Genomic DNA, 261683 nt, shown 5'->3' on the forward strand with positions numbered 1-261683 from the left:
TATGTTTCCACCTTTCCACATCACAACAAAGCGAGCCATTGTTGAGCAAGGCTGGTCTCTCGTCAGTCATCCCTTCAACATCACTACACACACTGACCTGATTACACTCTCACTCAGTTTCAGATAGTTTGTATTATCATCTGGAAGTGAAGTGCTGCTTCTCATCCCTCTCACGTGTTTGATATTCTCAGGACAGTGTGTGTGTGTGTGTGTGTGTGTGTGTGTGTGTGTGTGTGTGTGTGTGTGTGTGTGTGTGTGTGTGTGTGTGTGTGTGTGTGTGTGTGTGTGTGTGTGTGTGTGCTCGCGTGTCTGTGGGTGCTGGCATTTTGATCATGGCAGTCAGGCCCTATTCATCTCTATGGTGTTGAAAAGGCTCCTTATTGGCCCTGACCCTACATGAAATATTGTCTTATCAGCTGAGCATGAGTTGCCATAAGACATTAGGGCTGGCACATTTCTCCAGCTCCCCTCCCTAACAATCCCCATCCACTGGAAAGAGATCACAGACACACCACTGTCACTCCCTGTCCGCTGTGTTTACTTGATTTCTATATATCTGTGGTCAAAGCTGGGATGTCAAATCAAGTCAGGCTCTATATGGCTGTGTTTTAAATCTTACTCCAGCTTGTACTTTATTGACATTTTTAAAGAGAGCTGATTCTGTTCCAGTCTTTTACAGATATAAATTAAATGTCACAAGTTACAAGATTAAATATATCCACACTGCGAATTTTACAGTAACCACAGGCCACACTGTACGAGGGACATTACACAGGCAGGTGATAACCTTAATAAAAGATGACAGAAGACATAAGAAAACAAATTACAGGGTGACAATTTCCACAGATGCTGTCACCCAAGGTTGAAATGGCAGACACTGTGTTCTATTATTTATTGAGTTAGTTGATGAAATGTCATCTTTGATGATGTGATGTTCACAGGGAACGCTGACGTCTAAGAAGTTTAAGTGACACGCTTCGCCGTAGCCTTGCCAAAAAGCATGTACTCTTCTTTAAATATTGAAGGCCTACACAAGGAGGAACATGGACTCCTTTGTGCTGCCTGTCATTATTATACATGTGTCGGCTGGTGTAAATTAATTGGTTGGAAAGCGCTTCTTTTCGTGCACTGATTAAAGGGAATGAAATACCTTTCAGAAATGGCCCCTGTGTAGCTTTTGCATAGACCAGAAACACCGGAGCTGAACACATGACTTGTGTACTCACGTTTACTGTTTACTTAATGGCTAAATTAGGAGCTTTTAATATTCAATACAAGTCAATATTATTCGCTGTTTAATGTTATACCATACGATCTTTTATGAATATTACCAAAATAAAATGGCAACATTGAAAAAAAGGCAACTGACAGGAAACACAGCACCATAAAGATTCCACAATTTACAGAGCATGATATTGTATTTTATGTTATTCATAGGAATTTGCCTTCAGGCAACTTCACGAGCTTAAAGTCTCACACAATATGCCGGGCCTCCTCAAAGGGCATATTAGCGTTCGCTGTTGCATATTAATTTAGCATCCAGAATGACTGACTAGATACAAACCACCATGCTCCTTTATGCCTTCTCCTCGCGCCCTGGAGGGGTAATATTGCAGGATTATGAGCCCTGTGTGTTATATTTATATATCCCCTCTTTCTACTTCTTTTATCTCAAGCAATTATGTCTTTAACCCCATCAATCTGTCACTCAACATCTTCTCATACCCTCCACTCTGTTTTTTGCCGGGAGACTCTCGGCTTCGCTCTGTATCACGTTTGGAATTTTTGATCAATTCTCATTTGCAAATACAAAGATTTCACGACTGTACACATGATCATCTGAGGTTTGGAGAAGGAAGAGAAGACTGCAACAGAGAAGTCGTTCAAATTGAACCACGTGCAGAACTCGCAGAGAAAGTAAAGAAACACATTCCCTTTGTTGCTCGTAGCTGAAAGCAACATACAGCATTTACATCGCGCTCAGTCTCATTGAAAAGTTATTTTTTGCCACGTTGACGTGTCTCCATATGGCTGTACAGGTGTGAGGGGGGAATATGTGAGGAATCTATCTCTACTGTACCGCAGCGGCACTAGTTATTTTTGTTTGTCCCATCCTCTTTGGTAGAACACGGGGGGCTCAGGGAGCGCGGTGAGCTGAAATTGTGCGAGCAGAGGATCAATGGAAAAGCACACGAGCCCATGTGCATAAAAGAGGAGAAAACACAAACAGGACACACACACACACACACACACACACACACACACACACACACACACACACACACACACACACACACACACACATTCAAACATTATAAATACACAGCATAAACCCAGGTGGATTTGGTGCAAGCTGTTTTCACTGGCAGCAAGCTCCCCCTCCCCAGCCCACCATCCCCCACCCCCCATTCCCATCCCAGCCCTGTTCAGCAAAGCTGTCACAGCGGCAGCACTCATAATGAAGGGTAAAATATTTTATTCAGATTTATTAATTTGAAAATGAAGCATGCCTGTCGACAGAGGGACAGTTCTTCTCAATCTGTCAACGCGGAGCCACTCGGCGCTGACACCAGGATTCATTTGTCTTGTCGGCTCTGACAGTCGGATTCTCCCAGAGCTCTACGGAGGGGGATCGCCCAGGGATTTTTTTGAGCTGGATAAAACGCATTCCGACAAGGAACAGCCTCTTTATTAATGCAAATTAGGCCAGAAAAATTCCAGCAACAGCTACTTGGCTCCAGAGTCCTGGCTCAGTTCTCTGTTTTTTTTTTTTTTTAAAGGGGGGGGCTGTGTTAATAAAAAGCAGCCTCTGAGTGTTTGTGAGAATAGGGCCTGCAGGAGGACCTGTCACACCGCAGCTGTGACACTCTGCACACACATGGGACCTACACCAAATCTTGGAGCCTTTCCTGCACTTTTAGGTGTCCTCTCCAGGTATAATACCTCACGTCACAACAATGAATAATTCCTACATTCAAACTCTACTTTTTTGGAAAACATACCAGACCCTAATGAAAAATGAAAATCCTGCAATATGGGTTCCAATTTGGTTTTCATTTGCAGCAAGCACTCAAGCATCAAGGTTAACCTATTGAGTTGCTTATGTTAAATAGGTCCACTATGCACTGCCCTTTATTTTCGATTCTCCTTTGCATTGGGATGTATGGATTTTTTTTTCTCTGCTCCACCTCTGTGAGTCTGTTTAGACCAGAGGCCAGGAGACTCACGAACTGTGGCTGACTTGTGCTTGCCTGGATGAGTGCGGGCGAGTTGTTGTTTTATTTCGCCGAGAGTCCTTTGACATTTATCTCTCTTCACCTGCTCCGTGATGGTGATTCCAAGTGACAGGGTCTCCTCTCTCTCTCTCTCTCTCTCTCTCTCTTCCTCCTCCGTCTTTCCGTCCTCTCGCCCCCTTCTTCCTCATCGTTTCCATCTCTCCTCCTCTTGTACCATCCCCCCCCTTTAATTTCTTCTTTCCTTCTTTTTATTCCCTCTCTCTCCTCCAGACCTTGCTGCAGCTTTGGATGCGTGCATCCTCGGACACTATTGGCACCGCTCAAAGTAAATTGAAGTCGGTGTGCTGGGGGACCCTTAAAAAGGAGACACTGTCAGTCTGAGGCATTTGTCGGGAGACAGCACAAGATGGGACCGCAAGGGTGAAGACATGCATGATGGGATTGCTCTCTTATAATGTTTGAAATGGGGCGGCCTCTGCAATCCTTCAATTACTTAAATGGATGAGATAGGGAAGGAGCCCACACTGCCACTGTATCTCTACTGTAACGCTCAGATTAGTTAATTGGTTATCCTCAGGAACAAGGCAGAGGTTGTATTTCACTCAAGCAGACAGCAGGCGTCACTTATTCTAAGTCCTCCCTCTGTCAATATAGTGTAACAGAGAAGGGTTTCTCTCCGGCGTCCTGCAGTGTGGGTTTACTCTCTCTGGAAGATGAATGTGGCCCATGTGTAACCACCACAGGCCGTAGCTATTTCTCAGAGGCTCCATTTGCGCCACGCGCTGCTGCTAAAGAATTTGGAGCAAAACCGTCAGAGAGAGTGGTGGCTGTTTCATTTTGTTTTCATCCTGTGAATTAGCCAGCTCTTATGGGAAAAGTCACCTTAATTGCACAGGCTTCAATACTTGACCTCAGCATCAGTTCATTAACCCGGCAATAAAAGGAGCCCTCATTCTAGCAGAAATGCAACCGCTCTGCCCATTTGAAAACCATCTCACTTCCACAGCCCCGTTTTCCCCCAGTGTAAACACCTCTGCTTTAGCCACCCACTTTATCAATTGCCTTCATAATTTTAAAAGCCTTTTTTATGTTGTTGTTTTTCTCTCATATAGTAAATGGAGCCATAATTTAATATTTTAATGCATGTTAATGTGTTGTTTAACCTTCTAGCAACAATCAGGCGTCTCTAAAAGGTTAACCTTGAACGTGAGCCAGTGCAGACAGCAGCACAATAACGCGTCAATCTTTGAAAAACATCTCTGTCTAATGGATTAGTGGTTGATTGCACAGCCCCATCTCGAGGTAGATGCCGTATATATTGGATAGGCATTAAAACGAGCATTTCTCAATTTTCTCGCTGCCGGCCCTCAGGGTCAATGGATCGCTAGGGCAACAAAACGCTGAGTCAACACTTGCCTGTTAATTTATCTTGGGGTTTGATTATAGCTTCATTTACGTCCCCGGCAGCCCAGCAGCGCACAAATTTAACAGGTTGGATTTAAAAGAAAGGAGGGGTTCCTTCAAAGTTCAGTGAGAGAGTGTTTTCCCCTCTCGTACCCGGTCACTGCGGAGAGTGTAAGGAATGTGAAAACACACCCGCACTGACATGAGAGGTAAACAATATTGTAAGAAATATGACAGACACTGGAAAAGAGATAAAATGACTGAGAGAAAGTGTGTGCAGCTACTGGTGTGTGAAGGGTAACTAGACTGTCAGTAACTAGTATATGATAGGTTGACTGTGTATCTATCACATTAAGGATTGGTCAGGTGGAAAAGCAGTGCTCAGGCACGGCTTCAAGACGTCTGTGAATGTAAGACATTTCACTTATTTCCTGTGACCTGAGTTATAAATTAGACTGATGCTGTGTCTGCAATCACTCACTAGTCACTTTATAATCCTGTAGTCAGTTTGTCATTTTGTAGTGCTGTGTGAATGTCTACCCTATATAGTGGGATCGTTGTATCCCACAATGCATTGTGAAAGGTAGAGCACAACCTGTGGTCACTACAATCGAGAAATATAAACCATCACGCTGAATGATAGACGAGAGGAGAGAGTACTGTATGATGTGGAAACAAAATTCGGAGTAAAAAGCCTCAGATGTGACTCAACTGAAGCAGCAGCACATGTAAAAGCCTTGATTGAAAGGACCTCAAAGCAGACACCAAATATTTTTGGTTCATTCATGTGGGAAAATATGCTTGGTATGGTAAGTACTGACCAACGTAATAAGGTACAGGAAGTGTGTGACAACAATGAGCCGAGCAGTGTCCAAAAGTTTATTTTTTTCATTTTGCCGATGAGCTCAACATATCAATGATTCATTTCGGACACAACCTGTGATTCTGTATTTGGAATTGGGTAGTTGAAGATAATTGAAGCACTGTGGCTGTGACCCTTCAAAGAAAAACACATAATTCTTCAATAAAGATTGGGGAGGAGGTGGGAGGAGGTTTGGACAGAAGACTTTTTGCCTGCTCCTCAAGTGTGGCCATTTGGAACAGGTATTAAATGCTTTCAGCTTGACACATGGCCACACGCACAAGTTAGTCTGAAGCATTCTGAGGTCGTCAGAACTATACAATTTATACCTGTAGGCAACAATCGTTTAAAAGTGGTTAAAACAAACTAAACATGGTTCTCTGATTCTACTCATTTGCAAATGATGACGGTACCAAATCTAAACGCACTGTTAGGCAAATAACTCATTATGAATACATTACTCACGTTACTTTCCATGATTCAGTGTTTCTCTGGATACATACCATTTAGCTTATGACTCTCAAATAATAAAAAACTTCCATTCAACTAATAAACTGTTATATAATCATTTGTTTAATCCACATAGATGACATAAAAATACACATTGTGATTTCATAGGGAGTACTGTATGTGCCCGACTGTTTCTTGGACAGGCGCACTGACTTTATGGTGATTGACCCTGGCAAACATCATGGTGATCACAAGCATTTTTCTCTGAAAGCTATGAAGACTATTCTCATAAGTGAAGACAAGACAGACAACTTCTATCAAAACCAGGTGATTCCTGAACGAAGGCTCATAGGTGGCTAACTTTAGCTAGCAGCTATAAACACGTATAACATCTAAAGAAAACTTCTTTGACAACTATTCCTCTCAAGCTATCTGCGTCGTCACAGCCAAATATATAAGATAAATTTAGAAAATAAAAGATTACTGTAACATATCACTAAGTTCTACTCAAGCTTGCTGAAAACTTATTTTAATTCTAATGGAATAAAATGTTAATTTTATAATGATGAACAGTTAAATAACACACTTACATAACAAGAAGCAGTGTTAGCCAAAGCAGCTCTGTGTCTGTCACAGGAGAAGTTTATCTCTCTGCTGCTCATGTCCCAGGTTTCCTCAGTTTATCCACCCGTCCTCACATCTGTCTTTATCCCTGCTCTGTAACCGGAGGCTCCTGCCCTGAAAAGGTGCATGTGAGATGCCTGTGATACACAACTGTGACAGCGGTTGAGCAATGGGCCTGTCTTGTTCTTGGGTCCCCGCTGAAGCACAGTTCCCCTTTGTTCTGTGATGTATTGATCCATTCAGACCTCCTCTTCAATGTGCTCCGCTGGCGCTCACTCTGCTCAAACCAGCTTGTGCCATCTTCCTCTCCGTACACGGCATCAGGTTCTCCGCTAAAAACCCAGACACTCTTAGTTCTACTTTGCTGGAAGAACTTTATCGGCACCTGTACAGCCAGTTGTACTTTCTGCTGTCATCATATCATCTGATCAGTTATTGGTTTTAACCAGTTTATAAATAGGTGTTCAGGCATATCAACTGATTGTCTCACGTATGTCTTCACAGGAGTATTTTAATATAAACGAGTGCAGTGCCAGTTCTAAACCTGCCTGTTTAGAATGGGCTGTATTTTTTGTCCTGTGTTAATGCTCCAGAGCACTTTGTGGGCTGGACGTTGTGTGCAGAGCTTTTCATAAACACTCTATGGTGCAGAGTGAAGTTATACAAATTTGTGTTCATCCCAACTGGTTTATCTGCAATTAATTAATAGTTAATGTTTTTCATAAAATGAAACTGAATTTGCTATTTTACTGTTCACGTATCTGGTTTATACGAAAGTTTGAATGATTTATGACTCAACTGGTGTTATTTTTTCAAACACTGCATGTCGGCTTTGTCAGTGGTCTGTTGAGCAAATTGCAAAAGAGGAAGTGATTCTAGGAATGTTGTGCTATAACGGAGATCAGCACCTGCAACTCCTGTGAATGTCTGTGTCAGCCCGATATGGTGAAATAAATATAATCAGATTATCAGAATGATCTGGTGGGACAGATATTATGGGCTGCAGGCTGCCAGTTTTCTACCATAGCTGTAGTGGTAAGGACAAGGACATAGAAGAAGACATGTTCAACTTGGTCCACAGACTGAAGACATGCTGCTTCACCCCAGTTGACTCCTACGGAGCGCTGCTTGCTTGTTTATTACATTTTTATTCATATTGAATGAATCGCGTGGCCTAATCACTAAAAGGAATATTTCTCAAGATTTGCGTTCCACAACAGAAGGACAGATAAATGTTTGTGGAATGGGAATGTAGATAACCTTAAAGGATTGTTATTTTTTTGCATCCCAAAATCTCAACATTACCCCGAATATTATGGCATGTGAAGGAAGCATATACTGTAGTAGAGCAGCTAGTGTCTCTTATTGCCAGGTCACTCAGAGCATAATTAACATGCAGCCATGGTGACTCATTGGCAGTGTCACACAGAGGCAAAGGAATGTTGAATTTTAAAACAATCAAGGTAATACGTCAACTGAGGAGTAACACCCGTGCTTTCTAATAAGACTAAATGCTTCTTTGAAGGAGAGAAATAGCCCACTTTTCAGGATTCACTGCCATACGTGCATGCTGTGTTGTACGTTTGAAGACGGAGCGGACATGGAGCTCCCATGCATCATTTTCTCAGTCCAAGCGTATTAGAATCAAAGAGAGGTTTATGTGTGTGAATCCTTTCCATTACTGCTGCCTCCACACAGGCCAAAAGCCGCGCAGGATGAAAGGGAGGATTTATCTGCACAACCTCATCACATGGTGTGACCCGGGGCCTGAAGTAGAAAGGTCTCTCTCTCTCTCTCTCTCTCTCTCTCTCTCTCTCTCTCTCTCTCTCTCTCTCTCTCAGGTGCCATGGAAACCAGCCCTCCTCTGGCTGCTCGTCCTGTCGTCCTCCAGTCGCCCTCTTTTCCCGCGAAGATATGTGAAGGTTTCTCAGGCCTGTTGAATGTCTAAATCAGCTTTTTAACAGATTGTCCCAAAGCCGTGAGAACACTGTGGGGTTTTAATTCATGCCTCAATTGATGCACTACTGAAATCTCAAGTATAACATTCCTTTGCACAAGCCTATCACATCTCCAGACCTTGTGTTGTCGCTCCCTTTGCTCTCAAATGTTCAAGTCAGCGAATCCATTTTAGTTTGTTCAAATAAACAGAGAAATACATAGAGAAAACCGTGCAGGTTAGATAAACTGGTTTCCCTATACTACCCTGTAGGTGTGAATGTGTTTGTCTGTTTAGCACCCTAAATGCAGTGAGCCACTCCACTCCACTGAGACAGGTGGAGCACCTATCCGATAACAAAAACACCAAATGAAGATGGAAGCAACACTAACCATAACTTCCTGAGAAGGTGGTTTGAGGCACATCCTCGCCAAATGTTGAAAAGGGGGAACATACATCCACCTTCTGCGTGTTACAACTCCAAAGTGTAACCATAGCCGTCTTTCCACCACAGGAACTTTCCCCAGGAACTTGGAACCTTTGCAGGAACTCTGTAAGCTTCCGACATAGGGACCAGGGTCTAATTACAAAGCCCCCCCCTGCATGGGAGAGTAGCACTTTATGAAATTCCAGGAAGCTTCGGGATGAGGCTTGCAGTGCTAAAGATGCCGGAGTGATCGAGTGCTCGAGTACGATTTTCACCCAACCAATCTCTGAGATAGCTTGTATAATGTGTTTACTTACTTTGTGTCCAACATTTTAGGTGTATTAAATACGCTTTGTTACTTGTGCTTAAAATTGGCAGGATTTATTGAACAATAATTCATTAACAACAGCAGCACAATCCCCTCCGCCAAAATATCCCAGAGATGGGTTCTGCCATCTTGCACGTTTGATGTAATTTTGAGTCAGAGTCTGCGAAGTAGTGATCGTGGTGTGGAGGTCACATGTAAATCAGTCTCAGTGGTCAATCATCACGTTTCACCCCGTTTCTATAGCATCACATAACTAAATAAAACCAAACTTAGCAAAAAACTGAACAATTAATGTTCACATGAGTGTGATAAGAACTACTACGACAGAAACCAACTTTGAGAAAAAGTTTATGACCTATACTGTAGCCAGCCACCAGGGGGTTGATTCGGCTTCACTTTTGGGGAGCTGACATGTCATCCATCTTTATGTAAAGTCTATGGATTTATATAGCGTAATCTTGTTGTATAGTCCTCTGCACTAACACCACCCTGTGGACTGGAGCTGAATGGCTTTATGTAGCCGTCGCTCGTACATCAACAGGCTAATTCGTCCAATCTCTCTTGGTCTTTGGGCCACAGTGGAAACGCAAGTGAACAACAACATGTAGGAACCTTGAAAAAAGATAATGGGAGCAAAAGTTCCAGGTAGTTTTGTGGTTGTGACACCAAAGTGTCCGTGTCAGTTCACAGAAAAGCTAAACCATTATGGTGACAGCTAAACATGGTTTTAGCTGTCACCAAATGGTTTTGGGCGCATTACCACTGGCCTCTGGGGGGGCAAACCCAATTTGCATGTAGTTTGGGAAAATCAAGACAGATGCAATCAGATTTATGATATAGTTAACATAGATACATTTAATTACATCAAACAGAATCTGGATTTTTATCCAGAAATAAGATAATTACATAATTGAAAATTGGGGCGTAAATCTCTCATTTTGGACTGATAATCCAAAATGTCCCCTGTACCTCACCTATTGCACTGTTGATTTGTTTTATTCTATGCATAATGTATTCATTCCTTTATAACATTCAAATTATTTTACTTTTTTAATGTATATGGTACATTTTGCGTTTGGACCTGTCCACAACACAGCACCAGTGCAGAGGTGTGAGGGCGGCTGTTGTGTCGCCCACACTTGGGCGTCATATTTGCCACTTCTGTTAGAGTTTTCTGTTCTTTCTTTTAATAACTGTGACAGTATCCCAGAATCCACCGGTGAGGACGGTACTCTGGCATGAGGAATCCATGTATTCAGCCCAACGGTCCGTAATGTGTCGCTTACTTCTTCTCTGCAAATTAAGCATTTTACAGGACGTCTATTAGCACTTCCTGTTGGATCCCTGGTGAGTGGCCAACCATACAGTACACCAGCCTGGCGACGAATGGATGGAGATCACTGCCAGCTCTGCGATTTGTTTGCCTTGCCGTGGAGCCTGAGAGTATCAGCATATATTTAGATTTCTAAATGCCCTGCTAACATAACTTAGCAGATGTTGGGGAGTCATATGGATGTTGGTGTAACAGAGACCCCCTTAGGTATTCTCATTATTCTACTACTGAGCAGATGGCAGGGAAACTTACCACACTTACCATTATCCATCATACATATTCTGCTCCCAATTTACATAGGCGGTGCCTCAGCTGAGCTCCTACGGGGAGAGTACCTAGCTCCAGGATCGCTCTGCAGCTCCACCTGAGGCTTAGGAAGACAGTCTGAGATGTCACTGCCACTACACTTCAAACTCAAATATGCTAATAGTTGTACAAAGGACTACCGATGAGAGCATCCCAGTTGTATTTTGAATTGCGAGTAAGGAAAATCTGCAGCGTGGTGATTTTTAAATACTTAAATATCAATCAGGAGATGTTTTACTATGAAACAGGCTTGATAAGATGATGAAATAGTTGCTTCTGTTGTATTCAGGAATCATTTATCAGGAAACTAAGATTTGCTGGCCTTTCAATAATGCAAAGGGAAATGTCTGAGCCTTTAAAACTCAAATTAAGCGACAATTTTATCTTTGAACATGTAAAGGCCTAAAAATCCCTCAACAGGATTCTTCTAATGAGTGATGATATTAACAAATACACTGTCTCTGCTAAAGTGGGTTATATCACATGATTCCACTCGATCTACGGATGGCGACAACTTTTCAGGAAACGCAGTGCGTCACCAAAGCACAGAATTCGCAGGTAGTGTAGCACTCATGAGCGTCTCGTTTAACTCTGGATCGATTTTGAGCTGCTCACAGTAAAACCCTCTGGCACTTTTTGAATATTTAAATACCATTCTTAATATATGTGTCATACATGTAAATATCCAGGCCGACAATTTGCACGCTACCGTTCATACTTTACTTCCACACTGGAGGTTCTTTTTACCCTCCTCCTCCTCCTCCTCTCCCCTCTGCATGGCTCTCAGTAGTGGAGGGGAGCAGCGGCAGTGAGGCAGCACTGGGCCTGAAGGGCACTTTTCAGCCTGGCCAGACACACTCGGGTCTTACTGCTTGGCTGCGCAACATGGGTCACCGCCTTACATTAGGAGGACCCAGCTAAAGGCAGCCAAGCAGAGCCCCGCAACATACCTGAAAATGAACGAACAGAGTCGATGTACCACCGCCTACAGCAACTTAACAAGCGTGTTTGACTGTAAGGCTCATTTTATGCCATGAATATGAAATATTAATGATATCAGAAAGGTGTTTTTCACTATGTGTCTCATCAGTGGATGCTTTTTTCCCCCTCTCTGTCCATAAATCCTAATTATGCATCCAATCATTTTCACAAAATGAAAGGGCTTGTCCAGGTGTACCTTACATCATGGCACCACATGGAGATGGGGAGGTTTCCTGTGGGTCCCGGTGAAGGGATGCGTCTCTTGCTGAGGTCAGAATCCGAGACTAAAGCAGAACTCCAGTGTCAGACTCTGTTATTTATTTGGGGTTCAGCCTCTATCCATCACCGTGTTGCCACTCCGTACCGTCTCCCATGCTTGTAAAGGCAGCAGCAGCCACATTTCCCAGCTTGTACCCGGCATCCCACCCTCACAGCCCCAATGATCGACGTTTCACGAGAGGCACCTCAAGGTGGGGCTAAACGGTCTTATATTCCCAATCATGTCGCGTAGGCGGAGTCTGGCATCTCATGCGCTCTGCTACGCCGCTGCCTGTACTGTACATGACAAAAGCAAGGGGATGGAGTGGTTGAAATAAACACACACTTATCATTATCTCTCACGGCCACTGTTTTCCTTTTTTTTGGTGCTAAATTGGCAGGAAGAGGTGGTTTCGGATCACTGCGCAGCACCACGAGAGAACGTGTCCTAGTTGGTGGTAGTACTAACCAGCAGCTTTTTACGCACACCCTGCTCCAGTGAAGGCAGCAGCAGCAGCTCAGATCAGATTTCACATTCAGCTCCGACCAGCTGAGAGAGAGAGAGACCCAGCCACAGAGCAGGAGGGCGCGTTTCTCCGCTTTCTCCCTCATCCGATCCCCGCGCTCTCTGCTCGGCGAGCGCCACCAGATCCATCTGCGAGGAACCGACGGGTGCGCAGCGCAAATATAAAAACAACTCACCACTGGGATATTTTTGATCCCCTGCCTCCCTTTTTTCCTTCTTTTTTGTATGAAGTATTGCAGGATTTCAGCAGCGAGAGCGCCACACAGAATTAGATAAGAGGGGGAAGAAGAGATGGACGAGCAGCCGAGGTTGATGCACTCTCACACCGGGGTGGGCATGGCAGGACACCCCGGCCTGCCGCAGCACATGCAGGAGAGCACCGGAGGGACGGACGGCGACGGCAGGAAACAGGACATTGGAGACATTTTACAGCAAATCATGACCATCACAGATCAGAGTCTGGATGAAGCGCAAGCCAGGTAAAGATGTGCTCCAGACCCGGCTCCTCTCCCGCTGCCCGGCTGGCAGGACGAGGCGGCGGCAAACTAGATAAAACATAGAATAAAAGATGGGAGAAAATTGGAAGAAATTCCAAAAAAAAAAAATCTAAATCAACAAAACTACACAGTGAAGATAGGAGAATAAATGTCAAGGCATCGCAGTCCCTTTGTGGAAAAGCCGACAAAACAACGATGGATAGAATAAAATCACTAAACTTCACATTTGAATAAGTCGCTCATGTGGTGTTTATTACTGTCACATGCCAACTTGTCGCTCACTGGGAGTATTTTTAAAAACACTTAACACCTCAATAAAGTCAGGGTGCATTCAACCTTCAACACAGATACAGCTGCCATGCAGGGTCTTTTATTTCCATAGGTTTTTATATTTTGATATCTCTTATAATTAGTGAGTAATAGTTGAGGCAGTTTTTTTATGGCCTGCAGCTTATTTACAACTTTCTTGCTTAGGATACATAATTTAGGATTTCATCCATGTAGTGTAATCCACATTAAATTCAAGTGACCAAGTAAGTGACAAAAATTCTACATTATGTTAATATAATTGTGTTTTGTTTTATGAAGATAGGTAATCAGAATTTTATTTATATTATGATGAAATTATACTATTAGCTAATAGTAGAGCAGATACATCCAAACAAAATGTTTGATCAGTTATTTACATTGGTAAGTGATATAGGCTCTAACAATGAAGCTGCAGCACTAATACAATAGTTTGGTTGTTGGTCCTTGTAAAGATTCAAATATGTGCACACGCAGCTTTGTTGTCCAGTGAGTGAGAGGTTGAACATGTCTGGATAGGACCCATGTTTTTGTGGTCTGCTCATGAAGGCACCTCTCTGTTTCAGGAAGCACGCTCTCAACTGTCACAGAATGAAGCCAGCTCTTTTCAATGTCTTGTGTGAAATCAAAGAGAAAACAGGTACGTTCCCACGAACACTGCACTCTCCTGAACACCGAACCCTGCTTTTGTCTCCACACCGTCCACAAGACATGCTGCGAGTCCTTTTAACCAGGTTACATGGCCACACCGGTGCATGCACTGTGTTTTTTAATAATGGAACATGTGGCTAAAATAAATTCACAGAGGCTGTGTGGGGCTGTCCTGTCATCAATGGGACATTCACTACTCACACTCCAATTCACTCTGGAGAATCTAATGCTGGATTTGCAGCTGCAGCACAATCCAGCACCATACATTACTCTGACATGCAAGACACATGTTTCCTCCTGTAGCTGTAAAGTGTGCACGTTTTCACAATAGCAACTCTGGACAATTACCTTCGAGTGGTCCTTATCAATTATCGTGTCAAAATAAGAATGCGCTCTTTTATTTGATGCTATTGTGGAATAATGGAGAGTGTTGAGCAAAATTGTCACAAGCACGTTGATGTCTCCCCTTGTGAGTTAACTGTCAAGTCTGGTGGATACGTCTCTTTCCATTCTGTGTTGTGTCTCTCTATTAAAGCAGTTGTGAGCGAGCATGTCAGCAGAATAATTGCTAGGAGAGAAATAACGTAACATAGGAGGCGTAAGTCATGTTTCCAAATCATTATCCCCGTGACATTTTTGAAATTGGCACAGATAGAATTCAGTGCACTTCCGACTGATAGCGTGCATCTCATCTTTTATTTCCCTGTCTTCACACTGATGTGCTGTAGGACTCTTCAAAACTTGTACTGCAGAGATATTCCGTTGCCAAAGCATGCCAGTCTGCAGCGAGAGGCAGCGCTTTCTGCGTGTTTCAGACTCATTAGTGCATGAAATCAAATGGAAGGGATGGAGGATGAAGGAGATATTGTTGTCACCGTCTCCAAAGTTGCACTTGCTCATACTTGACCTTTGTGGCGGCGATGACTGGCGCTGTTTATGTTGTTTCCCGTTTGTGTGATCCCACCCTCGCCTGGTGCTTTCATGAATGTTTTCATTGAGGTTTTCATTGAAGTTCACCTCACTGCCTACCCCAAGCCCAACAATTTATCTGGAGTCGGCCAGTGCCTCAGGAGAGAGCCGGGGGCCTTTTGAAGCCTGCTGGCTCGCTCTTCTTTTTTGTTGTCTTTGCTCGTTTTTTTTTTTGGAGGGGGAGTGACACAGTTATGCATAGTGTTTTACTCCCCGGCGCTTCTCGGAGTTCATCCAAAGTTCGGCTCTGCAGAGAGTACAAAGTAACTTGGACCTCTTCCTGCCTGCACACCCATTCTTTTCTCTTTCAGCTGGCAACCTATAAATACAAGGTGCAGCTTATGGAGCTTTACACAAGAGACGAGGTGCTTGTCTTGTTTTTGTAGAGAGCTACCTTTCACTTTTACTACAATCTGTAACAGTTTCTCTGATTCAGGTACACTCGAGTAAATGTTCTTTATCTCATATCCCTTAAAAATAAAAATTTACTATGCACACATTTAGAGATTTAGAGAGTAAAATTATTTATAAATTGAATCTCTCCCTCTCTCTCTATACACACACACTTATATATATATATATAACTGTGTGTGTGTGTGTGTGTGTGTGTGTGTGTGTGTGTGTGTGTGTGTGTGTGTGTGTGTGTGTGTACAGTTCAGGGAAATTATGGTTCAAACATTATTTTACTCTTTTTTTCGCTGTCAACACTTTACCGTTTACAAATAAATTAAAGAAGATGCATGTTTCGTGTTTCTCTTTGGCGTCGTTAGGTCCACTAATCAAACACAGAGCACTTGAATTCAGCTTGATAATTAATATTATGATTCATAATCATTTTTACTTAAAATATTATTTTACTTTGTGGGTGAGCTCATAACATTGTCACGTTCACTTTCGCTGAAAAACGCAGATTTTCTAAGTATTATTTATAGTGGGAGAAGTCGCAGCTTGTTGCTCCCTCTAGTGGTACAGAATCCTTTTGAAATGTAATTAAACCATATCCGTGAATTGCCTGAGAACATACGTTTGCGACCAATTTCATTTTTTCATTGTAATTTAAATTACACGCAGGTCCAATTTTGTTCTAAGTGTTCGTAATTTATAGAAATTAAATTATAGTTGTTATAGCCAGTTTATAGTAAAAGTTAGTGGCTTTTTAAAACTTTTAACGTTGGACATTTAAAAGTGTGTAGCTCTGGCGTTGCCTCTGTGTGACTGAGAGAAGCCAGCTGACTTTCAGGTTTTCTTTCTCTATGATTACTTTGACTGAAGGCTTGAAATGAAAGAACAAATGATGCTTTGTTTAAAACGGCTAATGATACATTTTCACAGATCATACACAACATTTCCTGTAATTTACTTTGCCATCATTCCACAAAAAGGCTTTCATTTAAATGTTGTTTCATTTCCCGGAGACAACTTTCGGAAATATTGCAGAGTGTGCATAGAGCGTCAGAGTCCAGAAGCATTGGTGTGGTGACTCTTCAAAGCTGCAGTGGAGCCATTGTAACTTTGCCCCTCATTACCATCCGAGTGCGGAGACAGTGTGTGTGTGTGTCCACAGAGCTGCTGTTTGCTTGTGTATATTTTCCATCCCTGGCTGACAGCACCTGCAGGACACAATGCCAGTGTTGATCTAGGGCCTGAACTTCTGACCCACTCTGTGTATTTTTACTGGGATGAAATGAGGGATGGCCAACAGAAAGATTGTGCAGTATAAACAAGCACAATGCAGCGTGTGCAGCAGAGCCTTGGCAGGAAAGGAGAAGGAAGGAACACTTTATTTAAACCAATGCTTCTTTTTGTTTCTTTTTGTTTTTTGACAGACATCAGCTTCGTCTTTAACCGTTTCATTCCAGGCATATTTGGGTAGTCTTTTTCACTTCAAAGGAATGCGGTTTTGCAGAGTGTGTGTGTGTGTGTGTGTGTGTGTGTGTGTGTGTGTGTGTGTGTGTGTGTGTGTGTGTGTGTGTGTGTGTGTGTGTGTGTCTGTGTGTGTGTGTGTCTGTGTGTGTGTGTGTGTGGTGAAGCACATTCTCGAGGAGAGACGAAGCATGAAATTTATAAAACATATTAATTATACCACTCAAACGTGTCCGAAATGTGGAGCAAAGGTAAAAACGACAGCAGGGTTTGTGTTAGTGTTGGTCGCAGCAGCGTTGGCGTGCTCAGCCCAGAGAGATTCTCACAGAGACTTTCCAAAAATATAACCAAACAATTTGACTCCACTGCTACTGGGCCATGGAACTTTAACCTTTCAATAACTGAACTCTTAAAGTTAACAGACGGGTAAATATTGAGGTATCAAATGAGATGACACAACAATTTATTTCAAATGTATGCACTCTGTTTTTCTAGTTGCGTAACTGATTTTTGTTAAGGTGGACTGTTTTTTTTCAGGCTCTTTTTTTTATGATTGATGAAAAGGCCTCTTTAGATAAACTGATTTGGAAAATGAGCCGCCTTGACCTCTGTAAACACTTCAGCAACATCATAAATCTCTGGCAGTGTCAAACAAAACCACTTCTTGACGGAGCTGCTCAGTAAATGTGCTGCTCTGACTTGCTTTTAAATTTTTTCCCTCTCAACCTCAACAAAAGGCCGGCTTTCTCGTGGCCCGTGTTTGTGCAGTGTAAGGTTTCAAGCCTCGGGGATCCTCCATTTATAAAAATGACTGGGTCGGGTGATGTAATGTTATTTTTTGAAGGGTGAAAATATGGTGTTTTACGGCGGGTGTTTGACAGGATGAAACGAGCCAGAGGTCTGATTATGGAAGGTGCATGGAAGCCTACACTACATTGACTTGTCAGTCCATTCAGCTGCTTGGCATCTGCCTATTTGTATGACAGAGAACTGATCTCAGCTGCACGTCACTGTGTAAACACTGTGGAGCAGCCCTCAGCGCGACCAGGTACAATTTCAGCCTTAAAACATCATGCAGTCTGGTGAAGTGCTGAAACTATTATTTATTCTTGACTGATAAGGTGATTGACAGAAAATGGATTGGCAACAGTTTTGTGATCATTTATTTAGTTATTAAACAAAAATGCAGATTCTCCTGTTCCAGGCGGGAGTTTATTCTTATACATCATTGTAAGATGGATATCTTTGAGTTTTTATTGTACTGTCGGCAGTGCTGCAACTATTGAAACAAAATTCTGTCTATTTATTAATCTTCCAATAATTATTTTTACTAAACAAATCATTATTTTGTCAAATCAACTGAATACATTTTCTACAATTCAAGACCAAGCATAATGCTTTGCGTGTTTGACCGTTTAACATTTCTGTGTAAAATGAATTAAACAATTAGTCAATTTCCAAAACAGTTAATTAATAAATGTTGTGTCAACAAACTAAATAATTGATCAATCATTGCACAACTGAAAACAACATCACCTTGGCATTAATTTATTATAGACTAAGAGATTAATTAATTCATTGGGAAATTAACCAACTGATTAATCAATATTAACTGGTTAATTGTTTGGTCTCTAAAGTGTCAAGAAATTGCTGATGTCGTCAGATCACTAATTTAACCAAAAGTCTAAAAAGTTCAGTTTAGTGTCACATGAGAGCGAAAATAGCATCAAATCCTCACATAGTGTTAATGTTTGAAATTTGGATCCTGTTTGTCATCGAAGGATGAACTGAAAGCAGCTGCTGATTCATTTTCTTTCAGTGGATAAACTAAAAACTAATAAATAATCTGGTGAGAAAAGAACAAAGACATCCTGTCTTCAGATTTCTTCAGATGAGTCCGACCACCTTAATTCGAATGCCCCAAAGCCTGAGTTGGGAGTCACTATTAAGTGTAAACCAAGTGACAGTGTGTGGCTCCTTCTCAGTATGACATGGTGGAGCAGATATGTGCTCTGATAGCGAGCATCGCGTCACGGGGCTGTGCCTCCGCTCTCGTGCGCGTCTCTCGGCGGACACAGAGGCGACTGCGATATGCGCAGCTTTTGTCTCCCTCTCGTCCTTCCTCCTCGATGCTGATACAGCAGCATTCAAGGGAGAGACAAATGCCAAGCTCGCCGCCCCAGCTGTTTCCCCCCGTCTCTCTGCTTAATCATCCACAGAGAGAGGAAGAACCGAAGTCTGATTCCAGGGAAAACGTGTTTTGATTAACCAGCACCAGGCACAAGCTCAGTTTTTTTATTATTATTTTTTTATTTGATGCAGAATCATAATCACAGAGTCATCAGTGAGTGACAGCATTGTAAATGGTGCGTTAATACCATTACAGTATAGAACAATGTGGTTACATTATACATTATGCAAATTGTCAGTCGCCTAATTGATACATGTTAATCATATTAAGGAGCTTAATTATAAAAATCTTACTGTGCTGCGATTTGGTAATTAACAATGACATTACATGTAGAGGGAAAGTCATCTATTTTCATTTTTTTCCCAGGACAAGTTTCTCTTCTCCACTCGTCCTTGTTAAAAGAAAGCAGCAGTGCACACTATATGGTGTTTTTGTGATATTAACGATAGATATTTCCCCAAATTCCTGAAGTGATGAATATTTTTTTCTGTCTCTTGTGAAGGCCACTTGTAGAAAAATGACATTTAGCTGGGAGCAGCCCTGCCAGTGTGGAGATTACAGAATGAAGGGACGATCCGAGCCGACTCATAGAGGAGCGTGGGCCTCGTTCTTTTACCTGACTGTCGCCTCCTGTGCTCAACGCTGAGAAACGGCTGCTTAAATATCGCTGCTCTGCCATTTACCTCGTTCAAGGCTCTCTTTGCAATCTCAGTCCCTGCAGGTTTGGTCGGCCCTTTTTTTATACCAGCCACCTTAATATGTTACGAATTTAATCAAGTCCGCAAATTTGTTATGCACGTTAAATTGAACATGCAACGGCACATTTGAATGTGGTTGCCATACCAACCCCCCCAGGAGTTCATTTTCCATAATGTAGTGTTTGGAATCTCATTTCCTCCACTCTCCCCTGCTGCTACTTGCAGACGCCACCTCCAGGCTTCCACTGTATGTTCCCTATGAAAGAAGCTCAGCTGCCACAGCTTTCAAACACTGGAGGGAGGGAGGAGAGGAAAGAGAGAGGGAGAGAGAGGCCTCTCTCCACGTAGTGGAAATGACACAAATTAATATACACTACTTAAACCAGACCAAGATTAATGGTTCCCTTTCGCTGCAGCTTAGTCCCACTGTCAGTTGCCGGGTGCTCGTTGGACAAAATCAACACTAATCAACATTTATTCCACTTTTGCCCTGGGCTCTCAGGAGTCTGGCAGGACTGCGTGTCCCCCCCACTACTCCCTCCCTTCCCTCCCGGCAGTACCCCCACCCCACCCCTCCTTCCCTTCGTCCGTCTCGCTACGCTTTTCACCTCTCATCCAGCTCCTCCATACATCACCCTCCTCACACCGCTCGGCTCCTCAGAGGAGAGTGCGCCCCCTCCTATCAGGCCGCATTAGAGTCATGATAGATTTTCTCTTTTCATTTGCATCTGATATTTAACACAGCAAAGCAGTTGCTCTGTCACTTTACTGTACAAGTGTGTGTGTGTGTGTGTGTGTGTGTGTGTGTGTGTGTGTGTGTGTGTGTATGGGTATGTATGAGCACAGGTTTTTGTCCGTCTGTGTTTTTGAAGCAGTCCTTCCAGTCAGTAATCTTATCTGCACTATGTCGCCACTGCATTATGAGAAACAGGATATGCATTCCCTGCTCAGTTCTCTTTGTGTGTGTGTGTGTGTGTGTGTGTGTGTGTGTGTGTGTGTGTGTGTGTGTGTGTGTGTGTGTGTGTGTGTGTGTGTGTGTGTGTGTGTGTGTGTGTGTGTGTGTGTGTGTGTGTGTGTGTGTGTTTGCCAGGTAGTGTATTTATACAACACTTCATTTTCTGGAAAGTAGTACTTTAGATTTCCCCCCTACTGGGAAACTGGACTCTGGGAAACCGGAGACTCTGCTAAGTTATGAGCGTCTTCTGACAAAATGTACGACTTTTCCTAAAATTACACACAATGTTCTGTTCCAGTCCAGACCAGAGCCATGTATCGTACATTTTCTCTGGATTTCAGTGAGTGGTAGGACTGGCTTTCACACTTCTTCTTCACAGAGCAACATTAAGCATCTTACATAGCTCATGATTGGCTACGCTGAAGCTGGGCCGCACTTCCACCGCTGCTCTTTCCGTGCCGCCATCAGCTCCAATAAAAACACACTCAGAGCTATTGAAGAATAAACCTAAAATGAAACAGTATCTAAATCCTAAATGTGAATCGTAATTCACATCATTCGGATAGAAAGAAGGACAACATCACTAAAAGTCCCGACAACATCACTAAAAGTCCCACCCACAGTAATTATGAGTAGTTTATAGGATTTCGTTATTTACGCTGCTGTCATTGCTGGGACTTTGATGTGTGTTAGTGTTTAATCACCCTCTTTGATTTCCCACAGTAGAAACACATGTTCTTCTTTTAAGATTTTTGTGGTGATACACAAATAATTCATTTAAGTGAATGGAGATGCTAACTGTGCTAACGTCTTCATATGATATATGATAAACTAATGAGGCCCATTTGTTGTATGTGTGGCTCCAACATCGTAACTTTTAGTATTTAAGTTTGTTTTTCCCCTCACATACTGTGGTGAATCCTTCAAATTAGTGGTGTTGTTCCTTTAAATCGCAGTTTTGAGGAAACACTTATTAAATAGTAACTTTTCTTTATTTCGGAAAGGAAAAATGATGCCTTTATTCTGTTATTATTATTCTGTGATGAACATCATAGTCAAACTAGATATAATCTCCTTGAGTCCTGGATAAATAGTACTGATATTCATTCATAAGAAAAGGTTGTTATTTTTTATTTTTTATTTAAGGGGGTTGAATTCAAATTTCATAGCGTATTTAAAAACAACAGGCCGCTCCTTATACTCCAGCATGGGGGTTGGTATAAGACTGCACTCCCTGTCTGACCCACTGCCGGTCATGTAGTTTCTATCACTTCACCTGCTGTTCTCTTTGCCATCACAGAATGATAAATGGATAATCATGTCAGAGGTAATATGAGGAAATATTTTGGGTTTGAACCATAGATCGAACAGTCCTGAATAACGACTGTTCTCACTGGTAAGATTTACAGTAACGTAAGAAGGAAACTTGACCCCCTCTTTTGTTTTAGTAAGAAAAATCAGTGCATTGTGATTTGCAGTTTATTTTTACATACATTCGGTTTTTCATTCATCAAGATATTGTCTGACCCACTCGTTCTATTTAGGGAGCTGTATGTGCTGGATCTATTCCCAGCATGCGTTGGGTGGAAGCCAGGGAAACACCCTGAACTGGCAAACAGTCCATTGCAGCGGCTCAGATTTTATTATCGTCCAGTAATCTGAGGTGGAATCCTTCCTCAGACTCAGAGTTTGCGTGTGTTTGCTTGATTCCCTTGTGAAGATGAGATTGTGCAATTAGCTGATGCATGCTTTCCTTCTTTGCCAAGATATTCAGTGCAGGGTTGTCCATCTTGTAGGATTGCATGGCCAGAGGCATTGTCATGGAACCAACTGGCCTCATTGAAGTGACACCGAGTGCTTTGTCAGCTTCGCGTCTCAGGTGCCAACCTGCGCTTCCCAAAATAAACTGTCATGCAATGTGGCAGGACAGAAAAATGTAGAGGGAGCATGTTGGGGCCCTGTGCCCCAGTGAAAGGAAACAAATGTTCCATAGCACAAATGCATTGTGGTTTTGGGCACCTTCCCAGAGCCGACACCAGCGACATGGTGGGGGAACGTAAAGCGTGCGGTGTGATTGTCTGCAGCATCAGCAGGGGTCACAGCAGGTGGGATCACAGACACACAACTTGGAGTTTCTCTGCCTTCCTGATGCATCTTTTTATTTATTTTTTAAGTGATTTTATTCCACCGTGGACCTGTTAGATGTTGACAGCTCTTTGTTATTTGCAGACATCCTCCTCCCGAAATAGCTTATGCTTACTGTAGTTAGCTCCTCTTCCTGTTTTGTAAATGGTCTGTCATTTTCTCTCTGCGGTGCAACATTACACCAGGGGAACGAACGGAGGACGTGCTCTTGGCTGAAGTCGCTCTCGGACTGATGTCAGGGAGGCTGGAAAGGGTTAGCGCCGGGGACACGTCACATGCAGAGATTCCTTAGTGGCCTCCGGACCGTAGCCGCTGCACGTATCTGCCCTGCTGGGTTTGGCCCTGAGCGTGTGATTCCTGTTAGATCTCAGTGTGGCCTGTGTGCTCTACAGCTGCCATGACATTTTTATGACTAGTGAACTGAGGTAGAGGTGGGAGCCATGAAGGCTTGAAATGGAAGTTCAGTCCTCACCTCCATAATGAGGAAACAGTACCTAATCATGCAGACAAGGGAAAGGGATCGTGTAGCCAGACAGCAAGAGAGCTGTAATGATGTTTCACTAAACATGGACTGCAGAGCTGGGTTATGACTTGAACAGTGTTGGAGCTAGGATCATCTCGGAGCTGGTGAAATGGGCCCATTAATACTTTTCCAGGGGGTCACTGCTCTATAACAGTAGGAAAATAAGTGGTGCTGTTGAAAAGGTGCACAATGAGAACTGACATTAGACATAATATACACCGATGAGCCACAGCATTAAAACCAGTTTTTATATATATATATATATATATGTATAGCATTGTTGTGAAATATGACCAGTAACTTTAAACCTTTTGTCCAGTCCGATTGGTATTTTTAGGAAATTCTCATTGATCCCATTGAATGATGCTCTTTAATATTATATTGTCGGAACGATATGGCAAATAATAAATTGACAGATGGATATGAATCTAAATTTCATAGTCATTAATCACCAGATACTTGCAGGTTCCAACTTCTCAAATATGAGGATTTTCTACCTTTCTCGGTTGAATATAATTGTAAAGTGAATGTGTTTATGTCACGATGGGCTCCAGGAAACTGGGATCAACACTATTTTCGGACACTTTATAGCCTAATCGATTAATAAGTCAATCAAATAATATTAATAATTGGGAGATTAATTGATAATCAAAATAATCATTAGCTGTCGATTCTAAAAGCCTGTGGTCCACTCCATCATTGTTATTGGTGCTGATGAATTCACAGCGCTGCTGCTTCTGCTGTAAAGAGATTGTGTTGATAAGTTAATATTCCGACAACACTGACGAGATAAAGAGGTTTTAGGAGTTTGGAGGATAGCGTAACCTTGATAAAACGCTCATCTCAGTGACATTGATTTTCACCATCCATCTTCATCTGATATGAAGTATGCAAATGGTGGCATCGGCTGGGAGTGGAGTACAGTGCTGTTAAATGGGCCATTTCAAATGTTCTTTGTACCATGCTGACTTCCCCCCCCAAAAAAAATCACTGTCAGGCAGCTCGGCACACGCTGAAGTCTTTTTTGGAGGCGCTTTTCCACCTTTATCTTATACCGTCGTCTATTTCTACCCGTGACTTTCCCCCTTTTTTTCCTCCCCTTCTCCAGCCTCTTCCCTTCCCTCTCTTTGTGTGCCATACAAATTATAGTATACTGACAGTGTCACAACGGCTACTCATGAAATATTAACAGCTTGTAGAGAATTTTACATTGCTGCATGTCTCTTCATTTTAACTATGTCAGCACAGGCTGTGGAGCATTTATTTGTGTGAGTTCAGCAAGGCTATTACCCCCAGCTTCTTTTTTTTCTCTCATGTTGTAGATGATATCCATTAACCCTCTTTCCAGATGCATGTAGTCTCACCTCACTCCAGAAATCCTTTCCTTGCAAATGGAAAAGGCATGTTTATTTGTACCTATACCACAATCTGGTAGATGATCTCTGGAAACTAGATCTGGATGCAACGAGGTGTTTAATCCCTTATGAAGCTGCTAATTATCCCTTTATGAGTAAGATAAGACCAAACACTTTGCATTAAGCAACATAGGGATGGTACAACCTAACTGTGATATACAAATGAGTGCAATAAGGTGCTAGAATCAGCTCTTTCCTCTTTGTCTGTTTTATTTTTTGCTTTTATTTTTATCTTTCTGAAAATCTCACGTTCATGATTGCTCTCCAGGAACATTCAGCTAAGTGGGCGGGGGTGGCCTCTCTCTCTTTTTGCCTTTTTGTTGGATGGCCCCTGCAAAGATGGAGCTGTCAGTCATCTGCACACTCGGCGAGTCCTGAAAGGCAGCATCGGTTCTCAGTGAGGGACCAGAACAATGACTTTTGTTGTCGCACATGTGCAGTTCTGTGGAGCATTCTGCGGACAGTGTGTTACCCTTTAATTAAATTCATCCTTTCAGGCTGAATGACGCTGAAGGCAGACAAACAGTTCACATAACTGATCTGGGTTGAATGCCACAAACATTTCCAGTTTATTACCATTTGGATGTTATTGTCATAGTTTCACACATCATTTCCATCAGTTCAAGTATTACAATCCCAGAAACAATTTGCTCAGATGTTCTGACAAGTTGTAAACAAATTGCTAGCTTGACCAGATTATCTAAACCAATCTGACTGGAGGTAAAATGGAAGTCAGTATGTTGATAATAATCCTTCATTCTATGGAAAAAACACTGTTAATACAAGATTATATGGTTTATCATCCTGCCTGGTTTCTGTTCAGTGATGTTGCCTCATTTAGAGATGTCAGCCATTAACTATGGAATAATGGTGTAAACAATGAAAAATAAAGCGTCACACTGAGCTGAAATTATCCTTTAATGTTTAAAACCTAGAAAGCCCGAAATAAAACCAATTTTCTCTTACATTTTTATTCGAATTTTTTTTTCTTTCTTGAAAATCCATAAGGGGTGGATATGGATGAAAATAACTAGACAGATGAATATCTTTTCTTCAAATAAAGCACCAGAATTCAAATCAAGGTTCTCATCGCTGTACAAATCTTTTCAAATTCAAGCAATTTCACAAAGCATTCCTGCTCAGTGGTCTAATATACTGGTTCCTTGGCCGGGGTTTGAAACACGGGATAAATCAGTGGTTTAAGCAGCTACTGGTATAAACGTTTTACAGCAAGATCTGTCACGGTTCACAAATTTGTATCATCTGATGGTACTGTATATATTATTCATATAAATCAATGTAAATCAGCTCACCTACAGTTACAAAGACGCAGGTGTAAATATTCTGTCTGTGTTGCTGTAAAAAATAAATGGGGGGAAATTAGTTAATGAGGTGTATCCTCCTCTCTTATCATACGTGGCTGGGGCTTCCTCTCCTCTTGACTAATGATGATGTGTGGCACAGGTAGCTGTCAGCACGGCATGATTAATTAAAAGGAAAACTAGGCCAATTTGTCATATTGTTCTAACTGTGGTCAGAGAGCAAGCCAAGTGGCTCTGCCTGTGCCTCCACACCCTCCACGGAAGCTACACATCCATAACAGGTTGGGTTCTGCTGCTATTTGTGAGGAGTCTCATCAGCTCTGGGGGAGTTTTTATCAGCTCCTCGCCAAGCACTGTCTCAAACACAGACCAGATAACAATTAGGACGCGTCTTGCTTTGGAATGGGGCTCAGAAATATGAGCGTGCCGGGCGAGGTTGACATAATGAACAGATTCAGCACAGAGGAGAGCACTCCTCTCTGTGCCCAGTTTGAAGTCTTAGAGAAGCGTAGTGTCTTTTGCTGCTAACAGAGATACAGCTGCGTTTGATTTTCTGTGTTTGCGTTTCGGAGGTCCATCCATGCAGCTGCGATTAGCATTGTTGGGAAGCCAGTGGCTCACGGCGCTGCTTTCAGTGTGCGCTGGCTGAGGCTTCTCAGCTGCCAGCTGTGGGTCCCACTGCAGGCCCGCTGAAGAGAGCAGGAGTCTTATTTGTGCTGGACTGCAGTGTTGCTCCCAGCATGCAGCCTGGCCCTTGTCAGTGGCCTTGTCATATCTGTCTCGGGCCTGTCCCGACAGCCAGCCCGGACGCCCGCGTCACAAAGCCGGGCTCGTCCTAGGAGAGACAGGTGTCAGCAACCGACCGCTGCCCCCTCCCCCCTCTCTCTCTCTCGTTCAGGCAGATGCCTGCTGTGACGGAGCCACATATTTGAAACTGAGCAACTTGGAAAGAAGGGTCATCTCTGCCACCCATTCTCAGTCGCAGTATCACAAGAGACCGGAGCTTCATCAGCGTGTGAGAGCGTTCATGTCAGATACGGAGTGTCCACCAGAGGAGACTGTCTCAGTCCAATAGCATTACAGACTGGGGCTGCGCCCTGACTGACTGACACACTGACTGACAGCTTTATTGTGTCCTTTGAGGAACAGGGATGAAAGGCTCTCATGAAGAGGCCGCACAAACACAGACCATACTCAGCCGTGCTCGACAAGAATTACTCGTTCTTTTGTGTGCATTGTTGTGTCTTTGTATAGCGTCCACGTCTTTTAGCTGACAACACTCTTTTTGTAATTGTACAAAAGCAGCCATGAAGGGATCTGACTCATTATATTCTGGCTGTAAAACTTCAGCCCCAAGGACTCAGGCTTCAAGAATTTCGTGAGGATGTTTGCTTCTTGTCTTGTGTAATTCCTCTGATAATTGTTCAGCTCAGGACAGATTCAGTGTAATGGTTCTACATTCGCTTCTACTAATGGCTTTTTTCATACGACAGGGGATTCTCGCTACAGAATGAGGAGCCATGACCATTCCAGCCAGGCTAACTGTTTCTTTTTTAACTATTCATCGCTGACACCTAAAACTGCCTAAATCTAAAACAAAGGAAAAATTGAATGTAACATTAATGTCCATATTTCTTGTCTAGACCATTTTTTATTGGCCGATTGCAATGGGACACTGATCTCAGTTATAAAATAGTGCACCGTATTTTGTAAAGCTGCTTCACAATAAAAGTCTCCCAGTGGGTAGCTTTAAAGTGACACTATATAACTTATGGCCAGATATTGTAGTAGTTGTATTGTATAGTTAATGTACTAATTGGTCCCAGAAAAACCTACACTATCCGAAGTTTAGAAACATTTGCTAGCATCAGCAACCACTACAGGCTGAGGAGGCCAGGCCCCTGAGTGCCTTAAGTTAAGCAAAGGTCTGTTTATTAACTTAATTAATCCAACTTTGATTTTAGGAAGAAGGATACATTTTTGATATTTTTAAAATTAGTAACTCTTTCTAAAGGGTTGACCATTGTCTCAGTCTTCCGTGTGCACTGAGAGCTACGTACACACTAACGGCTCCATTCACATGGAAATAATGGTCGTGGAATGTGTGGCATTTCACGCATGTGCACCTGATGCCACTCTCTTCCATTCCATTCCAGTTGGTGTTTTTTTTTTTGTACCTGGAGGATGTGCAGTCAACACGTAGAGTAGGGGGGTCAGTGTGTTCCCTTGCAGACATTGGTGTCATGAGGACCATAGCAGAGCAGGAGCTATGAATGTGCCGTTACTGTAAGGCCCTATAAGCCGTAATGTTACATATATCAGATAAAGGAGAGCAGTAAGGCTGATAATAGGAATATACATAGCACAGTAGTGAAACAACAATGGAAACCAGAAAGATATGGTAACAAAGGGCCACTTTTGAGCCGATGTAATGTTGCGATAGGATATGCCAGCCGTCTAGCAGTGGACAAGTTGCATGCTGGGTTATGGAGCATTGAACACCACTTGTAAAACTGATGCTAAAATTTAGAAGCAAACATGTCCATATTCCTGCTGTTCTACCTGCCAGTGCTTGACATTTCTATTCAAAGAAATGACATGATATAGTGAGAGCCAAATGACTAATGTACCATTTTCTCTCTCTCTCTCTCTCTCTCTCTCTCTCTCTCTCTCTCTCTCTCTCTCTCCCGTCCCTGTGTCTTCATACTCTGAGGGCTACAGCCTCCCTATTTTCTCTCCTGTGTTATTTTTGTAGTCATCTAAATTGATCCACGGTGAAGCCAGACAAAGATTGCTGTATATTTAATGTCTTTCAGCAGCCACATTAAGAGTGCAGTTTGTACGGAGGGGGGCGCGGGGGGGCCTGTGACATTAATAATTTAATTGCAGTCATGTATCTGAATGCTGCAGGAGCGTCAAGTGATGGATGTTTTTAATGATATGAAGAGTGAAGCCCAGAAAGATCAATGCCAGCATGCACACACATACACACACACACACGCACACATACACACACACACACACACACACACACACACAAACACACACACACACACACACACACACACACACACACACACACACACACACACACACACTGTCAGTGTGAATCTCAGTGCCTGGTGAGGATGATTGTGCTCACACACTAATATTGTTTTGGTCCACAAGCCGTCTGGTCTGATCTTCCGGGCTGAAGGTCTCCGGCCCAAATGACTCTGTCCCCTTTGCTGGTGCTGTCAGAACTGACAGTCCTCATGTTTATTTCATTTTGCGTCTGGGCTGTCTCGTTTCCCTATCCTCCAATGTCATTAACGCTCCGAGCCAGGACCCTGCAGTGGCGCGGCTAATGAATTCCTCTGCGGCTCCTTACTCCCCACCTAGTTACCCCAGCTCAAGGTGTCAAATTAAAACAGCCAGGGAAAAGAGAGAGGAACTGCTCTTGTATGTATGTGTGTATGTTTGTTTCATGTCCCCCCTGTTGCATTATTTATTGTGTTTAGAACAGCGGTTTGTTTGAAGGGGAGAGTGTTGACCACTGAGAACAAATGCACAAAATGAACTTTCACTTAAAAAAGATTGGACAACAACAGACACCTCTGTGCTGTAGATTGTTCCTGTGATACAAGAGGCGTTTCTGACACAGGCGTCCAGCTTTAACGTCCTTTTGTCGATGATCAGCGTGATTATCGTGCGTTACTTGATGAAGATTTGTTGCTCTTAACATTTGGGATCTCTGTGATAATTTGGGGAATGAAATCAGCAGCAGTGAGAGAGCCTGGTTGACTGCTAATTGTGCTTATTTAGTTGTCATTGTGATTAGCGTAACGAGGCCAGACGTGTTATTGAGCTGTGAGGCTGCAGTGGGAGAGCAGTTTTCTCACATTCACCCCACATCGATGGAGCCTGTACAAGGAGTTTTTCACGTTTATGGGGAATGTACAGCGTGAATAATGTTGTTATCAGTCTGAATGTGATCATTTTTACATATAGTTTGTTTGGGTTGCACTGATCTTTTTACTCGACTGTATGTTACAGTACAAACTGCACATTAGGGTCAAGTGAGGCCAGTGCTGTGTGGTACAGTGTACGTCCACTTCCCAGTGGAGAACCTTCAGAAGTGACCACAGTGCTGCTGCCTGAGTGTCAGAGGAGCGGCCTCCCTGTGTGGCTCACTCTCTTTCTCTGACAGCACTGGAAGATGGAAAATGGTGTCAATCAATTTATCAGAGCAACACGGGTGGCTGTGTGGCGAAAGAACTGGGGGCGTGGTAATGGCAGCATGCAGGAGGAGCGTGGCGCATGATTATGGCTCCATGCTGCTATTTCCCTTCACTAGTATGTGCACCCGTATGTCTGCAGCTACAAAAGCTCCCCGCGGTGAGTGTCTGAAGGGCCCTTTCCCTGCGTGCTCCACAGCCACCGAGGTGTTTTGGACCACCTTGGCACTCAAACGTCCACAGCTTGTTAGAGTAAAAGAAAGCGCGGCGTTAATTAAAGATGTGTAAATTTGCTTGAATGGGCCGCATTTTCACATTAGGAGAGATTTGCAGAGTCGGAGCTGTAATATATTTTAATTAAGAATTAATTAAAAAATAATGGGTATTTTATTTTGCCTGGCAGACTAGCTTTGGACGCGATTGTGGCGTCTGCTGTGAGCTCATCAGTGGAATATTGAGTATCGCTTCTCAGGAGCGCAGGGAAGCTCTCAAGGTCTCTTTAAAAGAAAAGCTCTGCCCTCTCCTCTTTGAAAAAAACGAAAACAGACATTTACTGTGGGAGGGAGTGGCCACGGTGGCTTAATTAAATTTTTTTCCACCCCCCCCTCCTCATCCTCACCCATCCTCTCCTCTCTTTTTCGGCTGGCAGAGCAGCAGAGTGGCTCTGAGACACGGAACACTAGTTGTGCTGGCAATTATGTTAATGGGATGCTATTAGGCCATGATTCCGTATGAGCGATCGGGGAGAAGAAGAGCCCCGGCGGCAGAAAATGATAACGGAGCGTGCGCCTCGTTGATACCGCTCCAGCAGGATCATTTGCATAATGAACCCTCCCCACTAACGAGGGGTGTGGCCTCGACACTGAGCTACTTAGAAAGCTCAGGAGTCGCAGCGTGAGGCGAGCTGACACTGAAAGCACAATGTGACAAAAAGATTCATGGACTTCACTAGTTACTGCAAAAGCCATTTTGGCACAAATGTAACTGTAGCATGCAAATTCCTCAGTTGGTTCCTTTGCAAACTCAGTGTACAGGCTCTGCTCCGTGTTTCCTTCTACACAGAGACATGACAATGCAAGTTCTTTGTAGTGCCCTCTGATCTTTAAAAATGAATGAGGAAATCTCCATATTGCTGGCTCCCTGCTCTCGTTCAGTCATGAGTCTTGGACTGAGGGAAATTGAAGGTGTTTTCGCTGCCTCTGCGTAGCGTTGGCACTTATAGCGTATTGTTATTTCTGGCAGCTACACTCTAAAATGTCTTCGGCTTCCAAAAATAGTTACAAATCGAATGTTCGTAACGGTGCCGTTGTTGTTGTTTTTTTCTTTCCTTTTTTAAAAACGTTTTTAAAAGCGTATCTGTTCAGGGTCGACATTTTGCCCTCCATGTGCAACACAGACACACGCACACTGACACTGTAGGATTTTTGGCTGTATGATTCACTAAGCATTAAGCGGGAAACTACCTTGGGGCACCAAAGCCCTGTGGATTTCCTTGGCAGCTGAAATAAAAAAAACTGAGCGTGGACTGCTCTACTACATTTGCTAAACATACTGAATCTATATTTGCCTTTTTTTAAACTTTATTTTTACGGATGAAGTTATACACTGATGCTATTGATCCCAATCCTTACAATTTATTATTAATTTGGGTGCACAGTGCAGTATCTTTATTTATGCATCGCCCCTCTCTCTTGATGTCTTGATGTATTATTTGTGTGTCCACACAGTGTGTGTGTGTGTTTTCCTGCGGCACGGTCTGTCGTCTTTAGACACAGCCTCAGGATTTGATCAGAATGATCTTGAGGCCCATGGGAAGACATTAAACACCCAGAATGCCCCTCAGGCTGCTCTCCCCTCCTCTCTTTCTCAACCTTTCATTCTCCCTTAATGAGAACTCCTCCTAATTATTTCAGTGGCTGGAGCATGGGGACACAGCCGGAGTTAGATCCCCTGCGCTCGGACGTGACTGCTATGCTGATGAAGGCAGGGGATCAATAATTTAGGCCTGAGCCTTAATGGCGGGGTGAGGAGAAAGCGATACATCTGAGTCAGAGATTACATTTTAAAGGCACAGTCTGAGCGCCAGCCGGGCTGCCGGAGTAAACTAGAAACCTCTGAATGTGCTTGCTGTAAACAGCTGACACATTTATGTTTACTGGAATCCTTATCGCTCTTCCTCTCAAGCTAAGTCTGTGTCTAAGTGCTTGTTTACCTAGCTTTGTATATCCCGCATTCCGTTATTGCAGCCTGCAGAGTCACTCGGAGAACTGCACGCTCGCCAAACGATTTGCATTTGAAGTACTTGGGGATATAATTGATTTAGAAGCATGAATATTGATAGTATCTTATCAGCTCTGTGCCCATCCCTCAAACCACTCTGCGGAGAATAGTGGTCCTCTGAGCATTTTTCTGGTCATCTTGCTTTAGCGGATGCACACATAATCTTTAAGTGTACAGAGCCTCGGCTCCATGAAGCCCTTCCATTTCCCTCTGGGGAGGCATCCATGCATCTTTTAAGGACTCTTCACATCAAGAAGGCTTGAGCAGAGTACTCTGCAGTTTCTCCCTCAATTATTAAAACCGGGATTTTGATGCTTTGTTTTAACTTAGCCTCGGAAGAGAAGAAGAGAGAAGGGAGCAACATGCAGAGGACAGTAGCCTAGCCAAGCTTCATACCCCTCCCCAAAGAGAGAGGAAGACGGTGACAATTTTCTCTGGCAATTTATTAGAGGATTCTTCTCCTTTTCTTAAAAAAAAAGGAAACTTGGCGGAGGTTTTGAAACATTCATATGGATTTCATATCGAAGACATTCCTTCTTCAAACAGAATGATTCACTGCGGGTTGCATTACAGTTTTCCAGCACCGCATACAGTCACTGTGTGACAGAAAGAAAAGGGGCTGCATCCAATTATAACAGAAGACACATTTGCTCACAATGTTTCCTTTGATTGATGTGTGAGGGCTGTGGTTGGAGCGCTAATGAAGTCCAAATGGCTCGGATTGAAACGTTACTTATTGACTGAGCTTGACAAACAATAACATCAGCTACAGACAGTGTCCAGTGTGCTGCTTGTGAAGTGGAAGTGGGAGAAATGAGGGCTGAATCAAGTAAACACGAGACAGGATCTCATATAAGACGATTTAGTTATTGCGTACAGGCTCAGGGTGCAGAATCCCACTTGGCCTTGATTGGACGTCATTCTTTATTTTTTTCATTCAAGTGTCAAGGAGGTTTTTCAAATGCCACAAATTGTTTAGCTGATGGCAACGGCACTCCATGTAAACTCCATCCATTGTCTCTGTGAATCGCAGCTGCCTTTAACTCAGATTAAATATTGATACCCATGTAAACGCTGGTGCCATATTGAGTAGTTTATTCAGAGTCACCCTCCGCAGTGTGGAGAGAGCTGCTGCTGCTGGCTTGAGAAATAGACCCATTGTTTCTGGGCTCACTGTTGATTTATGGTGACAAAATGGAAGTGTTCTGACACCGAGCTGAAATTAAGGCCCAACCGGTTTCCAACTAAGGCGTCTGTGAATTTGAATAAATAAATCCCTCAGCGAGTGCCAGCTAACACGCATGTCCTCAGTTTGCTGCACACGTGAATCTGCTGTGAACAGCGACTGCTGTCACAGTAATTTAATATTGTCTCCCGCTAGCATAAATATTCTCTGCTTGGGAAAAGACAGAGGATTAGTATGGCCTAATTGATAATTGACAAGATTTATTTACCGCCCACAATCAATCAACGCAACACTTTATAAAATGGTTTATGGCGAGAAAGCCAACCGTGTCGCTCAGTGTTTGGTTTTGATTGTTTGAAGTGCTCCACATGCTTGTGAATATGCTGTGTTCAGCTGTTTTTAACACAAATACCATCAAATATTATCTCAATATGATATCTACTAAAACCCCTGCTGGGATGTTTCACATTAAAAGCCTTCCACTGGGCCAAAGACCACTAGACACAATATCCTACTTTGCTTTAACTGTGAAACAGGAAGTGCAGGATGTCAAAAAATGCAACACTTCCTTCTCAGATGCTTCACATTAAAACAAATCCTTTTTTTCTTAACAAAAAGTTATTTTTTTACTGGTGGCCATGAAACATTTTCTGCTCTGATCTATTTACATTAAAAGTACAGCAGCTCAGGGAACACAACCCCTTATCCTCCTGGTAGCTTTTAATGTCAAACATCTTTGAGCAGAAGCAATTAGTGAATGAAGAGTAGTGCTGAAATAAGTAGGGTTGGCTATCATTTTTTTTTCTTTTTTCGATACCGGTGCTAAATAGGTACCTCAACAACAATTGCTGTGCCGAAACAATGTCAAACACATGCCAGAACCAATTTGACAGTTGATTATAAAAGCAACCTTTTTAAGTGGAAGTTTTAATTTAACATACTACATCACCAGGTGCTTCATCAAGTTAGTCGTTTTCCTCCCTCCCTTTTTCTCGGTTTACTGACGGATCGCAAACAACAAGGTGCATACCGCCACCAATAAGCAGCAGCTGCCAGGTCCCTGTATCGCCTCCCCGCTCTCGTCCCAGTATAGGCTAACGTTACATATTGCCAGAGCTATTTAGAGTCTGTTACCACCAGAGTTAAGTGTAATGTTCCCTGTAAGCCAGGAAACTATTTCAGTACAGAGCTTCACCGAAATATGCGCTGTGATTTGGTAAGGTAGGCTTTTGCCACGTAGGAACCAAAACGTGATCGGTACGAGAGTCCGGTCCCAACCCTAGAAATAGTTGTTAGAGAATCAGAATTTACCATGTGAGCCACTATCATATGAGCCACTACAGGAGGGGGGTAATTCTGTCGCCTGAAACCACAGTGTTTGTATTGTGCTCTGTATTGGTCAATATCTGAAGCCCCACATTTATGTGAGAATTTACTGTAGTCGGGAGAATCTGGGGACAACATCATCCTCGATTGCATCCGCAGATTAGCTTGAGGCACGCTGGAGCTCACTACCACCTGCGTCTTTCATCCTGCACTGCAATAGTTGCCACACACCGAGATAATACCACTGTGAAGGGAGACATTTTCTCTCCTTCTCTCTGTCTGTTTTTCCCTCTATCTCTCTTTTCACTGAGTAATACATCTCCTGCCAGTAGAGTTTCTTTTTACCCCCACCCCTCACTATTTGTCTGATATCTCAGGGTCAATTCGACGGCTCTGTGAAATAGAAACATTATAGACTCTTACTGGGAGACATGTGTGCATACAGTTCACCACGATCCGTGTCTGAAATGCCACGCTCTTGGGAGAGGGAAGCTATCCACATATAAGAAATGAATGAGGTAATGTGCTGGGAGGTAATGGGTTTATGCAACATACTGGAACAGAGAAGCTCATTAGAGGACTGGAGCCTTAACCCCAGTGCTGCTTGCCTTTACTCCTTTTGTCATAGCAGACTGGTGGAAGCAGGGGAATTTAGTGCTGGAGAAAGGGAATCCATTTTGGGCGGTGGAATTCAATACAGGAGAGTTTGCACCGAGGCACAGGTGAGTTACTTTATGTATGAAATGGCCTGTCTCTAAACAGCAAACCAGCCATGTCATTTCCACCGGCAGGGAAAAGCAATCGATGTGAGCGCACTTAGAATTAATACGATATAAGTGACCTATATCTTGAGGAATGTGTAGAAAAGTCAAAAGCTGCTCTGATTAAAATCTACATCCTGAAAACAAGAGCTTGATGAATACTTGTCACTGAATGTATCCATGTCAGGTCAAACTTTATCCCAATTTCCAGTTCTTTAGTTTAGACTGCTTCTATGTGCTCATGGAGCAGGCAGAGCACTGAAGTTGAGTCTCTGTTTCATTCATGCTTCACAATTTGTATTCAGGCACTTTCCCACCTACCTTGTTTGATCCAGACCTCCTGAATTTTCGGTTTAGCCTGAACCAAAATAACAGGTGTAAGAGTTTCTTGGACCACGATCTGGACCAACAGACCAAAATGTAGTTCGACTAATAGATGTGGTCTCGGTCAGCATCAAACTCAACCATTGATTGGATCATTTGCAGTATGAAAGCATTTTTGGGGGATGTTTGGACTATTGGACCAAGTTAAGACAGCATTAAACAGTAGAAGCGGAATAAGAAGCACAAGCGATTCGAGAATTTACTTTCACTGTGCGCTATATTAAAAAAGTTTTTTTTCAACAAAGTCAACCAAAACTCACCAGAACAAATGTAAGCAATGTAACAAAGACATGCACTTTGGTTCAGACCATGTTCTGGACGTTCAGGTGTGAAAAGGCCAATCGATTGACCTTTCATCATTATTCAGTGGTGTGTGCTGTATTTTTGAGGTTTGCATCTAACACTGGCAGCTCGCATAGCTGGCTGTCGCTCCGCTAACTGGATTAGATGGACCAGATGAGTTGACGTTATTATCAACAATTCGATTTTATTCTCGAAATACAAAAAACATCCTCAGATTTAGTTCAACTTTATAATCAAAATTTTGCATTATGCACATCCCTAATGCTCTGGAAGTCCAAACATCAAAGATAACCAGTTTATAACCATGTAAGAAAGAAGGCAGGAAAATTCATCCACCTTTTGAAATATATTATACTGTGTATATTTCTGCTATTGTTAACTTATTATATAATGTTTATTTATGTGTTTTTGACAGGGAATGAGCAGAGCAGAGTTGTATGATTCCTTGGATTCATTGTAACTCTAGACTCAAACGCCCTCTTCAGTGTTTAAGGGATCAAATGCACCCAGAACAGAAATATTCAGAGGATTTGTTGGTAGCTGCACACAGCAGCACATCAGCTGACTGAAGCGTGCTGCAGTGTGGGTACACTTCACTCTGCGATGGTGTTATAGCTCGTTGAATAACATGCTTCCATCATGTTTGCTTTGTATGATTGAGCCGTAGTTGTGGGGTTTTGTCTCTCCCTGCAGTGGCAGGGTTTGTTTGGCAGGCGGGCGGGCAGGCAAGCATCACCAGCTTTCTGGCCCGCGTGGAGCCAGAGTTTCCGGTCTATTTCCAGCGCTGCATGTTCATTCTAGGTGACTGGGGGGACTGTGTGTCATTAAAGGCCTGTCCTCTGCCTCTACCCAAGTGTGAAATGCTGCGCCTTGGAGATGCTGGTCTGCTTTTGTTTGTGTTGACCAGTTTGTCGCGACTCGGAAATCCTTGGCAGAAGGTTAGTGCTGCTCGTAGAGGTCAACAACACGATGTGCTGTTTGAATTTAACATTTCTCTGAGGTATTATTTCCTTTTTTAATACAAACTAGAATCAGAGGTTATGTCTTCATCACATATCATGTCTGGTTTCTGCTTGTTTTCACTTCAGTGAGAGTTTTTCCACTTTAAGAAACCAAACTAAATGTGTATTGATTTGATTAATTCAGACTATACAGGCTTATTGACCGCATTGTATAGTATACAATTTCTCATTTACTGTCAGAAAAGAGAAACGAGCCCATTGGGACATATCACCATGGCAATAAAGCCGGCCTATTATCCCCTTGTTGACAGTTTCCAAACCATTTTATAGTTGATTCAAAGATATAAAACTTTATTGGATAAAAAGATAAGGGACAGGGCCCTGTATGGTTTTCATGGCTCTGGTTTATACTATCTACATTATAGGTCCTTCATGACATTTAAAACTTTATTGGACAGGACTTGGAAATCTGGGGGCAGTATATAAAATCAGGAATTTATTAGACTTTGTGCCCTTTTGTGTAGACTGTGTTTGAAATATTGTATGTGAGAGACAGATGAGCTCAGCCTGTGTGGCTCAGATGCTGCAGCCAGTCGGTGATGATGTGCAGTAAAGAGCAGGTAACAGATGCTGAAATAAAAGGAACATGATCTATCAATATTTAGCGTACCAGATGTGATGTAGCATTTTATAATGCCAATAATCCCCAGCTGACCCTGTAAGTCAGTAACAGCTGAGTGATTAGTAGATTTAACAATGCAGCGCTGCAGAACTGGCTCTTTGATGTTTATTAGTTCAGGTAAACACATATACAGGGTTTTATTTTTATTTTCAGGGTCATCCTCTAACGATATTCGGAGCTGAGGTGCACATTTCTTGCAGACAGAACGATATGATGTAGATGTGGTTCGGGGAAGGCTATAAAATCCACCGCACTGAGACTTTTTTTTTCCCAGAGGCAGGTGTGCATCCTCTGCCACGAGAGCAGAATTTAAAAGGAGCCGGGGAGGTAGGCTCTGCAGGGAAACCAAAGTAGGGAGTCAATAAGGCCTGAATTTTTTATGAAGGCAGAGGTATTCAGATCACAGCTCTGCCGACAGAAAGAGCATCCTTCTGCTCATATGAGGAGACAGTAGTAGTAGTAGTAGAGTAGCAGAGGGTCTAAATCTCTCCCAGATATACCTCAGTCCTCATTAGCACACGGGCTGCTGCTCGTTACGGCTGGAAGGATGAAAGTGTGGTGCTCTTACGATATAATGTCATGTTGGAATACAAGAATAGTGTAATAATGATAAACAAGGATCGTATGATACCGATCTATTTTGGTTAGTTAAATGTCAATGTACAATTTTAAAGGATAAGTCTGGTTTATTACATCTTAGTACTTACTTAGAAAGTTTCATTTCTATAGGTTATAATAAGACTAACGATTGCTTTTATTATAGAATAAACTGCGGATCATTCTCAGACTCACTTACTTGTATGGTATGTATGGTAAAAAAACTGTAAACAATAACCATCACAGTTTTCTAAAGCCCAGGGTGTCATCTTCCCGTAGCTTGAGCAAGATAATTTTTGGCAGTTTAGCTTGTAAAATTACTTTAGTGACTATTTATCATTAAAGTACTTAACTGAATAACACAGCAACATCATTACAGCTAAGGGTCGGAATATATTCGCAGTTAACTGTCCTTGACTGGGTTAGTGGGTACGTCATCCGCGACGGAGATGGTGAAGAATTTTGAAGACAAGCCATGTGACCGGGTCCTGAATCACCCACATTTGTATGATGTGACATTGCCACAGCACACTGCATAGAGCAGAGCACTCTATAATCTTATACAGTAGTCTGAGTTCTACGGGGTGCCCCCCTACTGACAGTTGTAGTACCTAAGCAAGTATGAACAATACTTTGCCTATGTGTGTGCATGCTTAAAAAGCAAGTATATTGAAAGTATATCTTAATCCAATTGAGCCAAATAACATGAAAAAACCCAAATATGGGTATAGTACTTCTTAAAACGGCAAAAGTACAGCGGCTCAAATTTCAAACAGTGTTGTTTTCTCTTCCAAATAAGTTTTTCTAACCTTGACCTTTGTTTAAAACATGTCTGACTGACTGGCTGCTTGTTCTTTGCCCACTTTGGCTCCTCCTCTTTCTTTACCACGTTGGTCAAGCTATGAAAATAAGATTCAAGTAGCAAAACATTTGGTTCAGCCTTCTGACTGATATTTTTCCTGAGGAGGTGGTGGAGATCCAAAAAGAGCAAAAAGGAGAGTGATGTTATTTGTTAGGCTGACAGAAACACAGGGTGATAGTTTGTTAGTGTTTTAAAATGTCAATTAATGCAGGTTTAAAGATGCGGTTAGGAGCAAAAGATGAGGTGTTCCTTTAGTCAAGGCTGTGATGCTGCAATAAAAACCTAGCTGTTCATGTTCACAGCTTTCTCTTCAACACATTCACTACACAGGGCTGAAAGACGGAGTTCACCCTCAGTCATCTCTGCCTGCTGTCCTCGCTTCACTCAGACTTTTACTGAGCGCGTGTGAGTGTGTGTTTTGTGCTGAAAGACACAGCGTCTGAGTGGCTCTTGTTTACTAAGTCTGCGTCCAGACAAGTTTAAGTTTGTTATCGATTCGGAGACAGAGAGTGCATCTGAGAACTGATGTTTTGTGAAGCATCGGCTGAAGAATAGTCCACGTTGTGTTGAGAACTGAAAATAGCCCATCAGTGCCTAATCACATTAATGCATACTTACCGCAGCCAAAATCTAATTTAGCATGCCGGGGAAACACACAAAGACACCAAATGACACTGGAATGAAAAGGGAAAATATTAATTTGAGTGGGAAACAAATATCCAGCACGGCTTTAATAGATTCCTGGAAATGTAACATTGACGCTGCCCCCTGCTCATTCATGATATCGCCTGAGCGCACAGGAAGGAGCAGGTGCAGCATTGCAGAAAGGTCGAGGTTGGTCTTTGTGAATGTTGGCCAGCTCCAGCGGGGGTGGGAGATGTCCACAATAACAGACCCTTTTTATGTCCTTTTTCTCTCCCAGCGATGCTCCGCTGGCTCTCATTGCAATTAAAACCAAGTGTCCATCAGAGGCTATCTCTGCTCTGTGTGGCCCATATGTTTGGGTGCTGATAGAGCGTGGATTACTCTGTTTGGGACACAGATAACAGGCTGTTTATAACCTTGGCAGAGTCTGGGGCCTAATCTGGCAGGAGCATATTTCCCCTTGCTCCCCGATAAAGGCCTGTTAGCAGCTTTATCACATGGGCAGATAGAAGTCGAGCCAGAGCGAGATGAGCACAGCACTGAGCCCAATCTGGCACCACACACATGGTTCTGCTGCTTTATTTTTAGAAGCCTAGCCCTCCCCTACAAAACACACACGCACACACATTTATACAAATATCAGTCTCACTAGGAAAGAGCAATTAATTTCTACATCTGCCTTCTCGGGCAACACAAGGACCAACTAACAAATTAAAAGGACAATGTCTCCATTCATCATTATAGCATTTGGAGTTACATTATGTCTGTGGATGGGAAAAGAAACAGGAGCAGGGAGGTGGAGGCCATTCTCTCTTATACATGTCATCACGTTTGGCTGTGTAGTTCAGACCCTAAAGGTAATTAGCCAGAGCAGGAAATCACAATGTATCCTGGCTGTGATTATGTGAGCTATTCAGCTTCTTTTTTTTTTATAATCCTTGAATCGGTGTCTCAAAAAAGTATTCCTGACTAAATAAAAGGTTTTATGGCTGCGTTCCTTCTTACAACTCTGAGTGGCGCTGGGAAACGTGTGTGCCTGCTGAGCTATTTTCTGTATCCCCATCTTGATGGCTCTGCGTAGGCACAATTAGAGGGAGCGTTCCTTTCACAGCCGGAGAAAATTGTCGTCCTCTGTAAATTGCTTTTGCCGCAGCTTAAAGAAGATCTCTTGTTACCCTCTCATTCAGTCTTTTCTCACAGCCCACACTCCCCCTCTTTCAAGAAAATTGCTTTCTCGCAATCAACAGATTGCTTCCTGCACTTAGGGGTAAATACAGGTAGACTAGAGCATTAGCATAACATTATTCAGACAAGTGTCAACCTCAAGGCAGTTTGCGCTGCATCTAAGCTCAGTGTGAGGTGAAATGAAGTGCTACAGAGTTGGAGAAGCTGCCGCCACGCCGCTGCTGCTGTGGCAGAGATTTTCAGAGAGGAGCTGGAGTAGGCCGAAAGTGCAGGAGTAAGAAAATGTGATGTGCTTTCAGCACTTAAAAAGAAAAAAAGTCTTCTTAAAGAAACTCAAGAATAAAAGTGTGAAAATCTCACTTTAAGGTGACTTAACGTGCACAGTTTACTCCCTTTCTCGCTGCTGGTGGAGATGTTGGATTCTCTGGAGGTCTGCAGTGTGTACTGAGGTCAGACTGGCCTCATCTTCCAACTACACACCATGTAGGGTAGACTTTGTTGTTGTGGTGGGGGTGATACATGGTCCAGACATACAGGACTGAAAACAGAGCTTGATGTTGGATCGTCGTGCTACAGGAAAATGTTAATGCTTCTTCACGCGCGTCAGTTAGCTCAAATTAACCTCGCGAGCATGAGTCTAATTAAGTTTCCTCATCGAGGCCTCGCACCAGTCGTCTCCTCTGCAGATGATTTGATACCCTCTGTCCTCGGGGACGGGCCGTGGAGAGGAGCAGTCGTGATCTTTCACCGGGGGGGAGACACCCTTCCATCCTCCTCCTTTACTCCACCCTTTTTTCTGCTCTTTCTTGATTGACAACGGGGGTTCCTTCTGACCTACATTTGCATCTGCTCCCTGACCCAAATAGGACCCCACGTAATGAGCTGCCTGGCCATTTTTTTTCTGAGCAGAAACTTGTGTGGTTTTCATCCTGGCGACAGGGGGGTGTGTAGCAGCGGCGGAGCAGCGATATCCCGGTGTCCCCGGGGCTTTGTGTCTGGAGCTGCAGGGCTGCACAAAGACACTACCCCATCCAGACGCCTGCCATGGCCACTGGGCCATTCTAGGTCATCTGATTACTCTTCACAGTGATTACTAATCAGTGCTAATGTGCCATATCGCCGAGGTGCAGTGGCAAAATCATCAGTCAGATTTCAATCTTATTTGTCAGGCGCTTTGTTATCAGTTTTCCTGATGTGTCCTCCCAAATATGGCAATAAAGCCAAACTCCATTCAGTGTCCTGGCCGCGCAGAGCGTCGGGCTGTAATCTGACTGTGCAATGAGCCTGTTATTGTTTCCTCCCAAACACTAGGAACAGTCGGCGCTGGCAGCAGCTTGTACACAAATAGAGAAAAAGACAGAGATCCCCTGGGATTCCTCTGTGGATTCCACGAGCAGGCGTGAAAGCCGTTTGGTGCTCTCAGGACATGTAGCTCATGTTGGTGCAGAAGCCATCACAGCAAAACCTGTCTGATGAACACAATCATCACTCTGGATGTATGAGCAGCTTCTTCATGAAGACGCTCTGTCAAGACACAGAGGCGATTGTCCCCTTCTCTCGACACATTAAAGTGATTTTAGAGAACAAATCGCCTTTTTTCTGTTCTTCTACAGTTCTGTCAGATCACATATGTCAGCTTTAGCTATGCTTCACAGTGTCAGACATGATCCCAACATTGTAACTTTGTGTGTTACTGAACACATCACAGACATTCATAAACACGTCATACCCAGATGGGGGAGGAGATTGAATTTTGCTGTAGCAGAAATATAAATTTAGACTCAGGAACAACTCTGGAACTTGTTTCCTGGTTTCATTTCCTGTCTCTTCACTGTGGGATTTTCTCTTATCAGCGAGTGTGATATTATGTGAATAATCTCATTTTCCTGCAGCTTTTTTTTTTGCTGCCTTCATAATGAAAATTTCCCATATTCCTGATCTTGATTAACACCCTCGCTGCCGAAAGTGTTACAGTTAGTGCGAGATCAAACCCGTCCCCCCTTGAAGAAGAAGGGAATGAGACGTATTCACCTAGAAATTGTCTTTCTTTTAATTCATTTCACTCCAGCTTTGGTCCAACTCATTTGATGTAATACTGCTCCCATCTGTGTTGAACAAACCTTTTCTAGTGGCTTCATTATGTGAAGGAATTTACCCTCATTGAATTGATTTTCTTTCATTAAGTCTATTCTCTTATGTTCAGTCTGTTTTCTCTTATTCAGGGGATGTCTGTACACACTCCCATGTCATTCACTACAAACACTAGTTCCCTGTCTGTTTGTAGGATAGATATGAACATACCGATAAGGTAGATAGAAATAACATGCATCTACAAAATGTATGGATGTGATGTTGTCCCATGAGGAATAACCATACTTGTACATATAGTAAACATGACACAGTTATAAGGTTAAATGTGGACACCAGGAAGAATTCTTTCAGATTTGGGGGCGGTATTTCACGTTGTTTACATGGCTCAACTCTCTTCTCCTCGTCTCCTGACTCTTCTTCCAGCAGCCCACAAGATTTCCACCACACATTAGCTGGCCTTTCCTTTTCCTTGGGCCTGCAATCACAATGACATAATGTTGTGCACGAACGTCTGCAGGGCTCCTCGCTCTTTCCCTCGCTGCGGATCTGTACTTAAACAGCTTCACTGTCCCGATATGTAAAAAATACCAAATCCTATTATTTCTCCGGCTAAATAACACCGCTCCCGAAGGCGTTGTCTGATGTTTTAATGAGAGCCCCAATTCCCGATGCTCAACGCTGTCTTCTCCTCTGCATTTCCTTAAACTGCCAAGTAAGAGCCCCATTAATAATTCAGCTCATTAAAGTGTGTAATTAATCTGGAGCTGTGTAACAAGGAGAGACTGGGGCGCGGGGAGAAAACTCTCCAGGGGGGCACAAGAGAAACATTGGGCTAAGGCACACAGCACACCCGCTGCGATGGAACCAGTTCCCCGGCACACAACCAGCCCTCCTGCATCATTTATCTGGCAGGAAAAAGCTACAGAGGGGCACTGCCGCCGCTGCTGCTGCTACGCACTGAAACATCTTCAGGCAACACAGCCAATCAACAATGCGGCACGGGTACACAGAAAGAGCCAGGACTGTGTGTGTTTGTGGGGGTGGGTGTGCGTTACGCTGTATTGGTAGCCACAGATTTTCAAAAAATGTACACATAAAATTATAAGTTTAGAAATTGCTCTTTGATTCAGAGACCTCATCTTATCACTGTCTAAGATGAGGGTTAATTTGGGTTATGTATTTAACTTGAATTTAGCCACTTTCACTGCCGTGTTCATCTGGTCATAATGTCTGCCACAGTAGTGTGGCTGATGATGATTTTGAAATAGAAGTATCGATAACTTTTTGGGATTTCAATGGGTTATCCAACCATCCGTTAGCCATATTGTTTATTCTCAGAGGTATGTGGGGGGGCTGCAGCCAATGCTACTTTACATTGGGCGAGAGGCAGGCTGCACTCTGGACAGTCCATCACAGGGTCAACACACAGAGACAAACAGACAGGCCCAGGCCAGCTGTCAGGTTCAAGCCTGGAACTGTCTTACTGTGTGATGACAGCGCTAACCACTGCACCGCCATGTTGCCCCAATTGATTATGTTGCCACTAATCTGTATTCAGGAAGTGACCACATTGCAAAGTAATCCGACCCAAGCTGCATTTAAAAGGAAGTGCAAACTGCAAGAAGTGGTGTATTCACTTGAGGAATTACTTAAATGATTGTATTCATTTTCCAAATTGATTCCAATTCATTTTAACTTTATAGATTCATTGATTAACGGATTTGTGGTTTCAGCTCTAATAGTGTCCCATTACATAACTTAGTCACAAGTCATTGAAAAACTAATCTACAGTATCTTTATCAATACCTTTGTTCATGTGATAATGGCTGACATATTGTGTCTGCTAATATCAGCCACAACAAGCCAGTGTCAGTCAGCCTGTGTGTTACAACCTCCGTGTTCTCCTCTCTGTGTTGTACAATAGCTCTAATCTTCGAATTTAACTTTATTTAAAAAATCTATGAAAGCATTTATGTTCTTCTGATTGGTACTATGTGCATTTTCACACCACTTGACAGCACATGGCCTAAAGTGAGCCGTTGAAATGCGCCTGGTGTTGTTTGCTTTCAGATGTTCCAGGTAGACCTCAGTAAACAGTGGCGTTCGCACTCAGCATGCCTGCTGCCATTCACCAACTCTCAGCTGCTCCAGATGTGGCTTAATTTACTGCGACTTGGCTAATCATGGTGATTAAGGATTAATTACTGTTAATCACTTTTACATAAACTGGTTGGCAGTAGGAGAGCTGCGCTCTGTGAAAAATGCCACACAAGTGTGTGTAGTGGGAGGGATGGGACAGAGCTGGAACAGGCTTCCCAATCGGGTCTACGCAGTAGCTTTTTTACTCATGAGAACACCAGTCAAAGAGAGTTAACCTCTAATAATTCTCTGCATCAGTTAATACTGCTTAAACAACAGTATAAGGCCAGGTTGGACTGAATGTATGTGCAGATTGGTTCTCAGCATTCCCAAAAGCAGTGGGAGTTGCCCTGAACACGTTTCTTGCAAACAGGAGAGACACTGTCAATATTACACACAGCAGTTGTCTCCTGGTCAGCCGAGGCCCAACAGACACTGCTGGGCTGTGCCACTGTCCTGCTACAGGAGATAAGAATGTGAAGGAGCATAACCGCTGTGAGTTCCATTAACACAAACTGACAAGGGAATCACAGGGACATCAGGGGGTCCGGGATGAGGCTGACAACTAAGCCACTGCGCTGTGCTCCTATCCCCCCCTGCCCCCTGCACAAGCTGAGGGTGGCAGTGTGGTCACCTTCCCTCCTTGGCCTGGTTTCACACTGTGACATGCTCGTCTGCTCTCCTGAAGGAATGGCTTTAATAAGGTAGAGCGGATCAAGGCGACTGTTAATGACATGGCAGGCCCAGTCAACACAGTGCCCGAGGCCATGGATGGCCCCAGTCTGGTACATGCTGCTGGATGCTTGCTATCTCATGTGGGACACACAGGACACTTGGCTGGATGCTCTTTAACTGTTACCCATCCTTTCTGTGGGCCGAGAAGTTGCACTTAGTGGCTTGAACCCAACCCAACTTAAATGATGGATGTTGCCATTTTCAGAATTGTAAATTTGTTCAAAAGTACATTCAGGTATCTGGAATCAATGAGAGCACAGGTCTCAAATCAGAAAGCAAAGACATACCCTGTGACTTGTTGGGAAATACTCTTAGTCTGTGCATGTTGAGCTTATTTCTGCATTATATGAACCAAATTCTCACGATTCTAATGGATTAGCAGGTTGGTTGTGTTAAAGAGCAGCTGCATTTCTGCAAATAGTACAGATTAATGTATCTATGGAAGAATAGGTTCAGAAATATACTCCAGACAGATTATACAAATTCAGACGATACAGTGGCTCTCAGGTTGGCATTCTCTATGTGGAAAACAATAGTTTTGCCCATTGTGTTGGTCATCCAGCAGCAGATTGTGTAAAAGCCAGTTATAACATGACAGACTATTAGACATTGCAACATGTCCACAACACTTCATCCATCACTTACCTGTATTCCAAATCTTCGGTTGGCTAATCAACACAATCAACATTAATTTGTCACATGACAAAATCATTTAAACTCACAATCCACTTCCTAGCCTTTTCCACCTGACCTTAATCAGTGGAAAGCAGTTAATAAGAAACATTACATGGTTGACAGTTCAGAAAAAATATTCATAGCTCATTAACATATATAGATCCTGAACCTGTGATCAGACACTGGAAGAGGGCAATGTGTTGCTTTTAGAGGTTCATCAGTTGGTAAAGTCTAGTGCGTCAAAAACATTGAGAGATGTTCTGAAAATCGGTTTGCATTCTTTATTTCTGGCTCTGTGTTCACGAACAGAACAAGACATTGATGGAAGTGTGGGGCTGCAGGAGTGTGAAGTGTCATACTGAAGTGAAGGATAACTAAGTAGAAGATTTATTCGTGTAGGAATTGTATGTCTAATGTACCAATGACTACATTGTTGTAAGTAAGTCAAAGGCCTTTGTGGACCAACTTCTAATTACCCCAACCCTCCTCATGAGTGGTATCTGCACAGGACTGGAGTGTGTGATAAGCTGCTTCTCTCTCCTCTGAACTAACAAAACCGAGGGACACATGGACGATGAGACGGCAGCAAAGCTCTTTAATGTTAACTCTGTCAGCTCCCTTTGCTTTTCACCTTCTGAAGAGCACGAGGCCTTATCGCTTTAATTGACTCTTTATCTTTTTGTTAATTTCCCCTTTAGTGCAAAAGCTTCCGTTCTACCTATTGATGTGTCACTTTACATTGGCTTTTATGTGACTTTAAGGAAGTGGCTGTATAGATAATACCATATTTCATTAAATGCTGATTTCTCGTTAAAAACACTGTCAAGGAGGCCGGTTGCTTCTTAATTGTTTTGATTGTCCATTAACTTCTTTAATATTGTCCGTTCACCTTTTTTTCCCTTAAAATGAATCACACGACTTTGTGTCTATGCTTTGAAAGTAAATGTTTTAAAATATTTGTATTCTTTACACACTCCCAAAGCTCTTCATGTGTCTATCTAATGAGTCTGGTTTAATTTTATATTTCTTGCAGGACTTTAGAGCTTGAGTCCTTGCAAAGGCAAACAGAGGAGACTTAAGGGGAGCAGGATTTAACAGTTTGATGCCTGTCGTCTTCCTCCTGGTGTATGTTGGTTCTCTTTCCATTCCAGTACACTTGCGACTGTATAATGAATTATGCCAATGTTGAATTAGCATGTAGCTGTCGCTTCGGCTCTGGCGCCTGCCTTGTGACAGGACCACCGTAGCACAGGCCTGCGTCGAGTGAGGGGGCTTGTACTGTGATTTATTAACTGCTGAAGTCACAATGAAGTGTGCCCACTGAAGCACCAATGCAAACAAATAAGGCCAGTGCTGTCACTGTAAATCCAAGGAGACAGGCCAACCACAGCCTGACCAGAAAGGGTTAATCATACAAAAGCGTTTGGCTTTCACCAAACACACATTAAGGATGGACCAGATTACATCATGCTTCCATTTTGTAAAAAGTATGGACACATGCTGAATAATATTATTTAATATATAAAATATATTAAAAACAAATCCTGCCTAAATCCTGCCCCTCATCTCAATAGGAAATTATGTGTCTCATTTTAAATGTCCTAAAAATGAAAGACTTAAATAAGAGATATCACATTAAATGACAAATATTAGATAATAAGTAAATAACATTTATTATTCCACATATTTTAACAATTTTGTAAATATCATGAGTAATGATTATTAAATAACCTATAACTGTTAACAGATTTCGGTAACGGCGAATTAATGCAAGTGCCTCTCTTTATTGTTTATGTACGTGCCAACTAAAAGGCTCAGTGGATACTAGTGCAGTGCAAATTCCTAGATATCTATCTATCTATGGACCATTAAGAGGGTTCAGTTCATTTGCAGTGCAGGTGCTGTGCTGTACCGTACCGCTCATGTCAGCATCTTTACTTTATGAAAACAACCACCAATTTGTCCTCTATGTTGTGGAAACCCTAATGCCTCCTCAGTTAACTTATCAGATTGTCTTTCATGTTTTTCTGCTCAGCATAGATTTCTAGTTTTTCTGCATTTCATGTTAGCAAGGAGAACAAAGCCTGTACACTTTGATGTTCATATATATTACGTATTTTCAGTTAGTGTAACAATCAGTCCATTGTTCAATTCGGAACTTGCATTTTGAGCCCCGATTGGTTCACTTGTACCATCTTGAGCTAATTGACTTAGCCAAGTGGGGGGAGCTTGATTCTGTGTGTGTCTCAGCGAAAAAAGATTGTGGACGTTTGTATTGCAGTTATGGTCTCAGTTTCAGAATCATACAGTTGTTAACTCACTGTCACGTATACGCAAAACCGAAGTGAATATTGCGGGTCAAAATTCATCAAAGTGTCCATGTGAAGCCATGCTGTGATTTTCCTCGCAACAGAAAGCAAATCTTTTAGTCGCCTCCTCCCTAGCACAGATTAGGTGTGAACTGGATGTGAAGTTCGCCACTCAAACTTTTGCGTACGTGTGACCAGGCCCTCGTTATAGTGGTCGTTGGCGGTAATGCAAAAAACCTATTTATTTTTCTCTTTCACCCAAACAAAACACTTTGTCTGGGCCTCACTTACAGACCTGTGCGACACAGTGAGTTTTAATAAGCTGTGTATGATCTGAGATATTACTGGTGATTTGATGTTGTTCAATCACATAACAAAAAATGTATATGAAAATATCTAGTTTCACGTGCCCTTCACCTTTCTAATCAAAGTGCTTTCACAAACGTCAGGCCTGACGAGTGTTGATCTGCCTGGACGTGCTGTCACCTGACCAGCATCAGGTGTCACTTTTGGCCGACTCCCCCTAAGCTGCAACCCGTTATGTAACACTCCGGATCACATTTCAGCATCTGGGTGCAGAATGGAGGGCCTCTGAAGGTGAACACAGGCACCAAATATCTGTCAGAGGGCTTTATATTTGACTGTCCATCTCGCTAACTGTGACAGAACGGCCCAACATCATTAATTAAACATCAGGCTTTCCCCCATTCACCCGATCACCATGACGGGCTGCCATGCCAACAGTCCCTGTTGACATGCCTTCGAAATCTAGAAGGGGATTACATATGGTAATGGTTTTTGACAGCCTGCCATTTGCCTCTGTTAATCTGATAGGATAAGATATCTGGACTGCAGAGCAGGGTGTGCTGCAACTCTTTGAGTCTGATATTGTTATGCCATGAAGAAACTGAATCATTTTGAAGATGCAAGCAGTGTCCTGGAAGAAATCGTAATCCCCTGACAAGCTTTTGATACAATCCCAAATATTGTCACTGACTCAAACTGTATTTTTAGACCTGGATCTTGCTTGTATTTGCTGTCAATTTTAATATGTGTCACATTTTTGAACTCCTGTCATATATGGTGAGCTGATACAGCGTCTATGAAGGGCCTGTGTCCTTCCACGTTGATAACATTTCCTCCGAAGGAGCTGGTTGTGATGCTAGCCCCAGGCCGTCCACCCACTTTTGCTATGCCACGGTTTGTTCCCCTTCAGAGAGAAGAGTTTATTCTCTGGTCTTTGTTCAATTAAGACTCACCACAAACTCTGATGTATGACGATGAATCTCTGTTGCTTGTCATTGAATTAATATTTTAATACCCACACCCATCTTCATACGAGGCCACCAGCCAATCTCCTCGAATGACTAATATATGGAGAACAGAGAAAGTTACACATGTGCTTGCTGAAAACAAGCAACGTGGGGGGAGAAGACGAGGGCAAGCTGCTTTCCCTCAAATAGGGACGTAAATCATCTCCAAGCATTATATTCCGAGCTTATCCTCAAAGAGCAAAAGCTTTTTTTTCCCTTAGCTGTGTGGAGATGAAATAAATATTCCCAGATAAACGACCAGACAGTTAAACATCCACCTCTCCAAAAGCCAATTGCCCTGGGCTTGTATTAAATATCGATTTGATTTGCAAAAGGCCAGATGTTGTGGGGTTAAATAAATGTCATGTTCTCCCATTCCAGTTTGCTTTTCTTGTCTTCTTGGTCTGTGACATTTTGTCTCGCTGTGTGTACACAGAGCAGTAAAACCGCCGACCAGCACACGCCCATCCTCACCCGATCCAACCTCACAGAGATGCATTTACCACGTAAACACATGTAGATGATACATGAAGGTTTCTGCTTTCTGTGTGTTATTAGTGAATTCATCAGCAGCCAAAACCAATGTAAACCCTGTTTTTATTCTTATTAATGCATAAAATAAAGTGAGGCAATATAGCCTGGTGCTTGCCTCCTTGTGAGAATTGCTTGTGAGAGCGGGGAATAAGGCATCGTCTGACAACAAACCATCGTTGAGACGCCTCCAAGAGGGAAATGGCATCCATTAGAGACATACAGAAAATGTGTGTTCACTGAGGGGGGAGGGGAGTCCAAATCACACACACATATATACACAGATAATTGTTTATCTGAACCTGCAATGTTTGTCTGCGGGTGGCTAAGTAAGTTCACCAGCACTATTGGACAGGGAGTGCCCAGCAGACCCAAGGCTCGAAAAACATTAGGATGAATCAATTAGGCTGCCATTAGCCAATAAAGTGGCCCTCACTGAGTCGTGTAATTATGACCCAGAGCAAAGCCAATTTTATGGAGGCACATTATCCCTTTCTTTTCTTTATTAATTTTATTTGTTTGAGATAATCCCTCCATGGTTTTAATTATGTGCTTTAGGTTCTGAATGGAATGAATAAATAATCGTTTGCCTCCATTGCTGGCCAACACTGCAGGTCTGCGGTTTCTCCATGTGGGGAAAGAACCCAGCGCAGGAGAGGAGGCTGTAATCATCATGTCTGTCATTGTCTATCGAGGATCATACTGATTAGTCACTTAAATTAAAAATGAACCCGTTCGCATCCTCCTCGCAGAATCCACATTAACCCCACTCTGAGCAGGTTCCCTTCAGATCGTGTGATAAGAAGCGGCAGGAAGAGCTGATATTATAGGGGAACAGCTCCTCCGCTTGTTCCCAGCTCAGAGGACACTGTGTAAGTGTGACAGTGTGCTGTCAATGAGGGATGACAGTACACAGCCAACACGGCGTAATGCATTGTTCCTTCCTGGGTCCCTCCTGACAGATGCTCTCCAAGACAGCTGGATCAGCAGCAAGAATGGAGCTGGGATCTAGGCTGCGCACGCGAGGAGAGGATATGATATGTGGCTTATTAGCAAGGGTATACACGTGTCAACAAGCACGGCCTGGGGATCATGTCAGAGTTTGTGTTAATTGTCAGTTTAAAACACATTTACCTATTCTTTTCGAGTATCAACCTCGGCCTCAACGTATCCTCAGGTTCTGCTTTTAACGTTGATTGCGATTAAAAGGCCGAAACACCAGATGACACCAAGGTACAACTGAAGATGATTATTTTCATTACAACGACCAGTCTTAAATATGACGGTTACCCAAAGAGCCCCCCCTTCTCTCTAACGAGGAGGGTTTTTCTCTCCACAGTCGTCAAAGTGCTGCTCGTTGAGGGAACTGTTGGGTTTTTCTATATATTTTAAAGTCTCGATTTTAATATGTTGTGATTTGGCGCTTAAAATTTAACTGAATACAATACCTTTTATTTTTATTGGATTTTCTGAAGCACTTTGTTACCTTGTTTAGATAAGTGCTATACAGATAAAGTTATTATTATTATTATTATTATTATTATTATTATTATTATTATTATTATTATTATTATTATTATTATTACTTTGTGGAATGAATCCATTTTCTTTCCATTTGTCAATGACCTTTCATATTCCCAAAAAAAAAGTCAGCCGACTAGTGTTTTTTCTCCTTCCCTTCCAAGAGATCTCCTAAGAAATGACCTTCTCTGCAGCAGCCGCTCTTATAAGACTGATGTTGGAGGTGCCTTCATGCCAAGTAAAATAAAACACTTCATGAATGTTAAGCTAGAACTTGGCAGACGTGAATCGAATCATTTGTGTGGACACAGGGAATTTTTATGTTCCATTTTCATTTGACAGTCTAGACGTTTTATGGGTTCAAGAAGAAATCCGGCCTCGGATTTTCAGTAGAATCATCTTAAAAGAGCTTCCTCCCTAACATTTTTGTGCTGGCGCTCTTTCAATGTGGCTTCTAAATGATGATTCTTCCCTTTCTCTTGTAATTAAGGAAGAGGGTCAGATGAGATGTCCAAAACAATAGGTTGAGTATAGAAATCATCATTTGAACATTGAGACATTTCTTTGAATCTTCTGAGCCTCTTAACTCATTTCTAATCCGCTGGAATACTTAAAGTAGCTTCTCATTGTGCACATTCGTACGTTTTCTTTCTTCTTCCTTCAGTATGTTTTGCTACGAGTTGTTTTCCTGCTGGAAATTACTTCCAGAGAGTGCAGCTCATTTTTCTCCATGGGATATTGTGGTGTGCTCTCATTTTAACACCCACTTTAGTCTGGTATTTATGAGGTGGTAACTATAGAAAAAAAAAAAGCTGTGCGTCCATATTGGTGAGAGTTCAGGAGCTGGGGGGATGTGTGGGGGCCTCTGTTGACGTACGTTAACTAAAGCGGACAGGCGAGTATAGAGTTTCTGATGGAGCGGGTTTGATCGGGTCATAACGCGGTTGCAGCCGCAGCAGTGTGGAGGTGAGACGGGTGTGAAGCCATCCGAGATTTTCTCCTCCAAGCCTGTCTATACATTACACGAGTGATGAAGGAGTGCGGGTAATGAGACAGGATGTTTGTACAGTCCTGCCGTCCCAAGAGACACCCCCCACCCCCTTTCCACCTTCCTCGCCCTACTCCTCCGACACTCCTCCCTCACTCAATCTACCTCCCGCTGAGCCTGTGGCCTGAACCCCTGACCTCTTCCACTCGCCAACAGTTGCCATATTTGCATTTCCAGTCCACTTAAAGGCAGGGGGTGACTGAGGAAGCCCCCTCCTCTTCTTCAGCGAGTACAGCAGGCCTCATTCTCATCCCAGTGACCTCCTGCCCAGGCCTACCAACCCGGACAGCAGTCTGGGGTTAATGCACCAAGCACTCCCATTGTCTCTGAATTAATGAAGTGCTCCCCGCCTGTCCCTTTTCATTCAATGACAACGAGACAAATGACGAGTGGTAACGTTTTAAATGGCTATCGACACATGCAGGGCATGAAGTCACGGAGTCATATCTCCTGTTAGCGCTGCGGCCGAAGCCCAGTAATGGTAATGCCAGCTGCCGTCGATGGACTTTCGATGTCCACTCTGGGATCAATTTGGATCCTAGCAGGCACCATGCTCCACACAGGAGAAGGCCTTTTATATTGAAATGGATGGTTCTCAGATGGAGGAGAAAGAGTCAGAGTCTGGGAGTGTTTTCACCTCAGAAAATGGAAGGTGGGATTTGAATCTTCTAAAGAATGGCAAGGGAGACCTCTAGAGGAGGGCAGTGGTACCGAACCAGATTATTGTTGTTGATGCCGCTCCAGCCTTTTACACTGTAACGAGCCACACTCAACCTTGCACAGAAATCCTATGGCACACATTGTGTCATCAGATCATATCATGTCAATTCACATCTTTCACATCAATTATATATACAACACGCAAACATAACCAGAACAAAATACTGAAGATGGAACCAAAATTATAGTGATACAACAGTAACACTTAGAGGAGAAAAAATATAAAATACCTCATATTTTCCAGATGAAGGTCACTGCAACTAATGATTATTTTCATTATTAATTATTCTGCAAATTCACATCTCAATTTGAAAATGAATCGCTTGGTTTATAACATGTCAGAAAATGGTGAAAATGATCATTAACATTTTCTAAAACCTAAGGTGATGTGATCAAATTATTAGTTTTTGTCTGAGAATGAATTTTACGCAGGTATTTTGTTTAAAAAGGTGGAGGAAAGAAGTAAATTCCCACAGTCAAAAAGCTAGAAATGGGAAATTGTCGCCTCTTTTGCCTGACACACAAAAAAAAAAAACTATCTAAAAAAACTGACTTCAGTGCGTTTGAATACTAATGATAACTGAGAGAAGAAGCAAATGTAAATCATGACATGGGAAGTCGTTGATTGCCATTTTTTACAACAGTGATTTAACAAGAGGTAAACTAATATGTCACTAAAAAGTTGTAGTGTAACTCATTTCTTTGTGACTGCATCGCTCACAGGGAGCTGCTGGACGTGTGGCTGCCACACAGCGATGTCAGGCTCTGCAGCCGACAGCTTGTTACGGTGCATCATGGCACACTAGGTGTGACCTTTACGACTGACCTCTGACCTTTCCCTGTCATTGCAGTGCTGAGTATCCGTGGCGCCCAGGAGGAGGAGCCCCCAGATCCCCAGCTCATGCGGCTGGACAACATGCTGCTGGCTGAGGGCGTGTCCGGTCCGGAGAAAGGCGGGGGTTCAGCGGCGGCGGCGGCTGCAGCAGCGGCCTCGGGAGCCGCGGCGGCGGAAAACTCTACGGAGCACTCCGACTACAGGGCCAAGCTTACCCAGATCAGACAGATCTACCACACAGAGCTGGAGAAGTATGAACAGGTGAGAAGACTGCACCTGACTGGACACAAGAACAGACATTTGATTCATTATTTTTTTTATTTATCTTTATGAAATCATCAGAAGCACTGATCGTTACAGACTGTGAAAACAGAACATGCAGAATACTGAATGCTGCTTTTTTACTTCTCCCAATCTTGTACGGGATTGTCTCTGCTCTCCCAGAGAAGGTTACAAGCGTTTCACAGAGACATGAAAAATGTCAGTCATATACGTTACAGTATTGCTCAGACACCTGCAGTATGGGAGTAAGTTTCATTTTAAGAGACAGTACAGTCATATCATTTTGAAACTCAGCTTGTCAAATGTATCTAAAAATCACTAGAAAAAGCTGTAAGGGTGTGAGCTGATTCTTGTCTCACCACATTCTGTCTAAAATTCACCATCTGAGACTTTTTTTCTGCGATGAAATCAAAAAGTACTCTCACATTTTCCATAAAGTAGGGAGACGACAACGTCAACGAAAGAAACGGACAGAGTTGTTGCAGAAGAGGCTGCGATATCTTTACATTAAAGCCTACATTTCCCATAATACAACTGGGATGTATGTTTTTATTGATTTTCTCACCAACACTTAAATGTACATTTGTTTCGATTTACATACGCTGGTTGTGTTTGGTACAAAAAATGTGTTTTCTCCCGTCTTAAGTCAAAATAACCCCTGTAAACAAAGGTTTTTTCCATTATCCATTAATTAAGGATGATTAATTTGGGTATATGATGTCACAGGATAACAAAAAAAATCACAATTTTCCCAGAAGCCCTTGTTTGTTCAAAACCCACAGATTTTAAATGTGTAAGTGGTTTAAAGCAGGAAATATTGTTTAAATAGGAACTGATTATCACAAAGGTCAATCATTTTGTCAGTTGGCCTAATTGACTATTGGCTAATTGTTCCAGCACTACTTGCATTGTTTTCTAATTTAGAGCCACAAATGTCATAATACAGCTGTTCAGACACAACATTGAGACATACAGCAGACGATTAGAACAACAACAACAACAACATGTAAACAGCAAACATGTGAACCATGCTCTCCACCATTAGGATCACTGGGGTTGATTAGAATGAGAAAATCAAAATGAATTACAAACATTGTAAAGAGTAAACTGATCTTAATACAAACTAACTGAAAATCCAAGTATCCAGACTTCACACTGCTGACGACACTTAACGACACACAACTAGAGAATGCAATTACGACATAAAAAAGTCAACATCTGTGTCATTTTATATTTCACAAACTTTCATTTGAATCCATAAATCTTCACTGCTGCAGACTCAGCCTTAAATCAGCCTTATAGATTTAAATGGTTTATCAATACAAGTCAGTGACAGAAAGAATTCACTTAAGTTTGTGTTTTCACAACAGAATAGTCCATCATATTCAGTGTGTTGTGTGTCTCTGCATGTACTCCAAGCATGGTCTTGAAAGTCTGTTAGAGGGGGGATGATTTCCTCTCATTGCCTCGATAACCAATGCGTTCATGACAATATCATCCCTTTCGGATGAATGTGAGTGAGACAGATGAACACGAGGATAGACAGACACAGACAAAGCCTGACACGGATAAATCCAGAGAGAAATCGACAGGAGGAGAAGAAATAAAGAAGAGGTGGCAGCAAGAGACACGGAGTCGGAGTGTAATATCGTGGCAGATTCGCTCCTGGTGTCGAACAGGCGGGATGAATGAAACGTTGTGGCATGTTCGTCTCTCAGGGTGGCTATGCTGTGAAAGTGTGTCTGAGAAGGGAACAGCTGTCATTGGTTCCTCTCAACACACTGCCATCACCACTTCTGTTAAATATGAAATATATCAGCGCTTATATTCCCCCTCGGCTCTGCGAGAAAGCTTGAGCCCCAGAACGGCATTAAGCGAAGAGCTGGGTTTTTACTTTTTGTGATTTCCTTTATCTGTGAATTTAAAATATTGCACTCACCCTGCATGTTTGCAGATGTGCGATTCTGTAGTGGTGCATTTGACTCATTAAGGCCCTGTTCACAGGTGTATTGATCTAAGGGGAAGTGTTTTTGTGTCTTGGTTGTGTTTTGATCCACTCCTCTGCGTGTGTTCTCATTACAGGCATGTAACGAGTTCACCACTCATGTGATGAACCTGTTGAGGGAGCAGTCACGCACGCGGCCAATCTCGCCCAAAGAGATCGAGCGCATGGTGAACATCATCCATCGCAAGTTCAGCTCCATCCAGATGCAGCTCAAGCAGAGCACCTGCGAGGCTGTCATGATCCTGCGCTCCCGCTTCCTCGATGCCAGGTGTGTGTCCTCGTGTACACGTTTCTGTTCTAACCATACACACGCACCAGGCTCCATGCTAACCCCCCAATTTAACTACATGGTTAATACATCATTTCTTTCTTTTTCTGCCTCATATCCATATGAATGGCAGATGTAGGAGGCCTGTCATGCTACAAACATGCTGTAACACATGCTGTTTTGCTACTTACCACACACATTGGACTGGTTTGCATCCACCGATGCCATTTGGACCAGCATACCCAGCAACACAGGCCAATAACAGTTCGCTGCGTGCTCCATAACACTAACTGTTTCCCTTTTTTAATGTAATCGCTTGTTCCTTTTGATGCGTGCTTCGGATTTGCATATATTTCTCCAAGGATAAATCTCACTCAAAGTCTGAGTTGGAGGCATAACATTTAAATGAGGCATGCGCTCCCTTACAAAGCTCCCTATCTATTCTCTTGCAAATGACTGTGGTGGTGCCGCAGCGAGGCGAAGGGGAGAGGAAGAGGAAAGCTTTCACTGCCATGCTCAGCTCAGCTGATTAATCTACTGGCTGCTGGAGCCCATGCTGTGCACATTTACATATTCTCAAGCAGGCTTTTGGAGTGCGGGACAGATATTTTAGCACAAATCTCCTCACCGGTGGATACATGCAAAGAGATTTTACAGGGTTCCCCTGCAGCTTATGTAAAGCCCTGTTTAGATGTGGCACATGCAGACATGACCTGATGGGTGCATGAGATAGAGGGGCAGTCTATTCATGGGCATCAGCATATGATATGTGTCTGCTTTAAGGTGTTGTATGGGGGGCGTTCACAGGGTTCATTTTCATATGCAATAAGAATATGATTAAAAAAATGTGTATTCATGTTTCATGTTTGATCAATTCAGCTTTGTTTCTGTGCTGCCATGCATTTGACACACGCCATGGATTTCCACTGAGGTTCCACTGTTTCAGCTGTATTTACACACAGTTACTCTGTGTTTAATGTCAATTGTCATCTACGATAGAAAAGTACCAAAAAGCACCTAAACAGAACTTGATACTATAACTATAGTTTTATAGCTGTTCCAATCAGTATTTATTTGACAAAACCATGTATATAACCCAATTCAATACTTCTTCTAAGCCCAATGGAACTTTTATAACACCTCTTAGTTCATCGTTGTCCTGAAAATTAAATGTTCTGGTTCACTGCTCTCAGCAACCTCATTTCCAGACATGGCCCGTAGTTGTTTCAGTGAAGAAGTTCTGATAAACCCTCTATACGTACATACCCAGCACCAGACCACAGACAAAGTTTGCAAATAGCTGACGTACACAGTAATGCTTGTAGCAGATAATAAGCAATTTTTTAGCCAAGTGCAGCTAAAACATTCTAATTATTTAATTGAATTATTCATTAAGAACATGATGACTCAAATCATCTACTATCAAGCCCACATGATCCCAATTTAAGTCTGTACTTTATACTTGGTGCAATGGACATGTTTTGATCAGTACAGAAAAATGATCAATGGCTGGTATATCAAAAACAGATTCTTTACTTGGTTTATATTTAATACAAAATTATTACAATCATCAGAATAGTTTGCACACAGCGCAATCAAACATTTAACGTTACATACAGACCGTGAACTTGTATGATCCGTCAACAACTAATAGTAGATTTGGACTTAATTATAATGAGCCTCTATGTGCTTTTGTTGCTTCAGTCTCTCATAAACAGAGTTTAAAGTAAAGCTGCTCAGGACCAAATTGTTCTCTTGAGTCCTGGCAAAGTGTGTCACAGTAAAACCGCGGCAAAACTGAACTTGTACTGTGGCAGAGGTTTACATAAAGGAAGTCATGTCAACCAAAGCCAGACAAGTGAGACCTCATTATTTGAACACTGTTATACCAACATCTTCAGCTCTAGTTTAGGTGATTGACTTTGAAATTAGTGAAAATGTTTAGGTCAAACTAACATCACATGATTTATAAGCATGGAGCAATGCCATGTTTACAGCAGTGGAGGATTCAAACGTCATGGTTGCAATCTGAGAGTGTAGAAGTGTGTAAAACTGGCAGTCTAAACATGGAGGTGGAAATATTCAGCTGTAGGGGGTTTGGGGAGTTGGTGGAGAAGCTTTTTTTCCTATCCTCCACAGCCATGCTTGAGTTTTTCCAATTGAGGTTGAGGTAGTTTCAACTGTTTGACAGCAATGTCTGACATATACTGGGATAAACTCCTGTTTTAACCCTTGATGCTCTCTTTGCAGACGAAAAAGACGAAACTTCAACAAGCAGGCGACAGAGATCCTGAACGAGTATTTCTACTCGCACCTCAGTAACCCCTACCCCAGCGAGGAGGCTAAAGAGGAGCTGGCAAAGAAGTGCGCCATCACAGTGGCCCAGGTACACACACACATCACTGCCACGCACACCCACACCACCTGTAGGAACACTGCTGCACACAGAGCTGTGAGAACGAACGATTTTCAGTCTGAAGGAGCAGCTGTGAGCGTCTTGGCAAGTAACCTAATAATACATTTTCTGACTGTCATGAGTACAGACAGCTCCTGTAATCTTTCAGCAGTACCTTTCATTGAGACAACAAAGGACTCAAAGTATAAATACTCCGTGTCATAAGTTTGTAGTCTCATAAATCAAACCACACTAAGCTATTTTTGACCAGCGACAGTGTTTCTAGACAACACTGCTGTCCTACTCTCTGCAGTATGTATATATATATATATACATATGTATATATACATAGAACAAATCCAGTCATTAAAAGTACTTTTGTGAAATGTGACGCAAAATCAACACAATGGATATAAATGTTGTTGTTTTAATAGTTAAAATATAAAGTAATTTTGTACTCCTTGTTTTCTGTTAAAGAGATGTTGTTTTTGTTTAACTTTTAGTTCATTTGCGTTTGTCATTTTTTACCAAAACTATTAATTGATTAATAGAAAAAAAAATCAGACATACTACAATTACTTTGCAAAGCCACCAGCTTCTGACATTTTGCACTGCAATGGTTTAAGCCATTTGCAGTGCAATAATGATCGACTTAATCCCACTGTAACTGAGTGACTATCTAAAGACATTGAGATATTTGTGCCAGTGATGCTGACGAGCAAAACAGTGCAAATATTTTGGCATCTTGTTTTTTTTTTTTTCATCTTTGCATTCTAGCGCTCAAGTTTTTTCAATCCTGTGCGAATTGATAATAAGGAAAGCAATGACAACGTCAAGGTAAACAGCAGTTTGTGTTTAGAATCCATCATTTGGAAATGGATTGTTTTTCTCAATTGGTTTCGTTAATTTACACCAAATGATTTGAGGATGCGTCTGGGCCTGATTGTGGAAGCTGCTCAGCGGCTGAATGATTTGTAGCGTTTCCGTTTGTTGGCCATAATAAAGGAGAATGTTTACCCACTCTGTATTGGAAACTTTGCAGGATTGATTTGGTTTTCATTTTAATGTTGTTTATCATTAGCGCTGGGATTACCCCCCTGGCTTCATCTGGGAGTCCATTAGTCGTAATGGGTGTTAGCGGATGTTGACTGATTGGTGCTTGCGTGAGTTCTGATGATAGCTGCAGTCACGGTGACATAATGAGACTGTTATTGGCAATCATTCCATTCTGGCACTAATGCGGATTCACAGCACCAGTCTATGTAGCTCCTACCTCTGACGGAGGCTCTCTGCAGTGTCACGTGCCCCATTAAGGCGGTGCACGCTAAACACTAGCACAAGTTATCTGAGAGGCTCTGTATGTTGAGATTTCACGTGAATTAAACTACGCTCTCTTGTTTTTCTGTTCAGGTTTCTAACTGGTTTGGGAATAAAAGAATCAGATACAAGAAAAACATTGGTAAGTTCCAAGAGGAAGCCAACATGTACGCTGCGAGAACTGCCGTGAATGCGGCTAATGCATCCTCACATGGAAGCCAAGCAAATTCACCCTCAACTCCAAACTCTGCAGGTGAGACAGGAAGTCCCTGGCTCTGCTCAGCTCTTAGACATGTTCCTCCTCTCTGTGCATCACTACAACTTAACAGCTATTGCAGATAATCAATTGAACGTATTTAAATGCTGGTGCTGGTGATTCTTAAGGAATGAAAGAATTAGGAATAACAAAAAGGCAGTATTTGTAATGAACCGATCACCAGTCAATGCACCATTACTATTACTATTATTATTGTTATTGAACAGGTTCAACTTTTGCCCATAGCACAACCACCCCTCTAGATCAAAGCTGTGTCAGAGTTTAACCAACCTGAGCCCCATGCCAAGTCTCCATATTCTTACTCTCCTTGTGTCTGCATCTCAATTAATCAATATGTTTCATCTATGCCTATTTAACTGTGTACTCATCCTGATCTACTGCACGGATATTTGAAGAATGAGTCTGGTTATAATCTATATTTTTGCTTATTGTCAACAAGTAATGTAAAGGATACCAAACCAACAATTAATTGTTTCCACTAATTAGCATTGTGCGTGAACCCAAAGCTTGATACAGCTCTACTGTTATCCAAAGCACTGTTAAAACACATCACTGAGCCACGTATGTACTGTCATTACTATGAACACACTCACACACACACACACACTGTAATTATTATTATAATGTTGAACACCAAACATGTATCTATACATCACTAAAAATAGTATCTTGTCAAAAAAGTCTGTATTTGTACCCATTTTTAAAGATCACTCAATCTGAATCTGCAGAATTTTTCCAATTCACTTCAGTAGAATTCTTTGGGTAATGAATACAGCAAGCAAATTAAATAACAAAGAGTTAAAAGTAAAACAACCACATTTAAAACATACACATCAGAATCATGGGTGAATATAAAAAGATAAATTCTGAATAAAACTACCACATCAAAGAACATCAATGTTAAAAGGATGATTGAAGACGATCAAAAATGTAAAGAAAACCACATTAAAAGCTGAAAAGCTGTTGGACTCAACCAAGTTCTAAGTTTGAGGGTTGGCTATAATAAGTTTGAGTAAAATTAAATTAGTGTTGTTATCACCTGAACATGCTTCTTGAACATGTAATGGAAAGTAATTCAAGAGAAATGTGTTGATTAACTTCATATGAGACTAGAATGACATCATGAATCATATGAACAGAGTGGGTAACACAGACAGGGAAGTCTAGTGTGTAATAAAATATAAAAATAAGAGTAATCAATAAAGTAATAAAACATATAGAGTAATGCCAGACTCATCTTTCAAATTTAAAATCCAGTATTTTGAGAAATGTCCATATTTGCTGTCTCACTTGTAAAATAAGTTTTAAAAAAGTTTGTATCTCTAAACCTGTATTTTTATGTTATATCCTGTTGAATGAAATAGTCCCCAAATCAGTACAAAGCCAAATATATTTTAATGTATTTTTTTCCAATTGCAAGGGTAATAGTTTCCTACTGTTTACAGTAATAAACTAACAATAGGTACTTGACTCAGACATGAAATCTGGATTAAGACAGCAAGTAGGTACATTCATCATAATATTGGGTTTCCTCTTCCTTGTTTTAAATGTATCCATTAATAACCTCTTAATAGCACTCATATACAAATTACTTGCTTATTTGTGTGTGTGCTTGTAAAAACCTATACTCGACACAAACACCTCTCATGTCGGGTTACAGCTGCAGCTTCTCTGTCCTCTTACTATGTCCATTAGTTTCATCTGAGCTCCGTTCCTCTGATCTAACGGCGCCTGTCTGGCTGCTAGCTAACTGCATGGTGCTCCTCCAGGCTGGAGGGGCCGACTTGCTTCCCCTGCTTGCTCTCTGTCTCTCTGTGATTCGACTGCTCCCTCTCTCCTTTCAGGTTCTGCTGGCTCTTTTAACATGTCAAACTCCGGGGACTTGTTCATGAGCGTGCAGTCTCTCAATGGGGACTCGTACCAAGGGGCTCAGGTGGGAGCCAACGTGCAGTCACAGGTAGGGGCCCCCGAGCAGCACAGCAGACAGGCCCACCACCTTTACAACAGGCCGTTTACTTGACTGACTTTTGGTCTGTATAAGTAAAAGTAATTAGACTAACTCGCGTTATTGGTCTTTTTCACGACGGACATGTTATCATGACATACTCTCAATTCAATTACATATTATATAAAATGACAGATTCAATTTATATGTAACATTATTACATAGGCAAAATTTAAAGGGTCACATTTAATAAGTGTTTATTAAATATTATAAGTAAAATATAAGTTATATATATTATACATTAAACACTATTGGATTGATTGATCTTCTTTAAATGTGAACCTTCACATTGAAGTCATGTAATAAAATGACATGGAAATTGATCGAAATACATTAGGTCAATAATTTTTAAGTGAGCAGGGAAAGCACAGACATTACTGCTAACATTAACAGTTGCTCTGTTCAGTTCACATGTTCCAGTGAACTTGTGACCAAGCGAACTACTGTGACATGTCAAAATGTCTGCCATGAAAAAGTCCTATCTGGTCAGAAAGCGACGAGCCCCAAGTGAGAAAAAAACACTAACGCAAATTACATTGTAATTCTAAACTATTCTAAACCTGCGCCAAGGCCCAACAGTGTCTTTGTGAAACCACATTTAAATTCAATAGATGCAGATTTTTATTTGAATCTGCACCAATTTGCGAAAACTCATAAATATCAGTTCCTTAAACATGCCGGAGATCCATGAGTTCTATTTAAATCACAGAAAATTTTTTAAATGCCCTAGTAATGTCAAAGAAATAAAAAAATAAAAAAAACCTGCCCTCTTATCCCGCTCCACATTTGAATGTAATGGGTTCTTCATTGGGTCCTGCCCCACCCCTCTACAAAATGTCATTGAACTTGGTGCTGTAATTTTTGCGTAATCCTGCTGACATATAAACAAATAAATACACAAACGCAGACGAAAACATGACCTCCTTGGCGGAGGTGAACATCAGATCATTTTGACAGCTGTCAGCGTTAGCTTGGTGGGACAAAGTGCAGTGTGACAAAATGGCTGCGAATCCACCCCCAATAGCAATTCAAAACAAAATCTGCTATAAAAGAGTGTTTATGAGTATTTGGATTTACTTGCTAGCAAAACACAAATATAAGCAAAGCTAATTTATGCTATTTGCTGAAAATGGCGGTAATGCTGCCTCGATAAGAATTCATAAGTGTTCATTTCCTTTTTTTCTTTTTCTGCCAACATCGCATGCAGAATCCTCTTTTCTTGATTTCAGCTTTGCTTGCTTGATGACTGATACATTTCATTTTGCTGTTTGGTAATTTTCTCTCTATCCCAAATATTGCTGGCCATGCTAGCACTTGAGTGCTCCTCATAAATATTCATCATCAATTATATCTGTTCCTTCTGTGCTATGACAAAATATCTGTTGTGATAAAGGTCTACACAGGCCTGTACTTGTGTGTTCCCCTTTAGAGCTTCTTCACAGTCTCAAGGGCAGAATATTTGTTACGTGTATGTTCACCGTGTATGTTTAAAAAAACAAATCTCAACCAGCAAAAAGCAGAACGTTCTTTATCCGAAATGTTCTTCATGTTTGATTGGACCGTGTCCTCTCCAAGTATATTACTTGCAGAACTGTGCTCTTGTTGTCTCTCTTGCAGTCCTGTCATCCCTCTCTCTTTTCTCATGTGTTGACTCTGACCTTGCTTTGTTTGTTGTTTCTGAATGTTTCAGGTGGATACCCTTCGCCATGTTATCAGTCAGACAGGCGGGTACAGTGAAGGACTCACAGCCAACCAGATGTACAGTCCGCAGGGCATCAATGTAAGGATTTTTTTTTTTCTGTCTCTCCTCACCAATTATTTCAAAGCCATGGGGCTCAGAATGCCACTTAGTGGGACTTGTCTCTGCTCTGCTCTGGTCACCTACTTGATTGGTTCTGTATCGCTGGCGCCATGGGCAGTGCGCTGCCCAGCGTATGCGAGCATGGGGCAGGCCGCACACATGCAGAGCCACCGTCTGAGCCTGTCATGGATAATCAGGTCTGGCCCTAGCACCTGCAGCCACGTATGGTCAGTCGAGAACGAACGGCACAAACAGGTGACACTTCCTGCGTTGGACTTCCCGATCTCACCACCTGACCATGTGATTAGCTTGGCCCAGACCAGCTCCCACTAAAGCCTCCCAGGAGACAGTGTTGCTGTCCCACTAAAAATAAAACCCCACGCCACTGGAAGCAATTCCTCATGAGCCACAGGGGTGTGTTTCTCTTGTGTTTGTCTTGTTGTCTATGTTGCAGCAGAGTTCAGGTATAGAAGCGTGGGGGTTGTGCATGGGTGGGAAGGGGGGAGGGCTGGGCTTTGCTAGCTGGCGGCTGCAAACAGTGGGGAAATTCACAGCGACAAGCCGTGTCGTAAAGGGGAAAATCGATAAGACAGACACAAGGAGAGCAGAGTGTGGACTTGGGACAGCAATCCAAGCGCATTGCTCAGATCATGTTCCTGCCACACTAATGGCCCTGACAGCGAGCCGCGCTGAGAGGACGAGGACGGTCACAGCCGCGGCTGGGCTCCTCCGCTGTCGTCGTCGTGCCTCAGTGGCCATATGATAATCAGATGAAATGTCTCCCGTATAAAAAAACATGTATGTGTATTCAAATAGGCTTCCTGGCTGCTCCGAGCGCATCCCACAGCCAGCTGTGCTAACCCTGAGAGGCCGCTAACGTATTCAGGCCCTGTTCTTTCTCAGTCCTTTGACCTCATAGATACGGTTCTCCTTGGACGCCTGCTTGCTCTACCACATCTTACACTGCCACAATATGCTGTATTATTCACTTTTATACCCTATAAAGAAGCCCCGCAATGCATAATGTAAGAGTAGGATATCTGTCTTCCAGCCTGTTTTCCTGCAATTTATGTAGCCAAGACGAGTAAGTTTGGACTTTTCACCGCTCCGCTTGTCCTGTCTTCTACACTGTGTGCACTGCAATTTTTTGTTTGAAAAAATATTTTTGCAAGTGATGGAATTTCCATGATTGTTTCTCCCAAAAGTTTGTTCTTCAAAAAGAAATCCTAAAAAATGATAATGCATCAGCTCTATAAGTCACCTACACCCCACATGTTGGGTCTCAGCACTGAAGCAGAGAAATTCTGGGTCAAATATTAATTATTAATGAAGTACATGTAGACCCTGTTTCCAGGATAACTGTGTTCAGTCCTCCATAGACAGATTTTTATAAAGGAAGATAGAAAGAAGTTGTGAAATGAAAACAACTTAATTCAAAAAAGTAAAATGAATTTTAGAAAAAAAGAATGGGTAGTGACTCTGGATGATTAGAGCCGTAATTACGATTTTGAAACAGACAGCGTCACCAAAGTCAGACATTGTACAATGTGACCCCTCCACTGGTGATTACACTCTACTGTCTGCTGCCTTGAATAACAGGCTTTGTAATGAAAGGCTGTCGAGGACCATTTCCACTTTTTCTGATGACTTTAATTTTACTATTAATATCCTGAATGCTCTTTAGCAGGCCTGTCTGCGGTGGTGGGACGGCCCCTCCGTAGCTCTTGTCGTATGTTAATTCCAGCTGTCAGGGTTGTAATTAGTGCACGTGACATTGATTGGACTTGTTTTGTTTCAGACGTCTTTTCAAACAATTTACATATTATTTGTGTTATTTTAAATGACAGTGACAGACCAAACCTTGTACTTCTCTTGTGTGTATTTTCTTCATTAAATGAATTTGAGTGTGCAGTGTGTGATGGCGTACGGACTGACTCCATTTCTGCTTGGTTGCAAACGTGATTTTATTTATTCTATGTGAGTATCGTTCTGATATATTGGCTGTTATTCGAGCTAGGTTAGTCCAGGAGGCTATTTGGCTTAAGGCTGTGTGTAACTGTATGGTGAATAACTCAAATATCCCAGCATTCCACACTGCGTCCGCACACTGCACTTGCCCTCGGGACTTCAATTCATTGTACCTCACTGTCTTTGCCTGCATTGGGTAATGAATATGGAAGCAATATACTAACCCCCCCGCTTCATGTTTGTCTCTATATTTATTTCTCTCAGGCAAACGGTGGCTGGCAGGATGCTCCGACCCCCTCGTCAGTGACTTCACCTACAGAAGGACCCGGAAGCGTTCACTCTGACACCTCCAACTGATCCTCCACCCCCCTCCTCGCTCCTCCGTACTCTGCTTCCCCTCCTTCCTCGACCACCGGACCCTCCCCCCCCTTTCAGCCATATCTCCTGAAACGTAACCCCATGACCCTGCTGGGATTGATCGTGATGTGCTGTATGTAGTCACACTGCAGGACACATTGTAGGGTCTGGGACAACTTTTTTTTCTTTTTTTTTCACCATTACGGACAAAAAACGTTTCACTTTTCCCCGTTTGGACCACCGCCGCACTGTCAGCAGCCTGCGTGGGGGACTCGCATCCACACTCGCAGTTTGTACAGTTTCCACTTGATGTCCACGTTGCCTCATTGTATTTCTCTTACATTATATATTCACACATTAGGCACAGTTAGCAGCATATTTGCCCCACATTGTGTAAATCTCTCACACTACCTCTATTGGAAATAACAACAGGCAAACAACATTTCGGTTTGACAAATTTTCCTAACGATTCGAATCTGACTGTACACCACATGCCCTGTCATTACACCTCTGTCTTTATTTGTACTCGCAGATTTGTTTTTGTTTATCTACAGTGCCAAAGTTCAACCCTGGAGGTGAATTTTGATAATGTTACATCACGTGTTTTTTATCTCATGACCATACCTTTTTCATGCCATACTTTGTGAAGCATTCATGTCTTAGTCCAGTTAATGTTGGTCAGGTAATATCCAAGTATTCAGCCTCAGTTTATATAGTTTGCATTCAGAGCTTCTACAGCAGACTGTGTCATGTAAGGCTTTTTATATTTCACTGCCGGAGCAGAGGGTTTTTCTTCTCACATGCAGTTCAAACAGAAAGCAGTCGCAGTTTTTACACAACCGATTAACCAATTGAGTTGTTGCTCTGTCACACACGTCGACTGCATCCACAAAGAAAAATTGACCTGAAACACTGAAATCGATGACAGCATTAGCAGCAATTATGGCACGCCAATATGTATTAAAGCACAATAACACCGAAGGATTGAGCTCAAAGGGTTGCATTTGTACATGTCAATAATAGTAGCAGTCATATATGGAAGCAGCAGAGTGTAGATACATAAGATTATCAGTCAGTGTGCATCAGTGTAGCCAAATACTGCTGGTAACCAAATCCCAACAAAAAACCTGTAATTCAGATTTGAAGGTGTCATGTCATCTGGGTTTAACACACCGCACCTCTCACTTAACACAACATTTTTCATTTATGGCACAAAAACATTTGTGTCTCAATCCCGAGAGACGTGACGGGACATTTGAACACAGAATTCATTTTAGTTTTTGCTCAAATTAAATTATTCTTCAGGACAAGATTTTTTTCAACAAAATATATGTCACATGCGAACAATAAGAAAAACTCTGCGCTCAAGATCCCTCATCACATATTAGAACGGAGTCAGAAATATACTGTGAGCTCATGAACAACGTGAGGTCAGTCGTCCTCTGAGAACACGAGAGAGAATGTTTGAAATAAAACACTTTTTTGATTTGTTTAAAAATAACATTCATGAACACCAACCAATCCAAAATGTGAAGTTAGATGTGTGACTTTTGTTGTCTGTACAGTAAAGTATGTGGTCTAACATGTATTCATGAATACAATAGTCCTCATGAGATATCAGCATTTACACACTTTGATACCAAAAAAAGGCAGAATTTGTATCCTCTTACATTGGGATCAGCTTTATCAACGTTTTCTTTTTCCTCTTTTCATAGGATTTTATTATCTAAGGTATAAGTGAGCAGCTCATAATGCTCCAGTACTCAAAGCCAAAAAAATGCAGTTGGAATACATTAGTGTTTATATAAATGAAATGGAAAAATACCCTGATGGCACACAAATCCAGATGATGTTTGGATATATTTTTATGTCTCCATTTTGTGAATAATTCATCATGTTTTTGTTTTCATATTACTGTTTTGCTTTGCTACAGGACTATGTTTCTTTTTTTATGCTACCATTGTATGTGAATTAGTTCAAGAATGCTCTATATACAGTCTGTAGATATGCACCTTTACTCTTGTTTTGTTTTTTTTACATCTTTCAATTTGGACAGTAGCCATCTTACCCGTCTCCGAGATAGCTGCTGTCCAAATGAAGGTGAAGTGAAAAGTTAGTGTTAACATCGCCCTCTGGCACAGTTTTTAGCTCAGCTGAACCCTCACACGAGACAAGATTCAGTCCCGAGAGCCCAACCAGTCTCGAAACAGCCCGAGAACCACAGGAGTTTGTTTTTATTTTTAGCAGTTGTGAGTGTGTTTGTATTTATTACACGTGTATCAAATCGAGGATGTTTTTTCCGGAGCCAGAGTGTGGAAGTCGACCACAGCGTGATCACACCAAACAGACTCATTGGGATCATTCAGAGCGGCTCCTCCTCAGCTCACCTGCTCAGTATTACAGTCGAGGGGCCGAGCACCATCCAAGTGATGCACAGACCCTGCCTCAGTCGTGTCTTCTCAAGTCATTGGAGTGAATTGACAGCAGCGGCCATGCAAGGCAAACACAAGGGTTGTTTTTGCACGCCCTTAGAAAGAAAAGGCTTAACTCTGCTTTTCACATTGCCTGTCAAATATTACCGAAGCTTCATGTAATGATGCTTTTTAGTTTTTGAATATAAAAGGAAAAGAGACATGAAAAGAAAAATGAACAATTTGTAAAACATGAAATGTTTTATTTGTTGCATGTCTTTTTGTTCTTCAATAAAATAACGTACTGCAGTGTTTTGAATGTTAACTTCTTTTTTATAAGGATTTCAGAGTGAAATCATGGAGCCTTTTTCTTGACAGGTTTTAACTTTTAAGATCTCTGCGTATGTAAAAAGAAATGAAATGGAAAACTATTGTCTTTTTCATTCCAACTCAAAACCTGTTTTCTGTGGAGAAAAATAGCGGAAAGGTGTAGGTTTTATGGTCTCTTAATTTGTACTGGCAATGCGTATCCCAAATAAATAGTTTCTTTTGTTGCATACATTGCCGTTTTGTCCTTTTTCCTGTCACATTGCTTTCCAGCACAAACTTGTGTGTGGTTTCTCCTCTAGACTTTTCTAACAGGGTCAGGGTCAGGAGTCACTGTAGGACACAAGTTTACACGTTGCAGACTTGTCAGTCCAACACCTCTGGATAACATTGAACATCTCACTTCCTACTATGCTGTGGCACGCGGGCATTCTATCAGCACTAACGCAGCGCCGGAGCTCGCCCGAGCTGCCGAGGGTGTGAAGGGGACATTTTCACAGTTTTCGAAGTGAGTGAAAGCTGTGCGCTCCCAGCCGACAGATGCCTCCTCCCCCCCACAACACTTCCCAACATCCAGCGCTCCCTCCGAGGCATGGTTAATGTGCGTCGCCTGAAAGAGGCGGAATCCACACTTATCTCTCTCCTGCAGATAAACCAGACAGGATGTCTGATACTGCTCCTCCGATTCATCCCTTCACGGGAAAAAAAAGAAAGGAGGAAGAGGATGAAACATGAACTTGTGGATTAGGGAGCGGTACCCAGGAGCATCCAAAATCAGGGAGCGTGACAGGGACTGTGGGAGTGACATATGCAAACATGATCAAATGTAATTACATGGAGGAGCCTCCTTGTTCCTATCAAAGGGTTTCTTTTAGCCACTGTGTGAGGAATGAAAGGCGCCGAGTGCTGGACGTGTATAATTTATTCATGTGCTCCTGCAAACCAAAAGGCATTGTGACGCTGATTCAGTCATTACATGGTGAAAAGGTGTAAATCCCATTCTGAGCAAAATATCATTCTTCGTTCTTTTGAATTTCGGATTCCTGGAACAACCGGGCAGGAGAACATGCTCCACCGTGACAAATGCTACGCAGGTTTTTAAAGAGGACGACAACACTGATCATTATTCATTTTACATGAGGAGGAGAAGGAAATCCAATCAGAGGGTGAATCAGGAAAGTCTTTGATCCATCACTAAACACCTACACCAGCAATGAAAATCACAATATTGTCCTTAACTGACATTTTCAAGTCAAAATTCAACCATATATTATGTATAAATATGAGTCAGATGTTTATACTTTGATCAACTGGAAGAAGTACAAGCATCGATTTGACCATTTGCAGGTCAAAAGGTGCCTTTGGTTGGATAGCGAAGGATTTTTAATGCGTCACATGTGCAAGATAATCTCAGCATGTATTCAGCTCCTGTTTCATGAGGAGATATAATTTAATGCTGCTGAATTCAGAAATCTCGCCTTAACAACAAAAACGATGAACTTTTCACCCAAATCAATGTTGACTAGATTAAATTAACAGTTAAACTAATCTTCAAGAATATGTTTGAGACAGTCTTCAAATTTAAAATCTCTAATAAAACATTTCTGCCTGCACATGTTGCCCCATTCATTCATTGGTCACAGGCCCTTTTTCCCAGCCGACAGTTTGACAAGTCACAGAAAGAGAAGCACAGGTGGTAATAACAAATGGCTGGATTCCATTTCGCTGCTTCAGCGTCAGGCTCCAGGTATCGTTCATGCTCAGACTGTCATGAGTCACTGGGACAGTTAAATAGAACGGAGCCATGGTTAATGTTGTTAGTAACACCTGCTTTTAGAAGTCAGACTGGGGCCACGGCTACAACTGAGGTCATGTCCTATGTTATATGTATTTATAGATTTATTTATGTGATATTTATGACATGGGGAGTTTAAAGGGATAGTTCAACCAAAAAATGAAAATTCACTCATTATCTACTCACCACTATGCCGATGGAGGGGTGGGTGAAGTGTTTGAGTCCACAGAACACTTTTGGAGTTCCAGGAGTAAACAGCGTTGCAGCCAAATCCAATACAATTAAAGTAAATGGTGACCAACTCTTCAAGCTTAAAAAATTTTAAAAAACGTGGAATGCCTCCATACTGCTCGTGTGGTGTCATCCGAGGCATGTTATGTTTTTTTCTGTTGTTTTGTTACGTTTGAAGAAGTGATCACCATTTACTTCAATTGTATTGGATTTGGCTGCAACGCTGTTTACCCCAAAAACTCCAAAAGTGTTCTGTGGACTCAAACACTTCATCCACCTCTCCATCGGCAAAGTGTTGAGTAGAAATGAGTGAATTTTAATTTTTTGAGTGAAATATCCCTTTAAATTCAACATCTACACTCGTTCACATGTTGGGGCTTTTAACACTGATTCTGATAGATTAAATAAAATAGGTTGAAATATATAAATACAGCAGCCTGATCTCCATCTGAACTACATAACCATTTACAATAAACACAGTGGAACATTTAAATCAATTAATAAAGTGTAAATTCTTCTGACACTTTAAAAGGTTTGGTTCGAGAAACTATCAGACATGACGTTATCTTAGGGGCTGAGGTTCTGCTGTGGGACTCTGACCTCAGCATGTCTCAGTATGTCTTGTCGACAGTGTATTAAATTTATTAAAGTTATTTCAAAATCAACCAGTTCCCCTTTTAGGACTCAACGTACCACGTCTGATTATTATTCTCTTTATTTTCAACATCTTTAAGAATAATTCATTGTGATGTTCACCACAAAAGCACCATTGAAGATAATGGCAAGGTGCCTTCAGCACTTTTAGCCATGCTAATGAGACCAATGTTGGACTAACATGCAATGTCCCCAGAGGATGAACCGTCTGATTATGGTTAAAACTGTTGCTATTTTACCACCACAACTCACAGATTCATCTTGTGCCGCTCAAAAACAACCACAAAAAAAAATAACTACGCCATCGGAAAAGTTAGGGACACTTGCTAAAATGGACTGTTAGAATCTGCAACAACCTACAAACAAAAACCCTTTCTGACTTGTTAAATCATGAGAGAGCACCATCATTGTTTTATTTCAGAGCAACGTATGGACAATTTTTGTTGGATTAATAAATCCTTGGAGTGCAGTGTTTTTTCAAAAGAAATTTTTGGATTATTCATTTTTTTGGAGGGACAAAGACACTGACCTTCCACATATGAGTGTGTTTTTTTTATGGACCACATAATTAAAAAACTGAGAATAAATCTCCTGGATTGAGTGTATATTTTTGTGTCAATATTGAAATAGACGTGAGTTATCCTTGTTTACTGTTGCCTAATTGTAAATTCAATATAGGTAGAATCTTAAAGGAGAGTCATAGTCTACCCGTGTAATTTTGATAACAGTCACATAGTATTTTATTTAGCTGATTGTTACAAACTTAAATTGAGCAAGCACAAATCATTTGGATTTTTGTCTGGAGTTTAGATTTGTGTTTACAATTCTGCTGGGCTGTGAAATGTCAGCTATGGCAACAAAACAAAAACAAAAAAGTCAGGCGTGTCATTGTGTTGACGAAAGCACAGGTTAGTTACATTTGGAAAAGACCAAAGCACAGACAGTGCATCTTCCTGACCTGATCCTCATTGGGTAAGAACATCTGAGCGTTCTCATCACTGGACCTTCATATCAATCATCCTCAACCAGTGGACAATGCATGTGGCACCTACAGTAGGGCTCAGGGCTCACATTATATCAATGACAATAACAAGGCTCATAAAAAGACTGGCCTTATTCACAACGCATAATATGCATCAGTTACATCAACGGCTGCCAGTATGATATATAGACACACACACACTTGCATGCACACACACACACACACGCACGCACGCACGCACGCACGCACGCACACACACACACACACACACACACGTGCCTTGAGGGGAGGGCTACTGAAGCAGATGATGCAAGGTCTGAGGTCTGAGGGCACGACATAATGGAGAGGCTTTGTCTCAAGGAAGCCCTCTGCATTAATGTAATGAAACAAGTCTCCTATCCACTTAGAGATCCTCCATGAATCACGTCCATGAAAAAAAATCAGTCCAACTCCAGAGACAAAAAGGTTCTGCGGGAATAGGGTCAAGTAATTAGTGACTGTGGGTGTGTTCCAGTCAGTGTGGCAGATTTGGGAATTTGGAAAGTGTTCAGTTTGGCAGAGTCTTGCCGCTGGAAAGCGTCAATTTCGTATATTGCCTATGCCACCCACAGATCTTTAATGAATTCCTCTGATCCCAACTTTCATAAAGAAGACATTTGGAGAAGATTTCACAGATCGGTGTGCGTCATCTGAGCCTTTCAAGTTATTTCAACCGTGGAACATTTGAATTAGAGGCTGCAGTATATTTGAGCATGTGGGGTGTGGGAGTTTAAGGCTGTAAAGTGTTTCTCTTTATTTGCCTAAAGCTTCCATAATGAGCAAGATATGGACCTTATCATGTTCCTCAATTATGAGGGGAAAAAACCCTTTAAAACCGTGCCAGGAGATGCTCTTATTAAAAATGAGAAAGTTATCTCTGCAAAACATGAATCAGAAATAAAACAAAAAAATATTTTGTGCTGATGATCAAGGACATTTGGATACAGTGCTGTTGCAATAATTACGGCGCTCCCATCCAACAACAAAAGTGGCATCATTCATTCACTCATGCCGCTGTGAGCTAATTTGTTTTGGGGTTTGCGTCTGTGTTTTCATCTTTCTAAATGTTTTTCGCTGCATTTCTGGACATGAAGTCATCCGACATATTTGGTCACTGCAGTGTGTCACTTTAGAGGGAGATTCTGTCTTTTCAAAAGACACCAATGCTGATTATGTTGTCAGGCTGGATTTATGTCTGATAAAAAACTGCCCTGTTACCCCTGCTCCCTGCACCCTGCTATGTACTGTATATTGTAATTTAGGAGGCAGCTGTCATATTGAGTTTCCCCATTATCCACTGTGTAGTGAGACTGGCTGAATGTGCCGTATGTGACTATAGCGCCCTCTATTTCTCACACACAACCTTGATCTTTACCTTGAGATGTAATTCTTTACAATGGACCTGAGGCAGGTCCTGTGACGCCCAGTGAAACGCTGCTGACCCCTCATGGTCAGTGTGACTGCAGGTGTCTCACACACACTAACAGGAGGGACTACGTACAGGAGGAACTACATACAGGAGGAACTAGAGGAGGAACTGTAGAAACAGGGGTAACTACAGAAACTGTAGTAACTACAAACAGGAGTAACTACAGAAACTGGATTAACTACATACAGAAGTAACTGAGGATGAACTATAGAAACTGGAATAACTACAGAAACTGGAGTAACTACAAACAGGAGTAACTACAGATGCTGGAGTAACTAGAAATAGGAGTTACTACAGAAACCGGATTAACTAGAGGAACTGGGGTACCTACAGAAACAGGAGTAACTATAGAAACAGGAGTCACTACGGGAACAGGAGTAATTAGAAACAGGAGTAACTACAGAAAAATAAGTAACTACAGGAACAGAAGTGACAAGAGGAGGAACTATGGAAACAGGAGTAACTACAGGAACAGGAGTAACTACAGGAACAGAAGTAACTGCAGGAACAGAAGTGACTAGAGGAGGAACTATGGAAACAGGAGTAACTACAGGAACAGGAGTAAGTACAGAAACAGAAGTAACAGCAGGAACTGGAGTAACTAGAACGAGGAGAAACTTCAGAAACAGAAGTAACCACAGTAACAACAGTAACTATAGAAACAGAAGTAACTACAGGAACAGGTGTAACTAGAACGAGGAGTAACTGCAGAAACAGACCTAACTACAGTAACAACAGAAACAGGAGTAAATATGTGAACAGAAGTAACTAGAAACAGGAGTAACTATAGAAACACAAGCAACTGCCGAAACTGGAGTAACTTAAAACAAGAGTAACTACAGAATCAAGAGTAATTGGAAGCAGGAGTAATTAGAAAGAGGAGTTACTATAAAAACAGGAGAAACTACAGAATCAGAAGTAAATACAGAAACAATAGTGTCATTTGAATAGAAAAATTATCTGCACTTGATTTTTGAGACATTACAAGAATACAAGTGCACTGCTTACGATTCACGATTGTTAAGGAAGCAAACTGTGAATTTACCCCTTTTCTGTAGAGAATACACTAAAGTGCCTTCAGCTTTGACAACAGTAAATATAACTCCAAAAATAATAATGATAAATCAAAATCATCATAGAAATTATTTTAAATACATTATCTGTACTGACTATGGTAATAAACCACATTTATCCTTCACCTACATATTATATTAAGGGCATATAACATTGCATTTGACTTGACTCTGATATTGGAACATGTGAACTAACTTTCAATCAAACTAATAAAGTAAGTACAATAACATCCTCAGAGGGTCATGGTGGCGATACAATCACTAAATAAAATGCTTCTGCCTTTTCGGGCTGTGAACTGCAGATCACGTGATTCACAATTCTTCTGTTCTGCCGTTCTCCAAAGGAAACAACACGTACGTATCTTTGTTTACCTCTAGCCATTTAGTTCCCTTTCATGTAATTATACTGTGAACATTTACTTCCAGGGACCGAATCGAACAACAACTAGCACCAGCTTTAACTTTGGTCGTGTTCACATAATTGTTCTGGTGTGCTCAAGAAAATGCAACATAGAAAACAAAGACATGGTCACTGATTCTTGAACAGGACCAAGCCCTATAGTGACTGATTGTAAATGCGGTATTATTTGTGAAGTCTAAAATCGGCATAATCCCTGAATTTGTGGGTGACACCTCGGTACACCCTGTCTGCAGGTTGTTGCCTGTGAGCTCTTTGTTTATAATTTAGACCTCATCTGTGGACGTAAGTGTGACCTTGTGCAGCTTTGAGCTGTCTCAGCAGAGCGCCTGACCACGGCGGCTGACACAGCGAGACGTCCGCCTGTTTGGGGACAGAGGGTGTATGTAGGTCAGCCATGGGCCTGCACGCTGTGACAGCAGCACGGTCACTGTGCTGTGCGGCAGGACAGGGATTGGAGTGGACAGAGGGAGCCGGCGTGGAGAGAGGCCCCTCTCACACGTCAGCACGGATACTTCCTCATTTCCCCCCTTAAACACTTTGACATTATCAGGCCACACGGAGCAGTGTCCACCCTCATTATTCTCACCTTTGGTGCTGCTGCAAAATGGGCAAAGAGAAGCAGGAGGAGAGGAAACTGGGAGAATTGCTGGGCAGACATCAGATCATGGTGCATGTCTGAAACGCTGGGATGGTCATTTGATGGGTAACGTTCTGTCTGCGTAAGTGATGTCAAACACTTATGATGTTCAATCACAACACGGTCACTGTTTAGACAACACAGACATTGTGTTAACATCATTATTGTTAGAAGATAACTGGTGCAACCGGAACACAGATTACTTGTGTAGGATTTCAAAAGGCAAAAATCATTCTTGAAAATAGCAGAATCTTAATTGTATTCATACTTTGTAAGTATGTTATTTAAATGCAGACAAAAACATATTCAGTACACAACCAGGAAGTCTTTTTAACAAGTCCTTTATTGAAAAAGTGTTAAGAGTGAAGTCACAAATTCAAGCTGCTGTGATCCAGGGAATGATGACATACTGCCATCTAGTGGCTCCAACACTATAGTTGAGTAAAAAATACTCTGGTACATATAAATCAGTTACGAAGAGCAAAACATTGTTTGAGGCGTTTGTCGGATCAACCTGCACGTCACAGAAACAGGTTTACAGACTAACAGCTTCTTACAAAGCTTTGCATGCTAACACAGCATCCAAAGGTGACATCATGTACTTGTTGTAAATATATCTGTTGTCGTATAAAAGGTTCAGAATCGAACAAATACAGGTGGTAGAGATGACGAGGTGGGAGCTCATCGGTTGTAAGGATGCATTGAACCAGACGCAGATTTGATGTTTGTCTTGATGCTGCTTGGCATTTTACCTGAGAATGAAAAACAGGAAGAAGATCACAACTAAATAGTGACTATGGCCCAAAACAGATCAGGTTTAAATAATCAAATCGAATATGAACAATTGTGTATTAGCATCAAACAGCTCACATTAGAGTTAGTGAGTGAAATGTAAATAAAAGTTCAAAAATCATAACCATATATAATGAAAGCTAAACACTATGTAATTGTTCAGTTACATATCCACTCGGGGAATCTACAGAGCTCATCACTCATCAAGTTTTTGATATGCTGTGAAGGCCAATAAGTGAATAGTTCCCCAGAAACACGAGGCTCGTCTGAGATACAGTTCTGCCTTGTCTTAGAGTGGAGAGATAAAAAACATCAGGTCAAGACACTGAGGTCAGAATATTTCCAGCAGCATCATCAGCCCCATACAGGAAGTCACATCAACATTTATTCTGATATCTGTTCAACTAGACCATTCAGCTTTGACTGAGTCGACAATTGTTTGTAAAATTATATTGTGTGTGTGATACGGTATTAATGACTCTATAATCATTATTGTTTAATATATTAGATATAAATTACATCTCAAACTCTAAAAACATCAACCAATAGTGCAAATATGGTTTATGTGATGTGTGTGAGAATCCTCACACCTACACTTGTTAGCAGAATCTAGATGTCACATCCCAGTGTACAATAATTAAATACCAGTAATGTTCTGTCATTGTGTATTGATTATCTGGAATGAATTCATTCAGCTTCTCTGGCTGATAATAGTTGCCATTAGTAACTCTAGTGCAACTATTTAAATTTAAATTTTTTACACCAATTACAAGAATGTCTCTCCAATTATTGATTAAACTCTGTTGCAAACACTGTTAGCACACTCCTTGTCCACAATAGCTGTGTTATTGTTCTGAGATGCCAACAAGTGAACAAATCCATTCCTTCAAATAGACACGTTCAGACCTGCTTTTAACATCCGTCCAGAGTGATCAGGTCTGGATGACGGAGCCGAATGGTCCTGAGATCCGATCACTCAAACCACATTTGGAGGTGGTCTGGGACACACTTCATTCATGTTCTTGTTGTGTGAACACAAATGTGTCCGGGGCCACATTAAAGGGGTCGCCTACTAAGCTGACGTCCTCTGACCTCCTACAGTTTCACAGTGGATCTAATGAATTTTTACTCTTCTCAGGGTCCATAAGTTTCTTCTTCTCTCTCTAACACTCAGTCACTCACCTACACAGACAAACACATGGACAACTGACGCATCTACTCAGACTGGCTAAAAACATCATAATTTGTTCATAGCAAACAAAAGATTATGTACATGTTTATTTGCATATAGAGTGGGAAAGTGTGATCCAATGTCCACTTGTGGAAGTGGTCAACGGAGACACATCCAGGAGGCATTTTAGTAACGGGCGGGTACAGAGGAAATTAGAGCAGACCACATGTGATCGGATCTCTCAGGACCGATGTTAATACCAGGTTGAACAGGGCAATAAAGACTCTTGATTATGTTGCCTTCATTCTATCTGTCCTTGTCCTTCCACACACTACAGTGGATGTTTTCTTCCTTTGCTTCGGCTGCTAAAGTATGTGCACACATGCAAAAATAACACTCAAAGACAAAGAAGTAGAAATAGAAATACAAACCCAGCTCTCCAGGTCTCCTACCTGGCTGCCCTTGCTGCTGCTGAGCCGCAGGTCCCCCCATAGCTGCTTGCTGACCTGAACCACCACCGATGGTGACCTGCTGTAAGGTCGGGCCTCCACTCATCATGGGCCCTTGTCCGGGGTGTCCAGGGGCAACTGGACCAGGAGGCCTGCATTTAGAAAGCCCCTTTCCAAATGCAACCGCTCCGACCAGTGCGTTAGTATCAGCGGGGTTGAAAGATGGTTTGTTTTGTCTCAGTGCTTAAAAGAAAAAAAGAATGTATCATTAAAATCCACAAACATTCACTTAGAGAAAAAATTTAACAAAGGACCCAACAATGAAGGTGCAACTTACTTGCACTTTCAGAATCTCTGTCATCACGTGGATTGTTCAGCTTCTCCAGTAGATTGGAACACAGCTTGTTCAGTGCCTGGATTTGTTTCTGTCGTGAAACATATGCCAGGGTGTCGTGTTAAAAATGCTAAATGCTCATAAAGCAGTAAAGGTTACATGACCTAATATTTTGTGTATGTCTAAGACAGCATCAAACAGCTCAGTGTATATTACTGACCTGTGCCAACTCAGGGCCAATGCGTGCTGCCTCTGTACTGAGCTGTTTCTCCTGCTCCTCCACGTCCGGATCAGGTTTGGTCCGCAGGTAGTCCGGTACGATCTCATGGCTGAACACCGGGACACGCTGCTCTGTTAGTTTCTGATGGAGAACAGGCAGCAGTGATAAACGGACATGCCTCATACAAAGGAGACACATTGCTGGCTTTCACCTGTAAAAAATACTCACCGCTAAATCTTCATCTCTGTCCGGAGACAGGAGCAGAGGAATTATAACCTGGTTGCGAAAGGACGGCGTCTTCTCATTCTTGAGCAGTTTGTTGATGGTGTTCAGTTGACCAGAGAGCAGAGCAAAGTTGTCCAACACAGAAGGCCTGAAAGACACAAAATACACATCACAGCATCTGACAGAGAAGAAAACAATCCACGGAGAACATCTTAAAAGAGAAATTTGTCAAGAGTCACATTTGTAAATGTATTGACATCCAGTGACCAAGTAATGCAAACAGTAACATATTTATAGAAGAAAGTAGACTTAAATAGGACTGTTTATAATATAATTAATAAGATAATTAAATCATTTATACATTATTGAGTATTACAATATTAATATATTGTTTATATAATAAACAACACAATGTTGTCTTGATATGAGAATATAATAAGTGAAACAATCTAATGTCAAAGCTGCTCCATAGAAAGGGAAATGTGTGTTTTGGACTGAGTGAGCAGGGCATGGAGACATGTGAGAAGCCTTAGATTGAAATACAACTAGTTCTGAATTAGAATGACAATCAGTAAAGTGCAAACCTCTGCCAAAGCCCAACAGTGCCCTTATGAAACCACATTTAAATTCACTATAGATCTGAATTTGTTTCATCAAGATCCATGAATTATTCTCTGAGAAACCCCACCCCTTCACAAAATGTAATTTTAACAAAAAAACACAGACAAAAAGAGAACCTCCTTGGCCGAGGTAATATAAATGTCCAGGGCCTCAACACTTCCTCACACATGAACATTTCCACTTAAAGCACAAACAGAAATCTACTGTCCAGTAGTAAAATGCCTTACTTACCATGTTAATCTCTCATATTCATTTTCCAACTTGTAAATGAAACTGTGAAGAGCGTTTTTGACGTGAGCCACCCGAGAAATTAGGGACTCCACCGACGCTTCCAACTGTTTCTCTTCTCTTTGCTGTGGAAGAAAAAACACACACACACACACACACACACACACACACACACACACACACACACACACACAAAGCTCAGTCTCAGAAACAAATACAACAAATACAAACTGTATTCTATGAGAGAGGCGTGTGTCAAGCAAGAAATCAAAGAGTGTGTATTATATATATATAAAACACAGCTGAAGACACGTGGGGGCTTTCTGTCTGTGTCTCCTGACTGCTTCTGGTGCTGATTACTATAATTGAGCAACATTTTAATGTGTATATTGAACCTCCAAGAGAAATGATGTATCCATCATTCTTGTATAGATTTTTTTGCATAATTCTTCACTTAATGTTTGTTCTGTGTTTACTTTGTACATTTTCCCTGTGTGCAAGAAATATTTGGCAAATCGAGCTGGGTTTTTGTGTTGTAGTCTTATCTTAGACATGGGAAAGACTGATGGGAAAGGCAGGGGAGATCATTTCAAAGAACCAAAATCGTCTTAGTCGATGGCAGCAGGAAAGTTGTTTATTCTCCATAAATATGAATTAGGTTTTGTCAATTAAACATGTTTCAATTAAACATGACTTCTTATATCACAGAGGAGTGATCTCATCATGGCAGACATTAATACATTGATGCAAAGAGAGAATGCTGACTGCCTCGACAGCATTTATTATAAAATACAATACAATATAAAATAAAACAGCAACATGGTTTCCCTTATACTGAGAATAATTATGTAATATGCAAACATTAGTCACTTTATATTGTGGTCAGCTGATGATCTGTTTACATGCAGCCTCGACACATGAACTCTTCGGTTCATCTCACTGTTTCACACAAAACGTTCCTAAACTCGGTGAGAACCACGAGTCATCTAACAGGAAACTTTAGTTTAACTTTACAGTAACGTTGGCTTCATTGTTATTTAAACCTTTAGCTCCATGCTAACCACCGCTACCTGATTCAGGGAGCTAGCAGCTGCTAGCTTTGTTTATTTTCATGAGTGAACCACAGGCTCGGTACACAAACACCACTTTAACTTATTAAAACAACACACTGTCATTTACAAAGGACAGAAGTGAAAACGAACATTACCTGCATGGCGGAACTACAAGCTGCCGATGAAACGATCCAAAAGCAATGGAGACAAACACTTCCGGTTCGCTGTTGTCAAAATAAAAGCACGCTTTGAGTATTTTCAATACAGTGACATTTACAAAGCAGGGACCATAGACTGTGTATAAAAGATCATTTCAGTGTTGCAATGTAAAACTCGCATTTACATAAGAAGTCTCCTGAAAAGTAGTAGGTTAGAAATATAAACTAACATTGACTGGAAATACTCATACAGGGTTCATTGCCCATAGAAAATTTTGCAATTAGAAATGAATGTCTCCAATAAAATTAATTTTGAGTTATATTCTTTGAAATGTTTTCTTTAAACATGTCTCTGCGTGTTTCCATGTGATCATAGGTTATTTCCAACAATTAAAGGGCTTTGACTGCTTCATACATACACTGTAATCGTTTTTCAGGATGCTCTTGTTAATGCTACTAAATTTAGCAAACCTGGTATATCTTGTAGTTTTATGCATTCTAATAGTAATATTATAGCAGTGTAGTTCATAACGGAGCAGAATGAGGCACTAGCAGCAGACACATCACACATTGGTGTTACTGAACATGGAGATTTTATTACTATCAATACATCAGTATCTTGCATCCTGAGTAGTAATTTGTTTGTTAAAAGTGGGAATAATTTATCTAGTCCATGTGACTTTTATTCAGAAGCAACAGACAAACAAAAAAATCAGAGAAAATCAGACACTTTGTATCTAAAAGATTTTATTTTGGTGCAAAGGCAGTAGCTGTCAAAGTGTCACAGTTTAGAAAACAGCAGAAAATCTTTTCTTCTAATGCTGATTTACTGTATAGTTTCTCATTAAGGCTCTTGGTTCTTCTTCCACATACACACCAGTATATGTTCTTGTACAATAGTGCATTAGTACATGATTGCCTGTCTTAGTTTATTTGTTCAGTACTAAACCAGTGTCACTTGTTGGTTAAAAGTTGAGCTGATTGTGAACAGGTAAGAAGTACATGTTTCATGGTAACATGCCTCTCCAGGTGGGCAGGATAAAGCAATCATAGGCAGGTCAAAGAAGTGTATTACATGTACTTGAACATTTCCGGTGCTTAGTACATGACTAAAGGGAGAAGGGAGAAGTGTTAGTCACAGTCCCAGCACAGCAGCCTCAAATCGGTGAGGAAGGTTTAAAAGAGGCTCTCGACGTCACCCATTTCCACGACCACGGTCTTCAGCTGGGAGTAGTACTCGATTGTCACCTGGCCGTTCTCTCTGCCAAAGCCTGGAGAAGCACAGAACAGATCATGAGAGCACTGAATCACCAGACTGTCATTCAGTGAAGATAATCTGGGTCTCACAATGCAAGAATATGTATTACTATGAATGCATTTTTCTTGCAGGTGCAATGACCATTTTATTCTGACTATTTTAAAGCGACAGCGGCCCACCTGACATCTTGTATCCACCAAACGGCACTTCCACAGGGCTGATGTTGTAGTTGTTAATAAAACAGGTTCCTGCCTCCAGGTTCGCAGCTACACGATGGGCTCGAGAGATATCCCTGCGAGGGGAGGACACATTTATATACAAAATAGAACAACTTGGAATTTTCAATACGGAGTAAAGACGTTCGGAGGCTGGACTGGTACCGGCTGGGTGGGGCTGAGAGACGAGTGCGATCCCGTATGACATGAAAAAGTCCGCGGAGTGACTCTTTTCATACTTTGAGGGTCCCCACTGACCCCCTTCAAGTCATTACAGATAGTAAGGGAAAATGTATTTTACATAATATGGGCCCTTTAAAACTACTTGATATATAGTCTTGGCTTCCAAAAACACTTTATAAAAAATATGTAACTTTTGTTCCATGAGACACCTGACTGACTTTACTGTGGTAAGATATATAGATATATTGTATACAATATATTCTACTTGAACCCTTCAGTGTTTTGTGCCTGCATTTATTAAGTGGTTTAGAGCCATTTCCAGCACAGCCTTACATGCATTGTATGTCTGTTCCAGAAGGAACACTTTGAGAGGAATTCCCTCAAAGTGTTCCTGAGATATTGCGACAGATGGATGGATGACCCGAAAACAGAATACCTCCTGTCAAGGCAGTCAACATAGTGGAGGCATAAAGAGTTAATAATCTGTATCCAGTCTGATCAGGCAGAATACCGGCTTGATCCACCCCCTAGTCACAGAGAATGTTGTTGCATAATGAACTCGTCCTGGAACTTTCCACACCATGGAAAACCCTGGGGTGCAGCCAGCGGAATGCAGTGGCCTCATTATCTACGAGAGTGAACCTTTAGCACTGTGTAAACAGAGGTTGTGATAAACTGCTGAGTGATCATAAATTCAACTGCTCTGCTTTTCCTCAACTGACCTGGTGAAGACTCCAGAGGCCAATCCGAAGGTGGTGTTGTTGGCTCGCCTGAGTACTTCTTCCTCTGTGTCGAAAGGCATGACCGACATGACCGGCCCGAAAATCTCCTCCTTCACACAGGTCATATCATCTCTGCAGTTATCTGTGCCAGGAGAGAGACAGTGCTGGATGTAGTGTGGGGTTTATACTGGGCCACAAATGTGCAAAACAACTGATCAGAGTAGTGCTGCAGGAAAATAAATAGGACATAAGAGAATATCAAAGACCTACCAAGAACACAGGGTGACATGAAGTAGCCTCCTTTTAGTTTGGGGTCACTGGGGACAAAAGGTTCTCCTCCACAAAGAACTGTGGCGCCCTGGAAGAACAGAAAACGTCATTTAAAATCACTTTGTGGATAAACTCATCAAAAACCTCTTGCACACCTGTAAAAAAAAAACAAATTTTGTATGATCCAAACATGTACGAAAAGACCAAAAATGAACGGAAGCGGATTACGTGATCACTATAACCAAATTATTTAAACAGAATTTGTATAGAAACGATTCTGTTCCAAGCTTTATGATCCATATAAACGGTAGATCACTAAATCCGGTTTCCACTGCATTTTTCTATGTGATAGTAGACACTGAAATTACAGTCTGTGCGTGGCAAGCTGCACCCCTCTGTAAGTGTCGGGGGAAGCGGGGCATCATGATTTTGGCTCAACATTGTGACAGCGGTCAGCCATCATCAGCCCAACCCTAAAAGAACAAACACCTGCAGGCTGTATAGACAGTTTGTGGGTGTTTCTTGAGTTAACCGATTTCACTGGATCAGTGAAAGCAGAGCCATGATCAAAGTGGATGAGTAACACACCTGCTTCTTGGCCTCACTGACAAATCCCAGCACTTTCTCCAGCTGCGGCTTGCTGATAAGTGCTCCCATTCGAGTGCCATCCAGCAGAGGGTCACCCAGAGGGATGGCCTTGGTCCTTTTCACCACTTCCTCCAGGAACTTGGTCATAATCTCTCTTTGTACATAAACTCTGGTTCCATTGCAGCAAACCTGTATTTTCATTGGACAGAAATCTTAACCTGTAAGGGCTGACATAAAGGGTCGAGCTTGAGATCATGCATAATGGGGATCCATGATCTCCTCCTCACCTGTCCCTGTGTGAGGAAGTTTGCCATGAGCGCTCCCTTCACTGCATTCTCCAGCTCACAGTCTTTGAAAATAATGAGGGGAGATTTGCCTCCAAGCTCCAGAGTCACCTGCTTCACCGTCTTAGAAGACATTTCCATGACCTGAGAAACAAAGTATATTCTGTGTTATGACATACTAACATGTAGGCAGTTAAACCAAATTCCCAAAATCTAAGACTACATTTTACTTTTCTAAAATACCCCATGTTAATGCATTATGAAAATAATTTCAGGTAAACTGGTTAAAATACACTAACACTACGTTTCCCACAGAATTAATTCAATCCTTGGTGACAACGGGATTCACATGCAAGAAGGTCACTGTAATGCGCACAAGACTGAGTGACAGGTACACGGATAAGATCTCATGTCAAATGTAATTGATGGGAAACACTGTAGCACACTAATATGGTCAATTTAATAGAAGGGTGATTTAAAAGTCAGTTCACTTCAGATGCTGCCAACCTTTTTGCCTGTTGGCACGCTGCCGGTGAAGGAAACTTTGGCGACCATCGGGTGTTGGCAGAGCAAGGTGCCGGTCTCTGCTCCGCCTTGCACCACACAGAAAAGCCCATCAGGTACGCCTGCCTCTTTGTAGATTTCAGCCAGAATGACGGCCGTCACGGGAGTCATTGGAGAGGGCTTGAATACCATGGCGTTACCTGACAACACAGCACAAATTTAACACTGCAGGTCCCTTAATTACAGTTAAGGGACACAAGAAACGCGATGGATAAATAGGAAGAAATAATGGTTTCAAACTGGATAATCGTAATTCGTAACATGTACGTGCTTCGAAACTCACCACATGCCAAAGCAGGAGCAGACTTCCATGATGCGATCTGGAAGGGGTAATTCCACGCACCGATTCCCACGCACACGCCAAGGGGCTCCCGCCTGGTGTACGCAAACGCTCCCCCGGGAAGCTGGATGTGCTGGCCTGCAGAGAACAAGAAAACAATCCAATCATTATCTTTATATAACACTTTGGAGCAGTAGTTGGGAGTCTTCATGCACTCACCTGCAAGTGTACCAGCCAGACCAGCATAGTATTCAATGCACTGCCAGGCAACATCAATATCCACCAGTGCTTCAGTGATGGACTTGCCGTTGTTGATCACCTCCAGCTTTGCAATCTTCTCCCTTCTTTCCTGTTTTCATGGGATCATAATGGGAGTGTAAAAACAGAACTTATCTATACATGTGTATAGCTTTAAAATGATGTAATGATACTGATAGAGGTTGAAAACCTTCTTCACACACTCCTCTTTGTGCAAAAAATGTAGGGCAGGGGAGGAGGGGGCACTTTTAATGAATAACCCGTGTCTTATTGCACAGTTGCAACAGCCAACTCCAATCTGTGTTGCACAACACTGAAACCATGCAAAACCCCCACACAAGCTGTTCACCACCACACCCTGACAATACGCAACCACTCAAAATGTTGACCGTCTCACCCTGATAATACGGGCGGCCTCAAGCATCACCCGTGCCCTCTCCATGCCTGCCATCTTGCTCCACTTCAGGTAGGCAACGTGCGCACTCCTGATGGCCTCGTCCACCTCCTCAGCCCCGCAGGGCACCATCTGACACAAGACCCGGCCTGAAGAAAACACATCCACACACACAGGTCACAGACAGACACCGAAGACATAAAGAACTGTTGACGGGAAATTATTTTTTTGAAGCAGCTGATCGTGGATAATGATTACAACTGGAATGCTTAGATATAATTAGCCTACTCACATATAACTGTATCTAACGGTATCTGGCAATACCTCTATCATTGCAATTGTCATTACTGCTCTTCATATCAGTCAGACATTTTCTTTATACACTTTAAATATAGATACACCTCAACATGTATATTAGACACTGTCTTTTCTCATCAATGTTGCAAACACTGTAATTTTTTTGAAATGCTCTCTTACACGTGATATCAATTGCACTTCTGTCCATGTTAATCTGCAAATTCCGATTACACTACTGAAATTCTACACAGATTACAATTTGCATTAAACTACAATATATATATAAAACTACAATGTATAGAGGGATCTCGCTGTTTTTATTTCCCTGTTAAAGTTTATATTTGGTAGCTTGTGGTTAAGGGCAGAAGATGTTGCACCTTGTTATGCCCTATGAATCAAATTGTATTTTGTGAATATTGACAATACGAATACAATTTGATTCAGTGTTATTTTTTATGATAAATAAATAAATTCAATGCACCAGGGAGAGTTGATCCAGTTTCCTCAATCATTGTCCCTCAGTTTTAAAAAAAAAAACAAGATATTCTGCCACAGCACCACAGAAGAAGAAAGGGGGAGAGTCTCTCTTACATAACAGCATAACTTCCTCATGGTGGCTCCAGTGCACAGCCGTGCCACTACACCACAAGCCTGTGTACTGGGACATTAACATGATATTAACTAGTTCTCTGTTAACCAGGCTTTACGGTGTTGTTCTCACCCGTCGCAGGTTCGAACACGGGCTCAGTGTTTATCTCCTGTCTGGGTTTCACCCGCTTCCCACCCCAGAAGTTCAGGTGGTCTGTGACGGTCACGGTCCCCGTCGAGGCTCCGGGCATCATGTCGAGGACTGACTGGGACATGTTGGAATGGAGAGGACCTGCAGAAACAAAATGGAGACTGACGGGCAGGAGTTGTTGGAAAGGACTTTTCAGAATAATACGCAGGACACGTGCTCTCAGCTGCACAGACCGTTAGCTAAAGCATTTAAATAGCAGAGAAAATGCTCCGCTGGACGTCTTTCACACACAGAGACAGACAGAGACACACAGATACACACAGAGACAGACAGAGACACAGAGACAGCCTGACACCGCCACACTCACCGGTTGAGCTGCAGACTGAGGAGTGTGTGTGTGACCACAGCTCAAGTTATCGGACTCAGCCCTTTATATACGCAGCCCGAGCGGATCGATACTGTGTCTGGGTCGTTTAGTTTCCGTTGCAGGCTCGATGCTCACACCAGAACATCGATATCTAAACGGAGTCATTTAAGGTCAATATGGGTGATTTCACCACCAACTGTTCCACAGAAGTTCCTGCGCTCCCTTTCTAACCGAATTGATAGGAACTACTTGTCCTTCCGCCAATTGCAGTCACATAGGCGCTGTGACGCCCTGAGGCAAAATCAGAGTATCACATTCACTGCTGTAAATGATGATTTTTGATGTAAGGTTGAGCCACGGAGAAGGTGGGACATGTAACTGTCGGGCAACCACCTCCGGACATCCCCAGACTAAATTGTAGGGTACGATCACGGATGTGCACTTCGAGCTGAACATGTCCTTATTTATTTAGCTAACTTGGATAAATATCTTCTTGGCTTTTCAACAGTTTTTAATTGCTTTTATCATTTCGTCTCGTATTGAGGACTTTGTAACAGTGTTCTGAAAAGTGCTGTATAAATAAAGTTTATTATTATTATTACTACAATACAGTTTTACTGTTCATATTTTCTTTTACATTATACACAATTTGCCTTTTTGCTGCTCTAACACGATAAATGTACCCATGTCGGGACTGATAAAGGACTATCGTATCTTATCTTATTTTATTAAACGTTGACCTATGAGCAGGTAATAACGTCCACTTACCCATGACTCATTTGTTTTGACTGGCACCTGATAGATTACTAAAAAAAATGCAAGTGTCGACATTTATTTATTAACTTATTTATTTCAATGACAGTATTTATGTAAATGTAAAATAAAACAGCAAGTCAATGTGACTTGACGATTCCACTCCTCTTGATGTCTGAGAAGCTTTTCACACACATTTTCTGAACACATTGTACTGTGATTAGTGAATCCAGCCAGTGGTACATTCTGTGACTTCTTTACTTAGAACTTGTCCCATCAAGTGTGTTAGGGGGGGGGAGTGTCACTCTTCACCTCATGTGGATTCTCAGGGAGGCTGCAGAAAGGCCACTTGAGGTCCTCTCTGCACTAGATGAACTCAGGTTTGATATTGTGATTGGATATAACTATTGACAGCACTACACCGCCCCAAAATATGAGGACAAAACATCTGGATCGCCCGCTATTGGCTGGCTCCAATTTAGGTCAAACACCCGATAATAAAAATAATATTCTGTCCTGTGGGTGTTGGCACATGAATAGAACAGAAACAGAGTTAATCTTAAAAAAAACATGACAGGTACACATGTCCCCACATGTACTGGGGAAAGGCTTATACAGTAGAAAATAAAGAATTGTTTAATCGGGGTATAATCAGTGTTAATGATTGCTAAAAAACTATTTGTGGTCTCTAAAAGGGAGGCATGCAAGAAAAAGTTTGAGAACAAATGGGCTTAAATCAGCTGCACATTAATAAGGACAATAGCAATTACACAACACTTGATTATTACAGAGAACACAGAAATTCAGCTTTCATATGAAACATGTATATCTCAGATAGAAATTCATAAACAAATTAAAAGCACAACTAAAATTGAATCATAAAAATTTATTAACAATTACATATAATAATACTGGATGGATCAGATGTTACTATGCCAATTAATAATTAAAATCCCCCCAAAAATGTTGACGGGCATGTGCTGAATACAAGATAGACATTTTTAGAATTTGGTAATTAGTGTCGTTAAGAACAACTTTTCTTCCTCTAATTTCTAGGTGAGACAATCTTCAAGTTAAATAAACAACAAAATGAATGAAAACTCAAACAGAAGACAGTGATCACAGTAGCTGCAACAGATAATACGTTTGATCCAGCCTGAGCAGTTCCGCGTGTGCTCAGATGAGGGAGCTGTGACGACACACAGTTGCAGTGCGGGAGCAGAACAGAACCTTTCTGAGGATTAAGAAAACTTTGCTGCTTGAGGAGGAGGTCCCAGGAAACCACCGGCCTGTTTTGTTGCAGCTCTAGAGGGCGCAAGACCGAGCATCTTCTGAATGTTCTGGGTAAAAGACGGCAACACGAAAAGGTATTAGGTTTCCAGCCAAACGTTTGTGACATAAAGGTTAATCAGGCATGAAAATCACTGCAGGTGACCAGATACATTCAAAACAAAGCCTAGACAAGGGGTGATTATTCTTATCTTGAGTTTAAGACAATTTCAATTATAAATACAGTGATATTTGTTTTCTTATGCTTGTCATTAGTGAGGGTAATCAATATAAAAGTACTGAATATTTATTAAGATAAGTGCTTCATCGATAATCAATAGCCACACTAATGAAACACAAAAAAACACAACTGCCCAGGGACATACAGTAAACATAGTTCTTACGAGAACTTGCAGGTTTCGCGCGAACTGCAGTCATTTATGCTAAAAACACGGTGTAAATGACGCCGTTTCGAGACAAATTTGAATGTCGGGGCTTATGGACACTTGTACGACACCACAGGAGCCGTATGGAGTGATTTTATTAATTTGGTTCTATAGTTTTTTTCAGTTTGAAGAAGTGGTTGCCATTTACTTAATTTGTATTAGATTTGGCTGCAACGCTGTTTACCCCTGGAACTCCAAAAGTGTTTTGTGGACCCATCCCTCCATTGGCATAGTTGCGAGTAGATAATGAGTGAATTTAAATATTTTGGGTGAACTATCTCTTTAATTTTAAAACATAGACGTTACCTGTCTGATGGACATGGTGCAGAGGATGTAGAGGAAGATAAAGGAGCAGTCCGTGAAATCCTCGCCCAGGAGGTTACGATGTGACAGACCCTGGATGTAAGACAGCGGCACGAATGGCAGTTTGGCCACTACTCTTCCATCAAAGCTGAAAAAAAGCAAAGAAGTAGATTGTCAATATTAAGGTGTTTAAGTCAATATGTTTAAGTTAATATTAAGTCAATTATTTCAGTGTGAGTGCCTGTGTTGGTGTGTGAGTGTGTGTCAGCGGGAGAGAGAGAGAGAGAGAAAGAGAGGGAGCAGAGTCAGGATGGGCTGATTTAATGAATGAATGCGCAGCTATGAAGACATTTTTTTTACTGATTTAAGAATAGTAATCGATCATTATGTGGTGATCCATTTCAAACTAATTTACGTTTAAACTGTAGCGGGTCAGAGATGTCTGCTTAGTTGGTGTCAGTGAGTGTGTGTGTTTGCAAGTCAACGCAAGTGAGAGACAGAGAGAGAAAAGTGAGCAGAGGAGTCAGTGAGCAATGTAATATCGTCCTCATCTTAAAAAACACTGTTACCTTTCCCTCAAGCTCCGGGACTTTCATACAGAAGCTACTCAATGTGGTTATAGTTATCAACCAGTTATAGTGAACAATTTGGCCCGTGACAAACGTTATCACTATAAGCGGTTTCCTCTGTATCATGATGCAAACAAGAAATAAACCAAGGCATTCCTGGAGAGGCTAATGCCTGGAAAAGATTGTAAAAAAAAAAAGGTGTGTCACTCTGAAGGCCAATGTGCCGCGATGCGTAGGTGCAGTTTTTTAACATTGCATCAATTTGTATCACCTCTGAACCAAACAGCACCTTGTGGGATTTATCACACACATATTTTCAAACAGATCCTTCGCCATTCTACAATGATAATACATTGACCTGATGTAAGTGTGTGTTGGACTTACATGGAGTTGAACATGCCCATCAAAGCCGTAAAGCAGAAGCCGATGGCGAACATGGACTTCATGCGTACCTACATACAAACAAACAAAGATTAAACATATAAATTAAGCAAAAGAAAAGAGATTGTTTAACCCTTACATACCAGAAAATTAAGGAAACACTTCAGACACACATCAGATCTTGATTAACAAATTATACAAGTGGAAGATCTTTAGTCATGTAAATTGTATAATTTGTTGAGAACAAAATGATGTGACAACAGTCAATAGAAACCATCAACCCATGAAAGACCGGATTCAAAACCACACTGAAAATCAAATTAAAAATGTGAAATCACAGGCTGATCTAACTTGCGTGAATTTCATAATGTGACCCAGTACTGTGTATGGCCCCCCCGTGCCTGTATGCACTCCAGGTAAATGGTCTGTATATATAAATATATATATAGTGCTTTTCTAGTGTTGATGACCATTTAGAGCACTTTACAGAACAGTTTTACATACATTCACACACACACACACACACACATTCATACAGTGCATCTATGTGCAGCACTTATCTCTGTGAAAAGTATCTTGCCTAAGGACACTTCGGCATTCGGAATGGGGAAGACTGGGGTCGCACCGTCAAGACCTTCTGATTAGAGGACCACTCTAACCCCTGAGCCACAGCCTGTGCGACCCTCCAAGGATATGCCTCCCCAGACTATAACTGACCCACCGCCAAACACGTCATGCTGATTGATGTTACAAGCAGCAGTGTTCACCACAGCTTCTCCAGACTCTTTCACGTCTGTCATGTACTCAAAATGTGAGCGTGCTCTCCATCTGTGAAGGCAGGCCAGTGGTGGACCACCAATTCTGGTGTTCTCACAGTGAATGCCAATCGAGCTGCATGGTTCTGGGCTGTGGCTGAGTCCCACTAGGGCGTCGCCCTTCATGCCGTCCTCATGAGTCTATTTCTGACATTTCGTCAGAAACATACCTCGTAAACTGCTGGAGGTCATTTGTAGGCTCTGGCAGTGCTCCTCCTGTTCCTCCTCACACAAAGGAGCAGATACCTGCTGCTGGGTTGATGCCCTTCTACGGCCACCATCCAGCTCTCTCCTTGTGTAACGGCCGGTCTCCTGCAGTATCTCCTCCATGCTCTTGAGACATTCTGGGAGACACAGCAAAACCTTCTTGTGACCACGTATGGGTGTGTCATCCTGGAGAACTGGACCCACCTGTGCAGCCTGATTGGGCTGCAGGTACAGCCTCAGAAATGCCCAGTAGTGACAAGGACACTAGCAGAAGTCAACACTAGAGAGGAGTCATTCAGGATGCAGAAGGAGAGAGCAGCTGTCTGTGGCCACCACCAAAACCATTCCCTTAATGGAAGTTGTCTTGCTTTTGCTTCTCCATTGCACCTGTTGTCACTTTCATGTGCACCAAAGCAGGTGAAACTGATTCACAATCACTTGTGCTTCCTAAATGGACAGATTGATGTCCCTGAAGTTTAATTGACTTGGTGTTATACTGTGACGATTAAGTGTTACCTTAATTTTTTTGAGCAGTATATTTGACTCACCATGGAAAGGTCTCTGTTGTTGTTCTTCAGTTTCTCTTCTTGTCTCTCTGTAAAATGTTCAGAAGCAAAAGGTCAGAGGTAACACAGTCACTTTGTTCATAAAATGTTTAGGTCTTCCTCTTCACTTTATCTGCATCTTCTAAAAAATTGTTTTTACAATGCCTTCACTGGGTTCTTACCAATCTTCTTCTTCTGTTGACGTCCTGCAGATTCTGTGATGGTTTCCTTTTTCTTCTCAACTACCATGAAACAGGTAACACAGAAAACAATAAACACTAAAATCCCAATAGCATGATGCTCACACTCATTATGTCTCACTTACGTTTTTTGCTTTGTTTTTCCACTTCAGCCTTTAGCCTCTTGTACTTTTCAGTGCGATAAACTAAAACCCATGTAATTCCTGCAGAAAGAATCAGAAGAGGTCTGTTAGTTAAAATGGCACAACTCCTAATGGACCTCTGACACTAGGGTGTGACACGGGGTCAGGTGATACACACTGAGAGATGACTTAAATTTGTCAACTGTGAATTTTTTGTTCCTGTCACAAAATTTGTCAGATTAGTTTATTTACTGAATTAGTATTACAATCCCATTAAAATCAAATAAGATATGAATATACTTTTATTATTTAATCAAGAAGCCAGTTTTTCTGATTTCCCAGAGAATATAATATATCATCAAATGTATTCAAATCTATACATTATTGTTTTTAGGGTGAATTCAGGTAATCTGGGACAATGAGTTTTGGTGGGACACCTAAGCTCCAGCCTGTTTATTTACTTTTCTAACTAAATCTAGTCAACAGGACTTTTACTATTAGTTAGCATGGATATCATGTGACTGAAATCAAATGACTTCATGGTGTCTATGTCACATAAAGGGGCAGGGCACTTTGTCAAGCATGATTCATAATGTGGGACAGCATGCTTTGGGTAATATGGGACGGGGACAGTCATTTAAGTTCTTTCTGAAGACTTCCTAATTTAAAAAAAAAAAAAAGATAAGATATGTAGCATATGATGTGCAGTTATCAGACAAGAGTTAATGGTAAATACAGTCCCTGCCTGTTTAAACTGATAACTAGCACATCATCAGTTTGCTCTCTAGGACAGAGATGATCCAAAAAGCACAGAAGAGTCTGTTCTGCATAATATGTTTATCTAATGTGTAAAACAGACAGTCAAAGATAGAACAGTCAAAATTGCAAAAAATGTCCCAGATTACACAAATTCACCATATATATATATATTGTTGTTTATAACTTTATAGAAATAACAAACACTATCTTTGTGCAACACAAACACCCCAATAGATAGATAGAATTTCATTTAAGTATTTGCCATTGGCCGGATTAATTTAAAATGTACAAAAATGTAACAAGTCCTATTTTGGAAAATCTAATAAAATGGATATGTGTAGAGGTGGTAATATTTAGTTTAATAATCATTTTTATTTCTATTCCCTTCTGTATATAACGTTACAACGAACTTCTTGCTAAAGATTATTGTGAAAAGTTTAGCGGAAGTTGGATTGCTGGTTCCGTTTGACTTGAGCATTAGCTTGGTTGGCTAAATTCGCTAGCTAGCTTGGCAACTAGCGTCTGATAATGGACCAAATGAAAAATAATGAATATATTTGTTGATAACACTGACAGTGTTGTATCGCCATGCGAATGAAGAATGGAGCAGAGCTGTGATTCAGCAGTGAGTTTGTTGAACAGCTTGTCGACCTGTCAGCAGGATTTCACTTACCTTCGGCTAACAGCGCCGTACACACCGAGATGAACACGATCAGGATAGTATCTGCAAACATGGTGCTCATGTCGACGTTACCCTGCTGATGCGACCGCAGAAATAGGACAGATAAACTGTGGTTTCCTGATTAGAAATGAGCCTGTGAGCGCATCACACCAGCCCGAGTCTAAAACTATGTCAGCATTAGTGACGAGGTCAGACTGGGGAGAGAAGCACTTCCGGTTCACCGTCTCCTCAACATGATCATTACCCAGGCCACACAGCTTCACTATGAATACGAAATACAGGTGAAGAAAGAGTGACAACAATGGAAAGGTGTTATACTCAATATTTACAGAATGCACTGCTCATGTCATAGATACTGATGATTAAATAAAAATGTGTTTAACATATTAAACAACAAACTCCCTCTGTGGGTCACGCAAGGCACCTCAGTGTCCTCATTCAAAAGATTTCAAAATGGCTTTTAACTAGACTTTTTGTCTATTGCTTTTTTAAATTATTATTATTGTTATATAGCTTTAAACCAAGCTCTCCATTGTATTTTGCACTAAGTTGTTTAAATGTGTGATTGTACTGCATGTATTTTCTGTTTTGTTTTTGTTTGTTACAGCTAAAAGCTGAAAGGGATCTATTGGCAGAAATTGAATGTAAAATAATCCTAGTGATGTCTTATGTGTGTATTTCATCTAAATTGTTGTTTTCTTTACCTGAGAATGGGCCATTTATCTAAATAATTTATATTTACATCCGGAGCAGATCCTGTCTAGGCCTCCATGTAATTTTTTTTACAGTAGCCCAGACTGGACAAACTAAAGACCTTTTGAGTTTTTATGACAACTGAAGGTGTCGACGGGTTCATGGGCATTCAGCTGCTACATGCAACTTCACCACTAGTTATCACTAAACTCTACACACTGAGCCTTTAAGCACTTTGTCAAAAGGTTTTTGAGAGGTCCTACATAAATAAAGTTTATTATTATTAGATTATGATTATTATGATAACTATTGTTGTTGTTGTTGTCATTATTTTAAATGCAGAAATAATGATGCAAACAAAAACAATATTAAATTAAATTAAAATAAGAGCTGTTTTTGGCCGATTCCCTGTTTTAGTGTAACCAAAAGAACATCGGTGTAAACCATCATCATACTTTCCCTCCTCTGTCGTCATGGTGGCGTCTCCTCGTCATCACCATCTTCATCATCATCATCATCATATGGGAGGAGCAGCTGGCAGCGGACGGACTGGCCGGTGTGTCAGAGTTGGGCCGCATCGCTCCGTGGCTGCAGATGAAGCATGGCAGGCGACAGCGACACAAAGCCAGGTGACAAAGCCCGCAATGAGAGCTCCAACCGGCAGCCTTTCCTCATCGGGGTGGCCGGAGGCACAGCCAGCGGCAAGGTGGGTATTTATATCACCATGTTTTTGTTTACTTTTTAAAAATTTGTATCTCCTGGTATTAATATTGGGTTGTTTGTTTTCTGTGACACAGACAGGGGGGTTGATATAGTTTGATTTATGGAATTTACAGACAACGTGCGTTGGAAGCCTATTTATCATGTTTCATCAGATTGTGTTGATCAGTGTGGAGTCTGTGTAGACCATCCCTATATACTGCATGCCAATACAGGGTATAGTGTATTGTCAAAATATGCCTTCACTTGTATGGTTGATAAAGAAGTTTGATATATGTGACTCTGACTCAAACACTCCTCATCTCATTATTATGTTTTCACATTTTTAAACTCGAGGGGGTTTAAATGGAGACAAAGGATTAGGCTTAAAGGACAACTGTGATTTGAGTTAATTGTATCAGCTGTGCAGGGTCTGCCTGTGAAAATAAGAGACCGCAAATAAAACACTTCAGGCTAAAACCTGGCTGTTGTGTCAGGATGATGCCATGCTGTCTGCAGGGAATATGTTTAAGGATCTCTCTGTGACACTGATATATCCTCTGTTGCTGTTTCTTTGTTTGGCCAAATATCTGCTTCATCATTCTCTGCTCTGGTGCCTTGTTGTAAAGGTTTCATTCCCTTTTTTTTTGTTGCAAAGCTGCTTTGCAGAGTAGATTCTCAGTATTCACAACTCAATACAAAATTAAAAACTTTAACTCTAATTCAATTTAATTTCATTTGTATAGTGCCAAATCACAACATGTATGATCCCAAGGCACTTCACGTAACAAGGTGAAGAACTTACAATATTATAGAGAAACCAAACTGTTCCCACAACAAGCAAACAATTGGTAACTGGAGAGGAAAAACTCTGTCATTAACTGGAACAAACCTCTAGCAGAACTACAGTCAATGTGGGTGGCCATAAGCGCAACAATAAGCGTGATATTCATAGATGTAATGATGTTAGCAGCACCAGTTGTTAATAATAATAATAATAATAATAATAATAATAATAATAATAATAATAAAGTGGTGTCAGATATGGCAGCTCTGGAGTCACATATTTGGTCAGTGAACTGTCAAAGAGGCAGTTGTGGTTCAAGTTGACTTGGTTCTAGGCTCCATTGTTTGACATTTTTGGCAAAGTGAAGTTAGTTAAAAGTATATCCATGATTTTGTTATTTAAGTAGCCTGTTTTCTTTACATTGGTTTTGTAGCTGACAGTTAGTTGGATAAATGAACCAAACTTAATCCTGTGGTTCAGCAGACAGTTGTTGGTGGGTTTGACTTCCTGGTATTTTTTTCTGTTTTCTCCTACTCGAATAACTGCTCACAGAACCACCTGCTCTCCCTCACATGTTTTCTGAAAGGGGAGTAGACTGAAATCTTAGTGTCTGCCAGTTTCACATGTGATGCAAACAAATGTGCATCCTTTGAAATCGACAATTATTTTGATTAAGTCATGAAACTTCAAGGCCACAACAATGTGAGTGAACTATGCCAAGTGGAGATGAAAGTTTTTCTGTTGCTTGAAATGTGTTGGTTTGACATACATCTGCCTCTGCTCTGAAAGTAGAAGGATGCTGTAAATCAGAAAAGACGTGCCATACATTATCATAGTGCTTGTTTTGTTTTTCTTGTATGGTCAGTCTTCGGTGTGTAGCAAAATCATGGAGATGCTGGGGCAGAATGAGATTGACCACCACCAGAGGCAAGTGGCCATCCTCAGCCAGGACAGCTTCTACAGGGTCCTCACCCCAGAGCAGAAGGCCAAAGCACTAAAGGGCCAGTTCAACTTCGACCACCCAGGTACGTTGGTATTACTCACTGAAATACCATAGTGTTTATTGTGACAGCAGGGTCATCTACGATGGGAATCTGCTGGCCTGAATCATGTGTGCCTTAACCAGCTGTCTGATGATAATTCATCCTGCTGGAGCAGGACTTCCCAAACTTTTCAACCCCTGACCCCCAAAGTAAAGGTGCCAGAGAATTTGGACCCCCATTATCCCAGCAGGTGGTTGAAGCATACAAAGAAAATCATCGGGAAATTACGGGTTTGTACTCTTTCCTTTTAGATGCATTCGACAACGACCTCATAATCACAACTCTGTGGGACATCAAGGAGGGGAAAACCGTACACATCCCCGTTTATGACTTTGTTTCCCATTCCAGGTGAGTGACTCTTTGAATGAGTCTGTCCATGCAAGGACAACATTAGAGTGTATTTGAATGTTTCCACCTATGAGCTATAAAACAAGTCTCTGATGCATCATAATGCAGCAGCAACATTCACTTTAAAAGCAGACATGATGATAATTACTGTCATTTTATGCAAATGTTTTTTTTATTATCATAGTGAAATGAATGGAAACCAAAGGCTGCCTGGAACATAGGAAAATACATTTAAAAATGTGAAATGCAGCGTGTTTACTGAATTTTACAGCTCCTCTATTAACAATGCATCCTGGCAGGCTTGCCTACAGACCGCTGCTAGCAGCCTGAGGCAGTGTGCTTTTGATTTATATGTAAAATAATGATGAGCCTCCAAGCGTTTCAATTTCGATTTGATGAATGGCAAATGTCATTGTGCTGTACAATTATTGCAATAGTACAGAAGGAAAGCAGGAAAACATGTCCTGAGCATTTACCTGGTAGTTTGATCCACCTGCATCAGCATAGATGTTATTTATATATATTATAGGTTTGTTACTTTAGTAACTGCAAGCAATAGCATTGGTTTATTTAAGATTTCAACACTGTTATTACAATGACATCCCCGGCAAAACTTTTTGTCGCGTCCTTTTGCATCGTCGACTACTGATGACGTAACAGCTTCTTGAAGCGCTGTCCCAATTGTCTCTTGTGATCAGCAAATGTTACATAGGCAAGCTCAAAGTGTTTTTATACTGAATGTGTTTGGTATGGCAGGAAGGAGGAGACAGTGAAGGTTTACCCTGCTGATGTGGTGCTGTTTGAGGGTATCCTGATGTTCTACTCGCAGGAGATTCGAGACCTTTTCCAAATGAAGCTGTTTGTGGACACTGATGCAGACACACGTTTGTCTCGCAGGGGTAAGACACAAACTCGACGAGACCACTCCCATTGATTCTAAACACAAAAGGCTCTGAAAGAGATGCTAACCGCAAGCAAAGTGTGACATTTAGGGAAATACACTTCTTTCACTTTCTTGTTGAGGATTGATACCACCCTTGTGACTGTATTCTAAATGTGAAGTTGCAACCTACAGCTAGTTAGCTTAGCACATTGAGTGGAAACAGCCAATTTAGGTCTGTCCAGGGGGTAACAAAGTTTGTCTACCAGCAACTCTAAAGCTCACTGACAGATATGACCTCATATTTGTGTTGTATTATTCAAAGAATGGATGGCTTTACAGGGGTGACGTGTTGCTAGGCTGGGAATACTTATTGAGTGGGCCCCAACATGATAACTTTGCAAGCACATAAACCCCTGTTGAACCATGGGTGCAGTTTTTATACAAATTAAACAAACAGGATATTAAAAAATTGGTTAGCTTTGGAGGTACTGGTAAGTAGACATATTGTTCTTACCTTTGGACAAAGCCAGGCCAGATTTGCAGTCTTTATGCTAAGCTAACCATCATCTTGCTGTAACCTCATATTTGCCTAACACATTTGAGTGGTATCATAGTTCCAAAACTACTACTATAACCTTTTTTGTCTCATTTTCAGTGCTGCGAGATATTAGTGAACGTGGTCGGGACCTGGAGAGCGTTCTTGCACAGTACATCAACCTTGTCAAGCCCGCGTTCGAGGAGTTCTGTCTGCCGGTGGGCACATATTCTACCAGTACTACTACTCAAATCAAGTTTTCAAGATTGTGAAGATGAACTCGCAGTCAAACCTCTTTTTTCCCCTTTCTTGTTGATACTATATAGACAAAGAAATACGCAGATGTTATCATTCCAAGAGGAGCTGATAATAATGGTGAGTATTTGTGCTTCTTTAACTTGAGATTCTTCAAGTGTGAGAGCATTAGAGATGATATTATTGACGCCAAATGTTTCAGACGCTATAGTCTCAACAGTGTTATCATGAAGGACACAGCTGTTTGTTGTTAACCTTCAGGCTAGGAACTGCTGTGCTCTCAAAACTAAGGAAGGAAAAGCTTCTGCTGTTGGGAGAACAAAACAGCTCTGTGTGTTGACTGGAGAAAGGAACATCCAAAACAAACTGCTGTGTGTTGAAGTAGGATACTCTGACCTATCCCCAGTATGTGCCTCTCCTGCAGTAGCATTATATTTGAGCCATTGATTAGATGGTTAGACATCTTTAAATGTTTAGTGTTTACGATTTAGGTGAAAGGGATCTATTGGCAGAAATTGAATATTAAATAATCCTAGTGATGTTTCCACCAGTTTGTTTCATCTAAACTGTACAAATTGCTGTTTTCTTTACCCTTTATATTTACATCCGGAGCAGGTCCTCCCCATGGAGGCCACCATGTTTTTGTTTTTTTTACCGTAGTCCAATTGGACAAACTAAACATCTTTTAAGTTTTTATGACTTTTTTATGATTTTAATGTTTGAAAGGGGAGGGTGAGGGGAGTGGTATTCAGCTGAAACATGAAACTTTACCACTAGATGTCACTAGATTCTACACTGAACCTTGACGGTTTCTGAACATGTCTTCAGAAATGTACTTTGGGGCTTTTTATCAATAGATTACTGGCTATTTATCTCCACAATGATGCTTTTAATTGTAAAAGTTATACACTGGAGACTAACCCTGACCACACATCTGTTTATCTCTCAATACAGTTGCTATAAATCTCATAGTGCAACACATCCAGGATATTCTAAATGATGGTTTGACCAAGCGGCTGAGCGGGTGGTTTAATGGTTACGGAACAACGAAGAGTCAACCAAACATGGAGTCCAGCAGTCGGCCTCACTGAGCACAGCGCTGTGCAGAGAGGAGGAAAAGTTTCACCTGCACGTGGCGAGTGTGCTCTTCATTGTGGCCAACAACACAGGAGTTACTGCCAGGACACCAGAAGGCCTGCTTTTGATATGATTCTGCTCGGATTGAGGAAGGACATCATTTTCCCCTGGTGGTTCTGATGTAAAGCAGTTGTATTCAGTTTAGTTTGTCTCTTTACTTATTCTATGAGATATGAGGGAGAAATCCACAGGGGCTCATTTATAATTTAATTTAAAACTGCCGCTTGCCTTTACCACTGCGCTGGAACAGAGACACTCAAGAAGCTGCTATTGTGTCAAAAAATAAAAATCCTAGCACTTGACAGCCTTTAACCACACCATAGATGCGGTGTAGCAACATGTTAAACGGCAGGGCCTTAGCTTATCTCACTCAGTTAAAAGATCACTGTGTGACCGGACTGATTTTCTTTATTGATGCAACTTTTTTTTTTTTTTCAAAGCTCCATTATAAAGCATATTTTGACTTCTAGATTTTGAACTTATGTACTAATAGGTAAAGGCTTCAGGTGTGTGTCATGTGGCCCCCGAGCTGTACTTGTTTTGTCATGTGTAAAAACGACTTATTAGACAAATTAAACAACCGGTTTGCACCTCAAGTCATCTGATGTGACATCCTCTCCAAAGATAATTTTTCATTCTGTCCTTGTGGACTAATTGATTTGTACCTGAATGCAGTATTGACGTCACTGTAACTCATTTATTAAGATGTTGATGTAACTCAGAACAGTTGATTAAATTGTTATTGAATTACAACAACAAAAATAATTCTTTGATTTACTTACACTTGAATCAGCAGATGCAGGTTTGTTAGTAGAATTCAAATGAAGATGCATTCAGCTGTAAGTACAAGACACCCAGTGTTTGTGTTCTGTAAATGTTCTTCAATGGCTTTCTCCTGTATACATATTTCTAATGATAAAGTTTTCAGGTACTCTTTATTTGCTTGAGTTGACATGTCACTGAGTCTTTTATTTGATATTTGTATGACTTACATATTGATTTCTGGTTGTAATCATAATCTGATTCAGGTAACTCATCTGTCTCCCGTTTAAATCTAGTGTAGCAGTGGAAAACCTCTAAAAACAATCAACGTAGCGAAAAATATGAATCGATTAAGTTCCGTCTCTGAATCGATGCGACGCGTCCACATCACGATGCCTCTGAGAATCAAGAAATTTCCACACCTCTAGTATACACTGTAAAAACAGCCATGAAATTTAAAGTAAACACTTTACTTGAATCATATGACACTTGATCACAGAAGAAAACATTTTTTTTCCTTCTAGTCCACTTAACACTCACATACAAATTATATTTTTAGTCACAAGGCCAACAACGCTGAAAGTGTCCCTCAGAATAAAGGTCTTGATTAAGAACTGAATGTGCCTTCTGAGTCCATTTTACTCCTATTACATCAGACCACTGTAACTGTCCGCCTCGTCTGAATCAGCTCTCCTGACGAACAGCAGGCCCGCTCTCCCCATTCAAACTGCTGCTCAGCATCTTTAGGCGGATGTGGTGTCCTGGCTCTAAGCATCTGCTCCACATGAGAACCTCCTAAACGTCACACTTGACCGAGGAGTTCTGACCAAAAAGGCCACGATAGAGTTCGCTGCGAGCCTCGTCGTTCATTAAGCTGTGGTCAATCGCAGCCATAAAATTCACCAGCTTACTGTGGATGTGGAATCGGACTTTGCGCCCCTTACTGGCTTTGGTATCCACCTTCTTCTTGATCTTGCTGCGCAATTTCTGGATGGCCAGCCACTGTCGGCCCATGGCCACCTGGTCGTTGGGATCTGCTGCATTCGTCCTGCGCTCGATGAGCTCTCGCAGTAGCTGGTGGTAGAAATCGTCGTCATCAAATATGTCCTCGTCCACGTCTTTGAGATGCGTGTTAGCTTTCAGCTGCTGCTCAACCTCTTCATCTTCACAGGGGACGGTCTCCGAGGTGAAAGCAGAGGACTCTCTCTTCCCCAGGACTCTGTATTCTGAGCGTCGGGTCTGGGTACGCCGCACCAGCCTCTCTTTGTCCATCAGCACCTGCTCCACCTGAGTCAGTATGTTCCTATCAAATGCCCCAAAGCCCTTGCTGCTCTTACCCATGGTCAGTCGAGTTTTGTCGTGCCACTTCTGCAGCGTTGCGTTGCGGTAAGGCTGGAATGCAGCGAATCGTTTGGCCATGAAGTCTGGGTACTCTGCCATCTCCAATTTTCGTTTTGGTGCTAAGCCCACCTGCGTTGATCCCTCTTCGTCGTCATTCTCATCACTGTTTATCTCCTCGTCTTCACCCTGAGCCCCAGTCTTGCCCAGAGTGATGGGCCTCGTGTCTTCGTTCTGGCACAGCAGCTGATCCTGCAGCTCCAGCAGGGACCTTTGGAGAGCCTTTAAAGCCTTGTGTGTGGTCTTCAGCGCCCCTGCAATCTCAGCTCCGCCCCTCCTCTTAAACTCTGAGAGGGTCTGCGGCTGTGGAAGCTGGTTGGCCGTCACCAGAGCTTTATGGAATTTGATTCTTCCTTCGAGCAGTTGGTCCCACAGGGCCAGCTGGTTCTTCACAGCTTTCCCTTTCTCGACCGCTTCATCTACTTTCTCTTTTGAAAATGTGCGCACGGTTCCCTCCATGTCATCATCGTCCTCCATGTCATCATCATCATCAGAGGCTTCATCTTCATCGCTGCCCTCAGTTTCCTCGCCACTATCATCATCACCAGCATCTTCTTCACTGACTCCCAGATCATCCATGCCCGCTGTCAGCTTGTGGAACTCCACTCCCTGAGGAAATCTCATGCCAGAAACTTTTGTCTTGCCCACCAACTCTTCCTCATCATCTTCTAGATTGTTATCATCATCAGGCTCCTCATCCACCATTAAATCCTCTCCTTCCTTCTCGTCCAACCCTTCTATGCTGCCGTCCTCCTCCTCCTCCTCATCATCACCATCTTCATCATCTTCATCATCATCATCATCATCCTCCTCACCAGATCCCCCAATATCTATCTGCAGCTGTTTACGGGAGACTGCTTTACCCACGTACCGCCGGTCTGTGTCTGAGAGCAGAGATGTGTTGTGCTTCCGCAGGGCACTGAGGCCGAGTCCGTCTTCGTCTTCGTCCTCGTCGTCATTGAATTTCTCGACGACTTTGGCTTTGGTCGCTTCGTCACCATCGTCCTCTGGATCCACGAATTTAGGCAAAGGATTCAACAAATCCTCGAGCTCCTGAGAAAACGAGGCTGCCATCGGGAAACGTTTTCAACAACCACACGTGGAACGTACCAGGCACTACTCCACAGAGTGGTGGGTGATGACGTCAGTAACATGCGACGAAGGTTTTGGACATTAAGCTCCCGGGTTTGTCTTTAAGGCAGAACCTTTTTTCAGAGTGCACATAAACTCATGATAAATCCTGTTAATTAATTTATCAAATTAAAACAAATACAAACATTAGATAAAGACAAATCTTTTTTTTCCATTGACCACTGACCATGGGTATTTCTTTTGTACAAGAAGAAAAGTAGGGATACCGATGTGACTCTACTGATAGGTAATGAATAACAGTAACTGAGCTACAGATATGAAGATATACTTGTAACTGAAATGTATAAAATAAGAAAACAGCACCAACAGATTGATAACAAAAACTAATAATGAAACCTCAGACACAAGGGGAAATACATCCCTATTTCGGTGGTCTGAGTTAGAGGCAAAATCCTTTTAAATGTCATACAATCGTTGTGCTTTACCTCCTTTGACTAACTTGACTAACTAAGGATTTCAAGTACGACTTAAATTTATTGAAGTAACCAGTAAATTGGGGAGATGATTTTGAAAACTAGTATTGTGAATGAAAAATAACCCGTACCTAACCGACATAGAATCACATCACAACAGAGATCATTATTTTTGTTTTTCAAAATCAGACCAACTGTTGTATTACCTCTAGAGAGGAAGGATTAGATTGTATCCACTTGTGAGCAGCTGGCCCAAACTCCTGAAAGACAGTTCTCGGGGCTTAAACAATTCTACTTCCTGTCTTGACGCTTAACGCATGCGTACTTGTGTTTCGCTGCTCCGGGCTGCTTCTGCTCGCAGAGTTTTGTTCCGCAGTCTTCTCCTTAAAGAGCACTTTCTGGAGAGCTACCATGTCGACGAGCGACTTCTATTTGAGGTATTATGTTGGTCACAAGGGGAAGTTTGGACACGAGTTCCTGGAGTTTGAATTCAGACCTGACGGTGAGTAAAATTTGGCGGTAACACAGACGTGTTAGCTCGCCTACCTCCAAGCTAACGTGGCTAGCCGCTGTGTAGGCCGCAGCTCACTCACAACCACTTGCTAGCACCAATTTCTCCTTGTAGTTACCATTGTATGAGAAATGGTATTAGTTTATGTCTAGACTGAATGTATTCCTAAAATGTATGCAATTTAAAGTTAGTTATGCTTTAAGTAATATCCTGTGGACATAGTAGCGCCACGCGGCCTTAAGAGGAGGTAGCGAACTCGTGCGTGTTGTGAAAGTGATCCATTGATTCAAATCTCTGCTTTAATCTCATGTTCCTGCAGGTAAACTGAGGTATGCAAACAACAGCAACTACAAGAATGACGTCATGATCAGGAAAGAGGTAATCTATGATTAGCAAGCGTGTTTGTTTTGGAGTAAACAGTAACTGAACATATTACAGCCCTTTTTGTGTGGTTTTCTTTGGTATGAATGGTAAAAAATGTCTGCTGCCACAATATAACGGTACTTTCATCATAATGCTAATCTGTGACATCAATAATGCGTTCATGCAGCATTGTATGTAATTCAGGGGTGGATTCACAGTAGACTAGTGAAAGTAGAGAGGGTCATTGTTTCTCAGTTAGAACATTGTGATGCATTAAAATCATGTTTTTCACAAGCACGGACAAAGTATATAATTGTACACGTTATCAACGTGTAGCTATCCTGCAAACATATGGCACAGCTCTAAATGTTCTCATCTCCCCTCTGTACCAACCCAGGCATATGTACACAAAAGTGTGATGGAGGAGCTGAAGAGGATCATTGACGACAGTGAGATCACCAAGGAAGACGATGCATTGTGGCCGCCTCCTGATAGAGTTGGCAGACAGGTTTGTGACTCCACTCACCATAGATAGTTGGATACACTTTATTGCCTGTCCCTAAGTTAGAGATTCTCCTTTTGACAGGGCCCAACAATACAAACATAATTCCCATTTGAAGACGCACTGTACATTTTTAAAAACAAAGCTTGACGATACACCAAATTTACAGTTAAAACACACAGCACACATCTAAACCGAATTCCAGAGCCGGCAAATTAAAAACGACAACTGACAAAACAGGTTAAAGTCCAGTGTCCATTTTAAATAGTTCAGGGTGGTTATTGCAGAGAGAATGAAGGAGATGTCTTGCAGATGTTTCTCTGGGTCACTGGGACTTGGTAACATCTGCCTGACGGCAGTAACTGGAGGGACGGGTGGAGGGAGTGAGATGGCTCCTCTCTGATCAGGGGGGATTTCCTTTATTTTGCTGGCCTGATAAGTTATGTGGGAGGTTTATATTATGTGTTTGGTGGTGAGGGCATTGTACCAGGATGAGATGTTTAAGGTGAGAATGAATTTGATAAGTGATCGGTAAACCAGGGTTAAAAATGTTCATACTTGTATGGAAAGTCCTGAGTTTCCAGGTGGAGGCGCTGTTGAGCTTTTTGTGTTCAGAGTCAGTGTGCAGGGAAATGGACAGACAGGTGTCTATGCCGGTTCCCATATAGTTAAAAGATATTTTGTCACAAATGACCAAATTATTTTGCATGAATCTCGCCAGCTTCTTGTTTCTGAATAGTTAGTTTACACTGGGCACACTGCACCTAGAATATAACACCAGTCGAATTTTGTAGCTTTTATTGAACAAAGTTTTTGCAATAGTCATAGTGTATTTTTTCTAAAAACAATTGTCTTCATGGGGATCACATTATGATCTGATATTATTGAAATGGGGTTAGAAATGTTGATACCTTAAAGGGATAGTTTACCGAAAAATGTAAGTTTACCCCTGAGTCTCAGGGGTAAACTTTGTTACAACAGAATACAATTGAAGCCAATAGTGTCTTACACTTCAGACATAATAAAACATAACAAGCCTCCATACTGCTCGTGTGGTGTCATCAAAGTGTCCACAAGCCCCGACATTCATATTCGACTCAAAACAGCGTCATTTACACCATGTTTTAAAGCCTAAATGTCCGCTGACATCTTTCTACGAGGTGCATTCACGGACCCTCAGACACACCACCGTGTAGCTACATCTGCTAGCTTAGCCACTTCCAGTGGACTTTTAGGCTAAAAACATGGTGTAAATGACCTGGATTTGAGTCGAATATGAATGTCAGGGCTTGCAGACACTTGGATGACACCACACAAGCAGTATGGAGGCATGTTAAGTTTTTTCTATTTTATTATGTCTGAAGTGTAAGTCACCATTGGCTTCAATTGTACTGGATTCTTGGAGTAGATGAGTGAATTTTTGTTTTTTTGGTTTATTATCCCTTTAAAGTAAGCACTCAACCGTAAAATAATTGATATTTTTATTTGATGTCATAGTTGTAACTTCTCTGTTTGTGCTACTTTTCACAGGAACTGGAGATCGTCATCGGTGATGAACACATTTCATTCACAACTTCCAAAATTGGCTCCTTGATCGATGTCAACCAGTCAAAGTGAGTATTGTAGAGTTGAGTGGTCACAGTATATTTGTCACTGATTAAGGGCCACAGCTTTAAAAAGCTTCACTTTGTTTCAGGGACCCTGAAGGTCTTCGCGTGTTCTACTACCTGGTGCAAGACCTGAAATGTCTCGTCTTCAGTCTCATCGGTCTCCACTTCAAGATCAAGCCTATCTAAACGTGGATTTTTCTCATTTTAATTGCTTTAGCTAATGTTTCTGTTGTTGAACTACCGCATTTGTAAATTTGCCTTTGATGAAACCATTTTTTTATTTTAAATAAACAGTGAAGACAAACGTTGCGTTCTTGTTTAACTTTTGAGTGTTCTTTGCAAATATAGACGCTACAGCCTAGGTTTCAATGACAATTGAATAGTCTATACTCGTGTGTAAAGAAATACTGTATTATTAGTAAAATTATTTAAATAAGAAAATGTTCTTGCTACAATTCTTTTTGGAATAATTAGGTTTTATTTCAACTTGCATTCACCCACACCAATAAGGCTACACGTGAAAAACTGATAACTTAAATAACATGTATTATAGAGACATTAGTTAATGCTTTTTGATAAGGCACAGCATTTCTCTATACTGTAATTGCAGACAGTTCTACATCTAAAATGATTAAATGCATCCGTTTTGTGACCAACACTCTTAAGTCTTAGCTGACAATGTTTCACATGTTGCTAAAACCGAGAAGTTAGCCAACCCTTCACATGATGCTACAGTACAGGTATATCAAGGTGTAGCTGTTTGATTCAATCACAATTTAAAAGAAAGATCTCTTGGATGAAATAAGCCCAGAGTGAAAAACAAATCAGTTTTGATGATACTCATTGTACCATAAATTAAAGTGGATATTGTCTACAATTAAATGCAGAAAGCTACCTATTCATTTCACATCTGTTTTTATTATGACAACACTTCATTAAACCTGTAATTTCCAAACTGCACCATTTGCTTTTTACATAACTTCAAACCCAAATGCAGATTCTCCTTTTATTCTCCCGTGGCTTATAAATTATTTATCTTATTACTTACTGCACCATAATGCAGAAATTTTAAACCAACTAACCAGAAACCGAGAGAAATAAAACAAACTTAACTATTGTTTCTTAACTAAGTGGCTTTCCATCCAGGACTGTGAAAATGTCCTCTAAAGACTTGTGGACACACTGCAGGAATTCATGGACGTTGCGAGCAGGGTAGCTGGACACATTACAGCCGATCCAGTCATCATGGACACCATAGCCAACGCCAAACCCATCAGGCACCACTGGGGCGAAGCCGCCGAGGTTCACGGCTGGACTGGTGAGGGTGCTGGTCGAGAGGATGTTGTGGTTGATGGCAGCGTAAGCAGGGTCAGTGTACAGGTCTTGCAGAGCTTGGCCCTTTGAGTTGGCCAGGTATCGCAGGGCAAAGAGGTGTCTGTCAAAACCTTGGCCTGGTGAGAGAAATGGAAGAGGTGGTTATTGGAGCAGCTCTTAGTTTACGTGTAAGTTGAAACCATTGCTGTGGTGTCAGTTTCAATGTGTATAGTAACACAGAGGATGCGTGATGATTATATATTGATTACTGTGCGCTACTTCAGGCTAATTAAGAATGCTAAGGCACATTATCTTGGTTGTGATTGGCCAGTGAGCCCAGTCCTGGAACATGCATGTTGCTTGCTCTCATGAGCACTTTGATGACTGTTTGCCTTTCAAATAACCTGTGATCTACATGAATGATCTACATTTAACCATTTCAAACAGCCCCAGGCTCGCTTACAGCGTCGCACCCCCTTCATCAACACTGATCTCATACAGAACCTCTCTGGTGTCCAACTGACAAAAATCTGCCAGAGAATATAAGAGAGCAAAAAATAGATCAAATTTTTTATGATATGGAACCAAATGGTCAGGGTTTTATATAAGTTTATACTAAATAGGGACAAATCCGTCTTTACTGTTGTAATGTCGACAATCAAAATGTCAAATAAACAAATCACTTGTGTTTTTTAAGTGTTGTGATCAACATTTGTAGAAATGTCTTATACACACCCATAGCTGCTTCCTTGGTGAGCTGTCCATGATATTTGGAGCATTCATGGAGCATGGCCTGCAGTTGCTCCACACTGTGTTGTCCTGGCTGACAAACAAAGGCGTGGGAACACTGTTTGGTGAATGAGGTAGCCGGTCGGATCGTCTCTGTGCGGCCATGCTTGAATGCTGCAGTGCTACACGACTCATATGTGGCCACTGTCTCTCCATACTGCCTCAGGAAGCCCATCTGAAAAGCCAGCTGGGCTATAGCGTCTGGACTCAACTTGCTCTTCTTTAGCTGTTTCTTCCCACCCTTCTTGAACTCCAGGGCATCAATAGTGAGTTTTGACACAGCTGAATCAAAGTTCTCCTTTGCTGTTTTGATGCCATTTTCCAGCTCACTGTCCAGCCTAAACTCCAGTCTGCGCACAGCAGAGGCCGAATCTACAGCAGCAGCAACAGAGCCTGGGTGCACCAGTGGCTGCTCCGTGGTGTCTTTGAAGATCTCATTCTGAAAGCGGAGCACAGCTACGCCATCGCCCCATGAGTGCTCAAAATTAATGGCTGCCTGTCCATCCTTGGAGAGAATGATGCTGAAGGACTTGTCGTACCACCGGTTGCAGCCATCACCGTGCAGCATGTTGTGGGAGATGTGAATATGGTCTCGCATGGTCTCATCATCCAGACAGAAACAGAAAATTGCGCTGTCAACAAGATTTAATTTCTCTGCGTTTCCAGCAGCTATGAGTTTTTCCCTTAGCCCAGCCCACACATCCCTGTTCTCACTGGTCAGCACCCCAATAGGGAAGGCGGGCGCTGGTGTCGGATCAGACAAAATGTACTGTAAGTGGGACTGGATCTCTGCAGGCTTCACTAAATTCCCATCTCTGTCTACAATGTCAAACACATACATGTTGCCTTTTCTCATAACTAAGAGATGTCGCCCTTTCTCATTAGTGAAGAGCTCATCCCGCCCACATTTCGGAATCCGAGTGGAGTTAAAGAGCCGAAAGTACTGAGACATGTCCAGCGGGTAAGCATTCATCATGTATGCTCCATACCAAGACAGAGAGGACGGGACCCAGCGGATGAACCTTTTGAATCCGTCTGTGTCACTCTTTGCTGGGTTTAGGTGAAAAACCTCAGGCTCCAGTAATCCAGCTCGAAGTGTTTTCATGAAGCGAACCGCTGAACACACCATATTAGTTGCCCGTACAAGCTGGTTATTGTACTCTGTGTTAGGGTCCGGATTGAAGGACATGAAGGGGTTGAAGTTCAGCACCACGGAGTCACGAGCAGACAGGTACATATCAGACCATGGTCCTGAAATGAAAGTAAGCCAACCAGTTGCATGAGTAATTGTATGAATTTGACATGCTCAACTTCAGGGTGATGATTGTCAAGAAAGGCTTCACCTGAGATGTGGCTTGTGTGCTTGTTTCTTTTATCCTGGGCTACCAATTCCTCATGCAGCTGTTTCCCCACACCACTCTGGAAATCCTGTGCAAGTTTCTCTGTTGTTCTGAGGGCACACAAAAGAAGATTTTTCCAAGATCTTAACTGTTAATATTGTCCATTAATGAAATAAATAGGTTGAATGTCTCACTGCACATACCTGAACTGGTCATCATCCAACAGAGGCCTCTGGGCAGCTAAATACCTCCTCATAGTGTCCTCCAGCTTTGGTATGGGTAGCCTGAACAATTGTCAAAGTTATCAAGGAGACAATTCAGCCTTTCAAAAGCTCAGTAAATATTACAGTATACAAAAAAACTGACCACACTGCTGGTGAATATCACCAGTCTTTTCAGTCAAAGAAGCATAAAACATAAATAAAAAACATAAATACTTGACATATTAAACTGTAATGGAAAGTCCATATGAATGAACCAACTGCACCAAAAGTCAGTACACACTTCCTCATGGAGATTCATTTGGTTTATTTGTTTGATATTGTTCACCTTTGCCTTTATTTTGGTGTCAGATTGGATCCTCCTGCACATAGATGATCCCATCTGACACATCTCTGGAGATGTTCCTGTGTTCTTCACAAATTATTATTTTTAGCTGCTCTTTGCTTAACGTTTTTTTTTGCTGGATCATCTGCTTGAAAATACTCTGAAAGGTTTATTGTCCAGGACAGGTTTTAATTTGTTTATTATCATGTTGTAAAGTTCCTCTCCTGCCAAGCTTATTAAGACTGAGAGCTGTCTTTTCATTCTGGATTTGGGTTTAAAATCCTGCTGATGATGACATCTACAATTGTCATCATCCCTACACCTTTGGCACTCACAAAGCCCAATGTCGGCCCAATAACAGTTTCATATTAGAACTATCATACATATATATACACACACACATATTTTATAATTCTATCTAACCTGTTTTTTTTAATCATGCATAAGATTAAAATACCCAATATTGAATGACATAACTTTAAACAATTTAACATTTCAGAGACACTGATCAAGGGTTTACACAATTGTATTGTATACTGCAGAGGTCACTCATGTCACCGCCCCCTAGAGGCTTACCGAGGGTAAGACATAGTGCACTTTCCCCTACATTCATCTAAAAGCTTAATGCGGCACCTGTTTAAACCTGGTAACACTTCACCACATTCACCAGGCATGTCCAAGGCAGAAAATGTATATTCACACAAGGCCAATAACTGATAATAAAGTCATGTCAGTGTCATTTTGATATGAGTACCTGAGTAAAGTCCCAGTGAGCTCCTTACCTGGGTAAACTCTTCTGGTAGTGCATCGACGGCACCACACTTTGGTGGAGGTACTCGGAAGGAGACGCTTCTTTCTTGCTGTAGTTTCGCTTACTGACCCCCAGTGCTGTGGTCCTGAGGTGAGCCAGACCTCCGCTTCTCCTCAGGGAGGCGACGCACTGCACCGAAAGCAGACTGGCCATATTGAAAGTGAACAGCCGGTGTTGTTCACCGAGACTAAAACCCTCCGGTGTGTTGAGGCCTGCTCGCTAAAGAGAGCCCCGTGTCGCGGCTGTCACCACAGGCGGACGTTCAGAGGTGTGGAGCCCCTCCGGACCGTCAGGTAAATACTGCAGCTAGCTAGCACGAGCAACTAGCATTAGCTGACAGATTTCCTCCGCTGACCACAGTTTGTTTCCGCAGCAGTTGAACAACTGGACGAACTCACGATTGATCCGACAACAACGTTATAAACCCCCACTTCCGACACTGTAAAAAATGACAGAGCAGAAAAACGACCCCAGTATAGAGTTTTGAATTAATAACAGGAAGTTGCACCGACTACGGCAGCCACGTGACCTGCGGTTCGTCTGAGGAAGTGTTGTCTGATGTCTCTGGAGGGTTCACAGTGGAAACTTGTGAATGGCTCTGTGGAGATACTGATATCTGAATAACAATAATCGAAGATTAACTTTCCTACATCAATGCTGTAATTACAATTCGCACCAATATATTTAATTAAAATTATACTGGGGTGATACTCAAATGTCATAAAAACAAGATCAGATTGTACAAAAAGTAATAAACTAATCAATACTCTGCAGTAGAAGATCAACTTAAGTAAAACCAGCATTAAAGGGATGGTTCACCCAAAAATGAAAATGCACTCATTATCTACTCACCACTATGCCGATGGAGGGGGTGGGTGTGATTGAGTCCACAAAACGCTTCTGGAGGCTTTTGGAGGGTAAACAGCATTGCAGCAGAATCCAATACAATTGAAATGGTGACCCATTCTTCAAACGTAACAAACAATAGAAAAAAACATAAAATGCCTCCATACTGCTCCTGTGGTGTCATCCAGTCATACACTGTTATCGGCATAGTGGTGAGTAAATAATGAGTGAACAATCCCTTTAAGCTTGAAAAAATAGCAGCCCATATCAGCCAGCTTTTGGTTATGACAGACATAATGTAATGCCAATGCATATGCCAGCCAATAGGTGTTAAGAACTTTAAGTAAATGCCAAATATATGATTGGGGTAATTTTACATAATGTTTCTAATTATGTGTAAGCATTGTTGTCCAACTTATATCACACGTGAGACATTCCACTATATGTCATCTCAATGTAAAAATATGCTATACTGAATATGATTGAACTCATAACTAAACCCTTAGATGTGTAGCATTTTAAAGAAGATCCTCAAAATGCTACACATCAATGTAGATGACAAGAGAGGGGGAACTGGGGTTTTATTGGCTTGGTGACCTCCTGGGTACTGGGGCACACAGTGACCAATAGTGGTTGAAAGTTGAGTCCAAGGGCAGGTTTACCACCTAGGTGTGAAGATGAAGGACCCTGGGAGAGTTCTGAAAGTTCTCCTTTGTCTTCAGAAGAAGCTTTAGTTACACATTTAGGCCCATCTATTTTTAACCAATAGATGGGCCAACACTACTAACAGTAGTGTTGGGACCTGCCAACATTCTGCCAACGGGCATCTAGCCTGCTGAAAAGTAAAAGAAGGGGAAAGTTTATGCTTCATTCAGTTTCCTCCGTCAGTCGGCAGGCAGGTAGACAGGATGGCTGTTGGGACATTTTTCTCCAAAACGAGGAGCTACATCAGTTCCTGCCAGTGAACCACAGCCAGATGTTGTGTCAGGTTTATGAATGGGCAGAGCTGTATTGAGCTAACTGCAGCTAAAGAGCTAATCCCAGGTAAAGTTATTCAAGATTCAAGATTCTTTATTGTTACATCCCCATTATACAACTATGAGTATGTAAGGCATACTTTAGGCTACAGGCAGGGGTCAGGACTGGGGAGAGAAAATGAGTAGGACAGAATGAAACCTGTGGAGGAAAGGAAGCAGTACAACATGAGGACTGAGATGATAAGGAGAGTGAGAAAGGTTTGAAAATCAGAGGAGTGAAGAAACGAGGAGTTAATTGGAACAGAGGTACCAGAAGCAGATAAGAGAATAAGATGTGAGACCAGAGAATAACATATAAGATAAGATATGCAGATGTAAAACTTTTTTACATCTTCAGTTCATGACCAGAAATCGTATTACTTTTTTGTGTAATATTTTCTTCTTTCAGTGGCTATGAGTCATTTTTCTGGATCATAGAAGGAATAGTGATCATCCTGAACAGTGAGTCCAACGCGCTGCTGACTGAATCTTAGTGAGTTTATAACAATTGTGATCAAGATTGAAACTTCTAAAAGACATTTCAGGTGATGGTGAGTCGATTGTAATTAATGATCCAAACTCAAATTGAATGTCATGTTTGCAGTAGTTATACAATGCAGTAAAAGGTCTGCACATTCAAACCAAGTCTTTTGAGCCTTTTTCTTTTCTGATGATATATCTTCCAGTTATAGCTTATGACAGACATGATGTCAATATATATCAGCCAATGGGTATCAAGTTCATTCATCAAGAAATGCCAAATATATGCTTGAGGTTATTAATTGTCTCTTTCACATAATTTTTCCACTGAACAGTGAAATGTCTCACTCTGTGTATATCTTTGTGTGTAAGACACCCTTATTGAAAATGTGGTGGGTATCATGTGTTTAGACTAAAAAATATCTACATTTATTGTTATTTGATTTTTGTTTCATTAAATAGTGATGTTGCTATCAACACCAAAAATTCAGTTTTCTTTCAGGCTATTAAAACAAGCCATTATACGTATTCATGACCCGGACTGAAGAGTCTAACTTCTGTGTAAGCATTACTGTCTAACTTATATCACATGTGAGACAATCCACTATGTGTCATCTCAATGACTAAAACACATGGTCTTCTTATTAAAATATCCATCATTTGTACTGATTTATTTTAGTTGGATGATTATGAAAGACTGGAGTTGTGCTTCATGAAGGAAAGTTTGTTGTAGCAGATGGAGAGAGGAAGGAAGCATTTTTCTGTTTAAGACTGAGCTGTAAAGTAGTTGATGGACCGCTGCAACTTTACTTTTGGTATCATTCAAACCCATGAGGGTTGCACACTTCTGTGAGCATGACAGGAAAAATAAATATAACCATCAATCCAACAGGAAAACAAGAAAAGTATGTATCTATCAACTTAATATGAATTATGACCTCAGATGTCTTACATTTCACTGAGGCAGGCAGCTCCCTATGCAACGAAGGTGAGCTTGTTAATATGTTCATCGATTATGTTCAGACATTATCCAATAACCAGTAAGTGCTCAAACACAGCACATGTTATCTTTCAATACCATAGCAGTACAGCATTAAGAACACATTGCTGCACATTTACATTATCAAAACGTTAACATTGGTGATGCACTGTGCAGCAAATTAGTATGTCCAGCAGGGGGCAATGTTCTCATGGTTTATTATTTGCTATTCTGATCTGCTTAAACTGAAGCCCTCCCCCAAGCAACAGCTTCTGTCGCCACCATCTGACCCCCCTCCCCCAATATACAAAATAATTGCGGGTGATAGTTCACTTCCATTAGATTGATGACATTTTCTGATGCTGTCACTTGCTGACCTGCCCTCTTTGCACGTTTAATTGTCTCTTATCAAGGCACCCATCAGAGTATGCCATTATTATATGGATTGGTGAAACGTGAACCCTTTTCGCTTTTCGACTGATATTGTTGTGGTAATTTGCATGTTTTTGTATCAGTTATGTGATCGTAAAGGGAGATTTATTTGATAAGACGTGCATCTATTTTTCTGCAAAATTGAAACAACAAAAACCAGGATAGCCATGTAAATGTAATGTAATAGAACACAGACAGAACACATTTTTATTAGATGGTAATTCAGTTTTAGTGCAGGGTTGATTTGAAAAGTCTGCAATTAAATAATTGTGGTGTTATTGTGATGGAATACACAAGTATGCATTTAAAGCATTCAGTAATGAATGTGCTAAAGCTCCCTTAAAGTCCTTTTAGATAAGGACCTTTTCTTAAATAAGTCAAACTGGGAGCTGAGAGATGTCTTAGTCCGTGTTTACAAAAGAGGATGTTATTTTTGGTATGTTTTTGAGAAATGTAATTATTATCCTTGGAAAATTATGTTTGCATAAGAACAGATTCCTAAAAACTCAAAGGAACTTCCACATATTTCACAAGGAACTGTGTCATTACTTGGTAAAACTGGAATTCACGGAGAAGAAGAAGGCTGTGAAACTGTTACTTCTTAGAATAACTTGACCCTGCAGAGATCATACTACCCCTCTAAGTGTTTGTTTTTTCCCGTTTTTTATCCCTTTATACTTTATCTTCTTTAATATTCCCTTTCTCCCAAATATTCCCTTCTATGCTGTATATGTTTTGTATGTGTGACATGATGTTTGTCTGATGTCTGAAGTGCTGTGGACGATTAAGTGTCTTATTTTGTTTATGTATCTTTGTGCACTTCAATAAAGTTGTTTTAAAGGTTTTTTGGTTGTTATTATAATGTAGATGGAGCTTTTTTCTTCTTTTTACTTTTTTGGTAGAAATATGTGAGACAGGTGAATGTTCTGTCAGAAACAGTTCCAGTATCTGTTCACATTTGCTGTTGGAGTATTTTTGTCTTGGGACTATCAGTCATCGACTTATTATGTCGAGTTTTCTTCTTTAAAAAAAAAAAAGAATATATATATATATTAGGGCTGTCAAACGATTACAATTTTTAATCAAATTAATCACAGGGTAGCTGTGATTAATCACGATTAATTTGTAAATGCCCGAATAATACCCCTTTTTCTATTTATATTGCTGTGGGAATGGAAAGATAAATGACAGAAGGCCAAATGATTGAGTTATTAAGATTGAAAAATAAAATAAAATAAAACATACCACACCATAATTAAATTTGGCTCTCTTTGCTATGCCTCTGAGCAAACAGGATGATGTTATTTCGAACATTTTTTTTAATCAAACTCAAAGATAACCTTTATCGTAAACAATTGGGGCTTCTTAGCATTCGCTCTTTTTCTTTTTTTTAGCAAATATAGGATGGTTAAATAAAACTTTTTTCTTTTCTTTTTTAAATCAAACAAACAACCAGATCTTTACACAATTAAATGTGAATGTGAAATCTGAATCTGAGCCCATCTGTAGAAGCAGTGTTGAGCCAGTTCACACTTAAAAAGAGTGAACTGCAGATGAAAATGAACTAGTTCACGTTCATAGTTCATTTTGTATTGGGATGATTTAGGTGACAAACTTACGGTCACGTGTTTGGTTCTGAATCGATGGTGTCGGATCATGTCTGCGTGTCGCTCCGCTCATTTTAACACTGAGTCCTGACTGTGAGCTTCACGTCTCGTGTTGTACTGAGCACAAAATGTTGACGAGTCATTTTCATGATGTTTAAATGCAGCCTCATAAACTCTGGAGCGAATCAAACAAACACTAAGTTACTTCACGTGCTGATCAGGTCCTGATAACTAGTGATGAGGGTTTATTAGTTGAAGTGAGAGCAGGTCAGAGTGGAGGAGGACACAGAAACTCCAGCTCGGTACAAACCAGCTGCAGCTTCTGCTCTGATCACTGAGCAGCTGAGACCAGCCAAGAGCTGAGACCAGAGAGACTCTGTGTTCCACTGACTGTTCTACAGAGTCACTGAGCTCTGATCTCACTGCGTGTGTCGCTCTGAGCGAGTGAGTGGGGGCGGGTATGGGTACATGGAGCGGCTCATTCTGCGCATGCGTAAATGCTTTAAAAGAATTAACTCTTAATTCCACAAATTAATCATCGCGCATTAACGCGTTAATTTTCACAGCCCTAATTTATATATTATGAAGGGATTTAGATTGTGATTCTATTTTCTGATCCACACTCCGGAGCAGAAGGTGGCGGTAATGCTGGATGCCTACCGCCGTAAAACAAGAAGAAGAAGAAACCGGAAGAAACAAGGAAGTGTAGTTCGGACACAAAGTACAAGCTAACCTGCCCCAGTGTGTCAGTCGGTCTGTTTGTTCACCTGACGCAAAAGGAAAATGCCTGAAAGACAGAGGTTAAGGTAAGAATCCTAAGCACGGTGTCACTGAGACACTGGGTTCATGTTTTTAAATGATTCACCCTCGTTGTCCCGGCTAACACACTAACGTGAGGCCACAGTTAGCTTGCTAGTAAGATACATGTCAAACATTCACGTACACTAAAGACACGTTGTAATGTTAGCTGGCTGATCCGTTGCTACAAGCTAGCGAGCTGCTATAGCCTGCCATTGGTAGCAATGTTGTTTCCTTACGAATTAGCACATCCTACTAGCACATGGAGAGTAACATATCTAGCAACAGTTCCCATGTTAATTCGTGTTTAGCCACTTATCATTGTCAGGTTCATAAAGATGGTGACATCATCCTGCACGCAGGATTTTAGATGCATCGACTGTCACGACTGTCATTTCACCGTGACCCTTGTAAGAAAGTGATACCTTGGACCTTGTGTTGTGTTACTGCATGTTCTGCTCTGGAACTGACAAGCACACAGTGAGCTCCAGTGGTGAGACACATGGAGTACATGTCTTTTTGTTTCTCACAATTAAATATCACATTGAATTTGACCGATTGTTTAATTTCTAGTAACCAGGCATGTTACTCTGCTGTGTTTCCATCACTGCCTATTGTTAATAACCTTACTCTTACATTCTTTCACCTTCACCTCCACCATGTCAAGGATTGAAGCCATTAACACCAGTGCCAGTGATGGGCTGGAGGGGTTCAAGGCCCATGCAGTGTTCCAGGAAATCAACAAGAAGCTTCAGGAGGTGACTGAATGCCTTTTGCAGTAGAAGACAAAATTATGAATTACAGACCAGTGTATATTATCCTCACTTGTTACTGGTGTGTACGCTTTGAGACTTTTGAAGACTTTTTAAAGGACGCTCATTACATTTTGTTAGTTCAACTTGACACGTCGTATTCACATCAATGCCCTTCAGGACACATCTATCTCTTTAGTCATATATAATAATTCTAGGTCTGTGCCGTGTGGTGGCACAGTTGTCTCAGTTGTCTCAGTCATTCCAGGCCACGGCTATTTTGTACACTTGCAAACAGTCGATTCTAATCAATTGATCTTAAGTATGTGAAACATATGACCCGGTTCGCAAGTTTGCATCAGTAGTCGGAACTTACCTCTCTCAACATCAATATTTCATGGATTTTCATTTATGGTCCAAATTAGACAAAACAAATTTAATTCATGGAAAATAGCAGGACTAAAATGTAGCTGACTGTGTTTACATTGTTTCCATCACCTAAAACATGGAAATGTTTTTATATATCCATATAAATGACTGGAGACAGAAATTAAATATCCATGAAAATGAATGTATTTTTTCCCTTACTGTAGATTTTCTTTCATTACTAATGCTGGGAGTTACCCATCACACAGGTATTATATCCCTGAACCACTGACCCTCTACCCAATGCAGTCATATACTGATATTGACTGTGTGTTTAACACATGCATAGTGAGCAGTGTGACCTATTCTAAAAGCAGCAATGTAAAAGCAACAACTTACAGCTAAGACCTGTACTGACTTGTGAATATAGGTAGTGAAAACTTAATTCACATGTCATAGAGATACAGTCCAGCTCGCTGTAAAATAAATCTGTGTGTTTCATACAGGAAGGGGAGCAGTTTGTGAAAAAGATCGGGGGAGTGTTTGCCTTTCAAGTGAAGGATGGCCCAAATGGTCAGGAGGCAACTTGGTTTGTGGATGTGAAGAATGGCAAAGGCTGTGTTCATAATGACACAGGTAAGAAAACCTCATCAGGGCTTTGTTTTGTCTCATATGACAGTGTCATGTAATCATGTTAATATTTAACTGTGGGTGTAATTTCAAGGCATGCACACACTGTTATCTATGTTTTTACATCAATGCTATCTTTGAGTTAAATTAAGCTCTTATTTCTGCTCTGCAGCTAAGAAAGCAGACTGTACCATTTCCATGTCGGATACAGATTTGTTGGCCTTAATGACAGGGAAGATGAACCCACAGAATGTGAGTATTGACAGAACTTTTACAAATATACAACCAAACTAGTTGTTTCTTGTCAATAGTGAGGGAGTAAGACCCTTTTGAGACGTGGTAGTAACATCTGTCTGAGAAAACTGATCATATGTGGAAAGCTCGAAGTACTGTACGTCTGTTCACATCTAGTATTGAAATGCATCCTGACCACTTGTGATTGGATCTCATTTACCTATATGCAAACACACACACTATTTATATATTTCTGTTCGTGAATACAATTTCTGTTAAAACACACTCTCAAACTCACTCTTCAGCACACTGACCTGATTGTTGTTGCCTCTTTATGAACACAATAAAGACATAACTGTACACTTAATTTAGTTAATTAAGTTAATTCTTTTATGATATTTTTTACAGGGACTGAAGTATTATTTAGCATCATGTTTTGACTTTAGATATTGTAAATTCTTTACTGTACTTTACTGCATAATTATATGCGTTTAATACGTTTCTGTCTCTTAATATTGATATTTACTCCATACCCATATACTGTCTTTATAACCATTTACTAACATACCTGCTGTTGTACTCCACAATGTGCAGTTCTTTTTTCACTGCATTTCATTTCACTCTACCTCAGTCTGTGTGCCCCATCTCCCTAAATAGTGGAACACATTTCCCAGTTGGATGTGTTAATATAAGGATATTTTTTTAGTATCCCTGTATGCAGCCTACAGAGGAGAAAGAACTGACCATTAAAGGGGCAATATGTAAAATTAAATGACATCTAGTGGTGAAGTTGCATGTTGCAGCTCAATAACCCTCACCTCATCCTCCCCTTCTAAACATGACAGAGAACCTGTGGAAGCCTTTGTGACAGTTTGTAAATATGTGGGGAGTTTGAAAGCTCTGATGTAGTGTTTTACCATTTTCATGACATGACATAGTACAATGGCCGTGGAATGGCTGCAGAGAGGCTTAGTTTTCATTTCTGCGTCCGTGTTAACAGATTAGACCAGGCACACTGGCTGCTGCTGTGGTGCTGCACAGACATGGTTCAACCGCGGAAACAGCGATGCTAATCTAGAGCGTAGAGGTTTCTCTCGCTGATTATTTCTGCGCTCTGCATGCTTTTCTCTGCAGAGTAAACAGTAAAATGTATCTTTCACCACACTTTTATTGCTCTGTCGAACATTTTGGAAGACATCTTTATAACCTGTCAAATATATCACAAGCATAAATATTTGCAACCCTTCCATTTTTCAAAACATTTTTTCATACCCTGAATTGAACCTGTACATCCCCACCATCAGTCCATGCCAATTTGAGTGCTTGCCTGTGGAGAACCTGTCGATCAATCTTCATGTTCCAAGAACACAGTCGAGTGTTTCCGCTGCTTCATCCTCCAACTGTGTCAGAAACTGGTGTGAAAAAGCTTGAGAACGGCTTTGATACTCCGAGACTTTCCTCTAATGGTGGTTGATTCTTCACCCCCTCATCCAATTATTTTTTTCACTTCTCTTTTTATCACTCCAATCCACAAACAATCTAACTCTACACACACTGTGCCTGTGTGCCATGCAGTTTTCTGACATTTCATAAGCTGTTGTTGCCATTGCCCCACTTTTCCCTGGCTTGAGTTAATCTCCGATGGCAACTATTTAACCCAGCTGCATATTCGTTCTCTCTTACACTGGCCGAACAGTTCTTCAGATTGCAAACTCTGGATGATGTTTTTTCACCTTTTCTCATTCACAGGCGTTTTTCCAGGGCAAGCTGAAGATCAAGGGAAACATGGGACTTGCCATGAAGCTTCAAAGCCTGCAGCTGCAGCCAGGCAAAGCCAAACTGTAGATGAGACCTCGGAGTGAGCTGTAACTTCACCTCTGAACACTGAATAGAGTACATTTCAGATCAAATGTAACATGGTTGGGAACCTTCTCATCACTGGACTGAACCCCTTTTCCTACTAGGGACCTCACTGACAACCAGGGGACTAGTCCTCAGCCCAGCCAATCTAACTGGCCAATAATATAAATGGATAATTCTCTAATCAAGTCCCTGTCTGGGGTCTGTCCCATGATAATACTGTCATAACACTAGCGTAGAGACGGGTGCTCCTACTTTCTGATTTTAGTGATGTTTGTGTCCACTTTTCAATAAATCTCCAGTATCTGTCGCTAATCAATTCCTTATGGAAATGTTTTGAGAAGTATGTTTTGATGATTTTCCACAATCATGGACACAATAGTCGAAGTGCCTCCTTGTCTCAGATTTTCAGTTTTTAACCAATAATGCAGAAATGGTTTTTACTGTGGCTGCCCAACATTTTAATGGAGGGGGTTGTGAATTTCTGCTCTGCTGTCATTATTGTATGAATATCTAAAATATTTCTACTAAATAAACGTATCTGTGCTGCAAGAACCAGTGGGCTGTCTGTCAGCTTTTTTAAAACAGGAATGTAGCACACAGCCTTAATTGAATAAAGTTTCTAATAATTTTGTGTACATAAACGGAAGAGCGGAACAGTTTGTCTGTGAGATGCCACGTGAAAATGGATTTAACAACAAACTTTGGCCAGATGTCCTAACACAAGCTTCAGTGTTTATTCAGTGTAAATGATCACACTCCTCCTGGCTCCACACAATGTTACACACACACACACGACTCCTCCCACATCATTTAGGGGGCCTGTTCGAGGTTGTATTGGTGTGACTTACCACAATAATGGTCCTGTGTTCGGACGGGACAGAACTTGGATGTTACTGTCAGGCTGCGCCTATGTGTGCTCCGCCTTTTTTGGAAGACCTTGCACTTTTCCAGCACGGCAGCGACCTGGTTCCAGACTGCCACGCTGTAGTTTTTCCTTTGTAAATGGAGGAGTATGGCAAAAACACAAATCTGTTAACTAGCTTTGACTCAGATTCCACCGCAGCTTTGGCTTGGCTACTTTTCTGGGTCTTACTCTGTAGTCACACACCAACACTCACTAATGGCTGCTTTTTTAGTACGAGATTTCATAAGTTAACCAAGTTATTTGTGTTTTGCAATGTAACATTTACTTCTGATGAGAGGTGTTGCGCTAACTGCATCAAGCCTGTATTCACAGCGTTGCATACAATGAGAAAATGTCGTAAATGCTTTGCTTTTCATGTGAATAGCACAATTGATTCACACAAAGGTTTTAAGATCATAAAATAACAAATACATTATGAATGGGTACATATGAATTATAAGTGTGTTATTAAAGGGGCACAGGGAAATGTAGGCTAAAGAACTGTCTGGGCCTGACCCATAAAGCAGACTAAAAATTGTCATGTCTGTCACAGCTGCATTCATTTCTAGGTGTTTGCTTGGAACCGTACATTTTTTTGGACATGGGAAATTGATGGGACATGGACCAAACAAAACCTTGCTACTGCAGCTCCATCCCCCTGTTACTACTGCACACACCCTGGCTCCCTGGATAGTGGGAGGAAGAGACATGTCCTTCATCTTTATTTACAGTTTGTTGGCTAGAGTTAATTTATTGGTGATGAGCAGCTAAAAGATCGATTGGTCACAGTTTACAAAACCCACTGTTTGTGCCTTGAATCCTTGATTTGTGTTCTGCATTAAACAAAAGAGCTGCCCTTTTAAAGAGCTGCACCCAGTGGAAAAGAGTTAATTCAAGGAAAAGATGAAAGGATTAGTTTATAAGAATGGAGACAGGACGTCATCTGTGTGCAAGAGAGCAGGCAATATCCCCGTTGTAATTGATAGAAGGTGCGAACAAAGAGGCTCTTTGACTGTGTCTATCCTTAAACGCAGCGGGAGCAACTGTGTAAGTAAGACTTCAAAAACAGAGATTAGAGGTCCCATGGTTCCACGCTGATCTGGATAATAGCCAACACAGTCCCTGCTGTTCTGAGATGTGTCCTGAAGAATGACATGAACCTGCAACCTGTTCAGAAGAATTGTGATATCAGCCTGTTGGAACAGCCATTTCTCTGAACATCTTCCAATGAAACAGTGGAAACTTACAAATAACATAGAGCTGTGACCAGAGAGCTCCTCTCGGGGAAAACAGCCCGCCAAATATTATGAGGAGTAGAGAAGAGCACGGATCAGTGTGTGTAGTTCCCTGCAGATTCAGGAAGAGATGCATGGGTCCGTCTCTGCCAGCCTGAAAACAGCAGCTCAGCAGCCATAGGTAGATGAGACTCACTTTAACCATATAGGACCTATAGCAATCATCACTGTCTTCATTGATTGCAGTTGGTGGCTGCAGTGTGAAAAGGGAGGAAGTGGGGGATTTACATTCTCGAAAAAACTTCTGGAAGATTTGCAGCAGTTGCTCTGAGTTGATCGAGTCCAGCTGAACTTGATGAAAACATTTTCAGTTTTGAACTTCAGACTTAAAAAAACCACCAGACAGATAAATCTAGAAACTGATGCTGGAGGGAGTTGTAGAGTGATCTTGTAATGGTTGGCTGTGTGATTAAAGGCAACTTTGACACAAATCTCTAATGGAGGAACAGAGGTTTCTATGATGCCAATATAAATGAGGTTTTCTGTTTCATACCAACTTGGTTTTCAACGACAGAAATCCATTTGACGAGTAGTGCCTTTCTTCAAATGTGTGAAGAATCAACTTTTAAAGACCAGGTACTTTCTAGGAAAAAAAATTTAAAGTTCCAGGAAATCGAGGTGAAAATAAGGGACACTTAAAGCCTTTTTTCCAATCAACATCAACCCATGATGGCTGTCAGATTTAACTGAAAACACATGCTGGTTCTTACAGATTGGTCTTTTACTAAGATCTGTCCTACAAAGAAAATCGACTTTTACAGAAGAGGTGACGAAGAGGAAATTGGTATGACATTTTCAGGCTGACAACCAAACTCTTCAGTAAATCCAAAGGTTTATGCTGTGCCTTTCTCTCCGATTTGACCCAAATACATGTCACTGCAAAAAGGTTTTACTACAAGTTTACCAATGTCCCGCAGAGGATTTCCGCGGAATGGGGTCCGGACTTTCTCCTGAGTTTTCGTTTCACTCATGAACAATGCAGCAGGGGGGCTTCTCTGCTCAGACGCATTGACAACAGTAACAAATAATCTGCAGGACTCAGGTGAGGGGTTGTGCAGCAGACAGAGGCAGGAAGTGATTTATTAATTCCACTACAGAGATCACCTGATTTTGTTTACAGCACGTCGACACAGCTCTTATCACCACAAACTCTCTTCACATCTTTGTTGGTGTCTTCTACGTGTGTTGCACTGCTTTTCCACTGTGGGATTTTTTAAATTAGTTTTTATTTTTGTGTGTCGCGTGTTAGAAGGGTCATCACCCCCCACTCGCTTGTGGTGAATCCAGCGGGGGATCCCCTGCTGTGCTCTCGCATTGGATTCTGCAGACTTCCTGCTGAGTTTTTACTCGCCAGGCGGTGAAAGTCCGTGAGAAACTGCGGAGGCTCACACTCGGACATTTGTGTCCACACATACCCCTCCTCTAGAGAACATGTGGAGCTCACTGCATGTCTGAAAGAAGCACGAGTAGTTTCTACCCTGATTGTCTCTCACCTCCCCCCACTGTGTCATCCCCTTCATATGAATGAAATTACAATATACATGTCTACATACTCTTCTCATCATTACAACACAACCTCAAGTCTATGGTGAAGAGTGGAAAAAGAAAAAAAGTTTTGTTAGATTTTGACAAAGCCAGGCTCTCAAGTTCCTTGTTTCCAGTCATGATGTTCAGCTATAAAATTGAAGTTCATGGAACTGTGCTAATGCATCGTAATGGTAACAAATGGCAGGCTGCTCTTCCACTTTTTAAATATTAGAGATGACTCATCTGTGTCCGAAATGAAAGTCATCTCATAACATGTTTCTGTTCTCAACCAGATGAACAAACTGTTTACACATACCTAATACAACATTGTGTCATCGTTTATCAATAATCTGCAACACAGATGTTCAGAGTCACTACACCCCAGAGAGCGAGACTGTGTTTTAATTGTTACCGTTTCACATCCAAGATGTGGCCACCCTGTCTGTTCGAATTGATCAGTTCTTTAAGTGCATGAATCAAGAGTAAACTCCAACAACCCAGTGATAACAGCACAAACTTCTAACAAGACCTGCATTGATGGGAAAAAATGCAATACTTGGGGAAAAAGATGAGGGAAAACAGGAAAGAATTTTCATTTTTGGCTCCCAGTCAGGTCAGAGCTGTCTCTCGTACTCACTCCCTTCCCGTTCACTCTCGCCTGTTCCCTTTCCTGTCTTTCTCTTGACTTTCTCTCTCCTACTCCCACTTCTTTCTCACATCTGGAGGGTATCTGCTGTGGCTGGGTGACTCCTTGCTCGCTGTGGGACAGCCTGTGTTTGGACTGGACGTCAGACTTGAGTGCATTTCAGCTAACGTGCGGAAGGGGTAAAGTAAAACTGTATAAACCAGCATGTTGCTTTTGCAGACTTTCCTGCTCCCTGCTTATGGGTGGCTGTTATGGTAAACGGAGCATAGACTTTAGCTTTATGCATCAAGGTCATTCATCCATGCATGACAGTTCTGGCATGTATATTTCAGATGACTATTTAACAGTGCAGTAAATCCACCTCAAAACCTTTGCTCAGCTCAGAAAAAGTAGAGCAAAATGAAAATATGATGACTTTCAAAATGCTCAGAATTTTTTTTTTCACTTTAACGACAATTATATGGTAATATGAGTGGGTTGTTGACCTAGTGATGGCTTTAAACTCCTCCCTGAGCCCTGGATGCTGTTTTCAATCTAGCCATCGACAAGATTGAACAGTCAAGTGCACATCAGGCTTTTTTTTTTCATTGTATGTGGGTGTTCCCATGCTGCTGTTTAAATGTCCTGTGTGTGTGCATTCACTTGTCAGAGTGTTTACCACTGTCCTTCTGGTGCCTGTGGTGAAACAATCTGAAAAGGTTCTTCTTGAGAGCTGCCATGGCTGGAGGTGATAAGGGCTTTTTGAAGGCTTTACCAAACACTAGCCCCGAAAACGCCACTGTCCTTTTGCTTGCCAGACAAATGAAAAGGCTACATTCATATTATTTTATGAAATATACCTGAAACTGATGTTTGTGAATGTATGATTGTTGAATGATTGCAAAGCCAAGCAAGCGAGGCGTAAGGAAGATGCTTACGTTCCTTTTTCAAATTAGCTCTTGCAGTTGGTGAGGACTGAAGCTTCAAACTCAGCAGAGACAAAGGAGCAGAGAGACGGCTTTCTTTCGTTGTTGGCCTGGTACGTAAATAATGCAAACCCTCCAGCAATTAATATACATTTTAGATACAATATCTTTTTTGATTTTGCTAAACCCAAATTGGAAATGACACTGTAGGGAGAGATGAAGGTTGATGGGTTGAAAAAGATCGAGATGTGCTTGCTTTGAAGGGCTACTTCAGTGATTTATTAACTTCCAAAACATTTAACTTGATGGTCAGATTAAAAAGAATCTCTTTTGAAGCAGCATTTTTTTTGTCTCTCGTATGGATAAAAAAAAGAAACTGGGTCCCACACTTCCCATCATGCCATTCAAAAATGTCTACCTGGTTTAAGACTCATAGAAGAAAATACTCATGTGGAAAAGTGTTTTGAACACAGTTGATAAATCAAGGACACATATTTAAATGGATTAAAACAACTGCGAGACTGCAAAAACCTTTCTGAAAAGGTTTCTGGTTGCATTCAAAACGTTTATGTGCACGAAATGTTCAGTTCTTTGTCCTTATTCCAAAAAAAGACCACAAATACTGAGCTGTTAACATTGCTAATATTCTATTACTACTTCTGTTTACATGGAGCCATGATGTCATTTGGCTACGCATCTTCTAACTTTATTACTCTTCAGAGAAAAGCCTGTTCATAGCTTCATGTCTTTCATAATGTTTAAAAATAGGTGTGTCTCTTGTGGGCTTTTCATGAGCTTAGTTCTCTACCCGAGCCTCGCAAACTGTGTAATTGGTTTGTGTACAACTCACAGAGCTGACTGTAAACAGGCAAAAGGCAGTGTGTTGCAAACTGCCATAAAACCCCTTTTAAATAGCATTTTCTGAATTTGTTGTTTACATTTACAAAGAATATCCCTAAAACCCAGATATTGTTATTTATTTGGGCATTTGGGAAAAAGCAATTTTGACTGTTTAAATGATCTGCATCAATTTCCAATTTTCTGAATAATCTGACATTTGCATGTAAACATACTGACTCATGGGAAGGAGTTTCGAGTCTTTGATCATCAGAATATCAAGACCAAAAGTCCATTGCCACGCTAGTGACCATGCTAATATGCTCAAAGGACAATGACAAAATGCTAATATTTCACAGGTTTAATATGTACGCCATCACCACTTAGCTTTTTAGCATGCACAACTTTTGCAGTTAACAGAAAAACATGCAGGTTATTCATAGTTGAGGGTCCATCTTTATTTTGAATACCAGATACGTATAAAAGCCGGAAACAACAAGTTTGATGGTTCACCAAACTGCACAGGCACATTTTCCATGCTTATATATTTTTCTTCCATTTCACCCCTGAGGGGCTCTGTTTCCTCCAGCCACAGTAAACATTATACAGCTGTTTTCACAGACTGAGCAGTACTCACTGTGACTCATGAATTCATTTTGACATTTAGAAAGAAACCAAATGCATGTTATTGTAGAACACTTGGCTCGACAGGCTGCCTGATCTGAGGCAGTTTCTTAGGGTGAGCAAAGTGTTGTGTTTAAAGTTGAAATCACAGGAAATGGTCAAAAATGTAAGCTTTGAGATTTTGAAGAGCTCTACAAAATGTGTGTTTCGAAATAATAAAAAAATTCAGCTTGAACAATACGTTTTTACACTTAAATTTCACTGTTGTGAGTGAGTGAGTGAGTGAGGGAGTTTAGCAGGTGTCCTTCTGGACAGATGTCCTTCTGGACTTGTACAGGTGTATTAGTCAGTGCATCAACCTCATGACTTTGTCGATATTAATTCCACCTTCATCAAAAATGTATTGAAGCAGATCTTTTCATATTCACTGCGACCTCTGGAGCTACTTCAGAATTATTCCTTGTCATTAGTGAGTCCTCCTCAAACAGTTCTACAATATACTGTCACTTTTTATTGGTCCCTTTGTGCAGTGCTTTTTATGTACTGAAGATTTTATTGTCAATGTTTTTATATAAAATTTACTTAATTAGCTTTAATTCGGTTCATGTTTGGGGTTAATACATACATTTTAGTGATTTACTGCTGTTATTCTTTTATACATTGCATGTCGACTATTCAAGAGGTCTGTTAAGCAACTGATTCAATACTCCAGAATGTCTGTATCTGTCCATTATGGTGAAATAAAAAAAAATTGAATTGTTAAAATGACCAGTGGACATAGAAGAAGACATGTTCAACTCAGTCCACAGACTGAGGGTACACTGCACCACTGACTGCTACAGAGCGCTAGTCATCTGTTTATTACATTTTTATTAATACTGAACTGTCCATTGCACGTCCAAATACCGCCAACTTTGACACTGCACTTTGGTGTGAAGCCGATAAGAAGAACAGTTCACGAGATGTGTTCCACATTCAGACGTGAAAGAGCAATTCCCACATTCCCACACTTTGTCCCACTAAATTTATCAAATTACAAAGGATAACAGGACCACTTGTTTTTGAAAGATATCTCCTACAGTGATGAACCCGTAGAGATTCATCACTAACTCTGCAGTTCCCCTCAGTGCTTCAGAGGGTTTTGGCATCTTTCACCTCATTGTGTTGAGTTTAAGGTACATAAGTATACGTTGCCTGCCTTTTTCAGCCACATCCCCTTTTGAGTAAATGAACTTGTTCACTATACAAGCTTGAACTATTTCTGGGTTTCTCTGCATTTTGTGGATAGTAAATGTCAGAATGAGTTGGTTATGAGTCACCGACAGGCAGTGGGCTTCCTCGCACTTTAGGATTACCTTAATGCAAAGTGATGAGGGACAACAGAATGCTACTCCCACCACTTTATTTGGTGTCACCCAACATATACTCAATTACGAAAGTCCTAGAGTAAAACAAAGACACCTACTATTGCTTCAGTATCAAAAAAGTAGCTAAATTGCAAGTTTCATCCATAACCTGATGATTTTAACTTTACTGCATGCACATGTGCTCGTGCAACAGGAGAGCTCAGCAGTGAACATGGCCTTTCCCAAGCCCTCCTTCCTGCGGGCCCTGAGTGTGCTGCTCTTGGCCTCGGTTTTGGTGCGATGCCAGGCCCCTCTGGAACCAGTGGAAGAGGAAGAACCAATAATGGGGACTGACATTGCAAAAGTGGCGACAAAATCTCCGCCTGTCCAGTGTCCATCAGACTGTAGCTGTACATCAGAGGAGGCAGTGGACTGCGCTGGAGTCGACCTCACAGAGTTTCCATCCGATTTGTCAGATAAAATCTGCCGTCTCTTACTGCAGGTCTTGCACACCCACATAGGCAGTAGTAGGCATTTGCATTTTGTAGTTCAGCTCAGAAAGGACTGTGTTACCTGTGCTAAACTCATCATGTTTTCCTCTCTGTGTTTTGTGTCCTGATTTCAGAACAACAAAATCGAGCAGGTAACAGTGGAGCACGTTTCCCATCTGTATCAGCTTGAGACCCTCAACCTTCAGAACAACTGGCTCACTACAGAGGGTAAACACTGTAACACAACATAAACACCTAGCAGGACTCTGGCGTACAGCAAGGGAGCAGATTATAGTCAGACAGTTGGATGCCCACATGTCCTGCTCAGCTCTGAGTCTGTGCTGACTTGTGGAGGCTCAAAACGATGGGTCGATTTGGATGTTGTAACCGACCGTGAATGTTGGTCTTCTACAGCTGTATCCAAACATAGATAACGTGACTCTCAGTTGTGGTCGTCGCCATTTGTGTTTACCAGAGAGATCTTCCATGCTCCAGAATGAGACCGGTGATAGGCCTGGTCGCGTGTCACTCGAAGTGCAGGCAGCCAATCAGAGGAGTGGCTCATAAATAATGAATGAGGCATGCGAAAAAAGCCTGTTCTGTCTGGAGCACCAGAGAGAGGCGGAAGAGAGGACATGGAAATACACATTGCAGTAGATATTTTATTTTTACTTTAAACCACTGATATATCATCTTTGGGGTACCAATACCTCGAATTATATCCCAGAAAGGTGTAAAATATGGGGCCTTTAAGTTGTATTTATAGGGACCAATCTCAATACTGATCAGTTGTTCACATCAGTATCACTTGAAAAGGCAGAAAGTAATGCTCTGAAATGTGGATGCATGCAAACAACATTGCAAGTTCACAGTAACCCTGACCCTTACCAATATAGCTCCAGGTTGCTCTATTAGTCAACCCATTCCATCTACACTAACCACACAATACCCAAACAAAGCGTGAGTCATGTATTCTTGACACTGTTTGTGCAGCTAATGACAGTTGCTCATTACCATTCTGGGGATTCTAAGTTGAAGATACTGTGGCTCTGTTTATTTCTGGCCAGCTGTGATTACTGCTGGTTTTTGTTTTTCTTGCTCAACTGATTGCAGCTTGCCAATTCTTTGGGAATTAAACATTTTGTTGTAACGGGACATACTGTATGTGAGGTAGTGTGGTGAGATTGTGTAATAATAATAATAACTTTATTTGTATAGCACTTATCTAAACGAGGTTACAAAGTGCTTCACACAAACCTGATCACAGTTTGTATGTATACAAAAGAAAAGACTACATATGTTCTTACATCTTTAAGTACACTTGCAATCTGGAATCATTTATTGCCAAATCATTTTCGAATCCAAATCTTCCTAACTTTGCTGTCAACTTCCTGAAATTCACTTTGTGACAAATTGGCTGTGCCGAGAGTCAGTTAACTAAAAACTCTTCCTTTTTCCAACTGGCTCAGACAGATCACTTTCCTATTCCAGTCCTAACTTTTAGACACCACAATTATAAATATATAATAAATATAGTTAAATATGACCAAGATCTAAAAGAGTGTAGTGTAAAAATGTTACTTAAAACTGGATAGTCCATTTTGTCCATTTTGATGAAAATTGCTGGGACCATTTTGGACAATGTAGGTACATAACTCAACAAAATATATAAGATAGGTCTAGTTGCTTGTATATATTTAATGTGGAAACACAATTTATTAAACCTTAAATTACCAATTAAATCTTAAATTACTTGAACAAAACTGTTCAGGAACATACTGAATTTGTTTTAAATGTCATGGTGTTACCAGTGCCTAACTGAGACAAAATCAACAAAGTACATAATAAACTAACTATGAGTCAGTGAACTGAAGACATCTGAAATTCGAAACTTACTAAAACAAAAACCATTGCGGTATGTTTTTCTCTTGACAGGCCTTGAAGATGAAGGTTTTGAGATGCTGGAAGAGCTAGCTTATTTATACTTGGCGAATAACAAGGTGAGCCAAATGTTTGTTCTACCAGCCGCAATCATGCAACAGCAAGTTCATCTTTTACAGTTTCATCTTCCTGTTCTATTCTGTTATAGTACCGTGACATAGTGCCAGCTGGCCGAGAGAGGTGGCAGTCATACGCTCTGTGTGAGCTTATGCTTGTAATGACTCTCAGTATGTCTGTGCCAGCTGGTCAGAGCTAAAATGTTACTGACCCTTTTGGACACAGAGAAAAGAGAAAAGATGGCCAGATTTGTTTGTGCCTTTACAGGGATGAATATGCAAACAGGATACAGGAAGAATAGGGGATTTTAAAGTGCTCCCTAAGCCTCAAAGACACCCATGCTGCTTTAATCCATAAACCATATTATAAAAAAAAGAGAGCTCTAAATGAACATCTAATCTCACCAGTGCTTCCCGGATTTCTATATTCACTGCTTTTTTTACGGTGAAGTTGTACTTGTGGTAAACTGTGCTGTTTCATGAAGGGGTACACAGATTGCCTTTCTTCTTTGGAGATGATGGACAAGCTGTAGCAAAGAAAATATTAGAAAAACCACAAGAATGTATTATTGTTGCTTTTCAAAACATCCCTGTTTGTAATTATCTACGGTTAGAAAAGAGTAAGAGTCGAGCAGCTTTGTAAGACTGTCCGTTTTGAGATAAATGCTATCATTACCATATTAGCATGCTCATGTCAAATCTCCACGTATACACTGTTTACCATGATCACCATCTTAGTGCTAACATTTTCTAATTTGCACTTATATAGCCGAGGCTGCTGGCAATAACATTTATTTTGCAGGTATTGGGACATCATCATTTTGACGTCATGGTGGCACTGGATAAAAAGTTAAAGGATGCCCAAAGTTATTAATGCTCATCTTCAGGGGACAACTAGATGTTGAGTCTTAACTAGTTAAAACTAGTTCAAAGTTAAAATTCTTGATGAATGTCTGTACCAAACCATCCAGAAGATTTTGTGTTTCCCTGGATCGTTGACAGCAGACATTTAACACAAACCACAAAATGTCTGCAATTGGTGGTCTGTCTGAATAAGTGACCAAGCGACCAACATTGTATCTCAGGAGCCCCACCACCAGCTAGGCTAAAATACCTATTTATATCAGGGAAAGATTGTGGTTATAGTTGAAAGAAAAAGTAACCTTTGACAAAGAGGATGAAAACTGCAGACTCCAGTTTCAAAGACACTCAGACACTGTTTGTCCACTAAGAGTTTTTGCAGCATCATAACAGGATATTTGTTTTCTTTTACTTGCAGCTTACTTCAGCACCAAAGGTCTTACCCCCCTCTTTGGTTAGTGCTGATTTTGCTGCGAATGAGCTTTCAAAGATCTACCCATATACGTTTGGCCATAAACCAAAACTGAGGTACGAATGTGTGTATCTGTGTAAATGTATCCCTTCTTTCTGGAAGTTTTATGTCCAGTTACACATTGCAGTATCCCTTGTGGCTCCCAGGTCTGTGTATCTCCATAACAACAAGCTGACTGATGCAGGGCTTCCTGATCACATGTTCAATGCTTCTGACAATCTGGATATCCTAACATTGTCAAGCAACTTCCTGCGGGTTGTACCCAAGAACCTGCCCTCCAGCCTTTATCGTCTTCATCTAAAGGTATGGCACCTGTACCATTGCATACTACCAGGAGAGTAGAGAATAATATAAGATACCAGATGGTTTTCCAGCTTAAGTTTGCACTTAGATGTTGGGTGGATGACATCTGTGTCTTTAACTCATGAATATGGCCATGATGCTAACATTTGGATTGTTCCTGTGGTTACAGAGTAATAAGTTGGAGAAAATCCCAGCTGGGGCTTTTGACAACTTGAAAAACCTAAGAGAGTTGTATCTCCAGAACAATCTGCTCAGCAATGAGGGCATGGACAACGAGACTTTCAGGTGGAAAAATCCTCACTCACAGACCCTCAGTGGTTAATATATTGTTAATATATTCAAGCATGCTGATGCTATGGCCCTGTGTAAAGCCTTAATGGCACCACAACGCATTGATTACAAATTAATTTATGTGTGAACTCTTGTGTTGCAGCAGCAGAGAGAAAGCAACACAGTTCAGGATCAGAGAACTGATTTGATGACTTCCTCTCCCTCTCTTCTGGTAGCCAACTGAACAGCCTGGAGTGCCTGGATTTGTCAAATAACAATCTGAGCGTCGTCCCCAAGGGTCTGCCTCGCAATCTAGTGCTGCTTCACCTGGAGAAGAATTCCATCCGCAGCATCCCCGGAGACGCTCTTATCTCTGTCCGAAACCTTGAGTACTTGCTTCTCCACAATAACAACATCCGCTCCCGTTCCATCCACCCAGGTGCCTTCCAGGTACGTTTCTCTTTCATTTCATATTCTCTTAGATCTTTCACAGAATCACACGATCGTGTAATAACATGATGATTTTATCGAGGATTTTCAATTGTAAGAAAGCCCTTGATGAGATGATATTCTCCACTGCTTCACATTTGACATTTTGAATTTCTTCGTAATAATGGATCACTTTTGAATATTTTATTTGCTTTTTCACCAGGGTTTAAAGAAGCTGCATACTCTACACATGTATAACAATTTGCTGGAGCGGGTTCCCCGGGGCTTGCCTCGACGGGCCAAGACCCTAATGCTGCTCCACAACTCGATTTCTGAACTTGGCCGGAATGACCTGGCCCTGCTTTACACCCTAACGGAGCTCAATCTTAGCTACAACAAGCTGACCAACCAAAATGTTCACAGAGAAGCCTTCAGGAAGCTGCGCGAATTGGAAAGACTGGACCTGTCGGGGAACAACTTTCACTCCATGCCCCTGGGTCTTCCGCGCAGCCTGCAGGTGCTCGAAATCAAGAACAATCAGATCAACTCTATTCCGGATGGTGCACTGACGGGCATGGAGAAGCTACAAAAGATCATCCTGAGTAACAACCAGTTGAAACTGAACTCAGTCTACCAAGGAGCTTGGATGGAGCTCAGTGCGCTCACAGTGAGTGTCTGATGGGGGACACAGATCAGATAATAGTGGAAGACGTTAGCCCTAGTTGTCCACTGCATAAACTTACTTCTCGTAACATGGGGCTTCTCATAGCATCAATATTTCTGACAGTTATGAGGCTCCTTTTACTAGCTCCTTCTTGTGCTCCCACTGAATTTTACAAACATTGATGTTTACCATTAAAAGAGCAAAAGTAAGGCTGACTATAGCTTTTCTATGCAAGTGAATCAAGATCAACGGCACTGCTCTGAAACCAGGAAAGTGCATTTCAGTGCTACTGGGCCTGTCATATACAGAGGAGAGGGTCATGTCTGTGGCCCATGGTTATTTCTGATATTGAGTGAAAGTAATTGGTAGACATTTGGTAAAAGGACTTTGGGGACCTTGGTAATATGGGCAGAAGTTTTATCAAATACTGAAAGTGTCAGCAGTAGCCATCAAGAAAAGTATAAAAGTGTGCACTACTGAATTATCTCAGCAGCAAGCCTGCAGCCAGCTAAGCCCAAGAGGAAAACCTGTCTATCAGGCACCACCTGCACTGATTTGTCACACAGCATGTGTGAGTGTTGTATTTAAGGTTGCAAAACTTGCATTGCAATCACTGGCAATTGGAGTGGTAATATATAAAAGTGGAGATGGCAGGCAGGAGCTTTTGTCAAGATTGCACTACAGGGTTGTGACTAATTCCTGAAAAAAGTATCTATATCACCTCCTCAGTAGCAACAAAATATAGCTTAAGTGGAAGCAAGAAACAGAACCTTTGACAGTGGCTATAAATTGTCTTGATTCTTTGCAACCTGCAGTGCAAAATGGCTATAAGTAACATATTGAGTATAAAACATATTTCTGCATATTGCCTCTTATTTAAGAATGATTTAACATACAGATCAGCGAAAATGCTTTATTATGCTTGATTATTTACGATGCCTCTTGTAATTTTAGACATTAGATCTGTCTGCCAACCAGCTGTCGCACATCCCCTCGGACCTTCCTGAGTCTCTGGAGTACCTTCACCTACAAAGTAATCGCATCTCCACTGTTCCTGCTTCAGCATTCGAAGGCACTCCGAACATCAAAGGCATCTTCCTCCGGTAAGGGCCATGCAAACTATTTGTTAGTCTCAGTCATATGTTCCTTCTAATAGTCAGGCGCTCATCAACACTCCATCCATCCAACATGTTTGTTTGCACAAACTTAGTTTGCTTCAAAGTAATTGCACGAGACATGAAGTAGAGGATAGACCTTAACCCTCCTCATGGTCCTCAGGGGTTTATGGAAATATCCTGTGGCTCCTTACATTATGTTTCTTGTCCATTTGGATTGATCCCAACTCAGGAAACATTATACAAGTGTGACCGAATCATAGCTGTGAGGAGATTGATGCTTTTATTTAAAGAGATAGCTCACAGAAAAAAGAAAATTCACTCATTATCTACTCACCACTATGCCGATGGAGGGGTGGGTGAATTGTTTGAGTCCACAAAACACTCTTGGAGTTTCAGGGGTAAACAGAGTTGCAGCCGAATCCCATTGAGGTAAATGGTGACCACTTGTGCGGTGTTGCGAATGTGAATTAGGCTCCAGAGGAGGATATCAGAGGACCTTTAGGCTTAAAACATGGTGTAAATAAACAGTCAGTGGGGGTAGGGAAGTGTGTCTTCAGTCTGTGGACGAGTTGGTGTTTTGTTAAGTGCCCGTGCATGGAAGTGCAGTGTCAGATTTTGTGCGATTCGGACACGCAAAATGCTCAATATTAAAAATCTTTGATAACACGGGTGACTGGTGGCTGCAACTCTTCAAAGTATGTACCAGGCATGTTGAAGACAACAGCAACAACAACTGATTCTCCAATTTTGCAATTCTGCTTACTGAGTCGAGTTTCACTGACCATTGAATAAACAGGTGAACAGCTCTTAGTGCAGCATCAGTGGCTTCAGGGTTCTGTTGACCTGCAGCAGGTCTTCACTTTCCGCAGCTCAGTTACTGCAGGCCACTGTTACATTTTCCAGAAACAAAGCTGCAACCAGCTCTACCACAGGCCAAGCAAACAGCCCATTCCATACAGGCAGGTTTAGAATGGACACTGCACTATTAAGTGGTAAATCTAATCTAGGAATATTTTGAAATTTTGGGGAATAAGCTTACTTAATAGTATGTGAGTTCGCTAAACACAAAGACTGGAAACAGGGGGAAACAGCTGACCCTGCCCTTTCAAAAAGTAAGGAAATCTGCCTTGCAGTACTTTTAAAGGAAACTAATTATCACATTATATTTTCAAAACTCAAGTGTAAAATCCCCGCTGTGGTTTTATAGGGGTCATGTGCTGTTGCTTTATATTAACTGTGGAGACCTCAGATTGTTATAAATCTTATGTAACTCCTGCCAAGAAAGTCAATAAGCACATTTTCATAACTGTCAAACCTGGTATTTACATTTGTGAAACATACTGTGATACACATAGAGATTATAGCCGTTCAAATTTTTGTTTATAAAGTCTTCTTTTTACATTTCAAGGCATAATCTAAACTCATAGAAAATGATATACTTTTTACAAGAAATTCCTCTTCTGTTACTAATCAACTAAATTTATTGTGTTGGACTGAGCTTCATTTTGCAGAGTGCTGATATCTAATCTCCCCATCTCCTCTAACTTGTGTGCATTCAGCAAATTTTCCACTTTGGTTTGTTTCACATAGTGCAGGCTTATGCCCGCAAGCAGAGCAGCTGAAAGCAGCTGTCAGACGGCAGAGCAAAGAGGTTACAGACAAACGCTTCCAAGGATTTTGTTCTGTTTGGTTTTCAGTCTGACCTCAACCTAGCTGCTTTATTGCTCGTGTTCACGGGCCTTGACCCTTCCAGGCTGTTGTCCTCTTCATGTTGTTCATATCAGCTGCTGACCCATTTCATTCATTATTTTGCATCAGTGAAGGAAGGGGAAAAAGGATTTGTGTGTGTGTGCGTGTGTGTGTGTTTATTGCATGTCCATATGCATTGCATGTTGGCTAGCTGTTAAAGTTCATAGACAACATTTGCAAGCATTTTCACTGATGGATGAGAGTAGATGCAGTTGATTTCAGGTTAAATTAGATGAAATACTTTGATGTAAAGTGAGCACATATATGTGTTGTGGGTGTTGCTCAGTGTGAAATATGTGCTCAACAGATGGATCCCACTGTACTGATCCCTGAGTGGAGAGATGACAGATGACATTTGTGAATGTCAACTGCTGTTAAACCCTCGCCTTCTCACATACATTTCCTCTCTTTGTCTCCCATGAAGGTTTAACCGCCTGTCTGTGAACTCTGTGGATGAGAGCTCTTTCGCCCACCTGTCCAACTTGCAAGTGCTGGACATTGGCACAGCAAACACTGACCTTCCCTTTAAAGGAGACGACATGGAGGGCGATATGATGATGGAGGAGGAGCAGGAAACATAAGAGACGCTTAATTAAACTGGACTTGATTGTGTGAAGGACAGAAATATTATCTAAATGGGAATGAACCTGTGAATGTAGTTGTCCTGGTTCATTATCGTATTGTGCTGAGTGGCAGAGTCACATGTTTCTGGTGCAGGATACCAGATGAAGTTACTTTAGTTTCCATTGTATGGGCTGGTTAGTATATCTTTATATCTGAGCTTTCATATTGTATTGACTGTTGCCGTACAACATCTTTCTATCGTTTACATTTTGTTATTCTGCTTTATTCTAAGAAAAATCTATTCACGAATTTTCCTTTGAAAATGTCTCTGTATCAAAATGAAAAATTAGTTTGCACCTTTAAGCAGATGTTTATACTTTGTGCATCTTAATGCATGCTTTCATTTGGTTTATGGCTGTCCCTTCTCCCTGGCTTACTCAATTGATTTTACTAGAAATACTGTGAAACTATTTGTGTTTTAACAAGAGTGGCCAGATAAGCAGTTGGACTCCCACTGAAACCAACACACCCACAGTGGCTGTTGAATGAAACACTGCAAGTCTCAAACATGGCTTTATTTCAATTTGAATGAGTAATCTATTGGTTAGTTACTTTAGAGCAGTCAATCAATCTCTCGAGCCAGAGGTGATTTTATTATATCAACCCTCCAAAAGTCTTAAGTATTTATTATGATATTAAGTAGAAAAGAAAAATAACAGAGCAAAAGATAACATTAAAGAACCTTTAAAGTAACAATCCTTAAAATTGTCAGTACAATAAATACTTATATATACATATTTATACATTTTTATAAATATTCATTATATAGGCACTGTATTCCTTAAAGGTTCAGTGTGTTGGATTTAGTGGCATCTAGCGGTGGTGTCACATTTGCATCTAGCTGAATACCCCAGAGACTTAACCCCACTCCAAGCGTGTAGAAGAAGGAAAGTCAAAAGGAAAAAAAAAATATTATGAAAGGTCCTTTGTGAAACCAGTGTCCAGTTTGTTTGTTGTGGGCTACTGTAGAAACATGGTAGACAACTTGGAAGATCCTCTTCCAAGTTGTCTACCATGTTACCTGATGTAGATAGAAAGGTCTCATTCTAAAGTATGAAAATGCAATAATTCTTAGTTTCAGGGATTTTACAGACATGAAAACATCTGCTGATACATCCTCCTAAATCCTACACACTGGACCTTTAAGTTTAAGTTGTTATGGTTACTGGCAGTGTTCATTTCTCAGGTGGCATACACTGCTCAAGAGATCACAGAGCATGGTGCCTAGACATCCTGATGTGTTGCACAATGCAGTACAACCAAGACTGTTAACTAAAACATTGTGACATCATAGATTAGCACAAAAATGTGTTGGCCGTGCTCAGAAGCAGATCTTTTTGCTGTTCTTCTTCTTCTTCTTCTTACATTGTCAGTTGTGTGTCTGTTGCTCCCAGCATCCAATACATGTATCATACAAAAATGTACATTCTGTTGCCCCCAGTAACTAAATCAAACCAGGACTGAAATCGTAAGGTTTGCAAGTTTAGCTTGACAATTTTTACCTCATGAATAATTTGAATTATTAATCTAATTAAATTGGATCTCTAGAATTTCTCTTTCAATTGACAAATTGTAATAAGAGTGCTGTTTCAGCACTACTTTCAAATCAATCCGATGGTGTTTAGTGTGACACACAGCCAGTGAAGTATTTGTTTTGGTACAGTAATATCCATTAAATGCAGTGATTTACCTACAATGTGGAGGATGTTAGACATATCTTTTCAGATTCTTTAACTTGTGAATGACATATTCAAAACATAAACCGATTTCAGCTTCAATGCTACTTCAGTCTGCACCAGTTTTATATAAGAAGATGGAACGTATTTAGATATGACATTTAAAATATCACTCACTATATTGCTATGATTTCAGTGTCACTTTCACATACAGCAGTATTGTACTGTCACATATACGGTCATCAAACACACCAATAAATAATTTGAAAAGACTTTGCATTTCTGAACATTCACCAGAACATCTGATCACTATCTCAGCAGGTTCAGCGTCACTGATCATTTCTGCAGGTAGTGCAGATATCGGTCTCATTCTGGCGCAACCATTCAACGGCTATTTTGCTGCAGCACACTGAGCTTCTCTCAAATAATCTTGGTGACTCACTATGCACCCAAGTGGGAAGAGAGATGTGGGAGATGGTGTGACGATGAAGAGCCAGCAGTGCACTGATGTCGTCAGCCAACTAGTCATTTATAGCTTAGAAAGGTTCCAAACATTGAAATGACTCAGTGGCAGCCATGATAAGAGCCGGTCCAATTTTCGAAATAGTACGGAAATGAGCCTCAGTGCTTCCCTTTTTTAATCTCCTTTAACATAAGGTACACAGGTCATCCTTCATGATAGGAAATGATAATGCTTTCCAACAATTCCTTGTGACAACCACATTTATCATTGCCACACATTAATAACATCCATTACATTACATGTCTTTTTTTTTTCCACCATTCACCATCGTACAATTATTGGCTAGTATTGTCAGCGCAGTCAGATTTTTTTGGCACCAAGTCTACTTCACATCTTTCCTTCACCTCATGATGTTTTCTGTTGAGGTAGTTCTATAATGCTGGTGTATGTTTGAGTCTTCATTTTTCTGGTAAGTGTGTTTTTAAGTTGTTGTTTGAGATCTCATGATTGACAGCTGAAAGTGACTGTGATTGGTGGGGTGAGTGGACTTGTAGGACCTTGATACCAAGACTCCGCCCCTTCATCACTGCTGCACAGACTCTGGCTCCAAATGACGTCAGCAGCATAAGATAACACCATCTGCATCCAGGATGTTTTTGACATTGTCATCATCTTTGTTTACAGTTACTGATCCCCACTCACACTTTGTGTTGAGTGTGCTCGGACATGGCTCCAGATCAGGAGGATAACAGCGGAAACGTTTTGCTAAAACACATGGTGTAAATGACACAGTTTCAAATCGGAAAGTTTTAAAGTTCAGCCTGAGGTAACAAGGTATTTTTCCAAATTTAGAGTGTGCAATTTGGTGTAGGAATGTTTGATCTGTAAGAAAGTGAGACAGAGAGTTCCTGCGAAAATCTGAACTCTGTGGTTCCTCACATGTACACAGTGAAGGCATATAGCTACGAGAAAAAGAGGTACTTGTATGAATGAAGCAGGTTAAAAACCTCATGTTGTGGGTGGTGCACCTTGAAAAGTAATTCAGTCCTGACAGTGTTTAACTACAAGATCTGTCAAACTCCGACTGCTGCAGCCTCATATTACCTCTGGCTGAACTTTGCAATGTACTTTTGCATCGCCTGAAGACTGTAAGCCGAAGTCACTCTGCATCTAGAGCGCACTAAATTCACTTGGTCCACAAATTCCCACAATAGAATAACCGTAACATGTTCACTCATTTCTTGTGACAAAACTAGGCTGCAAAGCTTTGCTTGTTTTATGTAGATAATAAAAAAAACAGATGATGATGCTCAACAATGATGTATGATATATAACAGTAAAATGTTCTGATCACTGTGCTCACTATACAACAAAGTAATGAACAAAGGAATATAATTTGTCCCCCATGTATTTCTGTGAGGGTGTCAGTACTTTATGGAGGAATACAGAGACCAGTACGTGTTTCCACAGACACAGAGTGTATAATCACAGACCTGAAAACATCCAAGCCTAACATTCACATGAATGACTTCAGGCAGTGGATCATGTCGACAGGTTATATCAACCAGTGCATCAGAAGTTCATGTGCTGTTGGTATCAAATGATACAGGCCATTGCAAACAGAAGCAAATAAACTCACTCAACCTACATACAAGAGCCACTTGGTTTACGTTACATTACCAGTAGATGTTTTGAGGCTGTTCAAGTGCCAGGGAAGTTTAACTCAATGAAGCCATGAAACCTTTAAAATCTCTATCCTACTGCATGTTTGTACGCTAAATCATGACCACAGTGGAAGTTTGGTGAAATCGCTCCTCCTGTTCCTCAGTCAGCCTGTAGCACCACCAGCGTTGTTAAGGCAAAATTAAACAATTAGGACATTTCACTTTGCCTCCTTGCCATTCAGCTCACACCAGACTCTTGCAGTCCTGACTCGTCTCTTATATGACTCAAATAACTGGCTGTTTGCAGTAGTATAAAACAAAGTAAACACTTGTCTTATTAACATGTTGCACAGAAAACAAAAAAGAAACCAGCAAATCATATAAAATGTAGATATCAAATAGAAATCAGTTCATCAATGTAAGTACTCACGTGTGCTTTCAGAGTCTGGGAGTTTAGTAGTTCAACCTGAAGGTCCAGACGAAGGACATTTAATATTTATAGAATTATCTGTTCATTTTAATCAAACACATGCTGTGAAGATGAGCTCAGTCGTCCTGTCCTCCCACCTGTACTGGTGTTCTTTGCTCCGAGGCTCTGATCAGCACAACTACACAGTCAACACATAAACCTCCAGTGGGAGGCTATACGTTGGTCTCAAGGCCATTCATGTCAATGGTGCACTGTTCTTTGCCCTTCTTCAGGTGCCTTGGAGGAATCGGTGGCTTCTTCCTCTCTGTCAGCGGCCGCACGCCCTCTTCAAGCTGCATGAGCCGGGCCACGTCAGGAGGGAGGAGCTCATGTTTGATCCCTGAGGAAGGGGGCCGGTAGTTGCCATTGTTGTTGTGACAGTTCATCAAAGGTGGGGTGCTCAGGGTGGGTTTGGTCTCGCAGATCAGTGGCACCTGGGGGGGTCAAGGGAGGAAGTTGTGGGATGATCAGAGTTTAAGATGTAAGGAAGGAAACAAAGATATTATATGAAATCATAAAATTGAGTTTGACAATAACTTTTCAATAACTGCAAAGAAATGAATCCTTCCTTCCTTAATTTCTGCTATTATGGAGTATTTACCAAAAACTAAACCGGATAAGTAACATGTGGCAGAAAATAAATCTCTGGCCATACCAAAGACTGTAATTAAAGATGGACGACACATCTCCACTTCCTCTTGTTTTAGAAAAATGAGGCTAAGATATCATGATGCTTCACCCCGTTCTTATTGCATCAAATATTGAAAACCAAACTTACTGGGAAAAGTAAGGTTTTGACAAATAAGAACTACCTAAAATGACAGAGACCATCTTTGAGAGAAAATTATTTGACGTGTATTTTGACTTTTGACTTTGGTCCATATCCCATCCACTAACATGGAGGAAGCATGTTTTTTAACCAGTATTACGCAGAGCCATTATGAGGTGATCAAGATGATATGGCTTCTCTTATGGAAGTTGTCATGACGTTCAACTTTATATACAGTCTATCCAGCAGTGTTTTCCAAAATACTTTTTAGTTTTGGGGGGTTTTGTGGGGTGTGTTGGGGATGCCACCTGTAAACGTAGTTGAGGTGATGCATTTTAAAACTACAACATTGTTGTGTGGCTGTAGCTTCAGTACTGCCAGCACACTGGGGTCCATATTTCATTGTAACAGCTTGATCATGCAAGTGGACAGCTCTGAGTACGTCACTTCACACCTGGCATTAGAAGATGTCTCAAGACATATCTCGAGGGACCACTTGCGATCGGTTCTCACTTTCCTGCTCTGTATGCAGATACACATGTGGATCCTTTCTGTTATCAAAGACAAAAAGAGAAAATACCCTTAACTCACCCCATCTCCCTCTTGCAAGAAGTCTTTCCTGCAGATGTGTGCCATGATGCCTGTAGCCAAAGCATCGCCCATTACATTCACCATGGTGCGGAATCTGTCTCTGTAGAGGGGGTAGACATCGAGGAGAGAATATGAACAACTGGACCAGAAACATTATTTCATACACTATTTCTGGACATTTTGGCCTGAAGGAAACTGACATGATTAAAAGGGGACTCATCTGTTTTTGCTCTTGTTTGATTAGTTTGAATCTGTTCCGCAAAAGTGATGGAGGTATACACACATGGTACTTACAGTGCCCAGTCTACTGCAATAATAAGAGTGATGTCATCGGTTGGCAACCCAACGGATGTTAGCACTATCACCATGGTGACCAGTCCGGCTTGAGGTATCCCTGCAGCACCAATGCTGGCTGCAGTGGCTGTGATGCTGGTAGAGAAATGGAATGTCAGTATGATTATAGAACGAAACCTTATTCCCTTAATTGATACAAACCCTCACATGTGGCTCCCTCTGAGGTTTCTATGGTTTTTTCCCCTGTTAATACCGGGGGTGGGGGTGGTTTGGTAGTTTTTCCTTGCTCTTGTTGAGAGTTAAGGACAGAAGATGTCGCACCTTGTTAAGACCTATGAGACAAATTGTCATTTGTGAATATGGACAATACAAATAAAATTTGATTTGATTGATACATATAGTAATAGTTTATGCCTAGGGACTACAAAAGGAAATTTACTCTTTGTTTGAGATTTAGGAATTTATGTATTTTAACCATTTCTAAACTACCAAACACCTTTTCATTTCATTGATGTTTCCACAAGAGTTGTATGTCGCGTCTTAATTAATCTAATTGCAATTCTTAATTCTCATCACAGAACATTGCTTTTCTGACTTTGTAAGTCATGGGGCTATTTTGTGACCGTGCCGCACGCTGCAAGCACATTTAACTGACAAAAACAATATATTGAATTGTTGTCTTTAACATTTGTTGAGTAATTTGCCTGATGCTTCCTTTTTTTAATTAAAGCCATTCGGTGAAGTGCCTAGAGATAATGTTTGTTGTCATTTGACGCGATATAAAATTAAATTTGAAAATTCTGGTGTGGCGCCCCATGTGGTCACATATAATATAGACACTGGTGGACTAGGCCAGTATCCTCCAGTATATAATATTTTTTTCATGCCAAGCCAACAACATCAATGCTTCAAAACTGTGGTGATGCATTTTCTCCTCCTCCATATTCCTAAATGGTGAGTTTCAGGAGTTAAGTGGAAAACATCACATATTAAGGCTCCTGGTAAGGCAGGAAGGACACGAGGACACAAATGGAAATCAAGGCAAGACTATTGTGCCGTCCTTGGTCCAACATATGTTTAGAAGAAAAGCCAAAGTGCATATCCAAGCAAAATATGTGCAGGTACAAGTCATAAAGTCCTTCACTATAGGATTAACAAAGGAGTAAGTCACATCATTCAGCTCCTAATAACAACTTGTATTCTTTTATTTAACAAAGCAATGTTTCGATATACGCAGTAACAGGAAAACTGACTTTTATGAGTTTGGTCTCCTGCTGCTCTAACATCCTCTGCACATCCAAGCTTGGCAGACAGCAAAACATGTCAGTGCATCCCATTCTACTCTTACCCATATTGTATGGTCTGAAAGATTGTCTTTAAAAATGAGAAAGATCTGACCATCACATCTAAGTTCCCACACACAAAGATTATCAATTAGTCTCAAACACAGTTTACCCTGCTTTAGTATTGTTATTGCTCACTGAGCCAATCTTTTTAATTGAACCACTCTATTTTATCCATGGGCAGCAGCAGGAAGCAGCTAGGTTGTTTTGATGAGAACTTACTCATAGTACAAACACTTCAAATTATATGAATGTTTTTTTTTCTTCTTCTTTTTGGAAATCAATCAAAAGATAAGCCTGGCCTCATTTTGTTAGCAGATAACAGAATGGACTAATAACTTCTCCACAGAGGCCGTCCCTCTACATGTGGATTAGTCCCATCCTCTGTGATGTCAGATGGTGCGTGGTGTCTATAATAGTGGACAGTGTGTGGACAGTGAACTGCATGTTGTTGCACATGTGAAGTCTGGTGCAGATCCGGAGGTTGAGGATGATGATCCCACCACTCATGGCAGCATGCTAGTGGTGGGGGAGGTGAGTTGGGATCAGAGGTCTCCCGGTGGCGTGACTGGGACATGGTGGTTTATCGTGGCCACATGGCTCTTTTCAGACAGAGATAAGCGGATATTTTCAATCTACAGTTGCTTTATGAAATTATACATAAAAGAAACATCCATTGGCGAATATAGGGGAGGATGACAGCTACAAAAGATGTAATATTTTAATGTCTTAATTTATGTTTGTAGACAATCTCTAAAGGAGAAGATATGACCGTGCCCTCACAATGATCGGCCATCTGGAGTAATTTCAATTTTCTTACTACATGCATAATTTTGCAAGGATATTGAATATTTTATAAAAAAACATTACATAAGTGTCTGTTAAACTACTGTGTAAAAAATGATTCTTATTCTTATTACTTAATCAAACACATATGTTCGCATTCATATATTTCAGAAAACATTTCCATACGTTTGATCTTTTATAAACATTCCTATTTTACTCATTCTCAAATTCACCAGAACCACCAGCAGATGAATGTGCCCAATTAGTATACACAGGAGTTTCACTGCAGTGGTGTGGTTTTCCTCATAGTTTATTGTTGATGTACGTATAATCCCTGGATTTCAGGGTTTGAGTCCCTCCTTCATTTTGGAAAGACAATCAGGGGTTTACCGTTGTCCCTGTAGCAGAATGACAATGGGTGAAGCCAAACCATTACCCAGCACTGACTCTATGGGGTTAAAACCGGATCTAAGACACTTAAAGGCGATAGTGTGCTTTGATTAAAGAGCTTGTTGGATCATTGCAGTGTATGGAAACTCCTCCCCCAACACATCTCCCATGGCAGAAATATCACTTCTCATGATTGCAGCTGTGTGCAACACCATGGAGATACTTTTGACGAGAGACTGAAGCTTCACACAGATACATGTAGGAGAAGGGTCCTTTAAATTGAGTTGTCATCTGCTATTGAGCTATGGCATCACCCCAATATTTTAAGTTCTGAGAAGAAGCAAGTCCGTACTTAGACATGTGGATTTGAAGCATCAGTATCAATCTATAGTAAAGTGGTGACACTGTACATTATATATTCTAGTATTAAAAAAAAAAATTATGTGCAAAAGCTCTTGTTATTTTAACATTTTTGTGTAATAGGAAACAGATATTGTGGCAGTGTTGTGACATCTAAAGTGAAATTTTTCCATTCATGTGGCCCTGGCTTCAGAAATAGAGTGCTCTCTATTCTGATGAAGCCTTTATGTGAGGACGGTCCTTTAACACCTTCAGATGAGACAATCATCTGTATCCTCCCACTTCTATTTTCTGGGATGATCTCTATGATCAGACACCACACTGTAGCTGGTGGAAACTGTTGTCCGATTGCCACCAGTATGAGATTCAATCCTTGGTTTGGTTTCTTTTTTTGAAAGTATGTGGGTGCTAATCATTTCAAACTGCTGGTTCAGATGCTCATCAATGACTTTCTGTATGTTTACAGTGATCTTTGATTGCATGATGAAGAGCAGGACCTTTTGATGACCAATTGCTGGCTCTTCTGCACAGCTGGGATAGAAGGCTGAGTTATCTCTACTGTTTGATGGCATAGTGTAGTAATAACCCACAAAAATAAGTAATTGATGCTCATGAAACAATGTGAACATCTTTCGAAATATACAGATAAATGGATAAAAAGTGTACATAAATAAATATGGCACATTCATTAGATAAAGGAACCTCTAATCCATCATCCAACCTACTATTTACTCTCCCATGTGTCATTAAATTAAGTGGATATGTTAAAAAACCAGAGACATATATATTCCGTGATGATTCTGCTCTACAGTTTAAAGGATTTATTGTTGTTGACATCATTGCTTTCAAATCCAATGATATCTTTCCCATGTTAATGAGCTTACAAGCGCAGATGGTATAGAGCACGGTCCACTGACCTGATGGTGATGATCTGGCCAAAGTCCAGCTCATAATTATTAACTTGTGCGATGAATATCGCTGCCACAGCCTCGTAGAGAGCAGTGCCATCCATATTGATAGTGGCGCCCACGGGTAGCACAAATCGGATGATACGACGGTCGATGTGGTTGTTCTCCAAGAGGCACTTGAAGGTAATAGGCAATGTGGCAGAGCTGAGGAAGACAGAGAAGAAGACCAAAGAGCTCAGAAGATTCAAAAGTCAATAACATAACCGCTTCTCAAATTGTCCTGAGTATATCTGCTAACAACTGGGGACTATTCCAGTTTGTTGTGGTGAGAGAAACAGCTGACACTCTTACGAATAAGAAAACATGCGATCATGTTTGTAAGACATTCAGCATGCACAGATGTATCTGACTGATCTGAGCCCAGCTAACACATCTCGAAGATCAAAGCGTTTATTTACATATATACAGGCGTGTACAATGAAATTCTTTCTTTGCCTTCCACTCTGAATACCGTGTTTTTTAAGAGTTAAAAAATATCAAAGTATGACAAATAAAAAAATATGAATATGTACAATAAAGCATTAGGGCAAGGTAGTGCTATAGATTTATGTTCTTATTGAGTCTGTGCAAAACACTCATTGCAGAGTGAAGGATCTGTGTGTTGAGTTGGTCCAGGCTGGTGTCAGGGCCAGTGAGTATTTGACCTATTTAACAATCTGATGGCTGTTGGATAGAAGCTGTTCCTCAGTCTGGTGTGAACAGTCTGTGTTGGAGCTGGGTGGAGTCCTTAATAATGGAGCAGGCTGTTCTGTGGACTCTGCGGTGGTAGATGTCCTGCAGAGAGGCTACTGATGTCCTGACAATCCTCCCAGCAGTCTTTACCACTCTCTGCATGCGCTTGCGGCCCATTGTAGTGGTGCTCCCATACCACACAATGATGCAGCTGCAGAAGTTGCTGAGGATCTTTGGTGACGTGGCAATTTTCCTCAGCCTTCTCAGGAAGTACAGCGGCTGTTGTGCTTTCTTGACCAGCTGGGTGGTGTTTAGTGTCCAGGTGAGGCCATCACTGATGTAGACGCCCAGGAATTTGAAGCTGCTCCCCCTCTCTCCCTCAAGCCCACGGATGATCAGCGGTCGATGAGTTCTTCCCTCCTTTCTCATGTCCATAATCATTTCCTTGGTCTTGTCTGTGTTGAGGGTGAGATTGTTCTCCTCACACCATGTCAACAGACTTGCCACCTCACTTCTATATGCTGTGAACAGTGTGTAGAGCATGGGGCTGAGAATCCATCCTTGTGGGGTGCCAGGGTTCATCACGACGCTGTTTGATGTTGTATTTCCAATTCTGACAGGCTGCGGCCTGCCAGTGAGGAGATCAGACAGACAGTCACAGAGTGTGGAGTTGAGGTTGAGGTTTAGCAGTTTGTTAGTGAGCTTGTAAGGGACGACTGTATTAAAAGTGGAGCTGTAGTGTATGAAGAGAATCCTGATGTAGGCATCTTTTTTTCCAAGTGGGAGATGGCTATGTGAAGGGCTGCAAAGATTGGTACCTCTATTAGGTATGCTGCTCTGAATGTGGGCCAGAACCACTCTCTCAAAACACTTCATGAGGATTGGAGTTAGTGCAACTGCCCTGTAGTCATTCAGACAAGTCACTGGGCTCCTTTTGGGAACTGGGTTGATGGGGATGGTTTTGAAACAGGTGGGGACCGTGGCCTGTGAGAGAGACAGGTTGAAGATGGAGGTGAGAATATCTGCCAGCTCTTAGCACATGCCCTGAGGGCACGCCCAGGGATGTTGCCCGGCCTGCTGCCTTGCAGGGGTTAATTCTCCTCAGGGCTCCATCAGCTGAATGAATGTATGATCATAGCCAGTCACCAAATACTGTGGTCATCAGCTCCATTATACCACAAGCTGACTATGCACCTTCTCCAAGAACAAGGACTGGATTCACATGGAAATGCTTTCAAATTTATTTGACCATACCAGTGGTTTTGTGTGTTTTGTCCAATTTATTTCAAATCGCAAAGCATTTCCAACATGTGCTGTTATGTTTTAGATTTCCAGTTTGCTGCTCACCAACTTCCAGGCAGCCGCTGGCTCTCGTCCATTTCTGTATGGGATTAACAAACCAATCTGTGTACCACAGTGAACATAATGTCTGCTTTTACATTAATGTGCTATATCCCAAACTATCAACCACATGTGCATGCAAAAATGTGGCCCTGACCACACACACACACACAAAAAAACGCACACACATGCACAAATGGATAAGTGCCAGTCTAATCAGATGAGCGGAATGCTTCTTTACATTCCATTCTCTTCCCCCACACACCAGATGTTTTCCCAACATCCCTATGAGGCTTTTTACAGTCATGTTCCTGTGAGTTGTTATGAAAGGAAAGGATCTGTAGCATCAGGACTGTGAGATGTATTGAGATTAAAAAACGACAAAATAAAAAATCGTTTACATCTCTTTTTCACACAAGATTAATTAATTGAGTTTCTTCACTGTATAGAAATTGTCTTTACCTGGAGGAGGTTGCAAGGGCGATGAGCAGAGCTTGCAGGATTCCCCGAATGTAAACGATGGGGCTCTTTTTGGTAATGAAGAAGTACATGGAAGGCAGGATGAACAAGCCATGCAACACCAGACCGAACACCACAGTGATGGCATAGAAACCCAGCTTCTTCCCCATGTCTGACGGATCACTCATCTCCAGGATCTTACCGGCCACCAGGAACACGATGCCAAATGGGAAGTACCTGAATGGGGAGTTGGTCAATGTCAGAAACAGTAACTGTGAGGTCTTTGTATACAACTTAAATAACTTACTGACAGATAGTTGGGTTGTTGAGCGACATCATGAGATGTTTGTACAAGTGTACAAACGATACAATCTCAAATGAAATAGATGAAAAATGTTCATTATCATAATGAAAACACCCTTTTCATCACATCATCTCCTAAAAATCATGTTTTTATACAGCTAAACTGCAACGGCAAATATTTTTGCAACAAGATTACATTTTCTTTTATAGCTTTGTGTAAGAACTAGACTACTATCAAGTTCTGTCTCCAAAGAAATAAGGGGGCAACATATTCACAAGAAGTCGGTGTGTCTACCCTTATCGTAACAAATAAGGAAAGGCCCAATGCTGCATCACAGGTTTATAGCCTATATGCATTTACTACTTTTTGTTGGGCTGAGGGCAGAATGGGCACTAAAATGACTCATTATCACCTCCTCAGGTACTAAGTGTTTTCAAATGTGACTACTGGGGCACGATACACAATACACAGATGTTATTTTTACACATTATGTTGATGAGCTTTATTCTTTTTTTGGGTGTTTTAAACTTAAATATTTATAAATAGCTTCTTTAAATGTGGGGTAAGCGATTTCAATCCAAGACACTTTTGGTTGGATTCTGCTAGACTCTGTGTTCTGTGTGTGTGCTCTTAAAAAATGTGGTTAGAGTACACAGCCCTGGGAAACAAAGAAATCTGGACAACCTGAACAGCACAACACTGTTCCAGCCAATCAACAACAAGTGCATACATGCTTGTGCACAGGACAGGGGGGATAAAGGGGCAGTGGGAGCGAGACAGGTCTCTGAATCGGAAACAGCGATTTCCATGGGAATGGTCAAGTATACGATAATAGTACATTAATCGTCTTTCTTGGAGCAATATGAATATGAATATAATATGTGGACACATCACCTGTTACATCTCAAACAAGTTAATGTAATCATTCCTCTGCCTTCTATGATCGATGGATAGTAGGATAGTGTCCCCGGATAATGTACATCACCACTTACAACTACTGTTAGCCACTGGAAATGCTAACACCACCTCACAGGACCCACATTCAATTTCACAGTAGCACTCCAAATGCTGAAGTACCACATACTACAGTTAACCCAAAGAAGATAACAAAAGGGTGACGACCCATGTAAACATCTTTGAGCCGTTTCAACAGAGGAGAGACCACCGAGAGTTCACAGGGAGGAAAAGTGATGAAGAGGTTGCTCTGTTGTTTGTCATGTGGGTAACATTAAGTCTCTTTGGCTCACATTGTGCCGTCCCATTTGCTGATGTTTGTGGTTGCTAATTCCTACTTTCTGTGATCAGTGGTTTCCTTGGCCATGCACGTGCATGAATGTAGGGAGGTGGAGCTTCTGAAGGAGCAGTGAAGGGAGATGTGTATTTGTTTTGGTCTTGGGTTCAAATGCCAACAGTCGTTTCCAAGAATCGCTTACCCCACCTTTAGTATATTGAGGATATGTTGTTAATATGCATATTAAGATCTGATTACAGAATTTATCAGGAAAACATTCACAGACAATATTTTTTTTCTATCAAAATATCAGATCTTGTAGTTCATTATCAACTTTTAGTGACCCATCAATTTTGTTATGTAATGTTTAGACTCTCACAGCACTTATATATGAGGTTAGGGAAGATTGTGCTCTGGTTTAAGTTCACAGTCGTCACAGAAACAAGATGCCTATTTATATTTAACCAGGGGCCTGAATTACAAAATACCCAGGAGGTCTCATTATGCTGGTTATGAACTCGATAAGTAAACCCAGGTTTTATGACTCTAGATATAAGCGTCTAACAAATAAGCGTCTAACAAAATAATTTTGTTTGTGTTTCCATTGCATTCATGTGAAATTTACATGTATTCTCATTGTGTGACAGTTTTAGCCTTATTTGCAACCCTGACGAGTTCAAGTTCAGCTTGGAGTGAATAAAAAATAAACTTAAAAATATACTTAGTATTGAGTAAGTAGGTTGATTTTCATATCTTTACAATACACCTTGTACAACACGTTTATTTAACTTATACTGTATATTAATATCAGTATACAAATGCACAATGAGGTTTGGAAACAAGTCTGATACTCAATGAAAGTAAGTACAAAACCAGAAAGAACAATAAAATGTAAACTAAAAAGAGCCATTGTTCTGTTTCTGTTGAGCTGCTCTGCTTCAGCCACAGTGAACAGGTAATAAGTTAAGAAATGTAGGACGATACAGAGCAGACAGTCTGTGGTACTTTGGTTATGTTCGGCTCCAGCAGCTGTCAATGGTTTATCATTCCATCCAATGAGAATCTATATCTTTCATAAAGATACTCATCGGAGTAGGATTTGTTGGTCTCTGAAGACCCTTGACCTCCTCAGAGGTCCTCTAACAATTAACAATCTGCGCACGATGCTCCACAGGATCCTCCACAGGATCCTCCAAGATCCCGGATGTCAGATTTGAAAGGAATTGATTGGAAGGGGGCGGAGCTTTTATATGTGTTGATCTCTTATCTTCAACTAAACCTGCTCCGAAGCAGGTTAGCCATTCAGCATATGTTACCATGGTGATTTACCCTGAGAAGAAGTGAACAAGCTTCGTAGGACTGAAAGCCCCGAAGAAAACCTGAAGTTACCCCGATAACCGCAAATCCTTCTTCGTAGTACAGGGCCGAGAACCACAATCTTTCCCCAACCCACCCCCAGTGACTCCACTGTTGTTAATTAATGAGCACTTCGGAGACAAAAATAGTTGCCTGTAAACATAACCCAGCCGGCAATTTAGTAATTTCTTGTGTAATGTCAAATAACCAAAGACGTCAGAACTGACCTGACACTGTTAAAAAGTGAAGGAATTTTCCTTCATTAAGTCTCTTCATTGTTATTTCAATAGTGAGACTGCAGAAGTCACTCAGATGTCAAATACTTTAAACCGTAGATCATTGTTTATCTGCAACACAGCTGCGAAGACACAGCTGCCCAATCTAAATTAGCAGTTTCCACAGCAACCAAGGTCATGGCAGGGAAACTACACAGGGACACAGAGTGTCCGCTCATTAGATTTGAATCACATAATGAATGAATATCTATTAAAGTGTAGCTTGTACTAAAGTTTTGGAAATAGATAAAAAGTTCCACATACAAATGTATCTCTTAAAAAGATCCCTATAAAAGTCCCTTATTCACATTCATTCAGTAAACTAACATGACATTGTGGTAATGATGTTTCACCCCCCTCGCTGCATGTTCATCCTCCACTGCTTGTAAAACACTTCTAAAGCTAAATTGAAATCCTCACCATATGACGATGGCAACAATTCTGAGGACAGCCTCATTCAGACTCTGACAAAAGTTCACCAAGGCGCTGCCATTTGGTCCCATCCTTCCCAACATAATACCTGTGAAAACACAAAAGGCATTCTTTAAAATGAAAGTGTTTAATTTGCAATAATAAGTTTCAGTGCATTTGAGGGCAAGTGGAACACAACAGACTTCAGGCTAGAATAAAGCGGATATACCCATGGTGGCTGAAAAAATAACAATTCCAAGGACATTCATGCCATCGCTGGTTCCTTCCCGAGTGCGTATGAGCACGTCAGGGGGTGGAGTCAGGTCAAGGGCGAAGTTCTGGATGTCAGTTCCATTATCATCTTGGATACCATAGATGAGTGCTCGCCGTGTGGTTGACTCTGATTGGGTCAGACTCACTGTGGGCTTGGGTTTCACAATGTACTCGCTACTTGTTCGATACTGTTGCCAGGGAATAGAAACAGAAGCAGTGAGAGACTTGCAATAAGGCACTTAAAAAAGTGCTGAGACATTGTGTTTGTAAGTGCTGTGTCTGAAAATAAAGATCTTACCTGCTGAAAGGTGGCCTGGACCAAATTAGATGGGAACATGTTGCTGCAAGACAAAAAATACCCATTATGGTTCAAAAAGGTTGGACAGTAACAAGGGCTAGTCAGAGTTGAAACCTGATGCTGTTCCTGGTCTGTCTCTCCTCTCTTCCCCCCCCCATCTCTCTTCTCTCCCCTCTTTTCCACCCATCTCCCCTCTCCTCCCCATTTTCCTCTGCTCATCCCAACCGGTCGAGGCAGATGGCCGCCCACACTGAGTCTGGTTCTAGAGGCTTCTTCCAGTTAGCGAGGGACTTTTTTCTCTCCACAGTCGCCAAAGTGCTGCTCATTGTGGGAACTGTTGGGTTTCTCTATAACCTTTTAAGGTCTTGACCTTCTACGTAAATTGCCTCGAGATAATGTATATTATGATTTGGCGCTATACAAATAAAATTGGATTGAGTTGAATTGAGGGGTGTTCAAATATGTTAATACAGCTCATTGTGATCAGTCTAACATAAGTAACACTCTACATTCTTTACTTTTTCATATCATAAGATCCCTTTTCACTACAAAGCTGGAGAGGTGTTTTGCTTTGGTCTAAGTAAAAGGGCAGTGAATCATAGTCGGCAGGCTCCAAAGAAAACATCCCAGTCTTGTTGGACAAGCTCACATAATACAGAGCAGAAGGCTGAAGCAGTGAACAGAGTAGCTCTCACTATTTAAACTCTGCCCAGGAGACTTAATTATTCACATTTATACAAAAAAACAAGTATAAAGCTACAGGCTATGACTAATTCTTCAGCAATTTCATTTGATACGATCAAGGGACCCTCACGTCTTAACAAACCTAATCATACATTCTTCGGTCGCTGCTCTATTTGAGTGCAGCTGCTACAGTTGAAATTGGAGACGCCTACGACCTTGACCTCGCATCATGCTCAGAGTTATTTAGAATACTTTTTTAAGAAAGTAGGCAGTTAACTAAACTAAATATCTGAAAATGTTTCAGGGAAATCTGGTTATTTAACCAAGACCAAAACCTCACTCTTACCTTATCCAAGTATCTTAAGTCTCTCACAAGATAGACTTTAATCTTTAATCTTTAATTAGAGGGGGGGGTATGGACTATGAAAGGCTATGTGAGGTTGGAGAACACAGTCCAAACAGACTCATTTAAATGACCACTGCACAGCCACAAAAACTAAAATCCTCAACACACATAAAGGTTTAAAAGAAATAAGCTTGATAATAGCGTGTTAAAATACCATGTTTTTCAAATACAACTTAACCATAAAATATTAACAACGATATTAACAAAATCTTAAAACCCCCAAATACATTAAATGTCAAAATATTCGACCAATAAAGTAACAGAATATAACAAATTCATCGTCTATCTAAGACCTTGATCAGACAGACTCTATTGAAATAGGAACACACTTGAACAATTTATCCGAACCCCTCGTTACTATGGTCTGAATGGTATCCTTCTTAAAGTATCTGGATAAAACTGTGTTTGAAAACATCAGGACAGCTGAAGAGCACGGCCTCTAATCCAACACAGACTTGGTTTGTGCACCCTCTGTCTGTATTAAGATCCAACAGGAGAAAGAAGAAGAAAACAAAGAGGAAAAAAGCAGAAAAGCAGAATATGACTCATAAGAATAACCTCTGGGATGATTTACAAGGTGCTAAGCACAAGAAACCCTGGGGGCTGAGAACACAATGCAGGTCCTAATTAACTGAAAATAGAACCGCTTTACTTTTTTCATGAGCCATTGCATCAGCCGAGGTGAAAGCCAAAAACTCCAATATACTTTGAAAAGTACAACAGCTGAAACCATTGATTTGTACTATACTACTAATACCTCTATCATGACAGTTGTCTTTGGTGCTCCCTTCATCCCTGTCACACGTTTTCTTCTGTATACATTCTCAAAACACTGACAACACCTCGCCATTTATGTTAGACACAGACCTTTCTAATGGAAATATTATCCATGAAGATATTGTTATATTGTTGCTGTGCTCTGTTACACGTGACATCTATTGCACTTCTGTCCGTCCTGGGAGAGGGTTCACTCACTCGTGTCTCTCTCTGTGGTTTCTTCTTTTTTCACCTGTTTTGGTAGTTTTTCCTTACTCTTGTGGAGGATTATGGGCAGAGGATGTTGCACCTTGTCAAGCCCTATGAGGCAAATTGTGATTTTTGAATATGGGCTTTAAAGATTGATTGATTGACTAATTGAGTGATTTCAATATGCATATTTTCGAAATCTCACATTGGTGTGTTTTTTTCTTTGTGCTCAGCCTAATAATTACGGTTGAAGCAAACAAAAACAATGCATTTTTCATCTAATTCTTCTAGAGTTCACTGCATCTTTAAAGTAACCTGCTGATGCGCTCAGCCTGCATACACAGCTCTGTGCTGTCTCATTTATGGCCTGTTTCACTAACAGCATGAAAATGCTCAGATTATACAATAGAACTACTCACAGAAGCACAATGTAAGACCTATTACTGTTAATAGTTGTGTTTACTGGTTCTGTATAAAGAAACAAAATTTCCTATATTTTTTTGTGAACAACAAAGGAATCACAGCAGGAACTGAACAAAAATTATTGGAAAAATGTCTCAGGTTTTATGGCATATTTAAACAGTCTGAAAAACTAGGATGCTGTGAAGTCTGCTCCAGAGAGGTGTGAATATTTTTTGTATATTGTGTGAACAACAGAATGAAGAATTAAAAGGTGTAACAGAACTGGTAATTTCATTTTCCATTCAACTCAGCTGAAATAAGCCCACAAGGGAAAAAGAGAAAAATAACATCTGAATAAGTCATTATTTTTGCACAACAGAATGCTGACCCACTGTCACTGTGCCATCTGGAATGTCAATTGGTTTGGTTCGTAGTGAGAGCTGCTGCTGTTTGGATCTCCGTCTTTTTGTTGACCATAACGATAGATATACCACAGCTGTAAGAATGATGGCAGAAATATTGTCATGGGAACATGCTGTTCAACATATGTGTTTTTAAACTTGTTCTTATGTTAGATAAATCAGGTTGGGAGTGCTGTAATGTAAGGTAATGCAATGTCAGTATTTAAGAAGGGGGCCAATATAAATATGAATATGATAGACTCTTTGCCTCCTTTTTTTATTTTGTAATCCTTATGCAGTTGTGTTGACTATTTTACTTTACTTTTTCCCTCCTCTGTGATTTTCTGCTCCAGCCTGATGGGCTATACTGATTTCATTCATTCACAATTATCCCTGCCTCCCTAAAGTTTCTGGTTAAAGCCACATTTCTATGTTTTCGTTTGAAAACGCCTCATCTCTGCTGCAGATACTCCGTAGAGTTTTAGAGCCACTTGAACCGAGAAGTTTGGAAACGGTGCTGGCCCCATTTTAGTTTGAAAACTGTGGGGCTGCATTTTAGTTTGGAGGGGCAGAAACTGAGATGTTTGGCAACAATGATGGAGACACTCAGTCAGGACGTAGCCTTCGCTGATTTGTCAGGCTCCTATCAGTGTAGAACGCAACATGGATCATCAATTAAAAAGCATTGCTGAACCTGTAGTCTTAGCTTACAGCTGTTGTGCAGTTAAATTCTGCATTTTACACTGATACAGCTGCTGACATGTGTACGAGACGAGCTATTATTCAAGCAATCTGGGACAATTCTGCAACTAACAACATACTGCTTGTGCACGCTCATGTGTCTGTGAGTAGTCACGTTATATGCATTTTGGGCCGTTAGTATGGACGAGAATTGACCTGATACGGAGCCAAAACGCTTGTGTGGACGGAGATCATATTATTTTGAAGATGCAGTTTTATATGAAGTATGTTTGAGTTTTTTTCGTTTGCCATGTATTCTTTTTTTTTTAATCTGTGCTGTGATCTTATCCAACTGACTGACGGTAAGATTTCACTCACTCATTAAAGAGTTACTTCACTAATCAAGCTTGCCTGCATTTGGAAATGAACAAGCTGTAACATCAGGTTAGCTGCTGGGCTAAAACATGCCGCCACTCTACTGGGGGAGATGGAACCCAATTCTTACTAAAGATATCCCTCATTTGGAGTTTTGATGGTGCTGGTGGAGAGCGCTGCCTAACACCTCAGTCCAAACTTGCGTTGAGATCTGTTGACTGTGAAGGCCACAACACATCATCTTCATAATCATCACATCAGACCCCTCAAGCTCGATGGATGTGGACAGTAACATCCTGGGTCTCCATTCATTTCTCAGGTTCTTCCTTTAATTTGTCAACTGCCTGTATCTATACCCGGCAGAGCATTGGAGACACAGAATGAATCATCTCAATCTGAACTTGATGGCTCAGTTGCCATAGCACCAATGACGCAGCTTCTCTTTTGTACACTAATGTGTACACTCCAAGCAGGGATGTTTTATAATTGGCCTCACTCTCACTTTTGTGATATTGCCTTGACTTCCCTTTGTGTAGTGTGACAAGTTAATGCTTTACCTGAAGCCTGCAGTGATTTGCTCCTCCTGTGTGTTTTGCATCACTTGTGATAGTGATGTGTACATAGTGCGGTCGGCTCTGGCTTCCCTCAGCAGAGATAGCACTCTCCCCTGGTTCAATCCAAAGTCCATGTTTGTGTGACACTAAATTGATAATAAAGATTGTCATTTTACCCTTTACCCTCTGTAGTGGTGTGTTTTTCATCCTGAGGTTTCAGACATTTGGTGTCTGGTCTATTTTGCCAGTCTATTTCTCCCATAAATTTCATGACAACACTTTAAACCTTATGATAATGTAAACACATTTCAAAATTATGATGAACCCTGTAATCATGTATACCTGCAGATCCTCCATGTTTGAACTGCTCTCTCTCTCTCTCTTTAATTCAAATTCAAAATAAACTTTATTACCACGAAGGATCAAAAACCTATATTTTCAAAGCAGCTGATGGATTTATTTGCATTAAATATAGAATAATATGGAAATATCAACCATTATATGAAATACAATCTGATAATTGAATAATTATTATACTCATGATTAAAACCTATATGCTAATTGAACGCATGGCCATACAGGACGGACAGCTTTATGTAACTGAAGGATAAAATAACATGGGCAGCTGCGATACTCAGAAACATTAACTATAGAGCTTGTTTTTCTTCATGTGCAACAAAAGTCAATATATTTTGTAGCTGTGTTGATGAGAGGACAGGAGAGGTCAGACTGGTTGGAGCTGGCATTGGAGCTATTATAAATATTGTTATCAGCCTATCACTCTTATTATTTTGAATTATTAATTGGTGCTGTTGTTATTGCTGCTGTTATTACTGGTAACGCCATTCAACTTCAACTCTCAACTTAATTTGTTGTAATTTGGCACAATGCAAATAGAATTGACCGATAATAACGTTTTACAACTATGTTGAACAGAGCACTATCTCAGAATGAACAAGGTGGAGGGTTCTACAACAGCAGAAGAAAAACTTCAGGTTTCACTCCCATAATCACGAAATGTGAGGCTGCAGTGACACAGTCTCCCCAACACTAGACAGCTGAAGGCTGAAAAACATCCTGCTCTGATGAATCTGGATTTCTGCTTAGACTGTAGATGGTCAAGTCCCAATTTGACATCAACAGCATGAATCCATGAATCCAACATGTCAACAGTCCAGACTGCCTGTGATGTGATAGTGTGGAGAACGTTTTCTTATCACACTTTGGGCCCTCAATACCATCATGGTTTGAATGTCAGTCTATCTGAGTATTGTTGTTCACCATGTTCATCCCTTTGTGGTCACAGTTTACATCCTTCTAATGGATACTTCCAGCAAGATAATGCACAATATCACAAACTGGTTTCATGAAAGTGCAGCTGATGATGTGATGCGGTCATGTTACTATCCATCAGAATCTCAAAGGAATATTTATAACTTCTTGTGGAATGCCAAGCAAAGACACAAACTATATGTGCTGTAAGTAGTTTTTATGTTGTTGCTGGTCGCGGTATAGACACTCCATATAACTGTCTTTTACCTCATCCTCTTGTGATCCCCTCCTGTATGTCCCTCTCTACAGAATTCAGATCTATACATCAGCCTAAAACCTTGATGACACAAATCCCCAGCAGCAGAAATAATCTGTGTACAGCTGTCAGTGTGCAGTTTTTCTAAGGACAGTGACTCACAGCAGCCCTCCCATATCCTGTTTGTTCTCTGCTAAGTATTGTCTTCCTGATGTCCAATCACAGACAAGCTAACTATGTGCTGTCTCTGTGCTGATTAATGGAAACAAAACACTAGACATGGCAGACGTGGAGCTTTCCCAATTGAAAAATTGAACAGCATCCTCTCCACGTGTACTGTACTGTCTACGTCTGCCAAACTGGTCACCGCAGTAATTGCCAGTAAATGAGTAACGTTCGCACATTTTGGAATCTTGAAATAGGAATCTGTTGTTCGGGATGTGGTGTGCACATGTGCAGCCTGAGGGTTGTCATGGTGATCTTACCGGATAAGGTCTAGCAGAGCATCAGCAGAACTCATGATTGCCTTGCCACTATCCTCTGAGTCCTCCTTCTGGGCTGCACCACCAGGGTGGATGATGGAGACCATGATGATCCCCACTATCACGGCCACAAAGGTGGTCCACAGGTAATAAGACACTGTGATCAGACCGAGCCGACTGGAACACTTGGCATCGAGGGCAGCCAGTCCTGACATCAAACTGGAAGAGGGAACATGCATGTTAGACACAATTATAACTTCTTCTTTAACAGTATTGGGATGATTAGTGAAACACAATTTCTTTTGTAACCATCCGCAAGTTCTGTTTCCCACTTTGACAAACAACATATTAATTCCACAAACACCTGTCTGTCTTTCTTTCTATCCTTTGTCTGTCTATATGTGGAACGTATATCTCAGATATTATTCATCTTATATGAGTGTCCTTAATGGCCCGGGGAAGTGCAGTGTCGTGTGATTTGGACACTCAATACGTTTAATATTAATAAAAATCGAATAATCAGGCAACCAGTGCTCTTTTGCAGTGGGTGGGGGTGGAACAGTGTGCCTTTAGCCTGTGGAGCAAGTTTACAATGTCTTCTAAATTCTCAGATAAGCTTATTATCGAGATTCAAACTGAAGCACAATGAACATCAAGACTTTATCTGTTGAATGTGCAAAGTAGCCTAATAAAAAGAAAAACGGTCATTTTGGTTATATTAAGGTCTGGACCTTACACTGAAGCAACATAAGACTTCCTCCAACAACTTCCTGGCTCGAACAAGCTGGGCATTGAATCACAATTTTGTGCATCAATGAACAAGACATGCCAAATTGTGTCACACCAGCAATAAAATCTATATTTCTTGCAGAAATTAATAGGAAGCAAAACCTAGTGTAGTTACAGCCACATAAAGGCAACATTTTTGAAAAGGTTAAGTCAAGTCAATTTTTTTTTCATATAACGACAGTATCTCAGCTCACTTATCACATGCAGTAGGTCTTGGATTCACACTTAATATTCTACGTTCTCAATGATTGGCAAGTGGCGATCTACAGCCAATAATATCTGGCCCACCAAATAATTTTGATGATCTGATTTTTATATTACCTTATCGGACTGACACAGACTTTCACTGGTGTCACAGGTGTTTTTGAACTCCATCATGGCAGCAACACTCATAAAACCAATTGTGTTGCTGTAATGTTTTGTATCTAGCTTAATTGCAGTGCTTTTACTTTGAAAAGTTATGATCCTGGATCTGAAGATTGTTTCAGTTGCTTTACAGACCTCTTGAATAGTCAACGTGCATTTCAGTAATCACTCAAATTTATATATAAAACACATACATGAACCGTGATAAAGCTAATTTAGTTTCATTTCATGAGAAACATTGACTACAACATCTTCATTGAATATAAACCAGGTAGGATGAACACAAACTTTTCTTACTTCACTCTGCACCATAGACTATTCATAAAAATCTCAGCACACAACCAATAAAAAAGTGACAGTATATTGTAGAACTGATTGAGGAGGACTCACTAATGAGAAGGAATAATTCTAAAGTAGAATGAGGAGCATTACCACAAGCCAAGCAAACAGCCCATTCCAAACAGGAACTGACACTGCACCAGTGTTAATACTTGGACAATATTACCAACCTGTAAGGAAGTACGCAACCCTCCAATTTATCTGAAGACCCATTCAGACACAAACCTAGGCATTCATGTCTTGGACATTCATTCAGCCTAATAAGAAGAGTGTCCATGTTTTATCTGAGAGCTTAAAGACCTGGAAACTTATAAGTTCATAAGTAAGATCATTTTCCCAACTGCTGTTTGCAAGGTCAGGAATGATCTCTATATTTATATGACTACATCTGCGGCGGAACACCATGCATTGTAATAATTGTCTCCCAATCTAAAACACAATTTAACGAAATGAAACCTGACCTCCACGGCTCCTGTTATAGTCACCATAGTCATGCTTGATAAAAAGACAGATACTGTCAATATTCTTGTGAGCACAATTCCAAAGCACTTCGCTTTAACTCACTCTGAGACCCACCACTTATTCTAGTTTATAGAGACTCTCCATTAGGGGGTGCTATGATTGTCAGGTCTGTTCAGCAACCTGCACCACCTCCAAGAGAGAGAACTATTAGAAGCAGCAGCAAAAGTTCAGTCTTGGAAATGTCCTTTCAGCACCTTCAGGCAAAGAGAGGCAGAGCTATCCCATTATTAAAGGTTGCATTAATAATAGTTTTCCACATAAGCCCTTGTCTTTTTGACTTCTTATTTTGACAATAAAGACACTTCTTGGTGTACTCAGCCATCTGAACATCCAGTGTATATGTTACGCTCAAATAATTCAGCTTGATCCTGAAAATAAAATGTAAGTGTAAGTGTAAGCTTTAATTTGTTTCCCTTTCAGATGTCAGTATAGTGAGTCCCATAGTACCCATGTGTATAGTTAAGATGTTCAACACCCGAGTTGGATTGTTTTCTTTTCTACACCCTTCCAGTAATTCATTTGTTTTTTCTCTGCTAATATTTTCCTCAAGAATAAATACTGTTTATTTATTTTCTGTTTTATATTCATTCCTTCAGATTTATTCAGTACAGCACTGAAACCTTTCCCACTCATTCCCACTCTTTGCACTGCATACAAAGTAAAAGAAAGATTAAAAGTAAAGTTAGCTTGATTCTTTCGATAAATGTAATTGTGCCAACACATTTCAGAACACGATCTTCTGCATGGATATAAATATGCACATGATCTAACCTGAAGTTTCAACTGCTGCTTCTAATCCATTAGGTAATTTACATATATTTATATATTAGAGCATAATGTTTGTAGTAACCACAAGAAGAGCTGGCAGCAACGACTGGAACAGACATTACATTTTAATCTGGCAGCACGTCACAGTGGATTTCTGTAGTGATAGTCAGGATCAGTGTTCAATCCCTCGTTGCTTTCATTCAGGGACGGAGTGGCGACCACACACACAAACACACACAAACACACACACACACACACACACACACACACACACACACACACACACACACACACACACACACACACACACACGGATAAATAGATTTATCAAAGCAGCTGTTTAGTAAGAATGATAGAATCTAACTACACACAGATATAAAAGATTGAGAACCATATCAGTTAATTAAAAGTCCCCTCTGATCTGAGTATTTTGTCATATTATGTAATTCTTGCTGACATAAATTCATAATTAATAATAATAAATTAATGTGAAAATGTTTCTTTTAGAAGATGATTGTAATGCCTGATAAGGCAAGGAGAATTCTTAATGTGGGTCTTTCCCCAAATGAGCTCAGCTGCAAAAAGTTAGAAATTCTATGATAACTTTTTCTTATCGCTCGCACTAACTCCGGCTCTGGTTTGTTGGAGACATTTGTGGTGAACCATGTCACAAATGTTCCTGGATGACAAGGTTTGTGTACCATCAAAATGATTTTGTGTTTCTTGTCTTTCTTTACATGCCATCATTGTAAATGAGGATGTGAATTTGAGACATTTGATAAGTAAGTCATATTAATGTCTGGACCTTAATCTGAGGCAACACAACACTTCTGCCAAAAGCTTCCTGGAATGAATAAGCTGGGCATTGAGGAGATTCACAATTTTGTGCATCAATCAACAAGACAGGCCAAATTCTGACACAGCAGCGTAGAACATCTAGTCACAGCCACATGAAGGCTACATTTATGAAAAGGTCGACAAATTCATGCAAATTACCTGGACACGACGAGTGGGAGAATCAACATCTTCAGCATCCTCATCAGCAGCTCTCCAGGAAACTGAAAGTACTTTACCTCCTGTCATGAAGAGAGGAGAAAAAATAATAGGAAGAGTCATTTACAGGAGAACATTAGCTAGTTTGGGGAAAAGATCTTGAACATGGACAAATCATTGTTACAATGACTGCCGCAAGGAAACCTTGAGGGCAGATGCATTTTTTCGCCCACTTTCTTTAAAATTGTAATACTTTGTTTTATCATTTTCATTAATTTCATTGAGAATAATAAATAACAGAATCTAGTGAAATCAAATGGAGACTGTTGGGCCTTGGAGGACATATACACTGAGTACCCTCGTAGTTTTCTGCTGCTTTCTCTCAGGGATAGAATTCGACACATGCACCGTACATTCACACATTGAGTTTAGTCTATTTTGTTTATTTTTCTCCATTTTGTTATCAAGTATTATTTTCATGTAAATTATTTAATGTTTCTGCATTTTTACAACGTGGATGATATATATTTATATAATGTTCTATTCTCTTCTTTGCAAATGAAGTGAACCTTGGTTCTGTTTGCTTTGTTACCTTTGTTGCAGATCTCGTCACACATCAGAGTGAGACTGAGAGATCACCCACTTCAATTTGCATTAGCTCTTTCGGTAACATCTAAAATACTAATAACACAGTAACTGTATCAACTACTTATTAATTGCACTTCTACTAAAATGACAAGTCAGTGTTTCTGATGCTAGTGGAGATGATGAGAGAGGGCATCCATCGAGTAAAGCCATTCAAACGGCAAACTGTGTTAAAGAAAGCTGATAAATGATCTGTATTTATAAAGCATTTTTCTAGTGTTGATGACCACTTTACAGTTGGTTTTTCCATTGACCCATTCACACATTCATACAGTGCAGCTATGTGCAGCACTTTCTCTTTCACACATCACTCACACACTCGTCAGGGGCAATTTGGGATTTATGCCCTGTCCCAATTCACCCCTTAGCCCTACCACTTGGCCCTACCCCTTCGTTTTGTGCGTGACCATGAAGGGGTAGTGTTGTCCTATTTTTCTATGTGATGTAGGCGTAGTGGCCATCTAGCCCTTCAAACACCCCTTCAACCGTAATGTATTCAGGACCCCCATAAATAAGAATTGGTCAAAGAAAAATTCCTGAATGCTTTACAAACAAACAAAGCGAATCTAGATGGTGACCGCTACTGGTAAAATACTCATAAATGTAAGTATGACATTTTCCAAAACTGACCTTTTTTTTTTATGCAGTGGAATGTCTTCATTAAATCAATCAAAACATCGCTACTCACGCCGTCAAAACAAGCATGTAAACAGTCTGAGTGAGAGTAACGAGTGACGTACTCCCAATTTCTAGGGGAAGATTTTTCTTGCACTAGCCCTTGTTGCTCCGTTTAGAGCGAAGGACACTTCATATCTAGGGGTAGGCCTAAGGGAGAGGAATTGGGACAGGGCCTTAGTGTCTTGGCCAAGGACACTTCGGCATGCAGAATGGGGGAGACTAGGATCGAACCACTGATCTTTCTGTTGCAGGACAACGTACTCTACCTCCTGAGCCACAGCCATTTCCAAAAGCCATATCAAAAGCTGATATGGTAAATGTGTTGGTCAGAGAACAGCACTGGCAATGAAATAACTCGATTGCTAACGTTAACCTGCTTTAGCATTCAAACAGCTACCTAATGTCTTTTCTACATGTAAGCTATAGTTTACAGACTTAAAAATGACATTTGTAAGTATATAAATCTTAAGACACCTCATCTCATGAGAAAAGTCTGCTCGATGCGGTTGTCTGCGTTTTGACGTAGAAAAGTGAGAAACTGCAGGGTTAGTCCCCGCAACCAACATCTTCACCTTACACATAGTCACAGGATCCACAGCTGATAGACAAATATTCTTTTAGCTGGTTGCACCTAACAAGGCAAACCTATAATTACTTTATATTTGTTAATGAGTGAATAACAGAATTGCCTAATACAGTATACTGCACATGTCCAACTAGTGTAGCTAAATAGGTGAAATCTGATAATGATTGTTAAAACAGCTGCAAATAATGCTTATACAATAATGTATTAAATGAAACAATGTGAGAGGCTTCGCTCAAAGTGACAAACCTACAAAGAATTATAATAGAATAGAATTCTATCAAATGTTTACAATCCACTTGTTACTAACTTACATAACTGAAGTGACTCACTTTAGCATTTATTTATGTGAAAATTACATCATGGATATATGGTATGGTTTTTCATTTTAGATATCTGAAGTTAAAATTATGATTGTAGATATTTGAAATTGGAGTCTTTCCTGCCTAGAATTCTATAGCAGATATTCAAAATGTTCATTCTGGATTTCAACAATATAGCTGTGAGTATCTGAAATTGAATACACACACATAAAAAGCAAAAGGTACATCCATTGTCCTCCCAAATCTAGGACATCGAGGATATCGGAAATGATGGTTGCAAATGGGAGGAATTGAGAGATCTGCACTACACAATAAATACTGCAATTATTGTTAAAACATCACACACACACACACACACACACACACACACACACACACACACACACACACACACACACACACACACACACACACACACACACACACACAGCAAGTAGCCCAAGATAGGTTATTTTGTAATTTTTGCACACTGTAATATCTATCCGGTAATATTTGCAAACTGCCCCTTTATAAATAATGGTAATTTTATAATGGTGGCACACTCAGAGGCTCTATCTGTGGAAAATCAATTGTTCCAAGTGACAGTTTACAAAAGAAACCTCTGGCCCATAGACGACAAAGTTGACTCAAAATGTATAATCATGTAGTTTATCATGTAATCTGCATTTACATCAGAAGTTTAGTTTTTGGAGGAACTAAACATGCAAGAGTAGTCATGTCACTGCTTGTTACATGTCTTGGTTGCTTTAAATAAATTTGTGGCATAAATTAAGACTATTCCAACTCCTTCATGCACCATGGCACCACTGAGAAGCACTGCTGCATACAGTATGTTTTGCTGAGCACATCTTGAATCTGATTCCTGACATCTTGTTGCATTTATAAAGTAAAACCTGTAAAACTATGGAAAATGTTAAATTGGATGGACAAATGAACCATGATCTATGAAAACCACTGTGCTGTAGTCTGGAGCTGAATATGACAGGATTCAATAAATGCCATTAAATTACCACAATCACATTCTGTACTAATGTGACGGGTGATTCTTTTGTGACAGACTGATTAGGAGCTCAAAAAGTGAACATCGTCTATATAACATCTTTTGAAGTAATTGTGTTTTTCAGATGAAAAGTTCAGATTCCATTTTATTCAGAGATGAGGTTCATCAGTCAATGATATACATGAATATTTTCTGAAATCCAACACAGTTGTATAGCAGCAACAGCAGCAATTTCTCAAAACATGCGCTGTTAGAAAACTTTAATAGGTGACAGAAACACTATAATAGAAATGATATTAAAACTGCCTCATTGGTTCTGCTTGTTGACAGCAGCATAAAAAGACACCAAGCATCTCCTTCTGTCCTCTCTTAATTAATGATGCTTGATTTGGGAAAATTGGCAGCGTTTGGTCAAAGTTAAGTTAAAAAGCCTTAATTAACTACATTACATTTAGCTAATGCTTTTATCCAAAGCGACTTACAATAAGTGCATTCAACCATGAGGGTACAAACCCAGAACAACAAGAATCAAGAAAGTACAATTTCTTTAAGAAAGCCAAACTACAAAGTGCTATAAGTATGTGCCATTTAAGTGCTACTAAATTGTTAGTTTAAACTTTTATTCAAGGTATATTCAGAAGAGGTGTGTATTTAGTTTGTGACGGAAGATGTATAGACTTTCTGCTACATTCATATTTAATTTAGAAAATTTAAACAAAAACATATGTAATGTGAAAACATAATTAACTACAAATGGTAACAATGAGCATATGATTGAAAGAGGTTATATGGATATTTTTAGCTGATGCACAGTACAAAATAACCATACTTCTGCCAGGCTTTCTCTGAGTGTTTCTGTCGTACACGGACAATACAGCAGGAGATTGTGAGCATCTCACTCAGGTGTTTGCGTTCTCACTTGCAGCCCCTTCGGAGAATGCCAGGTGATTAGCCTCAGTTCAGTGCAGGTCTGAAAGCAGCTTTAAAGACACTCCCAGGAAAGACCACAATTCACTTTGATAAACTAGACTTTCTTTTGTTTATTCCAGTCCTAGGCCTCAGTGTTATTAAAGCAGTTCCGTGTTATTAGTCAGAGACTTGATTATGTGGAAGAAAAGGTTTTTTTGGGTAAGTTATCATTTCTGCAACTTGCCAGAGGAGATCAGGCAGAATTAGTTAAAGTCACATCCAAACACAGAAGGATACTTTAAACCTAAACTGAAAAGAATGGGAGAGCAGCCATTCAACGTCACACATAAACCACCAGTGACACATTTACATGATCCAAGAGTTTTGGGTGACAGTTTGGCAGAAATCTGCAGATCTCACAGGTTTTTTTTTTTTTTTCATGCGTGCGAGTGTGTGTGTGTGTGTGTGTGTGTCTGTTTGTACCAGCAGTGGACAGCTGTTTTGTGTCAGCTGTGCTGTTTCCATCCACTGCAGCCAGAGCTCGTATCCTCACCCTGTCAAAATAAGCCTGGCAGTGCATCAAGATTTTGAAAAAAGCCTCTTTCCTCCTAAGTCGTCACCAGTCACAGTGTGGTGGTTTAGGGATCTGCAACATGAGTCAGTGTAGGATGATCCTGCACTTTAAAGTCTAATTACCTTTCAACAGTCCACAGGGAGAACGTGATTTGGTTGCCAGTTTACTGTGATTGGAAACAAATCTGATTTGTTTTGTTTGAACCTAAGGAATTAATAGTAATAGGATTAGGGATTTGTTTTTTCCCTGTATCAATAAACTTTGAGATGTGGGTTTTACAATTGATCATCAACAATGACTGAAAATGAGAACATAGCGAGTGTAGATATTTTCTTTACCACCTTTAACATTGTGATTTAGTCATCCTTAGGTATTTTTGACAGCTTAAATGGCAGTTAAAAATAACCCTTCATGTGGAACAGCTGTCTCTTTACTATATCTCTGATTCATTGTTTTTGTGACAGAAATATATGACAAACTATCTGTGAGCAAACCCGTCTTACACTAATTTGAAAAGATAAAAATGTTTTGTGATAAATACAATGTGACCCAAATTACAAAACTTTAAAAAAAAAAGTATATACTGTTATGGAAGCTGGTGAAAGGAGAACTCACGCAGCAGCTGATGTCTTAGGCAGAAGATAAGACATCAGCTGCTGCCACAAAGTTTAATTTGTTTTCCTTTTCCTCGTTTTGCCTTCAGCGATGCAATATCTCTTATGATGACCAATTTTTAGGTTTTGTTTAGGTGGTTGGAGAACTCGGTCAAAGTTATGGCAACAACATGGTGTAGGTTAAATACTAAAAGAGCAATACGTGACTTAAAGCTTGAAACAGGGTGGGTTTACTTTATAAACATTACACCAGAGTCCCACTAACAGTCCACCGTTTATGTGGTTGAATGTTCTCCCTGTGCCCACATGGGTTTTCTCCAGGTACGCCAATTTCCTCCCACAGTCAAAACCATAGACTGTATGTAAACTTCTTCTCACTATCCAGAAATGAAGCCAAAATATGCTGGATACAAATGCCGCCATCTTGCGCATTTGGAGCAGCGGCGATTTTGGTTGTGGCTGTGAGCTCCTGCCGATACACGCTCTCAATTATGACATTTCACCCCATTTTTCATAGCATCAAAGAGGTTAGTAAAACCAAACCTACCGGAAAAATTTGCACAAATAAACCTCAGTGGGATAAGAAGTAGCTAAAATGACAGAAACCAACCTTAAGAAAAAAGTCACCAGGGAACAATCAAGTCGCTTAGCCTTCACTTTCTTGGGAGCAGTCATGTTTAAATACAGTCTATGATCCCAACACATGCAGTTTAGGTTAATTGGTGACTCTAAATTGACTGTAGGTGTGAATAAGACTGTGAGTGGTTGTTTGTCTCTGTATGTAAACTAAGCCAATGTCTGGTACACCACCAGATGTCAGTCCCCTTGCAACCCTCAGAGGATAAGCAATATATAGAATCGAAAAAAGAACATTAGAAAAATTTTACCCAAGGCCAACGGAGACCTTACAGCTACAATTGGCTAACTTATTAGCAAAACACCTCCATATATAGAGTAACATAAGCATTCATTTGAAGTTTCTGTTCACATGGGGAATGAAAGATCAGTATTCACTCTATTTAAAGCATTTTTTTAAGTCACTAACAAGCTGCAGTTTGGTGCTGAGCAATGAGCAGTGAGTTTTAGAATATACATGCTAAATATATTTTTTTAGTCCAAAGTAATCGTTTTGCGAAATGTGTTCATTTGCAACCTTTTCACCAGTGAAGGGGGTAGAGAACAATAAATGGAGCCAAATTCAGACAAAATCTTGATGAGAAACATTCGAGCAAGCAGTAGTTTTACAGATAAGCTGGGACATGATTTCTCAGAGGGAAACATGACCTGAAAAAAAAAAACCTAAACTGACTCTGCAATAGCTTTAAAAATCCTCAGCGTGTCCTGCAAAAGTCCAAAGTTAATCCCTGTGAAAATTGGTAGGATGACGTGAGGAAAACACTTAACAGGCATTACCCAACCAAGTTAGCAATTTTTAGGAATACATATTCAGATGGAGCCTGAAGTATTTCTTACACACTACTACTTTGCCTCTGCAGCAATGTGGCAGCAACAAACAAAATCATCAACCTTCTCATTCCACAAATGTCTGTCTGTCTGTATGTGGAATGCAAATCTCGTGAACCGTCTGATCTTATCAACTTCACACTTGGCGTGTGTATTTTAAGGGTCAGGGGAAGGGCAGTGTCGCATTTTGGTGCGATTTGGACGTCCACAAATATTAATACAATTTGAAAAAAGAGGCAACAGTCAGTGGGGTTGGGTCAATGTGTCCTCTCATTCTAGATCCAACTACAGCAGTGGCCTGCAAGTGGGTCAAACCATGAGTCAAAGTCGTTGGCAGATCATTTCGATAATTTGATTATTTTTATTTCACTCTATCAGCCTGACAGACATTCACAGGAGTGGCAGATGCATGGTGTTTATCATGGCAACAACATTTACTGAATCACTTTGTCAATTTGTTTGAAAAGTAAAACCATAACGTTTGTTTTGTTGCTGCAATGCTTTATGTCAAGCGTAATTACAGAGCTTTAATTTGAAAAATGTCAGAACTTGGGTCTGAAGATTGTGTCAATTGCTTAATAGACCTCTGAAATAAATGACATGCAGTGAATGAAATACAGAAAGCAGTTAAGTCAATCAGTCAAACTTACCACACACGTGAATAAAGCAAATTCAAATATTTGTTGCAGATAAACCAGGTGGGATGAACACAACTGTTGATAAAAAGCTCTGCAAACAACATCCAACAGGTGTAGCTCTGTGTGAGGAGGACTCACTAATGACAGGGAATAATGCTGAAGTAGCTCCAGATCATTAACAGGACAAGCAACAGGCACTGCATTAGTTATTTTAAATCAGTTGGCTCACTGGCCAACAACTAGGCTATGGCCTTAATTCACCATTTTATTGAATGTGTTTTCCATTTATCCATATCATATGTGTTCTGTAAGTCTGTCCTGCTTGATTGGGAAACATGATGCTTTTTTTTTTATTTAATAAAAAGTCTGTCACAATATCAGTTTCTTTTATTCTTTAATTTTGTCAATTTCAGGCTAAAGTATGATGGGTTATGATGGTCATGTTGAAGTAAAAGAAAATGTCAACATTAAAGTTGTAATGTTAAGAGAAAAAAGTCGGAACATTACAAGAATAAGTATAACTTAACAAGATGCTCCATATTTCTCATTTTAATGCAACCGACCGGCTGATCTTCTAATATTTCCCTTGTTAATTTACACGTAGCCAAAACTCCCAACTTGTTTTCATAAAATTATGATTTTATTCACATAAAATTATTAGTTTTTCTCACAAAATTTGAAATATATTATCGAAATATCCGAATTTATTCTTTCAACATGGCCCTAATACGCTGTCGTACTAATTCATTATATTCCAAGTCTGTGTTGCAAGCAGAACAGCCGCCAAAGTACAACGTATACAGTGTTTTCTGTGACTGCACCTATCACCAAGACTGTGGTAATTTGATATTCCAGTACATTATTTACATAAAACTCAGATTTTGGCATTGACTTCTATAAGCAAGAAGCAAAGAATTGCTGAGGCAGCATTTGCAACATCTATGTGCTAAATAAGGTAAAAGTTGTGTATTGCATAGAGCTGATGGAAGAAGTGTGAGGTTGGTGATGTCAGAGAGGATGGTGGATTGAGGGGCTGTAGGGCGAAGCTAGAGCATAATGACGGCTAAAGAGCTTTTCTGTGGGGCATTAAGCAGAGAGAGCTTAGTTTGCTGTATAAGAGCAGGATCAGCACTCGCATACAGCAGAGAAGGTTTGTCTCTCCTCTGCTCATCTTGCACTCCTGCATATCAGTTGGTGTGTGTGTGTGTGTGTGTGTGTGTGTGTGTGTGTGTGTGTGTGTGTGTGTGTGTGTGTGTGTGTGTGTGTGTGTGTGTGTGTGTGTGTGTGTGTGTGTGTGTGTGTGTGTGTGTGTGTGTGTGTGTGTGTGTGTGTGTGTGTGTTTGTGTTTGTGTGGTTTGTGGCAAGTGCAGCTGGATGAATTCAGGGAGCTTTCTGTATATTATTCTCATCTAAATTTGAATGAACAACACACACCCCTTAAAGTGAGTTTTGTGCTACAAGGCAGTCATTGTGGTCACAAGTGAAACAATTATGGGATATGGTGAACATTACATGTAGACGTAGTGTAACAGTACCGTAAGCACATATGCATCTTCAAGTCAGTGGCCCTGTTCAGACCTGGTATTAACATCTGTCCTGAGAGCTCTGATCACAAGTGGTCAGCGTTAAATAAGTGTATTTACACCTGACAGTGAAATGTGTCCTGAATATGTCTCCTGTGACCACTAATGATTGGATTGCACTTCCGCTACATGCAAAAAACCACATATGCCAGTTGTGTTCCAAAAGACCAAATCATGTTGTTTAATGTTGTTTGTAAGGGTAGAGAGACAGTGAGTGGAGTCAGGTGTATAAATGAATGCGCACAGCTTTGAAGAAAGATTTTATTAAGCGGGTCAGAGGAAGTCACCTGAGTAGGTGATTCTTCAAATATGTCCCAATATACGTTTGCCTTCAGACAGCAAAATGAATGTCTTCACGTACATCCCAGACAACTTTCGAACATGGTAGCATGATAGAACTTAGCTCTGACCACTTGTGATTGGATCGCTCAGGATCACACAGGGTCTAACAAAGCACAACACAAACCAGAAGTTTGCTGACATTATCTGCCCAATGCCAGAACAAGTAAGGCTGGAATAGTTTTCTCATTGGTGAGACAGTTGTATGCTTGCTGAGATCAAACCACCAATACTGATGCTGCTGCTTACGGTGCTTTTGTTGTAGGACTCTGACAGACGTCATACTCTCAATGTAGCCTCACAAAAAGAGATGAATACACATTTTGAGTCAATACAACTTTCAGGGACAATCAGGATTTGGGTTTCAGATGCAGACGTCACTCTACAATCGCCAGAGAATAGCAAAGCAACAGTCCAGATCTAATTTATTTCCAACGTTGTGACAAAATAGTAGCCCTTCAACTCAGTGAAAAGCAAGCAAAGAGAGGCCGATGGGAGATGTTTTCTGTGGGCCTAATTATTCATTGGTTGGGCTTTGGAGTGAATGAATGCATAAAGCTAGGAGTGGATGTATGACACTTGAAATACAAAGCCGGAAACCCTATGCATAGATCAGCAAACTCAATAAACTGCTCTCACATTTTCACAAGGATATATCTTAATATTGAATTGTGATTTTTAGTTTATGTTCTTAGTGTATGAAAGCAAACTGAAAGTGGAATCCAATACATGTTTTTCTCTTACATGTGCAAAGTGAAGTCATTCAGGTCATGTCAGTGAATTAAAGAATATGACTGTAATTATTGGCAGCATCAGCTAGAGAATGGGATAAACAGCAGCTGAAGAAAAAAAAAAGGAGAGGATCTTTTGTCTATTATTTATCCCCTGACTATTAGTGCCTGTTGAGTAAAACTAAACCCACTGATGAAGGTTGCATGCAGTCAAAAGCTCGGAAGTGGTCCTTGATTCAAGATCACTTTGTCAAAAAAAGGTCACATAAGGATCATATTAACATGGGAAATGTGCCAGACAAAAAGACCAAAGAGGTGTCATACTTTCATTCAAAAAAGGGCTAGTGCCTTCACTAAAACTCCCTCACACCTTCACAACCTTGCCAGCATTCTTTCAACTAAAAATGTCCTTGAATCCTTGATGATATTTAACGGAAGTAGTTGCAATGGTTCATGCTCATTCAAAATGTGCCTGTCCGAATGTGGCACAGAAATTGCCGGATGGAAACAATGGGTTTTATGCTTACTCTCTGTTACCTCTAACCTGTGTTTACGAGAAGAGCAATTGAAACGCCATCTTGTGATATTCACAACCTCGGACCTGGTAATATTCTGAAAGCTCAGACTTCACAAGTTATGATGTTTTTCTGGTGTTTTCAGAAATGGCAGAGGCCATGGAAGCTCATCTTTTGTTGGATGGTGAGTTAACATTTTAATATTCCAAATGGCCTTATCTTTTCCCTCTGTCACCATGTCTTTGCATTTCCTGCACTATGTTCTTCATTTGTTAGCTTGCTAAACTGTTAGCCTCTGAGACCTCTCCACCATAAACTGTATAAAGATGGACGACATGACAGCTCTACAAAAGTAAAGCCAAAGTGCCTCGATCGCCACCTGGTGGCTGCCTGCAGTACAAATCATAAATCCTGCTTCCTCAATATTAGTGACTGATATATGGACCAAACTAAAAGATACAAAGAAAATACTAAAGATTGTTTGTTAATGTTTGGTTTAGTTATTTGATGTTATAAAAATGGGGTGAAATGGCATTATTGATAGCTGAGAATGACTCGTGATTGGTCAAGTGTGTGTGTCAACGGTGAATCTCTACCAACCCGAAATCATTACTCTGCAAACTCTGGTTCCAAATGTGCAAGATGGCTGCATTAATATCCATGATATTTTGGCTTCATTTCTGGATAGTGGAAGGAAGTGGAGTCGTGTTGTCCATCTTTATATACAGTCTACACTCTAGACACTGACAGTACTTGTAATATTAACGTCCAAGTCACTGTTGCCTAGCAGTGGTGTTTTTACAACTTAACATAACTTGATGTTTAACACAAACCAGTGTGTAGTCAGTCTCTCTTTTCAAACTTCTATTATCTCCCCTTATTCTTCTCAAAATAATATTAAATAATGTTCCAAAAACTAATGCTCAAATTTCTCACCATACAACAGAGATTAGAGAAAAACTCCCGAGAACTGAAAAGAGATTTCTTCATGAGAAATGTGTTTTTCCTGCTGCCCTGTTTTTCCTACATTTCCTGACAAATGGGCTCTTCCCTCTTGTGCGTTGTTTGTCCACTCTTTGTCTGTGTCTGTCACTAAGGACTGTTTCATCCCACAAGACTCCACCAGATTGTCAAACACCCTCAGCAGTTGTCATGCTACTGCAGCTCGTCTGTCCAGTACTTGTTTAGTGTGGTTACTCAGTTTTTTGCCCGACCTGCTCACATCCTCTGTGTGTGCCTGATCACGCTCTCGGTGCTGGCATTCAGCTACCTGCTCTCATTCTAAAATCTTGTTAGATAATAAACCATTCTTAAATCCTAACATTTTTCTCTCCCATGAATCATCTCTCCATCCCTCAGATTGATCTGCTGTCCCTGTATATGAATGTATACTGTATGTGATTGTAGTGGCTGTATCCACAGCCACACAATTAGGATAGATGGTCAAAACGACTCTGTCTCATCACACATTATATGGATTCACTTTAGGTTCATGCACTCGCACATCAGTATCACGTTTACTTTGCAGTCATAGTAGTTCACAAACACAAACAGTCGTTTTTTGGTTAAATTTTTGTTTATTGGTACATTTCTGACACGACATTGTATTCTGTATGAGGCACATACATTTAGTTTACACTGTTTTGTCCTTGGTAGTCGCCTTAATTCAGTTTTCTTTGTCTTTGAGTGACCGTGTCTGCTGCGTCAGTTCTCTTTCCTGGTTTGACCAAAATATGTGGCTGAGGGTGGAGCCTGGTTTAATACAGAGCAGAGGGCCCAGTAAAATGAACAAGACAAAGTGCTTCCTCAGCATGGGGGGATGGGGTTTCTTTGATTGAATTTTGATTTGTTGTCAATTTAGTTTTCCCCGTATCATTTCCAAATGGTCTAATCAGCCAGCTCATACGTCTCCCCTTTGACTCATTTGCAAGTCAGTTGTTAAAGTTAATGTACTGTTTTGTACATTGTTAGCAGTATTTTTGAGTCGAGTTCTGTTTGGTTGACCAATTTTAATTGGCACATTTATCTACTTAATTTGCTTATTTTACATTCCTTTGTCTGTGGATACTTTTGGGTGAAATAAAATGGAAAAGTAATTATCTGCTTGGTCCCCTGACAGCAGTTGAAACCACCCCCAGAAACTACAACAGTAATAAACAGTGATACTCACTTATTCAAGTCTGGTTTCTGTCCTGGGGCCCCTTCTGTTGATCATCTATTTACTTACTCTTGGCCATATCTTCCGTAAAAATTTAACATCAATTTCCATTGCTATGCGGATAATACCCAGCTCTACCTGATCACCAAACCTACCTCCATTATTCCGCCTACCTCCTTCTCTGATTGTCTTGCCACATCCAGGTTCTCCTGCACTTCCTTACAACTTAACATTGATAATGAATGTAATTTAATATGTCGGCGTTCAAATACGATAATCCAGACTTATGTCATAGATTCAGCCATACGTCTCTACTCACTGTGCACCTGTGTGGAAACTGTGTATGCAGTGTTTATGTAAGTCCGTTTTTGAATTGATGTTAACTTTACATTTAGGATAATATTTTTGCGATTTCTAACTGCAGCGTCTCATTTCTCCCAGAAATAAGTTAAGCTTGATTATGCCACCTCTGTAATACCAGGAATGCACCTGTACTCACACACACACACACACACACACACACACACACACACACACACACACACACACACACACACACACACACACACACACACACACTCAAATAGATTGGATGTACCTCCCCTCAATCCCATGGGGATGTGGGTGACTAGAAATTGAAAGTAAAGGTCCATGGTCTCTGTGTACCTTGACAATGCATCACAATGACAGACACACATATTTGATGTACAATTAGAGAAAGCTTTTGGTTGATTGGATTGTAATCCCCTATTGTGAAAGTAAAGGAATCACAGGCTATTTTTAGGCCTATTTGAGAATAAGGCAGAGCTTTAGTCAGAGGGGTGATGGGAAAGAAAAGGTTGCATTTGGTTTACGGGGCCCCTGCACAAAGCTGCGTGGTGGCTGTATTCAGAGCAATGTGCTGCAGCTGCCACATGTATTATTTTTGTAAGCTTGTGGGTTTGCTCTTAGCCTGGATTTGTGCATTGATGTTTTCTATGCCACTGCCAATAATTAAAAAGCATCACCAGCAATTACACACAATCCCCCCCAATGAAAGACCAATCCAAGCAAAGTTGGGTGTTGTGCATTTCTTTTTTGTTGGTCAGAGGGTGTGTAAGAACAGACACTGCTCACTAACTGCTACAAAGTGAAAAGGTTGTATTGTTGCAATTGTTGCAAAATTGAAAATTGGTGATGTTGGTTATTTTGTTTAATTTAAAGAAATTTGGATATTTATTAATCTGTTTGGTTTCTCAAAAACTTCTATTTGTTGTGTTTGGAAACTTTGGGGTCTCCATTAGAATCTTAACTACAATTAGGATGGAGATAAGAGGTCTATAATAACATACTGTGCCATCAGTGGGAGGAAACGGACTGACCTGCTCTGTGAGGCGCCGTGTCCGCAGGAAGAATCCCAAAAGACACCCGATGACCACAGCCAGCACCGACATGATGAGGAGCCCATTCTGCTTGCAGACATTCTTCACCCTCACCCACACTGCGTCCAAAGCCACGGCCATCGTGAGTCACCTATCCCGTATCCTCTCAGCAACCCATAAATGTGGCCAAGTCTTAAAATCCAGGTGTGAGAATGAAAAGAGACAAAAGAAGAGGAAAGAGAAGAAAAACTCCAGGGTGGGATGGGATGTTCTGTGAAATATCCGATCCAGTTTTATAGTACCTTCAGGCTCAGCATCCCTCTCGTCCCGTCGCTGCGGCAATCTGCACTAAGCTAGGAAGATCCTCTCACTTTCCCGACTTTCCCTCCCATCCTGCTCCACCCATCATCGTCCCTGCGAGCGCTGACCCACCACCAGGGGGGTGGAACAGCTGGCACCCATGTCCTCTGGGGGTTAACATCACCAATCCTGTTAGAGCGCTACTGTATTAAACAGGTCTGAAGCTGGATTATAGATCAGTGAACAATTTGACAAAAGGGTAGCAGAGAGAGCTACATCAACAGTAAAGAAAAGGACGCTTTAAAAAACAATCCAACACAGGACATAGAAGAATGTGATCATAGCAGCTACATAACAGAACCATCACAGAACATGTACATGTGCCAAGGTCGGATCAACAGTGAGATTGAACCTAAAGATTACACATAAAGTTACAGGTGTTGACATGGAGACAGACCCCCTTCACATTTCTCCATGTGTGTTACTTTCGACAGCCCAGTACCCTCTGGTATTTCAGCCTTATTGGATTTTTACGATTTTACGAACAACTTCCAAAAGAGTTTCAAAAAGTCTGGTTTCTCTGTATCTTTGCGTACATGTAAAACAGAGCATTACAGCTTACTTTACACATACTCACTGTTGCTTTGTGTGTATCAGCACTTTGGGTTGTGTACCACAAAGGTCTTGGATAAAGTAAAGAAAAACAGGTAAAATAACTATAAGCCAAGATATAAGCAAATAAAAAAGGAAAAGAAGTTACTGTCGCTAAAGGAGATTAAGCTCACTGAGCATGCTTCTTTTCTGGTATTTGACTGATCATGGATGTAGACTTTATCCCCACCTACTGGCCGAGCATGCTTGTTTGTCGCCATTTTTGTGTTCTCATCTGGACGAAGATATTTTGTGAAGCGAAAGTCATGTGGATATTTTTTAAATTGTAGAGGAAAATGTCAAGAAAGCATCAGACAAGGCAGTGTAGACAAGGTTTTATAGGTTACTACTACATTTTGGTAGTAAAACAGGTCACTACTATGTTGTTTACACCTGCTGTCCACACTACTACAGAGTTTTCGAGCACCTAAAAACGAAGTTTGGAGATGCTGTGAAAACTCCTGTGCTGTGTCTGGACTATACTGGGAAGTGCTTTGAGTGGTCATCAAGACTAGAAAAATGCTCTCTAAATACAGACCATTTACCATTTCAGCAACCTACTGCAGAGAAGAGACAGGCAGCTTCCTGGATACACTGGCACACACATGCCCAGTGCACTTGAATGGTCATGGGTTTTCAGGTTTGTTAGTTTGTGTGTGTTGCTGGTTCATAACTCTTTCCTGTTTCATCTTTTTTGCCTGACTCACTTTTTGAGATGTTCACCTGCACTGATTGAATGCCTGAAGCTGACTTTAGACAGAGTAAACCTTCTTGTAACGCTACCTGCCCTGCACTCTTACTTGAGTGGCATTCGTGTAATTAGGTATTCTATTTACTTTGTGTCTTTCCTTGGAAAACCAAAAGGGGGGTGCGAACCTGCCGCATCACCAGCCCTTTTGTTCTCTAACCTGTGTTTTCACTCTTTGATTTAGTAATTGTAATAATACCCCTGTGTTATGGAAGTTTCCTGGAAGCTGGTGAAAGGAGAACTCAGGCAGCAGCTGATGTCTTATGCAGAAGGTTTTAACGTGGACTTGATGCATCAAGGAGACCAGAAGGTGAAACAATATTCAAACGCTAACAGAGTGACATGAGCAATTGTCCCCCCCAAGTCTGAAGATGTCTCCCACAGCATCCCCATATGTCTTCCTCTACTTGTGTCACCTATTCCCACAGCACATCCATGAAGGGCTAGAATTATGTTCTTTGTTCTATGTAGGTGTTCGCATCCTATTGGACAGTTAAGCCTAAGGTATGCATTCCTAAATCACATTGTGTCCTTGCATCTTGCCACTGGTGTAATACTCAAAAGAATTGAAGTTGGTGCTTCTCTTTCTGAGGCATCTGAGTTAGATATGAAAGTCCCTAAGTGTAAACAATACAATGTACTGTTGGTTGGTCCTTTGGCACTATTATCCTGTACAGATATAATATGTAATATACAATATACATAATATATAGTGGCATATATAGTAATGTGTGAAGATGGTCAAAAATTCCTAAACACCCTGTAGTTGAGTTTTTCTGTAGTTTATGATTCACTAAAGAATAATGGCGGATCCTGTATCGTGTTGGTATCTGATAATGGTGGTGGACCACGATCGAGGTGGCAGCGGATGGTGGATCCTGATGGCGGCAGTAGACAATGACTGTGGACTATAGTGGCATCCGATCTTGACGATGGATCATGATCGTGGTGGCTGCTGACCATGGACTATGATTACAACAAGACTGCTTGATATATAATATTTCTCCTCAGATACTCGACCATTACTGACAATAATCCATCAATTCATTGACCTTCAGTTATGCTACAAAGTGTTTATTCTTATCAATGCTTCAAATACCCTTATCTTTCTGATGTTCTCCTTTACACGTGACATCTATTGCACTTCTGTCCGTCCTGGGAGAGGGATTTTTAGTAGTTTTTCCTTACTCTTGTTGAGGGTTAAGGGCAGAGGATGTCACACCTTGTTAAAGCCCTATGAGACAAATTGTGATCTGTGAATATTGGCTATACAAATAAAATTTGATTGATTGATTGACTTTAACCACAATGACAAAGCTCTTCCGGACTCACAGAGGACTATACATTCCTTCTCCAGTTCTGTTAATGAATGGTTACTGTACAATTACACATCTGGAGGGGTGGTTTGGCTATTTTTGCTATTTTGCTATATTTTTCTGTCTAATTTGACAGATTATTGTATATGTATAAGTATTTTTTTATATTGTTGCTTTTGCTTGATATGGATATATCTTCATGTTGTTTTATTAATCATTTTCTACTTCTGTGCCTTCAATGTCCTGTATGTCTTTTTCATATGTCATTCAGTTAGGTTGGTGATTTATTGATTATTTATGCTACATGTGTGTCTGTTTTATGTTTTTTTTTTTTTACCATCATCCTACCAGGGACTGCAAATGAAAACCAGCCAGCATGTCTAAATCCTGCACATTTAGATGTTGGACATAAGTATGCATGTTAATATGCATTGTCCCTTTTAAGCAAGTAAAATCAAATATAACCACAGGCTGAGTCGTAGGCGTAGAACTATGGTCAACTCGTAAACTGACCTCTAACACTGCATATTAAGAATGAAACACTTGAACAAGAGCATTAATTAAAAAATAAAAAATAAACGTTAAATATAAAAACTATAAAGCAAAGTAGCAAATGTCAGCAGTTATGAATCATTTTTCATATAAAAAAACATCATCCGAGATGATCAACAATTAGCAGATTGTCAGTTATTTCCAATATAGTTATACTATTAACATATTACATCATCAGAGAAGTCCATACATTTGATAAACATCTGTGCTGTTTTCATTCTAGTCATTTAATCAGAGGCTGTCAGACCTGAGATGGCAAATTAACGTAATTGACTGTGTGAAGGATTAGAGAAGTAGCACTGATTGGTCCTCTGGGTTATAACTGGAGGCCGAAGACAGACAACGTGCACCAGTTCATTAACTCTAATCCTGAGGATGACAGCTGTGATTTGGCTGCTTAACATTTACTTAATGAAAATAACTTGGAGGTGATTAAGGACACAGAGGAAACTTTATTGTTCAAATGTAGCCCAAAAGATCCAAAACTCATTCTGACAGTATTTGATGACATTAAAATATTTGTTTACTGTGTAAGAAATGACACAGATCAGGGCCTACCTCTGTGTTGGGCCTAACACTGAGTTTCTATTTTGTTATTATACAGAAACTAAAGTCTGATACAAAAACAAAGGCAAAATGACTTGGGAAAGCTTTTCAGAATTCTGGTAATCAATGTAAAACTGAAAATGAAGTTGGTGGAGCTTTCTCAGCACCATCCACAGCTGTTTAAGGCCCTGGGGAAGGTATATGCCCTCTTATTGCCAATTTATTATGTAAGAGATAGATTTTATTGATTTCAAATTTTTGAGATTGTTTGACATTTCACTGGGAATTGTTGGGTCTTTGCAAAGGTATACACTCTATGAATGCCATTGTAGTTTTAAATTCTTGTCTAATTTCACATGTCTGTTAGTCTGAACATGCTCCGACTGAAATCCTGGTGAAATATGTGATACAATTTGTGTTTGCAAAGTTTCAAAAGGTCCAAACACATTTTAGACAGAATAGTTAAGTTTTTATCATGCACATTCATCCGAAGAATCTCTTCTCTGTACAAGCACTCTGAGCTAGCTGGTACTGAAGGTCGCCCAGTAGTGCCTGACAAATTATCACAAAAGAAATAAATTGTTCAATCTTGATGTGAAAGAAAGACTGAGCTGTCCTCACAAAGTGTGTTTAGAGTCTGTTCCACTTTGTATTCCACAGCTGTATTTTATTTGAATTATCGTCTTCCTTGGAGTTAAATTGGCAATAGCTAATCTGTGCAGTCTTGTATTGTTCGCATTTCAACTGCTGACAGGAAGACACTGGACAGACTGATTAGAAGGGCCAGCTCGCTCCTGGGATAACCCCTTGACCCAGTGGAGGTGGAGGGACAGAGGAGGATGATGGTGAAGCTGTCTTCTCTGATGGAACAACCAGTCCCACTCCCTGCAGGACACCATCACAGCACTGGGCAGCTCCTTCAGCGACAGACTGATTCACCCTAAGTGTCTGAAGGAGAGGTGTCACAGGTCGTTCCTTCCCGCAGCAGTAAGACTGTACAACCAGCTCTGCTCCCAGTAGAAATACATGCACCACCATTATGGACTGCACTTTAACACTTTCACTCTCAACTGTGCAATATTCACTTTGCTATACTTATCTGTCTGTGCAATATCAACGGTTCATGTGCCATCCATTCACTGTACATATCCTCACACTCCATATATTTCTTTCTGTCTTTACACTGTATATACTATATAATTAAATACTAGTTTAATTACATTCAAATTTTTCTATATTTCTATATAATATTTATATTCCTTACATGTAAGTATTGCATGTTTTACTTTTTACTTGCTGATGTCTTTTTGACTCTTGCTGCTGTAATACTGCAAATGTCCCCATTGTGGGACAAATAAAGGACTATATTATCTTATCTTATCTTTATTAAGTGGAAGAAATGAATTTAGTTAGCTTTGTCTCCTGTTCTTTCAGCGGCGCACATGTTGGAAGCTCAGCGTGGTGACATGCAGAGGTCGAAAGTTATCGTGATGCCTCATGTGAAGCAATCGTGTGACTGTTGATCCAGAAAGTAGTGCAGCTGTGTCCGGTGACAATGAGAAGGATCACCCTCCTCAGCTGCGTGGTAGGGAGGTGGTGTGCGTGAGGGCTTTACAATTCAGATGGATTTCATTCAGTAATGTATGTATAAATGCCTCATGAGAATACCCAGGGGATTATCCCAATGCATTTGACTGGTCTTCCATAAATATATATACATGTGCAGTGGCTGTCAGTATGCAGGAGTCCCGGCTCCTCACATGCAACCCATAACAGTTTTTCTCATTTGTTGAGCTGTCAGTCACTTTTGTTTATTTGTTAGGTTTTTACTCTGCCAAGGCCCAACAGTCGCCTTAAAAGCCACACTAAATCCATCATGTTCATTTGGGCATAGTCCTAACACTATTGAAGATACATAACTGCTGATTTCCTTTAGAATCCATGATCTCAGCTCCACATTTCTGGTAGTTAGTGGTTTGTTGCCCAATTTGTTACCATACATTGAATATATCTGAATAAAGACAACGCACCATGAAACCATATTTAAATCTGCTAAATCTGGGTTTCTGTTTGGATCTGCACCAAATTGCAGATATCAGTCCCCTAAATAAGACATCAGGTGCATGCATTGTTTCCTGAGAAAACTGTGTCTGTTATGCTGCTGACAAACAAACAAATAAAAGAAACAGGGCTGAAAACAAAGCCTCCTTGATTGGTAACAACCTTGGGGTGGTTGGACTTTTCCAAACCTCATTCACTTATTAACATTAGTGAATGTAAATACCTTATTTGCTATTCCAATTCCCTTTTCCCTCAGTTTATAAACTTAAATGGACATATTCATTTTCTTGCCAAGAGTAAGATGATGCTGGGAATAATGATCGATATGTTGATGTATCCAAAATAAGTAGTTGTAGTAGGAACTTCTCGAAGGGCGAACGGACCTGGCTAACTAACAGCTAACATGCTAATTGGGAACATCCCAGCACTACTCAGTCACGATCACTGCAGCGGTTGTAGTTAAGCAACTTTCTCAATAAATGTATTGACTCTTAAGATACTTTTAAATGAAAAGTGGCTTTAAATTTGTGGTCAGGCTTTAACTGAAAGTTTATATTGCTCAGTGAATGCTTTAGCTGTAGCTCTTTGGAATGACAACACTACTTTCAGCTGCAGACACATTAATCAGCTATCACTGATCCCATTGTTCACCCAAGGCACACAGTCCTTGTTTTTATAATATAATATAATATAATATAATATAATATAATATAATATAAAATAATATAATATAATATAATATAATATAATATAATATAATATAATATAATATAATATAATATAATTTGACTTTACCGTTAATCATCAAATCTAGTCTTCTTTTTCTTCTTACTTAAAGTAGTATTCCCTGAGGAACATAGGCCGTCCACGAACACCCTTCATCCTTCCCTCTTTGGTCAACTTGTTGCCATGACAGCCCATCATCTCCTGTTCTTTGTATCAGAGTCAGTTGAGTTCAGTTTATTTAGATTTTTGAATTAAGAGTATTTCAATACAAACATCTGGTGACTTCTCATTGAAAACAGGTAGCAATACTGAGTAGCTCCTTGGACTTCTGTTTTCTTTGTACTGTGCTATTATGCTATGCTATGTGTCAGCTCTAAATATCTCTCCATTATGCGGATATGTGTGCTGGAGCCAGGGCTGTGGTTCTGTGAACAGGAAACAAAACAAAGTGGCTCAGACTGAACCATAAAACACTATTCCTTCAAAGTAAAACAGGGTGCATTAATGTGCACCACAGTGGTAGACCAGCGGGGGCTCAGCTATTGAAGTGATCGACAAGCTTTCTCCAGAATCACTTACTCCTCCTCTAATTGGCTGAGGGGTTGACATTTTTGAATCTCGCTCTTGGCAGACAACGAATGAGCATATTTTCAGAAATGTCAGATGACAACTTAAAGTCTTTATCAAGTGCCAAATCATGTCTCAGGCTAACCTCGGTGCAGCCTGCAGATATGCAGGTTGGAGCTGGCGGTTGGGTCTGCGGTACTTGTTTTTAAGACACATACTCCTTGTTTGCACACACAGCCCCGAACTGTTTTGTCTGCCGCACAGATTTTATTTTATTTATTTATTTATTTCAGTCAGAGTTTTAATCTTCTGTTTGCCCAAAGCTCGATAGATTCAGGTCGCTTTGTCCTTCACAGTCTGTCCTCGGGATGAGACCATGTGTGTGGCAGTGTTTTTTTTTTTATAGCAGTGCAGGTTGTACTTGAAAAATGACATTGAAGTAATTGAATTCATGATCAAAACCATATTAAATTGAAAAAATGAAAGCAAAATGACAGAGTTTTGATTCACTGTACTATTTCCTATTTCAATTCTCATCTACGAATCAAATATGAGCAAAGATGCAAAGGGTATCATGAGGCATGTGCAAAGCTAGCATGGAACTGTCACCCCTCAATAGCATCATCTTGTTCTTTTGCGTTACATGTGGAGGAATCATGAATGGAGGCGAGCGCTGTGTTGTCTGCGTGTGCCAGGGGGGAGCTGCATATGTGTGAGTAAAGCATGTACTCGTGCTGGGATCACATGTTTTGCCAGACTCCACGGTCACTAATCCCTCTCTTTTACCAATATTCCCACTCTCTCTGGTTTCATCAGGCAGGGATTACACAGTATTAGACAACTTCCCAGAAGCTGACATGCATTCATTCATTAAAAACCCAAAGGCAGTTGCTCACACGCCTCCAATTCAGCCAAAATGCACCGATTACGCCCCGGTCAACTGCATATGTAAAAAACATGGTAGAATAGCTGTAAGGTGGTTCTTTAGATTTATTTAGGAGATATATGGCTGCAACCACAGTGCTGTCCTGTGTGGTGTGCGATTATGTAATGTAGTGATGTCATCAGGGTGGGAGTGGTATCGAGTTTGTAGTTTAGCAAACGGAGTCTGGCCTTTACCTCTGAGCAGCAGGCAATCAGTCTGCAGAGCATGATCCTCCAGCTGCTAGCTTCTAACCAATGTTACGGCAGGCTCCATTTTGATTTACTTGTAATATCCTGAACGAACCAGGACTGAACGGGTCAGAGCACTAGAGGAAATTCGAACTCATGCACATGAAGGTTGTAGTTTTTGTTTGATACCAGCTCAGATGGAAACAGGACAGGTTGTTTTGCTTTCCCTCACAAAGCCACATTCATATTGTGCTCAGCTAAGACTCATTAAACATCTGCTTGGGACAGATGTTGTCTCAAGTAAGCTGCAGAGTGGATGACTGACAGGTCTCTCCGTCCATAAGACATCAACATAAAACCCACTGATTGCTGAATGGACACACACTCATTTGGCTGAGAATGATCTTTGTTTCTCATTTTCAATCTGGGTAAAATCCTGGAGGTTGTTCTAGAGAATTGTCAACAAATCTAAGTTGAGAAATAGGCCATGCAGCTTCAGAAGCCTATTTTATTTAATAACATCTATTTAATCTTAAATCCAAGTGACAAATTAAGTCCCTGTCATCTCTCATGCCCTCTCTTTGGAGAAACAAGATTATGTATTCACAGCCATGGTGGTGGGTCTGTGTAGACTGTATTATAGCACATTTCCTTGATACTACAAGCTCATAACAGAGTACGGCCAACACTGAGAGAAACATTGTGATAGCAAACTTATATTTAAAAAAAAAACTGCACTATATGATTTTACAGTAAGTGTCAATCATTCATTCTGCCAAAGCATCATGCCTCTGGGCCAGGTCAGGCCACAGGACTCTCCCGAGCTAAGGAATGAGGAAACAATCCTTTGGGGACAATAGATCCTGTTTCATCACACTGATCCATTGATTAATGAGATATTCCTGGGTATAGGGGTTTTGGTCATCCACTTTCCACCGCCATGCTGAGACAAATTATTCTATGGGTTTAGGAAGGGAGAGTATGTTGGAAGGCAATCATTGAGAAAACGCAGGTTATTGATAAACCATTCACGTATTCTGACCACAGTGAAAGATCACGCTGTCACAAATGACAACATAAACAGGAAGCTCTGCCTGCTCATGACCTCTCCGCTCATGTCTGAGCAAAGCATCCCATAGACCTTCAGAGATATTGATGACTTTTAGTGTATGTTTAGTTGATTGGTCCTAAAGTAACATGATAGGACACGTGTGTGTTCAATTTATTTCTTAATCCTGTAGGACTATATAGACACCACCTTAAACTGTATAATCATATAGTCATTACAAAGGTAAGTTGAAATGCCATATATTTATATTATTTAATAATAACCTTTGGAACAAATAACATTGGCGACAAAAGCTTATTTAGAAAAATAATTTGTCATCATATGGTATAAATGACATCATGATAATGTCACAATGAAATGGCATTGGAAGCAGATTATTGATCCAATTCATCATTAACATTAAAACCAACAGTGTTACTTGTGCTCGTGTGACATAACTGTTCCTTAAGAACTTTCAATTGAAAAAAATTTAAAACAAATTACATTCTGATACCATTAAACAGCAGAGTTACAGAGCCGAGTCATTAATAGTTTTTGATAATATCTTCAAACACTGTGCGTGTGTCATCAAGGACGAGTGTCTGTGAAATCGCTGCAGTGAATGTGACTGTGCCATCAGGCGCACAGAGCGCACAGGAGATCACTCACAAAATAAAGAAAAACTATTCACTTTCAAACTTCTATTTCCAAATAATATCCCAGAGCGGAGGTTAGGATCCCCTGATGTGTGAAGTAATCGGTCCGATTGCTCTAAATATATAAATACTGTGGTGACACTCAGCTGATCAGCTGATATAGATTCTATAGATCTGTGATCTGTGATCTTTGTGCTGAACTGAGTCCAGTATCACACAGATCGAACCGAACCATCCCGGTACAAACCCAAGCATATAATAATAATAATAATAATAATAACGCTTCCTCTTCTTATGGCTTGATGCCATGATTCACCGTGGAAACCCATTGGTGACGGTCAGCAGGATAATTTAATATCCATGAGGTCCTTTGCATTGACCATTTATGGTTGAATGTGGGCGTGTACAGGGCGGGATATGAGGCAGATCCAAGTAGGAACGTTTTCCAGGTTTTGTAAATCTGATTTTGTTTTTTTGCTTACGCCATTTTTGGCTTTAGTGCGCACTACACTTTTAGTATGAATCCTACGCACTGTTTTATAAATGAGGCCCCAGTTGAGTATTTCATTTAACTATGACAATAATTTAAATGTCTGATATATGAGAAAATAAAACAACAGGTGAAACATTTTAATGTTTCACCTGTTGTTTAAAGGACCACACCACAAGACATTCCCAGTGTCCCTATAGCCGCTCAGTAGATACAGTGTGTTCTTGTATGAACTACAGTTACAACAGCAACAACATGTGTCCAGTGATTCACTCAATGATCCCTGTGGAATTTGGTTGTTGCATTACAAGCAGAGAAATATGTTGCCCACTATAAATAAGGAAGAATGGTGCAGTTCACAGGCAGTGAGTTGTATTAAGTTACTCATATGTGTGATGGGTGATGGAGTTATTGTCAAAGTCTGTTGTTTTTACCTGGGTCAATTTCTTTAACACTGACTCACCACCCATGTCAATCAGCTCAGTGATGTTGACATTTTGCCCTTTAGGTATGGTGCCCCCATCAGGCTCATCGGCGTTACTGTCAAAATGCCACAACACCTCATCGTCCCTCACAGGGATCCAATCGTTTGGTGTCTGCAGACATATACAAATATGGGATCATATCAGAATGAACCTTGTTCCACGCATAATTCTTATTACCTAATACGCTGATGCATTATTTTTCAATAATTAGTTGGAAAATATGTGATGCAATGTACAGTACTTTTTAAGATTCATGTAATACTGAAATGAAAACTCAAGTGTACAATTAATTATGAACCTACACACTGTACTTTAAGTTGCAAATGTCCTGATGCAGAATGCTCCCTCTCAGACTGGTACATCATTATAACTATTATTCTGCTGTACTGTATTACTGAGGCTTAAATGTGTGAACAGCACTTTAATGTTGTAGCTGGCTGGCGTGAACAGTGCGTATAGTTAGTTCCAGTGTACATGATACCTAGTGTAGTAGTTTAATACATAGTTTTGTAAAGGCTCTGTAGTGTTATATGTTCCACCTGAATATTAACAGTTATAACTGTCAACATGGAAATATAAATGCAGAATGCTTGAAAAGTGTGAAAGTGTGTAGAAGTAGAAATATAATTTTTCCAGCACAGTGCCTAAATATAAACCATGTTTCTACTGATCCATTCAACAAAGGGACATATTGCAGTCTGCAGGCAGAAGTGTCCTTGGCCGTGACACTGGATCAGGCCCGCCAATACTCATCGCCCCACTTTTGCATAATGCATCCCTCATGGCTAGTCTGCCATGTGCGCCCCCTAAAGCCCAATTCATGCTTCTGCATCGAAGCTACGCTGTAGCCTATGCTTAGCCGTGTACCCTACGCAGAGCCCGACGCCGTAACCTGACGTGCACCTCCCCAAAAATGTAAGAGGAGCAGGAGCTAAAACTTAAGTGTTTTGCACAGAGGCTGAAAAGAGGAGCTGCAGCAATGGACACTATGTAGAAAAGTATGTGTTGTCTGTATATTAGAGCATTTGAACATTTTCAAGTTATTCACCAAATTTAATTAGGAACCTGAACATAATATGTCTCCTATGATGCTGGCCGGGAGCAGAAGACAGAGACAGGAAGTGAAACTAGTAACTCTGCTGCGAAGATCACGTGATTTTGCTTTCAGCTCCCCGACACCATCGTCCGTGTCTTCTACATGTAAGACACCGCTTTTCCACCAGGAGATATTTGTTTTATATTTGTTTTTTTTCTGTTTGCCACGTTTTAGAAGTGTCATCAATCTCTCCACTAACTTGCGATGAATTCAGTGAGGGGATACCCTGCTGTGTTCTCACATTGACTTCTCCTGGATTTCTACAGACTTTATAGGAGGCCAGTCTGTAACCCTAACCCTCCAGAGAAAATACAAAGGATCTGCGGAGTCCAGTGCATGCCTCAAAGGGATCTATTGGCAGACAATACATATAAAATAATCCTAGTGATGTTTTCACTAGTGTGTTTCATCTAAATTGTACAAATTGTTGTTTTCTTTACCCGAGAATGAGCTATTTATATTTAAATACTTTATATTTACATCGGGAGCCAGTCCTCTCAACGGAGGTCGCTATGTTTTTTTACAGTAGCCCAGACTAGACAAACTAAACACCTTTTGATTTCTGTGACAACTGAAGGCTACCACAGGTACTTTCATGTTTGGAACTGCAACTTTACCACTAGATCTCACTGAATTCTACACACTGAACCTTTATTAAGGATCATTCCTGACTAGAGAATGTTTGGTCCAACAAAGGCACATACAACAAACTCAACAGTGAGATCTCAATGCTGGGGATCATCATTCTACACCCAGCACAGTCATGTGATATGGGATATTATGTTATATCAAGGCTGGGGAATTAAGATAAGATAAGATGAGATACATTTCATTGATCCACACACTGGGGAAATTCAGTTGTTACAGCAGCAGGTCAGAATGAGGTAGACAAGAGAATAGAAATTGTATTAATAAGAAGGAAAGAGATAAAAAATATAAAATTGAATAAAAATGTTGAGTACATACACGTACTAGTGGTTTGTATATAAATGTTATTAAGTAAAGTGCAGTGGCACAGAATGATTGCTTGAGAAAGTACAAAAACGTTTGTACATAAATATAAGGACAAATTGTGATGTGCAGATGACACAAATGTGCAAAAAGTTACATTCACTTAAATGGTTTTGTATTTACATAGTGCTTTTCTAGTCTTGATGACCACTCAAAGCTCTTTACAGTACAGTTTTACATTCACCCATTCATACAGTGCATCTATTAGCAGCACTTTGTTGTTCTATGAGGGGCAATTCAGGGTTCAGCATCTTGCCCAAGGACACTTCGGCAATGCAGATGGGGAAGACTGGGGATCGAACTGCTGACCTTCAGGTTGGAGGACGACCGCTCTACCCCTCAGCCACAGCCGTCCCGCTTTGTGGTTTTTGTCTTCAATAACAGCTTCTGATACAAGAAGGGCCTGGCCAAGCTCTACATCATGAGGAGGCTGAGGTCTTTCAACATCGTCCTCTTCTGTGCTGTGGTCCATTGGGAAGGCAACATGAAGAGGAGGGAAGTGAAGCGATTGGATAGGCCTGTGAGGCGAGCTGGTTCTGAGGTTTTGCGGCACACAGTGGATTTAGAAACACAGTACCCACTGGTTGTTATGCTTTTTTCCCTTATTAAATTCCTTCGAATCAATTGTATGCTGACGTTTTAATGTTGATTTATATTATTAAAATATATTTCTACTCAGAGAAATAATCATGAGTCCTTTTTAAGCAAGTTTTATAAGAAATTACACATTGACTGAAGTAAATGTTTTGCTACCAAACTATTGTTCATGTTTGTGTATTTGTTCAAGTGTAAGGAAAAAGAAAAGAAACATTCATAGAATGATTAAGAATTAAGATTAGAATAAAAGGTGGCACCCTTAATTATCAGGATAATTGACAATAACAGTAGGGACTACATAATTATGGTATAATTCATGTACAAAGACAAGTTTGCTGTTTTTTTTGCTCTCTTTGATCTCATTTTGCTCCCTCTTTTTCCCAAAGATATCTTAACGTGTGATGACGTGGACACACCTGTCACGCCACAATAGCAGGGCTGTCGCACCTGTAAATCAATATGACCATAAAGCAAAAGACACATAACATCCTCTGTTGTCAGTAGAGTTCTTGCAGGTGCTTGTAGAACATTGTCATCAACCTCTCCACTCTGAATGGAGACATGAGAAGCATCTTCTTTCACTGGAGGACGCATTGCTGCTTCTTCAGCTCACTCTGATGACTCTCAACACGACAGAACCAGACGTGTGAAATCACCGTCATGTATCCTATGTATCTTAAAACAGCCTAGATAGTGGAAGTTGGTCTCAGCAATCCAAGTGACAATGGTCCATCTATGGAATGTTGGCTTTTTGCCAATGCTTGACATGCAAACACTGAGAGAAGTGGTCGTGGACTTCTTTGTGCTGGCGAGTAAGGAATCGATTGAATCAAATAAGCTCAGTCATATTCCAAATTGTGTTCCTTGGAGTTAATTTACATATGTACTGCATTGCTGCACTTTTGTTCACCAAAGTCCCTCTGAGGTGTCCTGCATTTCTACAGGTCATTTCTGCCTCTTCTCCAGTTTGCTCGGTCATCCGCAAACAAGACCAACCCTGACCCGACGCCCTGAACAATATTATTTTTAATGATGTTGAATAGTACAAGGCTATTTAAATTGCCTGTCACTACCTGGTCCAAGGGTAAAAACATGCCCTGACCCGAACCTGTATTACCCTCCTCTTCAAACAGTCTAGTATCTAATTAAATAGCTGCCCTAATATTTCATTCTTTACACATTTTCGTAACGAGGTCTTCCTTCCCGTAGAATGTCTTCTCCATATTAACAAACACTGCTGTCACTCTCAGTTAATTTATCGGGCCTTTCTTTATCTCTGAATGCTGGGAGAGCAAAGAGTCTATGGTGTGCCTCCGTTTGCAAAACCCACTTTATAAACCAATCGGTTTTCCATTATTCCACACAGCAACGATTTCAGTGCAAAGGTCTAAATGAGCAGGCTTGTGTTACATCTTTCCCCAGTTTTGAAATTGGGACCACCACCGTTGAGATCCACCATTGGACATGTATCTTCTTTTTAGGGGTTTCTTTATAGGGATGCATTTGTATGCATTACACAATATCACTGCACATAAACTGTAACCTATTCCCTTCGCCTATTGTTCTCCCCCCATGGGTGTCATCACATTTGTCAGAGAATTGCTCCCAGTTTGCCCTGATTATATTCAAAGTATCTTGCTCTTTTTTGATCTTAAGTAATCCCCAAATCTCAAAGTTCAATTACAAGATATTAAACAACAGCAGCCTCCTGATCATTGCCACTTATTTCCATGACTCTCTTTTAATTGACTGTCTTTACATGGACCCCAGCATTCCAATATTACCCACATGAAGCCAATAGTCTGAACACCACACAATCATGTAAACAGCATTTTCTGATTACCCGAATATGGTCATACTTAGAATATGTAAAAATCCAATTAAGTATTCTGACCTGAATTGCAGTTCCCAGCATTTTGTGACATCAACATATGGTAGTTACCAACTCCTGGGTGTAAACAAGATGAAAAATAAAAAGAGTCTTGGGTTTTAAACCTGGAATAACAATGGATGTAATGACGTAGTCGACATAATGAATTGAGTCATAATCAGACTATGCTCTGTTACATTTAAACAGGAATATGAATCGAATATTCCAACTCATGTTAACATCATTCTTATTCTGAATAAGGTCGATAGTCAGAATATTGCACACCCTTATCTACTCTCATGTGCTTCTGCCCCATGTGGGACACACTTGCATCCCTTCAAGAAGCCTTTCCGCACCATCTACCTCAATTATAATGATGTCTGACGTTGTCCATGGTGTGAGGAAAAGATGATTCACAACCTCCACCCTTTAGCAGAGTGATCTTTTATGAGCCCTGACTATGGTAGAATTTAAATTCTTAAAAAGATGTTTCTCCCTTGTTCCCATTTGCCTGCTGGATAGTTTTAATCCACCAGGCTGCTGCAAGTTAAAGGCTCATTTTAAAGTTTTTCTTTGTCTGTTCCATATCAATGAGTTGGTTTTACCACAGGAGGAGAATCCCTGGGTCCATAAATGAGCAGAATGTCTCCACTATGGGTTCTTTGATGGCTCTGTTAACAGGTATGTCTGTACACATGGCACACTCATAATTAATCACTGTTGGCTTATGTGTTGATTTTATTCTTTGCACAAAAGCTTTGCCCTAATGAACAAGCCAGCTAAGCACTCAGATTAAGCACTGCCTTCGGCAATAAGTGGCCCTGATCAAATTTGTGATAAATGGATGCTTATTCAATCAATGCATCATTATTCAACCATTACTATATCGCACCACTGTGCGAGCTGACCCCCTGCTGAGGTTTCATTAACCACTGATCAACTCTGCGTCCCTGAGGACACACACAATATATGTGAACTATCGCCGTGTCATTATTGTGAAGTGATGCCTGTTGATGTGTGAGGGTGAAGCCTCTAATAGTCTCACATGAGTGTTTTTCAGAATGAAACATGAATATTTAACACACACTGTCAGCGAGCAGTGAGGAAGATCAGATTGCCGCAGCCACATCCACGAAAAAAATCTCTTCTGTGGAAGAATGAGTAGATGAAAACAAGCAACGATTGCATATGAGAACATTTTATTAGATCATATACTGATACATAAACTGCAGGGATCAGAGGACGCCACCTGAGCAGGTGGTCCTTCATATGTGGCAAGGACACATTTGATACAATAATTCACAAATCAGTCAAAGACTACAAACATGAAACCTCAAAAAATAGAATACATGAAAATAAATGAATAAATTAAGACAACACATCTGCTGAAGTGATTTCAAGTTCCTTCAAAGAAAAAAGCACACCTTCACAATACACACTTTTAAAGGCATCCAAATCCTCCCTTTTTACATTATATTTAGATTATGACTGAATAATAATTGTGCTCTAACTAGACTCAATCACACCTCAGTCAACGTTTGAACCTTAGTTCAGTGTCATATTCTCAAAAAGATGTCAATAAAGCACTAAGTGAAAAATAGTCTCCCCCAATGAACAAAAAAGACAGTCATCCTATACAGTCGGGTTTGACTCTGACACAAAGAGAGGGGGTAGAGAGAGAGAGAGAGAGAGAGAGAGAGAGAGAGAGAGAGAGAGAGAGAGAGAGAGAGTGGGGGTGGAGAGAGAGAGTGAGAGAGAGAGAGACTGGTAGAGAGAGGGAGAGGGATAGGTATAGAGGGAGACAGAGGGGTGTGAGTGGAGAGAGAGAGGTCGAGCAAGAGAAAGGTGCAGAGAGGAAGAGGGAAAACAAAGGAAGGGGAGAGAGAAAGAAAGAGGCAGAGAGATGAAGTGAGAGAGAGGTAGAGAGAGAGAGCGAGGTGTCAGTGCAGCAGCTCCCGGCTCAGATGATGGTGAAGTGAACTTGCAGTATGTGTGTGTACAGTCATGGGAGCGGACGCTGATGTGCGCGCCACAGCGCGTCCTGCGCTCCGTGCGTCAGACATGGGCTCGGACTGTGAAAGTTACTACAGCAAGGAGAACGTGTTCGTGGAGGGATTCACGTGTCCGAGAGCGGACAATGACTCCACGGCTCTTTACTGCTGCGGCTTCAGTGACCTGAAGTACTGTTGTGACGACCCCAACAGCTTCTTCCCATACGAGTATGGATACATGTGGTGGTTGAGGTAAGGAGCGGTGACAGCAGCTGAACTCAACGTGACATTTACATTGTGCAGAATAATAAAACTAAATGTTTCAAAATGTCCTTTCTATGAAACCGGACGCTTCTCTTTGTATAAGTGGTTTCCTGTTGATGGTGTTTTTGCAGCTTGTGCCTGTTTGGCTCCACTCTGGTTAATTGGTTGCTGAGAAACCAATTAAGAAGATTTCTGAGAAACATCAGTGACCTTCACATTCACGCTCATCACGAATTAGTATGAGGGCAGTTCACAGTGGAATGTAAATGGGAGGTATCATTTGAACCTCAGCATGTTTAATATTCAATTGGTAAAAAAATTAAGAATAAAACTAACAAATAATGAAGAAGTAATTTGTTGACACAATAAGTGGTCCCATCATTTAGGAAAACACTGCTTCTCAGTCACAAATGAGGAAATAAGGATGGAGTGGTCATGTCTCTCCATACTGATTCTGATCACTTGACTTAATTATTCTGTATCAGGCAGAACCCATATTCTCTCTATAAATAATCGTTATACACCACTGCATGGAACTCATGGGATCATTTTTATGTGCTGGGATATGAGACCAGGCATTGCTGATGCTGATGTTGAAATGCATTCAACTGGTTGCAGAAACAGTGAGTTACAGTGACATTGACACACTGTTACACATTATAAGATCATTTTTGCAACCTAAGAGCACCTTTCTCCATTTGTTATAGAAGAATTCTCCTTCTCAAAATGCTCTAATCCAAATTACATGCTGCCTTTATTTGGTCGAGCATATTTAGTTATTTTGGACTTTATCTGTCCCTGGGAATTCTGCTGACAGCACAGACATTCAAACCTTTTGAGTATATGTTCTGAGTGTTCTTTCTCATTTATTTAAGGGAATAAACAGAGCTGTTATTCTAAATGTATAGCTGAATCTATCTATCTATCCATCCATCCATCCATCCATCCATTGAGTGTAATGAGCCTTCTCAAAACATGACGTGTCTGGTCATTGTGCATCATTATGAGTCATTGTGTGTTTAATAAAACACTGAAACACTCCAGTATTTGACTGGACTTGGATTTTGAGTGCTTTTACTGCTTTACTACTCTCAACAGTCCACCTTCATATGATGAAGCATAAATGCAGAGCACATCACTCATGCTCTCTTCAGGTCCAGATTTGAAGCACCCATTAAACCAGCTTCATTTTTCCTATCGATTCAGCTTCCCTGCTTTGGAAGTGCACTGTCTGTTTTCTATCTGTACTGACAGTAATCAAACAAATCATAGCAAATGTGCATGTAAAACTATTGTGTGTGTGTGTGTGTGTGTGGTGGGGAGTGGCTGCTTTAATGCAGCTGTGGCAGGAGGTGTAGGTATCATTCCGTCAAACAAGATTCTGGACGTTTGTATAGTTGTTTGGTTTTGCTCAGGCGCATTTTGAAGTTCAGGATCTTGCCCACAACACTTAGGCTTGCGGAATGGGGGAGACTGGGATCGCACTGCCGACCCTTTAGGTAAGGGGACGACCTGCTCTACCTCCTGAGCCACAGCCGCCTCCCGAGTCAGCAGCAAGAAGATGACATTTTACATTTTCTCTGAACACAGAGATAATTCAGGCTGACAGGAATTATGATTCTGATGTGCTACTTGCACTGTGAACATCAACAATATGAAAAACTTAACTCACTTACACAAACATCATCCTCATCTGAATTGAGGATTTTGCTGTAGTATTTTATGGCATATTACCTCTTCTCTTAAAATATATATGCTACACACAAGCATCCAAATCTGAACACAAGGCCTATATTGAATTATACACTTTCAATGTTTAACGTCCCCTAAACATTTACAAGATAAATATTAGATTCAATTTCTGCTGTTAAATCCTCCTCAACCCTACACACTGGACTGGATATCTGTAGACACTTTAAGATTCACAGAATGAAAGACTCAATCTCAAGAAAGATTTTTACTGTCTAAAAATGTACCAAACTTGGTGTAAAGGGTAATTCAGTGTCCATCGAAGGGCAGAGTGTTTCCACAGCAGGAATGGAATGCAGCAAATTGGAGGAATCGAGAGGACACTGTGGCTGAGGGAAATGGCTGAATGTGACAGAACAAGGTGAGCAGCAGGTGATGCTGACGCAAATGCTACAGGATGAAGGCACCAGCAGGCAGGCAAAACATAAACACTTCCCAAACACCCATCTAGCAATAGTTGGTGGAGCTTAAATAGCTCAAGATAATTTGGTGTTCTGAAAGGGAAGTATTGATCAAACCTGACTAACATACAGTGAGCGAGTGGATGATTGTTTAGAGGAAGATACTGTAAGGTGCATGGAGGAGCTGGAACCAGTAGTTTCACCCAGTCAGCAGCACACATGTAAGAGAGGGAAGAGCAGAGGGGGGAAATCATAAACCTAAATAAAGTTTCTGTTTAAGCATTTTTGTATTTTTGTAACAACTGTTTAATTTTGTATTTTCATTACTTATAACTGGTTAATTCATGGCAATGTCCCCTCACAGCGAGGAAGGTTCCGCCTCTTGACTAAAATCACAATCAAATTATTTTCTAAAATATCTGGTACACTCTTTTGCTCTATTTGGACTCAAATTGTCCATGTAATAATAATGAAACAATTAATGCACCAGGATGCTAGATAAAAAAAAAACTGGATGTTAAGGTTGACCTTATGCTTTCCTGTGTCCACTGTAAGGAAATTAAATGAAATTTCCCTTTTAAAAAATAAATAAATAAAAAGAAGGCAACACATGCAGTGTAATCATCATGAGCTGTATTTTCTTCTTCTTCTTCTTTGTTCGGTTTTTTGGCAGGTGTCAATCAACAACAAGGTGCATTACATATATATATATTGTATATGCAATATGTCTACTCAGATACTCGACCATTACTGACAATAATCCATCATTCATTGACCTTCCATTATGCTACAACGTGTTTATTCTAATCACTGCTGCAAACACCCTTATCTTCTGCACATCTATTGCACTTCTGTCCGTCCTGGGAGAGGGATCCCTCACATGTGGCTCTCTCTGAGGTTTCTACGTTCTTTTTTCCCTGTTAAAAGGGTTTTTAGTAGTTTGTCCTTACTCTTGTTGAGGGTTAAGGGCAGAGGATGTCACACCCTGTTAAAGCCCTATAAGACAAATTGTGATTTTTGAATATGGGCTACACAAATAAAATTTGATTGACTGATTGATTGATGATTACCGCCTTTGTTTCCACTGTGATGAGTATTTGCTTTGTATCGAACAGTATTTTGAGAGAATATATGATATGACACCTCTTTGTTCTGTGCCTCACAGTCTCGGAGCTCTGGTGGGTCTCTCTGTAGCAGCGTTGGTTCTTCTTGCCTTCATCATCACCCTGTGTGTACTCTGCTATCTGTTCATCACCACCAAACCCAGAGGGCTGGATAATGGGCTGCCTCTACGAGCACCAGGTAATGACTGCATCTCTGTCTGTGCAGAGTGCACTCTGCCCAATATAGATGCGATGCTCTGAATATACTGAACTTATTTGGGAGCAGCCCACTGATATACAGGACACTGTATTGTATACTAATCACAGATCAGAACTCACCTTTTCAGAACTGCTTTTAATGTGTGATGTATGTTGTATTTTCTATGTTTTTAGTGTGTAGCTTTTTATGCTAATTTTAACATTTGTAAAGCATCTTTGAGTACTTTGAAAAGCGCTCTATTAATAAAATGTATTATTATTATTATTATTATCATTATTATTATAACTAACTCTGGAGTTTGCCTTTAACACAGCGCAGCAGGAGATTCTCCACTAAGACATGTTCACGACAATATAGACAATTCCAGAGCGTTTCGGTGAGGGGTGGTGCAGCAGGGAGAGGCAGGATGTAACCATACACAGTATTTAAAGGGATGTAACGTAATAATTCTGCTGTGGAGATCATGTGTTTTTGTTAAGAGCACATCAACACCGGCATCAGCTCTTATCACAAAAAGCTCTCTTGACACTTCAGCAGTGTCTTCTACGTGTACAGCACAGTGTTTTCATCCTGAGACAGTGACTCATTCATACATTCTGCTGAGTTTTTACGAGGCTGACCAGAGAAAGTCCGGAGCGTCTCACTCTGATCGTGAGAACTTCATCTAATGATGAAGATTCACTCACCAGTCTGTCCTGTGCTGAACTTTGCCTCAGCTGTTTAAACTAAATACATTTAATGTGAAATTGTAGCTAAATAAGTTAAAAGCTGTGTCCCAATTCAGAAGCCTCATCCTTCAGAGGCTGCATTTGAAGACTGATTGAGTGCAAGCAGCACGACTATAGGCTGACCCATTTCAAAGGCTCCTTCAAATGTGGCCGACAAATGCATCTTTCAATTTCTGCTATAAAGTTCAAAATTAACAACAATGGCACTTAGTAGAGCACATACCACTAACAAGGTCCAACACTGCCCTTAATTCAACCCAGCCTTATCGGCCACATTACGTGAATTCAGTTGGTGGTAATTGCACATGTGTACTGAACAGTGGTTGAAAAAAGCTTACCTCCTCATGCAACCACTTTTATTTTTGCTATAGATCCTGATTTTGGTTTTCACATTACATGCACTCATAGATATCAGTGCCCAAAATATATCCCTGGTTTTGTTTCATCAAGTCCATTCTCTATGAAATAAATGCAATCTCAACAAAGTGTCCAACATTCAGGAGTATTTTCCATTTTCAAAAAACATTTCCTCCGTGGACTACTGCAGTGCCATTTTGAAACCTGCCTGTTTGGAATGGATTGTTCTCTTGTCCTGTGTTACTGCTCTGGAGCTACTTCAGAATAATACTTGTCATTAGTGAGTCCTCCTCTAACAGTTCTACAATATACGGTAGGGCTGTGCAATTAATCGAATTTTGATTGTGATTTCAAGTAAGTAAATGCAAGTATTTTGTCAGTAGGTCTGTTACGTTTGTAAGAAATGGACAAGGACAACTTCTTATATGCATTTGGCAGTGCAAGATGAAATGGAGTCTTTTTAGCTTGTTAAAACATTCTGGGGGGAATATGAGAGATAAATCTGCTTCTTAAATGGCCAAACTGTGCCCATCTGCTGTTTGTTGCAGAGCACAAGAGCTTTTTACAGAGCTGGCTATGCCTTAACCATAGACTGTAAATAAAGACGGACAACGTATTTCCACTTCCTCCCACTGTAAAAAAATGAAGCCGATATATATTAATGAGATATATGGGTGCTTGTGCTTTAGGTCTCATTTGGAGCCAGAGTCTGCGCAGTAGCAATCAAGGTGTGGAGCCCGGGTATCAAGATCCCACCTATACATTGGCTCGACCAATCATGAGTCAGTCTCTGCTGTCAATCATGACATTTCGCCCAGTTTTATAGCATCAAATTACCAACAAATTAAGAAGTCCTTTATTAGTCCCGCAATGGGGAAATTTGCAATGTTACAGCAGCAGAAGACAACATAAGTAGCATGCAGTACTTGGGTGAAGGAATATAAAGAAATAGAAATATACAGCAATATATAGAAAAAATATACAGTATAAATGTGATTAAACCGGTATATAGTGTACAGAAATATATTATGTGTCAAAATATGTACAGTAAATGGATATACATATAACGGTTTATATTGCACAGACATTTTTACAAATGAGTATAGTATAGTGAATGCTACATTCAAATTCAAACTTACAGAAAAAGGTTGCACTATGTTCCATGTCCCATCTGGAGGAGGAGGAGATTTGTGACATTTTCTTTCAGAAATGCACTGAGCCCATAGAGGAAACAGACTTGAGTTGTCAAGGTGATAAGGGCAGACAACAATGTTGATGTGATCTCAGCAATGGAATTTACAGAGTATGTCCTGTATGTTCTCTGCTTGCTGCACCACCTCACCTGAACGCTCCAAAGACTCCTGTGTTGTTGTGAATGCATCTGAGCTGAGCATCTCCTTCTGCATTGTTCATTTGTGAAAGGCAAACTCTGGAGAAAGGACATTCTCCAGAGTTCATGTCTGAAAACTGTCACCAGCCAACAGGGAGCAAACCAGATGATTTGGCTTCACCTTTGGGCAGCAGTCACCTTGTCCATCTTTACATGCAGTCTATGATCTGGACACAATGCTATAAAAACTACATACTGGTTTGTCAGACTCTGTACATACAACATCCTGAGTGATTTTTCTTTTTTTCAGGTTCTTCATCGAGTCCACAAGGACCAGGACCGAGTCATAGCAGTGCAACTTCTGGACCTCAAGGCCTCAGGAAACACTTCCTGAGGGGCAAGCTGGACTGTGACAACCAGCCGCCAGACCCCGACCGCCTTTTCCAGCGTTGTTTCATGGCTACTGTGACATCCATCAACGTCGAGGGTCCTGCATAGACTCGTAGACGGTTTGACTTGAGGAGCAGCTACTTTTACTTTGATTCTTTCTACTATGCTCATTCTACTGAAAGCTAAAATTGGTTTGAATTTAGAATGTCACATATTAAAAAAAAAAAATTTGACATTTGACAAAATCAAATGTAAACCTTGAGAAAGCAAACTGTAGCAGAGAAACGAGATGAGACCTTGATTGCTTTATATTTCGTCTTTTGCAGCTTAAGCAACCCACATTTTCCATTGAAATCTCCCATTATTTTGTTGCCAGTTGGATCTAGTCCCCATCATGAAAGCAGGTGTGATGGGCTGTGATTTTCATTTTGGTAAATCTGCAGTAAATGGTCAACCATTTGATATAATCTTTTAAGATTGACATTCTCTAAAGTATATTGTTGTTATCATTTGTTGTTCCTGAATTTTTTTTTTCTTTAAACCGGAAAGAAAAATATGCAGGATTTATCCGCTTAAAATGAGTTTTTCAAATGAGATCCATTGAGGAATAACCTCAGCATGTTGAACAATGAATAACCACTGATGCAGATGTTTTTGATAAACAATAAAAACATCTGCATCTATGTTTCTGAAGTCACCGTTTTACCCACATATAACCTGGTGGCCACTAACTCGGCCACCAGGTTAGCTTTTACACTGTGATGGAGAAGATAAAGACTGTAATAGGCTTCATTTATTATTGAGCTGAATAATACAAATTCAAAAAGGAGGAGCATGCAGGACTTTGATGAAAGATGTGAAAGTACAGGATCTTCATGCAGCCTGTTCTACATAGACCTAGAGTCTGTCAGCCCACCACTCTGGCCCACACATCTCAACAAATGTCAGAAGAAACCTTATTCAGTCATTCAGTCTCCTGAGGATTCAATCCTACTGAATTTGTGGCTTCTCTGACTATTTGCCTTGGGCCACCATTAGGTGCACATGTTTGGTCTTGTCTCGAAAAGTAGTGGATGAATTACCATGAAACTTGGTTCACATGCACAAACACACGCTCTCACACACACACGCACACACACGCCACACACACACACACACACACACACACACACACACAAGTTCCCTTCAGGATAAAAGATTTTACTTTGTATAAGACTTTGGTCACTAACCGACCATTGAACAGATTTCTTAGAGGTGACATTGACAAGAAAATAAATGTTGCTATATTTACTTAAAGACATGGTCAGATACATTGAAATACACATACACACAGGCTAACTTATACGGACAATGGTGCAACAAATAGAGCTGTGCATGTGTGAGATGTCAGTCATGCATTTAGTGGACATGACACACCAGCTGTAATGTCAACAGACTGCCTCCATAGCCTGAATGGAGCCTGAATGTGAGACTTTTTTTTAAATGTGTGTTGTTGTGAAGAAACAGGCAATATGTTACTTAACTTATGTGGACATGCAAAAGTTCCTAGCTTTAGTGAATAATTTGCTTTAACTTGTAAACTGCATGCTGTGTGTAAATGAAGTGTGAGCAATGGCATAAATCACACCCAAAGAAATATTTGTATTTACTTTGATATTTTGCTTTTCAGAAGTTGCCTAAATGAAGAGAAGGCAGACTTGTTGATTTGTGTTGTCAAAAAATTTGAGGAATCTTGTCACATGCACTTGTCAATTCTGGTAGGAGAATGGTCACAGTATTAGACAGTCTGATGCCCATGTCCTGGAGATGTTTTGATTGCGGCAAAGCAGAAACCTGTTGTAGCCGTAAACTCACGTTGTGCCATGAATTCTCAGAATATTCATGTGATGTCTGTTTTGTTTAATAGCTTTGTACTTTGTGCGAGATATTTAGCAGCTCAAGTGCCTCTGACTTTGTACATGTTTTTTTTCCCAAACTTAATAAACATACAACTTCAAATGATTTTGTGCTTGCTCTTGTTTTGATGCTTAACTTTGATCTTACTGCACCTTGAGCAATGGCTCCACTTCAAATTAGAATTTCTTCTTATCCTGCGTAGGCTAATGCATTTTTTATGAGTCTGAGCATCAAAGCTCCTGTTTGAGCTGCTCAGATAATTTATTCTTAGTTGCAGCACGTTTTTCCTTAAGTCAAACCTGTAAACAATCCAACAAGCGAATGTAGAATAATTCCCTGGATGTCATATCACTTTAAACAGGTACGTTCATGAGGGGATGGAAATCATACACTTCCACACGACACTCCCTAATTTCAGTTTAGCATCCTCTAATCCCTCAACTTCCTTCTAACAAATTCCTAATGGTCTGAAACCAAAGTTAAAAAAAATGTTTCATTTCAAAATGAACAACAATGGCACTCAGTAGAGCACATACCACTACCAAGGCCCAACACTCCCCTTAATTCAACCCAGCCTTATTGGCCACATTACATGATCTCAGCTACATATTGGTGGTATTTGCACATTTGTTACTGAACAGTGGTTGAAAAAAGTTTACCTCCTCATGCAACCACATTTAAATCTGCTATAGATCCTGATTTTTGTTTGGACATTTCACACACTCAGATATCAGTGCCCAACATATATCAAGTCCATTCTCTATGAAATAAATGTAAATGTCAAATGCCCAGGGGCAGATTTCCCGGGGGGCAGGGGGGTCCGGTCTCCCCCATCCAGAGAGTTGTCCCCCTCAATATCATTGCAATCATAAGCAATGATCATTTTAAATAGTAATACAATATGAACTTAGCCCATGTTCGCTAATTGTAGATGCAAAATGAAGCCTTCTTAAGCTTTGAGAGATTGCACCCCCCTCTCTCCTTGCCCCACAGTGGTTTGGTCCACTGCTCACTGCTCCCCCCCTCCCCTCCTGTGTCTCTCTCACAATTTCTCTCTCTGTCAGAGCGATGTGATCTCAGTGTTGACTGAACTCCTATTATCTTGTGCGCACAAGATATTTATCTTAAGATGTTTGTGGTTTAATCACTCAGATGCACACAGACACCAGATTGTAACCATTGCATAGAGAAAACTCACCAAACAAGTTTTGTTTTCACCTGGGAATGTCATACTATGAAATTCTTGTTGCTCTTGCACAGAGACAGGATTGTCATCAGTCAGAACCATCTGCTGCCCATAATAAGGGGCAACAGGCTCAGCCGACGGAAGGACTGCAGATTTAGGCCATGTCACTGACTTTGTCCAACAACAATTACAGGCGCCGGGGAAGATGGATGGGTATAGATGGATGCTTACGAAGTCACGAGAAAATGGCCTTAAGGCAAAAAAGGAAGAGGTTAGTCATCTTAGCTGAGTTAGATCCTGAAGGGTCAACATACAAGCAGCAATGGGGGCTTCACACATCTGGCACATCGATTCATATGACCAGTTAAAACCTGTTAAAAAGTGTGTATTGATGGCTGTGATGACCGCTTCAGCAACCACATACTGAAACTCCGTAACATGGTGGTAACCTTTCTTAATTCCTAATTTGCTTAGATGGTTTCTCTTTGCACACGCACCCACATCACAGATAAATAACTGGACACATAGATTTTGGTTTCATACAACATACTTTTATTTATTTATATATTTTTTTTCTGTGATAATTAATCAAGTTTTCTTTGAGTTACCAGTTCCTGGGGGTTGCTGCTGGAGTCGTCGGGCCATTCATCCAAAGGAGGCCCAGCTGCAGCAGACAACTTTAAATGGCTTTGAGCATTAATTGGACTGCACCTTGTCTCTTGTAATCATGGGGAGGAACATTGTTTCCTTATTTCGATGTTACAGACATTTCTTTAAGACCCCAAGGAACCATATCAACTTGTGGTAAAATGGGCATGCTATGTCCCCTTTAATGAAAACAAAATTAAAATACCCTTTTTTTTTTTTTTTCAAAGAAACTATCTTTGGCTCTCTGATCTTCCTGCTCGGTCCCTGACAATGGCTTATACCGGAAAATAATTTGGCTGAATACCTCTGCATAGAGGGTTTGGAATATTGGATCCAGCTTCTTGGAGAACTGCGTGACAAAGAAGAGTTTGATGGAGGTGTACTGGAAAAGGCCATACTTCAGTTGTGCACAGTGGGAATAATTCAGGTATTATGATTAGGCGTTAATATAGTCAGACATGTGGGGGAGTTTAACTATGTAAATTTGCTTAGGTAATGTAGGCTTGTTTGAGTAGTGTTTTACTGCACCATCAATTCTGTTACAGCCCGTAACACACTCTGTGTGCTCTAATGTGTCATTTTATAAAATTAAAATAAAATTAAAAGTATGAATGTCAACATCTCAGAATGATAGCTAACAGTTAGTTAGATAGTTAACATATCTCTTCAGGTATCTGGTCAGACAGCTCTGTGCTGCATTCATGGACAGTGGAAACTTCAAGATGTCTTTCACTCGCTTTGCTGTTGGAAATTGCTGTTCTCTGTTCAATCTCTGTGGCATCATAACTGCTGCAAGACTCTTCAAAATAGATCTCCAACTCTCAATAACAAACATGGGAGTTTGTACGAGGGCTTTGTGACTAAAGCATCAATAAGGGTGTCCTGATCAACAGATCCAAGGTTGTGTAGTGCTTTCTCAAGGATTTCCCTCTCTGGTTTCGATATGTAGGATCACAGTTCACCTGGAAACGTTCGTACGTGGATCTGCCTCGTATCCCGTCCTCTACACAGCCACATTCAACCAGAAATGGTCAGAAATGGTTTTTTTTTGTAGTTTTTCCTTACTCTGGTTAAGGGTTAAGGGCAGAGGATGTCACACCTTGTTAAAGCCCTATGAGACAAATTGTGATTTGTGAATATGGGCTATGCAAATAAAATGTTATGGATTGATTGATTGAATGGAAAGGACCTCATGAATATTAAATTATCCTGCTGACCAATGGGTTTTCAAGGTGAATTGTGGCATCAAACGATGAGAAGAGTAAGCAACTTTCTTGCACAGACATCGATGTGTTTATCAGTGAGGCGGAGGTGAAGAGCGATTTAATGAGACAGCAGTGATGTGATTAATAAAGAAAACTGAACATAATTTGCTGTAAGTTGTTTTATATCTTTTTGTCAATTGAAGATTCTTATGGAACAGTTCTGTCACACGAGCACAAATAACGCGGTCGGTTTTAATGTTAATGATGAAGTGGATCAATAATCTGCTTCAGTTCACAGCCTCACATCTGCATCATCATTTTCCCGTCTCCAAAATGTTCGTACGCATGGGTAAGAGTTAGCGTGGAAGTGCGCACATTCTCCGGTCAAGTTTGTTTTTAAAAACCCCAACGTCTGCGTGAGTAGTGATGTACGCACGTTTTAGGCCCTGTTTTGTACGTACGCAGCGGTTATAAATGAGGCCCCTGGACAGTAGGTACCATCACTTCACTGGTTTCTTGAATGTCTGGAGGAGGTTGTTCATCTTCATCACGTCTATGTTCAGGTGAAAAGATGACTATTTCATCTGTTTCATCTTCCTGGTGCAAAGGTATGGTCTGAGAAGTTTCACCTAAGTCTCTTCATATAATTCTTCAGTAGTATGGTCTTCATCAGTCAGTCTGTGACAGATATCCGGCATGCCAGAGTGAAAACTTTACAGCTCCATCTACTTTGATTTCCCTTCTGGGAAAAACAACTTCTATGCCATAGTTTTTAAATCTCCTACTTTTGTATGTCTCTCTATGCTAATGTGGCAAGGTAGACCAACACTAATATCCTTAAGGGATTCAGGTTCAGTGAACTAAAGGAGCAGGAGATGTGGTTCCATCCAAAAACAATACTTTGTTAACAGTGACCCACTTTAAACTATTAAAAGAGCCGTCACACACCATTCACACATATAGGAAGGGGGGAATGATTGCAGAGGCTTACCAGTGGAGAGGCAGGCTAGCGAGGGAGGAGAGGTGTCCAGGGAGAGTCACCCTGATCACACGTGAACACACATGTCCTCACACACACACATGCAATTGTGAAAAAACCAGACCAGGGCTGTATGCCACAGCACACAGGAAGGAGACACCGCCACCCAAAGACACCAGCCTCCACCACCTTAGGCTCAATTCCTGTAAAATATAGAAGACACACGCATCAGTAGGGCTCCACTCAAATTCAATCAAGAAACAAAAGTAAAGAAACAGTCCCAAAACAATCAGGTAAAATAAAAAAGAACCTAATCTACAACAACCAAAATGACCGATACACAATTAATCAAAATAAAGTCTGGATAACAAAGTCATAACGTGGGTGCAGATTAAATACAATCAACAAAAATAAACAGGAAATAATGGAGACCCACATAGATTAGGCAGACTATTTTAATACTCTTGATTCTAAGGAGAACATCTGGTATAAAGTAACAGCAGCAACACGTACAGGATAGTAATCATACAAGAATTGATCATACATCAATCATACATACATTGATGAATGTATTTGGGGAATTTGAAATGAATCACAGGCCTGTCATCTCAGAGGAAACTGAAGGTGGTTTATTGACATCATCATCACATCTCATTAAAGAATTAATGATGTTATCCAGTCTCTCTCCTCCACATCCTGAAGAATGACACCAACTATGCTGCTCCATACATGAGGTCTTCCTTCTGTTGGCACCAGTCATCTGATCGTTGGATGAGGTCCAGTTGTTTCACGTCATCATCATCAACTTAAGCTTCAGTCCTTCAGCCTCTTGTAGATTCATGGATGATAAAAAAAACATACAAAAGTGGCAGAAAGAAATAGAAAAAGAATGAATGAATTAGTAGGTAACAATCAGACATTAGCACATCTGAATTAAATAATAAATCATATTAAAGTAGAAATAAAGACCCTGGCACCCAGAAATCCAACATCCACAGCCCAGGAGAAATCATAAAACTGAATCTAATGTAGTAAACTTACTACGTAAGCTTCAATACATAACTAAATTGATTTACACCGAAGTTTTTACCTGATTAACTTTAAAGATTGTAATGGAAAATTTTACCATTATACCACACTATATATTATCTCTGCTTATGCATAGTTCACATACACACACACACACACACAGTTCACATATACACACACACACACACACACAGTTCAACTCTTCACACACACATTTCTTAATTGCATCTGCATAAAAAGGATACGCCTGCAACTGTTTCTTTGTCATTCCCTCAGCAGAATGCTCTTCGCATGCGGTATGATTGTCTGACCTTCCTTGCAAGGAATAAAGTATACTTAAAAGACTATTATTCTCAAATCTCTTTATTTCAGAAGTCTCACCAGGTCAAATTACCATCACAAGATATAGCAGATATTCGCAGAAGGTTAATGCTACAGTTTAACCACATGTAGGAAGTTACCTAAACAATATGTTAAACTGAACTATCCCCACGTCCTTATGGACTTTAAATAACTCACATTAATGCAGCTCACGTCTGCAAAGTGAGTCACATGTGGCAGAAACAAAACGAACATCATCAATATTAATCGTTGGTTGAGCAGCACTTGTCAATATTTTGCAAGTGATGTATTTAAGGGAAATTATGAAGCTATGCAACTGCCAACAGCATATGTGTTTAAGGAAATTCTGTGACTGGGAATGGATTCGGAGCTACTAAGAAAATCATCAGCCCTGCAGACTCAGGATCCACACCCATGGCAAGCTCTGCCCCTGCCAGAGGGTCCTTAAAGGCTCCACACCTCTGAACATCTCTGTGTGCCTGTGGTGACAGCTGTGACAGCTTATTTCCACTAACTTCAACTGCAAACACCGGGTATTCACTTTCAATATGGCCAGTCTGCTTTCGGTGCAGTGCGTCGCCTCCCTGAGGAGAAGCGGAGGTCTGGCTCACCTCAGGACCACAGCACTGGGGGTCAGTAAGCGAAACTACAGCAAGAAAGAAGCGTCTCCCTCCGAGTACCTCCACCAAAGTGTGGTGCCGTCGATGCACTACCAGAAGAGTTTACCCAGGTAAGGAGCTCACTGTGAATTTACTCAAACCCTTTTTAACACCAACATAACTTTGGTCTAAGGACAATTTCTCGATTTGTGTAAGTCTTCTAAATTTTGATTTGATAGGAAAAACTGCCCCTAAAAAAACTATTAACAGGGGACACTAGAATTTCCAATTTCCAGTGCAGTTTCTGTGTACATATTTTACATATTCATATAAACGTCACTGTAACCTTTACCTTTGACAACTGAAACATAATCACTTCAATCTTTGAATTCAAAATAACAACTGATCAAAAGCTGAAGAAATTCTCTCAAGCAATCTTGAGATATTACATTCAAAAGGCCCAAAATCTGTTTTTTGAAGCCACCATGGCCTTGACCTTTGACCGCTCAATTATTATCAATTTATCAGAGAGTCCAAGTGAATTGTGCCAGATTCAAAGAAACTCCCTATGGGCAGTCCTAATATGTCACATTCATAAAACATATTTGATGACACAGCTTATAAAGTTGTATATATAGTTATACTCAGTGTTGTGCCAGTTCGTACTTGAACTAGTTAAAAGTTCAGTTCATGCAGATTAAAATGAACTAGTTCACGTTCATTTGTTCTATTTTTTATTGTGATGATTTAGGTGACAAACTTAGGATCATGTGTTTAGTTATTAATCGATGGTGTCGGATCATGCATGCGTCTCACTCCGGTCATTTAACACTAAGTCCTGACTGTGCTGATCAGGTCCTGACAACTAGTGATGAGTGTTTATTAATTAAAGTGAGAGCAGGTCAGAGTGGAGGAGGACACAGAAACTCCAGCTCGGTGCAAACCAGCTGCAGCTTCAGCTCTGATCACTGAGCAGCTGAGACCAGAGGAACTCTGTGTTCCACTGACTGTTCTACAGAGTCACTGAGCAGCTGAGACCAGAGAAACTCTGTGTTTCACTGACTGTTCTACAGAGTCACTGAGCAGCTGAGACCAGAGAGACTCTGTGTTCCACTGACTGTTCTACAGAGTCACTGAGCGGCTGAGACCAGAGAAACTCTGTGTTCCACTGACTGTTCTACAGAGTCACTGAGCAGCTGAGACCAGAGAAACTCTGTGTTCCACTGACTGTTCTACAGAGTCACTGAGCAGCTGAGACCAGAGAGACTCTGTGTTCCACTGACTGTTCTACAGAGTCACTGAGCGGCTGAGACCAGAGAAACTCTGTGTTCCACTGACTGTTCTACAGAGTCACTGAGCAGCTGAGACCAGAGAAACTCTGTGTTTCACTGACTGTTCTACAGAGTCACTGAGCAGCTGAGACCAGAGAGACTCTGTGTTCCACTGACTGTTCTACAGAGTCACTGAGCAGCTGTGACCAGAGAAACTCTGTGTTTCACTGTTCTTCAACAAAGTCACTGACCGGCTGCTTCACGTGAACGAGCTCTGATCTCACTGCGTGTGTTGCTCTGAGCGCACACGCACTTTCTCTCGCTCCTGGTGTTTCACATGATGGCCTGATACAATGATGATTTAAAAAATAAACTCTCATATTTATCACATGGAAAACTGGTTCGTTCAGTTCATCATTCAGGAATAATGAACGGTGTTCATTGAATGCGTTCATGCACAACACTGTACAGGGAGCCACTGCAGAGGCGCTGCAGAGCCACGGGTTGCTGACCCCTGGTCCAAGTGAATGTATGTTACAGATGTGATGAAATTCCCTTTGGGCATTCCTTCAAAACAACGCAAAGCCATATGAAATTGACCTTTTGACCTTTAATCACCAAAATGTAATTATTTCATCTTTTAGTCAAAGTGAATGTTTGTACCAAATTTGAAGACATTCCCTCAAGCTGATCCTATCACATTCAAGAAAAACATAAACACTCCTCACCTGAGGCATAAAACACCTAGAAACGTCAGAGAGAGCCAAATGTGAGGAATCCCTCTCCCAGAATGGAGAGAAGTGCAATAGATGTTGCAAGTAGTGGATCACATCAATAAAATAACAATATTTACAACATTCATGAGAAAAAATAACATTTAATGAGGAGGTGTATCAATCTTTAAAGCATTTATACATAAGAAAATGAAAAGAACAATCTAGTTGTATTCATAATCCATGATCAGCTGCCACCTCGATCATCATCCATGATCACGATCTACCGTCCACTATCATGATGTACAATCTACGATCATGATCATGAACCACTGATGCACCATCACGATACCATCACCATCTCTGATTTGCGATCCACCATCATGATACACGATGTGGCTGTAGCAGCGATCCTTGATCTGCAAATGATAAAGAACAAGGACTCCAGAGAAGAAGTCAAGTCAGTAACATGTATTGATGAGACATTCATGTGATGAATAGGGAGAGAAGGAAAGAGAAGCTCCATGTGTCCCCTGACATTCTACACCTATAGCAGCATAACTACGAGCTGGGCCAACTGAACCAGCTCTAACTATAAGCTTTATCAAAAAGGAAGGTTTTAAGCTGACTCTTAAAGGTCTGCCTCCCGAACTGAAACTGGGAGATATGGTCTCTCTTCCCGGTTCTTATCAGGACACGTGCTGCAGCATTAAAGTAAGTCATTAAAGCTGAGTCTTTAATGACTTACTGCTGGAGCCTGATAATAAGGAATTACAATAATCATGTCTGGATGTAACAAAGGCGTGGACTAGTTTTTCTGCATCTTTTTGAGAAAGGACGTGTCTGATTTTTGAGATGTTACGTAAGTGAAAGAAGGCGCTCCTAGAAATTTGTTTTATGTGAGAATCAGGATCACAGATAACTACCAAGTTCCTGACTGTTTCATTGGAAGCAAGGGCAATGTCATCTAGCACAGCTATATCATTAGATAATGTATCTCTAATGTATTCAGGGCCAAGTATTAGAACCTCTGTTTTATCTGAGTTTAATAAGAGAAAATTGCGGATCATCCAGGTTTTTATGTCCTTGAAACATGCTTGAGGTTTAGTTAATTGATTACACTGTTCAGGTTTTATTGACAAGTGTCTTCTGCATAGCAGTGGAAATTTACAGAGTGTGTCCTGATAATGTTTCCTAGTGGAAGCATATATAATGAGAATAAAATTGGGCCGAGCACAGAGCCCTGTGGAACACCTTGGTTAACTTTTGTGTGCACAGATGACTCATCATTAATTTGCACAAATTGGAATCGAACTGAAAAATATGATTTAAACCATGTTATAAAATTTGATGATCACTAGTTTTGCACTAAGATCTAACAGGACGAGGACAGACACAAACCCTAAATCTGAAGCTATTAGAAGGTCATTAGTGACTTTTGCCAAGGCTGTCTCCGTGCTGTGATTAGCTCTAAACCCAGACTGAAAGTCTTCATATACATTACTTTCCTGGAGAAACTCACACAGCTGATTGGCTACAACCTTTTCAAGGATTTTAGACAGGAAGGGGAGGTTAGATATCGGTCTGTAGTTGGCTGAAACCTCTGGGTCCAGAGTGGGTTTTTTGAGATGGGGTTTGATTAAAGCTAGTTTAAAGGACTGTGGTACATATCCTGATGATAATGATAGATTGATTGTATTCAGTAAAGTACTATTAATTAGGAGCGGAATTTCTTTAAGTACCTTTGTAGAAATGGGATCTAAGAAACAAGTTGTGGGTTCAGATGATTGTGGTCAGCTGATCAAGGGTGATCAGAGAGAAGCTGTCTAAATAATTGGTAGGATTCTCAGCTGTTCCTGAGATTTCTGTGCTTGATGATGTCAACTAAGGGCAGGAGATGGTAGATTGTAATTCTAATAGTTAGAATTTTAAGGTTAAAGAAGTTCATAAAGACATTGCTGGATGGAGGAATACTAGATTAGATGGAGCTGTGACTCTGTCAGCCTGGCTACAGTGCTGAAGCGAAACCTGTTGTTGTTTTTATTTTCTTCTATTAATGTCTAGTAGTAGGCAGCCCTTGCTTTGTGGAGAGCCTTCTTATATACTTTAACACTATGTTTCCAGGCTAGGTGATTTTCAACATACTTGTTGCAGCGCCACTTCCTTTCTAGTTTTCTAGACGCTTGTTTGAATTCACGTGTGTTGGAATTGTACCAGGGAGCTAATTTACTATGTTGTACACTTTTTTAGAGGCGCTATGGAGTCTAATGTTAATCGTAGTTAGTTTACAGAGCTATCGACAAGATGGTCAATCTCAGTGGAGCTAGGGTTTTTAAAGTATTCATTGATTATATCGACGGATATTAAGGAGTTAAATGTAATTGAAAATATTTCCTTAAATCTAGCTTCAGCACTATCAGGTAGACATGTAGAAAATGAGTTTTTCATTAATTGCATGTAGTCTGATAATGAGAAATCGAAGGTTACTAAATTATGGTCTGATAGATTTGATTGCAGTTTAATTAGTCAAATATTTATGTTTTTTATTAATTGGGCTTGTTTGGCTAAGAAACATTGTATTAAATGGAAAAGATTTCAAATTTCCTTTTTTGTGATGTCACCAGCAGTGTGGTTTATTTTTTTGTATACTGTAATATTTGCTGAGCTTTTGAAATGCTGAATTGTCTCCTTGATAACTTTGACAATTGTTCAGGCTACCCATACCAAAGCTGGAGGACACTATGAGGAGGTATTTAGCTGCCCAGAGGCCTCTGTTGGATGATGACCAGTTCAGGTATGTGTAATGAGACACTCAACCTATTTATTTCATTAATGGACAATATTAACAGTTAAGATCTTGGAAAAATCTTCTTTTGTGTGCCCTCAGAACAACAGAGAAACTTGCACAGGATTTCCAGAGTGGTGTGGGGAAACAGCTGCATGAGGAATTGGTAGCCCAGGATAAAAGAAACAAGCACACAAGCTACATCTCAGGTGAAGCCTTTATTGACAATCATCCCCCTGAAGTTGAGCATGTCAAATTCATACAATTACTAATGCAACTGGTTGGCTTACTTTCATTTCAGGACCATGGTCTGATATGTACCTGTCTGCTCATGACTCTGTGGTGCTGAACTTCAACCCCTTCATGTCCTTCAATCCGGACCCTAACACAGAGTACAATAACCAGCTTGTACGGGCAACTAATATGGTGTGTTCAGCGGTTCGCTTCATGAAAACACTTCGAGCTGGATTACTGGAGCCTGAGGTTTTTCACCTAAACCCAGCAAAGAGTGACACAGACGGATTCAAAAGGTTCATCCGCTGGGTCCCGTCCTCTCTGTCTTGGTATGGAGCATACATGATGAATGCTTACCCGCTGGACATGTCTCAGTACTTTCGGCTCTTTAACTCAACTCGGATTCCGAAATGTGGGCGGGATGAGCTCTTCACTAATGAGAAAGGGCGACATCTCTTAGTTATGAGAAAAGGCAACATGTATATGTTTGACATTGTAGACAGAGATGGGAATTTAGTGAAGCCTGCAGAGATCCAGTCCCACTTACAGTACATTTTGTCTGATCCGACACCAGCACCCGCCTTCCCTATTGGGGTGCTGACCAGTGAGAACAGGGATGTGTGGGCCGGGGTAAGGGAAAAACTGATAGCTGCTGGAAACGCAGAGAAATTAAATCGTGTTGACAGCGCAATTTTCTGTCTCAGCCTGGATGATGACAGCGTTCAAGATCATAGTCATTTGTGCCGAAACATGCTGCACGGTGATGGCTGCAACCGGTGGTACGACAAGTCCTTCAGCATAATTCTCACCAAGGATGGACAGGCAGCCGCTCATTTGGAGCACTCATGGGGCGATGGCAGAACTATGCTCCGCTTTCAGAATGAGATCTTCAAAGACACCACGGAGCAGCCACTGGTGCACCCAGGCTCTGTTGCTGCTGCTGTAGATTCGGCCTCTGCTGTGCGCAGACTGGAGTTTAGGCTGGACAGTGAGCTGGAAAATGGCATCAAAACAGCAAAGGAGAACTTTGATTCAGCTGTGTCAAAATTCACTATTGATGCCCTGGAGTTCAAGAAGGGTGGGAAGAAACAGCTAAAGAAGAGCAAGTTGAGTCCAGATGCTATAGCCCAGCTGGCTTTTCAGATGGGCTTCCTGAGGCAGTATGGAGAGACAGTGGCCACATATGAGTCGTGTAGCACTGCAGCATTCAAGCATGGCCGCACAGAGACGATCCGACCGGCTACCTCATTCACCAAACAGTGTTCCCACGCCTTTGTTTGTCAGCCAGGACAACACAGTGTGGAGCAACTGCAGGCCATGCTCCATGAATGCTCCAAATATCATGGACAGCTCACCAAGGAAGCAGCTATGGGTGTGTATAAGACATTTCTACAAATGTTGATCACAACACTTAAAAACCACAAGTAATTTGTTTATTTTATATTTTGACTGTCGACATTACAACAGTAAAGATGGATTTTTCCCTATTTAGTATCAACTTATATAAAACCCTGATCATTCGGTTTCATATCCTCAAACATTTCTGTGGAGGTGAGGGGGCTGGAAGCACCCTCACCTGCTATATAGAGGATCAATCAGCGCAGGTGAGAGCTGTTAGCTCATTGGTCCTCATGCTTAAAACAGCGTGTGAGCTGCCTCAGGACTCAGAACGCAGGAAGGAGCTCAGAAAGACTGAGGCTCCAGAGACTCCCAGACACTGAGTGGAGGACTGGGCTGCAAAGCCAGTCCGCTTAAAGTTTGTAGGGTGAATTTATGTTTAGTTGAATAAGGAATGTTAAAGAGCGACACTTCCGTCTCTGGCTGTATGTGGGAGAGCCCGTGGCAAGGTCAATTGCCACACTGGCGCTAGCGTGGGCTCCACACAGCACAGGACGTGGACCAGCAGGCGGTATGGGAACTGGTACCGAGGATGGGGGACCTGGTGACTGCGTACCGGGAGGAGAGCGCGAGGACCAGGCGAGAGCTGGAGGCGCTCCTGAGGCAGGTGAAGATGGAGGCGATGACGTCGCGGATGCTCCGGTCTCCAACCCCTTCCGGCCCCTGCACCAAGGCTGGCGGTAAAGCCAGCATCCCCTGTCCCCGCACCCAGGCCGGCGGTGAAGCCAGCGTCCCTGTCCCTGCACCCAGGTCGGCGGTGAAGCCAGCGCCCCCTGTCCCTGCACCCAGGCTGGCGGCGAAGCCAGCGTCCCTGTCCCTGCACCCAGGTCGGCGGTGAGCCGGCGCCCCCTGTCCCTGCACCTAGGCTGGCGGTGAAGCCAGCGTCCCCTGTTCCGGCACCCAGACTGGCGGTGAAGCCAGCGTCCCGGGCCCCGGACCCAGGCTGGCGGTGAAGCCAGCGTCCCCTGCCCCGCACCCAGGCTGGCGGTGAAGCCAGCGTCCCCTGTCCCCGCACCCAGGCTGGCGGTGGAGCCAGCGTCCCCTGTCCCTGCACCTAGGCTGGCGGCGAAGCCAGCGTCCCCTGTCCCTGCACCCAGGTCGGCGGTGAAGCCGACGCCCCCTGTCCCTGCACCTAGGCTGGCGGTGAAGCCAGCGTCCCCTGTTCCGGCACCCAGACTGGCGGTGAAGCCAGCGTCCCCCGGCCCCGGACCCAGGCTGGCGGTGAAGCCAGCGTCCCCTGCCCCGCACCCAGGCTGGCGGTGAAGCCAGCGCCCTGTCCCCGCACCCAGGCTGGCGGTGGAGCCAGCGTCCCCTGTCCCTGCACCTAGGCTGGCGGCGAGCCAGCGTCCCTGTCCCTGCACCCAGGTCGGCGGTGAAGCCGACGCCCCCTGTCCCTGCACCTAGGCTGGCGGTGAAGCCAGCGTCCCCTGTTCCGGCACCCAGACTGGCGGTGAAGCCAGCGTCCCCGGGCCCCGGACCCAGACTGGCGATGAAGCCAGCGTCCCCTGTCCCCGCACCTAGGCTGGCGGTGAAGCCAGCGTCCCCTGCCCCCGCACCCAGGCTGGCGGTGAAGCCAGCGTCCCCTGTCCCCGCACCCAGGCTGGCGGTGAAGCCAGCGTCCCGGTCCCCGCACCCAGGCTGGCGGTGAAGCCAGCGTCCCTGTCCCGCACCCAGGCTGGCGGTGAAGCCAGCTTCCCTGTCCCCGCACCCAGGCTGGCGGTGAAGCCAGCGTCCCCTGTCCCCGCACCCAGGCTGGCGGTGAAGCCAGCGTCCCCTGTCCCCGCACCCAGGCTGGCGGTGAAGCCAGCGCCCCTGTCCCCGCACCTAGGCTGGCGGTGAAGCCAGAGTCCCTGTCCCGCACCCAGGCTGGCAGTACAGCCTCGTCCCCTGCAGCCCCTGTTCCTGCGTCGGCGGAGAGACCGTCCCCTGCGCCCCTGTTCCTAAGGCGGAGAGACGGAAGTGTCGCTCTTTAACATTCCTTATTCAACTAAACATAAATTCACCCTACAAACTTTAAGCGGACTGGCTTTGCAGCCCAGTCCTCCACTCAGTGTCTGGGAGTCTCTGGAGCCTCAGTCTTTCTGAGCTCCTTCCTGCGTTCTGAGTCCTGAGGCAGCTCACACGCTGCCTTTTAAGCATGAGGACCAATCAGCTAACAGCTCTCACCTGCGCTGATTGATCCTCTATAGCAGGTGAGGTGCTCTCCCAGCCCCCTCACCTCCACAATTTCATAGTTTAAAACGTTTTTTACTTCCTGATGTTATCTGGCCAGAGAGATACTATGAAAGCTTTTATTGTCATTGTACAAGATAACACAACAAAATTCTGCTACTTCTTACCAGTGCAAGACACAGACACAAACAAAAAATATAACAATAAATAATATGAAAATAGAATATAATAATATGTTTTCTAGTTATTGCACTTTGAATAGAAAGCATATTAACTGTCAATGTTGTGGTTCAGTGATCCGATGTCCCATGGATTCAAACTCTTTTTGAGTCTGTTTGTTCATGATTTGAGGCTCCTCTACCTCCTTTCAGAGGGCAGGAGAGTGACCAGTTTGTGTCCATAGTTAGAACTGTCTCTGATTTTTTTTGAGATTGAGATATAATGGCTGTGTTAGTGTTGGTGTCACAGTGTCATGGAAATTTCCCGTTTAATCATACACAAATTATACATTGTCTCTCGGTAAGTTCAATTCTAACACCTGCAGGTGGACCCACCCCACACACTACCTAGCGTAACGTGTATGAATGAGCCCAGAGCATAGGAGAATCACTACACTTATACAATCAGAAGCCCCTCCCTGCGAGGGAAAAAAAGGTATTCGTTAGCCACTGGATGTCTGACCAGGGTGGGCAGACATCCAGTGGCTGACGAATACCTTTTTTGGCGTGAGACCATCTGTCTCCGAGATCCCTTATCTTCGTTTACAAGACAAAAGACCCCAGTCCTGTATACAATACAGAGATCCCCTCTCCCATCTACTCAGACACCCTGAGTGACCCCTGCAGTGCACCAATTGACCAGTGTCACACATGTGGGGAGGAAACCATAAACATTACAGTCCCTTGAGCAACACTCGTAAAGTTTAAGTTAACCCACGAGAACCACATCTGTTCATACTTCTTCTAAATACATATCTGTTCTTCTATTAAACATTACACACATGCAGATATTCCCAATACAATAGTCATCCCTCACCAATATGACACTACACTGTTGTGCGGTGTGCACCCTACTTAAAGGCAAGGATAAAGGAGGTTTAATACAATGGATGGTTAATCCCTGCCGCTAAAACACCCAGTACATCTCAATCGTACTCCAACCAGAAGGTCTGCGGCGAATCTCAGCCCATGCCAAGGTGCCCTTGGGCAAGATGCTGAATGTAGAATGCACTAATTGGAAGTCACTTTGGAAAAGCCTCAGCTAATTGACATTTGGGCCCCAATCCCATTTCACCCCTTGGCCCTACACCTTGGCCCTTCGTTTTGCGCGTTCTCGTGTAGGGGTAGGGTGTCCCACTACCTGTTGGGACGGAGGGGTAGGGCCGAGGCGTAGGGATCGATACCCCTCCAAATGGAGATTTTTCAGACCCTCAATTCGAACGGAGGGGTACCCAGAATGCCTTGCGAATCACCGGCAAGCTGGGAGAGAGACCACCAAATGTAGTATTTTCTCCATTAATAAGGATTTAAAAATTACAATAATGATTGTAATATCTTAGTTTAATATCATTTCAATGTATTATGGTCACTTTTTCACAACAACCTTAAAAGAAAAAGATCACTAGCAGTCTAGCGCTAGCGTTAGCATACTAGCGCTAGACTGCTAGCGATCTTTCTTTGCATGATGATCCCGTATTTTCTCATCGACTACTGATGATGTAACGACTTCTTGAAGGGCCGTCCCAATTCGTAGGGGACGATTTCAACCACTACCCCTTGTGACTCCGTATTAAGGGGCAAGATAACCCTCGAAAACTAGGGGGAGGGGTAGGGGTAGGGCCAAGGGGTGAAATGGAATTGGGCCTTAATGTAATGTTAAAGGGGACATATCATGAAAATTCCACTTTGTTAGTGCTTCTACAGGTTAATGTGGGTATCTGGCATGTCTACCAACCCAAAAACTCTGGAAAAAAAACACTTGCGCGTTTTGTTATGGTTCCTCTGTCAGAAACGTCATGCTTGAGTGACTGGAATGAGCTTCCTGTGTACTGTGTCGTCACAATACACTGGAAGTCTGCCTACATGGCCTTGGCCCACCCCCCACCTCATCCCCCCCGCCCCCCCCCACTCGTTACGGCAGGTTTACACCGGACGCGGAAGCGCCGCGCAGCGCCATTCTCAAGCGCGCAGCCGCCTGGCTGTTCACACGGGACGTGCATTTCTCCTCGCTGGTCAGCCCCATAGACTGTATATATAAGGTAGCCCGCGATTCTGCTTTCTCCGCTTGTTGTTGTACCCGTTGAATGTCGGGGTTCGGGGTAAATGATGGTCTTCATTGCCCCCCACCCTCTTTCTCTCTCTGTCTGTCTGCTTGTGTACTTGTAGTGGATGGGCAAAGGGGACATTTAATTATGTGATTGGGAAAATTAAAACTCCAGGACAACAGAAGGGAATACAAAGTATGGGATGCATATTTGATAATTTATATCATATAAAATATGTAATTTATATCGTTTAAAATCATGGGGGAGAGGGGAGGGGGAGCTGGCTCACTAGCATTTAAAGGAACAGGCACTCAAAACAGGTCACTCTGTGGAGGGCTGTTTTATACAGGGTAAAGGTGCTGTTTAAATGATCCTTGTGGTATTTTGACCAAAATATGTTACAGACATTTCATTAAGACCCCAAGGAACCATATCAACTTGTGGTAAAATGGGCATACAATGTCCCCTTTAAGTTAAAATAGGCACAGATTTTGAGGAATCAAAATGGCTCTGCTTCAACTGTGCGAGAGGATGAAGTTGGACGACCAGTCAGCCGGGAGCAATTGATCACTGCTCGTTCCCCCCTCTATACTGCAATGCAAACAACGGACGATGAAGCTGAAAATCTTACGACTCCAAAAATTTAGAAATCGTGGCAAAGATGGGTTTAAATCGTACAGTGTATGCCCAGGAGAAACTTTGTCTTTACTCAGGGAGCTTTGGCCCTCAATGCCTCCAAAGCCATATGCACTTTCTTTTGCTTAATTTTGAAGTCCATTTCATGATGTTCCTTGGACTGTTTCTTGGGTGACCTTGAGTGGTTTATTTTAGCCTCCTTCTCTGCCAGACATGTTTAAAAGTGATCACATTTGACAAAAGGGAAGAAATACATTAATTTAGTTGTGAATACAACCGTCTGTCTTTCTAATGTGTTTTGTTTGAGCCCAGGTGACCTAAACACAATCTAAAATAAGAAAATGTAATGGCAAGTAACGAATTCTAACAAAAAAGGGAATTGCCTGGACAACTGCACTTTCCATTTTTGAAATGAAATGTGACATACGCTAAATTGCCCAGGTCCACACAGCTCTGTCAGGTATGTGTCAGCTCAGCTAACTGGATTAGTTGTTCCGTAAAAACCCTTTCTTTTAAACGTGTCTTCTTAGTGTGCATACTTATTGAGATACTGTGAAAGGTTGACAGCATTTCAAGTATCACTTCAGGCTCGTATGTGTGCCATGCCTCAAAATAATTTCTGATAATCACAAACATTGAATTATAGGTGGTGCTCATGTTTCCATGTGAAAGCAGCATTGCATTCTTGTTAAAAAGACAGAGTATGGGTACGTCTAATCATTGATGATCCCTGTCGGTAGCAGGTACTGCCCTGTTCGGTTTATTGGCAGGTGACATCCTGCTGTCTTTTCTTAAATAACTCTGTGTCTTTATGCCTCCACGCCGGCGACAGCTTGTGGCCAGAGGCATTATATTTACATGTCGTCTGTCCGTTCCATTTTTGTGAATGTGATATCTCAAGACTGTCTGGAAGGAACTTCTTCTAATTTGGTAATCATTCACTTGGACTCAAGGATGAACTGATTAGATGTTGGTGGCCAAGGTCAAGGTCACTGTGACCGCACAAAGCACACTTTTACTTTGTGAACTTGATATCTCTGGAACACTTTGGCATTAACATTAACTTGGACGCAAGGATTGACTGATTTGATTTTGGTAGCCAAAGGTCAAGGTCATGGTGGCCTAACAAACCATGTTTATATTTTTCTTCAACATGATATCTTCAGATCAGGTTGAGGGAATGTCTTCAAATTTGATACAAACATTCATTTGGACTCAGAGATAAATTTTGGTGGGTGACGGCCAAAAGGGAAAGGACACGTGACGTGAGATGTGGTTACTTGGACAAACAGATTAACTGATTAGATTTGGGTGGTCAAAGCTTGAAGGTCAAGGTCATGATGGGGTCACGAAACATGTTTTTAGGCAATTAAATGTGATGTCTCGAGACCGCCTTGAGGGAATTTCTTCACCTTTTGCTCAGTTGTCGCTTAGACTCAAGGAATAACTGATCAGACATCACACTACCGCAGTGCAGTATTTCTCGTTTGATTTGTTGCTGTAGTCTGTGATTCTCTCTTGTTGGTTTTGATTTGTCATTGTGATTTGAAATTGGTTGTCTCCGTAATCTTTACATACAGTCAATGAAATAACAAAAAAACAAAACTAATTTAAAAAAATCTTCTCGACCTGCCTGTTGTTCACAGTGTGCAGGTGAGCGTGCAGTGAGCATGTTCCAGGACTGGGCTCATTGGCCATTGACAACCATGTTAATGTGGGTTAATGTTTAGTGGGGAAGCACAGCAGTGTAATTAATATGTAATCAACAAGCATCCTCATTGCATTTCATCGTGGTAGTGGTGCATATCAGCAAAACACTCAAAAATCAAACGTTATTTTCTATGCACAATGCTTTTACTTAAGATTCTTTCTTTTTCCAGTGTGAACACAGAGAATTCAAAACCTACTTACTTACACATTGAAACTGACACGACAGCAATGGTTTCAACTTACACGTAAACTAAGAGCTGCTGCACTAACCACCTCTTCCATTTCTCTCAACAGGCCACGGTTTTGACCGACACCTCTTTGCCCTGCGATACCTGGCCAACTCAAAGGGCCAACCTCTGCCACGCCTGTACACTGACCCTGCAAACCCCTCCATGAGCAAATACATCCTTGCTACCAGCACCCTTACCAGTCCAGCTGTGAGCTATATGGGCTTCGCCCCAGTGGTGCCTGATGGGTTTGGCATTGGCTATGCTGTCCACAACGACTGGATTGGCTGTAATGTGTCCAGCTACCTGGCTCGCAACGTCCATGAATTCGTGCAGTGTGTCCACAAGTCTTTAGAGGACATTTTCACAGTCCTGGAGGGAAACTCACTCAGTTAATAAACAAGTGCTTGTCAAAGAAAACCAAAAATGTCAACATTTCATTATACAAAGAACTGCCTTCTTTTTTTAAATCCTACACATCTGAGGCGTCATGATGCTTTCTATCAAAATAACAATGGATTTTTGTGGCTTATATTTTCAGTCACAGTGAGTTCAATCATATTCAGTTAAGCATCTTTTTACATGGGAGATGACATTTAGAAGAATGTCTCACTTGTGTTATAAGTTAGACAACAATGCTTACACAGAAGGTAGACTATTCAGTCTCGGTCATGAATACATAAAAAGAAGGGATGGAAAATGTTCATGTTGAAATCTGCAAAAAAAATCTGACAACATCTCAGTATATATTTTCTAATATATATGTGATACTCATCAGATTTTCAATAAGGACGCCTTAAATTGTATGATATACACAAAGATATTATATCATTAATATTAAATAATATCTTTAATTTACATTAAAGCTACCTCGGGGCACCACCCTTTAAAGGAATGGAAAAGATAGCTAATTTATCGATTAAGTCTCACGAAATTACTAACTACAAATTTGGAACTCAGATTAATAATGAAATTAATAACTTAATTAATACCTCAGAATCGTAATGATCACTTGGATTCTGCACGAAGGAGCAGACTGTTGAAGGGATCTTGCACATGTAGGTGGTGCACATGGATTCTATTTTATAGTAATGCTTTGTAAACAGAGAACAGGATCCTGTGCTAGTTTCAACTAGAATAACCACTGCAAGGGCAGAATGAACAAAGATACAACAGTATCTGAGCACATGTGTAGTGCTGATTATAAATTGTCTTTACATATAATCACATGAAACATATGACTTGATTAAAGTCAGATATTAAACAGGCTTAAGGGTAAATGCTCTGTATTTATACAGCGCTTTTCTAGTCTTGATGACCACCGAAGTGCTTTACAGTAAAGTACTTTACAGTTGGCCATTCACCCATACATTCATACAGTGCATCCAAGGGTAGCACTTTTTTCTGTAAGGGTGGCCATTCAGGGTTCAGCATCTTGCCCAAGGACACTTCGGCATGCAGATGGGAAGACTGGGATGGAACCGCCAACCTTCTGGTTGGACGTGGATGCTCTCCCGCTCAGCCACAGATGCAGGTAAAGAAGTAGAGCATGATTGATAAGCTTCCTATTTTCCCTAAAAGAAGAAGAAGTATTATTTTTACAATGATTATTTTAAATATTTCCCCATTTAGACATTGTATTGTTAGATAACCCGATCACTCTCCACACCAGTTGGTGGCGGTAATGCGCAATAAGGTTGCTTGCCTAATCCGACAAACATCACGAAGAAGAAAAAACAGGAAGCTCCTCCATGGAAACAAGGGAGTCCATAGTGACCGCTAAACTGTTTACATCTACACAGTTTGACGTTAAACTCAGAGAATCATGAAGGTCTACAAATCAATCTATGACGAACCTTTTATTAATATGCACCGTGCGTGTAGCTAGCCAGTAGCCAGCTAACATGCTATTGGCCGCTAGCTAGCTAGTATCTCTGCCTGTAACGCAGGACGAAACAGTTGTAAACACGCGTGGCTGCTGTTAAAACAAACGCAGTGTGAAGATGTGGAAACGAGGCGGTGGGAGCTCCGCCCTGGACCGAGCTGAGGAGCTGCTGTCCGCCAAGAGGAGCAGCAGAGGAGACGCTGCTGCTGAGGCCACACAGCGACCTGCACCCACAGCACCCACACACACCGTGAGTCTCCCACATGCGCTCACCTGTTTGTCACAGTGCTGGAAGAAGCACGGAGTGAAGTCCTAATAACATAATGTCAAGGTGCTTCCTCGATCTCATTGTATTCACAATAACTAGTTTATTAAGTGTACATTGGTATCAAATGCAAACGTGCCAGATTCAAAGATCCCTGTCAAGGTGCAATAGGCTCCTTTTTATTTTAATTAGATGATATATTATATAATTGTTATTAGTAGTAGTGCAGTAGGGTTAGGGTTAGCCAAACTTTGTTCTCAGACACAAGCGACCTGAGTCGGGAAAGAGAGGGCTCAGTGGTGGAAGAGGTACTGAGATCCTTTACTGAAGTAAAAGTACTAATTCCACACTTTAAAAATACTCCACTACAAATTAAAGTCCTGGATTCAAAAACTCTACTTAAGAAATGTATGCAAGTGTTACCAGCAAAATGTACTTTGAAAAGTGAAAGTTCTAATAGTGCAGGAAATGCTTTACCATTCTCTCTGTTAGTGGGAGCCCGAGCACCGACAGTGTGAAGGACCTGTTGTTATTGCTTCGATTCCTAGGGCCAGAGCACCGACATATGTCAATATTAACCCGGGTCATAGTCATGATTTGTCAGAAACAGGAAGTTATCACGCGCATTGAACCAGCATCATATGATCACATCATGAAAAGCTATTATTAAAACTAAGCACATGATTGTCAGTCAGAACAGATCATTATCTGTATGTGTGCAAGTAACAGAGCCTTACAGTAAATCGGTGAGCACTTCATGGCTTGGACATAATGTTTTTCAGATTATGACTCAACGCTGGGTTTAACTTGTTACCCGTTTATCCAGGAACATAAATATGAATTCAGCAGGTTTTTTATAAAGTGAGTGATTAGAAAACATCAGAGGAGCAGAGTCTCTTGTTGACCTCCGCAGAGTAATGCACCTCAGTGCAGTGGCGCTGCTAAGGGGGTCCAGGTGTCAGTCATGTGTCAGATTACCTTTTGAACTGTGCTATTTATCTACTCAAACAACTCTTCTGTCAGTTTTAACTTTTCTTTCACCGCCTCCACTTCTACACAGCACTCATTCACCCTCAGTTGTTTTCTCTTGTGTAATATTACTTGGCGCATGTTGTCATCCTACATGATGAACATTTCTTTCATCTTCTACAAGGTACAGCGGCAACATTTATCAGCTGTTGGTCATTCATCCCGTGTGCCATTCTGGTCTTTTCGTAGATTTACTGCACTGTTGAGTTTAGTTGTTCAGGTGATTACTCTGAATATGTTAAGCTGAAAGAATAACACTTGTTTTTGACTTACTATTTAATTCCACCCAGGCTTTATATAACAGAACACATCAGAGGATTCATTAAGTAAATAATTCCTGGTTGTCAGTTTGCTTTAAAGGGGACATAGCATGCAAATTCCACTTTGTTAGTGCTTCTACACGTTAATGTGGGTATCTGGCATGTCTACCAACCCAAAAACTCTGGGAAAAAACACTCGCGTTTTGTTATGGTTCCTCTAAGTCAGAAACGTCATGCTTGAGTGACTCGATTGAGCTTCCTGGGTTTTGTGTCATAACAAGGCACTGGAAGTCTCTCCTACATGGCCTTGGCCCACCCCCACCTCATCCCCCCCCACACTCGTTACGCTGGGTTTACACCGGACGCAGCGAGGCTGCTGCGACACCCGTTCCCAAGCACGCAGCCGTTGGCTGTTCACACGGGACGAGCATTTCTCCGCTGGTCAGCCCGCGATTCACTCACATGTGGCATTTGTCTGGATCGTTGGGACTGGGAGGCTGCAGCAGTTGCCCGGGCGCGACCGCCGCTCTCCCATGCGTGAGCTGGAATTTGTGTCAACGCCACACAGCCAGCAGTGTGGAAGACTTCCGCAGTGTTCAGCACTACTGTAACACTGTCAAAAACAGAGCCCCCACTCGTTACGCTGCGTTACAGCGGACGCGGAAGCGCCGCTGCGAGGCAGCGCAGCACCGTTCTCAAGCGCGCAGCCGCCTGGCTGTTCACATGGGACACGCATTTCTCCGCGCTGGTCAGCCCCATAGACCCATGTATGTATATAAGGTCAGCCCGCGATTCTGCTTTCTTTGTTGTTGTTGTACCCGTTGAATGTCGGGGTTCGGGGTAAATGATGGTCTTCATAGCCCCCCCCTCTCTTTCTCTCTGTCTGTCTGCTTGTGTGCTTGTAGTGGATGGGCAGAGGGGGACAGTTAATTATGTGATTGGGAAAATTAAAACTCCAGGACAACAGAAGGGGAATACAAAGTATGGGATGCATATTTGATAATTTATATCATATAAAATATGTAATTTATATCGTTTAAAATCATGGGGGAGAGGGGGAGGGGGAGCTGGCTCACTAGCATTTAAAGGAACAGGCACTCAAAACAGGTCGCTCTGTGGAGGGCTGTTTTATACAGGGTAAAAAGGGTGCTGTTTTAAATGATCCTTGTGGTATTTTGACCAAAGTATGTTACAGACATTTCATTAAGACCCCAAGGAACCATATCAACTTGTGGTAAAATGGGCATGCTATGTCCCCTTTAATGTTACAGTGTCAGTGGTCATAGATTGCTTTGATGTCTTAGACTGTTGCAAATGCGACGATGCATCGTCCATCTTTTAGTTTTCTCAACAAGGAATCAGCTTTCAGTTTATCACAAAAATTGAACGTCAACACATCTGGAGATACTCGGTTAGTCAGACAAATAAAATGGAGTAAAAAGTACAATATTTCCCTCTGAGATGTAGTGGACCCGCCGAATGCCAACACTTAATAGAGTAAAGGTACCTCAAATGTGTTCTTAAGTACGGTACTTGAGTAAATGTTTTTAGTTACAGTCGACCAACGCTGAGGCAAACATCCTGTGAAGATATTGTGCTTGATGCTGTTTCACTCAAAACATAAAAAGAGTGGATCATTTGTAAGGCAAGTTTGACAACAAGCTTCCACTTTTTGTGATGCTGCCTGACCTCATCTCATTTTCTTCTCCCAGGGCCTCAGACCTCAGAGCTCTATGGGAGGAGGAGGAGGAGGAGGAGGAGGAGGAGGAGGAGGGAGCAGGTTTTTGAAGAAGGCTCCACCGTCTGCAACCAACATCAGCCAGTCACCTGTCAGCAAAAGCCAAACACAGCAGATCCCTGAGCCAAGGTACGGCTCTGTAGATAAAAGAAAAACAGAAGTCATAATGAGCACCTGAGTGAAAAGAATGAATATTTCAATTCAAATAATCTCTGTTAAAACTTTTTCTTTCTCTTGATTCATCAATCGCTCCCCGTCTGGTCAGATGTGTGTCATCCTCCCAGACTGCTGCTCTGAGTAGACTGGCTCAAATTGAGAGCAGCATCCGCAGCCGTAAGCAGGTCCAGGAAGAAGCCAGACAGCGAATCTCTCCTCCACCAGAAACAACCAGTGTGCCGGCCTCAGTTCAGTCCAGCAGTGACCAGAGTCTGAATGGGAAACGTTTCCTTAAGAACAAAGCAGCAGCCGTAGCCGTTGACAGCGCCAACACTGCTGCTGCTTCTGGGTCTCCAAAAGGACCAGATGTGGGCATCCGGTCCAGGTCCAGAGCTGCTAATGCAGAGCTCTCTTTGGCACGTTTGGAGATGAAGTCAATGAGAGTTGTAAGAGGTGTGAATCTGGAAAGTGACGAAGAGGACATGAGGAAACTGCTCGGAGACTCTTTGGATTCAACAGACAACAGCTTGTTAAAACTGGGGATACCTGCCTCTGTGAGAACAGCAGACAAGGTACCTTTAACTTTGATGTCTGAGAGAGCCATGTTATATATTATTATCAGGATGTGTTAGATTAATACAATAATTTCACATTTCACTCATTGGTACTATACATGTTTTAAAACCATTTTACCCAATTTTCAAATAATTTTGATTGATGAATTTTGATTCAGAAAAATAATGGAGATTAGATTTATATAGAGGATAGAGGTTTACTGCACAGCAAACATTTACATAAGAGGCAAGTGTCAGTGTATGAGAAACATGTTGATGAAAAATATGTAAATACTTCGAGTTTGCCTAACCCTAACCCGAGTTTGCAAATTGCAATTATGGAGTCAGCACATATTCGCATATGAAACTTCATGCTGCATTATTGCTAGCAGGCACTATTAGCACTGCAGCCTTGAATGCACAGAGAAGTATGAATGTAATTACTTTTAATCCTTAGAAAAGACTGAGGCCCTGTTCAAATCTGGTATTAGCATCCATCTTGGGTGAACTGATCACATGTGAGATATGATCACTGTAAACACATTCAGAGGTGATCTGGGACACATGTTTCCACATTCTTTTCACTGTGCGTACACAAATGCATCCTGGGCTACATTTAGGGATGACCTACTCCGCTGACGTCTCTGACCTGTTGTAGTTTCATAATGAATCAAAAGTATTTTTACACCTCTCAATATTTCAGATACACTGATTTATTTGTGGTCACCACAACACCAAATTGACCTGCCACATATTGATTATCTACTTAATTTTTAACTATTTGTAATTGATAAAATTGTATTCTGTATTGTATTGATTCACTCAGCATCCCCTTGCCCTACTTCCTTCCTTCCTCTTCATCGCTCTCACCACACACACACGCACGCACGCACGCACGCACGCACGCATGCATGCAAATACATTGAATACACATCCATCTCTCATATTCAGACTGGCTACACATAAAATGTCTTTGGTTTTGAATGATATGTATTTGCAAAGAGAGAGTGGGAGTAATATCCATGTGTGAACAGGGCCTATAAGGATCAAGAGCCTAAAGTTAACTTCATATTCAAAATAGATTCATGTAGATTCATGCTTGACAGACATCAGAGAAACATCCAAAAGTCGAAAGAGCAGTTGAACTGATTCAATTCGATCTCCACATGATTGATGCCTTCATCGATGGCATCATGCATCAACCTGGAGGACTACATTTCCAGTTTTACACTGAAGGAGGATGAGCAGACACAGAAATGTGTATTTGGTGGTTGCACTTATCAAATCAGTTCAGTCTCAGACTTCAAAATCCGTATTTTAAGACAGTGGTTGTTTACATTGCAAAACAAAAGATGCACCAATGCTCTGCTTTCCTCTCTTACAGAGCAAAAGTAAACAGAAGGTCCACTCCACAACTCCTCAAGGTGCTGTTCATCCTTTGCCACCTTCCAACGCAGCACCACCTCTCTCCCCCACCTCTCCTCGCCGTTCGTCTCCTTTTCGATTCACTGGCCAGGCCCAGGCCCAGTTCAGCCCCTCTGTGCTCTCTCCCACCCCCTCTCCCCCAAGGAGATGGAACTCTGCTCGCAGGATGGCCAGTCCACAGCGCTCCCTCTCCTCCATGTCAGGCCACAGTGAGGTGCACTCTCTGGACGAGCTCTTCCCAGTGGCGCTTGGCTCTACAGATTCCCACAGCGAGATGAGCTCAGTTTCATCTGAAGGTGAGAGAAGTGTACACGACCAATCAGATACATCAGTAAGAGATCAAGAGTCAAGAGTCAATAGAATCTTAAGTCAAAAGAGTTCCTCAGTGATACGTCACAATACTATTGTTGAGACTAGTGTGAAAATATTCAGCCAATAATGTTTCATACAAAATAGGTAACACGCTGCTTTTGTTCATTAATCATTTTCTTTCTGAACTCCTTATCTCATGCATCCTAGATGGACAACAAGGTACATAGCTCTTTCCATTGTAGAGTTTTAAAAGAGAGTTTTAATAACTTTTTAATTATGAATTCTGAATTTAGTTTGTGGACAGAAATTGTACAGGTACTTTAATACTTTAGTACTTTATTACACTTTCATTATGAGGTGGCTCAGGAAGTAGAGAGTCGTATAGAAGTACATATATATGTTTTAAATGGTCGATAAGCCTGGAAAAGCAATATATAAATACAGAGCATTTACCTTTTAAAACAAAAATGTGTTTAAAAATGATAATCACTTTAGACACAGCAACCTAGAAATACCCAAATGTTCTTGTTTATGAATTTTTGATGTCTTGTGTATTACTGTACTACTATTAGCACACATGGCAGTTGTGTGGATATACACTGTCATTTTATAAAATTCTGATCTTGTGCTATTACAGACTTCAAGATAAATGTGATGACGTTAGATGACCTTGTACCGGCTTCGTTTGGATTTACAGAGGAAACACCAAAACAGGAGGTGGGCAGTGACAGACAAATTATAAGTAGAGCAGTATAATAAAACAAACGGTAGTAAAACATTGCATACCCGTACAATAGTGAAATGGTTCTTGGCAGTAAACATGGATTAAAGGAAATTTTGGTTAAAAGAAACAAACTGGCTCCTGTTTAAAATAATATAATTTTGGCATTTTGACAATAATTTCTACTTACACACTTAAAATAAACAACATCAGCTGCAATAAGGATTATTTTTACGTGTAAAATAATAGATCCAATGAATGTGTAATGTGAAAATGTTGAGTGACAAGCCCACTGAGTATTTGCATCCAAATCAATAAGTTCCCATCAGCTCAATTGTTCTGCTTTTACAGCTCCTAACTTTAGTCTTTAGGTTCATCAACTCTGTTTGCAGCCGCTGTTGTTATATAAGAAGCTCTGATAAACTCACCATCAAACATTAGACAAAGCCAGGAGCTAGACAAAGGCTCAGATATTCCACATGATAAATTGTTAATATGTTTACAGCTTGGTCCACTGATCCTAGTGATAAAAAAATATATTTATGCTGCTTTAAATTTCTAACATTTTAAACAACTGTTTGATCATATACTGCATGAGTGCTCTGTGGAATTCTTTTCTAAATTGTATTTCAAGCCATCATTATGGTTGATAAGAATAATGGCTAGAATAAGCATAAACCTCAACAAATATATGCATTTTATGGCCATAGTAAATAAAGGGGCACTTGTATCGTAACCAATATGGTTTTTAAGTGGCCTGCAAAAATGTAGAGTTGAATTGTACATCTTTTTTCTGTATCTGATTCTGAACCAAGGGTTTAATGAAAGATAGATACTATAAATTCTCAAATAAATTTGTAATTTTAAGTAATAAAAGTGATTTAACCTGTCTTCTCTGTATATGGGGAGATGACTGCCGTGAGGCTGACACCAATAGGATTACTCTTCTAATGCCACCACAAGTTGGAAATAAGTTTTATCATTTATAATAAGTTTCATCTATTTCCCCTTGAACTGGGAATCTTTTCTGATTTCCTGATGGATTGATGTTTTTGCTTCCTTTTTACTGCATGAACAGAGAGAACACAAGGACAGGGAAGAGGGACAACAGCAAGAGGACATATTGGACTATCAAAGTGACTTTGAGAGTGAGAGCAGGTCACAGCCAAATCACAGTGCCAGCCAGGTTTCAGAGCACCTGCAGGGAGACAGAGATGAAGTGGAGGAGGCGTTGGAGGTCAGAGAGGAGGCTCGGAATTCAGACGTGTCCCGTGAGAGGACAGAAGACGATTACTCGAGCACTTTCTCGGACACAATCTCACAGACCCCAGGTCGCAGTCAAACATCAAAGTCATTCAGCAGAAGCAGTGACTCCAGATCCTCAGTGTCACACGGCCGCAGGACCTCAAGTCACCAGTCGGGGAGGCGTGCTTCAGACAGAAAGGTTTTAAAAGAGGCCGCAGTACAGACGCAGCCTGATACCATGTCGCACACATGGTCAACTGGTTAGTCATACAATATATTTCATATTGTATTTATGATGTTGTTGAGGCCCCTTTCTTCACCATGGTCACGTTACTGTATGTTAATCATCAAGTTATCAGGATTCATTTGATAATGACATTGACAGTAAAATAACTACATGTATGATATTTACTAAGTGTGATCCGAGGTTTATGATGACTAAACAACAATGTCTGTTTCTGTCTCTCTCTCTCTCTCTCTCTCTCTCTCTCTCTCTCTCTCTCTCTGCAGGCGTAGCTGCATTTGACCCCACAACCTACATAAACCCCACCCCAGTGGCTGCTTACACTCTCAGTGCAGAAACACTGGAAGGTAAGAGACAGTGAAATAGAGAATAAGAGACAACATAAACAGACATAAAAATCCTTTATATTGATAATAGAATATTGGCAGTGGTTTAAAACCTGCACCAGAATGTTGATGCACTGACAGATATGCACATGGAAGACACACACAACAGTGCCAGTTTGTTAATGGTAGCAACGATGTCCACTGAGGAGAATATCTGGGTTTTGTTCAATAAGAATATGATGCAAAATGTCCTCTGAGGTGCCCATTTACTGTCTCCATGTCGCTGCAGCGCCATCTGTTGCTGAAATGCTATTGAAGTGTGCAGGGTGGCTTGGAGCCAATTCACAAAATATCTGCTAGAACTTGTGTTTAAAGTAAAACAGTTTGTCGTATCAGAAAACAAACCTTTCGGGGACCTTATCCAATATCTAATGAACTTTTTCTCACTGTTGGACAGAGAAAGGCTGTTTCCCCCATCTCCACATGTTGTGCAAAGTTAGCCAGCTGCTACTTGGATGTAGCTCAAGCTGTAAAATGTCCAATTCCTTCTCTAATTGTACTGCATTTTGCCACCAACATGTAGACAAATCATCTTTTGTGTAGTGATGAAGTCAATAATTAAGTGTCAGGATCCGTCACACAAGTGTCACACCACATGTAAAACCATTCCCTTTATGGAGGTTGTCTTTCTTTTGCCTCCATTGCACCTGTTGTCACTTTCATTTACACCAAAGCAGGTGAAATTGATTCACATTCACTTGTGCTTCCTAAATGGACAGATTGATATCCCTGAAGTTTAACTGGCTGTGTTATACTGTGACGATTAAGTGTTCGCCTAAGTTAACCAGATTCTCCATATTCCTAATTTTAACAAAGACAACATATATATATGCGTATATTCTCCCTGTAAAATTACACGTAGCCTAAAGTTATGACTTTTCTCTCAGACTTTTTCTTCACCAAACTGGCCTATAGGAAGGAGTGCTTTAGTCTTAGTACTATTATTTTAAAGTGTGCCCCATGTCGTCCTCCTCAGCTCTCAGCACCTTCAACCCGGCTGCGTTTGTAGTCAATGAAATGCTGAAGCAGCAGCTTGTCATGACAAGACGGTTCATCGAGAGCAGCCGACACCTTCACTCCAGCCTGGTGCAAAGTCTGGAACCACCCAACTACAGATACACCACACTGGAGGACACCATGCAGGTAAAAGCACACTGCTTATACACACACACAATTACTTTCTAGAGGGAAGTTGTGAATGACTCAAGGAAATGACAAAAATGGAAATTTGTGGAGCAATAAAATTCGATTTTCCATCACATCTATCTTTGTGCAAGAGAGGGATTTGACTGCTTTCACCGGTGATGCAGCAGAAACCTTTCAGCCAATAAATTGCTGTTATATTCAAACGCCAGGCTTTATTAGAGCTGTAGTTATCTCACAAACCTTTTACAGCAGTTTATTCTTCCTTCCACAGTACATTCGCAAGCACAGATGTTCCAAACTCACAATGGAGAAAGCCTTAGAGGAGGTGCAGCAGGAGATGACGACTGTTTGTGACCGATGACTCCGTCAAACTGGATCACTGAACCTGCTGGTGCAGAGCAAGAGACAGTTGCCATATATAAAGTTTTAACTAGTTGATCATTTTTATTTTTTATGAATTATTTGTTGTCAATTTGTCACATGCCATGAACAACACATGCCTATTGTATCTTCAGTGAGAAAAACATGTCATCCATTCAGTTAGAATCATGTGATACCAGCATTTGTGAATGGATCAGGTTTTTTTAATTGTCTTAATGAGTCATTTATAGGACTTGGCACCCCCTCCTTCCACTGGTGAAGTAATATAAAGTATCCACGCTGTCCTCTGTATATTCTCAGGAAATAATGATAAATAGTGTTACACATTCATGACTGTGATTCTGTTGTTTTGTATTGGATAAAGTCCCAGTCTAGTAGCTTATTACTCCTTCTAAATATTCTGTGTTATAAAAAACCCATCTGCATTATAATTTAACGTTAAAAAGTTTCACATTACATGTTGAAGAAATGTCTGCGGCGATCAGAGGAAAAGAGGAAATTAACTGCAGTTAAGTTGGAAATCAGGATGCACAGGTAGTCCAGCTCCTCCAGGATGACACATCCATACGTGTGGTCACAAGAAGCTTTGCTGTGTCTCCCAGCACAGTCTCAAGAGCATGGAGGAGATACCAGGAGACCAACAGTCACACAAGGAGAGCTGGACAGGGCCGTAGAAGGGCATCAACCCAGCAGCGGGTATCTGCTCCTTTGTGTGAGGAGGAACAGGAGGAGCACTGCCAGAGCCTACAAAATGACCTCCAGCAGTTTACTGGTGTGCATGTTTCTGACCAAAATGAAGGCCCGAGGTCCTCTAGTGGGACCTGTGCTCACAGCCCAGCACCGTGCAGCTCGATTGGCATTCACCAGTGAACAGAATTGGCAGGTCCGCCACAGGCGCTCTGTTCTCTTCACAGATGAGATCCCCCAGAACACCATCTTCCGACTCATCAGGAGCAAGCCCAGACGTCGTCAGGAGTGCATACAGGCACGTGGAGGCAAAACACACTACTGAGTCATGTTATAAGTTGCTGTGATGCAATTCACACAAGCTGAAACAGCCTGTGATTTCAATTTTTTACTTAGATTTTCGGTGTGATTTTGAATCCAGCCCTCAATCGGTTCATGATTTTGGTTTCCATCGATCGATGTTACGTCATTTTGTTCTCAACAAATTATACAATGTAGATCAGTAATGATTTACAACTTGAATAATTTGTTGGTCTTTTCACATTACAACGTGAAACCTTTCATGTTATAGTGTGATTTGTATCATACCTTTTTTATTCCTCTGGTGTGATAGCAACACTACGGTATAAAATTTACTTCTAAAGGAAATAAGGTGTTTTACTGAGTAACACTTGACATATCCATTACTTATTGATCTACCTTTGAGGAATAGAATAACTAAGATTATGTTTTGCTTGTCTAATGTTTTAATATTAAAATCTGCTGCAGTTTTTGTGAATTGACTCAATAGAAACACTCCAAATCTTGCAAACATTTATAGTTTGAGTTAAAACTCGACATCACATTGTTGATTTGTAAAGAATCACCTGGTCAAATAAAGACACTTCCAAGTGAAGTAACAAAATGTTTATTTAAAAAATAACACATACATAATGTGTACAGTCAAGATTTTCCAGTCTCCATCACCAACATTAACCTGAAATGATAACGTGCAACAATTCACATGAACTAAAGACAAATTCTGAAGCCAGGATCCAGAACATGTTACTAGTGATGTGGGAGGGTGGTGTTTTTGAGGCGTGGAGCTGATGGGGGTAGTTGAAGGCACGAGTTTAGGTTGTAGTGCGAGTCATCAGTAGGGGTCGTTGAAAGGGTAGTGAGGATGTCCTGCATCCCGTGGAACTCGCTTTCCCTCCACCTGCAACATCCAAACCAGAGCTGAAACGTTGCCCTCTTGTCTTCACTGATGGGTTCACGTTCACCTCTTCAAACTGTTTTTCAATCTGTTGCTTTTCAATCACACATTCACTTCAGGTGCCTCTGCTTCCACCAATATGCTTGATTAAATGCAATAAGGAAATGTTTTAACTAAAATTTTAACATCTGTAATATTTTGGGCCAATATCCTATACATTTACCCCATTTTTACTATATCCAGGATAGAAAAAATATCATGATAATTTAGATCACCATAGAAAACTTAATTTAACTTAAAATCCTCGTCTGACCTTACAAGATGATAACAGGCTCCATTATATTATCTCTTACAAACTGGAATAGAACATTAAGTTGGCCAGTGAAACCCCACTTACTTCAATCATTGGCACAATGTAGCGCCAGCCTTTGTTCAGCGCTGTAATGCTTTTCATTTCCTCTGGCTCCAGGGTAAAGTCAAACACCTGCAACAGAAAATGTCATCAGCGTTGTCTGATTTAAGAAGATCATTAAGGAGAACATCCAAAAAACGAGTATCTTGATATTGAAGTAAGTTACTGTGGCTAAAACCCCTGTGGCACCTGAATGTTCTCTTTGATGCGGGACTCAGTCACACTCTTGGGGATTGTTACCACTCCTCGCTGTGTCTGCCACCTGTGAATGCAACACACCTAGTCACTGGAGAGTTTCCTTCATTTAACCACTGCATATTTCAGCCCTGTTACTACAAATGAACCATACAATGACAATGCTGTTAACAGTTCTTCAAAGCATTATGTGTCTTTTTGATTGTTTTAATGGAGCCTGACTGACTGATACCAATGCAGTAAGTTTTCAAAAATCTCCAACATTATTTTTTACATAATTATGAAAAAACAAACAAGGAACTTGCTGATCGAGAATTATGAGAGTTGGATATTTTTCAGTTGGAAAATAAACCTGTCATTGCTGTAAATGTCTCTGTCAACGTGACAGAGGCACTGATTGTAAATGAACTTCAGTTTGCACCTACTTTCTACATTTGCTCACATGCAGTATTTTTTACTGCACGTGTTGTGTCTGTGTTATCAAACTAGTAAAGATGCTGCATTTTATTCATTTGCTTGTGTCTTGAATATTTGGATGAGTTTCGTTTCTTTAGCTGCTGTGAGTTGAGCTGCCAGGTCCAATGCAGAAGACAACTAAAGACACTGCAGCATAATTTAGTAAATGTTAACGGTGCAGACCGAATGGTTTCTAATAGTCAAGCTAAAACACACAAAGAAATGCTGAAGAAGAGAGATTGTTTTACATAATTAACTAATTAATTGAAAGTGACTTTTACACTATATTTTTACCGTTTGAGGCTTTTTCTGTAGTAAAGTCAATATCTGGGGCCTAAAAATGTATAGGCATATGTCAGCCACTATATGTATACAGATATTTTCAATAAGTTATCATGATCAAGACAAATAGAGTTGAACCTTTTACCATAACAGGGACACTGTATTAAATGGTCTGTATTTATATAGCACTTTTCTAGTCTCAAAGCACTTTACAGAAAAGTTTTACATTCATCCATTCACCCACACATTCATACAGTTCATCTATGTGCAGCACTTATGTCTATGAGAAGGGGCAATTTGGGGTTCAGTATCTTGCCCAAGGACACTTTGGCATGTGGAATGGGGGGAGACTGGATCGAACCGTTGACCTTCTGATTAGAGGACGACCGCTCAAACCCCTGAGCCCCAGCCGCCCTTCTACCTCAAAACTAATTTGTTCTTTCTGTATTGAAACTAAATAAACACCAATACCTTTTTAGTAAGATAATATAGATGTATCAGTCTGGCTGATTTATGAGGAAGCTTAAGTGGATGTCTCCGATCAAAGGTGGGACAGTATTTAACTTTCACTGCATCAGAGAATAGGTTTCAGGAATATATCGAGCATTATTGTTACGTGGAATCAATAAATAATTGTCAATACAGAAACTAACCTTTTAAAATCAAAGTTTGAAAATGTGAAAACCTCAAAACAAATTGGTTTAAGAAAAGAGATCAAATTTGAAAACTCAAAGGGAGATTTTTGTAATCTAAAGATATAGTGTATCATTTAGCAAAAACACCTTCACATAATAGTGAAATCACCTCAGAATAATCTGAGCTGGGGTCTTTTTATATTTCTCTGCGAGGGTGGCGAACACAGGCTCCTGAAGCACAACGGGTTCATCTGGCTGTTTCCAGGCCCGGTCAGGGGAGCCCAGAGGGCTGTAGGCCGTCATCACCAGGCCTCGGTCCCGACAGTGGGCCAGCAGCTCTACCTGGGCCAGGTAGGGGTGGCCCTCTACCTGTCCAAGCAAAATAAAGAAACACCAGTGTGACTCAAGACTTTTAGTGCCAGTTTCTCACCTCAACTCTTTGGTGCAGTTCATTTAAACATCATGTACCTGTAGGACAGTAGGTTTGATGCTGGCGAGAGACAGGATTTCATCTATCTGCCGACTGTTGAAGTTGGACAGGCCGATGGATCTGACGAGACCCTTCTCCACCAGCTTCTCCATGGCAGCCCAGGTTAGCTTGAAGTCTGTGTCGTCATACAGCATGGAGCCATCCTCTTTTCTGGGGAAAGGAACATCTCCTCGTCTGGTGGATACAAAGGGGGGGCCACATTTAAGAGATTAAAAGCAACCAAAGACAGACTGAGGGAAGGAAGCAGGCAAACTTGACATTTTCCTTTCCTTGTTTCGTCACAAAATTTAGCCGCCTCTACAAGTTTCACTTTAAATGTACATAGCATGAACTGTAAATTATACCATTTTCCCCAAATACCCACAGTCTCAACATAACAGGTTAACCATCTCGTCATCTTGAAATAACAACTTAATTACCTTGTTATCTCAGGATACCAAAGATGTTTTCACCTGATTATATTTTAATTACCTCGTTATCTCAAGAAAACAAAAGTGGTTTTCTCAGGATAACAAGTTAATTCTCTCATTATTAGACCTTAGAGCAGGTTGAGCTCACTGGAAGGCGTAGGGCCAGTGGATGAGGTAGAGGTCCAGGTACTCAAGCTTCAGGTCCTTCAGGGTCTTCAGCAGGGACGGTTCCACGTCTTCTGGGTGATGTCTGGTGTTCCACAGCTTGGATGTGATGAACACGTCCTCTCGCCTCAGTGACTGGTGCACACAAAACATGTCGGATGTAGTCAGAAAATGTGTTGAAATTCTAATAGAGGAATTGTGAGTGTCAGGATAATACAGATGAGAAAGTACAGACTATAGATAGAGATAACTGAAAGAGATCAGGATCTCAGCATGAGCTTCTCAGGCAGTTTGGTGAAGGTGTTTCACCTTGTTGGGGCCCAGAGTCTCCTGCAGGGCTTCTCCAATCTCAGCCTCGTTGCCATAAATGGATGCACAGTCAATGTGGCGGTACCCAGCATCCAAGGCCCAAACAACTGCTTGTTTCACCTGCAATTGGGATATAATGTGGCCACGGTACAGTGAAAAACAGATTAGAAAAGGTACAAGGACAAATTATTTACAGACATGGATATCAACTGGTAAATCTTTGAACTTGTTATTATTTTTAGTGAGTACACACTCTCTCAGCGTTTGTCCTTAAACAATAGTGGAAACATTAAAATACCATCTGGCTGTTTTTGACAGGTATAACATTTGACAGATTTTCCACATTTGGTTGATAAATGAGGATCATAGCAGCATTAAATAATATTTTGGCCTTGTGGGTGCAGTGCAATGTTACAATATTATTGCGATACAAAATTGATATATTAAACCTGTAAATAAACCATTGCCTACTGACACATGCAGCAGACACAGAGCAACACTGGCATTAATTTAGAGCCGTGTGTCTCCATCTGGCAAATTAGGACCAAACATTTAAGCTTTGTTTTTGTTGCCACCATCTACTGACAGTTCTTTAGCTTTAGCTCACAGTTAAGTCAAGGGTTGTGAAACCATAACAATGATCTACCTTTCCTGGCTCACTCTTCCACGTTCCCAGTCCGAGCAGGGGCATCTTCCGCCCCGTGTTGAGAACTGCAAAGTCATTCATGCCTTTCAGTAGCACCTTTAAAAAGGACAAGGAGAGCATGATTCAGACTGTGCAAGGAGCTGCTCAGCTCACTAAGATGTTTAAAGCTGCAGTAGCAAGAGTTTTATGCAAAACTGCAGTGCTCTTCTTGGCCATATGAAGCTATGCAACAGCATGAGAAATGTATTTTCTACAGCTCCACACAATGGAGGAGAGAAATCCAATGCAAGCTTCATTGGGGAAGCAAAGCACAGAGTGCTTAAAATAAAATAAAGGTCACACATCGAGACTAGAAAGGCACTCACATACCTCCACCAAAGCCCAACAGTCCACTATTATCAAGCTGCACTCAAACACATAAATATCAGTCCTGTAAACATGCCAAATATATTTTGACATAACGATCCATGAATCATTCCCTAAAAAAAAAAGATCTATGGAAATTTTTGAAAAACACCCTTTCTCGGAATGTTAAAGAAAGCTAGACAAATTCTGGAATCCACCTCCTGATCCAGATCTGCACCAAAATTAAATGGGTTCTTCCCTGACCCATACTGCATCCTTTTACCAAGTTTCGTGGAAATCTGTCCATTAGTTTTTGTGTAATCCTGCTAACAGACAGACAGACAGACAAACAAACAAACAAACAAACTTAGACGGAACATAACCACCTTGATGGTTTTAATAACCTACTTGGCGGAGGTAACCAGAATGGCAGTAAAGGTGCATAACATCACCAAAGCCCAACAGTCCCTAAAATTCAATCAAGCCACATCAAATTGCAAACATTCATAGATATCACTCCTCTACATGTGCTGGATTTCTCCATTAAGATCTGTGCAATTATCCTTGAGAAATTCATAAAAATGTCAAAAGGCTGTCTTTTTCAAAATGTTAAAATAGGGGGAAAATCCATGTGTGTGTCCATCCAGGGAGAGGGATCCCTCACATGTGACTCTCTCTAAGGTTTATTTGCTTTTTTTCCCCCACGTTAAAAGTATTTTTGGGTGGCTTTTCTTCACTCACGACCAGGGTTAAGGGCAGAGGATGACGCACCTTGTAAAGCCCTATGACAGGGGTTTGTGAATATGGGCTGTACAGATTAAGTTTGATTTGATGATTATTTGACTCATACAGGTGCTGAATCAGTGAAGGAAATACAGGAGACAAAAGTCACGCGTCAGCTGCAGTCACAGTGATACTGAGAAATATTTAACAGTGGTTCAAATAACTGTATTACAAACTGTGGCCATATTGGGAGTGGGACACACAATGTATTGCAAAAATACCATTGCTATTTTCATAGTTCTTATTTTATTGCATGCTGTTATAGCAGACTTTACTCTCTTGTTTTAGGGTCTGTTGAATTCACTTGCTTTACATAAAGCTCTCTACATTTTATTTCAGGTCAGGAATTATTCATTTGAGCAAAGACAAGTGTGCAGCAATAAAAGCAAACTAACGTGTATCCACAACGTGACGTGAATAAAAGGCAGAGTCGTCTGAAGCATCGGTGGTTTCTGAAATATCTCGGGAATAAAAATGTCTGGATCTAAAATCCCAGGTCTGTCAGCTGACTTCCTGAAAACAAGTCACGCGCGACAACCGCACCTCAGCGACAATGAGCTCGAGACGTGACATAAAGCCGCTCACGTGCAGATTTGAGTGCCATTTAAATACAGTAATAAAACACACGCAAACGAGCAGTTAGCATGAAGACATGGCCGACGTTACACTGTTTAATAAGAGCAATAGCAGTAGCATCTGTTATTGTTACTAGAAACTGAACCGGACCATTAGCTGCTAAAGCTAGAGCTAGCTAGCTTGAGCTTCTTCGTATATAAACACACTTCCCTGAAGCCTCTCGTGTTCCCGGCTCCCACTGAAGTGTTAAAAGACTCACTGTCCCTCTCAGCAGACGGACAGTCAGCTGTATGAGCCGCTCGCGTCTCAATGACTGCATGTGAGCTGCGGCTCTCTGCTCGGTCACTTACTGTCTGATGATGTGCGTTTAAAAACAGGGGCCCTCTGTCTGTGGTCCTCCAGGTGTGCAGAGACTGTCGTGTATTTCTTCAAGGGTTCAAAAACACCACTTTATTTTGTTGACACTTCCTGTTCCGGTATGGTGACTCCTCCGTTTCCGGTGGAGGAAACCACCAGTCATCATCGAGCCTGTCGTCTATGGGCTGGATAGGGGCTGTGATCAGGGGAGTCCTGAACCAGCCCTTAGTTATGCTGCATAACTTATTTATTTTAGTACATGTCACTAACTTTGTGTTTTTTTCTATTCTCTCTCAAACAGACAATTTCGACTTTTGTAGTCTCTCTCTCTCTCTCTCTCTCTCTCTCTCTCTCTCTCTCTCAACAACTATTATTATTATTACATCTTTACACCCATAATTATCACTTTTATTGTTTTCATTATAACATCTATATTCAGAGATGAAACCTAAAACCTGATGGTACACAACTGTTTCTGGTCTCTCTCTCTCCTCTCTCCCTTAATGAGGGAGTTTTTTCTCTCCGCAGTTGCCAAAGTGCTGCTCATTGTGGGAACTGTTGGGATTCTCTACTATTTTTAAGGTCTCGACCTTCTACGTAAAGTGCCTTGAGGTAATGCATATTATGATTTGGCACTATTCAAATTGAATTGAATTAAATTGAATTGAATCAGCCTCCTCAGCTCAGACAGTTTCTTTTAGTATACTGGCCAAGTCCCACGTCAATAAATGTACATTAGTAAAGGCTGAACCTTCTTTTTGTCCTTTTTAAAATGGAGGCAGATTTTTTTACCTTCTATTATAGAAAAGCTTGCATCATCTCTGCAATCTCTGCACTAAGATTGATAAAAAAAATACATAATAGAGACAATTTCATGTTCTGATGGAAAAAATCAGACAAAAATCAGACAAACCCGTGTAGGTTTACTCCTGACCAGCAGGGGGCAGACTGTAGAAAAGTGGCACAGACGTGCAGGGAGGGGTGCAGGAGCGGAAATAGGATTAATGTCAACAACCTGAGTTTACAACAACTCAGGTGAAACTTCATAACACTCCAACCCGATAAGCTTTGTCACATTGTAGTGTTCCGTTAAAATGCTTTAACAATATCCGGTACATTATGGGGGAAGAGGTTGGTTTTTGGGCTGAAACTCGGGAGCTAAGTTAGCTAACTTTTAGTCGGTTGATGCGTGAAGTCATTTCGACAGCCTCGGTGAGGAAACTGTCCACTAATATGCTCGGATATCGCTCCTTGGTTAAGTCTCTCAATGTTGCAGGGGTTGCCAGATTGTGTGCCAGCTGCTGTTGACTCGTCCTGGTAGTTTTATGTGGCGCTGATAGTGCCTGGTCCGCTCATAATGCTCCTGCAGCTGCTCCCACCTGTCAACTAGCTGGCTCCTCTCCTCCTGTCCACCCGTCTGCCGTCGCCCAATGGCTCACTGCGGCTCCTCCGAGCCAAAGCCACAGGCACCGTCGCAGGGCAGCGTAGACCAGAGCATGAAGCCCGTGCTGTTCGAGATCTTCGGTGAGATATGGACCGTCGAGTCGCGCCTCGGCCAAGGAGTCTCGGCCTCGGTGTACCGGGTCAGCTCAGGCAGAGCCACCACCGCCGCTGTCAAGCAGTTTCAGGTCGACACTCAGGGAGGAGATTACGGGTATCACAAGGAGAGGTCTGTGCTGGAGGACATACAGGGACACAAAAACATCGGTAACATTAATATTTACATTGTTCTTTAAAAAACGTTGACCTGTATGTATGTGACAGGCAGACAATAACACTAAAGTTGGAAATTAAATTTTTATTAGAAATCTTTGTATAAAATAGAGAAAATACCAAATTGAACATGGAAATCTATGAATTCAACTTGAACACACTGGTCATCAATGGTATAGTGAAGCTCTCAGGCCATTTATAAACATTGTAAATCTGCTCTTTGATTCTGCATATGATAACTTATGTAGCAACAACTGATTTCTCTTGCATGTCAGTCTTTCAAATTCTCAGGTTATCATTCCATAAAACATGGCTAACAACAGTTATGTTTGCAAATCTATTGTAAAGGTTTTATTTAAATAGAAAAGGCTGTATTTGAGTTGACAGTTCAAGTCAGGTCCTCATTTATCGACATCATGGTACCACTGCTGTTTTTCTAGACTAAACACTGCCGTCCTCTTGGTGTCTTGTCAACCTGATGTGAATGCACGGGTAAAGGCCTTGCTGTTTGTAATGATGTATTCATTCTCTTCACAGTGACACTGTACGGGGTTTTCACCAACAGCAGCTGTATGGGTGTTTCCACTCGCTGTCTCCTGCTGGAGCTCTTGGATGTCAGTGTGTCCGACCTGTTGGTGAGAGGATGCAGTGGTAATCAAGGTGGTAGGTGAGTAGTTGAATTTTTTCTGATGACCGTGACTGTGGCAGTCGGCCAATTTATAAGTCGAGCTCAACCATGTACAGATTCCAGAAATGGTATTACATGCTGCATACAAGGCATTCTCTGCCTAATCATGTCTGTGTCTAGAAACACACATGATCATTTGTGTCACTGTTTCTAATCTTTGAAGGAACAGTTCTCCCCATTAACCCCCACCAAAGATTAGATTAAACAATCAAACAGTTATTACTTGTGATTTAGTCATACAGGAAGTTTCTGTTTTATTATCAAATGTTGTTTTAACCTTTTATTATTCTCTAAAACATCCTCGCCTCCCTTGTGCAATGAATATTAATGGAATTTTGTTTGCGAATCTGAAAGCACTAAAAGTGTAAGCAAGCATTGATACATTGTATCAGTTATAGAATCATGTATAAAGCTTCATTCAAAAGAGTGGACATTGCCATCTACTGGTAAAACAAATCAACCCACACTAAACTGTCTGTGTTGCTAAATGATTCATGGGAGAAAGTATTCACCTCTCATACAAGTGATCACTGATTCAAACCCCGTATTGTGAACTGGAACAAGACAATAAAGGTAAAACACACATATTAATTGTTTAATCCCAAGGGCAGTTTTCTTTGCACAGTGGCACCAGTGAGTTAATAAAAATCCTGACTGAAAAGTCACAGCAGCACTAGGTGTAAAGTAAAGGGTAAAGTCATTATTTGGTTGAACAGACCCTTTAAATATCACCAGGTTTTCAAAAATTAATTCCAGAATGTTGTGAAAGAAAGTAATTCAGACTTGTCAAAATAGACATGGTCTCAGAACAATTGGAAAGATAATATAATGAATAACGGTGGATGGTGTCACTGTAAAGCTTTAATATATTTAAGACAACTTGAGCTTTCTATGTGACTTCACAGTATGATATATATTCTTGGCAGACCCCAGCAGGGCCACTCCATGTGGCTTGTCCAGCACTGTGCCAGAGACATCCTAGAGGCTCTCGCCTTCCTCCACAAGGAGGGCTACGTCCATGCCGATCTCAAGCCTCGCAACATCCTGTGGAGTGCTGACGATGAGTGCTTCAAGCTCATCGACTTTGGCCTCAGCTTCAAAGAGGGAAACCAGGTATGTGTGACTTAGAAGTAGATTAAAAGAGGAGCTGGGATAACCCAAGTTTTGTTTTTTTAACCCTGACTCTTCCTCACTTCCTCCAGGATGTCAAGTACATCCAGACAGACGGGTATCGAGCACCAGAGGCTGAGATTCAGAACAGCCTTGCTCAGGCCGGGGTTGAGGTGGAGGGAGACTTGGGCTGCACAGCCGCTGTGGACCTGTGGAGCCTTGGCATCATCCTGTTGGAGATGTTCTCAGGAATCAAACTCAAAGACACTGTCCGCTCACAGGAGTGGAAGGTATGACAAAGCTCAATTCAGGCAAGAGGGATGATGTGGACTTAATTGATGATTTGAGTTCATCAAGATTCTATTTGAAGGCTTAAGAAAGTAATGAAACATAAAAGATCTATGAGTAAAAGGAATTAAATCTTTGCTTAGAGTAGCAGTGAAACTTCCCCTATAGCAACAAAGTGGAAAAACAAGACAAAAACAAAACAGTATACAATACATATAGGGCTGAAAGAGAAAATAAGGTTTAAAAGTTTTGGAAATTTTCAGCAAGGAAATGTCCAATAATGCAGACACCTTTATGCAATACTAAAACAGTATTCTGCAATCGTTTTCCCTCTTCTTTAGGATAACTGTGCTGCCATTGTTGACCATATCTTTGCCAGCAACAGTCTGGCATGCCCTGCCATCCCTGTCTATCACCTCAGAGACCTTATCAAAAGGTAAACCTCATCTACTAAACTATGAGCTGCACTGTATAATGACACAATCCTGCCTGCTGTGTAAGCAGAGCGCTATAGTCTGGTCTCTGAAATGTCTCTTACTATTGATTGGGTTATGTTGTGTCTGCAGCATGCTTCTCATTGACCCAAAGCAAAGATGCACAGCTGAAACTGCGCTCCTGAGCCCGTTCTTCAGTATTCCCTTTGGTATGGGTCAATATTTATGACAAACATCAAGATTAACATATCCCTCAGTGAGCCATGTTTACACATATGTGTGTGTGTGTTTGTGTCAGCTCCTCACATAGAGGACCTGGTCCTGCTGCCCTCTCCTGTTCTGCGTCTGCTCAACCTGATTGATGACAGTCATCTGCACAATGAAGATGAGTATGAAGGTACAGCATATCTTATATATGAATTATTTGGTACATTTCCAAATTGATATCTACTTTCTTACAAGCTTGTAGAGGTTCATGTACGTTGTTGTTCCCAGACATCCTGGATGACATGAAAGAGGAGTGCCAGAAATACGGCTCAGTGGTTTCTCTGCTCATCCCCAAGGAGAATCCAGGGAAAGGACAGGTAAGTCTGTTTCATCAGCAAGGATCTTCAGAAAAAATTCTGTTTAACAAAAACGGATTCTCAATAACATTTAGCACAGCGATCTGATGATAGAAAGCCTGTACTTAGTTTCAGACACCATACTTATTGCACCTTGTTGTGCAAAAAATAGGAGAAAATATGGTGAGGGCAAGGGGCAATACACTCTTATGTATGGAAGTGGAATGTAAAGACTCAGATTATTTTAGTTATTTCATTTTATGTAGTTATTTTTGTTGATTTTAGTGCTTCTCTGTGTTGTCTTTGTCCAGTACTTGCCACCATTGTCCACTGGATGCAACTGCAACCTTGCAGATGCTTCTTGAGATAATCCACATACAGTGACCTGTGAATGAATATTAGTTCCTTCATTTATTGACAGTGGATTTTAGATTGATATTTACTGATGCATTTCATTAGTTACTCCCATTGTCTTAAATATTCATGGCAGGACATTTTTCTTCTACTAAGGAAGGAAGCCTTTACATTTTTTGTGCAACAACTACAATGCACACAATTCAGGAAAGTGATATAGATACAGGCCAGTATGTGGTACTACATTCATTAAATGTAAAATACAATGCAGCCACAAACAATCATCTAAATTTGCAACAAATATCTATTGAACAGGTTTGTATAAAGAAAGAATATCAGCAAAACTGCCAAAATCAATATGAAATGTGTTTGCTGAAGGACCTCCAGCTTGAAAACGTCCTGTACTGTGCTGTAATCAGGCCACAGCACACAGTTACATGCATTCACCCACTTGTTCATCCATGTCCTCTTTGTGTCCACCAGGTGTTTGTGGAGTATGCCAACTCCGGCGACTCCCAAGAGGCTCAGAGGTTGCTGACAGGCCGCACCTTCGATGGGAAATTTGTCGTGGCCACCTTCTACCCTCTCAGCGCTTATAAAAGAGGTTACTTGTATCAAACTGTGCAGTAAAGCCCTAAAGCGCAATTTACGTCTTTTGGAACTGCATAGGTCACCACAAAAGAGAGAGAGAAGTTGTTTTCTCCCTGTAAAAAAAATAAGACCTTAGAAGCTATGAGTGGCCATCCTGCAGTTAAAATGCATTCAGTTAAAAAGGAGTGTAGTTTAAAGTTCTGCATGTAAGTCATGTGGTACATCTGTGTTTCATGCAGAGTATAAATTGAACTCAGTTGTGAGCAGCGTACAGGAACACTCATCACATCTCTGCTGCCTCCAGTCTTGCCTCTCTGGGACACTCTTATCATTTCACACTTCATTCATAGAAAGGACCAATGCTGAGAGAATGTGAATCTGAATAGTTGCATATCTCTAGAAATTTAGTCAAATACTTTCAGGGATGAGATTAGAAACAAGCGGGATAACACTGACCTCCTAGTAGTAATGAATGGGAGTTCTATGTCTGAAACCTAAAATCCTGATGACAACAACAAATCCCTATCAACTGAAGATGTCCTGCAGTGAAACTAGTGTCCTGTTCTTAAATGAATGATAATAATATTCATCTTATAGTTGCCTGTTAATATTTGTTTTTCTGAACATAAATGAGAGGAAGGCGGTACAAGGGGATGTACAGGAAGCCTTTGCTGTGGCTCCTTAGGCAGTTTTCAGGTACAGATAGTTAAGAGTGACCCCTCTACCAGCTGGTAGTTGTCACTCTCTCTGCCAGTATCTGAACAAGCCCAGGGCTCCATGTGCCCTGTCCTGTAGCCGAATGCTTTGTAGCTTTTTTGCGTTAGTTACAAGTTACAAAAGCATCCATACGTTCTAATGTTCTTTTGGTTCCACTGAGTCCATCATGGTATCAGTGGACCTGCAGTGCCCGTCAAGCAAACTGTCACACAGGGAAGCATCAGATGGTTTCTATACAAGTGCCCAATGACATTCACAAGCTAGCTAGCTAACTAACCAAAATGCTACCACAACAACAGGTTGTGCCGCACCTGCATGTGTTGGTTGCTCATGTAGCTGAAGCAGATGCCTTAGAAAATAATTCCCTTCCAGCAGTCGTAGTGCTGCTCGCTAACAACATGGATTGTTAAAGACAATGATAATCGTAAAGAAGTATCTTGATTTTCTTCCAAAAGCTGCTCAGTGCTAATTTTGTTTTTAAAACCAGGCTATAACTTGAAGTGGAGAGTCATGAAGTCAGTAAACTGAGTGTGTGTTTTTAGAGACATATTTTCACGAGACAACGTTAGCTAACATTATTCAACATTAGCTGCTTAACATTAACCAACATTATCTACTTCATGTCTGCTAACATTAGACAATATGTACTACTTTAAGTTCACTTAAATTCGTCCACATTAGCCACTTTAAGTGAGCTAACATTAGCCAACATTAGCTACTGGCTAAACCTAACTACGTCGGGCCTAGCATATTGAACTCTGGCATAATTCAATGTTTAATCTTTAAGAGGTAGGATGAAGGTTGATTAGTCGTGCTTTAAAGTCTGGTGTGTAGAAGTGCAACTGGTTCACTGAGATCAAGCACTGCTCCTTCTGAATGGGTAATTAATTCAGTTTGTGAGAAAAACTATATTCACATAAATTAAGAAAATATCTGAAGCTTATGGACGTATAAATCTTCTTTCTGACACACTCATTGCACATTCTGCAACAGACAAATAAAAAAATTGGAGATTTTGTCTTTACGGAGTGACTCCAAAAAACCCTATTTTTCTACAATATTTGATGTGATTGAGCTTGAAATTTAATGCTGGCCTAAAAACTTGATTTAAGACTCCAACCACATGTCTGTAAAGCACTTGTAATTTAGCAGTCTGTGGTAAATAATCAAGATGGTCAGTGTGGCCCTCAATAATAATTCTGGACTAAAAACCAATGAACAATCTTCGTCTCATAGTTTGGCAAGGACCGGGACCGAAAACAAATCATTGATAATGTCAGGATAGTCTTTTAAGGCATTTGAAGTTTGATTTTGTCTTATGATCTAAACTCGCCATAGATCAACTGCACCTTATTGAATGAGAGAACTTTGTTTGTGTTCAATGATGCCTGACAAATCAGTGTGCACAAGTTATGGTCTATACATAGTTTTGAGATACTGTGAGAGTGTAGATTCAATTAGTTAAAGAGGCTGTGTTACTGAGTGTGTTTCGTCTGAAAATGAGGTTGCTTTTTCTTTTGAATAATGTTTGGGGCATTTCGCTTGAACAAATAAGTAGTTTACATTGAAGATCCAGACAGGAGACATGGGTAGAAGAGAATCGTGTGTAACAAAGGTCCCCAACTAAAATGGAGTGGTGGGGCGTTGCAGTTACATGTATCTTAACCACTTGCTCATGCCCTCCTCATTAAAAGTGTTGGGTTCAGTTTGAAACGAGATGCCGCATATTCACAGGAGCTGGCAAGACGATTTCTAATGAACAGCCACACACAGCACAACAAATTGTGGCATGGCTTCTTTTGACAAAACGACAGCAAACCAGTCAACTGTAATGGTCTTTTACAGATCTCTGATACTGAGGGTTTCTATCCCCACACATGCATACAGCATGTGGTCTTCCACACTTAACCAGCCTCTTCCCAGTGTCACTTCAAAAGCGGCCATCTCCCTATGGCTTAGGGTTGTTTTCATCCCTTTTGAACACGATGTTATATGTGAGAGAGATGCCACAACAGGTGATCAGACAAAAGCAAAGATTAAAGAGATGACTGACAAAGGACAGAAACGCATGTGACATTATTAACAGTAGCATCCACTGAATCCACTATTTAAAGCTTCACTGCCACTTTTAAATGCACTGCAACATGATCACGTTCCAATCAATTGTTGTGTTGGTTCAGTTGTCCTCATCTTCTACTGGAGGATGGTTCTGTATCTGTGGTTTATATACGTCACGTTAGCATTAGGTTATTAGTGGCTATGGAGTTAGGGTTTGTACTGTTTCTAGTTAACATAGACGAGGACAAAGCAGGTTCTTCTGTTGATGGCTGCACCTCAGTATTATAATATCTTTGTTCTTAAATTTTTTTCCTGCTGCACTCAGTGGTGCCCCTCAGACTTGATTAAAGGTTCAGTGTATAAGATTTAGGTGAAAGGGATTTATTGGCTGAAATGGAATATAAAATAATCCTAGTGATGTCTTCACATGTGTGTAATCATCTAAATTATACAAATTGTTGTTTTCTTTACCCTAGAATGGGCCCTTTTATTTATATATATATATATATAAAAGCATTATATTTACATCTGGAGCTTGTCCTCTCTACGGAGGCCGCCATGTTTTTTACAGTAGCTCAGACTGGACAAACTAAACACCTTTTGAGTTTTTATGACAACTGCAGTTTAACACAGGTTCTCTTTTATGTTTGGAAGGGTGAGGTGAGGGGTATTCACCAATTCAACACACTGAACCTTTAAATCAGCTTTAGCCCTGCATGTAAGCATTGGCAGTCTGAGAGATATTGTGCTGCCACAGAGCTGTGAGTGTCTGCAGTGGAACAATGAGTCTGGCAGCAGTGTTTAAATATTAGACTCAGATATTTATTCAGGCTGATTTGAATGATATGATACTAAGTTGTTTGCTGCATGCTGATCCTTTTTACAGTAGGAGATTGTTTAAGTTGAATCCTTAAAACATCTTCTGACCAGTTAAGTACTGGGGTATCCAAAGCAGCAGTTTTTTGTTTTTGTTTACACAATACTCATCACGTTTATTGATTTCCTAGAAGTGGAATAAGTATTTTTCTTTTTTGTTTTAAATATATCACTATAAAATTAGTTTTTCACTTTTGGTGTAAATAGCATTTATTCCCAAACTGGGAGTACTACAGTCTTCACCGCACACTGTTTATGTGTAACCCTATTAATGTGACATTTCTGTCTCACTGTGGTTAATGCTCGCTGCCACAGTTAACCATCAAGCAATATCAACAAAGCTGCAGAGATCTATTAAGAACATTGACATACAATGACATCATTGGACCATACCATGATATTTAAATGTCTTATTTGTGACCAGTCACACATCATTTTCGACCAATTTGTGTCTGTATGTAAACTTCGGCCACACTAACATTTTGTTTAATCATTAAAATGTTTCCAGATTCTAAAATGTGAAATATGAAAATAACCATCAAAATCTGCCAGAGTTCGAAGTGACATTAATTTGAAAAGAAAAGCAAAAAAGAGAAGCATATCAGATTTCATGATTAATTACATAAATGCACTAATGCCCAATTACCTATTTACTTGCATGCCAATATCAATCAGCTTAACATGAGGAGAATAAAATAATATCAGCACAATGTTGTATCCATAAGTACTATTGTCATGGCTTCAAATAAGTAGAAGCTCCCTTGTTGATGCCGAGGTTTGTTGATATCTGACTGGCAACAGATTCATAGTAAGTCTCCTTCTGGCACATTGTTGTTTTCCATAAATGTCACTGTCCGTGCTGAAAGTGGCACATGCATTATTGTTCTACACACTGGCATTAGGTCTGCTCCGAGCAGCAATAGTGTTGTAGTATTGTGTGCATGTGTGTTGGTTGTGGTAGAGCCGGTGCTGATGAAGATGATGATGATGAGCACATAGTGTTGGTCAGCAGGTACAGAGAGAGAAGACAGGGTGAAGAACAGAGAATCACATGCCTTAAGAGCTCTGTCGCGCACGTAGAGTGATGAGTCGACAGCAATTTTCTACCATTTAAAACTTCATCCTAAGTGATTGAGAGGAGAAAGTGTTGCGGCTACCTATGCTAGCGTTAGGTTGGTATGGACTGTGAGGTCTCTGTCCTGTAGGGATTTGGTGACAATGCAAGAATTTTTTTGCTTCATAATCACCTTCACTCTCCTCCTGGAGAGAGGAGAGAGAAGAGAGAGAGAGAGAGAGAGAGAGAGAGAGAGAGAGAGAGAGAAGAGAGAGAGAGACAGAGAGAGAGAGAGAGAGTACAAAAGTTGAAATTGTCTGTTTATCTTCTTCCTTTGCTGCTCACTATGGCTCTTTTGTGCACTGAAAGTTTCAGAGTCGTGCTTTAAGACCTTTCGGCCTGATTCTGAAAAGATCTCAGCACATTTGTACATGAGTGTGTTTGTAGATGATTTGGTTTGTGTTTTGCAATGTATAGAAGTTTGAGAGAGAGCATTAATAAGTTGCAAGAGCTGTGTGTGTGTGTGTGTGTGTGTGTGTGTGTGTGTGTGTGTGTGTGTGTGTGTGTGTGTGTGTGTGTGTGTGTGTGTGTGTGTGTGTGTGTGTGTGTGTGTGTGTGTGTGTGTGTGTGTGTGTGTGTCGCGCATCAATTATGTGTGTGGGTGTTGCCGTATGCTTGAAGGTGTTTTGAAATAATTTTATATTATAAGGACAGTGATCGAAACAGTCAGTTTATAACTGAAGAGATAAGATGCAAACATACAGCCTGCCATTTACACACTGTGTGTCTGTAGTATCCATTCCTATAAACAAGCACACATGACATGAGCTCACCTTAAATTTGTTAGAGCACAGTAGATTAAATCCAAGAGCAGCGGTGCACAAATCTATTACTCAAATTCATGAAGAGTTGTTCATTGTTATCAATTGAACATGAATATAAAAAAGTAAAAGTACATCAGCAGTTAAATCTTGTAAGTGACTTTGGTTGGTTCATTTTTTAGCTGCCCTGCTGTGATGCATATTAACCAAGTGATACAAAAGAACTGTGATTTCCTGTGAATGTTTTTTTTTATCTCTATTTTTAATTTAAAGGTTCCGTGTGTAAAATTGAGTGACATCTAGTGTGGTAGACTTCAGTTGTCATAATAACGCAAAAGGTGTTTAGTTTGTCCAGAATGGACTACTGTAAAAAAAAACGTTTTTAAATATAAAGGGCTCATTCTAGGGTAAAGAAAACAACAATTGATGATTGCACACCAATGCAACTAGGATTATTTTGCATTCAATTTCTACCAATAGATCCCTTTCACCAAAATCTTACACGCTGAACCTTTAAAGCTGCAGTAATTATTCATTTTCTGAGCCAGAGAAAAACAACCCAACGTAACTAAGAAAGCTCCAGAGATAAACTGCAGTCACAAAAAAATTACCCTTTCTATATTTACACATGAATATTTAGATATTTTCATATGAAATGGGACCCGTGGGAACTTTATTCAAAGCCAAATCTGACTTATTGCTGTTGCCTAAATGTCAAGGTGCACAAGCGCAGTTGGCCTAAAAATATCAAATTCTGAAAGAACTATCGAACAACTAAAACCAAATGATTCGATGAGAACTTGCACAGTCCCGTGTTATTGTTTTGATTCTGAATAACTCAAAAATGTAAGGTCTTCATCGTACTATTTAAAAATATCAAAAGACAATCCTTGAGACTATTGTTGCCTTTATTTGATTAAGGTCTTCCTTTTGTTTTCAGCCAGTAAGGTTGAGGAGATGTTTGTTGAATGTTGTGTAAAAGTTCAATTTGGACACTACATGATGTTCATTATTGGGCGAAATGAGGTGTATCAGTTTTTCTCAGTGAAACATTCAAATGTAAAACATGTTCATGTTTATTTCTGTGTCCAGATCACATATCCTCATTCAGTGGTCCAGCCTCATGAGACTTACTACCGGTCAAACTGTACTGAGAGAGCAAAGGATTGTTACTTCTTGTTTCAGAGCGTCTGCTCAGTGGAAGCACAATGTGAGGACAATGTGTGGACCTGTGTGTTAGTCTATTCTCCAATATTCATAGCACTCATGTTGTGTTTAGTATCTCAAAATATAAAATAAAAATGATGCTTAACTTGACCTGATGTTTGTCTGGTATTTCTTTAATGGATCTAATGCCGAACAGTAAAATTTGTATTTTATTGATTTTAAACTATGTAAGAAAAGAGTGACTTTAACTTCACTATACTTCTAGATAAGCCCGTACTGACAAACAGTGTTCAGATAGAGAGTTTCTTTTCTTGGAAAATTTTCAACCAGTTTTTGAAGGGAATGTGTGAACAGACGCGCACACAAAAAAGAAATGAATCTAAATCCAACAACTGTAGATCTATGAAGAACAACAGGAATCCATGGAAACGTAACATATCAATGTAAAGGTCAATAATGAAAGCATCACTTAACATTGACTCCTCTGCTACTGTAAAACCTGTACTTTGGAGAATATGGTGCCATGAATTCACACCGAACAGTCATTTGGAGCATGGTGCCTCTCTGTGGCTGCTGTTGGTACTACACTTAGTGACAGCAAGGACCTCGTACCTTCAGGTCTCGAGCAGGGATTCACACACCAAGTCACTGAGGAGGTTGTCATAGTAACCAGCTGTTACGACTGATAGTTTGTGGGTAAAGGTATTTCCAAATATATTGATGTTGAATATATACTACCATATATAATAGATATCTTCACAATATACATTTACTTTTAGAATCATAACTCCAAGTTACTACAAATTAAACCTCTTGTAAATGTTAATGCTAGTATACAACAATATGTTCAAGGCTTAAAGTTTACAAATGACATGATGTCCCTAAACCGATTTAGAGAACTCCACATCAATGTGCATTACAGCTGCATTCATAAATTGTACCAAAATATATGGTTGTGAATAAATGTGAGTATCAGCTCTTATAGTTATTTTAGCAGCTCAGGAAACTCATAGTTGAGCATGTTTTAATCAAAAGAAACTTTGTGATTCTTGCCTTCATTTTCTCTCATTTGGATTACTGCAATTCTCTCTTCACGGGCCTGAGTCACACATTTCAGATCTTTTGAAACCACACGTGTCGGGTCGTAACCTGAGATCCTCAGCGAAGGCTCAGCTTGCCATTCCACGACCCTGGCTGAGGACCAGGAGACCGGGCCTTTTCTGTCAGGGCCTTGGAACATGTCCCTGAGGAGATCCATCTGACAAGCTCCTTA

At 41.1% G+C, this 261683-nt stretch overlaps 16 protein-coding genes and 1 long non-coding RNA gene across 25 annotated transcripts; 10 read left to right on the plus strand and 7 right to left on the minus strand.

Annotated features, from left to right (window-relative positions):
• Positions 1 to 12456: 12456 nt before the first annotated feature.
• Positions 12457 to 71158, plus strand: LOC118120805 (pre-B-cell leukemia transcription factor 1). 4 transcript variants are annotated; one of them, XM_035176115.2, is made up of 9 exons: positions 12457 to 13150; positions 14041 to 14114; positions 55530 to 55774; positions 57878 to 58068; positions 60319 to 60454; positions 61874 to 62033; positions 63902 to 64014; positions 65753 to 65842; positions 68096 to 71158. In XM_035176115.2, the coding sequence occupies exons 1-9, from the start codon at positions 12963 to 12965 to the stop codon at positions 68186 to 68188; spliced, it is 1290 nt and encodes a 429-aa protein (XP_035032006.1). In that variant the 5' UTR covers positions 12457 to 12962; the 3' UTR covers positions 68189 to 71158. The 4 variants fall into 4 exon arrangements, with proteins under 4 accessions (XP_035032006.1, XP_035032007.1, XP_035032008.1 ...); XM_035176116.2 differs by having other exon boundaries at positions 61874 to 61922; XM_035176117.2 differs by lacking the exon at positions 63902 to 64014.
• A 7354-nt stretch (positions 71159 to 78512) lies between these two features.
• On the minus strand, positions 78513 to 83516 carry med8 (mediator complex subunit 8). 2 transcript variants are annotated; one of them, XM_035177350.2, is made up of 7 exons: positions 83435 to 83516; positions 82231 to 82352; positions 81382 to 81526; positions 81154 to 81294; positions 80937 to 81024; positions 80603 to 80842; positions 78513 to 78939 (listed from the first exon to the last, which is right to left on the minus strand). In XM_035177350.2, the coding sequence occupies exons 1-7, from the start codon at positions 83438 to 83440 to the stop codon at positions 78869 to 78871; spliced, it is 813 nt and encodes a 270-aa protein (XP_035033241.1). In that variant the 5' UTR covers positions 83441 to 83516; the 3' UTR covers positions 78513 to 78868. The 2 variants fall into 2 exon arrangements, with proteins under 2 accessions (XP_035033241.1, XP_035033240.1); XM_035177349.2 differs by having other exon boundaries at positions 80582 to 80842.
• A 651-nt stretch (positions 83517 to 84167) lies between these two features.
• On the minus strand, positions 84168 to 90087 carry aldh9a1a.1 (aldehyde dehydrogenase 9 family, member A1a, tandem duplicate 1). Of its 2 annotated transcripts, none has more exons than XM_035177128.2 (12): positions 89857 to 90087; positions 89472 to 89630; positions 88457 to 88602; positions 88021 to 88150; positions 87805 to 87939; positions 87465 to 87661; positions 86961 to 87101; positions 86674 to 86862; positions 86086 to 86173; positions 85816 to 85957; positions 84875 to 84987; positions 84168 to 84708 (listed from the first exon to the last, which is right to left on the minus strand). In XM_035177128.2, exons 2-12 carry the CDS (start codon positions 89611 to 89613, stop codon positions 84614 to 84616), a joined length of 1518 nt encoding a protein of 505 aa, XP_035033019.1. In that variant the 5' UTR covers positions 89614 to 89630; positions 89857 to 90087; the 3' UTR covers positions 84168 to 84613. The 2 variants fall into 2 exon arrangements, with proteins under 2 accessions (XP_035033019.1, XP_035033022.1); XM_035177131.2 differs by having other exon boundaries at positions 89472 to 89650.
• Positions 90088 to 91480: 1393 nt separating this feature from the next.
• tmco1 (transmembrane and coiled-coil domains 1) lies at positions 91481 to 97120 on the minus strand. Its single transcript, XM_035175922.2, has 7 exons — positions 96899 to 97120; positions 95470 to 95547; positions 95327 to 95386; positions 95148 to 95194; positions 93581 to 93648; positions 92631 to 92775; positions 91481 to 91949 (listed from the first exon to the last, which is right to left on the minus strand). Exons 1-7 carry the CDS (start codon positions 96966 to 96968, stop codon positions 91851 to 91853), a joined length of 567 nt encoding a protein of 188 aa, XP_035031813.1. The 5' UTR covers positions 96969 to 97120; the 3' UTR covers positions 91481 to 91850.
• A 967-nt stretch (positions 97121 to 98087) lies between these two features.
• Positions 98088 to 104244, plus strand: uck2a (uridine-cytidine kinase 2a). The gene is made up of 7 exons (XM_035175921.2): positions 98088 to 98306; positions 99952 to 100111; positions 100381 to 100477; positions 101234 to 101376; positions 102016 to 102113; positions 102222 to 102270; positions 103105 to 104244. The coding sequence occupies exons 1-7, from the start codon at positions 98202 to 98204 to the stop codon at positions 103239 to 103241; spliced, it is 789 nt and encodes a 262-aa protein (XP_035031812.1). The 5' UTR covers positions 98088 to 98201; the 3' UTR covers positions 103242 to 104244.
• A 256-nt stretch (positions 104245 to 104500) lies between these two features.
• On the minus strand, positions 104501 to 106619 carry aatf (apoptosis antagonizing transcription factor). Its single transcript, XM_035175920.2, has one exon. The coding sequence runs from the start codon at positions 106519 to 106521 to the stop codon at positions 104845 to 104847; it is 1677 nt and encodes a 558-aa protein (XP_035031811.2). The 5' UTR covers positions 106522 to 106619; the 3' UTR covers positions 104501 to 104844.
• A 695-nt stretch (positions 106620 to 107314) lies between these two features.
• magoh (mago homolog, exon junction complex subunit) lies at positions 107315 to 110302 on the plus strand. The gene is made up of 5 exons (XM_035175923.2): positions 107315 to 107514; positions 107843 to 107901; positions 108284 to 108394; positions 109919 to 110001; positions 110085 to 110302. Exons 1-5 carry the CDS (start codon positions 107424 to 107426, stop codon positions 110182 to 110184), a joined length of 444 nt encoding a protein of 147 aa, XP_035031814.1. The 5' UTR covers positions 107315 to 107423; the 3' UTR covers positions 110185 to 110302.
• A 151-nt stretch (positions 110303 to 110453) lies between these two features.
• On the minus strand, positions 110454 to 115328 carry cpt2 (carnitine palmitoyltransferase 2). The gene is made up of 5 exons (XM_035175918.2): positions 114770 to 115328; positions 113645 to 113725; positions 113445 to 113551; positions 112048 to 113352; positions 110454 to 111449 (listed from the first exon to the last, which is right to left on the minus strand). Exons 1-5 carry the CDS (start codon positions 114949 to 114951, stop codon positions 111121 to 111123), a joined length of 2004 nt encoding a protein of 667 aa, XP_035031809.1. The 5' UTR covers positions 114952 to 115328; the 3' UTR covers positions 110454 to 111120.
• A 195-nt stretch (positions 115329 to 115523) lies between these two features.
• LOC124854692 lies at positions 115524 to 117614 on the plus strand. Its single transcript, XR_007034818.1, has 2 exons — positions 115524 to 116195; positions 116373 to 117614. It is a non-coding gene; the product is annotated as an uncharacterized LOC124854692 (long non-coding RNA).
• A 3192-nt stretch (positions 117615 to 120806) lies between these two features.
• Positions 120807 to 125356, plus strand: scp2b (sterol carrier protein 2b). Its single transcript, XM_035177346.2, has 5 exons — positions 120807 to 120964; positions 121624 to 121714; positions 122581 to 122710; positions 122877 to 122956; positions 124688 to 125356. Exons 1-5 carry the CDS (start codon positions 120942 to 120944, stop codon positions 124781 to 124783), a joined length of 420 nt encoding a protein of 139 aa, XP_035033237.1. The 5' UTR covers positions 120807 to 120941; the 3' UTR covers positions 124784 to 125356.
• Positions 125357 to 129192: 3836 nt separating this feature from the next.
• podn (podocan) lies at positions 129193 to 143811 on the plus strand. The gene is made up of 12 exons (XM_035176463.2): positions 129193 to 129352; positions 130109 to 130191; positions 133100 to 133387; positions 133511 to 133604; positions 135312 to 135376; positions 136653 to 136762; positions 136853 to 137009; positions 137179 to 137294; positions 137516 to 137729; positions 137932 to 138375; positions 139327 to 139475; positions 141664 to 143811. The coding sequence occupies exons 3-12, from the start codon at positions 133118 to 133120 to the stop codon at positions 141818 to 141820; spliced, it is 1776 nt and encodes a 591-aa protein (XP_035032354.1). The 5' UTR covers positions 129193 to 129352; positions 130109 to 130191; positions 133100 to 133117; the 3' UTR covers positions 141821 to 143811.
• Positions 143812 to 144244: 433 nt separating this feature from the next.
• slc1a7b (solute carrier family 1 member 7b) lies at positions 144245 to 182968 on the minus strand. The gene is made up of 11 exons (XM_035176464.2): positions 182628 to 182968; positions 168516 to 168595; positions 164739 to 164954; positions 158257 to 158299; positions 157915 to 158146; positions 157695 to 157794; positions 154112 to 154345; positions 151586 to 151780; positions 147790 to 147924; positions 147496 to 147595; positions 144245 to 146569 (listed from the first exon to the last, which is right to left on the minus strand). The coding sequence occupies exons 1-11, from the start codon at positions 182766 to 182768 to the stop codon at positions 146309 to 146311; spliced, it is 1737 nt and encodes a 578-aa protein (XP_035032355.1). The 5' UTR covers positions 182769 to 182968; the 3' UTR covers positions 144245 to 146308.
• Positions 182969 to 200299: 17331 nt separating this feature from the next.
• Positions 200300 to 208994, plus strand: LOC118120663 (protein shisa-like-2B). The gene is made up of 3 exons (XM_035175807.2): positions 200300 to 200703; positions 204031 to 204167; positions 206914 to 208994. The coding sequence occupies exons 1-3, from the start codon at positions 200465 to 200467 to the stop codon at positions 207099 to 207101; spliced, it is 564 nt and encodes a 187-aa protein (XP_035031698.1). The 5' UTR covers positions 200300 to 200464; the 3' UTR covers positions 207102 to 208994.
• A 5816-nt stretch (positions 208995 to 214810) lies between these two features.
• LOC118120624 (carnitine O-palmitoyltransferase 2, mitochondrial) lies at positions 214811 to 228682 on the plus strand. The gene is made up of 5 exons (XM_035175737.2): positions 214811 to 215008; positions 219575 to 219655; positions 219749 to 219855; positions 219948 to 221252; positions 228354 to 228682. Exons 1-5 carry the CDS (start codon positions 214827 to 214829, stop codon positions 228680 to 228682), a joined length of 2004 nt encoding a protein of 667 aa, XP_035031628.2. The 5' UTR covers positions 214811 to 214826.
• A 1314-nt stretch (positions 228683 to 229996) lies between these two features.
• c14h19orf44 (chromosome 14 C19orf44 homolog) lies at positions 229997 to 240363 on the plus strand. 2 transcript variants are annotated; one of them, XM_035175699.2, is made up of 10 exons: positions 229997 to 230421; positions 233438 to 233592; positions 233729 to 234191; positions 235558 to 235894; positions 236118 to 236129; positions 236548 to 236627; positions 237710 to 238136; positions 238387 to 238467; positions 239483 to 239649; positions 239924 to 240363. In XM_035175699.2, exons 1-10 carry the CDS (start codon positions 230290 to 230292, stop codon positions 240011 to 240013), a joined length of 1944 nt encoding a protein of 647 aa, XP_035031590.2. In that variant the 5' UTR covers positions 229997 to 230289; the 3' UTR covers positions 240014 to 240363. The 2 variants fall into 2 exon arrangements, with proteins under 2 accessions (XP_035031590.2, XP_035031591.2); XM_035175700.2 differs by lacking the exon at positions 236118 to 236129.
• Positions 240364 to 241611: 1248 nt separating this feature from the next.
• akr1a1b (aldo-keto reductase family 1, member A1b (aldehyde reductase)) lies at positions 241612 to 248135 on the minus strand. 2 transcript variants are annotated; one of them, XM_035177290.2, is made up of 9 exons: positions 247879 to 248135; positions 245916 to 246011; positions 245270 to 245389; positions 244944 to 245095; positions 244364 to 244559; positions 244065 to 244264; positions 242517 to 242589; positions 242313 to 242399; positions 241612 to 241918 (listed from the first exon to the last, which is right to left on the minus strand). In XM_035177290.2, exons 1-9 carry the CDS (start codon positions 247936 to 247938, stop codon positions 241853 to 241855), a joined length of 1050 nt encoding a protein of 349 aa, XP_035033181.2. In that variant the 5' UTR covers positions 247939 to 248135; the 3' UTR covers positions 241612 to 241852. The 2 variants fall into 2 exon arrangements, with proteins under 2 accessions (XP_035033181.2, XP_035033182.2); XM_035177291.2 differs by having other exon boundaries at positions 247970 to 248126.
• A 792-nt stretch (positions 248136 to 248927) lies between these two features.
• Positions 248928 to 254027, plus strand: uhmk1 (U2AF homology motif (UHM) kinase 1). 2 transcript variants are annotated; one of them, XM_035177387.2, is made up of 10 exons: positions 248984 to 249011; positions 249253 to 249683; positions 250227 to 250356; positions 251304 to 251490; positions 251580 to 251777; positions 252117 to 252211; positions 252342 to 252418; positions 252508 to 252606; positions 252705 to 252793; positions 253610 to 254027. In XM_035177387.2, the coding sequence occupies exons 2-10, from the start codon at positions 249407 to 249409 to the stop codon at positions 253754 to 253756; spliced, it is 1299 nt and encodes a 432-aa protein (XP_035033278.1). In that variant the 5' UTR covers positions 248984 to 249011; positions 249253 to 249406; the 3' UTR covers positions 253757 to 254027. The 2 variants fall into 2 exon arrangements, with proteins under 2 accessions (XP_035033277.1, XP_035033278.1); XM_035177386.2 differs by having other exon boundaries at positions 248928 to 249683.
• Positions 254028 to 261683: the final 7656 nt, after the last annotated feature.

Source organism: Hippoglossus stenolepis, chromosome 14, assembly GCF_022539355.2.
Source record: "Hippoglossus stenolepis isolate QCI-W04-F060 chromosome 14, HSTE1.2, whole genome shotgun sequence".
Classification (NCBI taxonomy): domain Eukaryota; kingdom Metazoa; phylum Chordata; class Actinopteri; order Pleuronectiformes; family Pleuronectidae; genus Hippoglossus; species Hippoglossus stenolepis.

Coding starts and splice junctions, on each gene's coding strand:
- podn (XM_035176463.2), top strand. CDS start 133,118: ATGGCCTTTCCCAAGCCCTCCTTCCTGCGGGCCCTGAGTGTGCTGCTC. Junction 135,377..136,652: donor TATACTTGGCGAATAACAAG/GTGAGCCAAATG, acceptor TTTTACTTGCAG/CTTACTTCAGCACCAAAGGT. Junction 136,763..136,852: donor GGCCATAAACCAAAACTGAG/GTACGAATGTGT, acceptor TGTGGCTCCCAG/GTCTGTGTATCTCCATAACA.
- cpt2 (XM_035175918.2), bottom strand. CDS start 114,951: ATGGCCAGTCTGCTTTCGGTGCAGTGCGTCGCCTCCCTGAGGAGAAGC. Junction 113,353..113,444: donor GCACACAAGCCACATCTCAG/GTGAAGCCTTTC, acceptor CTTTCATTTCAG/GACCATGGTCTGATATGTAC. Junction 111,450..112,047: donor CACCAAGGAAGCAGCTATGG/GTGTGTATAAGA, acceptor TTCTCTCACCAG/GCCAAGGTTTTGACAGACAC.
- aldh9a1a.1 (XM_035177128.2), bottom strand. CDS start 89,613: ATGTCCCAGTCAGTCCTCGACATGATGCCCGGAGCCTCGACGGGGACC. Junction 86,863..86,960: donor ACTTCCTCACACAGGGACAG/GTGAGGAGGAGA, acceptor ATGAAAATACAG/GTTTGCTGCAATGGAACCAG. Junction 86,174..86,673: donor TCAGTGAGGCCAAGAAGCAG/GTGTGTTACTCA, acceptor CTGTTCTTCCAG/GGCGCCACAGTTCTTTGTGG.
- LOC118120805 (XM_035176115.2), top strand. CDS start 12,963: ATGGACGAGCAGCCGAGGTTGATGCACTCTCACACCGGGGTGGGCATG. Junction 64,015..65,752: donor GAGCCAACGTGCAGTCACAG/GTAGGGGCCCCC, acceptor TGAATGTTTCAG/GTGGATACCCTTCGCCATGT. Junction 65,843..68,095: donor ACAGTCCGCAGGGCATCAAT/GTAAGGATTTTT, acceptor TATTTCTCTCAG/GCAAACGGTGGCTGGCAGGA.
- LOC118120663 (XM_035175807.2), top strand. CDS start 200,465: ATGGGAGCGGACGCTGATGTGCGCGCCACAGCGCGTCCTGCGCTCCGT. Junction 200,704..204,030: donor GGATACATGTGGTGGTTGAG/GTAAGGAGCGGT, acceptor TGTGCCTCACAG/TCTCGGAGCTCTGGTGGGTC. Junction 204,168..206,913: donor GCTGCCTCTACGAGCACCAG/GTAATGACTGCA, acceptor TCTTTTTTTCAG/GTTCTTCATCGAGTCCACAA.
- akr1a1b (XM_035177290.2), bottom strand. CDS start 247,938: ATGCAGTCATTGAGACGCGAGCGGCTCATACAGCTGACTGTCCGTCTG. Junction 246,012..247,878: donor TCCGTCTGCTGAGAGGGACA/GTGAGTCTTTTA, acceptor TCCTTTTTAAAG/GTGCTACTGAAAGGCATGAA. Junction 244,265..244,363: donor TCAAACCTACTGTCCTACAG/GTACATGATGTT, acceptor TTGCTTGGACAG/GTAGAGGGCCACCCCTACCT.
- magoh (XM_035175923.2), top strand. CDS start 107,424: ATGTCGACGAGCGACTTCTATTTGAGGTATTATGTTGGTCACAAGGGG. Junction 108,395..109,918: donor CTGATAGAGTTGGCAGACAG/GTTTGTGACTCC, acceptor TACTTTTCACAG/GAACTGGAGATCGTCATCGG. Junction 110,002..110,084: donor ATCGATGTCAACCAGTCAAA/GTGAGTATTGTA, acceptor ACTTTGTTTCAG/GGACCCTGAAGGTCTTCGCG.
- uhmk1 (XM_035177386.2), top strand. CDS start 249,407: ATGGCTCACTGCGGCTCCTCCGAGCCAAAGCCACAGGCACCGTCGCAG. Junction 252,607..252,704: donor CAATGAAGATGAGTATGAAG/GTACAGCATATC, acceptor TGTTGTTCCCAG/ACATCCTGGATGACATGAAA. Junction 252,794..253,609: donor AGAATCCAGGGAAAGGACAG/GTAAGTCTGTTT, acceptor TGTGTCCACCAG/GTGTTTGTGGAGTATGCCAA.
- tmco1 (XM_035175922.2), bottom strand. CDS start 96,968: ATGAGCACCATGTTTGCAGATACTATCCTGATCGTGTTCATCTCGGTG. Junction 95,548..96,898: donor TACGGCGCTGTTAGCCGAAG/GTAAGTGAAATC, acceptor TTCTTTCTGCAG/GAATTACATGGGTTTTAGTT. Junction 93,649..95,147: donor ACAACAGAGACCTTTCCATG/GTGAGTCAAATA, acceptor GTTTGTATGTAG/GTACGCATGAAGTCCATGTT.
- LOC118120624 (XM_035175737.2), top strand. CDS start 214,827: ATGGCCAGTCTGCTTTCGGTGCAGTGCGTCGCCTCCCTGAGGAGAAGC. Junction 219,656..219,748: donor TTGGATGATGACCAGTTCAG/GTATGTGTAATG, acceptor GTGTGCCCTCAG/AACAACAGAGAAACTTGCAC. Junction 221,253..228,353: donor CACCAAGGAAGCAGCTATGG/GTGTGTATAAGA, acceptor TTCTCTCAACAG/GCCACGGTTTTGACCGACAC.
- aatf (XM_035175920.2), bottom strand. CDS start 106,521: ATGGCAGCCTCGTTTTCTCAGGAGCTCGAGGATTTGTTGAATCCTTTG.
- uck2a (XM_035175921.2), top strand. CDS start 98,202: ATGGCAGGCGACAGCGACACAAAGCCAGGTGACAAAGCCCGCAATGAG. Junction 100,112..100,380: donor GTTCAACTTCGACCACCCAG/GTACGTTGGTAT, acceptor CTTTCCTTTTAG/ATGCATTCGACAACGACCTC. Junction 100,478..101,233: donor GACTTTGTTTCCCATTCCAG/GTGAGTGACTCT, acceptor TTGGTATGGCAG/GAAGGAGGAGACAGTGAAGG.
- c14h19orf44 (XM_035175699.2), top strand. CDS start 230,290: ATGTGGAAACGAGGCGGTGGGAGCTCCGCCCTGGACCGAGCTGAGGAG. Junction 230,422..233,437: donor CCACAGCACCCACACACACC/GTGAGTCTCCCA, acceptor TTCTTCTCCCAG/GGCCTCAGACCTCAGAGCTC. Junction 238,468..239,482: donor CAGTGCAGAAACACTGGAAG/GTAAGAGACAGT, acceptor CGTCCTCCTCAG/CTCTCAGCACCTTCAACCCG.
- slc1a7b (XM_035176464.2), bottom strand. CDS start 182,768: ATGGCCGTGGCTTTGGACGCAGTGTGGGTGAGGGTGAAGAATGTCTGC. Junction 157,795..157,914: donor TATTTTTTCAGCCACCATGG/GTATATCCGCTT, acceptor GTGTTTTCACAG/GTATTATGTTGGGAAGGATG. Junction 147,596..147,789: donor ATTGCAGTAGACTGGGCACT/GTAAGTACCATG, acceptor CCCCCTCTACAG/AGACAGATTCCGCACCATGG.
- med8 (XM_035177349.2), bottom strand. Junction 81,295..81,381: donor ACAGAGATGAAGATTTAGCG/GTGAGTATTTTT, acceptor GTTCTCCATCAG/AAACTAACAGAGCAGCGTGT. Junction 78,940..80,581: donor TAGGAGACCTGGAGAGCTGG/GTTTGTATTTCT, acceptor TTTCATTCTCAG/GTAAAATGCCAAGCAGCATC.
- scp2b (XM_035177346.2), top strand. CDS start 120,942: ATGCCTGAAAGACAGAGGTTAAG. Junction 121,715..122,580: donor TCAACAAGAAGCTTCAGGAG/GTGACTGAATGC, acceptor TGTTTCATACAG/GAAGGGGAGCAGTTTGTGAA. Junction 122,711..122,876: donor CTGTGTTCATAATGACACAG/GTAAGAAAACCT, acceptor TCTGCTCTGCAG/CTAAGAAAGCAGACTGTACC.